This window comes from Cetorhinus maximus, chromosome 10 (assembly GCF_964194155.1).
Source record: "Cetorhinus maximus chromosome 10, sCetMax3.hap1.1, whole genome shotgun sequence".
Taxonomy (NCBI): Eukaryota; Metazoa; Chordata; class Chondrichthyes; order Lamniformes; family Cetorhinidae; genus Cetorhinus; species Cetorhinus maximus.
In genome coordinates this window covers 123,094,126-123,379,928 of record NC_135888.1, presented here as the reverse complement: position 1 = coordinate 123,379,928, position 285,803 = coordinate 123,094,126, and the positions used below count along the sequence as shown (strand labels likewise).

The 285,803-nt window shown below is 45.5% G+C and overlaps 1 long non-coding RNA gene across 1 annotated transcript; it reads left to right on the top strand.

Moving 5' to 3' along the window:
- Positions 1–55,388: 55,388 nt before the first annotated feature.
- On the top strand, positions 55,389–259,242 carry LOC144685298 (uncharacterized). The gene is made up of 3 exons (XR_013577700.1): positions 55,389–55,469; positions 91,836–91,916; positions 259,203–259,242. It is a non-coding gene; the product is annotated as an uncharacterized LOC144685298 (long non-coding RNA).
- The last annotated feature ends 26,561 nt before the right edge of the window (positions 259,243–285,803 follow it).

The following is a 285,803-nucleotide window of genomic DNA, read 5'->3' as shown; positions in this document are numbered from 1 at the left end:
TGAAGTGTAGTTCAAATTGATGGCTGAACTGGTCAAAGTTGACAGGTCATTGATCAGAGTATCTAACTGGTTTCAAGTTAATGTCACTTGACTATTACTAATTGGATCATAATATTATTATGGAAGGATGATGAGATTAAAAGCATTGTATTATGTTTGATAGATATTGGTGATACTGTCAAGGCCTACGCTAAAGGACAACATTGAACACTAATAATTTCAGCAACCCACATTCACAGAAGTAACTCAACCGGTAATTCTCTTCACTGTTACTGACAGTTAAACAATTTTAACATGGATTAAAGCAGGCCAAATGTTTCTTACTTATCGGGAGCACCTTCATTGCTGCCGAGAGACAATTGGCAGCCTTACATCATGAGATCCTTATGAGAACATCTGCTCTTAGACCTCAGAAATGTGACTGAATTCTACAGGAAATGAAAGTTTGAAATGGCCTATATTTATCAGAAATGCATCTCCTCCTGATTGTTTAGCATCCATTGGCTTCAAGGATGTTTATTTCCACATAGCTAGTGAGACCAGGCATGAAAATAGTTCACATTAACACTTCCTTTGTCGCAACTGCTGCCAGATCTGACTTTCTTCAGTATTTTCTGTTTTTATTTCAGTTTACCAGCATCTGCAATATCTTGCTCTTGAATGGAAAGTGCCCATATTGTCAGAAGCCTGGTATATAAAAAAACACAAAAGCTTGCATTTATATAGCAACTTTCATAATATCAGGACACCCTTTTCAGTCAATGAAATACTTTTAAAAAAATGTAGTCACTGTTGTAATGTAGGAAACTTGGCAGTCAATTTGCATACAAGCAAGGTCCTACAAACAGCAATGTGACTATGATTGGGTCAGGGACAGGGGCCAGGGCTAAGACTAAGATCCAGAATCTGGGATTGGGATCGTCATCAGATTGCAGGGGATTAGATCAGGTAGGGACCAAGCATTGATGCATTGGAAGCATGGTAGAATCTCGAATAGGGTAGGGGTCAGGAGATCATGGAGGTCAGGAAGATAATAGGGGTTCAGGGCTGGGAGCAGAAGCAATTGGGGATTGTAATGTGGGTGGGTGGTGAAAGGGGGAGGAGCAATGGTGATCAGACTGCCTAATGTGGAATTGGAAGAGGTACACATTATCTTCATGGTTGGACCTAGCTGGCCATTTCTTCGGCCTGGATTACCTGAGTGTAGCCGATGCTGGCACCAGCTGTCTCAGGGCAAACTAGTTTTGAGGACTGATCTTCAAACAGATGTTACTTCCTTTATCTGCATATACAAATGTTGTAAACTTTTTGTCCTTACCCAATAAGTCAAGCAACACACATCCTGCTGGAAATGTACACACCCTTCATGTCTGGCATATTGGTGCCCTGGTAACCTGATTAGTGTCCAGAAAATAGGCATTGGACAGATAAATTTCTAGGATAACGTTACTTAAAAACAATTTTAGGACCTTTCCAGTTGAGCCCAGAGCCATGTTCAACTTGCTCAGGATAGTCACTCTACATTTCAGGACTACCCCGCTTGGAATTTCCGCTTTGGACACAATTGCCGATTCTGGTGTAAATTGCACCCAAAACTGTGCCCGCTTTGAAAAGTGTCCTTTCGCTCTAGAGTTTCTGCTCAAGCTCATTTACATATCACCAATGCAATATCTGTCATGAACCGGCATGCTTTAACATGTAATTTTTTATTTGATAAAGTGTTTTTTTTTAAAATCTTTACTATATTTAAGAACTTGGATAAAGTTTGACGAATACGGCTGAAAATAGGTTCATCACAGTGCCAATCCACCGTCTCTGAACAACCTGATTTTAAATTACAAAAAGGCACTTTTAAAAGGTTGAGAAAACTAATTTCTAGTTATATTGGTGTACATTAGTCAACTTAGTAAATTAAAACAAAAATGACATTTAAAAGCTTTTAAAGCATAAAGGTTTTAGTGTCCTTGCAAGCCAAAGAACTGGCTTAATTTTTAAAGCCTCCCTGAAGACCTGTAAATGAGCACAATTAGTAGAAACTCCCAATGGTGATTAATTCACTCTCAGATGTGCCCAGTTTTGTTTGCCGGGCCCACTTCCAGTTTAATGTTTTTAAAACTGACATAAAAGGCCGCAGAAACATGAGCTGCATTGAATGCAAACTTTGCTTAAAATTCTGTGATCTTTTGTGCCAGTTACATGATTTTTGGCCAAATAGTGCCAATGAAACGGCACAGCAGAGCGGGAACTACAGGTACGTGTTCTTACCTATTGGGCCTAATTTGCTGAATAACTAATGGCGCGTCTAATGCCGCTAGAAGTTATTTATGCGTAAATAGTACAGCAACTTAAGGCGAGGGCAGATGCACGGTTAAATGCGAATATCCTAAGGTTGTTGTCAAAGCTGCACAATTCCACCATTAGCTTCACAAAAAAGACATTTCACTCTCTGCTTCACTAGTGACATACATTGAATGCCGTGAAGCTGCTGTACTTTTCCAATAGATACAACCTAAACCCACCGCAATTATTTAAGTTTAATATTAGTAGCATAATTACCCTTTTAATGGTGTGATCATTATTAATAGCTGCCAATCAACTTCACTGACACTATAAAAATTAACTTTTATAAATGTGAAGTCTCATTCAGTCAGGTTTTGAATTTTTAAGTGGAGATTTTGAAAATGTCAAATTAAAAAAATACTTTTCCCTATTCCTTGTTTTCCTCTGTCTTAACCCAATCCTTCTTCCCCTTCCTTCATTTCTCTTTCAGTATCAGATTTGATATTGAATTAAACCACTCAAATTCACTCTCCATCTCACTTGTTCGTGTATTTAGAATGCAATCCTTAAAACTCATTGGGCAGAGTTTTGCCGTTGGTGAGCAGGGGGCGGGGCCCGCTCGCCAACGTGTAAAATGACGTGGGATGGCATCGGGCAGAACCCCCAACGTCATCGCGGTCCATTTAAATTTTCAGGAAGGTGGGGGCGCAGCAAAATCAGCTGTGGGCCCGCCGACCTGTCAATGGCCAATTGAGGCCATTGACAGGGTCATTTAAACAATTAAAGGACCTGCCCATCCAACCTTAAGGTTGACGGGTCAGCCAGGAGCCCCGGCGGAAAATAGAGAAAACTTGAAACCTCATCCAGCGGCGAGATGACGTTTCATGCAGGGTTTTAAACATTTCAATAAAGTTATTATGTAAATTATGAACATGTCCCATCTCATGTGACAACATGAGGGGGACATGTAGGGAATTTTTAAAATTCTATTTTTAATATTTTTAAAAGTGTAACCGATCTCCCTGAGGCAGCACTTAGCCTCAGGGAGATGTGCGCTCTTTCATGCACATGTGTGAGAGAGAGTACTCTTGCTTTTGGGGAATCCCCCCACCCCACCCCTCCCTGCCCACACAGGAACCGCATAGCACTTCCCGCCGGACGTCACGCTGGGCGGGCCTTAATTGGCCCTCCCACGTAAAATGGCGGCGGGGCCCGCTTCTCCGGCGGGGATCGGCTCCCCGTCCGTCGGAGATTGGGTCGGGCCCGCCCGCCCGACAGGCAGAAAATTCTGCCCAATGGTTAAGGTGATACCCTGTTTATTGCCCTGTTCACTCAGGTTCTAGATGCCCAGATTTTCCTCACTGCGACACTATCAGCTTGTATCTTCAGCAACTTTGTAGGTTTCGGGGTGCAGGGTATGTCTAACTAAGGACAGCCACTGTTAGATGCCCTGCTACAGCAAAATCTTGCCCAATATCACTTTGTTGTTTCTCTCCTAAACTTACTGATCTCATACATCCAGCAGGGAGTCTTGCTTGAAGGGATGAGATTAAGAGGTAGGCCTACAACACTGGAACACTGAGTCCCTGAATCATTCATTCCTTTGACTGTGGGTTGGCAAATTTTCTCATTTGCCTGTCTGTCTCACTTATGCCCTTTTCCAGGTAAATCTTGAGTTGAACAATCCATGAGATTGTATTGACCTCATACAGAATGTGAAATCTCAAGCAAATTCAGACGATATGAAATTCGCCCAAAGGGTTGCTTTGTTCAATCCTACTTGGACTGAACATCACAAGAAAGAAGGGAACCATGTAACACTGAAGCCAGCTAGTCAGCGGGGTGAATTATTTGTACTTGAGCGCACACAGGTATAGCTGTACCAGACTCATGTGCAATGAGTGTGCAATGGTGTAATTTATCTCAAACATTGTAGGGTGTTCTGAAGCAAACTGACCCATTGAGGGATGAAATCATTTTAATGAGAAACAGAAAATTGCCTGTTTTTCTTCATGATGGACAACTTGTTCACAAACTTGCTGAAATTAATGCCTTTGAAACCTGTGATTTCATTGGCGAGTTAAGTACAGAGAGAAAAAAACAGGCACGATCCCATTCTTTTGGTTATGAGGCATTTCACAGATTATGAATGCTATCTGTGTTTGTTATCTTTATCTCCAACTTCATCTGGTCTTTTAATTCTTGATTTATCCCAGGTCTCTTGTGTAAAATATGCTGACCAGAGGGCAAGGGTTGGCTAATTGTAGAACTGCATATAAAAGATTAACTTAATTATAGTGTTTTTTTTTAATGAACCCAGCACTTTTAAACTCCTAAATTGTTGCAGGTCAATTAAAAACACAGCGGGTTTCTGGTTTTGCTGCTTTCATTGCATTTTGGGAGTGTCTATTAGAAAATTGCACAACACTCAACTGGGAAATTATGAGTTGATTACGCACAATTTCCCAATGTTCATGGCCAGCATGCTGCCAGAGAAGAAAATCTCCCCTCCAGATTAACAATGTCGTATGTCAAGTTTCTAAGAATGAGAAGTGATCTCACTGAAATGTATTAAATTCTTAAAGAGTTTGACAAGGTAGATGCTTTTTAGGTTGTTTCCTGTAGCAGGCCAAAGAGTCTAGAACTAGGGTTAACAGTCTCAGGATAAGGGGTTGACCAATTACTACTGAGGTTAGGAGAAATCTCTTCACTCTGTGGGTCGTGAACCTTTGGTATCTTCTACCTCAGAGAGCTGTGGGGGGCTCAGACGCTGAGTGCATTCAATTGTAAGATTGGTAGACACTAAAGGAAATATGGGCAGGAAAGTGGAGCTAAGTTAGAAGATCAGCCATGATCTAATCAAATGGTGGGGCAGGCTCAAGTGTCATATTGTCTACTCCTGTTCCTAATTCTTATGTTCTTATTTTCAATTAATAGTCACTGTTTCAGCAAAAAAAAAACAATTCTCTAAGCTGGTCAGCACATTGCAAATCTTTCTATACCCCCACTTAGCAATTACAACAAGTAACTGACAACAAATGATAGCCATATATAGAAAAGTCTTACCACTAGCATATCCTTCACATCTTATATATCATACTTTAAAGTGGTAAACTGTTGAAAAAGGAGAAAGAAAGAATATGAATTCCTTTATTGGTTGAGAGATAAAACAGCGAGAGTTCAGAGGATAAACAGAGAGAGTTCGGGAGATAAAACAACGAGAGTTCAGCGGCTAAAACAGCGAGTTCAGGAGATAAAACAGTGAGAGTTCAGGAGATAAAACAGTGAGTGCTTGGGAGATAAAACAGTAAGAGTTCAGGAGATACACAGCAAGAGTTCAGGGGATTAAACAGCGAGAGTTCAGGGGATAAAACAGCAAGAGTTCAGGAGATAAAACAGAGAGCGTTCAGGAGATAAAACAGAGAGAGTTCAGGGGATAAAACAGAGAGAGTTCAGGAGATAAAACAGAGAGTTCAGGAGATAAAACAGCGAGAGTTCAAGAGATAAAACAGAGAGAGTTCAGGGGATAAAACAGAGAGAGTTCAGGAGATAAAACAATGAAAGTTCAGGAGATAAAACAGCAAGAGTTCAGGGGATTAAAGAGTGAGACTTTGGGAGATAAAACAGTGAGAGTTCAGGGGATTAAAGAACGAGACTTTGGGAGATAAAACAGTGAGAGTTCAGGGGTTTAAAGAGCGAGACTTTGGGAGATAAAACAATGCGAGTTCAGGGGATAAAGCAGCAAGAGTTCAGGAGATAAAACAGCGCGAGTTCAAGGGATTAAAGAACAAGACTTTGGGAGATAAAACAACAAGAGTTCAGGGGATAAAACAGCAAGAGCTCAGGGGTTAAACAGTGAGAGTTCAGGAGATAAAATAGCGAGAGTTCAGGAGATAAAACAGCGAGAGTTCAGGAGATAAAACAATGAAAGTTCAGGAGATAAAACAGCAAGAGTTCAGGGGATTAAAGAGTGAGACTTTGGGAGATAAAACAGTGAGAGTTCAGGGGATTAAAGAACGAGACTTTGGGAGATAAAACAGTGAGAGTTCAGGGGTTTAAAGAGCGAGACTTTGGGAGATAAAATAGTGAGAGTTCAGGGGATTAATCAGCAAGACTTTGGGAGATAAAACAGCAAGAGTTCAGGGGTTAAACAGTGAGAGTTCAGGAGATAAAATAGTGAGAGTTCAGGGGATAAACAGCGAGAGTTCAGGAGATAAAACAATGAGATTTCAAGGGGTTAAATAGTGAGAATTTGGGGGATAAAACAGCGAGATTTCAGGGGATAAAACAGTGAGAATTCAGGAGATAGAACAGTGAGAGTTCAGGGGGTTAAACAGTGAGAGTTCGGGGGATAAAACAGCGTGAGTTCAGGAGATAAAACAGCGAGAGTTCAGGAGATAAGACAGCGAGAGTTCAGGAGATGAAATAGAGAGAGTTCAGGGGATTAAAGAGTGAGACTTTGGGAGATAAAACAGTGAGAGTTCAGGGGATTAAACAGCGAGAGTTTTGGAGAAAAAACAGCAAGAGTTCAGGAGATAAAACAGTGAGAATTCAGGAGATAAAACAGCAAGAGTTCAGGGGATAAAACAGTGAGAGTTTAGGGGGTTAAAAAGCGAGAGTTCAGGGAAATAAACAGCGAGATTTTGGGAGATAAAACAGCCAGAGTTCAGGGGATTAAACACTGAGAGTTTGGGAGATAAAGCAGTGGGGTTTCAGGAGATAAAACAGCGAGAGTTCAGGGGATAAAACAGTGAGAATTCAGGGGATCAAAAAGCGAGAGTTCAGGGAAATAAACGACGAGATTTTGGGAGACCAAACAGCGAGAATTCAGGAGATAAAACAATAAGGGTTCAGGGGATTAAACAGCGAGAGTTTGGGAGATAAAGCAGTGAGAGTTCTGGAGATAAAACAGCGAGAGGTCAGGGGATAAAACAGAGAGAGTTCTGGAGATAAAACAAGCATTCAGGAGACAAAACAACGAGAGTTCGGGAGATAAAAGAATAAGTGTTCAGGAGATAAAACAGCTGAGTGGAGAGACAGTCAGGAGATTGAAAACAGCGTGAGTACAGAAATGTAAATTTCTAAACAAGCACAAGGAAAGTAAGAATTTAAAGGCACAGGAGAGGGATTTGATTTGTGAGTAAAGGTGAAGAATTTCTACTTTCTGCTAATCTCCAGTTTATAGTTAATAGTACAAGAGTAAGGTTAAAGTAAGTAAAAATAACTAAAGTTAAAGTAAATAAAGTAATTTAAAAGTTTAAGGCATGGCAGGACAGCTCAGCCAAGCGGAATGCCCGTCCTATGGTATGTGGGGATTCGTGGACACTTCTCGTGAGCCAGACGAGCCCATGTGCAGGAAGTGTCACCGGCTGCACAAGCTTGAGCTCCGCATTTCAGAGCTTTAGCAGTGGCTGGAGACACTCAGGTACATCCTTGAGGCAGAGAACTATGTGGATAGCATGTTTAGAGAAGTGGTCACACCACACATTAGGGGCAAGCAGGCAGGTAGGGCAGGAGTCCCCAGAGGTCCTGCTCACTAACCGGCTTTCCATTCTGGATAGCGGAGAGGGCGATGGATCCTTGGAAGAGTGCAGTAAGAGCCAAGCCTATGGCACCACAAGCGGCCCAGCTGGACAGGAGGGGAGTAAGAAGAGTGGAAGAGCAGTGCTGATAGGGAAGCAGACAGGCGTTTCTGCAGCCATCAACATGACTCCAGGATGGCTTGCTGCCTCCCTGATGCTAGGGTCAAGGATGTCACAGAACGGCTGCAGGACATTCTTGTGGGGGAGGGCGAACAGCCAGAGGTCATCGTACATATTGGTACTAATGACATAGGTAGGAAGGGGGATGTTGTTCTGCAATTGGAGTTTAGGGAGCTAGGTAGAAAACTAGCAAGCAGGACCTCTAAAGTAATAAGCTCCAGATTACTCCCAGTGCCACGTGCAAGTGAATACATAAATAGGAAGGTAAGACAGATGAATGCGTGTCTGGTGCAGGAGGGAGAGCTTTAGTTTCCTGGGACACTGGGACTGGCTCTGGGGGAGATGGCACCTGTACAAGCCGGACGGGTTGCATCTGAACAGAGCAGGGACCGAGTTCCTTGCGGGTCATTTTCCTCGTGCTGTTGGGGAGGGTTTAAACTAACTCAGCAGGGGTGTGGAAACCAGGAGAGAACATTAGAAAGTAATACTAGGGTGCACGGCATACTGGGAGAGGCAGATAGCACTAAAATAGAGAATAGTAAGTTAATAGATGGAGTTGGAGTAAGGGAGCAAGTAATGAAGCCTAAATCGGGGTTACACTGCATGTGTGTGAATGCACAGAGTATAATTAATAAAATTGGGGAGTTACAGGCACAGATTGCCTTGTGGGATTATGATGTTGTGGCGATAATGGAGGCCTGGTTTAAGGAAGGGAAGATCTGGCTGTTAAATGTTCCTAGTTACAAAGTGTTCAGAAAAGATAGGAAAGGGAAAAAAGTAGGAGGGGTGGCATTTTTGGTTAAGGAGAGTATTTCAAAGTACTAGAGAAAGAGGATGTGTCAGAGGATTCAAGGACAGAATTGATTTGGCTAGAGCTAAGGAATAAGAAGGGTGCAATTACATTGCTCGGTGTAATATACAGACCACCAGCTAGCGGGAAGGGTATACAGGAACAAATCTGCAAGGAAATTACAGTGAGGTGTAAACATCGTAGAATAGTTATAATGGGGGACTTTAATTACCCGTATATAGACTGGGATAGCGGTAGTGTAAGGGGCAGTGGGGGACAAGCATTCCTAGAACACAATCCTAGATTGTGTTCAGGAGAATTTCCTACAGCAGTATGTGTCCAGCCCAACAAGAAAGGAGGCGCTGCTAGACCTGGTTCTTGGGAATGAGGTGGGCCAAGTAGATCAAATGACAGTGGGGGAACATTTAGGGGACACTGATCATTGTATCATAAGGTTTAGGATGACAGTGGAAAATGACATTGGGCCAATTGGACTCCTTCTGCACCGTAACAATTCTGTGATTCAGTGATTCTGGGAGTCAGTGCAAGAGATCATCAATATAAAATTGTTGCTATGAGGGTTATTTTTTATTTGTATGGCTGGGGAAACAGTTATAGTTTGATGTTGAGGTTAACAATCCATTCAACAGCTTCAGCTGATGCAATGTGAATGGTTGTGATGCCACTGGGAATGGATCTCTCAAGGCAGAAGTTCAGTATGTGCACAATGGTTTGAATTTGAGTTTTTCCTCATATTTCACTTATGGAGCAAGTGGCCACATCTTGCCTGGCCAGTCCTCCAGAGTTGTTCAGATTTTCTGTTGGAGGTTCAAACCTGAGATTCCATTACTTGGCTCAGTTACCAGGTAGCGGTTGGAGATGTTTGCAGTCAACCCAGGAGTTACGCCATCAAGAGGTGGGGCAGTCGTCAGTTTGTAGGGCGTGGACCGTTCCAGTAGGGGCTACAGGATTTCAGACAAAAGCGTTTCGGGTTTTTATGAAGTCCTGTGCCAATTGCAGTGCTTTGTTAGCTGTCAGCCTGTGGACATCAAGAGATTCTGTGGTCAGCCGCAGAACTGGACATGAACCCTGGCCTTCGAATTATTCAGGTGGAAGGCTGAAACAACAGTCTTGGCAGTGTTCAGTTGACGTCTCCATTTTCTGAAGTAAACTTCCAGAGTACATAGAGTTTCACTGAGCGTTTTCTCAATGTCCTGAAATTCTTTAGCCTGGAACGCTTGGGCCTGGTCAACAGCATATGTGAAGAGCCGTGACTTTGTGGGAGGGAGGTCCCTGGTATATATGTTGAAGAGAGCTGGAGCGAGGACTGATCTCTGTGGGAGCCCATTGTTGGTTATGCTTAGACAACTGGTTTGATCTCCAAGGTTGCCGACCATGGAGTTGAGTAGGTAAAGGTTTTTAACACAGCAGACGATTTGGTGAGTTTCAGCAGCAAGAGTGAAAGGAGAGGTTAGGAAAATTTCTTTACATAGAGCATTGTTGGAGCATAGAATGCTTTGTTGCTGGGAATAGTTGATGCAGGGATGATTGCATGTTTTAAGAAGAAAGTAGATAGATATTTGAAGTGAAAGTAGATACATGACCAACAAGAGAGAGCAGGGTAGTGAAATAAATTTTGAGTTGCTCAATCAAAGAGCTGCACAGCTACAATGAGCTGAATGATATTGTCTTGTACTGTACAGGTGTGTGGTTATCTGGTTTTATTTCATGCTGGTTTTATTCTGTATTATAGCTGCTCTAGCCTCCATAATGCCAGTTGTATGTCTGAATAAAATAACCGCTTGAACCTCAACTGACTCCAGTACTTGACAGGAGCAAAAAGAGAAAGAATCAATGCATTAAAAGAATATTTTTTGATACTTCTTAAAATATGACTCAGGATACTTTTCTATGTTAAAGGCACTATTTAAATGCAAGGTGTTGTAAAAGATTTACAGAGCAGAATGCAGCTTATTATCATATATTTGTATATAATATTTAGTTAGATTTAGTCCAGTACATCATGTTGCAATGACCCAATTCTTATCACTATATCATGCTTCTGCCAGAAGTTGCCTGGTAGTATATGTTGTTTCATACACCACATGTTGCAAACAGATGAACATGATGGGAACAGATACATGGGGATAGGCAGGAAAGTGGAGTTGAGGTAAAAGGTCAGCCATGATGTTATTGAATGGCAGGGCAGGGAAAGATCAGCTCCCCCATCAAGACTCATGATGGCTGGAAGACCATGATTAGACATTTCCTATCCACCTTCTGCCCCCGCTCCTGTACCTGCTCCCTTCACAGCCATTTAATCTCCTGAGAGAGGTAAAAAATAGAGAGAAAAAACACAGGGTCATAAAGGAAAAAGAAACCTGGCCTGAGTTTTTCCCTCGTTCGGTACGTGCGATTGGTGGGCCCGATACTGATCAGGAAATGGGCCCTCATCCGCGATCAGCCCCCGACCTCGATTTCACACTGGTTGGCCAATTAATGGCCTGCCAGCATGAAACATGCGCTGAAAAGCTCAGCGCTGTTGGGGTGGGGGGTGGGAAGAGGGCGGGCGATGACGTCACTGCGGGCACGGGTGAGCGCTGCGGGAGAGCTCCCTCAGGGCAGACAGCTGCCTCAGGGAGCTGCAGACCTGCAAATAACAAAATAAAGCACAAAAAAGCTGCAAAAAATGCCCATGCAGCACAATCAAGCCCCTGAAAGCATACCTCATAAAAATGTTGCATGCATTTCTTTTTATTTTGTTTCCTAACGGAGATTTCATCCCACCCTTGGATGAGGTTTCATGAAAAATGTAAAGGCCACCTGGCCGATTGGCCCATCCGCCAACCGTAAGGTTGGATGGGCCACAAAATAATCGCTGACAATTACGCCATTAATGGGCTTAATTGCTGTTATGCTCTACTATGGGGTCACTTGGCACGCTTATCTGTCGGCAGGTGAGTCGATTACAATATACTGTAGACGCAGAGACCCATATGATGTGAAGCGCATGCTATTTATTTACACACGCAACAGAGCACTAACATGATGTGTGCTTCTCCAACCAGACCCTACTCTAGACTAAAATTAACATTGTAGCCCACACTACACAGCTAGTGGGTCTTACAGTCACGTGGTCAATCTGCTCACATTCTCTTAAAGGTTTATTACACCTCAGATTACCACATTTCTCCCCCTTTACTTGAAAGTATATTTTACAATGTATTAACTATTTACAAAAATAAACTATTTACAAATTCAGTCTCTCAGGTGGCTTTTTTAAACAAGTCGACCGTCTTAGTTTTAAGACTTTGGATGGTTTATCTGAGGCCTCCCTCTCAGGAGTTATCTGTCCACTAGGCTCCCCAGTAGGAACCTGTAAGTTTGCCTCTTCGACTCTCTCAGGCTCAACGTGTTCTACAGGTACTTCCAAAGCAAGAGGAGCTCCTTCTACGTGTGGTGTAGATTCCAACGGAATGTTTGGTGCACCTTTTCTTGTGGATCTGGTTTCCCTTTTCCTGAGGTGATCTATATGTCTCCTGATTATCCGACCATCAACCGATATGTGGTAGGACAGGAGTCATGTCACTGCACTGACTTCACCTGATAGCCATTTGGGCCCATCTCCAAAGTTCTTTGCAAAAACTGCTTCTCCTACAGTGAAGTTTCTGTGGTAATCGTGTTGATTTTTCTGGGCCTCCTGACTTCTCTTCACCCTGCCACCTAAATTCGGCCTTATGAGGCTCAAATGTTACCTGAGACGTCTCTTCATTAATAACTCTGCGGGGGCAATACCAGGGGTCAATTCCGGCCTTGTAGGTCTGGACTGCCCTCTTGGCCAACCTATTGGATGTAGGGTGGTATGACGAGGTCTTGATGTGTGTTATGCCATTGAGACTTGTAAGTCTTTGGAATTCCCGCTGGTGAATGTCGTTCCATTATCAGACATTATTATCTCTGGTAAACCGTGTATCACAAAACTCTGACACAATCTGTCTATGGTGGCGTCAGATGTGGGTGATCTCATGTCATATGCATCCATCCATTTGGAATGAGTGTCGATAAGTAAGAGGAACATTGTGCCCAAAAAAGGCCCCATGCAGTGAATGTGGAGGCAGACCCATGGCCTTCCTGGCCATTCCCAAGGATGCAGTGGAGCAGAAGGAGGCAATTTCTGCACCTGTTGGCACTGCATGCACCTCTTGACCATGTTTTCGATCTCAGTGTCCGTCCCTGGGCACCATAAGTAGCTGCACGCCAACATTTTCATTTTAGAAATGCCGGGGTGAGCGCCATGCAATTCTATCAATACTGGTTGCCTTCCTCTGGGAGGTGCAATGACTCTCACTCCCCACAGTAAAATGCCATCCTGGCAGGTGTGCTCATTTCTCCTGTTAAAATAGGGCTTCATTTTGTCCGGCTTTGGCTCATTAGACCATCCCTGCAAGACTTGTTGCCTGACATGAGACAAAACTGGATTGCAGCTTGTCCATTCTCTGATCTATTTGGCATTCACTGGTGATGAATCCAGAAATTTTAATAATAAGACAAGTTCTTGAGGGATGGGGACATTCACATTGCTGCCTTTTAGAGGTAATCGGCTCAGTGCGTCGACATTGGCGATCTGGCTTCTCGGCCGTTGGATAAAAGTATATTCGTAAGCAGCTAGAATCAATGCCCACCTTTGGATGCGTGCAGAAGCAATTTGGGGTATTAATTTATCTTCCCCAAACAAGCCTGGTAGTGGCTTGTGATCGGATACGAGGGTGAAGTGGTGACCGTGGATTTATTGGTGGAATTTCTTAACGCTAAATACCATGGATAAGCCCTCTTTCTCTATTTGTGAGTATCTTCGTTCTGCCACACTGAGTGTTCTTGAGACATAGGCAAAAGGCCATGCGGAGCAATCCACTATCTGGTGGGAGAGTACTGCCCCTATTCCGTAAGGGGATGCATCACAGGTTAAAATGAATTATTTCTTTGGGTTGAAATGCACCAACAGGGCCTATAAATGTAGTAACTGCTTTAATGTCGTAAAAGCCTATTGTTGTGGGGCTTGCCAAGTCCACCTGTGGTTTTTCTTGAGTAACCCATATAATGGAGCTAGTACTGTTGGCAAATTTGGGAGAAAACAGCCGCAGCAGTTAATCATTCCCAAGGAGGACTTGAGATCAGTGGAATATTTCGGGTCTGGCTCTTCACAAATAGCTCTCACCTTGTCTCCTACTGGGCCAAGGCCCTGCGAGTCAACCCTATGACCCAGGTAAACCACTTCTTTAGCTTGGAAGATACATTTTTCTCTTTTCAAACGTACTCCGGCTTGTGAGAAATGCTTCAATACCTCTTCCAAGTTAGCCAGGTGTTCTTCATCAGTTAGTCCTGGAGATAAACCACCACATGGAGGAGACCTCGGAGTAAATTTTCTATTGTCCATTGGAAAATGGCACAAGCTGATGAGACTCCGAAGGGTAATCTGGTATATTGCTATAACCCCCTATGTGTGTTGATAGTCACAAAACCCTGACAGGCCTTTTCTAGCTCGACCTCCTGGTAAGCGTGGCTCATGTCGAGTTTCGTATATGCGGTTCCCCCTTCCAGCCTGAAGTGCGATTCACCAATTTTTGGTATAGGATGCCTATCAAGTCTGGCCACTTTGTTAACGGTCAACTTGTAGTCCCTGCATATTCACACACTCTGGTCAGGCTTTAGTACTGGAACTATGGGCTCTGCCCATTCGGAAAATTGTACAGTTTGTAAGACTCTCAACCTTTCCAGCCTGCCCAATTCAATAACCACTTTCTCTCGTAATGCATAGGGGAATGGCCTCACCTACAAGTATCTGGGGGTTGCCCCAGGATTCACATGGATTTTAGCTTGCAGCCCCCTGAATCTTCCTGAGCTCTTTCCTGAACGCAGAGACATATTCCTCTAAAGATTCTTGCAAATCTTTCATTCTAAGCTGAAAAATCTTGGTCCACTCCAACTTTATTTCCTTAAGCCAGTTCCAGCCACTATCAGGGGTAGGTCAGCAGACTGGCTTCTATATTGTACTGGAACCTTGCCGATACCTTTTACTCGTACGTCTTCGCCAGTATATGTTTTTAATCTAGTACCTGAGTTTTTTAGCTTTAGTGAGTGGCCTCTTCCATTCAGATACTTAAATGATTGTTCCCCTATAACTGCCGTGGATGCTCCTGTATCCACCTCCATTCGGATGGGTTTTCTGTTGACTTCTACTGTCATGTAGATTGGCTCTGTTTTACTCATTTTTAGGTGGTGTAGCAAGTAAATATCTGACTTTGTTTCTTCTGGTTCCTCCATTATATAAATTTCACGAATTCTGCCTTTTTGTTTGAAATTTTGCCTCAATCTTTCTTTACAATATCGCATAATGTGCCCATTGCAATGGCAGTAGAAACACTCAGTTCTTTTAAATTGTTGTTCATTTGTAGACTGTCTGGTTCCAATTCTGCCATTGTTAATGTGGGTTTTTATCTATTAAACCATTGCTTTTTGCTGGTCTGTTAAAGGTGGCTGTTTCCCGCTTTTCCGCGGAGCCCTGCGTTTCCGCGCCATTTCTAGCTGGTGCCTCCTTCCCGATGTGAAGAACGGCGCCACTTTGTGCTCCCTTGATTTCTTCTGTGTCCCTGACTGTGCTTCCCACTGCAAGTGCCAACTCCAGCACTTTGCTAAAATCCAAATTTGTTTCTGACAACAATTTGTTTTGCATGGCGTCTTCGTTAATCCCACACACTAATCAGTCTCTTAACATGTCATTAATCGACATCCTGAACTCTCAGTGCTCTGTCAGTTGTTTTAAGGCTGCTACATAGTAAGCGACTGTCTCTCCAGGGGCGCAACACCTGGAATTGAATTTAAAACGCTGCGCTGTTACCGAGGGTTTTGGCTGAAAGTGGCTTTTCACAAGATTCACCAACTCATCAAAGCTCTTGGAATCAGGGTGCCGTTAGGCGATGAATTAGGCCGTTTGTTTCCCTGCCACATGTCGATAAGAGGATTTCCCACCTCTTCTCTTCACCCAATATGTCATTGGCCAAGAAGAAAAACGTGAAGCGTTCAATATAATGTGACCAGTCATCGGTGGCCAAATTGTGGCATGCTGGAGGAAGATAACTTCAACAACTATGGTGAGGGCTTACAATTGTACTGTACTTACAATCGGACTGCAAGGCATGGCTGATTCACTTCAGTTGAGTTTTTGCAGTTTTCCTTGGTGTCGTTGACGGGTCGTGTTTTGCCTCGTCGCCAGTTGTTATGTTCTACTATGGGGTCGCTTTGCTCGCAAACCGGTGCATGCTTATCTGGCAGGTGAGTCGATTACAATATACTGCAGATGCAGGGACCAATACGAAATGAAGCACATGCTATTTATTTACACAAACAACAGAGCCCTAACATGATGTGTGCTTCTCCAACTAGACCCTACTCTAGACTAACATTAACATGGTAGCCTGCGCTACGCAGCTATTGGGTCTTCCAGTCACGCGGTCAATCTGCTCACATTCTCTTAAAGGTGTATTATACCTCAGATTACCACAATTGCCCGCTTACTTGCTGACCGGCCCGCTTCCGACTGCCGTGTGCGCCCGCCGAGCGAAATATTGCGGTGAGTCAGGATGCTTGCCTGACATCATCTCGTGTGATTTTACACGCGTTAGGTTCGGGTGCACGCCCGCCCACGGAACGTAAAATCTGCCCCCGGAAAATTCATCTCTGACTGTCTCAGGCAGCCAAAATCAGTCCAGGAGATCATGTGGACCAAATGTTTGTTATCTGTTAATCTGCTCACCTTTTATACGAAGCAATCTCTGCTCCTGTCAAGAACCAGTTCAGCTCCATCTTGAAGGTATGCAGAGAATCAGCACTCACTGCACCAGTTGCCAGCACCTTCCAAAGGTCCACTACATTCTGGGAAATAAAGGCCCGCCTATCATGTAGTCCATTCATACTTTTGCATTGTTTATATCCCTTAGTCGTCTCCAGTCTGTCAAACTGCAATATGGCCCCAGTTTTAACTCTGTGCAGCTGGGTGGGTGTTTAATGAGTTAAAATCTCACCCAATCAACCAACAGACTGCAATAGAGCCTTTTCTTTTCTATGTAAACATCTATCAGGTCTCTTCTATTTACTGCTCAAGAGTAAAATGTTTATCTGAATAACTAACATTTTTTCAGATTAAGAATCATTCCTCAGGCTCTCCTCTAAACTTTTTTCTAAGGCCATGATATCCTCCATCATGTGAGGGGATCAAAGCTGGGCACATTATTCTAGATACCAATGCCCTATATGATGACAGATGATGGTGTCCTTTGATTTGTACTGGATGATTCTATTGATACAACCTAACACCCAGTTAGCTTTAGCTACATTGGATTGAATTTTCCTGGCCCCATGGAGACGGGGGTTGGAGGCAGGGAGATCAGAAAAATTGTGAAAAGCCATGGTGCATACCTACCACTGGGGTCTTACCCCCGGGTGGGCTGGGAACTGGGCCAGCTGCATTCAGTGTGATCATTCAGTCCAATTACGGTCCCACTTAGGGACCATTTTGTGCTGGCACTGGTATTTTCCCACCATTAGAGTGCCCCCCTCCACCACCCACCATGTGCAGAGGCCACCAGCTCAATCGAGGCAGCCTCCCACTGGCAGGCCAAGTGACCAGTGCAACTGGAGGCTCCATGCCCTAATGACGGGGATGAAAGGCCACATCCCCATCCATGAATAGGCCTGAGGAGGGGTTTGCCCTCCATCCCTATGACTGTACTTGCTTTGGACCATTTAATTTATAACTTCAATGCAGGCAGTCAAGGGTGCCTCCAGATTGAGGTGCTCTCGGGTTTGCCCACCTGCGTTAGCAGCAACCACCTCTCCCCATGGCTCTCCAAGTTTGTATGTGCTTTGGTTGAGTTTTCAGCCTCAGGATCACCCTCCCCACCATCCTTAATAGCCGTTCAATGAGGTGGTTGTCTCCCGGAACGTTGCACCAGAGGGTGTGCTGATGACATGGGTGGGCTCAGGGCCCTATGTTAGCCCGATGTCGGGGTCTTAACACTCACTGGAAAATCCAGCCTATCTCCTCTGCATTGGCCTTGGACCTTGGATGATCTGTGCGCCATAACATCTAGATCCTTTACTCATTAAGCTGCTTTCAATATTGTTTCTTGAAGATGTATTCGTGTATTCTGTATTGGTCCTACCAATATGGATGACACTACATTTATCAAGGTTAAATGCTATTTGCCATTATATGACCTGTTCCACTAGCACATTTAAAACTCTTTGCATTAGGTTGCTCTCCTCTCTGTCTTAACCCATGCGCAGACTTTAGTATCATCTGTAAACCTACAGACTATGTATCAACACTATTGTCAGATAATTAATAAAACCAGTGAACAGTAACAGGCCTAAAACCCATCCTGGGACAGGGGACACCTCTATATATATGTCTACAAGCTTCACAAACTTTAACTGCAACATTTTGACCATGGAATCAGAGTCAATTCCAAATCTGGTATATCAAATTACGACTAATACCACAAGATCCTACCTTGTGAAATCACGTAGTATGAGATATCTTATCAATGTTGTGACAGCCTATAAAACATTTGCTATGGTTAGATGGTTGCTGTTTTTGTACTTCATGCTTTGAAACTCTAGATATTGTCTGTTTAACCATGCGCTGTTAAAGCTGAACATTTTCTTATGCATCATCTGTTGTTACAGATAAACTTTTGCATTACCAATTGTTTAGTTAAGGCAGGACATCGCTCCCTTATTGTCGGCAGAATGTGCCAACCCCTGTTGGCTTCTTTATGACAGCTCTATTCATGCGCAGTTTTTTGACATTCTCCCTCAGGCATTTTTTCAGCAACTGCCAACTGAGACTGAAATCCTACAGCTGGGAGCTCCTGTACTGCTCCAAATGAAGACAAATCCCTCTTAGGCAGAAATTAATAAATTGCTACAAAGCATACTGCAACTGTTTAATTTTATCTTAACATAATTTGCTGTAACTATTCATTGTCATTCTCAAATGGAAAGTACAGTAGTGAGTGCTTGTAAGCGCTGATTAAAATAGAATGCTGAGAATTCAGGACAGTTTAAAGATTAAGGGGAGAGAAATTCATTCATGTAAGCAGTGTTACTCAGACTATGTCAATTCCCCAGGGACAGGAAGTGGTCCAGGCTGCCACCTATGCAGTCCGCATGAATTTCTTCAATGAGGAACGCCACATGGGTCACACAGGTAACGACTTGAGGCGCTGACTGTCTGTGGGATTGACATAAGACCGTGTAATGGTGCTAGAAGCGGGACTATGCAAACGAATTTCTTGCCCATGATATCATTATAGTCAGTGTAAACAGAAGAGGAAGAAGAAAAATCGGATGGGTGGGTAACATTGAGATGTGGACTGAGGGAGGACTGAGGGGGAGAAGAAGCAAGACAGTGCACTAAGGCTATGGTGACAACAAATGAACAAGTGGTAAAGCAGGATCTCTGACTTAGCTGTCCTTACTATTTTCTGAAACAAATCAATAGCTTAAAATATTTTTAAATAAACAAAGACAAGAATAATAACGTGAAAGCTAGAACAAGTCATTAAAGGATCTGAGAAAGTAATATTTATCGCTTATTATAAATGGTGGAAATGTTGAAGACTATTTACCTTTTGAGCCAGAAGTTAATTGGAGGATATACAAATGGACCAGGCCTTTAGGGTGAGTGAGCTAACAATTCTGACCCAAGATATTTTTAGCCACAATTCCTTTTCAGATGTACTTCCCAGACAAAACAAGGCTGGAACATAACTCAGCCTAAAGCCATTTGTTCAAAGTTCCTTACAATGTCTTGACAAGCACGTGGTCCATTAGTAATCGGGACCAAAGCCATTGGCCAGCAAACCTTGTGCTCAGACAAAAGAAAGAGAAGTACAAACAGCATTATTTTGGAAACTCAGTTTGTCCTAGAGCTATAAATGGAACACTACCAACGAATCATCAAAGTAATAGGATCTTTTGCATCCACTTGTAAAATCTGACGGGATCTTAACACTTAATCTGAAAGATTACCTCTCCAGAATTCCTTCGGTACTGCACTGATGTGTCAGCTCTGTGGCAGCCTTCTGCATCGTAAGATGTTGGTTTGCGCCATGGTGGCCAACTCTGTGTTGAGCATTGCCTAGTATTGCCCAAGAACCCCAGTCTGGCAGGGCAGTCTCTGCATATGCTGCAGAGGAGGACAGTGGGCTGAAAAGCTGGCAGTGCCAGAACAGTGGCCTTTTTAACCTCACTGCAGATCTTGAAGGATTCCAATGTTACCCCGTCATAGCTGACCTTACCCATCATGTCGTACCATGGCGGGTTAGCAATTTACTAGTCAGGGATTGCCTGACTTGTGGTGGGCGGTGGCTAACCAGTGGGACATGGTGGTTTCTCCCATTGTTGGAGGTAGCCTGTAGCACCTGTTCCCTATCCCAATCGAGTCAGGATTATCGCTTCGAACTGCTGCCTCCCATGTTGTGTAAAAGTCTTGACCTCCCCAGTTAAGTCCAAAGGAATGCAAAGCATTACATTTGGTACCAGCTTGGTTGCGAGAGTTGCCGGAAAGATGACATATTTAGATGTCAGCCCCACCTTTGGGCTCCACTCCAGGTTTTTTGTCAGGGTTTACTCCCTTAGCTCTCAACTCTCCCGAGGTATCCACAATGCAGTGGGGCTATTCGCCCAAAACTGGGAGCTTGGGTGATGGGCACCAGGACGTCTCCACATGCCAGTGGGCCTGCACATTGCATGTCTGGGGGCCAAACCTCCTCTGAGCTCCCCTGAAGCTTTAGCAGTTTCTGTGTTGCCATGAGGAGGCACAGCTGAGGACTTGCTGATGGAGAGGCTGTGTACTGACCGGGGAAGACTCACACATTTGCATTGCTGCCAGCCAGCAGTGTGGACTGTAAATGGGAAGCAAGCTAGCGCACAAGAGCTGTGTCAGCCTACAGCACCTTTAATCAAACATTCCAGGTCATAAAAAACAGAGGTTATTTTTCCTTCAATAATTCATTACTTTTCTGGGGAGAATTCATCAAATTTGAACTCACTTTCAATAAACAATTTCATAGAACTTTACAATTACAGAGCGAGGCCTTTCAGCTCATCATATCTTTGCCAATTCATTGCTAGAGCAATCAAAAACTAATCCTGCTGACCTATTCCCTTGTGATCTTCCTCTGCTTCAAATATTTATCCAATTTTTCCTTAAAAGATGCAGTGATTTTTTTTTCCTCAATTTCTCACTGTGACAAAGTATTTCAGAACCTGCTGCTCGAAGAAAGTTTTCCTAGCATCTATCTTCAGTGATCGTTTCAAATTAATCACCTTGTGTCAGTGATTACCAAACAGAGGAACAAATGGTTCCCTGTTGACTATCAAAACCCCACTAAATCTCTGGCCTTCTCTGCTACAATGGAAATAGTCCCAGTGGTTCAAACCTCTGCTCATAACTATAGTTCCCAATCCTATACATCATCCTGGTGAAGCTATGCTGCACCCCTGTTCATGACTTTTATTGTTTCTTCTACAATGGGGGAACCCAAAACAAAACACAGTAATCATGGTCTAATTGGCATTTTGCACATTTTTTTTACACTTATACCCTATGCCCTATTTATTAAAATTAAAAATATTGTTGCCTTTTATAAATGGTTTTATCTACCTACAGTTGCACTTTCTTGAAATGTATTTGAACACTTAGATTTCTCTGGAAATGCTCAGCCGGTCTGGCAGCATCTGTGGAAAGAAAAGCAGATGTTAACATTTCAGGTCTGTTCTGATGATAAGTCAAGACCTGAAACAGATCTTTAAGAGTTAGCTGCTCCAAGTCGGTGCAAGAGCAAAGTTGGCAGTGCACTGCTCCTGCACTTCAAGTGAATGGACTGTGACGCATATGAGCATACGAAATAGGAGCAGAAGTAGGCCATTCGGCCCCTCGAGCCTGCTATGCCATTCAATCAAGATCATGGCTGATCTGTTCCACATTCCCATCTACCCCAGATAACCTTATGATTCCCTTGCCTAATAAGAATCTAACTACCTCTGCTTTAAAAACATGCAATGACCCCACCTCCACCTCCTTCGGAGGTAGAGAGTTCCAAAGTCGCACAACGCTCTGAAAGAAAAAAATTCTTCTCATCTCTGCCCTATAAGGGCGACCCCTAATGTTAAAACAGTTTCTCCCCTAGTTCTGGACTCACCCGCAAGAGGAAACTGCCTTTCCATGTCCACCTTGTTAAATACTGTTCAGGATCTTATATACTTCAATCAAGTTACCCCTCATTCCAGTGGAAACAAGCCCAGTCTGTCTAACCTTTAACTATAAGACAACCCGCTCATTCCAGGTATCAGTCTAGTAAACCTATTCTGAACTGCCAAAGTGAACAACTTCACATTTTCCTACATTATACACTGTCTGTAGACACAGTGCAAACATAAGATAACATCAAACTTCTTTTATGAAAACAACTGAAACAAAGGGACCATCTGGTAGCTTCGCTGCTTCCTTATAATTAAATGTGGTCGCAGAAGGAAACATTTTCTCCCCCTTGGGGGGGAAGTGCGGAAGCAGGCGCGCCTCCAATTGGCACACCCAATCAGGGGCGCCGCCATTTTACGTGGGCGGGCCAATTAAGGCCCACCCAGTGTGACATCCGCTTGGAATGCTATGCGCAGGTTGGAGGGGGGATTTCCCTCAGCCAGGTGTGCACTCTTTCACGCATGTGCACGGAAGAGCGCACAGATCTCCTTGAGGCTAAGTGCTGCCTCAGGGAGATTGGCTCAGAATTAAAATTTTTAATACAAATAATAAAAAAAATTCCCTGACATGTCTCCTCATGTGACACTATCACATGAGTTAGGACCTGTCCATAACTTTTATTGAAACCTTTAATAAAAATTTAAATACCCTCATGAAACCTCATTCTGCTAATGCATGAGGTTTCATGCTTTTTCTGAAGTCCGCCAGGGCTCCTGGCCTGCCCGCCAACCCTTAAGGTTGGATGAGCAGGTTCATTAATGACTTTAATTAGTTTTCCAATGGCCTAAATAGGCCATTGACATGTCGACAGGCGTGCAGCTGACTTGGCTGTGCCCCGCCAACCCGAAAATGGAAATGATGCGGGGTGACGTCGGGAGTTCCACCCGACGTCATCCCATGTCATCTTACATGTTGGCGAGCAGGCGCCGCCCCCACTCACCGACCGGAAGATCCTGCCTATAAAATTGTAATAACACATGATTTCACACATAGAATGTCGGTAATAGTGAAATAATTTACAATGTTAATAAAGATTAATACAAAGGTAAGGTTGACTGAGTCGAAATGCTCTTTGCCTGGTCAATTCTGGTTGTAAGCAGAGTTGCACATTGCTCATTCGTTGTTCAGGCTATTTTTGACAAATTTAGTTTCTGGTAAAATTTATGTGTTTTTCAAGCATTTACTGATTTACACCTTGGGAACTGGTCATGTTTGAAGAATAATTAGAAAACAAATTTGAAGTTAATGAGGCTGCACATTGCCTCACTCTGTGAGCTGCAGCTTCATTACAATAACTCCCTTACTGCCTACTCTAATTCTAATAACCAATATGTCCCTTATTAAAAACTAGCGAGGAAAGTTTCAGAAAGCTCATTCGACAGCTAAAGTTAATGTCTTGCTGCTCAGCTTGTGCGAGTTATTCTGCTGCTTGATGTCATGACGTGCAGACTTGTGAAGATCATGGTAGGAGCTGAAATCCATGGAAACAGAAGCACCTACATAAATCCCATCACAACATCCAAGTTATATATCAAATGTGAAATGTTTAAATACGACGCGGTAGGTTTTCAGGTCACACCAGTTGTACATGTGCAGGGGGTTTGAAATTTGGGGAGCAAGCCATAGGCCAGAATTTTACCTTCGGCATGCAGGCCTGCGCCCGACATGCCCAAACGTTAGTATGATGCACGATATTTTATTCGGCGGGCACGCGCCGGAGACGACTGCATGCCCGCCGATAATTGAAAGACCTATTAAGGCTATTAACAAGATAGTTAACTTGAAATTTACACTGCCCGTCCAACCTAATGGTTGGCGGGCAGGCAAAAAGGCCACGCTGCCTTTACATTTTTAGGAAACCTCGCCCATGAGCAGGATAAGGTTTCCTAAAGTTAATATCCATTAAATAAAAACTTTATTTTGAAATTAAAAACATGTCACATACCAGGTTTCAGCAGACGAATAGTGGATGGAAGTGCATCAGATTGTTATACCATCTAGATATAGAAATGAGATACTGAGAATAGCTCATGAAATTCCTATAGGGGGACATTTAGGAATTAGAAAGACACAGGCAAAAAGACAAAAACCTTTTCTTGGCCTGGATTGCATAGAGATGTAGTCAAATTCTGTAGAACATGTCACACATTTCAGGTGATAGGGAAACCACGGCACCTTAAATTCCAATTCAAGCATTTGAGGAACATTTTACTAGGGCCATGAATAATTGTGCAGGACCCTTCCCTAAGACTAAAAGTGGAAATCAGTACATGCTGACAATAATGGAGGTTTTTGGAACCGATACCCTTGAGAAATATTGCAACAAAGAGAATTGTGGAAGAATTGACTAAATTTTGTTACAAGATATGGTTTACCAAAATAAGTACAATCAGATCAGGGCTCAAATTTCATGCCACAGCTATTTAAGGAAGTATTGAACAGTTTGGGGATAAAACAGTTTAAGTCAACCTGAATCACAAGTTGGCATCAAACTTTAAAAACCATGATGAGGGTATATAGTCAGGGCTATCCATGGTATTAGGGTAGGGCTATTCCATTCTTGTTATTTGCTATTAGGGATGCCTCTAATGCATCGGCTGAATTTACTCCTTTTGAATTAGCCTATGGTCATGAGGTAAGGCTACCACTAAAGTTAATTCATGAAAAATTAGTGGCTTAAAATTCAGAAACTAATCTCCTGGATTATGTATCAAACTTCAGAGAGAGATTGAATAGAGCATGTGAGTTAGCTAGGGAACATTTAAAGATAGCACAGCAAGTGACGAAAGTGAAGGCAGATAGGATAGTCACAGCTCTTGTTATATTGCTGGGGAAAAAGTGTTAGCATTGTTACCAATACTGGGTAACTCATTAAAGGTAAGGTTTAGTAGGCCTTACAGGATTGAAAAGAAACTGAGTGAAGTAAATTATTTAATAAATACTCCAGAAAGAAGAAAGAAGTAGAATGTGTGTCATGTAAATATCCTCAAAAAGTACTTTGACAGGGAATAGAACCAAAAGGAGGTATTAGTGGTGGTAGATAATGAGAAAGAGGTAGAAATGAAGGATTCTGAAACTGATTTTCCTTTAATCAAATTGGATAATGAGAGAGTACTTAAAAAAATCAAATGTAATATTGAGTTACCTTCTAGGCAGGTATCAAAGTGATTTGGAGAAGCTATTCCAATCAGACAAAGCTATTTGTCGAAATAAGATGGGGAGGACAAATTTAGCTACACATGATGTGTGTGTAGAAGATTCATCTTCAATAAGGCAACATCCTTATAGATTAAGTCCACCAAAGTTGCCACAAGTATAGAAAGAAATTGAATTCATGCTTCAAAATGACATCATTGAGTCTAGTTGCAGTAACTGGAGTTCGTCTACTGTAATGGTACTGAAACTGGATGGAACACAAAGACTGTGTGTGGACTATCGAAAGATGAATGCAGTGACAAAAGCAGATTCACATCCTATACCACAGCTGGAAGATTTCATTGAGCTTTCTCAAGGGACAATCAAAGTTTATCAAAAAAATTGACTTGCTGAGAGGATATTGGCAAGTATCGTTATCGGAGAGAGCAAAGGAGATATTGGCTTTTGTGATGCCAGATGAATGATATCAGTTTAAAGTCATGCCATTTGGTATGAAAAATGCACCAGCAACATTTCAAAGACTGACAAAGTCATTGCAGGACTGAGCAATTGTGCTGTTTATATTGACGACTTAATAGTTTTCAGTCAAGCATAGGAGGAGCAATTACAGCATCTGGAAGAATTATTTAATCAACTACAAGAAGCTAATTTGGTGACGAACTTGGCTAAAAGTGAATTTGCAAAAGCGCAAGTTACATACCTAGGCCATACCATTGGACATGGTAAGGTGGGTCCGAGAGAGGTGAAAATCAAAGCTATCGTGGATTTCCCCATGCCTACAAAAAAAACAATAAGTTTTGAGATTTCTGGGCATGATTGGGTTTTACTGGGAATTTGTACCAAATTTTAGCAATGTAGTTGCTCCACTGGCTGAACTATTAAAAAAGAATAACAAGTTTCAATGGACACAGGAGTGTCAGAAGGCATTTGACAGTTTAAAAACTGTAGTGACTATGACACCAGTTTTGGCAGTACCCAATTATGCCAAGCAATTAAGTTGGCCGTTGAGGCGAGTGATGTAGGCATTGGAGCGGCACCGTCGCAAGAAGATGAAACTGGACTTGAGAAACCAATAGGAGACTCTGGGTCTGGTGTTAATGTTGTGTCACCGTACACTGGGGACAGTGTGCTGTAATATCAAGCCCCACTGTTCCCTGAGCCACGACAAGTGTGCAAAAGTTTGATCAAACCATCAGATTGCCCCAATTCTACCTAACTGTTTAATTTAGGTTAACAGAATATGAACACCAAATTTGTAAACTTAATAAGTTAATAACTGTTTACTAAACAAACTGTCACCAACCAGTGGCAAAAGAAAGAAATACGAACTGCTAATTTCTAACACTATAACTTAAACTCTACCCCCTTCTTAAATCCCTGTACACGCACATACAAGACACATAAGACACACTAAAACATGGATTTTAAGAGTGGGATAAAACAGTTCAACAGCACTAATTCTGGAGTACAGGATTCAATGGGTTGATTTTGATCGATGTCTTCCAAATTCCTTTCAGTTCCTGTTGATGACACGAGGTGGTCTTCCAGCACTTTCAGTATTTAGTTCAGTGGTTGAGAACTTGCTTTTCTATGTCTCTAACAGCGCTTTTCCCCTTTTCCTTTTTACAGGGATTTCCTCAGAGAGAGAGCAGGTTGTAGAGATATGAGGAAAAGGGATTTTCAGATGTTTTCTCTTTGCAGGCCTGGAGATTTCTGCTGCCCTGCTCTTCACATAAAACCTTGGTCACCTAGTCAGGAACCAATTAAAAGGCTGCTGTTTGGCAGCTCCCTTGGTCCAGGACTCCTTTCCGGCACCATCCTGTCTTTCATGGTACACTCTGTTCCAGGAATGCAACATTGTATATATCTCTCATCCAATTCCAGTGGACATGTCCTTCAACCTACATCCATTGTAATTCTAATACACAGTCCAACAGAAAATAAAAAGATATCTTCTTTAAAACAGTTCAACAGAAATAAAAAGATATATTTCGAGTTTCATGTTTCAAACAATTCATCAGAAACAATTGTTTACATTGACCACAGTCCTGTAAAATTTCTGGACAGGTTCTGGGATCAAAGTGCAAGGCTGCTCAGATGGAATTTATTACTGCAGCCATTTAATCTACAGATTATACATGTGGCTGGATGAGAAAATCTAATTCCAGATGCATTGTCGAGAGGTTAAAGCTCAAAGGTAAATTGGACATTTAAAACCTCGACACTGAACTGAAATAACTCCTGTTGATACCAAGGATTTGTGTATATATAATTTTATGTTGATGCATGCACCTGGTAATGTAATAATGTAATGTGTGAGTATATAGATAAGTATAGTAGATAGTGTAAAATAGGTTAAAAATGAAGTCGTCTTTTTAAATTATGATGGTTAATTTTCACATAAGGACGGAGGTTTCAGGAGAGTATAATATTTTTCATAATATTTTTCTGGTTTGTGGTAAAGTAGGTTTATGGGCGTAAGTAGTTGGGTCTCTGTGTGTGTATGTGGTTGAATTACATTTGGAATCAAATAGACTGCAAGTTTGATTCATTAAAAGAAGCTAGGTGCTTGACATGCTAATGAATAAACATGGATGCTAGCTTAGCATGTAAGGTGTGAAGGGAATTTGCATTTTTAGATAGGTGAAGGGGGATTTGGATTTCAAGGGGCTCTCAGTCTGTTTACAAATAGCCAGACAAGCAAGGCTAAGGAATGTGTTTATTTTTCCCAAGGGTTACTGACAATATATAATGACAACATGAAAGTATTTATGTGATGAGGGACATACAGTTTCAAAGACTTTTGATACAATAGAATTTACATATTAAGAAGAGGAAAACATATTTAAAGGAGGTTGAGGCTATGTGTCAGAAGAAGGCTTTGTGAGATCTAACAGAAATAGATGTATGAAATAGCCTTAATGAAGCATCCAGCATTTGTGCAGAAGCCTGCTGTCTACAGAAACCGAAGTTGGAGAAAGCCATTTTGAATTTCACTGTCCAGGGTATTGTGTTAATTTGCTGGATCTGTTTAAAATCTAAAATCTATTTTTGGACCGTTGCCTTTAAGGGGGTGTAACTGGGAGTCAAGTTAATTAGGAATTTTATGAGTTATTATAGTAGTAATTTGTAGTCCTATGTATGTGCTTAAAATCTTTTCCTTTGTTAATAAATATTTTAATTTAGTTTTTTTTTAAATCTCTAAAGTTTTGGTGAACTTATTACTTCTGAATTCAGTGGATGCACCTTGAAATAATACGAATTGCAAAACTGTTGTGATAGTGTGGTCAAGTTTCCCTCGTGGATTTGATCCACTTGGCACACATCATGTACTGGTTATAACAAAGTCTAGGGAAGAACTTCATGTCCAGTTCAGTGGCTGACCACTCACCCATGACCCAACTCCAAAATACCTTTGCATCACTCTTGACCGTACATTAACCTACCTGCAATACCTCCAGAAAACCGGCACCATGGTCAAGATAAGAGAGAACTTCATGCAGGAACAGGTGGGTACCACCTGGGGTAGCAGAGTCAACATCCTATGCACTGCTTCAGTTCCTCTGGCCAACTCAACAGTGGAGTATTGCTGCTCAACCTTGCCAAAGAGCCGCCACACAAACATTGTAGATATTGACCTTGAGGAAGTCATGAAGGATTATTTCTGGGACGCTAAGACCAACAGAGCTTGAATGGCTTCCTGTGCTGGCACATATTGAACCTCCTGATGTCCACAGCTGACAGCTAACTAAGCACTCCCATTGACACAGGACCACAAAAATAAAACCATACTCTTGTCTGAAACGCCATACTCCCTACTGGAACACACTCCACGCTTTCCAAACTGACCACAGCCCCACCTCTTGATAGCTCACCTCCTGTTGACTGCAAACATCACCAACCACAACCTCGTAACTGACCCAAGTGGTGGAGTCCCAGGTTTGAAACTTCCACAGAAGGTCTGGACGACCTTCAACCACTTGAGGATGGGCTAGGGAAGAGGTGGTCACTTGCTCCGCAACATGAGGATCAGTTAAAATTCTGACCATTCAAGTCAGACCATCGTGTACACACTGAGCTCCTGCCCTGAGACATACATTCCTAATGGCATCACAACCATTCACACTATGTCAGCTGAAGCTGTTGAAAGTAGTGTTAACCTCAGTAACTGCTTCCCCAGCCATTCCAATAAGAAAAAGTCACGACTGAATGAAAGCAAAATAAAGCTGATGCTGGAAACCTGGGCCAGAAGCTTACCTATGTTGTGCAGGACGGGTGGGAGCCGATTGTTGCCCACGATTGGCTGCATACCGCCATTTTACATGGGTGGGCGATTTAAGGCCCGCCCAGCATAACACGCATTCCATAGCGCTCAGTGTTGCCTGTGCAGGTGCGGGGGAGGAGGGAGATTTGGGGCCTGCGCTCTTTCGCGCATGCGTGTGAAAGAGTGCAGCAATCTCCCCGAGGCATAGAGCTGCCTCAGGGTGATTAAATACATATTGAAAGTTTTTAATAAAGAAAGAGAAAAATTATTTAGACACGTCCCCTCATGTTACAGTGTCACATGAGCTGGGACATGTTTGTCAATTTAGCAAAATTTATTTATCGGTTTTATTAAACCTTCAGGAAACCTCATCCCGCCTGTCGATGAGGTTCCCTGAAAAATACAAAGGCTGCTTGGGCTCTTTGCCTCTGGCACGCGCCCGCCAAATGAAATATCTAAATGATGTGCGATGACATTGGGATGCACGCCTTGACATCATCGCGCGTCATTTTGCACATCAGCACATTGGGCCGGCCCCTGCACGCCGATGGTGATATTCTGGCCCTGAAATAAAAACAGAAAATGCTGGAAAAACCCAGAAGGTCTGGCAGCCTCTGTGGAGAGAGAAACAGAGTTAACATTTTGAGTCCATATGACACTTCCATATGACTCTTCTTCAGAGCTCAACAGAAAAGTCATACGGACTCGAAATGTTAGCTCTGTTTTTCTCTCCAGAGAGACTGCCAGTCCTGCTGAGTTTTTGCAGCGTTTTCTGTTTTTATTTCACCTCTGAATGTTGCCCAGGTTATGCTGCTGGCGAACTCACACTGCTTCAGTACATGAGGAGCTGTGAATGGAAGGAAAAAATGTGCAATCATCAGCAAATATCCTCTCTTCTGAACTTACGTTGGACGGAAGGTCCTTGATAGAACAGCAGAAGATATTAATGCCTAGGATACTATCTTGAGGAATTCCGCAACAATGTCTTAGGACCCAAATAATTATGGTCCAACAACCACAACCATCTTCCGTTGTGCTGGGTATGAGTCCATCCAATATAGGGGAGAATTGTCCCCATGTCGGGCAGGCCGGGCAGGAGTGGGCGTGGGTGGGCACGGACCTGATCGCGGCCCACAATCTGGTCTGCGCTGCCATTTTATGCAGGCGGGCCAATTAAGGCCCTCCCAGCGTGATGTGCGACTCCCGAGGATAGCGGGAGTGGGCGGGCGGCGGGGGGGAGCGCACTGATTGCCGGGTCCAATGGCGACCTGGCGGCCTGTTTAAATGTAGCGCTGGCAGCCTTTGCAAGGCTGCTCACAATGGCAGGTAGAGGGGTTCACCAGAGGGCTTCTGGTGAGCAGGCCAGTCCAGAGGGTAGGCCATTGGAGCAGGCCAGGCTGGAGGGTAGGGCAGTGTGCCCCTCATTTTTCAGATGAGTGCCTAGCTGCCCTCCTAGAGGAGGTGGCAGGACTGCAGGAGGTCCTCGTTCCAAGGGACAGGAGGCAGAGGCCCCCCCCAGCTAACCAAACGTGCCTGGGAGGAGGTGGCGGAGATAGTCAGCTCCCATGATGTGGTGCGACGCACGTGGGTCCAGTGCAAGAGTTTCAACGACCTCCTGCGCTCAGGAAGGGTGAGCACCATGTTGGCAGATGTAACTTAATGCAGCTGTCAGCATTTCCCCCCCAAGGCTCACCCCACTGGCCCCCCCCCCAGCAACTCTGAGTGCAGTTACATCAATGGACCTTCATGGTATGTTTCCCTCGCTGGGTGGGCCAGCAGATATTGTCCATGCCTAGTTCACCCTGAGAGGATAGTGCTGAGATGGGTTCTGCACCCGCAGCATGTGTGATACTGACAACCAGAGTATAGATTCAGGGGCAAACTTAAGGATCTGCATCTAGGCAGAGTGCTGGAACTGGGAAGCATGTCAAAGTCAGGGCGCTAACATGCTGGGAGGGGAGCTTCCAGGTGGCGGGGCACCAATCCATCTGCTGCCCTTGGCATTCTACGTGCTTGTGCCTCCTTGCTCTGCAAGGATAGACCTTGTGGTGCCAAATGTGATGGAGGCAGCATTTGGGCAAGGTGGGGGTGTCAGCCCTGGTTTCTTGTTGTGGGCATGTGGCAGCTGCAGGGTGATGAAGCACTGGAGCGCTGCAATGTCCCACTCTGGTTGGGGTGGCAGGGATGCCAGGTACAGACTGGACTAATCAATGTTTTTCTCTTCTTTTCAGAAGGAAGACTGCACACAATTCCATCAAGCGGATGCAGACTGGCGGAGGCCAGGCCCAGTTGGCCATCGTGGCTTCATTCGAGTAGGAGGCGATGTTTCTGGAGAGGCGTCACTGGTGGTGGTGAGACTGGGGTGCCACGGGGAGGTATGTTTGCCGAGCACTGAGGTCACTATGTGTGTCCCAGCAGCCATGGCACTGCTGAATACTCAGTAACTGAAGTTTGCAACATGGGTTGACCATGTGGGCGGAGACAGAGAGTGCCCATGGCACCAGCAGTCGAAGGACTGCAGGGGACCAGGCATATGCTCAGTTGGTGGCTGATGATGTGCCTCTGGAGTTGCCCGTGAGGCAGCGAACGCTGGAAGTGCAGCAGGATACGTGGAAGGATCTGGTGGAGATACATGAGGCAATGCGTGGCATGGTGCCGATGCTGAAGGAGTCCACGCAGAGCATCACCGATGCAATGAGCCTCATGGCCAAGCACCATGCTTCCTCCATGGAGAGAGTGGCGACTCTCATGGAGAGGCTCCTCCAGAAGACCAATCAAGGACTCCTGGGGTTGGGCTCGGACCTGCAAGCCCTCACAGCGGCATTGACCTCAGCTGGTCAGTGCCAGTGTGGGAAATGGTTTGGGCACCAAGGGTCCCAGCTTGGGACCCATCCATCTACGGTGAGCAGGGACGTCCGAAGCAACCTCATGTCAGTGCAGCAGCTGCCTGTCGTCTCTGCAGCTCCTCTCAGGGTGCTCCAGATGAGGGTTGCAGCTCCTCCACCCCTCTGCCAGTGACCGTGGCATCTGATGAGGCTGCGACGACTGGGGAGATGCCAGCTGTGGAACTGGCTGCTCCCTCCCAGGCGAGGCCAGCACAGGCTCCACAGGCCAGAGGACGGCAGCCAAGGTCATCGAGGCCAACAGGACAGCACAGTGAGCAGGCTGATTTGGATGCCAGTTCCAGCAAGGGGGCAGCACCTAGACACAGCACCCATAAGTGTAAGTTTAAGGCACCTTAGGCACAACAGGGATTTCTCACTGGTGCTTTTATGTTGCCCCACTGTTAGTTCATGACCCACTTGGTGTGACGTGCAACACCTTTTTATTTTTTTTTCTGAACTTCATTTTGTTATATCATTAAATTTTGATATGTAAGCAAAGCTCAAGGTGATTCCTTACTTCTGCAGGTGGACGGGAACCCATGATGTTATGAGTGAGTTGTTTGACATTGAGCTTTATTGACAAGGCCCTTAGTTAATGTTCCTATCCAGGCAGATATTGTTCTCAGGTATAGGGTATGGAGCCTGCAGCCCTGGCGTGTGCTGGAGGTCCATCTGTGGTGTGTTAGCTGAAGGCTCATTGGATTAAAGCCTCTTGGGCGTCCCTGCCTCTCTGGAGTATGCTCGGGTCAGCGTCTACCCCCTCAGCGTTCTCCTATGCGTACTCATCCTCGTACTCACTGCTAGACTCATTGTGTTCAGCCGGAGCAACTGCATCTACATCTTCTTCCTCCACTGCGTCGCCCCTTTCCAGTGCCAGATTGTGGAGAGTGCAGTTTGCAACCACTGTCAGCGACACACAATCTGTGGAGTATTAGAGTGTGCCCCCTGAATGGTCCAGGCATCGAAATCTTGAGAAGACCAATGGCTCTCTCCACCACAGTCCTTGTGGAGGCATGGCTCCTATTGTACCGCTACTCAGCCTCTGTTCTTGGATGGCAGAGAGGCGTCATGAGCCACTTTTTGAGGGGATAGCCCTTGTCACCCAGCAGCCATCCATCCAGCTGTGCTAGAGCACTGATGAGCCCCGGCACCTGGGAGTGTCTGAATATGTAAGCATCGAGGGAGCTGCCAGGGTACCTTGCACAGACTTGTAGAATCTGTATCCTGTGATCACACACTATCTGCACGTTTATGGAGTGGAAGCCCTTCCTGTTGACGAAGGCACCGGGCTCACCTGCTGGCGCCTTGATGGCCACATGTGTACAGTCTATTGCACCCTGGACACGGGGGAAGCCAGCAATCGCTGCAAAGCCTCTGGTTCGCTCTGTCTGACTGCCCTTGTCCCAGCGGTAGTGGATGAAGGTCAATGCAAGCCTGAACAGAACGTCTGTCACCTGCTTGACACAAGTGTGGACAGCTGACTGGGAGACTCCGCAAAGATCACCCACTGACCCCTGGAAAGAGCTGGAGGCATAGAAGCTGAGGGCAGCTGTGACCTACAGCGCCATTGGCATGGGGTGCCCACCCACACAGTTGGCGCAGATCTCATGGCCTATCATCTGACAGATAGAGGTGACTGCCTCCCTTGAGAGACGGAGCCTCCTTTAGCACTGCACCTCAGACATATTGAGGTAGTTGCTGCGCCACCTGTAAACCCTGGCAGCAGGATAGTGGGGTCTTCTGTGGCCCCTTCCGCCTTGGACTTCCTGTTGGCCCTGCACCCCTTGTGCCTGCGCCTCTCCTCCCAAAGGTGGCTCCCCTGGAGGCCGAATGTGGACTCCTGGCCTCCTCCCCCTTCTGGCCCTCCCTTCCTCCTCAGAGAAGGTGCCTCCAGTGGAGAGCACAACTCCTATTCTCAGGCTAAGGGAAGGCTTCCTGAAATCTGCAGGCGCCAAAAATGATCTTTACCGTAGAGTCCTGACCTGAAGGCTGTTACTCCTGTCCAAGCAGTTGTGAAGAGTTTTGAAGTATTCCTGCTCACACAGGCAAGTCAGTAACTTTCACAATTAAATATCTAACAGATGCCACTCGTGACCCCACTCAACCCTTTTATCCCGCCTGTGGATGAGGTTTATACAAATGTGCCCTACCCGCCTGCCCATTTTACTCATGCGACATCATGAAGATGACACGGCCCCGAAAAATAGCAGACAATTGCTGCCTCAAGGGCCTTAACTGGCTGCTTAATTAATGGTCATTGGAGAACAACATGCACGTGCCCACCTAAATATTGCGATGGTATGCAGTGAGGTCGGGATGCTCACCCGATGTCACAGCGTGTCATTTTACGCATCAGCGTGCGGGGCCTGCTCCTGCATGCCAACGAGAAAATTCTGGCCATAGTGTTTTCCCCGTGATTTCCATTAAACTTCAATTTTGCTAGGGCTCCTTGACACCACAGTTGGTCAATTGCCACCTTGATGCAGGGTTGTTACTCTCATCTCACCTTTGGAATTCAGCTCTTCTGTCCATGTTTGGACCAAAGCTGTAATGAGGTCTGAAGCTGAGTGATTCTAGTGGAACTCTAAGGGAGCATTGATGAGCAATTACTGCTTTGATAGCACTGTTGATAGTACCTTCCATCATTTTGCTGTTGACTGAGAGTGGGCTGAGGGGTAGTGATTGGCCAGATTGGATTTGTGCTGATTTCTGTGGACAGGACTAGATAATTTTCTACTTTTTTGAATCAATGCCAGTTTTGTGTCTGTACTGGAACAGCCCTGCTAGCGATATGGCTATTTCTGGAGCACATCTTGAGCACTACAGCCAGGATGTTGTCGGGGCCTGTTTCTTGATATCGTGCAAAGTGAATTGAATTTACTGAGTGCTGGCTTCTGTGATAGTTGGGACTGCAGGAAGAGACCATAATGGATCATCCAATTGGCATTTCTGGCTGAAAATGGTTGCAAACACTTCAGCCTTGTCTTTTGCACTCACAAGCTGCGTTATGCTATTACTGAGGATGGGGATATTCATAGAGCCTCTTCCTTCTATTAGTTGTTTAATTGTCCACCACCAGTCATGACTAGAGGTGAGAGGACTGCAGAGCTTTGTCCCGATCTATTAGTTGGGGGAATCACTTAGCTATGTTTATACTGTTTAGGATGCATGTGGTCCTACCTGGACCACATGCATCCTAGATTCACTGGATTAGAAGCTCATTTTTGGGTATACCTGTTGCTACTCCTGGCATGATCTTCTCCACTCCCCATTGAACTAGGGGTGACCACCTGGCTTGATAGTAAAAGTTGAACAAAGAATATGCCAGGCCACGAGTTTACAGACTATCGTGGAATACAATTTAGGGTCTCAGAAATGCCCAGTTTTGAGCTGCTAGACCTATGCTGAACCTATCCCATTTAGCACAGTGCTGGTGCCAGACAGCACGATGGAGGGTGTCTTCTGTGTGAAAACAGGACTTCACCTCCTCAAGGACTGTGCGCTGGTCATAAAAATCAAGACCTTCATGGACAGGTTGATTGGCAAGGCTGACATCAAATAGCCTGTTGTTCTCTACTGCAGGCCCAGTTTAGCAGGTATGTCTTTTAGTACACTGCCAGTTTGGTCAGTAGTGATGCTACTGAGTCACTCTTGGTAATGGACCGCTTAGAGTGCATTCTGTGTCCTTATTGTCCTCAGTGCTTCTTTCAAGTGGTGTTGGAAATAGAGGAGTGCTGATTCATTAGCTGAGGGAAGATGGTAGGTTACAATCAGTGGGAAATTTCCTTGCCCATATTTGACCTGATGCCGTGAGACTTCATGGGGTCTGGAGTCAATGTTGAGGACTCCCAAGGCACCTCCCTCCTGACTGTATACCACTGTGCCGTACGCCACCTCTGGTCAGTCTGGCCTGCCAGTGGGACAGGGAATTCCCAGGGATGTTGAGGGAGGAGACTGCGATATTGGTTGTAATGTTTTAGTGACTATAACTATGTCAGGTTGCTGTTTGACTAGCTGTTGGACAGCTCTCCCAATTTTGGGACAGGTCTCCAGATGTTAGTGAGAAGAAATTTGCAGGGTCAACTAGGCAGGGTGTGCTGTTGTCCTATCCGAATCCTATGCCTAAGCCAATATGGCTGATCCATCCAATTTTATTCTCATTTTAGTTTATTGTTATAACACAGCAGTTTGTAAAGCTGATTTATTTAAAATCCCAAAGGGAAACTTTAAACAACTGTCATAACCTATGTTTTCATTTGGTATGTTTTGAGTTGCAGCTCTAAATTCAGGAATAAGACCACCAACTCTCCAGAGGTTTTTATATAAAACTAAATGAGACTTTTATTAATTTACAACAAATTAAACATATACACATGGCTACAAATTACTACTATCATAACTTTAACAAATTCCAAATTAATCTCCACTAAGGCAACAATAACCAATAGACTTAACCAGACACCAGGCAAAACATTTTCACCTTACAAATTCAAAATAAGGTTCCTTTCAATTTGGTTCCTTTGCAGACAGTTGTAGGCTTACAGCTGCTTAGATGTTACATGCCTCTGACCTGCACAGACAAAATCATCCCAGATTATACTCAGCCTTTCTCTTTGAATGCAAATTCTCATTGTATCACCAGGCCCTTTGAACTCCACCTCTTCTAACAATAAAACCCCTTTCAAAGAATCAGTTTTATTAGTAATATAAACATATTGCTTGGTGTCTCCTAGCTAGGTGCAAGATTTCACTCCCATTCTTGAATGCTCTATTCAACAAAATGCAAATGTACCTCTACCTCTGTTTACATCTCAAAACTACTATACATCAAAGCACCCAGACTAGCTGGCTTTAATCCAATTAACACACACACAGACTAAACCTCTATTTAAACAAAATAATTTTCAATAACATTATATACATTAATATCTTTATGACATGAATAAAGATGTTTAGTACAACTGAGTGGATTTCTGGCAACTTCAGAGGGCATTTAAGAATTAAATACACTGTTGGTCCGCTCACCACCTGCCATAGATCCAGTCTAGCAGCAATGTTCTTTAGGACTTGGCCAGCTGGGTCAGTAGTATTGCTGCCGAGCTATTCTTGGTGATTTACTTTGAAGTCTCCCACCCAGAATGCATTCTGTGCCCTTGCCACAGTCAGTGCTTCCTCCAAGTGGTATTCAACAAATGATCCATCAGCTAAGGTGGGGGGGTGGGGGTAGTGGGGGCGGGGATGGTGGGCTGCTCTAGGTAACCAGTAGGAGGTTTCCTTGCCCATGTTTGTCCTGATGCCATGAGACTTCATGACCAGGCATGACCACTACATGACCAAATATCAGGATGTCTAAACATGTTCTAGAATTTTTGCGGATCCAGTTGCTCTGCACCCCTGGAGTAACATCGGGGCAAGCCAGCCTTCGCTTGGCTGGCTCAACTTGAAGCCATTTTATGGCTGTTAGAGTGTTAAGTGGCCCTGGGTCCACCTGGCAGGAAGTTCCACCTGTGAGAGCTATCTGTCTGTGTCTCTGTAATGGCAATCATATCGTACTCATTCATTTCTATTTATGCCATCAATTGTTTATGCTAACAATTCATATCTTGTTATGAATGCTGTGTGTATTTACATGAAGAGCTTTTAATTCTGTCTCTTAACTATGGGCAAAATCATCCCAGATTTGCAGAAAGTGCGGTAGCGGGACAGGTAAAGCAACGCATTAGTGGCTTCTTACACCGTATTGTACCAAGCCTGCAGCATTAATAATGCATTCCCGGGAAACTTGCCAGTTTCTTGGCGGGCGGGCTCTCATTCGCCCACTACGCCATTATCTTGGTGCTTCATCACACCTGGCGCCATATTTAAAGTGCAGCCCAGAACTGCTGCATGGAAGACATGGCCCCGAAAGGCAAGAAGACTGCAGCTCCTATGTTCAATGATGCATCCCTTGAGCGCCTTTTGAATGCAGTGGAGGCCCAGCGTGATGTCATCTATCCCTGCTCTAGCTGCAGGATGGGCAGCAACATCACCAATCCAGCTTGGGACGCGGTGGCAGTGGTGGGCAGGGCCAACGCCCTGCGAAAGAGGACAGCCACTCAGTGACACAAGAGGATGAATGATCTCCTCTGTTCTGCCAGGGTAAGTCACTCTTCTCATCACTCTCAACTCACACATTCACAAACCCATTGGACATCCACTGGGCCTTCACTCACTGACAATTCAAAGGACATCACCATTCAGTCTCCATCACATGCACCTTCATTGTCCTCATCCCATCCATGGGACCACTCACCACCGACCCATGCCGGGCATATTTATCACCTGGCCTGGCAGGCTCTATTCATGCAGGACAAGCTGGCACGCAACAAGAGGGAGAGGTCGCAGATTGACGGCGGAATGCCTGAGGTCAAGGTCCTCACAAATTTTGAAAACAGAGCCATCCAGCTGGCCGTCGATGATCTGGACCATTCCTGTGCTGATGGTGAGGTGGGCGGTGCTCAACCAAGTGAGGATCCAACAGTGCAACATCCATCAGACAACCATGCTGTAAGTGATATGTCCTGTTTCACAGGGTTCACCCACACCCTCCACCAGCGCAGAGACACACACCTCGGTGGGACCTAGCTTTAGTGTAGCCTCGGGATCACAATCTGGTGAGCACATCGCACTGTCTGACCCACACCAGGCTGCGGCAGGGACTTCCCAGGTGTCCGACACTCGGAGGACTGCTGGAGGCCAGAAATTTGCTGAGTCAGAGTCAGATGACGAGCCTCTGGACTTGGTCATGTCACAGTTGCTGGAGCTACAAAGGCCAAGCTCGGGAACATCAGGAAGGGATGTTCACTGCACTCCTCAGATTACAAGGCATGATGGAGGAGTCCGTCTGCCTTCAGGCTGAGGAGATAGCACTGGCATGCCAAGGCACTGAGTCAACACTGCTAGGATGGCGGCCACCATGGAGACCTTGGTCCCAGGATGTCGGTCCTGCATTGCTGCACGGGTTGAATTCCATCGGTCACGCCATAGTTGGCCTCAACAGTGCATATGTGAAAGGGATGTGGGGCAACTCAATCTCACTCCAGCTACCCCTTCTCCTCAAGGAGCCAGCCAGCTGCCCTCGGACACCGATAGGGAGTGGGGTCAGCAGGTGGCTTGCTGGCTTCCCCTGTATCCAGAGTGCAATAAACTGTATACATGTGGCCATCAAGGCGCCAGGAGGTGAGACCGGTGCCTTCGTCAACAGGAAGGGCTTCCACTCCATGAACGTGCAGATAGTGTGTGACCACAGGATACTGATTCTACAAGCCTGTGCAAGGTACCCAGGCAGCTCCCACGACGCCTACATCCTAAGACACTCCCAGGTGCCGGGGCTCTTCAGTGCTCCAGCCTGGCTTGATGCATGACTGCTGGGTGACAAGGGCTATCCCCTCAGAAGGTGGCTCATGACGCCTCTCCGCCATCCAGGAACAGAAGCTGAGCAGCGGTACAATAGGAGCCAGGGCACCACAAGGACTGTGGTGGAGAGACCCATCGGTCTTCTCAAGATGCGCTTCCAATGCCTGGACCGTTCAGGAGGCGCACTCCTGTACCCCCAGATCGTATGTCGCTGATAGTGGTTGCATACTGTGCTCCCCACAATCTTGTGCTGGAAAGGGGGGACGCAGTGGACGATGAAGACGTCGACGCAGTGGCTGCGGCTGCACACGATGAGTCCAGCAGTGAGTCCGAGGATGAGCACGCACAGGGAAATGCTGAGGGGGTAGACACTGACCCGGGACTACGCCAAGGAGGCAGGGACACCTGGGATGCTTTAATCTAATGAACTTTCAGCTAGCACAACACAGATGGATCACCAGGACAAACCTAGGCTGGCGTCTCGATCCTCGACACCTTAAGTGCAAAATCTACCAGGTCATCAGCAGTAACTAAGGGCCTTGTACATAAAGATGAATGGCCAAATAAACACTCATGACACTTTTCTTAAACATACACATGCAGAAGAAACAAGCCACCCTCAGTCATGGCCACACATCTGGCATTTAATGTGTGAATCAGAAGTTCTCACAAATATTAAACAATCGTGTAAACAATCCAAAATAAATCTTAAGGGCCTAATCTCGGGACAACAGAAAAGCACCAGTGAGAAACCCGTGGTGTGCCTAATGTGCCTTATGCTTTCGTTTCCGGGTGTTTGTCTTGGTGCTGCCCCATCGCTCAGAGTGGTATCTGGGACAGCCTGCTGACTCTGCTGTCCTGTTGGCCTTGGCGGTCATCCTCTGGCCCGTGGAGCGTGTGCTGGGCCCACCTTGGAGTGAGCTGCCAGTTCCACATCTGGCATCACCCCAGCCTCACCGGATGATACAGTCACTGGGAGAGGAGGGGAGGAGCTGGTGCCCTCATCCAGAGCACCCTGAGAGGAGCCTGCAGAGACGATAGGCAGCCGCTGTGCTGATGTGAGGTCGCTTCGGACCTCCCTGCTCACCTGAGCTGGGAAGCTTGATGCCCACACCATCTCCCACACTGGCAGTGACCAGCTGAGGTCATTGCCGATGTGAGGGCTTGCTGGTCAGAGCGCACCACCAGGAAACCCTGGCGGGTCTCCTGGAGGAGGCTCTCCACGAGAGTCGCCACTCTCTCCATGGAGGACACATGGTGCCCGGACATGTGGTTCATTGTTTCGGTGAGCATCCGTGTAGAATCCTCCACCACGAAGACCAAGCCAAGCATAGCCTCATGTATCTCACCCAGATGCTCCTGCACACCCAGCCGCTATTCCTCCCCCTGTTGTGTGTGTCGTGGATGACTCCAGAGGCATATCATCAGGCATCGACTGAGCATGTGCCTGTTTACCTGCAGTCCTACGACTGCTGGCGCCATGGGCACTCTCTGTCTCTGCCAGCTCCTCCAGGGAGTGTGAAGTTCCCTCACCGCTGTGCCCCGGGGCACTAGCCGATGTTCGAATTCCCACCGAGGTCCTCATATCTGCGCTGGTGCCTGCCTCGCAGAAATGGTGTGACACTGGTGAGACTTCAGGGTCCTCATGTGTGAGAGGGGGCGTCTGCTGCTCCTCCTCCCGGCCCTGCTCTGATGATGCTGAAAGGAAGAACAAGGACAGTGGATCAGTTAGCGTGCACACACTGACAAACTTCATCTCTGTCTCCCCAGCTCATTATGCGCTCAACCTTCCAGAACCAATGGCCCTGCAATGTTGCAACAATAACTAATTTAACAATCTTCAGTGCTATGGCTGTTGGGAGGACAATGCGGGCCTCACTGTTGGCCTTAACTAGCTGGCCGTGCCACCCCAGCCTCACCTACACCAGTTGACTTGGGTGTATGGTGCTTCTCCAGCTCAAGGGCCTCCTGCTCGAAACGGCTTAATATGGAGAGCTGTGCCTGGCCGCCTCCAGTCCTCACATGCTCGGACGTGTTATGAGCGTTCTTCTCCTGAAAAAGAGAGAAGACCATTCATTAGGGCAAATTGCACATGGACTCTGCTCGCGCACACCGCACCCTAACAAGAGTGGAGCATATGAGGCCTCCAGTGCCTCCTCTCCCCGCTGCTGCTGATCACTCAGACCAAGATGCTAGGCCTGCTCCCCACCCCCCCAACATGCTGGGGGGTGCGTACATGCTGCGTACATCACTTTAGGAACCACACGGTATTTACTCCCATAGCAAGGATGTGCAACTATGTGCAGCCTAGAGGGTAGCAGATGGTTCTTTGCCACAACACCTTGAGGCTCCCCTTCCACCATCTCATCCCCCTGAATAGGACATGTGCTGGAGTTCTGAGTACGCGCCTAGCTGCATCTCCTGCAGGTTTCCCCCAAACTAGTCATGTGCAACTAAGAACAACACATGGTGTGGGGGAGAACTCATCTCCTTATGATCCATTCAGGTTGACCTCAGCATGGGCGCTATCTGCTTGGCCACCCAGCAAAGGAAAAATGCCCTAAATGATTCAATGCAGTCACAACAGTAAGACTTATGGTGGGTGGGCTCAGAGGGTAAGGCTACCTGCTAGGTTACATGCCCAATGCCATCATGGTAGCCACCCTGCCAGAGCTCAGCAAATCATTGAAGCGCTTGTAGCAGTGGATCCAGGTGTGCCGCACCACGTCGCGGGAGCTCACCACCTCCTCCCAGGCACATTTGGTTATATGAGGCGGCCTCCTCCTCCCATTCTGGAGGACCAACACCTCCCGCCGTACTGCCACCTCCTCAAGGAGGGTAGCAAGGCATTCATCAGAAAAACAATGGGCACTTTGGGCCCCCGCTGCCCTACCCTGCAGCCTGGCCTGCTCCTCTGGCCTTCTCTCCAGCCTGGCCTGCTCCTCTGGCCTTCTCTCCAGCCTGGCCTGCTCCTCTGGCCTACCCTGCAGCCTGGCCTGATCCTCTGGCCTTCTCTCCAGCCTGGCCTGCTCCTCTGGCCTTCTCTCCAGCCTGGCCTGCTCCTCTGGCCTTCTCTCCAGCCTGGCCTGCTCCTCTGGCCTACCCTGCAGCCTGGCCTGCTCCTCTGGCTTTCTCTCCAGCCTGGCCTGCTCCTCTGGCCTTCTCTACAGCCTGGCCTGCTCCTCTGGCCTTCCCTCCAGCCTGGCCTGCACACCTGAACCCCTCTGCTGCGGCCTGGAACTGGCCATTGTCAGCAGCCTATAGAATGCTGTCAGGTCTTCTTTTAAACAGGCTGCCGGGTCGCCATTGGGCCCGGGGGTCTGTGCACACCCGTCGCCGCCTGCACACTCCCACTATCCACTGGAGTCGGCAAATACACTGGGCGGGCTTTAATTGGCTCACCCGCCTAAAATGGCGGAGCAGACCTGATCGCGGGCGCCGATTGGGTCCATGCCCACCCATGTCTGCTCCTGCTCCCCCCTCTCCAAACAGAAAATCCTGGCCTATGTGTTTTTACTTTTGCCTTAATGGAGGCACAACTGGGAGTTAGATTAATCAGGGGAGCTTGAAGTTATTATAGTAGTAATTTGTAAAACTATGTATGTGCTTAAAATCATTTTAAAAAATTTAATAAATATTAATTTAGTTTTTTAAGAAACCTATAAGACTTGGCGGACTTATTACTACTGAATTCAAGGCACGCGTCTCGAAATATACAAATTGCGAAATAGTTATGGCAGCTGCTTCATGTTTCCCCTGGGATTTGAGCAGCTTAGCATTTACTATGTGCTGTGCCATAACACCAACCAGTTCCCTAGACATGCGCAGTCTTTGGCGACACTGGTTATCGGACATCTGCAGGAATGGAAGGCGCTGTCTATAGACCCTGGGTCTAGCTAGGCACCGACCAACAAGACTCACTGTGGCTCTTCAGCAGCGTTTGCGGGAGTCCCAGCCACCCATTCTTCCTGAGGGTGCTGCTCCTTCTTCTGCTCAGCCAGGCACCTCAGTCGCTCTCTTCTCTGTCCTCTCCACTCTCTGTACACCACAAGGCATGCAGCTAATTCACTAGGATCCATGCTCCAGATGTACTCCTCCTGCAGGTTGCGAGAGGAAAATGTGTGGGTTTTTTTGGTATACTAAAACCCTCTCTAGGTTAAGGCTGTAGGCCCCTTCATGCATCTCAGAGAGTGCTGGCCACCACTTGGATGGACAGAGTTTAGTGTGCTGCATGGCTGCCCGAAACCCCAACCACCTGACTGATTGGCGGCAGCTTCGTCCAATGGACTGCATGCTGTTCTCTCAGCTCAGGTGCAGGCATTCTCCTAACCCACACTGCGAGGCTTGAACCATGGGGGAGACTGGTCCAAACTGGGATGATGACATTGCAAGGGGCTGTGAGCACCTCCACCAGTGACTGTTCCATGGCCAGTTTTGGAAAGGAGATTGTATAACGTGCCCAGTCATCCAACCGTTCTGAAGTCCACTAAAATGCTCATTAGTTTGCAGTCTGTGCCCAAGGATGAAAAGCCCTGGAGCACTTGGTGGCTGTCAAGAAAACAAGAAATTGTAATATTTTTCTTTTGGTAATATCTCTGTCATATTTCTTATGTACTGCGAGACAAGCTGTTGGGAGTTGTAAGTATGGTAATTGGAGTAAGATACAGGGTGATTGCGAGGGTCTAAAAGTAACAGTAAGAAGTGGTTTTGATATGTTAATGAACCAAGTGGAACTTCAGTCAGAATTTTACATAAAGCAATAACAGAAGTAATTTTGAATTGAATTGTTTTCGTTCAAAGGTGGGTATTTGCAGGTTATAAAAGATGTAAGTAATTAAGGTAAAGATAAGGTAAGTTTATATTTTTTTAAAGCCTAAGTGCTGGAGTAAAGAAATGAGTTTAATCAATTCTGGGAAGAAAGTATTTCTGAAGAGGCTGGTTGAGACAGTTGTGAGATCACAGGGAAGGAACGTATTTAAGGAAATATGTTTACTCTAGTATAAAATTATCACAAGTAGTTGGGGGCATCATTTCCTGATTTCAGAATCTCTCCTCATACTATACAAATTGCAAAACTGTTTTGGCAGCTGTTTCAAGCTTCCCTTTAGGATTTGGGCAGTTCAGCATATATCATCAGCCATGCCATAACAGTGGCACTTTCCTGCCTCTGTGCTGCTTGAGATTAAGCTAGAGGCCCGACTCCATGCATGTCAGTGTGGCTGCATCCGAACTGCCTCAGCTGCAGAGGAATGGTCACTTTATACGAGGTTTCCCTAATGCATGGCCACTTTCCTCCCCCTGACCCTACACGTGCTTGTGCACTACCTTCAGCCGTAAGGCAGCCCTTGTCCCCCACTCCAATGCACCTCAACCGCAGGGCAGCCCATGCCCCGACCCCCAGGTTGGTCAACCACAGGTCAGCTCCCCCTCCCCCTCCCCCCTTCCCACCACCCCCTTCCCCCCTCCAATGCTCCTCAACCTTGAAGTCCAATAGGCGACCCGGGCGAGCACTGTGAAACATCAATGTGCACTCACTTCTGAGTTCCCCCTCAAAGTTCAGCCCGCCAAGTGCACACCTTACATATGCTGTTGTGAAACATGTCGGGGTGGGCGGACGATCCAGTCGGGGGGTGTGGGGGTAATGATTCCGGTGGGCTGGCCTTTTAATGATATGCAGATGTATTATAATGAGGTTCCCTATGTCCAATGGCAGGAAATGTGACCCACCATTGACGGGCTGAGTGGATGATCGCAATCTAGTTTCGTGGTTTCACAATGTCATGAAACCGATTTCTGGCCTTCTCACCATATTGTCCTCTCACACCGCCGAGCTCCCGCGACACCAGCAAGCATGGAAAATTCTGCCCTATATTTCCCAACTCTGACAATATTTGCTGGTGTATTCTTATGTTCGTATACATTGTCCCTTCTTGCCACACTCTGGTGATTGTTACCCCATACTGCTACCCGACACGGTTGCCTTGTCTTTTCTTGGTAATTTTGTAAATCGCCCTTCACATGAACCCTCCCCCCCACTGCAACCCCAACCCACCCCTTCACTGCCAACTATATAATTTACAGCTCTCCCCAGAGCCCCAGTTATTCGGTTTACCGGGAAATTGGCTCCAGCACGGTTTAAGTGAAGCCCTTCCCAATGGAACAGCTCTCTCTTCCCCCAGTACTGGTGGCATTGCCCTATGAGTTTAAAGCCCTTTCTCCAACACCAATCTTTGAGCTACACATTCAACTCTCTTATCTCATTCACCCTATGCCAATTTGCTTGTGGCTTAGGTAGTAATCCAGAGATTCTTTGTGGTTTTCCTTTTTAATTTACTGCACAGATGGCAGCCAGTTGCTTATTGTATCTGTACTGAGTCTTTGTTGGAGCAATCTAAGACTAAGCTCACTGCCCTGCTTCCTTCCCATAGTTCTGTATCTCCATTTGCTTCAAATATTTACCTACTTTTCCCTCAACAGGAGCAGTGGTCTCTACCTGATCTGTTCCCTGTGGTAAAGCGTTTTTAAATTGATTACTGATTCTCAACCGCAGAAACTAGAATTTCCTTTTACACTCCATTAACCTGCTGCAAAAAAAAAAACCTCTATTAAATCTTCTTATAGCCTTCTCTGCTGCAGTGGAAATAATCTGAGTATCTCAATCTCTCCTCAAACTATATTTTCTCATCCTTATTTGATCCTGGTGAATCAACATGGCACTCTGTCCATAGCTTTAATGTCCTTCCCTGAAATGCGTGCCAAAAATGTTCATTACTCTAACTGTGGTCTAACATTGCCTTGTACAAATATATTATTATCTCTTTTACTCTTGGCCCCATTTAAAAAACTAAATTGCTGCCCACCTTTACTACGGCTTTATCTGCATGTACTTACACTTTGAGGGAAGTTTATGTTTATCCACATCCTTCATTACATGTATTCTCCCAGTACTCATTTTTATTTCCAAAATGTATTGCCTTATACTTCTCTGCATTAAATCAAAGCTGCCACAAATCTATCTATCTATTGTGCTAACCTCTTCATCCACTCCTGAAGGCGTTTACAGCCTGAGTCAGTAATCGTCAAGCTTTTACCTTTGCGTCATCGGCAAAGTTTAACATCCTGTTCCTTACACCCAAGCACAACTTCACTACTAATAAATAGAAATAGGAATAGTTATTATGATTACAGTGTAAACTGCAGACTACGCACTTTACCTATTGTCAGTGAAAGATGGGATTGCTGTAACATGACCGAGTAATTGTATTTGTCAGATATTAAAGATGCAATTGCAATTTTTGTGCAAGATTACAAAACAATTTAACTTATGATCCAGCATTGAAAAGAACCACATTGAAATAACTAATAGCCATTTTTTTAATTGTATAACTTTAACCAAACTACTTTTCCCTGAACTTTTAATTGAAATACAATCAACTCAGAGTGTTTTGCAATTCCTTCTTGAATAAACAAGGGACCAATAGAAATGTTTTTACATAAGATATCCTGAAAAAACAGTTTGTTAAAATATCTCTAGTTGCGTAGGCAAAAACAGTTGTGATCAATATAATACATGAGTCATAACTTTCCACTGTCAAATCAATATAAAATGCGTAGACTCGCTAACTAGAGGTGCATTTGCTATTTAAAGATTTTTTATTGTGCTAATTGGATGGACTTTAAGTTATCATTTCTGGTACAAATGGTGCTGTTGCCAGTTGTTACTAGCTGTGCTGCATTTTTTGGGGTGTAAAATGGATGTCAAGCATACCAATCTGAGCAGGCATTGAGCCCACTGCTAACCTCGTTAGGCCCATTGTTTATCCACCTCAGATGGCTGCCTGAAACAGGTAGTAAGCTGAGTGGATATTTTAATTAGGGGCCTAGTGCCCGTTGAATGAGACCCCTCTGCAAAATTTGATATCCGCCATGTTCAAGATTCTTCAGCAGCCCTTGCGGCTGCCAATTGAAGATGGATGTTAAAGAAAAACTTTCTGCAAAGTCAGAAGCAGCTGGGGTGCCCCTCCCGTGCCCCTACCAACTCCAAAGTTCTTGCAATTGCTGCCTCCTCTACTGCCCCCAATGTTGCCTACTCCAATCCCTCTCCTCACCACTCACCTGAGAGCCTCTGTTGGCGAGGGAGGTGGCCCAAAATTGATTCTTCCCAATGGGCAAGTAGCCTGTGGGGGCGTGACTGGCGCCAGCAGCCTGCCCTGAATATCTAGCTGATGCCTGAGCACCATTTCTGGCCAATCCTCAGTCCTCTTGAGTCAAGCCTGCAGTCTCTGCTGCACCGAGGCTAGCCTCAAACATGGGTCCAGACAAAAACCTAGCCAAAAAAATGTGTTAAGCGCTTCCACTATCCCTGGGAGAGTAAAACCTCCAATGAATATCTGAATTTGCTAACACCAGATTTTTGGAAGTAAATTAAACATAACACTCAGAACTAACAATATACAGATAACAATATTCAAAAATACAGAAGATTTATTATTATTGAGCAATTGACTTCAATGAAAAGATAAATTGAATGGAATGTATAAAGCGGTCAATCTACTGTTACCATGTACCCCCACCAAAATTGACTTTGACCACCCCACCTCCTCCTATCAACTAGTAGAAATTAATTTTTCTGAGACATCTTTACAAAATCCTTATAATTTTGCAATTCACAAACACATATCCTTGTAAACTAAAATATAAACAAAAAATGCTCATCAGATCTGATAGCATCTGTGAAGAGAAAAACAGCAATAATGTTTCAGGTTGATGACCTTTCATCCGAGGGTTCTGATGAAAGCTCATCAGCCCGACACATTGGCCCAGGTCTTCGCCACGATGGAGAGGCTCTCCATTGTGGCGAAAATCCCGGAAATGGCAAAAATTTCTAAGTCCCGCCCTCGAGCCTGGCATTTCCCATCTTCGTGGGGTGGGAGTAGAGCTTGGCCCGGGCTTGCGCATGCTCAATTTGCGGAAGCAGCTGGCCATTTAAGTCACCAGCTGCCTCTGCTGAAGTGGGATTTTGGTAGGCCAGGAGTGTGAAACCCAGGGTGTGCAGAATAGAACAGGTAAGATGAGGTCTGAACTTGGTGGGTTCGTTTGGATAGCCAGGGTACCCCTTTGGATTGGATCCAAGGACTCCTTTGGGAGAGGTAAGGCACCCTTTCGGATTGTTAAAAGTGGACATGATTATGTACTTATCGGAACTGTCCAGCTGTCAAAGAACTGTTGAAGAACTGTTCAGCCGTCAAAGCTGTCATGGAAGTGTCTAAGGATACTAGGTGAGTTGGCATGGAGGGGTTAAGGGCAAAGGGTGGGTGGAGGTATGGGTTGGCATGAGTTGGCACTAAGTTGGCATAGGTGCTATGAGGGGGCATGGGCATGGGTAGAGGGAGTTGAGTTGGCATAGATTGGTATGGATAGGCATATGGAATGAGGGAATTGAGGGGTGAGTCATGGAAGGCTGTTTTTTTGTTTATTCTTTTTTAAAAATGTATTTAAGCACAGTGCCAGCCCGCCTCTGCACCCGGCAGCCTCCTCACTCATTCTGGGATCGCCTGCCCTGACTCCTATTTCACACGCCCCCTACCCCATCCAACTGAAAATTTACCCTGCAGGCAGACATCTTTAAAGGTCAGGTTCGCTGGGCCAGGAAATGGCCCGACTCTGCGCACCCGATCCAGGGACGAAAATCTAGGCCACTAACTCTATTTCTCTCTCCACAGAGGCCGCCAGTCTGCTAATTATTTGCAGCATTTTATGTTTTTTATTTCAGATTGCCAGCATCTGCAGTATTTTACTTTTTTATCCTCTTAAACTACTTTGCTTTATTGAAATGAGTTTCTCTTGACCATTCCTATTGCCTCATGTCCTTGATAACAATTCAGTGCATCATTTCTGCACCCTGTCCATTGCCTTGACACCGTAATTGGACACAATTTTTATGATCCTCATAGAAACTGATTACTTTTAAAAATAAATTTGAATTCCCAATGACTAACCTAAGTGAATTGCACAACAAAATTTCAAGTTTTAAGGCTTTTACTCTAACACACTAACTAAAAGAAACTCTGACTAAACACTATTTCAGTGGAAAATTTATACTCCAACTTATAGGAAAGCTCCCCCATTTTACATTTAAAATAACCAAAATCTCCCTCCATGGTTGTACTTTGCTCTGTCCTTTAATTGGACACTCTATTCTCCCAGAACCAGGCCAAAGTGATTCTTAGCTTCCGATAACTTGCTTCCTTGCAGTTCCTTTCTCAGCCGGATAACTGCTACTCCCCAAACTGACTTTTATGGTGAGGGATACATTGGAGATTCTTCCCTCTAGCTAAAGGTAGTTGAATCTTCCAGTCTTGTTTAAATCCTCACAAACCTTGTCTCTACAATCGAGTGCAGGTTCCCATGAGCATTCGTACATGCCAAACCATTAAGACTAGCTGTCTTTATCGCTCTGCTCCCAGTCTCTCTTGGATCAGGGACAGCATAAAAGCTAAAGAGAAAGCATACAATGCGGTGAAGAGCAGTGGGAAACCTGGGGATTGGGAAGCCTACAAAGACCAACAGAGGAAAACTAAAAAAGAAAGAAGGAGGGAGAAGATTAAATATGAGGGTAAACTAGCCAGTAATATAAAAGAAGATTGCAAGAGTTTTTTTAGATATATAAAGGGTAAGAGAGAGGCAAAAGTGGACATTGGGCTGCTGGAAAATGATGCTGGAGAAGTAGTAGTGGGGAACAAAGAAACGGCGGAGGAACTGAATAGGTACTTTGCGTCAGTCTTCACGGTGGAAGACACAAGTAACATCCCCAAAGTTCAAGAGAGTCGGGGGGCAGAGGTGAGTATGGTGGCCATTACCAAGGAGAAGGTGCTAGGAAAACTGAAAGGTCTGAAGGTGGATAAATCACCTGGACCAGATGGATTACACCCCAGAGTTCTGAAAGAGATAGCTGAAGAGATAGTGGAGGCGTTAGTAGTGATCTTTCAGGAATCACTCGAGTCAGGGAGGGTCCCAGAGGACTGGAAAATCGCTAATGTAACCCCCCTGTTTAAGAAGGGAGTGAGGCAAAAGGTGGGAAATTACAGGCCAATTAGCCTGACCTCGGTCGTTGGTAAGATTTTAGAGTCCATTATTAAGGATGAGATTTCAGAATACTTGGAAGTGTATGGTAAAATAGGGCAAAGACAGCATGGTTTCATTGGGGGACGTCTTGCCTGACAAATCTGTTAGAATTCTTTGAGGAGGTAATGAGTAGGTTAGACAAAGGAGAGCCAATGGATGTTATCTACTTGGACTTCCAGAAGGCCTTTGACAAGGTGCCACACAGGAAGCTGCTCAGTAAGATAAGAGCCCATGGTGTTACAGGCAAGGTACTAGCATGGATAGAAGATTGCCTGTCTGGCAGGAGGCAGAGAGTGGGGATAAGGGGGTCCTTCTCAGGATGGCGGCCGGTGACTAGTGGAGTTCCGCAGGTGTCAGTGTTGGGACCACAACTTTTCACTTTATACATTAATGATCTAGATGAAGGAACTGAGGGCATCCTGGCAAAGTTTGCAGATGATACAAAGATAGGTGGAGGGACAGGTAGTATTGAGGAGGCGGGGAGGCTGCAGAAGGATTTGGACAGGTTGGGAGAATGGGCAAAGAAGTAGCATATGGAATACAACGTGGGGAAGTGTGAGGTCATGCACTTTGGTAGGAAGAATAGAGGCATAGACTATTTTCTAAATGGGGAGAGAATTCAGAAATCTGGAGTGCAAAGGGACTTGGGAGTCCTAGTCCAGGATTCTCTTAAGGTTAACTTGCAGGTTGAGTCGGTAGTTAGGAAGGCAAATGCAATGTTGGCATTTATTTTGAGAGGACTAGAATATAAAAGCAGGGATGTGCTGCTGAGGCTTTATAAGGCTCTAGTCAGACCATATTTAGAATATTGTGAGCAATTTTGGGCCCCGTATCTCAGGAAGGATGTGCTGGCCCTGGAGAGGGTCCAGAGGATGTTCACGAGAACGATCCCAGGAATGAAAGACTTAACATATGAGGAACATTTGAGGACCCTGGGTCTATACTCGATGGAATTTAGAAGGATGAGGTGGGGTCTGATCGAAAGTTACAGAATACTGAAAGGCCTGGATAGAGTGGATGTGGGGAAGATGTTTCCATTAGTAGGAGAGACTAGGACCCGAGGGCACAGCCTCAGAGTAAAGGGAAGACCTTTTAAAACAGAGATGAGGAGAAACTTCTTTAGCCAGAGAGTGGTGAATCTATGAAATTCATTGCCACAGAAGGCTGTTGACTAGGTGCAGGTCAATGGGACTAGAGGAATAATATTTTGGCACAGACTAGAAGGGCCAAATGGCCTGTTTTCTGTGCTGTAGTGTTCTATGGTTCTAACCAACCTTGGGGGAATCTGTCTGAAATAAGAGGATCTTCGTTCAAGGCTGGGTAGGGTGGGAGATGGGGGTATTCTGGAGTCGGGCCTACCATCCCTGGAGACAGTTCAGAGGCAGCCATAGGGGCTGCCAAGTGCTGAGGCAAGCTGTTTAGTGGTCGGCCTTGGTGTCCTCAGACTTCCTCCAAGTTGTTTTATTTAATATTAGGCTCTCTAGCCCTCACTTCTCACACTCTCTCACATCGCCCCCCACCCCCCCCAACACACTTCCCATACCTCATCCATGACAACTCATGCCAACCCAAGTCCCTTTACCCATGCCCAATGGTCCCTCATACCCTCCATGCCAAACTATGCTCCCCAGTTATCCCCATGGTTCCTTGTGCCCCTATGCTTAATTGGTGCCAACTCATACCAACCCATGACCCTCAACCACAACCATTTGCCCTTACACCCTCCATGCCAACTTACCCATTATCCACCATGGGCAGACCTCGGGAGCCATGCTGAGACAAAATAAAGTTCTAACTATCTATTGCAGACTTCACTTGATAAAAAACTCTAATTGATAAAAGCCCATTCAATGCATTTAAATTCCCTCAAGTACTTAATTCTCCATAAAATAAGCATTTGTATTCATAGCGTGGAATTTTATGAGCCCGCTGGTGGTGGTCATGATAGGTAGTGTGCGCGGAAAATATGGCGGGACCCACTTCATGACGGCGTGAAGGCAGGCCACGATCTTCCGCTCAGCCCACCAACGGGGAGCCACATTTCCCACAATAAGTCCATGGGGAGCTAATTGTAATACATTAGCCACACAAAGACAGGAGCAGAAACCTCATGAAGAAGGGGCAGCAGGGCTCCTGCACACGCTGCCCAGGAACAACAATGAGCCATGGTTGGTTGGCACCTAGCAATATCCAGGGTCTATAGATGCCGCTTGCCATTCCTGCAGATGACTGGGAATCAGTGTCGCCAATGACTGCGCATGTCTAGGGACCTGGTGGCTCACATCTGCCACTTATTGCAGGACTTGACGCTAAGGGGACATGGCGGGCATTCACTGCCAGTGGCTGTGAAAGTGACGCGACGCTCAATTTCTATGCCAGTGGCTCCTTTCAGGGTTCCACAGGTGACTTCTGTGGGATTTCACAATCCGCCACCCACAAATGCATCCATGAGGCCACGTATGCCATCTTCTCAATGGTGGCCGCCATCCTGCCACTGTTGACCTCGGTGGGTGCAATGCCAGCACTATCACCTCAGCCTGAAGGCAGATGGACTCCTCCATTGTGCCTTGCAATCTGAGGAGTGCAGAGGACATCCCTTTCTGTTGTTTCCTACCTTGCCTTTGCAGCCCCAGCAACTGTGACATGACCAAGTCCAGTGGCACATCATCTGACTCAGACTCAGCAACGTCCTGGCCTCCAGCAGTCCTCTGAGTGCCGGGGACCTGGGAAGTCTCTGCCTGCTGTGGATCAGAAAGTGCGATGTGCTCACCACATTGTGATCCTGAGGCTACTCTAAAGCTAAGTCCCATCAAGGTGTGTGTCTCTGCGCTGGTGGAGGGTGTGGGTGTGCGCTGTGACGGGACTTCAAGGAGGGTACCTTCATATTCCTCTTCAGAGGTTTCATCGGAGCTTGCTTGGAGGCTCTGGGTCGTGGACTCTGTTGGCTGCTTCCCAGATATGCCTGCGAAAGCAAGAGAAGATAATTAGTGCATGGCAATAGCCTGTGAAAGAGGACACATCACTCACAGCATGATTGTCTGGTGGATATTGCACTGCTGGAACCTCACTTGGTGGAGCAGCACCGACCTCACCGTCAGCACAGCATTGGTCTCTGTTTTTGAATCCTGTCATGTCTGTTTTTGAATTCCGGCATCCCTTCAACTGTTTGCGACCTTTCCCTGCTGTTGTGAGCCAATTTGTCCTGCATGGATAGAGATGGGGAGAGTGTATCAGGACGCCTGCTGGGTCAGATGATAAGTATGCCTGGCCTGGGTGGGTGGTGAGTGGTCCCATGGATGGGATGAGGACAATGAGGGTGAGTGTGAAAGAGTGAATGGTGATGTCCCTTGCACTGGCAGTGAGTGAGGGCCCTGTGAGTGTGTGATGGGTTTGTGAGTGTGTGAGTTGGGAGTGATGAAAAGAGTGACTTACCCTGGTGGAACGGAAGAGATTATTCATCCCTTTGCGGCACTGGGTGGCTGTCCTCCTCTGCAGGCGTTCACGTTGACCATCACTGCCACTGCCTCCCAAGCCGGGTTGGTGACATTGCTGCCCATCCTGCAGCCAGAGCTGGGGTAGAGCACATCCCATTGGGCCTCCATGGCATCCAGCAGTCGCTCGAGGGACCCGTTGTTGAAGCAGGGGTGGGATGGTGGGGGCTACAGTCTGTTTGCCTCTGCTGGCCATGTCTCCCAGGCAGCGGTGGTGAGCTGGTGGCGATGAGCGCTGTGCTGGTGGCTGCCTTTTAAAGATGGCGGTCGGCGTGATGCAACAACGGGGTAATGGCGAGTGGGCGAATGAGAGCCCACCTGCCATGGAAACTGCGTGTTTCATGGGAGTAAATATATAATGAGGCGGGCTCGGGAAGATACGGCATGAAAACCCGCCATTTTCATCGGCGGGTAGGACTCCATTTTACCCGCCCGCCAAAGCACTTAGTGCAATTCTGGGAAAATTCAGCCTTTACCATATGAAAGACAGCTAATCTCCTAATTTCCTCTTGCAGCTGTCAATCAAACTGTGAACATACATTCCTCCACTATGGTAATGATAGGCTATGGAAGCAGTCAAGCAGTCATAATACCTTAATGATAATCCTCAGGCTTATGTCAACAAACATCTATTGAAATTTCAAGCACCTTTTTTTTTCAATTCAGAACCACAGAAGGTTGTTTGTTTTCTCAAAATTTAAGAGACAGGGGATTCAAATAACTTGACAGTACCACAGACTTCATCCACCTTTGATGAGAAGTTACATCTACTCTTAAAAATCATAAATCACACACTGCAGGAAATGGACCTTGCTCCAGTGAAAATGAGGCCTGTCCGAATTTTGCAATGAGTTCAAATTTCCCTGCCGGGTTCGAGTTTCACTCATGTGAATCACATCCCTTCCCCTTTACCCGACCAGTGAAAATAGGATCTGTTGGAAATGGAGGGCGGGAATTCCAGATCTGGGGACTCGGACAAGGCGCAGAGTGTCCATGACTCCTTGAAAATCCATCAGCCTTACTACTGTCAGCACAGATGCCTTGGTCCTTGCTTACAGGTATGAACACCTTGCATCTTCTTCCCACTAAAACAATCTGGGACCCCTTTTAACCCTTAATATCCAACTTTTGGTTGCTATCAGCAGAATTCAGAACGGATCACATGATCCCCTTCATTCCTCCATTTTACCCTAAATTAAAGACACAGTCCCAAAACATAACAACCTATAAAGCTTCTTATTTCTAACACAATATTTTGACTACAGCATACTCAGTGATTAATGTAGGTTTAATATTACTTTTTTGTTTTTTATTTGGTGTTCCTAATTTATTAAGCCAAGGATCTAAAGTCCTTTTTTAACAGATTTATTAATTTGCCCTTCCATTTTTAAAGATTTGTGAATCTAAAGCACTGAGTTTCTCTGTATTTTAAACTCCTATTAAAGTTGTACTATTTAGTGTGATATATATATGTGTATGGTCTCATTCTTCCGCTCAACATTTATCATCTCATATTTCTCTGCGTTAACTTTCATTGAATATCCATTTGCGCAATCTACGAATCATTCTATGTCTTCCTGTAGTTGCGTACAGCCCACTTAATCTCAGTCCCTGTTTATCTGACATCTACAAATTTTGATCCCCTCTCATCACACATATAATGAGAAGAGCAGTAGTCCCAACGGTGATCCTGGTTGACACCACTGTTTGCATATTGCCAATCTGAAAAGCAGCTATTAACTGTTTTCTGTCCTTTAATCAGTTTCCTGTCCATTGTGCTCTGTCCTTTAATCAGTTTCCTGTCCACTGTTCTCTGTTCTTTAATCAATGTCCCAGCCATGCTGCTGTACTACCTTTAATACATGTTTACTTTCATTTTGTAAACAAGCCTCTTATCTTGATCTTATCAAATGCCAAATGAAAATGGATATACTATATTTCATTTATCAGTTCTCTATTATTTCCAGAAAGAATTCTATTTAATTAGTCAATCATAATTTGCCATTTATAAATCCATACAAGCTTTCCTTAATTAAATCATATATTTATAAGAGTATTAATTTTATCCCAAATAATGCCGATAAGCTTACTAACAGCTATAGCTATGCATTAATTGCCAGCAGTAACTGCATGCAAAAACATTGATCCATGCAAAAACATCGATGAAATTTAAGTACAATAAGCACCATTTACAGTTAGACATTAGTTTCTGTAAGGGTTCATAAAATACATGCAAGAATATTAATAGCTAACAATAATAACATGCAGGGCATTGTCAGTAGTCACTGAGTTTACAAAATTGTGTTTATGTCAATTGGCTGTGTAATAACAGAAAGTTGGAGTTATGCTACTTTGTAATGATACAAATATTATAATAAGAGCTTATTTTATCAGAGTGCAGCTCTCCAAGGATATAGAGGTATCCCATGGCAGAAAATAGAGTCATAGAGTCACAGAGGTCTACAGCACAGAAAAAGGCCCTTCGGCCCATTGGGTCTGCACCGGTCAAACAAGTACCTAACTATTCTAATCCTACTTTTCCAGCCATGGCATTCAAAGTGCACATCCAAATACTTGATCTGGAACTGTTCAGTAATTGGCATGTATTTTATGATGCCTTACAGAAACTAATGTCTAACTGTAAATGGTCCATGCAGGGCTTATGGTACTTAAATTTCATTGATGCTTTTATTAGTGCACAATGCAGGTGTTAAGTATATCTTATTGAGATCAAATATGCAGGCAACATTCAGCAGATTTAGACATTGTTTTAGTCACTGGAATACAGAGGTAGGCTCCATACGAATTGATGGGCGGAATTTTCCATGCCCGTTGGCATTGGGCATCAAGGCAGGCAAGAGCGCACAATATGGCTGGAAGGCCAAAAATCGGTGTTACGCCGTTGTGAAGCCAGTTTGTGATCATCCACTCTGCCTGTCAATGGCAGGCCGCCTTTTCCATGGCTGGATGTCGGGAACTTTATTTTAATACATCTGCATATCATTATAAGTCCTGCTCATTGGAATCATCCCCTTATGTCAAATTTACAACCAATTCAGTGGGAAAACACACCGATGCAGAACACACCTTCACAAGTGTGAAGTGCAGAAGTTGGGAATTGCCATCAGGGCCTTGCTCACATTGCAGACATCCGAGGAGCAGAAGATACTGGAGCCCAATAGCACGTGGATTCTGGAGGAACGTGTATTGCATGATGGGTAGATTCTCATGGACATGGCTCCTCTGTGAAACAGCTCACGGAAGGCGGAAAGTCACCATTGAGGGTCTGCTTCGGGACATCAGCGTCTTGGCCATGGTCTGCTATGGATGATCATCAAGGGGGTAGAGGCGAAGGTACAGCTCTGAGTGGGATAGGAAGGTGTACCGGGGTGGATGGAAGAGGAAGGTCTAGGTTTGACTGGGAGCGGAAGGTGTACTGGGGGGGGATGGTGAGGTTGGGAGGGGGAGATCGATGGTGTCGGGGGACGGTGATGTTGGGAGGGGGAGGCAGTACGGGAGGAGGAGGGTGTAATGGAGGAGAATGCGGCAACTGAGCAGGTAGGTGTAAGGGGGGAGGAAGATGTAAGGGAAGGAGTTTGGAGCTGGGAATGGAGGAGGGAAGGAGTCCAGGGAAGGAAGGAGTCCAAGGGTGAAGGAGTAAAGGTGGAGGAAGGAGTAAGGGTGGAGGAAGGAGTAAGGGTGGAGGAAGGAGTAAGGGTGGAGGAAGGAGTAAGGGTGGAGGAAGGAGTAAAGGTGGATGAAGGAGCAGGGGTGGAGGTAGGAGCAGGGGTGGAGGAAGGAGTAAGGGTGGAGGAAGGAGTAAGGGTGGAGGAAGGAGTAAGGTGGGGGAGATATCCAGGGGAACATGCAAGGGAAGGGTCTGTGGAGCCGATGACTTCCTCCTGGGGAGCAAAATGAGGGTGGGCATGGTAGTGGGGAATGGTGAGAATGAGAGAGGGCAGAGTGAGCCATTGGATGGGAGTGTGAGGCTGTGACAGTAGCGGTAGAAGGGACGGCGAGGATGATTGGTGGGGACTTGGAGGCCGATGTGGACCCTGGGGGTGGGAAGGAGGAGGTGGGATTTGCAGGAAGGTAGGGAGTGCGCACGTTCACCTGGATATCCCGGAAAGAAAAGGGCTCTGGCTGGTAAGTGAGGGTGGGGAGGTAGAAGGTGATGCTGGGGGGGCCAACAGTGATGGGGGAAAGGACATGGGTGACTGGATGAGGGGAAAGGACAGGGGAGCTAAAGACAAACTTCACCAATACCATATTGCCAATGAAAGTGAAAGGAGCCTCGTATTGGATGGGAACAAGTGCTGCATGGGAGTGTGGTCATTGGGTGGGCAGAGATGCAGTTCAGCTCAGATGTACAACTGAAAGGGAGCCCCAGCAGGCAGCATTGAGAGTGCTTGGAACATTGAGATGAGTGTGATGGAAGAAGCATCCGTGTGCGTGGGAGAGTGCTTGCATGAGGCTCCGAAAGGCCCTGCTACACACACACTTCTCCTTCCAAAATCACTCATGGGCTGGCTGCGTGCAGCTGAACTGCTAGTGGTGGGGAATGCAGGGGGAGGACTCGTAAAGCCTGTCAATGAAGCTGAAAGACACCATTACACATTGTTCAGTGAAAGTGAATATATTTTCAGAATGCAACCACTTGTGATCAGAAATTCTTAACTTTTCTAGGCCCACCACTTCTTCTAGGTGCTGCCCTGACATCCACAGCAGGGGTGGAGACAGCCTGTGCAATGGTTGGCCCTGTTGCCTCTGATGACTTTGGCATGGGTCCTTTGGAGAGCCAAGGCCTTGAGGGCCCCGGTTTGCTTTGCATGTCTTCCTGTGGGCCGGCTGCTCCCTCTGCAGCGACAGAGGATGAGGTTGAGGGGATCACAGGAAAAGGGGACTCAGAGGGAGAGGACACCCTCTGAAATTCCTGAGTAGATGACACTCCTCCACCTTGGGTGCCCGAGGGCCCCAGCCTGACTCCTTGCGGGGGATGGGGGAGCATCTGAAGGGACATCGAGGTGCCCCGTTTCCCTTTAGCATTGCCACTGCAGGAACTCCACCCATGCCTATCATGATGGATTGCAAGTCTGAGCGCATCTCCATGTTCTGCTGGGCCAGGGTCTCCACGGTGTCCGCCATCCTTTCTAAGGAGACCTCCATATGCACACATGTAGTGCATGGCAGCAGAGTCAAAAGCAGGAGAGAGAGAGCACTCACATTTGCGTTGAGAGAGGGATGTTGCAGAATCCCCACGTGGGTGTTTGCTGCTGACATCACCCTTGCCAACGTCACGGTCCACGTCCTCACCAGTCAGCGTGATGCCATGCTCCTCAAAGTGAATGAGAGGCCTAATGTGGGCCACTCCACCCCTGGTCTGGGATGTCTCCCTACTATTATCGGCCAGCTTCCCTTGCATAAAAACAGATGGAGAGAGTGTGAGCAGGACACATGACACTGTGTGGAATGCTTGCATGGTGAGTGCAGCCATGGCTGGGATGGGGACGCGAGCTCAAGATGATATGAGCCTGATGGAGATGTGGGAGTGTGTGTGGGAGTTAGTGGTGTTTTCCTCTGAGGTGTGCGATGTGTGATGGGTTTGTGAGTGTGTGAGTTGAGAGTGCTGAGAAGAGCGACTTACCCTAGTAGAATGAATGAGACCATTCTTTCTGCGCTGGGTGGCTGTCCTCTTTTGCAGGGTGTTGGCATGGGTCCTCCCTTGCTGGATTGGTGACCTTGCTTGCTGGCCTTCGCCCACAGCGGGGTTGGGGACCTAGCAGCAGTCCAAAAGGCCTTCCAGGGATGCATCACTGAATCGGGAGGGACTGCGGCCTTCTTGCCTTTCGGGGCCATGACTTCTCTGCAGCAGTCCTAAGCTGGAAACATTCAGAGGTGTGTGCACGGCTGCACTTGAAATATGGTACCCGGCATGTGAAAGCAGTGAGGTGACGGCGTGGTGGATGAATCGGAGGCCGCCCGCCAGCGAAACAGCGTGTTTCCCGGGAATGGGTGGGACTGTGACGATATGGCGCAAAAACTGCCTTTGTGGCCAATGGGTAAAACGTTCATTTTCCCGCCCACTACCACACTTAGGGCAAATCTGGGATGATTCCACCCCATGACTGCAGTTCTGTGCAGACAGTTCATCTTTTGCACGTTTAGGACTATTGCGTGCCTCTGGATATCAAGCATAAATCCAGAGCTTGAAGGAAACCTGAACTCTGCATTACAGTAATAAGAATGGAAATGCAATTGACTTCTCATTATCATTCCTAGTGATAATGAGAGCTTAAAGAGCTCTGATAATCTGTGTTTATCATACTTAGCCCCAGGAGATCATCATGTATGTAGAGAGGTGCTGAGGATAACTTACCGAACAGGACCTGATGGGCAGATTTCAGATATATATCATCACTCCAAAGGGACAGTTGACTGCTGACTACTTAAGGGTTAGGATAGTGTAAAGTACAAAATGATGCCAGTGTTTAGAATCTCCTGTGAATTTGAAAATTAGGTGGCTAATTAGCTTTCACTGGAAAATGGGTCAATTTGGAGAAAACAAGGATGAAGAAGAATTGATGTTCTTGCCAGGCAATCGTTGCAACAACAAAGACCCATTTAGCATTAATGACAGGATTTCTCCTTGAGTGTCGGAACTACACCCACCCCTCCCCACCCCCATCCCCCCCAACACACACACACACACACACACACACATACACACACACACACACACACACACCCCCCCAGCCCCCTGAACAGAGAAGCAATCTTGAATGCTCACTGGCAGGAGAATGTGGAGTAAATTCACATGCTTTGTGCCACGTGTACACACATTCACAGGTGCACGTACACAATATGGAAATATATATGCACACATGCATAAACACACTACATACAAATAGGCACATGCATATGAGCTGATAGCCTTCTGTAGATTTTTCACAGTGAGGATATGTGTGGCTTAAGAAGCGATACAATGATTAAGTTTGGCACAAGATTTATTCTGATGACAGCCGTGCCAAAAGATGGATTTCTACAAGAAAACGCCAGTGAAATACACAGATGCGAGTGAATTAAATGGGAGAGAGATTGCATTGAAATCCTGGGAAGTGTGTGAAATGATTAAACAAGTCAGACAGCTTTCATCTCTTATGGATGAGTTATCTTAAACTAGTCCTTAGTATATTGCCTGGTGTTAAATTACAACTGCTTGTGAAGAGCTCCTGGCCATCAAGGACAGGCTTTTACTTGCTCATTTTCCACTGCACTATCCCCAAAGTTAAAGGAAATGTGCATCGTGGTGTGAAAACTAAGCTGTAACATTGTGGTATGGACACTTCCTCGGAAACTTTAAAGGAAGGGCTAAACCCTTTATTTTAAATGGGTTAACTCTGAGGCTAAAAGAGCAATTTCTGCCAATGCTAGTTGAGGCAGATCTTACTCCTTATTGTGCTTGGGAAATGCTTATGTAGTAACTGTGGGTATAGCTTTTCCTGCTGTCTGTCAGGGGTCACATGGTGTTCTGGGTGGCTCCGACCAATGAACCCTAAGCTCGGCAATCCAGGGGGTGGGGCTTCCTGATGAAAGCCCTGATTGAGCATGTAGCACCTGAAAATCTCTCTGTAATAAAGTTTATCTGTTTCTTGTTGAAACCTGTCTGCTCCATCAAGCGATATTCAATATTTCCCCATAAATAGAAATTGAAAAAAAAACTAAAGGGGGAGGAAATGTAGTAACTGTGGGTATAGCCTCTCCTGCTGTCTATCAGGAGTCACATGATGTTTTGAGAGGCTCCAACCAATGAGCCCAAAGCACCCTAAGTGGGTGGGGTTTCCTGACAAGAGTCTTAATTAAGCATGTAGCACCTGAAAAGTTCTCTGTAATAAAGTTTATCTGTTTCTTGTTGAAACCTGTCCGCTCCGTCAAGTCATTACATTTGACGACGAGGGTAAAATAGTTTCAATGCTGCAACTCCACTGGTTACCATGAGTACATCAAATCTTAAGAAAAAGAAAAGACTACTCAACAATCATGCCACTGTTCAGCAGACTCGATCTTTATGATGCAACTATGGAAGACTGGAGCCAGTATGTAGAGCACCTCGGATTTTATTTCATAGCGAACGAAGTTACCGCAGAGGAAAAGTAGAAAGCCGTCCTTCTGAGTGTATGTGGCAGTAAGACAAACAATCTCATTCGCAGTCTGACGGCCTCAAGCATGCACAAATTTTAGTCTTATAATGAATTAGTGGACCTCGTGAAAACGCACTTCCAGCCGAAGCCATCCGTAATAATGCAGCATTTTAAGTTTAGTTCCAGAGTTAGGGCCCCGGGAGAGTCCATTATAACTTATTTAGTGAACATGTAGCAGCTTTACAGAACACTGCAACTTCGGGGACACATTAAATTATTTTGCTGTGGGACTGGTTGGTTTGCGGAGTTCAGGATGACATCATACAGCGCCGTTTACGTGCTGAGGTCGATATCGACTTTAGGTGCGCCCTAGAAATCCACCTCGCCATGGAAAGCATTGCGAGAGACTCGCAGGCTTTACAACACAGACAACATGGCACTGTTCTTCATGTGGGGTGGGAACCTACACTGGGCATGGCGTGAAAACCAGACCCACAGCATCGGAGCGAGATGCGATGTCTGTTGGTAGTAGAAACATGAAAAGGCCAAGCAGAAACACTTCAGCAGTGACTCCAAGAGTGAGTTGTTAAAGATGTGGAGATGACCACAGACCAAACAGCCTCTGCTGCTGAGAGGCTCTGACCAATGAGTGCTAAGCGCGGGCAATCCGGGGGTGGGGCTTCCTGATGAGAGTCCTGATTGAGCGTGCAGCACCTGAAAAGCTCTCTGTAATAAAGTTTATCTGTTTTTTGTTGAAACCTGCCTACTCCGTCAAGTCATTATAGCTTATTTTCCAGATGCAGCAAAAAGGAAATGGGGTTAGAGACTCAGTGGCCTAGAAATGTGATTGTTCCTGAGAATGGGTGTGTAGGAGGCAGGGCATGACCTGCAAGTACCCTTCATGCAGTCATGGGAATCAAGGGAATTTAAAAAAAAAATCATTCATGGGATGTGGGCTTCGCTGGCTGGGCCAGCATTTATTGCCCATCCCTAGTTGCCCTTGAGAAGGTGGTGGTGAGCTGCCTTATTGAACTGTTGCAGTCCATGTGGTGTGGGTACACCTACAGCGCTGTTACAAAAGGAGTTCCAGGATTTTGACCCAGCAACAGTGGAGGAATGGCAATATAATTGCAGAGAACTTCCAGGTGGTGGTGTTCCCATCTATCTGCTGTCCTTGCCCTTCTAGATGGTAGCGGTCGTGGGTTTGGAAGGCGTTGTCTAAGGAGTCCTGGTGAATTCCTGTATTCCATCTTGTAGATAGTACACGTTGATGCTACTGTGCGTCAGTAGTAGGGAGTGAATGTTTGTGGATGTAGTGCCAATTAAGCGGGCTGCTTTGTCCTGGATGGTGTCAAGCTTTTTGAGTGTTGTGGGCGCTGTACTCATCCAGGCAAGTGGGGAGTACACCATCACAATGGCTTGTGCCTTATAAATGTTGGACAGGCTTTGGGGAGTCAGAAGGTGAGTTACTCATCGCATGATTCCTAGCCTTTGACCTGCTCTTGTAGCCACAGTATTTATATGGCTAGTCCAGTTCAGTTTCTGGTCAATGGTAACCCCCAGGATGTTGATAGTGGGGGATTCAGTGATGGTAATGCCATTGAAGATCAAGTGGCGATGGTTGGATTCTCTCTTATTGGTGATGGTCATTGCCTGGCACTTGTGTGGCATGAATGTTACTTGCCACTTGTCAACCCAAGCCTGGATATTGTCCAGGTCTTGCTGCATTTGGACATGGTCTGCTTTAGTACCTGAGCAGTTATGAATGGTGCTGAACATTGTGCAATCATCAGCGAACATCCCCACTTCTGACCTTATGATGGAATGAAGGTCATTGATGAAGCAGCTGAAGATGGTTGGGGCTAGGACACTACCCTAAGGAACTCCTGCAGTGATGTCCTGGAGCTGAGATGACTGAAAACCACAACCATCTTCCTTTGTGCTAGGTATGACTCCAACCAGTGGAGAGTTTTCCCCCTGATTCCCATTGACTCGAGTTTTACCAGGGCTCCTTGATGCCACACTCTGTCAAATGCTGCCTTGATGTCAAGGGCAGTCACTATCACCTCACCTCGGGAGTTCAGCTCTTTTGTCCATGTTTGAACCAAGGCTGTAATGAGGTCAGGAACTGAGTGGTCCTGGTGGAACCCAAACTGGGCATCAGTGAGCAGGTTATTGTTAAGCAAGTGCCATTTGATAGCACTGTTGATAACCCACTGATGATCGAGAGTAGACTGAAGGGGCGGTAATTGGTTGGGTTGGATTTGTCCTGCTTTTTGTGTACAGACATACCTGGGCAATTTTCCACATAGGTGGGTAGATGCTAGTGTTATACATGTACTGGAACAGCTTGGCAAGGGGCGCAGCAACTTCTGTCTTCAGTACTATTGCCAGAATGTTGTCAGGGCTCATAGACTTTGCAGTATGCAATGCCTTCAGCCGTTTCTTGATATCAAGTAGAGTGAATCAAATTGGCTGAAGACTGGCATCTGTGATGCTGGGGACCTCCGGAGGAGGCCGAGATGGATCATCCACTCGGCACTTCTGGCCTTACCTTTTGCACTGATGTGCTGGGCTCCTCCATCATTGAGGATGGGGATATTTGTGGAGCCTCCACTTCCAGTGAGTTGTTTAATTGTCCACCACCATTCATGACTGGATGTGGCAGGACTGCAGAGCTTAGATCTAATCCGTTGGTTGTGGGATTGCTTAGCCCTACCTATCACTTGCTGCTTATGCTGTTTGGCACACAAGTCATCCTGTGTTATAGCTTCACCAGGTTGACACCTCATTTTTGGGTTTGCCTGGTGTTGCTCCTCGCATTCCCCCTGAACTCTTCATTGAACCAAGGTTGACCCCCTGGCTTGATGGTAATGGTAGAGTGGGGTATAAGTTTGCAGATTGCTGTGGCCCACAGCACCTCATGGATGGCCAGTCTTGAGTTGCTAGATCTGTTCTAAATCCCATTTAGCACAGTGGTGGTGCCACATGATGGAGGGTATCCTCATTGTGAAGGCAATCCACAATGACTGTGTGGTGGTCATTCCTACCATTACTGTCACAGGCAGGCTGTTGAGGATGAGTGCTTTTCCCTCTTGTTTGTTCCCAGTCTAGCAGTTATATCATTTAGGACTCAGCCTGTGGGAGATACCTCGACTACAGCTCCTCACATCCCGCTTCCTGTAAGTACTCAATCCCATTCTCTCAGTTCCTTTGCCTCCGTCGCATCTGTTCTGATGATGCCACTTTCAAAAACAGTTCCTCTGACATGTCTTCCTTCTTCCTTAACCGAGGTTTTCCACCCATGGTGGTTGACAGGGCCCTCAACCGTGTCCGGCCCATCTCCCAATCATCCGCCCTCACACCTTCCTCTCCCTCCCAGAAACATGATAGGGTCCCCCTTGTCCTCACTTATCACCCCACCAGCTTTCACATTCAAAAGATCATCCTCCGCCATTTCCGCCAACTCCAGCATGATGCCACCACCAAACACATCTTCCCTTCACCCCGCCCGGCGGCATTCCGCAGGGATCGTTCCCTCCAGGACACCCTGGTCCACTCCTCCATCACCCCCTACACATCAACCCCCTCCCATGGCACCTTCCCATGCAACCGCAGAAGATGCAACACCTGCCCCTTTACTTCCCCTCTCCTCACCGTCCAAGGGCCCAAACATTCCTTTCAAGTGAAGCAGCATTTCACTTGCACTTCCCTCAATTTAGTCTACTGCATTCATTGCTCCCAATGCGGTTTCCTCTACATTGGAGAGACCAAACACAGACTGGGTGACAGCTTTGCAGAACACCTTCGGTCTGTCCGCAAGCATCACCCAGACCTCCCTGTCGCTTGCCATTTCAACACTCCACCCTGCTCTCATGCCCACAAGTCCGTCCTTGGCCTGTTGCATTGTTCCAGTGAAGCTCAACGCAAACTGGAGGAACAGCACCTCATCTTCCGACTAGGCACTTTACAGCCTTCTGGACTGAATATTGAGTTCAACAATTTTAGATCATAAACTCTCTCCTCCATCCCCACCCCCTTTCCGATCCCCCCCTTTTTTTTCCAATAATTTATATAGATTTTTCTTTTCCCACCTGTTTCCATTATTTTTACATGTATTTCCATCCATTGTTTTATCTCTACCTTTTAGCCTATTTCGATCCCTTCCCTTCACCCCACCCCACCCCCGCTAGGGCTATCTGTACCTTGCTTGTCCTGCTTTCTACCCTTAATTAGCACATTCCTTAAATAATATCACCACCTTCAACACCTCTTTGCTCTTTGTCCTGTTGTCTATGACATCTTTTGGCAATCTCCACCTATCACTGGCCCTCTATCCAGCTCAACCTGTCCCACCCCCACTTAAACCAGCTTATATTTCATCTCTTTTCTATTTTTACTTAGTTCTGTTGAAGAGTCATACAGACTCGAAACGTTAAATTTATTCTTCTCCGCCGATGCTGCCAGACCTGCTGAGTTTTTCCAGGTAATTCTGTTTTTGTTTTGAAACTCGCAGATATGATTTCACTAATTGTCAATAGAGCACCCAGATTCTCCGATGCAGCTCTGGAGACCCTTGCCCAGCCATCAGGACAATATGACGTTTCAATGTGAAGTGGGAAATGGTGCAATGTGAAGTGGGAAAATGTAAAGTTGTTCACTTTGGCAGGAAGAATAAAAAAGCATATTTTTATTTAAACAGAAAACAACTGCAGAATTCCAAGGTGCAGAGGGATCCAGGTGTTCTCATGCATGAGTCACAAAAAGTTAATATACAAGTACAGCATGTAATCAAGAAGGTTAATGGAATGCTATCCTTTATTACAAGAGGAATTGAATATAAACGTAAGGATGTTATGCCTCAGTTATCCAGGGCATTGGTGAGACCACATCTCGAACACTGTGTGCAGTTTTGGTCTCCTTATTTAGGGAAGGCTGTAAATGCTTTGGAGGTGGTTCAGAGGATTGATACCTGGAATGAGTGGGTTGTCTTATGAGGAAAGGTTGGACAGACTGGGCTTGTTTCCACTGGAGGTTAGAAGAGTATGGGATGACCGGATTGAAGTATATAAGATCCTGAACGGTCTTGACAAGGTGGACGTGGAAAGGATGTTTCCTCTTGTGGGTGAATCCAGAACTCGGGGACACTGTTTTAAAAGTAGGTGTCACTCTTATAGGACAGAAATGAGGAGAAATTTTTTCTTTTAAAGATTTGTGCGACTTTGGAACTCTGCCTCAGAGGTAAATAGATTCAAGTTAGGCAAAGGAATCAAAGGCTATCGGTGTTGATGGGAATATAGAACTCAAAACGCAAAAAGATCAGCCTTAATTATTGAATGGTGGGCAGGCTCAGTGGCCTACTTCTGCTCCTATTTTGTATGTACATTAGGAAGGAGACCTGTCAGATCCCCAATGCTGTCCCTGAATGTCCAGTGCTTCCCCAAAGTAGCATAACCTGAGCTGTGCCTAGCAAAGGTGTAGGCACAGCATAAGCTTTCAAACCTGCCCATACCGATTATTTCACAGCATTGTTTGAAATCCACATGTTAATGCAAATAGCAACACTGACAGTGCACATAATGGGAAATTGCCGTTTAAAACAGGATGACCCTGACAAAAGTAGTGAACAAACATATTGTCTGAATTTTCTCTCTTTTGGACACAGTGGAGGCCTGCCATGATGTCCTTTAGCACTGGTCTGGCTGCAGGATGGGCAGCAATATCACTAATCTGGCTTGGGAGGTGGTGGCAGTGGTGGTCAGCGCCATTGCTCTGCAAAAGAGGGCATCCACCCCGTGCCGCAAAAGGATGAATGATCTTCTTCGTTCCACCAGGGTAAGTCACTCTTCTCATCACTCTCAACTCACACACACACAAGCCCATCACACATCCACAGGGCCCTCACTCACTGCCAGTTCAAGGGATTTCACCATCCACTCTCTCACATACACCTTTATTGTCCTCATCCCATCCATGGGACCATTCACCGCCCACACACAGCAGGCATGCTTATCATCGGGCCTGGCAGGCATCCTGCTTGCACTCTCTCCATCTCTATTCATGCGTCGTTGGCGTCGGTCCCTTGGAGTCGATGATGATGTCCGTCAGGCTTGATGAGACTTCAGATGACTGAGGAGCCAAATTCTGGATCCACATGTTCTTTGGCAGTGGGGGCATGATGTTGTGTAGGGGAGTGGAAATCGCAGCCTGGGTTGGCTTCCTTCTCCTTCCTCTGCCTCCACCATTCTGCCTCGCTAGCGAGCCACTGAGCCTCGAAGTGGCTCGCGCCTTGATGGACCATGTGGTGCCATGCTGAGCGGTTGGCAGCATTCTCCTCCCAGACAGGTGTTAATGCTTCCGTGCTTTAGCCCGACCTTGAGCATATCCTTTGGTTGCCCTCTGAGCGTTGGCCAACGGAGAGCTGTGAGAAAACCTGCCAAGGGAGGTGGTTTGTGGATGTCCGGAGGCAATTGCCTGTCTGTCGGAGTTGGTTCCGCAGGAGCAGGGCTTCAATGCTGGTAGACGTAGCTTCATGGAGGACGTTCACGTTAGTCCAGTGGTCCTCCCTTTCGATCCCTAGGATTCGACGCAAACACCACTGATGGAAGATCTCAAGGATCTTGATGTGGCGTTGGTAGACAATCCATGTTTCGCTCCAGTGGAGGGGAGTGGTCAACCCAACGGCCTTATAAACCAGAACCGTTGTTGCCTTGCAAAGTTCCCTGTTGTCAAAGACATGTTGGCACAGCTTGAAGAAGGCAGTGCTGGCACAGTTGACTCAGTGTTGGATCACTGATGGTAGTACCTTGGGAGAGATGGCTGCCAAGATAAGGGAAGTGCTGCACATACTCCAGAGCCACCCATCTAAGTGGATGATGCGGAGGAACTGGCCTGGGGAAGGTTGGTGAAGGACATTCACCTTGGCAATGTTTAAGAACAGGCCAAGCCTCTTATATGAGGTGTTGAAGAGGTCAAGCAACCTTTGCATGTCTTGTACAGAATGAGAGATGACCTACCACCCGCATTCAGCATTCAGTATCGTCTGGACGGAAAGTTCTTCAACTTTGGTCGTTTCCGGGCAAAAAGAAAACTCACCACCATGGACATCCACGACCTTCAGTTTGCAGATGACTGCTGCGTGCTGGCTGTATACTTGCAGGACAAGCTGGCACACAACAAAAGATAGAGGTTGCAGAATGGTGGAAGAATGCCTGAAATCAAGACCCTCACGGACTTTGAAAACAGAGCCATCCAGCTGGCCGGCGAGGATCTGAACCAGTCCGGTGCTGACAGTGAGGTGGGCAGTGCTCTACCAGGTGAGGATCCATCAGACAACCATGCTGTGACTGGTGTTTACTGTTTCACAGGCTACTGCCATGCACTAATTATTTCCCCTTGCTTTCGCAGGCACATCTGGGAAACTGCCAAGAGAGTCCACAACACAGGGCTTCCAATCAAGTCCCAAGGCAACTCAGAAAAGGAATCTGCTGAAAGCTCCTTGAAGTCCTGTCACAGCGTCACCCACACCCTCCACCAGCACAGAGACATACCTCTGGGTGGGACCTAGATTTAGGGTAGCCTCGGGATCACAATCTGATGAGCACATTACGCTTTCTGATCCACAGTAGGCGGCAGCAGGGACTTCTCAGGTGTCCAGCACTCAGAGGACTGCTGGAGGCCAGAAGTTTGCTGAGTCCGAGTCAGATGACGAGCCTCTGGACTCGGCCATGTCACAGTTGCTGGAGCTGCAAAGGCAAGCTAGGGAACATCAGGCAGGGATGTCCGCTGCACTCCTCAGACTGCAAGGCGCGATGGAGGAGTCCGTCTGCATTCAGGGTGAGGTGATAGCGCTGGCATGCCAATGCACTGAGGTCAACACTGGTAGGATAGCGGCCGCCATGAAGACCTTGGCCCAGGATTTAACTCCTGCACTGCTGCGCAAGCTGAACTCCATCACCAACGTCATAGTTGGCCTCCAACAGTGTGTACATGAGAGGGGTGCGGGGCAGCCCGATCTCACTCCAGCTACCCTTCTCCTCAAGGATTCAGCCAGGGGCCCTTGAGCACACATAAGGAAGAGGATTAGCAGGTGCACATTCCAGGGCCATTCACCCAGGTGACTCTGGAAGCGTCCAATCCATCCGAATCCCCTCTTCCTGTGACCTCATCAGCTCCAGCTCCTCAGGACGAGGAGGGTGCCACTGCCACATAGCAGGACTCCAAAGCAGGCCAGGGTCTTCTAGGTCTCAGCCCTCCACAGGATGCCCACCAAGGTCATCACAGACAGGGCATAGCAGTCAGCGGGCTGCCTCCCCGTCCGCTGTGGGTGTCCGGGGAGCAACAAGACGTAGCGACAGGGTTAGGAAGATGCAGTTGCACAGCCTGGGCACAGGTGTTAATCACTTGTACATAATGTTCACTTTTGTAAATTAACTTCCAAGAATGCTTCCCAGCCTATGGCTCCTTGTTCTGATGAATTGTCTTCGTGTCACTCAGATGTGAAACCTTTCTGCACAAGATGAAGGCAGGTGTCTCAGTCCAGGGTCTTTTCCCTGTGCTTTGTGCAGCCTTCAGACCAAAGTGATGGTCTGGCCCCACGCTCCCTGGACATATTAGTGATGCCTGTACCTCAAAGGTGCTTGTCATTGCTGCTAGAATGTAATGGGCAGATGCCACAGAGTTCTCTCATTTTCTCTGTGTTCTCTCAGCACCTTTAATGTGGGGCTGGCCCCCATCTCTTTAGCGTCTGTAACCACTGATGCTGTGCTCCTAAAGGGGTCAGGTGCTGAAGGTGGACAAAGGATCAGATGCTTTTAAAGTTTCATGGCTGTGTCTCTATGATATGACCCTGATCACAGAGCGCAAGTGAGCTTCCCTCAGCCAGACAGGAGTCAAACATTCTCAGGGGCTGTGTGAAAATCTATGGAGTGTCCTCATTGCATGTCGTCATCAAAATCCTGCAATCGAGTGACTATTAGGGCCTCCACTGCGTCTCCATGGCAAGAGCATTATCACAGAGGGTATGTGCGCTGTCATAAGCCAGACTGGAGTCAAACGTTTATAGATGCAATGTGAGGATCTATGGTGTCTCTCAAAGCACGTCGTCATCATCCTCCACAAATCTAGCAGCTATGAGGGCCTCCCAAGTGCACCTGCCTCGTCTGGCCAGTGCGAGGGCCTCATCGCCGTCATCGTCACCTTCAAGGTCCTCCTCACCCTCATCACCGTCAACGTCCTCCTCATCGGAGGAGACCTCCAGCTCCTAGATCTCCTCCTCAGCCAGCTCTTCTTCCCATTGCAGCAGATTGTAAAGGGTGCAGCAGGCAATGACGATGAATGACACCCTCTGTGGACTATATTGGAGGGCGTCACCAGTCCAGTCCAGGCACCGGAAGCTCATTTTCAGCACCCTGATGATTTGTTCCACCAACTTGCGAGCTGCAGCATGAGCCTCATTATACTGTTGCTGTGCTGCAGGCTGCAGCCACCGCACGGGTGTCATCAGCCACACCCTCTGTGGGTAGCCCTTGTCCCCAAGGAGCCAACCCTGCAGCTTCTGTGGACCTTGCAAGATATCAGGGATCTGTGACTGACTGAGAATGTAAGAGACGTGGACACTTCCTGGAAACCGTGCGCAGACATTCAGGTTGTGTTTGTGGCGGTCGCACACCAGCTGCACATTCAGCGAATGGAAGCCCTTGCGGTTGACATATTGACTGCTTGTTGCTACAGAGATCTGAGCACCACCTGAGTGCAGTCGATCACACCCTGCCCCTATGGAAACCTGAGATCTAGGCAAATCCAATCGTTTTTGCATCCTGGCTCTCCTGGTCTCGGGCAAAATGCACAAAGTTGTGTGCCCTCGCAAAGATGGCATCCATGACCTCTTGGATGCATTTGTAGGTGGAGGCTTGTGAGATCCCACAGAGGGAGCCCTGAAAGGAGCTGTGCAGCCCTGAAAGGAGCCACTGGCATAAAAATTGAGCATCGCAGTCACTTTCACGGCCACTGGCAGTGGATGCCCTCCATGACCCCATAGCGCCAAATCCTGCAGCAGCTGACAGATGTGACTGACCAGTTCCATAGGCATGCGTAGTCTTCGGTGACACTGGTTGTCGGTCATCTGCAGGAACGAAAGGCAGTGTTTATAGACCTTGAGTCCAGCTAGGCGCTGACCAACGATGGCTCGCTGTGGCTCTTCAGCACTGGTGCTCTCTTCTCCATTGACACTGCTGCCTGTAAGCCACAAGGCATGCAGCTAGGTCACCTGGCTCCTGATGTACTCCTCCAGCAGGATGAAAGACATGGGTTAGTTTGGATTTTCTAAGCACCTCTCTTCATTAAGTCTAAAGGCCCTTTAATATATCCCAGAGAATGCTGGCCACCACTTGGATGGCCAGAGTTTAGTGTGCTGCATGGCTGTCCGAAACCCCAACTACCTCCGCCCCACCTCACCTGACCAATTGTTAGCCTCCTTGCCGATTGGACTGAGCGCTGTGCTCTCAGCTTGGGTGCAGGCTGCACTTTTAGCTTGAACCATGGGGGAGACTGATCCAAACCAGGATGATGAAATTGCAGGGGGCTATGAGCACCTCCACTAGTGACTGCTACATGTCCAGCTTTAGCAAGGAGATTGTACAACATGTACAGTCGTCAACTGTTCTGCAGTCCACTAACATGCTTGTTAGTTTGCAGTCTGTGCTCAAGGGCTGAAAAACTCTGGAGCACTTGCATGCCACTGCGTTGCTTGAGTGGGCACTTAGCTAGAGGCCTGACTCCACGCATGACAATGTGGCTGCATCTGAACTGTCTCAGCTGCAGCTGCAGCTGCTCTCAACCTTATATCAGGTTTCCCTAATGCATGGCTGCTTCCTTCCCCTGCAACTCCGCATCAATACCTCCAACCGCAGGGCAGCCCTTGTCCCCACCTCAAGTTGCCTCAACTGCAGGGCAGTCCTTGCCCCCACCCCAAGTCGACTCCACTGCAGGGCAGCCCTTGCCCCCACTCCCAAGTTGCCTAAACCGCAGGGCAACCCTTGCTCACATTCCCAAGTCACTTCAACTGCAGCGCAGTGCTTGCCCCATGCCTCCAACGCACCTCAACCTTGAAGTCCAACAGGCAACCCAGGCAAGCACTGCGCAATGTTACTGTGTATTCACCTCCGTGTTTCCTTCAAAGAGCAGCCCACCAAGTGTATGCCTTATACAGGCTGTTATGAAACATGTCAGCGTGCAATCATGCCGATGTGGGTGGACGATCCAGCAGTGGAGGGGGGGGGACATGATTCGGTAGCACCACTACTGATCGAGCTGGCCAATTCCTAAAGGACATAGCTGCTAGACTGGGTCTGTGGCAGGTGGTGGGAGAACCAACAAGAGTGGAAAACATACTTGACCTCATCCTCCCCAGCCTGCCTGCCGCAGATGCATCTGTCCATGACAGTATCGGTAGGAGTGACCACCACACAGTCGTTGTGGAGATGAAGTCCCACCTTCACGTTGAGAATACCCTCCATCGTGTTGTGTGGTATGACCACCGTGCTACATTGAATAGATTTCAAATAGATCTAGCGCCTCAAGGCTGGGCATCCATGAGGTGCCGTGGACCATCAGCAGCAGCAGAATTGTACTCAAACACAATCTGTAACCTCATGGCCCAGCATATCCCCCACTCTACCATTACCATCAAGTCAGGGGATCAACCCTGGTTTAGTGAAGAGTGCAGGAGGGCATGCCAGGAGCAGCACCAGGCATACCTAAAAATGAGGTGTCAACCTGGTGAAGCTACAACACAGGACTACTTGTGTGCCAAACAGCATAAGCAGCAAGTGATAGACGGACCTAAGTGATCCCACAACCAATGGATCAGATCTAAGCCCTGCAGTCCTACCACATCTAGTTGTGAATGATGGTGGACAATTAAACAACTCACTGGAGGAGGAGGCTCCACAAACATCCCCATCCTCAATGATGGAGGAGCTCCAATGTAAAAGATAAGGCTGAAGCATTTGCTACAATCTTCAACCAGAAGTGCCGAGTGGATGATCCATCTCGGCCTCTCCAGCATCACAGATGCGAGTCTCCAGCCAATTCGATTCACTCCACGTGATATCAAGAAACAGCTGCAGGCACTAGATACTGCAAAGACTATGGGGCCTGCCAATATTCCGGCAATAGTGCTGAAGACTTATGCTCCAGAACTTGCTGCACCCCTATCCAAGCTGTTCCAGTACAGCTACAACACTGGCACCTACCCAACTATGCGGAAAATTGCCCAGGTGTGTCCTGTACACAAAAAAACAGGACAAATCCAAACTGACCAATTACCGCTCTGTTTGGGTTCCGCCAGGGCCACTCTGCTCCTGACCTCATTACAGCCTTGGTTCAGATTCAAACATGGACAAAAGGGCTGAACTCCAGAGGTGAAGTGAGAGTGAAACACTTGACATCAAGGCAGCATTTGACCGACTGTGGCATCAAAAAGCCCTAGCAAAACTGGAGTCAATGGGAGTCAAGGGGAAAAATTTCCACTGGCGGGAGTCATACCTAGAACAAGGCAAGACGGTTGTGGTTTTTGGAGGTCAATCATCTCAGTTCCAGGACATCACTGCAGGAGTTCCACAGGGTAGTGTCCTCGGCCCAGCCATCTTCAGCTGCTTCATCAATGAGCTTCTTTCCATCATAAGATCAGAAGTGGGGATGCTTGCTGATGATTGCACAATGTCCAGCACCATTTGCGACTCCTCAGATACTGAAGCAGTCCATGTCCAAATGCAGCAAGACCTGGACAATATTCAGGCTTGAGCTGGTAAGAAGCAAGTAACATTCATGCCACACAAGTGCCAGGAAATGACCATCACCAATAAGAGAGAATCTAACCATCACCCCTTGACATTCAATGGCATTACCATCACTGAATCCCCTACTATCAACATCCTGGGGGTTACCATTGACCAGAAACTGAATTGGACTAGCCATATAAATACTGTGGCTACAAGTGCAGGTAAAAGGCTAGGAATCCTGCAGTATCTCCTGACTCCGCAAAGCCTGTCCACCATCTACAAGTCTGGAGTGTGATGGAATACTCTCCATTAGCCTGGATGAGTGCAGCTCCAACAACACTCCAGAAGCTTGACACAATCCAGGACAAAGCAGCCCGCTTGAATGGCACCCCATTCACAAACAATCACTCCCTCCACCACCGACACACAGTAGCAGCAGTGTGTACCATCTACAAGGTGCACTGCAGGAACTCCCCAAGGCTCCTTAGACAGCACCTTCCAAACCCACGACCGCTACCATCTAGAAGGACAAGGGCAGCAGGCATATGGGAACACCACCACCTGGAATTTCCCCCCCAGCTACTCACCACCGTGACTTGGAAATATATCGCTGTTCCTTCACTGTGGCTGGGTCAAAATCCTGGAACTCCCTTCCTAACAGCACTGTGGGTGTACTTACACCACATGGACTGCAGTGGTTCAAGAAGGCAACTCACCACGACCTCCTGAAGGGCAATTAGGGATGGGCAATAAATGCTAGCCCAGCCAGTGATGCCCACATCCCATGAATGAATAAAAAACATACTGCTCTCAACAGTCCATGCACAACTCTGCAAGGGCTAATGTGTTAGTAAGAGTTCTAAAATAAATTTTCTCGCTACTCTTCTTGCTGTTTAGCTGGATAGCTTCCAGCTTCCACAGATTCTTTGCTTCTTAGTTGGACAGTTCCCTGAAGCTAAACTCTAGCTAAAAGTCAGGCTGGGAATGGAAATTGATTTTTTTAAAAACTTGATTTCAACTGCTGCACACAACACACACTTACTAGAAATTTAGTGGCTGAATTGGAAAAGCAATAGCTCAGTAATTTTAACTGGTGTGTGTGTGTCTATGTGTGTGTCTGTGTTTGTGTGTATGGAGTGTGTGTATGTGTTTGCCCAAGTCTTCAACCTGCCTTAATATTTCATCCTTGCAGGAGTAGTGTTTAGAATTTTTAATCCAGTAGTAAATGTTAGACCACTGAACTATGACAAGTTTCATAGCCAATATATGGCCACTTACTATGGTATTATATGTCAGCCTTGACTGAGTGGTCTTTCCTCTGATGCAGAAAGTAGTAGATCCATGCCCCACTCCAGCACATAATCTAGAATGATATTTCAGTGCATTACTGTAGGATTATTGCATTGTTGGGTGAGATGTTGAACCAAAGCTCTGGCAACCCTCTTCAAGTGTATGTATAACATCCTATAGCACTTCTGGAAGCTGAGCAGATTTCTTCTAGTGTGCTAGCCAACATTTATCCCTCAGCCAACACCATCAATAATGATTCACTGGCGACTCATCTCATTGTAGTTGTTGTGCCCAATATGGACGCTGTGTATATCGACAAAATAAATGTGACTGGACTTTGAAAGCAATTCTTTGACTGTGGATTTACTTCCATAGATAATAGTTGGACATATGTCTCCGCTGCCCAAGATGCGTTACACTAGTTGACCGTTGTTCAGCTTTAATTGCTAAGTGACAATGAATTTTGCTGCAATTCCTGTCTGAAAGTCACTGAAATCTCCATGATTGTACCACAGAGAAATTATTACTAGTTTGAGGGGAACAAAAGAATGACCAAATTCACTTGAGTTGAAAGGACAAGGTGAGGAATCACCTATCAAAACTGAAGAAACATTTTACGTTAACATTGTTATGCAAATATCTCAGCTAGGTCCTAACCGAATACAATGGGCAGGATTTTCCCCCCGTCGGGGGTGAAGTTGAATGGCGGGCACGTACAGGCGCGCTTCGGATTGGCGCCCCCGATCAGGGGCACGGCGCCATTTTACGTGACGTCCGCATGGAAGCGCTATGCGCTCCCTGTGTTGGTGGGGGGGGGAATCCCAAAGTCGAGAGCGGGCTCTTTCGCGCATGCGCACGAAAGAGCGCACTCATCTCCCTGAGGCTAAGTGCTGCCTCAGGGAGATCGGCTGTTCTGTGACAAATATTAAAAATAGAAAAAAAAAAATTCCTGACATGTCCCCTCATGTGACACTGTCACATGAGTTGGGACATGTCCATGATTTTTACAAAAGCTATAATAAAATTTTTAATAACCTACATGAAACCTCATCCCGCCCGTGGATGAGGTTTCATGCTTTTTCTAATTCCCACCAGGGCTCCTGGCCTGCCCGACAACCTTAAGGTTGGATGGGCAGGTCCATTAATTAGCTGAATGGCTCTGTCAATGGCCTCAATTGGCCATTGACAGGTTGGCGGGCGCGCAGCCGATTTTGCTGCGCCCCCGCCTATCGGAAAATTTAAATGGGGCGCGGTGACGTCGGGAGTTCTGCCTCATGTCACCGCACGTCATTTTATGCGTCGGCGAGTAGGCCCCACCCCCTGCTTGCTGACAGGAAAATCCTGCCCATAAGAAAGAGAACTTCTAGTAACAAGATTATACATCTGTTGATTAGAAACTTGCCCATTTTATTCATTCATTGGGTATGGGCTTTGATGACAAAACCAGCAATTATTACCCACCCTTAATTGCCCTTGAGAAGGTGATGGCAAGTCACTTCCTTGAACTGCTGCAGTACATGGAGTGAAGGTGCTGCCTTGGAGCTGTTAGGTATAGTTTAGACCCAGTGGCAATGATCTTATTATGCTTAGAGCTCAGAGCAAATCTTCCCATGCATGCCTGTAGTGCCCTAGATAAGATCAGCTAACTCAAAATAGACTAAGGATTATTATTGGAACCATCCTAGTCTAGCATTACATCAAACAGATTTCCATCACTGCTCAGGAATATGGGCAGGATTTTCACTGAGTCGGGATGACTCGGGAACCCTTTAAAAATGGTGGGGGCGTCCTGATTTCAGGATTGCCGACCCCATTCCCAGGCTGTCCGATTTTTGGGAGTGTCTTTAAATGGTGCGGGCTGGTTCCTGTCAAAAGCCCGCATCTGACACTCCTGACCTGGCTGACTCCATTGCAGAGATAGGCCTGTCCTACTCCTCTACTATTTTCATGGAGTTGGACAAGGTTTTTAAGGAGTCATGGCTCACAGTCTCTCAGAGGAGCTATGAATCCTCATCTGCACAAGGGGACCTCTTAAAAGGTAAGTTCAGAAGGCCCTCCCCTTGAGCCCTATCTGCTCTTCCACCCACCCCTTTTGACCACTCATGGCCCCTATGCCAAGCTCTGCCCTTCCGCCCACCTCCTATGGCCCCTCGTACCCACCGTGCCAAGCTTTGGCACTTCCATCCACATTGACCCACTGTACACTTCCTAGGATCAGTGAACCCTACAATGTAGAGTATAAATCAGATGAAATCCTGGAAGCCCCACTGCTATACAAATATCAGGAATGCTGCCAACCATGAGAAATAGGATAGAAGCAGTCAAATAGGGGGGGAGGCGATGGCATAGTGGTATTGTCGCTGGACTAATAATCCAGGGGCCCAGGGTAATGCTTTGGGGACCTGGGTTGAATCCCGCCATGGCAGATGGTGGAATTTGAATTCAATAAAAACAAAAATCTGGAATTATAAGTCTAATGATGACCATGAAACCATTGTTGTAAAAACCTATCACTAATATTGTTTAGGGAAGGAAATCTGCTGCCCTTACCTGGTCTGGCTTACATGTGACTCCAGTCCCACAGCAATGTAGTTGACTCTTAAATGCCCTCTGAATAAGGGCAACTAGGGATAGGCAATAAATGCTGGCCTAGCCAGTGACTCTCACATCTCATAAATGAATAGAAAAAAATTGAAGGCCAGCTTCTACAATGGCGGGTGTTTCTTTTTCTCTGTGTTCATGTATATAACAGTAAGAAATGTATATGATAGGATTGCTGCAATTTTGTTCTGTCAGTGTTGTAACTGGTGCGGAGGACGCTGATTCTGTCAAAATACTCTTCTCAATGTGATTGAATTCTCTTTCTGCTCCTTATCTTTACAGCAATCCAATATAGGAAAATTAGCTTTGACAGGAAAAGCATGATGTCAGCGTATAATGATATGTACTTACTCGATGAGTCAGTCCCAGCTTTCTTATTTAACCTGTTTGACTCATCTGTGAAAGGGATGAAACAAAAAAATATTTGAAACTGAGGTGAACACTCTCCTGTATTTGGTCAGCTGGAATATTCCAATATTCCAAACTAACAGATTAGTTGGACTGTGAATCACATTATTACAAGCTTGATCTAGATTATGCTGGAATAATTTACGCAGTGGGTTTACAAATTAGAATAATACCACCATCATACTCTCAAAGTTTGTATGACAAACAGCTCTCCTTCAATGTGTTTGAATTTTTGTTCAATTAGGTTTAATTTTAGATGTTCTATTTATTGATGGTTAAAGGTGACTTTCAAGCTGAAATCACAACGTGACAATTTAAAATGTAACATTGATGAAATAGGTCTTTACTAAAGGTGCTTTAGTTTTGCAACACTCAATTGTGTAAATCCCCTGGAAATAAATTAAGCTCGAGCTGTTCTAAACTCTATCATGTTACATTGTGTTTACATGATAAATGAACAGCGATTAAACAGTAGAAGATCAGTTCAATAGGCCATCCCTTGAGTTAATGTAAGCAGAATTCTGGAAATGATGTGTGAGGAACTTGGCTTCTGGATTCCACTCATGCACGGCTCATGAAATAATCAGTCTTTCAGATTGGCACTTTTAATAAGGCAGACATGAAGAAAGAACTTGTATTTGTATAGTTCCTTTCATGACCTCAAAATATCCCAAAAAGCTACACTTTGAAGTGTAGTATCTCTTGTAATGAAGGAACAATGGCAGCCAATTCGCATACAGCAAATAAAAACAGAAAATGCTGGAAAAACTCAGCAGGTCTGGCAGCATCAGTGGAGAGAGAAAGAGAGTTTAAGTTTTGAGTCCAATGTGACTCATCTTTGATACTGAAGAGGAGTAGGAAGGTGATGGGTTTTATGTCATTGAAAAAGGGGGAAGGGGCAGCTGGAGCAAAAGAGAAGGTCAAGGGTAGGTTAGAGGGTACAGGAGATTAAATGACAACAATGTCATAGAACTCAAGGCAAAGGGGGTGGTAATGATAGTATAAAAATTACAAAGCATTTGTTCAGAGCAGCTGTTAATAGCAGAAGAAGATCAGCGCTTGTGAAAGCAAAAACATGAGAACAAGATGCAGGCTGGCCCTTGTGGGAAAAATTTCAAATTGGAAGACAGAGTTCATGGTATGTTTGGCTGCATACAGCCACGCCCCACCTAGCATCAACCTAAGTATGCGATTCGACAATGACATACAAATATATCGCTGCTCCTTCTTTGACGCTGGGTCAAAATCCTGGAACTCCCTTCCTAACAGCTCTGTGGGTGTACCTACACCACATGGACTGCAGCAGTTCAAGAAGGCAGCTCACCACCACCTTCTCAAGGGCAATTAGGGATGGGCAATAAATGCTGGCCCAGCCAGCGAAGCCCACATCCCATGAATAGATTTTTAAAAATGTCCAGTCAACTATGTAAAGTCCTCCTTATTAACACCCTAGAAAAGCAATGGAGCTGGGGAAAAGGGTAGAGAAGTCCACATCCCATAAAAGATAAATAAGGATCTGGTATATCCATTATGTAAGGTTCACCAGCATACAAAATCATTGCTTTATAATGATATAAAAGCATGTATTGACACCCACAAAATTACCCGTTCAGTTTAACACCAAACACATGAGTAGATTGCGCTTCTTTGGAGTAATTTTCAACTTTGTGTAACAGTACAAAACAAATAATGAACGAATCAACAGCCCATTCTACAAATCTCCCAATTTTTATTTTCATTGACTTCAATGGAAATAAAAATGGGGAGAGATGTAAAACAAGCAGCCGATTTGCTAATCACTAGCTTTACACTAATTGCACAAAGTCAAATTTGGCTTGTTTTGAGTTTTATTTACTTTTCTAAATAGAAAGAAAGAAATGTTCTTTCTTAGATAAATGCCTCATTATCACGAAGTGCAGAATCACCATGGGGTATCAGACAAGACCCATGTTTCTCCAGCACCAAAACCATTTCAATATGCACAACAACTGATATTGGTGCAGGGACTGAAGAAAGAAATCTGAATGCTCTTGATAAAGAACTTGGTAAATAAGCCAATTTTTACAAAAATGTGTTCAATTGCACCAAGTACAGCTGGAAATGTGTACTGAGCTACACAGTTATGGTGTTTCCACTGTATGTCAGAGAGAAGCACTTTATATGGGTATAATATTCAATCCCAAGCAACTCCAGATATGCTGCATATTTCTGTTAACATCACACTGAAATCTGAAAGAATAACTTCCAATGATATAACCTAGATGAAACCTTTAACTTTGATTTGACCTTTTATTTCCAATCTATGGAAATTCAACAGTAGATCTTAAGAATATATTTAGGACCAAAAGCAGCCACCTGTAAAATTCAATTGTATATTAAAAAGGTTCGCTAATAAAACACAGTAAAAATTCCCTAGGGCTGAAAAAGCAGCATTGACATGAGTTGATACACAGAGATTACAAAAGAATGCATTGCTCAGAAAGCAAGGACAACCAGTAATGGTCAGTTTGTGTAACGCAATGAAAATTAAAGGGATATCTTTTTGAATAGAATATTACAATTTAGTGAGACTCCAGGCTTAGAATTTGTACCATGGCCATTTTTGCTTCCTCAGGGAGGTATAGTTTGGGTCTGAAGCAGAAGTGAGATTAGAGCCGGGCATCAGGGGCCTGATTAGGAGTGGCAGGGTTGGGTGTGGGAGAATTAGGGGCGCTGATTTTATGTGGGGTCAGGAGGAATACTCATTCTCCACGTTCAGGTAAATTACCTTCTTTGTTGCAGACATTAGCTTGAGCTGACTAAGCGTAAACCAATGAGAGTAGGGGGCAGTAGGCCCCTCATTCGCAGATTCAAAGGACCTAGTGTTCCCTTCAGTTGTGGATAAAATACACCACTCGTTTTTTCTTACTCAATTGCAGGCGGCACACCTTCAGTTGGAAATGTGCACACGCTTCCAGCCCATCATTTTGGGGTCTTAGTAGCAGAGTGGATCAACTTCTAGGCTAGTGCATAAATTGATTCCTATAAGCAAGATATTCATAAAATGTAAAACAAGCTACCTTTGCTTCATCATATGCTCACAATATTCCCATGTCAGGAACTGGAACTTTTAAAATAAATTTATTCACTCATGGGGTGTGGGTGTCGCTGGCTGGGGCAGTATTTATCGCCCATCCTTAAAATTTCTCTTGAGAAGGTGGTGGTGAGTTGCCTTCCTTAACCGCTGCAGTCAGAGTAGATACATCCACAGTGCTGTTAGGAAGGGAGTTCCAGGATTTTGACCCAGCGACAGTGAAAAAACGGCGATATTGTTCCAAGCCAGGATGGTGTGTGGATTGGAGAGGAACTTGCAGATGGTGGTGTTCCCATGCATCTCCTGCTTTTGTCCTTCTAGATGGTAGTGGTCATGGGTTTGGAAGGTGCTGTCGAAGGAGCCTTGGTGAGTTGCTGCAGTGCATCTTGTATATAGTACACACTGCTGCCACTGTGCATCGGTGGTGAAGGGAGTAAATGTTTAATGTGGTGGATGGGGTGCCAATGAAGTAGGCCTCTTTGTCCTGGATAGTGTTGAGCTTCTCGAGTGTAGTTGGAGCTGCACTCGTCCAGGCAAGTGAAGAGTATTTCATCACATTCCTGACTTGTGCCTTGTAGATGGTGGACAGGCTTTAGGGAGTCAGAAAGTGAGTTACTTGCCGCAGAATTCCCAGCCCCTGACCTGCTCATGTAGCCCATCTCACCTTTTGAGTTCAGCCCTTTTGTCCAAAAGCTATAATGAGGTCAGGAGCTGAGAGGCCCTGGTGGAACTCAAACTGAGCATCAGTAAGCAGGTTATTGCTGTGTAAATGCTGTTTAATAGAACTGTCGTCAACCCCTTAAGAACATAAGAAATCGGGACAGGAATACACAATTTGGCCCCTCGAGCCTGCCTCGCCATTCAACAAGATCATGGCTGATCTTCTTGTGCTTCGATTTCCACATTCCCATCTAACCCCGATAACCTTAGATTGAAGTTAGGCAAGGGAATCAATCTACCTCTGCCTTAGAAAAAGTCAGTGACCCTGCTTACGCTACCTTCTGAGGCAGAGAGTTCCAAGGTCGCAGAACCCTCAGAGAAAAAAATTCTCCTCATCTCTGTCCTAAAAGGGTGGCCCCTAATTTTAAAACAGCGCCCCCTAGTTCTGGACTCACCCACAAGAGGAAACATCCTTTCGACGCCCAACTTGTCAAGGCCGTTCAGGATCTTGTATTCTTCAATCAAATCACCCCTCGCCCCTTCCAACTATAAGGTGGCACAACACAATGTTGTAACATTGCACTTTGCCATGCATTGGTGTGATAGAGTTTGGAGCCCATCCAGAATCAAGTTCCTGACAAGTTAAGCTGAGCAGAGACCAGGCACTCTCATTACTGGGGTAAAACACTGAGGTGGGCAGGGGGAGTGGGTACTGGAGAGGGAAGCCGACAAACGAGCCGTTTCTAATGAGTTTTGCAGAGCTAGATTGTGTATAATGAGTGCATGGCTAGATATGGGAGGAGAAAATTACTTTCCCAGTTCCTCTCCCTCAGGGAATTGTACATGTACCGAGATAAAGGAGTGGTGAAAATTGAACTTTTCTACCTAGAATAGCAAAATGGGATGCAGGTGAGTGACAAAGGTTCTCAGAAAGAATGCCCCAATACATAAAATGCGGGGTTTTTTTTTGCACGAGTGACTGGAATTAATCCATCAGGGACAGATTCACAAGCAGCTGTAATGCTCAAAGTCATGGTTAGAATGAACCTACATGTCTCACGCAAGAATTACTTCAACCATTTAATAGGAATGCATTAATTTTATGTTAGAAATGCGTTTAAGGTTAACTTTTCCATTTGGTTACTGAAGATGCAGCTGCTATAGCAGAAGATTGTAAGCATCTCCTTCTCATGAAAGTTTATACAGGAAGGCATGCCCTCACCCAAAACCATGGGCTTGCATTCGATTGGGCTGATTTTCATCGGCTGCTTTCCCGAACTGAACTCAAAAAGTGGTTGAAATATCGGGAACTAATCATTTTCTTGCCCTCTGCTCCTGAATAGCATTCCATTCAAACTGTCTCCATGGCTTTTTTTAATGTCCGCACCTGGCTTGACCTGAGAGAGTGCAGAAATGTAAATTACATGCAGTTAAATGGCAGAAGGCTTTACCTCCATACTCCCTCTAACAGCACTCGTTTCAGGTCAAAGTGCCTCAGTTAAAACCAGATTGGTGCTGCTTATTTCTGAGCTGTCAATGAGGTGGCCTTGAGCCTGGGGAACAGGCTGTCATGATAGGTCTGTGCTTTTTAACTTCAGGACCTGTTGACAAATTCTGTTAGCATTTTACACTTGGTGAGGAAGGCAGCGTCAGTGTCTCCCATTCCCATTTACCTTTTGGCTTATTGGGATCAAGGCAGGCAAGAGAAACAAGTGAAGATCCTTTTAACAGCTGCTGGAGTTATTTGCAGGGAGCTTTCATGATTCCGGAAGAACTATTTCCCAGCCACTGGCCCTGAACTTCCGGTGGAGTGGTAGTCAGGGTTGGATTGCCACTCCGCTCCCAGTTCCTTACCTTAAAATCCAGCCGCTCCTTTCTTGCTCAAGTTTCCAACTCCGGTCGGGTGCGTGTCACGCTGGGTGGGTCTTAATTGGCCCGCTCACGTAAAATGGCAGCACGCAGCCGATCATGGGCGGCAATCAGCTGCGCCCCCACCCACGCCTGCTCCCATCCAACCACCACCCCCCCACCCCCCCACCAACTACCCCCTCCCAACGGGGAGAAAATTGTCCCCTAAAAGTCTGATGATGGCCATGAAACCATTGCCAAATGTTGTAAAAATCCATCTGGCTCGCTAAAGTCCTTTAGGAAAGGAAATCTAGACGGGAACTGTCTCATTTTCTTAAACCTCGTTCATGGGATTTGGGCATCGCAGGCTAGGCCAGCATTTATTGCCCATCCCTAAATGCCCTTGTTCAGAGGGCATTTTTTAAGAGTCAACCACATTGCTGTGGTCTGGAGTCACATGTAGGCCAGACCAGGTAAGGACAGCAGATTTCCATTTCTAAAGGACTTTAGTGAGCCAGTTGGACTTTTACAACATTCGGCAATGGTTTCATGACCATCATCAGACTTTTAGAGGACAATTTTCTCCCTGAAGAGGGGGGAGGGGTTGGACGGGAGCAAGTGCGGGCGGCGATCGGCTGTGTGCCACCATTTTATGTGGGCGGGCCAATTAAGACCCGCCCAGCGTGACGCACACCTGCAAGCGCTGAGCAGTCCCTGTACGGGTGGGGGGAGTAGGGCCTGCACTCTTTTGCGCATATGCGCGAAACAGCGCAAAAATCTCCCTGAGGCACAGAGCTGCCTCAGGGAGGTTAGTTTAATTTTTTAAAATTTTAATGAAGACAAAAAGAAATTTTTAAGACATGTCCCCTCATGTGACAGTGTCACATGAGCTGGGACATGCCAATGAATTTTATTAAACTTTAAAAACTTCATGAAACCTCATCTCACCGTGGATGAGGTTTCACGACAAATGCGAAGGCCGCCTGGGCTCTTCGCCTGCCCATCAACCTTAGGGTTGGATGGGCAGCTCAGTTAAGTATTTTAATTGATATTTAAGTGGCCTTAATAGACCTTTGACAGTTCACAGAATCACAGAATCACAGTGCAGAAGAGGCCCTTCGGCCCATTGAGTCTGCACCGACATGTGAGAAACACCTGACCTACCTGCTTAATCCCATTTACCAGCACTTGGCCCAAAGCCTTAAATGTTATGACGTGCCAAGTGTTCATCCAGGCACTTTTTAAAGGATGTGAGGCAACCCGCCTCCACCATCCTCCCAGGCAGTGCATTCCAGACCGTCAACACCCTCTGGATAAAAAAGTTTTTCCTCACATCCCCCCTAAACCTCCTGTCCCTCACCTTGAACTTATGTCCCCTCGTAACTGACCCTTCAACTAAGGGGAACGGCTGCTCCCTATCCACCCTGTCCATGCCCCTCATAATCTTGTACACCTCAATCAGGTTGCCCCTCAGTCTTCTCTGCTCCAACGAAAACAACCCAAGTCTATCCAACCTCTCTTCATAACTTAAATGTTTCATCCCAGGCAACATCCTGGTGAATGTCCTCTGCACCCCCTCCAGTGCAATCACATTCTTCCTATAATATGGCGACCAGAACTGCACACAGTACTCCAGCTGTGGCCTCACCAAGCTTCTATACAACTCCAACATGACATCCCTACTTTTGTAATCTATGCCTTGATTGATAAAGGCAAGTGTCCCATGTGCCTTTTTCACCACCCCACTAACATGCCCCTCTGCTTTCAGAGATCTATGGACATACCCTTTGTTCCTCAGAACTTCCTAGTGTCATGCCGTTTATTGAATACTTCCTTGTCAAATTACACCTTCCAAAGTGTATCACCTCACACTTTTCAGGGTTAAATTCCATCTGCCACTTATCTGCCCATTTGACCATCCCGTCTATATCTTCCTGTGGCCCAAGACACTCAACCTCACTGTTAACCACCCGGCCAATCTTTGTGTCATCCGCAAACTTACTAATCCTACCTCCCACATAGTTATCTATGTCGTTTATATAAATGACAAATAATAGGGGACCAAGAACAGATCCCTGTGGTACGCCACTGGATACTGGCTTCCAATCACTAAAGCAGCCTTCTGTCATCACCCTCTGTCTCCTACAACTAAGCCAGTTTTGAATCCACCTTATCAAATTACCCTGTATCCCATGTGCATTTGCCTTCTTTATAAGTCTCCCATGTGGGACCTTGTCAAAGGCTTTGTTGAAATCCATATAAACTACATCAACTGCACTACCCTCATCTGCACACCTGGTCACCTCCTCAAAAAATTCAATCAAATTTGTTCAGCATGACCTCCCTCTGACAAAGCCATGCTGACTATCCCTGATCAAACCTTGCCCCTCCAAGTGGAGATATATAGTCTCCTTCAGAAATTTCTCCAATAGTTTCCCTACCACTGATGTGAGACTCACTGGCCTGCAGTTCCCTGGCTTATCTCTACAACCCTTCTTAAATAGCGGGACCACATTAGCTGTTCTCCAGTCCTCTGGCACCTCCCCCGTGGCCAGAGAGGAATTAAAAATTCGGGTGAGAGCCCCTGCGATCTCCTCCCTTGCCTCCCTCAGCAGTCTGAGACACAAATCATCTGGACCTGGATATTTGTCCACTTTTAAGCCTGCCAACAGCTGCAATACCTTGTCACTCCCTATATCAATTTGCTTAAGAACCTCGCAGTCTCTCTCCCTGAGTTCGATACCTTCATCCTCATTCTCTTGGTGAAGACGGACGTGAAGTATTCTTTCAACACTCTAGTGATGTCCTCTGGCTCCACCCATAGATTTCCCCCTTGGTCCCTAATGGGGCCTACTTTTTCCCTGGTTATCCTCTTCCCATTGATATACTTATAGAATATTTTGGGATTTTCCCTACTTTTACCAGCCAGAGCTTTCTCATATCCCCTCTTTGCTCTCCTAATTGCTTTCTTAAGCTCCACCCTGCACCGTCTGTACTCCACTAATGCCTCTGCTGATTTGCTTCCCTTGTACCTGCTAAAATCCTCTTTTTTCCTTCTCATCGTAACCTGAATATCTCTGGTCATCCATGGTTCTCTGGGCTTGTTACTCCTTCCTGTCACCCTAGAGGGAACATGTTGAGCCTGTACCTGCCCAATTTCCTTTTTGAACATCCCCCACTGTTCCTCTGTAGATTTCCCCAAAAGTAGCTGTTCCCAGACTATCTTGGCCAGATCCTGCCTTATTTTACTAAAATTCACTCCCCCCAATCCAAAAAGTTTTTTTGCAACTTGTCAATTTCTTTGTCCATAACAAACTTAAACTGTACCATATTGTGGTCGCTATCTCTAAAATGCTCCCCCACCACTACCTCAGCCACCTGTCCAGCTTCATTCCCCAGAATTAGGTCCAGCAATGCACCGTCCCTTGTTGGACCCTCAACATATTGACCTAAAAAGTTCTCCAGTACACTTTTCAAGAAATCCACTTCATCCAAACCCTTAACACTATGTCTATCCCAGTTAATGTTGGGAAAGTTGAAATCACCTCATATAATCACCCTATTGTTATCGTTTTTACACACTTCCACAAATTGTGCACATATTTGCTCCTCAATCTCCTGCTGACTATCTGGGGGTCTATAATAAACACCTAATATTCTGTGTCCCCTCCCCTTGCGTTCAGCAGGCACACAGCCAACTCCAGTACTGAATGACACATCCCCGACGTCATTTTACATGTCAGTGAGCAGGGCCCACCCCCTGCACGTCAACTCAAAGGTTCTGCCCTTAATTTCAGATTTTTATTGAGTTCAAATTTCACTGTCTGCCATGGTGGGATTTGAACCTGGGTCCCCAGAGCATTACCCTGGGTGCCTGGAATACTAGCCCAGTGACAATACCACTATGCCACCACCTCCCCTAGTGCAGTGGGTGTCCGAGGCCTTGGGTCAACAGCAGCAGATTAGAAGGTAGGGAAGACACGTCCCCTTTTTTACGGCACTAGCTGCCATAAAGCATGTTTAAAAGTCCAGCCACTTTGAGAAGCCAGGGAGAAGGTAAATTTCTAAGGTAAGTGGGTAGGGTTGGGAGGTGGGCGGGGGGCAACAGTTGGTCGGAGGGGTCGGGTGGTCAGTGTTGGGGTGGGTCTCAGGTGGTCAGTGGGGACGTGGGGGTCTGATAATCAGTGGGGAAGGTCGGGTGGTCAGTGGGAGAGGGTTCAGGTGGTCAGTGGTGGGTTGGGGGTGGGGTGGGCAGTAGGGTGTTGGGGGTTGGGTGGTCAGTGAAGAAGGGTCAGTGGGGTGGGTTGGGTGGTCAGCAGGTGTGTCCCATGGGGGGGTTGGGGGGACTCCCATGGTGGGCCGAGTGTGTCATCCAGGGTTGTTAGGGGGGATTCCAGTGGGCAGAGAGCTGGGGTGTGGGGCATTAGTGAGGGACTGGGAGGTAGTCAGGGGGGTCCGGTTAGGGATGTAGTAAGGGGGTACTGGGGGGTGAAGGGAGTCCCTTGGGGTGGTGTGGGGGCTGTGGTTAATAGTATACTTACTCAGGAGTTAGAAGTGGTTTTAATTCTTCTAACCTTTCCTGGGTAACTATTACTGTAAGACCATCCAAAGTTTGTGATTTAAATCGTAATGATTTCAGGGCAATTGCCCAATGGAGGTTGGAACTTCCTGGGCAATTGCCATGCAATCCTTACCTGGGAACTTCCTGTTGTGGGGTGGGGGGCGGGGGGGGGGGTGCTTTTCCCCAGTGCCTCTTTGGAGTATTGCCCAGTTATGGCACCCTTGAGCTCAGAAGTTATGGGCCTATATTATGACGCCTGCCACTCTGAGTTTTGTTGAGCGTACATACTACAGCTTTGTTATTTACATTTTCAACTTCTGCCATGATTGGAATTGGCAACTGTTAAGCTTGTGTTCTGGAGAATTCCTATCACAGATGTTAATGTAATGCTTAGGCCGCCAGAATTCTATAGATTGGCCTGTTTATTAGTCTCTGTAAAGCTATTGCACAGGGAATGGCTGGTTGGGCACAGACTGACACCTTCCTCTTGAAAGAAGATTGCTACAGCTGTAAATCCAGAGGGAAGGGAAGGTGATGAAATAAGGTATGGAGGAATCCAGAATATAGCACACATAGGAAAAAGATAGAAAGGGCTAGAGTCATAGGGAATGTAACATGATGGGAAAAGGAAGGTAAAGATCTCTGAAGGAACACTAAGCAGTGCATCAGGAATAATATTTCATGTCAGACTGCAAGATTAATCGAATGCTAAGTTCCTTAAAATATTTAAGAATATTAGTCTATTTTTCTTAGCTCCTCCCCCCACCAATTTTTTGATGGATCTTTCATAGCATTTAAATGAATATAATCAGCACACATGCAGACAGCAGCTTACAAATCTACATTATAGCACGTATTAAAATCAGGCAGTGAGGCCAATTTTATATCCTGCTATGTAGTTATGGCAGGCACATCACCTAAAATTACTGGCATTCTTCCCTCTCTCTCTTGTAGGACAAGCTGGCCCATAACAGGAGGGAGCAGAGCAAAAGCAGAAGGACACAGGCAAACCTGTATCAACTGAGCTCTCTAGAGCCAATGGTGCTCCACAACATGGAGTTGGCTTTGATGGAGGCCATTGCAGCCAGCGTCACTGAAAACATTGAGGATGATGGTATGCTCCTGCCTTATACCTCTTCTCAAATTGAACCTCAACCTCACTCTGCTTTCTGGCAGGAAGCACGAGCTGCAGATGGTCTGATCGTGGACATTTTGTTTTCCACCTCAAAGACCCCACCCCCACCGTCCTCCCCTCACTCTCCTCCTGCATTTCTGCTTTCAGATACACATGATACTTGGTGCATTAGGCCTGCCAGACAGCCTGTTGTCACTGTTAAAGAGCAGGGAGGAATCCAGCTCCAACTTATCAAAGCAGAGCTTGAAACCTATCCTCTCCACCATGGAAGTGGTGGTCAATTCTATTACGGCACTTGCAGACTTAGGCATGAGGCGCTGTCTGCTGGCCAATGTCTCAGCTCCCACTGAAGCACAGATGGAAGCCACCCAATATTTCTGTGCTATGCTGGAAGTTCAGGCTGAGGTCATGAGATCCTTGCTTGTTGCCATGCAGGCTCAAACCGCTGCCATTATGAACGTAGGTATCAGTGTTCAAAGGGGTTTGCAGGCTCTTACAGCAGTCCAGCAATTTGTCCTCCAACAGATTATTAGGATCACTGAGGCACCATCATGGAGCATAAGCTGCTTTCCTCTCTCAGGATCGCAACTTTCACGCACTCACCACAACTGATCCACCAGTTGCCTTTCAGCCAGTCAGCCTGGACTGCTGCCACAGCAATGCAGTCCAAAGTTGGGCCCTCAAGGCCCAGAGTTATTTGAGTGCATCCTCCAAGGCTTATCTGTCATCTCTCTCTGTGAAAGTCAGCAGCCTACCACCAGCCTTGCTATGTACCCAGGGCTGGCAATGAGTAGTAGTTTTAGGACAGGCAAAGGCAATTATATCACAGTAATATAAGAGAATGCAAAAGGGTGAACAGTTGAATTTTGTATGCATTATTGGAAGTGTTATTGGATAAATGTTTTTTTTTTGTTGGCTTTTATTTCAGGGCTTTGTCCAAGAGGATGCTGTGGTGGTCCGTAACAGGTAAATTGAAAACTGGGGAACTGTGGAGCAGTGATGATGTTAGGTAAGCAAGGGTCTGAGTATCCACTCATGGACAATATTGGAGTGATAATATCCCGGTGGCCACCCCTCTTGCTCTTTGTCCTCTTACTCCGCCTCCTCTCACTGCACACTGCTTCCCCTCTCTGCTGCCTGTGATCTATTTTGTAATCATGCTGCAGCCAAGAAGAACTGCAACTCTAGCCCCCATTACTGAAGCAGACTTTCTCCTGACAGGTCAGCCAACTCCTCCAACCTCCTTGTCAAGAACACCACTCCCTTGAAAATCCAAAATGTTTACAAAATGCCTGCAACGCCACAATGGACACTGTACTTCCACTCACTCTGCACCAGCAAAGGTAAATCAAAAGCACTTTACTTGGAAGTTAGATGGTTGGCCCTTTAAGTAACTCTACTGAGGGAGTACCTTGTGCAGTTGAACACATGTTTAGCTGGGAGTGTCTAAGAGAGAGGGCATTGACTAGGCCCAGTCCAAAATGGCAGAGTGTGCATCAAATCAGTGTCAGAGCCTGTTTGACATCACTATCTTCCCATTCCACATGCTTCCAGTACACATATGACTTGCCGACGCTAGGCCCTATTATCAGGGCGTGTCACGTGGGCCATGCTGGAAGTGGCTGGAAACATTCCAACAGCCGTTAGTTCACTTCTGGACTTCCATAGTGACAGCACTAGTGGCACCACGGAGCCCAATTTTGCAGCTCATATATGTTACGGGTTAGAATATAAGATACCTGTTCAGACTGATCATGTCCGCCCAGATTGTGCATTGCAATAGAAAGGACAGTGTACAGTGACACTTCAAATGAAGCCCTAATGCAAAATGTGCACTTTGAAAACAAAACTTCAATTCCTGCAGCATCACAACAAGCGCAGAGTAATTAATTTTCAATTAATTAGAAATGCAGTTTGTTTTACAAGTGTTGGGATGAGGTTGCAGGGTAGCGAGCAATGTCTGGTAATATTTATGCTATTTCAAATACTTCAGAAATCTTCAATTTTGAAAACAATGTTCAATTGTGAAAACAATCAATCTTCAACTGTGAAAACAAACTCAGAAAGAAAATAAAGAAATTGTACCTGCGGCCTTGAGTTGCAAGCAAAGCAGCCTGAGCTGTCAAAATAATGGTGTGAAAGCTGAGAGAGATAGTGTTTCACCTTTAAGGAACCTTTATTAACTCTGCAGATAACTGCAAATAGAATTATTTCAGACTGGAGGATACAGACTGTGTCGTATTTTGATAAGATACTTAAAATGAGAGCAAATCAGACCACAGAGAGAACTTGCCATCAAAAAACTCAGAGAATCTGGCTGTGAAAGTCCTGCTCATGTTGACCAGTTGATATAAGGTTAGTGGTGGATTATCTAGATTAGAATAGCTTGTCAATATGCATCAATTTAAAACCCAATAATTCAACAACACCACCAACGACTGTGTTTATATAATGCCTTTAATGCAATAAAATGTCCCAAGGTGTTTCACAGACACATATTAAAATAAAATATGACACCGAGCCACATAATTAGACATTAGGACAGATGACCAAAACCTTGAGCAAACTGGTTTTAAGGAGTGTCGTAAAGGAGGAAAGTGAGGTAGAGAGAGGAGAGAGAAATTTAGGGTGGGAATTCCAGAGCTTATGGCCTAGGCAACTGAAGGCATGGCCATCATCGGTGAAGTTGTTCAAATCAGAGATGCTCAAGAAGCCAGGGTTAGATGAATGCAAATATCTTGGAGGATTGTATGGCTGGAGGAGATGACAGAGATAGGGAGGAGCTAGACCATGGAGGGTTTAGAAGACAAGGATAAGAATTTTAAAATTGAGGCTTTGTTTAACCAGAAGTCAGTGTAGTTGAGTGAGGACAAGGGTGATGAGGGAGCAGGACTTGGTGCAAGTTAGGACATAGGCAGCAGAGTTTTGAGTGACCTCAAGTTTATGGAGGGGTAGAATGTGGGAGGCTGGCCACAAGTGCAGTAGAAGAGTCAACAGTTAGTCAATGATGTGGGCATGAAAGTGTTAATAAGCCTGGAAACAGCAACCTATACATTGTTGTTAAACAACAGATAGTATGGTTTAGTTGTCAGTAAATGAAGAGAATAACATTTGTAATTTAACCACTGACTTTTGCAATATAGAGATAGAACAAGATCATGATGAAACTGTCAGATTGGAACTTGCCCAGCATTTGCTAATACAGATGTTGATATTTTGATATTGATATTTTTTGTAGATTTGTTTCAAAATGTGGATCAAAGGAACATTTATGTATTGGTTTTCTTTGTAGAAAACATAGTATTAAATATTGAACAATGCATTTGTATAACACAAAATGGTTGCTTGGTCGACTGAGAGCTGATGGGAAGAGGGTTAGGCTGTGGACAGACAATGACCAGAAGAGACAGAACATGCCCAGACAAAGAGAGAACATGCCCAGATAATGACCAGAAGAGGGATAACATGCCCAGACATGTAGGCAGAAATGAGTCGAACTGCAGCTACACACACAGGACACTGGATAAAGGACCAGTCCAATATGGCTTGAATGCGGGCGATGCGCACTCAAGCGATATTTCAGTTGGCGCGCGTGCACGCAGGAGTTGAGAGCACGCCCACCGATTATTAGCAGGCCTATTAAGGCCATTAAAGTCCCAACTAAATGTGATTTTTTGCTGCCCCCCCCCCCAGTCTTATGGTTGGTGAGCAGATGAAAAGGCCAAGTGGCCTTTGCACTTTTTGGGAAACCTCATCCATGGGCGGGATGAGGTTTCCAACAGCAATTTTAAATTTTAGCATTTCATTAATAACATGTCCCTACTCATGTGACACAGTCATGTGTGGAGACATGTCTTTTAACATTTTACAATTCTTTATTTTTCATTTTCAAAACTCATCATCTCCCTGACGCAGCCCAGTGCCCCAGGGAGCTTTGTCTGCGCGCACCTGCACACATGCGCGAACTTGCATGCTCGCCCTCCCCCTCACACCATACAAGCAGTGCTGAGAGCTGCAACATGTGCTTCACGCTGGGCAGGCCCTAATTGGCCCGCCAGTGTGAAATCGCAGTCGTGGCCCGATCGTGAGCAGCGGTTGGCTTCCCGACCGCCCCCACTGAGCCCGCCCAGCGAGGGCAAAATTCTGCCCAAGATGTGCAGGAGACTCATGGCTGCAGTCAGATGAGAGGATAGCCTGGTCAGCTATCAACGTGAGTTACAGAACAGGACGGTTCAACCACCTGACCTTATCAGTCTCTCAAGAAACCAAGCAATCAGATTGTGAGAATATATTAGCAGGCACTTGTGTCAATATTTTTACATTGATGTTGACCCATATGCTAAGGGCTTTAGGTTAATAAAAATGTTGCTTGTACATTGAGTCATTGATACCCAGGGTAGACCTCCAAACCACAAGAGTCAAGTAGCTGATCCAAGGAAGGGGATAGCCTACAATACTTAGAACAGAATAGTCAAGTTGCTGAAGGATCAGAATCATCTCAATACTGATTGTTTCAACAGTTTTGGAAAGCTATTTCTTTTGTATACGCCCTTTGTGTACGCTCACTGGTAAATAAGAAGACAGGACTTAGAGGACTGAGCAAAGTTAAAACCAGGTCTTTCAGGAGTAAAATTAGGAAAAACGTCTCCACACATTTCGAAATCTCTTCCACCAATGACGATTTATGCTACATTCATTGTTCATTTTAAATCTGAGATTGAATAAAACCTATTAAGGAATATGGGGAAAAAGTGGCTATACGGAGTTAGTTCACCGAGCTACCATGTTCTTATTGAATGGTGGGGCATGTTTGATGGGCTAAATGGCCTATTCCTGTGTCCTATGTGACATGGATTGGGATTCAGTACAAGAAAAAACAATGCTAAGTTGGAAATTCTCAATCTGCATCTACCTTCACAATCATTAAATGGAATTTAATTTTGTTTTCTGATTATTTTACAACATTTATAGTTTTTTCTCTTTTTAAAAAGTGGTGTTTTCTCCCCTTGCCCTTTATGTGGTCTCAATAGACCATCCTTCTTCGAGGTAATTGACAGCTGGCTTCCTACTGAGCCTTGACCATACTGCTCTGACTCCAGCTGCTACAAGCACCCTAGATAATTCTTCACTCAATTTAGTTCTTACTTGTGGGAAATGCCTGATCTGCTCTGGGCACGCAGCAATTGTAGAGGCTGAAAATACAGCATTTGTGAGACAACATGCACGAACCTATGTTCTATCATTCTATAGCACAGGAAAATACGTTCACATTCTGAAACAGATTCCATTGAAGAGATTAAAGTTCAAATTTTGGTTGACACCCAGTCCTGGCATGTAGATATGGAGGAGCCTTTCAATGCTAACGTACCTTATGCATCTAGGCAGGGCAAATGACTAAAAGGAAGGCTCTTAGAGGGTATTTTTGACTGAGTGATAGTGTAAATCAGGCAATATTGGTTAAGCTACATGTTATACATCTCTCCTGATTTTTGTTTCCATTAAAAATGCCAGAAATCAAAATCAAGAGCGGTAATGATCTGCCGAATGCATATTACCAATTTTATACGAGCACTCAAAGTCAAAATTTCAACCCTCTCAAATTGTGGCATGTGGTGAAACACAGAACTAAAAACAGAAGGTGCCAAGGTGAAAAAATCTCTGCCATATACATGTCTTCAAATTCATTAATGTTAAAACACATTGGGCGGAATCGTCCCAGATTTGCACTAAGTGCGATAGTGGGCGGGAGGAAGGAGGTTTTAACCGTTGGCTGCAATGGCGGGTTTTTGCAGTGTATCATCCCAATCCTGCTTCATTAACATGCATTCCCAGGAAACATGCCATTTCGCTGGAGGGCAGCCTCCGATTCACCTACCACGCCGTAGCCTCACTGCTTCCTCACGCCGGGCGCCATGTTTAAAGTGCAGCCACACGCACAGGTCTCAGGGCTCCCAGCCCAGGACTGCTACACAGAAGACATGGCCCAGAAAGGCAAGAAGACTGCAGCCCCCCGATTCAGTGACGCATCCCTAGGATGCCTTCTAGACACCGCTGGAGCCCGCTCTGACCGCAGGAGGCCCATCAGTGTCATCACTCTGGCTTGGGAGGCGGTGGCAATGGTGGTCAGTGCCAATGCTGCACAGAAGAGGTTTTCCATCCAGTGCAGAAGGAGGATGAATGATCTCATCCGTGTCACCAGGGTAAGGCAATTTTCTCATCACTCCAAACTCATAGACCCACAAGCCCATTAAACATTCACTGGCATCTCACTCACTGCCATCTCAAGGGACATCAACAGTCACTCTCTCTCTCTCTCTCACACCCTCACATCTCCATCTGGCCTCATCTCCTTGGGATCTGCCTCCCCAGCCCTCACCATCTTGAAGCTACTTGCACAGATCATCATGTGTCCCCACACACACCCTGGGATACCCTCTTCCCTAGTACAGCCCTCATTCTGAAGCTTCTTCCCTTGTATGAGGCCACTTCTCCCCATTCCCCGAGCAAGCCCTCCCCCTGCAGCCGTTGATAAGGGACTCCTGCCTTACGGCTGGTCTCGTAAGTAGAGACCTGCTCGTGAGCACCCCTAAAAGTGATGCGGTGCACCTTGTGAAGCCTGGCACTGACGACCGTGAGTGCTGCCTGAAGCAAGGTAGGTAAACAAGCCTCAAGGTCCCGAGTGAAGTGCAGCTCACCAGGTGCACATCGCTTATGTTCCATTGTGAAACACGTCAGTATGTCCCTGAATGCTCCAGCTTGGGGGGATGACTTCGGCGAGCTGGCCTTATAATAATATGCAGTTGTATTACAATGAAGTTCCTGACATGTGGCGGTGGGAAATGCGGCTTGCAATTGAAGGGCAGAGCAGACCATTGCAAACTGGTTTCACGTCGTCATGAAACTGGTTTCTGGCCTTTCCACCGTGTTGTCCACTCACACCTGCCATGTCGCCCAACATCAGCAGGCATGGAAAATTCCACCCATTGTATTTTTCTTTTTGGCTGTTTTTTTTAACTATTCAGAACACTGCTCATGACATGTTTACAACGTAGAGTGGAGTTATATGATTTATAACTGGGATATCTATTTGTTGTAATCAACAAAGGTTTGAACGATTTAAGTATAGTGTTTTCTACAGCTAAGATGCTGCCGTTCCAGCATTTGTTATCCTGTCATAGTGGTTTAGGTATCAGGATGGTGCAGCCTGTCCTGGCACTAATTAGAAGACACCTTGTAGTATGCCATATAGAGGTATAGCTTCTGAAGGTGAGCATGGGCATTCATCTCTCTGTTGGAGATGGACTAGGATCACAAAGGTACAATTGGACTAAATCCAGTCACATTTGGATCTACCATAAATTACTTTGAAAGATTTTGGAACACTCCTACCATTTTTTGGTTACTTATAACCCCTAAATTTGCTGCTTCTCTCTAAACATAATCTCAAGGGTATTTGAGTGAAATAAGTCAATTGAGTTCCCTTAATACCCGAACAATATTTTACTCTACAGTGGCTTACGTTTCGAGTGTCATTTTAAGTCCATTAAATGTGGCAGCACACCACTGTGACCTGAGCAGAACTCTTGGTTTTGATTTAATAGAGTGAGCACTTTCTATAAGTCCTTCTCTCCTGGTCAAAACCATCCACTCAGAATGGATAGAGTGGATAGCATGGTTCAGGACGTGGTCACCCTGCAGCTTAAGGAAGTGCGAGCAAAGAGGGAATGGGTGACTGCCAGACAGAATAAGGGGACCTGTCAGGTAACGAGGGAATCCCCAAGTGCATCTCACTCACAAACCACTTTTCGGCCTTGAAAAATATAAAGAGTGATGGTTCATCTGTGGAGGCCAACTAGGCCCAAGGCCATCACTGTGGGTGATCCAACTGCTCAGGGGAGGAGGAAGAAGTGTGGAAGGGCAATAGTGGTAGGGGATTCATTAGTGAGGGGAGTAGACGGGCACATCTGCAGCCATAGACGTGACTCCAGGATGGCATGTTACCTCCCAGGTGCCAGGATCAAGGATGTCACGAAGTGGCTGCAGGACATTCTGAAGTGGGAGAGGGAACAGCCAGAGGTCGTGGTCCATGTTGGAACCAATGACATAGGAAGAAAGAGAAATGAGGTCCGGCAAGCAGACTTTTTAGGGAGTTAGGCAGGAAATTGAAAAGCAGGACTACAAAGGTGGTAATCTCTGGATTACTCCTGGTACTATGCATTAGTGAGTATAGGAACAGAAGGATACAGCAGATGAATGCGTGGCTGGAGAGATGGTGCAGGAGGGAGGGCTTTAGATTCCTGGGGCATTGGGACTGTTTCTGGGGAAGGTGGGACCTGTACAAGTTGGACGGGTTACATCTGAAGAGGAACGGGACCAATATCCTCGCGGGGAGGTTTGCTAATGCTGTTGGAGTGGATTTCAGCTAAATTGGGTGGGGGGTGGGATCCTGGAAAGTAGTTCAGAGGGGAGAGAAGCTGAAATGGAATTAGAAGTTAAAACGCTAGTAAGTGAGCCTGGAAAACTGAGGAAGGATAGGCTAGATAAGAAAGAAGTGAGTTTAGCAAGGCTAAATAGAATATATTTTAATGCAAGGAACCTGAGGAATAAGACAGATGAGCTGAAGGCACAGATAGGCACATGGGAGTATGATACCAAAGCTATGACCGAGAGTTGACTAAAAGAAAGGCAGGATTGGCAGCTCAACATTCCTGGTTATAGGGTATTCAGATGAGATACAGAGGGGGATTAAAGAAGAGGGGGTAGCGGGTCAAAATATTGATCAAGGAATCAATTATAACAGTGAAGAGGGATGATATCTTGGAAGGATCATCAAATGAGGCCATATGGATAGAAATAAAAAACACAAAAGGGGCAAATATGCTGTTGGGTGGGTACTGTAGGCCCCCAAACAGTCAGGGAGAGATACAAGATAAAATATGTAATCAAATTTCAGAGAAGTGGAAGAATAATAAGGCGGTAGTAGCAGGGGATTTTATCTACCCAAATATTAACTGGGATAGTTTTAGTGTGCAAGGTAGGGAGGGAGAAAAACTCTTAAGTTGCATCCAGGAGAACATTTTAGCCAGTACGTAGAAAGCCCAACAAGGTGGGGGGCAGTTCTGGATCTAATATTCGGAAATGAGCCTGGGCAGGTGGAAGGCGTATCAGTTGGGGAGCATTTTGGAGATAGTCACCAGAACTCAGTTAGATTTAGGATAATTATGGAAAAGGATAAAGTTGGGCTGGGAATAAAAGTTCTAAACTGGGTAAAGGCTAATTTTACTAAGATGAGATTCAATTTGGCCCAAGTGAACTGGGAGCAGCTACTTGTAGATAAAACTGTGTCAAAGCAGTGGGAGACATTCAAGGAGGAAATAGCGAGAGGACAGGGAAAATATGTTCCCTTAAAGGCAAAGGTGAGGACCAAGTCCGGAGAACCCTGGATGTCAAGGGACATAAAGATTAAGTTTAAGAAAAAAAGAGGCAGATATCGAGGGCTCAATATGACAAACTCCCTAGAAGGATATAAAAAATGCATGGGGGAACTTAAAAAGGAAATTAGGAAAGCTAAGAGAGTGTATGAGAAAGCATTGGTGGGTAAAATAAATGAAAACCCAAAGGAGTTTGTTAAATATATAAAGAGCAAGAGAATAACTAGGGAAAGAGTAGGGCCAATTGGGACCATAGAGAGAATGTGTGTGTGGACCTGGAAGATATGGGTACAGTCCTCAATAAATACAATGCATTGGTCTTCACAATGGAAAAGGATGACACAGTTATAGACATCAGGGTGGAGGACTGTGAAATATTACAGGAAATTAACATAGAGAGAGAGAGGAGGTACTAGCAGTTTTAGCGGTTTTAAATCTGCAAGCCCGGATGAGATGTATCCCAGGCTGTTTGAGGAAGGCAAGGGAAGAGATATCATGGGCCCTGGCAGTAATGTTCAAATCCTCTCTGGCCACAGGTGAGGTGCCAGAGGACTGGAGGACTGATAATGTTATCCTGTTATTAAAAAAGGGAGGAAGGGATCAACCAGGAAATTACAGGCCAGTCAGTCTAACCTCGGTGGTGGGGAAGTTACTAGAAAGAATTGTTAAGGGAAGGTCCTGTTTGACAAATTTGATCGAAGTTTTTGAGGAGGGAACCAGGAGTGTTGATGAAGGTAATGCATTTGATGTGTTCTACATGGTCTTTAGCAAGGTTTTTAATAAGGTCCCTCATGGCAAACTAGTCAGGAAAGTAAGATCCCATGGGATCCAAGGCAAAGTGGCACGTTGGATCCAAAATTGGCAGGAAGCAGAGGGTGATGATAGGAGGATGTTTCTATGACTGTAAATCTGTTTCCACTGGGGTTCCGCAGGACTTGGTGCTCAGGCCCTTGCTGTTTGTGATGTATATAAATGATTTGGACTTAATTGTAGGGGATGTGATCAAGAAGTTTGCAAATTACACGAAAATTGGTAGGGCGGTAAATAGTGAGGAGGATAGCCGTAAACTGCAGGATGATTTCAATGGACTGGTCAGGTGAGCAGAGCAGTGGCAAATGGAATTCAACCTGGAAAAGTGTGAGGTAATGCACTTGGGGAGGGCTAAGAAGGCAAGGGATTACACTATGAATGGTAGGACCCTGGAAAGTACTGAAGATCAGAGGGACCTTGGAGTGCATATCCACAGATCCCTGAAGGTAGCAGGACAGGTAGATAAGCTGATTAAGAAGGCATATGGGATACTTGCCTTCATTAGTGGAGGCATAGAATACAAGAGCAGGGAGGTTATGCTGGAACTGTATAAAATGCTGGTTAGGCCACAACTGGAGTACTGCATGCAGTTCTGGTCAGCACATTATAGGAAGGATGTTATTGCACTGGAGAGAGTACAGAGGAGATTTACCAGGATGCTGCCTGGGCTGGAGGGTCTGAGCTATGAGGAAAGATTGGTTAGGCTGAGGTTGTTTTCCTTGGAGCAGTGGACCTGATAGAGGTGTATAAGATTATGAGGGGCATAGATAGGATGGATAGGAGGGCGCTTTTTCCATTAGTAGAGAGGTCAATAACCAGGGGGCATAGATTAAAGGTAAGAGATAGAAGGCTAAGAGGGGAGTTGCTGGAAAATGGGATTATTGTAGTCAGATCTTTGTAGACCAGCGCCGACACAATGGGCCAAATGGCCTCTTTCTGTGCTGTAAATGTCTATGAGTCTATGAGTAAAAACATACCTACCAGAAAATATTTATCCATCTAAAAATAATTTCATGCATATAGAAATTAAAACAGCAGTTGCTAAAGTGGTCATTTGGTGTTTCACCTCCATGTGAGCAAACAGACCTTGCCTTGTTCCTATATTACTTTATCCCTTTACCTTATATTCAATGTTTCTGCAGCTAACACTAACCCGGGATTGTAGTGTGGCTCATTTATGCTTGCTAGAAGCTACATATGTTCATACACAGGGGCCTGTCCTCTGCAGACAAAAGGAACATATCCAGGCATTGTGCTCTTTGTGAATTAAACAAAAGTGTAGGAAACAATTGTTCCCCGGTGCATTCTCCATGAGAATGCCTCAGCCAATCAGAGTCGACTGGCCAACCTGTTAGCACCTTTTCTCATTCAGTATAATTTGTTGCTCCCTTTGAAATTTGGCATTCTTGCCTCTGTCCTGATGAGTGCAAGATAAAAAATTTCAACAACATGTCTCGTTTTTCAGTAGCACTAACCTGTACGTTAATTCCATAGTTGTACAAGTCTCTGTATTAAGGAATTGTTCTTCCTCTCCCTCTCCTGAATCTCTCGCATTTAAGTTTGTATCTTTGGCCCCTAGTTTTAGACCTTCATAATGACTGGAAACATTCTGCTCCTATCCATCCTGTCTCATCTATAATTTTAACCATTTTTATCATATTGCCTTGTAATCTGTGTGTCTCGAATAAAAGAAAATCCAATATTTCTTGGATCCATGTTTACTCATACCAAGCAGCATCCATGTTATAACCCTTCTAATGCCTCAATATTCTATCTGTGTGAAGCAGAATACTGTATACTGAACTTATTGTTCATCAGGACAGAGGCAAGAATGCCAAATTTCAAAGGGAGCAACAAATTATACTGAATGAGAAAAGGTGCTAACAGTTCAATATTCTATCTGTGTGAAGCAGAATACTGTATACTGAACTTTGATTGAAGTTTTACTAAGGCTTAATGTAGGTTTCTTATTAACTCTTATTTATCATTTTATATTTTATAAATTTGAAATTAGATTGACATAAAGGAAGTGGCATCTGTCTGATGGTTATACAAATCCCAGGAGAACTGGGCGAGGGCACATACTGAACCCAATGCTGTGCACGAGTTTAAAGAAAAACTTGTATTCACATAGTGCCTTTCATGACCTCAGGATGTCCCAAAGCCCTTTGTGGTACTTTTGAAATGAAGTCACTGTTGTAATGCAGGAAACACAGCAATCAGGAAACACAGCAATCAGGAAACATGGCAACCAGGAAACACGGCAACCAATTTGTTCACAGCAAGATCCCACAAACAATAATGTGATTATGACCAGGTAATCTGTTTTTTTGATATTATTTGAGGGATAAATATTGCCAGGACGCCCGGGATAACTCTGCTGCTTTTCTTTGAAATAGTGCCATGGAAAGTTTTACACTCACCAGAGCAGGCAGACAGGCCCTTATTTTAACATCCCACCTGAAAGATAAGACTTCTGACAGTGCAGCACTCATTCCATTCTGCATTGGACTGTCAACCTATTTGTGCTCAGTTCCCTAGAGTGGGATTATAATCCACTTCTGATAAGCAAGAGTGCTACCAACTGAGCAACGGCTGACACACTGCTTAAAACACAAATTGCCCTTAATTTGGCATTATATGCTACAAAATTGACAGCCTCTCTCTCAAGGAGGTCAACAGGATGTCTGGAGGAAGTAGCAGAATTTCACAGAGCATGTAACAATATAACAGTACTGAAGTTGACATTGGGATCAGTAATTGGCACAATCGAGGCACTGTTTCTAAATTGGTGAAGCCATTCAGGCAGGGCAAAATAGAGTAAAGTTTTCCTGCATCCTTCCTGACCAAGATGTTGTTTCCAGGTGGAAAAACTTCAGGCATTCCTCACCATAAGGAACATAAAAAATCATCTTAAAATATAACAAAAACACCACTTAATAATAGAACGTTGTACTCCCCTCTGAAGCACTGGGATTGCAACCTTAGGCACTATGCAAGTTCTCATTTCAATGCTGATACTGACATCAGGATCTGTGACTGCATAGTCACAGGAGCAGTTAGCAAATATGGAAAGGGTGATAAAAGATTGACTGAGGAATGCTCGCAGCAGAGAATAACCTTTACATTCTTTTTTCAAATTCTGCATAAAGTAAGGCTCTCCAAATTATTCAGTTCGTGCTGCCGAAATGCCACTAAAGACATTAAAAGCTAGAAATGCAGAAGATTCATACCCAGTCTATGGATCTCTGCCTTTATTCTTCAAACATGCTGTAATATGCTGGGTTTAAAAGGAACTATCATGCAATTGGCACAGTGGGATGATTTAGCACATTTGTTACATTCGAGTCTGTTTTATTTATCAGTACATCTGGTATGAAAAGAGATGACCTAGATGGTGGAGTCTATAAATTTGCTGCCACCAGCTCCTGTACCATAATTCTTCTTTGATCTGTTTATTTAATTCCTTGTTTCTGGTCCCCTTCCGTTCAATGAGTTCCTCCCCGCATGAACTGGGCGGGTTTGGTTTGTAGACCTCTCAAAGATGGCGCGTTGCTCATTAGGTTACCTATCTCTTCCAGCCATAAATGAAATCATTGCAACGCTTAAAAAAAAGTTGAAAGTAGAATCAAAAACAACGCTGATGTTTTAACAATACATTGGCCTGATTATCAGATTATTTGCCTCCCAATCTACAATTAACTCCTGTCAGTTCACACAATACAGGTGCAAATAATGACGCAAGATGATGGAATCTTTCCAGGCAGGAATCTGTAGTGTGAAAAATGTTTAATAGGGTGTCTGGTATGAATGAGTTTTGAGTTATTTCAGTAAATGGAAAAGGCAGCATTTCAATGAATGTTACTGACTTTTGGGGCAGCTTGGTGCCATATTGTTATGACAGAGCTCTGTGCTGTAGAATGATTGTGCAAGTGTTTGTGTCCACTAATTCACATACTATGAGCACTAAACTCACTACAGTTAGAGGGTGAAAGGCAAGCTTTTCCCACCAGGGGGCAGGAAGACAAGAGAGGAAGTGAGTCAATGCTGGGTCATCTTGTGTTTGCTAGATACGACAGTGTTGACGTGGGAGAAAAAAATTACAACAAGCAAGGCAGAAAGCTAAAGTAATGCCATAACTTTGTGTCTGTACAGGGCTGCCAAAATGGAAAACAGCATTGAAATTTATACAGATTCTTTGTAATTTTCACCAGGCTTCTTGTGCATTATCATTTTTTTCACAAACCTGAAGAACAGAGAATGACAGAAGGGTAACCAAGACAGAAAGTAATAGAAGGGTAATCAGAGCAGAAGCGAAAGCGTGATTTATTAGGATACAGTTTATGGATGGGTTATCAGGAAGACCAAGTAGAAGAGTAATTAGAACAAAGTCTAATGGAGAATTGACAGGGTAATTTGTCTGTCGTAATTTGTTCATTTATGGAAGAAGGGGAAGTAGCTCACGATAGTAATAGGCACTTGCAGATAAAAAAAGATAAAATTGCCTTGACCAGTACGCATATTAAATAATATAGCATAGATAGTAGAAGGTAGGAAAAATACTCGATTGCTTCTTTGGATAGGGTTTTATATTCACAAAAATAAGTAAACCAAAATTATGAGCACATTGGGGGTATCAAAACGAGACAGATTATATGATAGTCAATACTGTATGATGGAATTGTTTTAAGTTACACATTTTGTTTATGTTTACGAGGTTCTTGTTTACAATCACTTCACCCAAGAAGACTGTAAGAAGCCACGTAGGTTTTAAAAAAAAATTCATTTAGGGATGCGGCCATCATTGGCTAGGCCAGCATTTATTGCCCATCCCTAATTGCCCTTGAGAAGGTGGTGAGCTGCCTTCTTGAACCACTGCAGTCCCTGCGGTATAGGTACACCCACAGTGCTGTTAAGATGTGTCGTTGACCCAGCGACAGTGAAGGAACGGCGATATATTTCCAAGTCAGGATGGCGAGTGGGTTGGAGGGGAACTTTCAGGTGGTTGTGTTCCCATGTGTCTGCAGCCCTTGTCCTTCCAGATGGCAGCAGTTGTGGGTTTGGAAGGTGCTGCCTATAAAAGGAGGCTTGGTGAGTTTCTGCAGTGCATCTTGTAGATAGTAGCTGCTGTACCTGCTGCTGCTATTGTTCGCCGGTGGTGGAAGGAGTGAATATTTGTGGAAGGGGTGCCAATCAGGTGGGCTGCTTTGTCCTGTGTAATGGTAAGCTTCTTGAATGTTGTGGGAGCTGCACTCATCCAGGCAAGTGGGGAGTATTCCATCACACTCTTGAAGTGTGCTTTGTAGATGGTGGACAAGCTTTGGGAAGTCAGGAAATGAGTTACTTGTTGCAGAATTCCTAGTCTCTGACCTGCTCTTGTGGCTGCAGTATTTATATGGCTACTCCAGTTCAGATTTTCATCAATGGTAACTGCCAGGATGTTGACAGTGGGGGATTCAGCAATGGTAATACCATTGAATGTCAAGGGGCGATGGTTAGAATCTCTCTTGTTGAAGATGGTCATTGCCTGCCACTTGTGTGGTGCGAATGTTAGTTGACAATTGTCAGCCCTAGCCTGGATGTTGTCCAGGTCTTGTTGCATTTGGACATCCACTGCTTCAGTATCTGAGGAGTCACGAATGGAGCTGAACATTGTGCAATCATCAGCGAACATCCCCATTTCTGACCTTATGATGGAAGGAAGGTCATTGATGAAGCAGCTGAAGATGGTTGACCCTAGGACACAACCCTGAGGAATTCCTGCAGTGATGTCCTAGAACTGAGATGATTGACCTCCAACAACCAAAATCCTCTTTCTTTGGGCTAGGTATGGCACCAACCAGTGGATAGTTTTCCCCCTGATTTCCATTTACTCCAGTTTTGCTAGGGCTCTTTGATGCCAAACTAGGTCACATGCTGCCTTGATGTTAAGGGCAGTCACTCTCACCTCACCTTTGGAGTTCAACTCTTTTGTCTATGTTTGAACCAAGGCTGAATTAAGTTCAGAAGCTGAGTGACCCTGGTGGACCCCAAACTGAGCATCACTGAGCAAGTTATTGCTAAGCAAATGCCGCTTGATAGCAGTGTTGATGACCCCTTCCATTACTTTACTGATGATCGAGAGTAGACTGATGGGGCAGTAACCAGCCCAGTTGGATTTGTCCTGTTTTTTGTGTACAGGACATAGCTAGGTAATTTTCCACATAGCCGGGTAGATGCCAGTGTTGTAGCTATACTGGAATAGCTTGGCTATAGGCGAGTCATGGATGCCTAATCTTGAGCTGCTAGATCTGTTCGAAATCTATCCCATTTAGCATTGTGGGAGTGCCACACAATACAATGGAAGGTACCCTTAATGTGCGGTTGTTACTCCTACCAATACTGTCATGGACATATGCATCTGTGGCAAGCAGGTTGGTGAGGATGAGGTCAAGCATGTTTTTTCCTCTTGTTAGTTCCCTCACCACCTGCTGCAGACCCAATCTAGCAGCTATGTTCTTTAGGACTTGGCCAGCTTGGCGCTATGGAGCCACCTTTGGTGATGGATATTGAAGTCCCCCACCCAGAGTACATTCTGTCCCCTTGCCACCCTCAGTAGTTCCTCCAAGTGATATCCAACATGGAGGAGTATGGATTCATCAGCTGAGGTGGCGGGGGGCGGGGGGGGGATTGCTATGTGGTTATCAGCAGGAGGCTTCATTGCCCATGTTTGACCTGATGTCATGAGACTTCATGGGGGCCAGAGTTGATGTTGAGGACTCCCAAGGCAACTCCTTCCCGACTGTATACCAATGTGCCACCACCTCTGCTGGGTCTGTCCTGCTGATGGGACAGGACATACCAGGGGATGGTAGTAGTGGTGTCTGGGACATTACTTGTAAGGTGTCATGAAACTATTAATGTATGTAATATTATTGGAAAATATTTTTCTTTTAAAATAGATGTTTAGCCTGTGGGTTTGTGTTAATTGGATTAAAGCCAGCTAGCCTGGGTGCTTTGATGTGTACTAGTTTTCAGATGTAAGAGAGTTAGAGTGAATTTGCATTTTGGTGAATAGAGGATTCAAGAAGGGGAGTGATTCTGCCACATAGCTAGCAGACACCAAGCAATATGTTTATATTACTGAGAAAATTGGTACTATGGAAGGGGTTTTATTGTTCGAAGAGGTGGATTCAAAGAGGCTGATGATACAATGAGAATTTACATTCAATGAGCTGTGCTGGGTATAAGGATAACAGTTTTGTGTGTGCAGGGCAGAGGCAATGTAAGATCAAAGCAGCTGTAAATCTACAACTGTCTCCACAGGAACCAAAGTGAAAGGAACCTAATTTTGAATTTTTAAGATAAAAATGCTTTGCCTGGTGTCTGCTGAAAGTCTATGGGTTGCTGTTGCCTTAATGGAGACTAGTTTGGAAATTTGTTAAAAGTTATGATAGTAGTAATTTGTAGCCATGTGTAAATATTTAACCTTTGTAAATAAATGTCTCGTGTATTTTGATATAAAACCGCTCGAGATCTGGTGGTCTGGTTCCTGAATTTAGATCTGTATCTCAAACATACAAAAATAAAAATTTAGGTTACGACAATTGTTTAAAGTTTCCCTCTGGGATTTTTAAATAGCTCAGCTTTACCAACTGCTGGGTCATAACATAAGGTGTGATTCCATGAGCATGACTATGTCAGGCTGTTGCTTAACTAGTCTGTGAGACAGCTCTCCCAGTTTTGGCACAAGCTCCCAGGTGCTAGTAAGGAGGACTTTGCAGGGCTGGGTTTGTCATTGTCATTTCTGGTGCCTAGGTCAATGCTGGGTGGTCCATCCAGTTTCATTCCTTTTTATTGACTTGATGCAGCTGAGTGGCTTGCTAGGCCATTTCAGAGTCAACCACATTACTACAGAGATAAAAACAAAAAACTACTGCGGATGCTGGAAATCCAAAACAAAAACAGAATTACCTGGAAAAACTCAGCAGGTCTGGCAGCATCAGTGGAGAAGAAAAGAGTCGACATTTCGGGTCCACGCGACCCTTCAGCAGTTTGCATTAGTGAAGGATTTTTATTGAATTCAAATTCCACCATCTGCTGTGGTGTGATTCGAATCCTGGCCCCCAGGGCATTAGGCTGGGTCTCTGGATTACCAGTTCAATGGCAATACCGTAACATCCGCACCTCTTCCCTAGTCCGCAAGATCAAAATGTGTGAACAGTGCTGGATCTAAGTACAGCTGAGCCAGTCTGTTACATTGTTCCTGGTCCTCCTGTCCCAAAAGTAAACTAAAAAAAGAGTTAAAGTAACCTTTCTGGCCCTGACAGTTTTGATCTGGGGTAAGGTACGAGGGCTTAATATTGGGGTTAATATTGCCCTCGGGTCAGATATGAACATTTAAAGCAGCGTCCCTCTGCCTTTTGGTGGGTGTCCCCTAATTTTGCCTGCCAAGAAAGCCAGGTTAATGTCAAAACACATTGTGGGACCTGCAGATTTAAGCCACCCTAAGCATTTTAATTACCTGCCTGCCTGGCTGTCTGCACCGGGCTAGGAATTAAAATTCCCCCGCCCCTACAAATCTTATGTAGTTGTAAACCTTGCTTTTACAAATCTGTTATGACAGTGCCCTTACACGTGCAACCTCTGCTACTAACCTTTAATTATAACAAAGTTTTATCTCCGATTATGGCAGATTCTGCGTTCTAACTAATGGAGGAGCTTTCACATTAACAAGAATTCCTGATAAGAAGAGCTATTTTTCTAGTCACCATAAGTTTGTAATAATGAGGACTATTTTTAGTGCACTTTTGTCTGACATAGGTTCAGATACATGAATAAGCTGTAGTAATGGGTTTGTTCTTGGTCCACATGAATAGGCAGCATTTTGTGATGGGGAATACTATACTGTTAGCAGATTTGGCACAGAATTTTCAGTCAACCACTAATACCTGTTTGCCTGTCTTTTCCAATCAGAATCAGGAGTTGATGTTCATGCATCTTTTAACAACGATCATAATCAGTTTTGTTTGCTGGCATGAGTGTAGGTTTGATCTGTGTAGCTCAGTTAATGATCCTGTTCCTGTGGGAATCGCGAGAATCCTTTGATGTTTCCTTCATTCAGGTCACTCTTTGCAGGATTGCAGGATTAAAAACTGTTGTGATTTGCTTAACTTGCATGTTTAATTGGAAGGTGGAAAGAATATTGCCCTTACAGTCACATTTTTTTTAAAAAAAATTAATTTTAAAGTAAGTTTTTTTCATTAACATCCATCCCATCAAGCACCATTAGACTGAAAATCTAGGTAGATATTAAAGGAAGCACCAATCAAATATTGTGGTAGAGTTCCAGCTTTTGTCTCATCTTCATGTGCTACCTGAAGTATGGCAATGTAGTGAAGTAAAGGCTGAAAGAGTTATTTACGATGCTGCAAATAAAGCCTCTGGGGACTAATGATTTCTGACTTTAAATAAGATGGAAAGCTCTCACTGATACCTGTTTTTTTTTCCAGTATCGGAGAATATTACACCCAGGAGGGGGCCATTTGATCTGATGTGCCTGTGCCAACTCTTTGAAAGAACTATCTCATTAATCCCACTTCCTCACTTTCTCTCCAAAGCCCTGAAAATATATCATTTTTCAAGTATATAATAATTTTGAACATTACCATTGAATCTTCTTGACCATTTTTTTAGGCCATGCATTCCAGATCATAACAACTTGCTGCAAAAAGAAATCTCTCCACTTGCCCCTTTGGTCTTTTTGCCAATTTATCTTAAATCTGTGTCCTCAGGTTAACCACCCACCCATCACTGGAAACAGGTTTCAGCCTAAGTGACAATTGATTCTATGTTTGCATGTTGAATCACTGATCCATTGTGTTAGCAAGTTTGAAATTAATAGGACAATCGGCTCAACTGCACGGGGAAACGTTTATCACAGGAAATGCATCAAATCCTGGTGAGGGGAAGGTTACCCTTGGAAGCGCATCCTCTTCCTGTTTGACAAGGGATGATTTTTCCAATGTGGTTATGATATGGTTTCTTAGTGGAACTCCAGTATCTGAGGCTAGAAATTTGCGTATAAGCTGTTCTAATTCCTTTCTGCCTATAGCCATCATTGAGCTTTTCTACTGGCAGTCTCTGGGGGTATTGAATAAACCTGTCCAACAGTGAGCAGATGTATTCAAATAGGTATATGTTAATGATGGGGAAGCCTCATGTATCTTCTGTCATTAGCGAAATTGAGCATTGAGGGAACGTCAATACAGTCCTGAATTCCAGTGGCATCGTGTTGTGTGGATGGAGAGCTAACATTTAAATTGCCTAATCCCCACCCCATTTCACCCCTGAAGGGAGTGCAAATGATTGCAGAGCTATTCCTTGGTGACCTGAGACCTAACCTTTCTTGAAATTTAGACAGGAGGCTTTTTCCAGCTGCTGGTGCCCACTCCTCCCTCGACGCTGGTTCCCCAGGGCAATCCAGCCAGGATCCCAGCCAAAACTTCACAAGAAAGGCTGAATCTAAGATATTGAGCTTGACCGGCGGCACAGCCAAGGCTTGTTAGCATTGGACTGAGAGGAAAGGCCTGCCTGAAGTAACTATTGAGTGCAGTGCCCTTCCCTGTTTCCAGTTCCAAATGCATAGCCTGAAGATGCTGCTCAAGTGCCTCTATTGACTCCCACTGTTAACATGTCCACGTTGGAAGAGTGAAATATTGAGTGCATCTGTCAGTAGCCAAATTCAAATACCTCTGGACCTGAATCCAATACTTAACCACTGAGTTATCATCATTTGGAGAACCCAACCTTGTCTTTCCATTATCATATTATAGGAACATTGTGATTAAGATTTCACATCTCTAAAATATTGTACAAAAGACACAACAATATTCCACCATAAAGCATGATAAGAGTAATGAGGAGCCATCATTCTTCAAAGTTATGAATAAAATATTTTGAACAGTACCTTGTATTTCTAATGTTGGCACATCTTAAATAGTTATGGCATTATAGTTCTCCTTGTTTGCGCCTTATCCTTTTATAACTCAGGGTGAGAAACTGATTGGGAGAAGACACTTTGTGCAAAATCTCTACTTCAGTGAAATTTTAAGCTCACTGATGAGTGGACAGTGCTCCCCATTCATAAAGCCTGTAGCATGTTATCCAGATGAAATATCTGGTCTCAAGCTGCCATTAATACAAGAAGAACTTCAAAGAAAGCAACAAATGTGCATTTTACACTATGGAAATTGAGGTCAACAGATTTCACCTTTATGGAGAATAACTGTAAGAGTACAAGTTTGATATCATTTAACCAAATTTAAAAATGTGACCAAATTTTATACCAGCATTATGAAGGCCAAAACGCTTTTGGAAGTGAACTCACCTGTTAAAAGCTGCAGCCTGCATTTTTACAGATAAACAAAATCACTGGACTGTGATGGATAAGAGTACTTTCAGGTCATGGAATACCTGGCTAAGAAATCCTAGGTTCATCAAACAGGTCTGAAACCAATAAAGAACTATATTTCGAAGCTGCATTTTACTTTGATGCAAAGTTAGAAGCTTAGGCCTGAATTTTCACAAAGTTGGAAGGGCTCCACGCATTAGCCAAAATGGCACCAGAGCCCCATTTCTGGAAGGCCCATCCCAAACCCAGCACCCACCATTTTCACCGGGAGGGGGGTGGGGGGGGGGGGAAGGGAGAAGGATGTAACTTGCACATGTGTGGTTTACAGAGACAGCACCACATTTAAAAGTGCAGCTGCCTTGACTTAGAAACAATTTTCGTCACTCAGGTTTCTGAGACACAACTCATGGGCTTTAAACATTTGGGGAAATTATCTAAACCTGTCAGAGTTCCTTGGAGAGGTCAGGTACCTTTCTGGATGGTTTTCATCAAGTGCCACAGAACTTCCACTAATGATATCACAGGTGTGTGACTGACACCCAAGGGAGTTGGAGGGTGGGGCCTGTGGCCTTGGAAGGGCAGATAGATTTTGCCCCTCGTGGTTCAGGTACCCAGGTCGGAGGAAGGAGAGTGCCAGAGAAGGGAAGAGCGTGAATCATGGCAAAGACGCTGCAAAATGGGATGGCACCTTCACATATTTGCACCATACAGGCATGTGAGCGGAGCAATGTGAGGCCAGAGGGAACTAGGGGACAAGGCCTGGATTTGGAGGCAACACAGTGCTCACCAGACAGGAGGAGGACAAACAAGTTTTGCCCCGAGGTAATGGTCTACCAACTGCAGAGGTCATATCTGGGTATGACTGAGAATCAATGCAGAAGGCAGCTTAAGTTAAGCTGGCAATTAGTCACCGACATGTGTGCCATGGTCCAAGATCTGGCACAAGGTCTGCCAATCTGCATGCCCTTGGCTTTCAAGGTCACAGTAGTTCTGAATTTTTTTGCAGCCGTTTCTTTCCAAGGCTCAGCAGGAGACTTCTGCGGCATCTCACAGTCATTGCACACAGCTGCATCAAGCTGCAAACAGCTGCATCAGGCCCTGTTTGCTCAGGTGGGAGAGCACATTTAACTTCCCAATGGAATTTCAGATGCAGAGATGTCAACCTGACACCTTCATGAATGGCAAATCCTTCCACTCCCTGAAGGTGCAGGTGCCACACCAAGAATTTCCTGTTATGCCTGTGTATCCTGGAAGCTGCCACAGCTTAGTTATCCTGAGAAATTCACAATTGCCTCAGTTTTTACAAACACTGACACAGGTCTATGGCTGGCTTCTGGGGGTCAAGGGGTACCCCTTAAAGACGTGGCTGACTACTCTTGTTAGGCAGCAGCAAGCAGAGCCCGAGTGGCACTATAACAACAGCCATGTGGTGACCCAAGTACAATACAGCAAGCTATTGGCATTCTCAAAATACGCTTTAGGTGCCTTGGCCATTCCGGTGGAGCTCTACAATATTCCCCTACAAGGGTGCCCAGAATAGTCATCGTGTGCTGCATGTTACACCATATGGCACAGCAAAAAGGCTTACAAAGGGATCAGAAGTCAGGCCGATAGCTACAACACCTGAGGAGGAAGATAATGAGGAAGATGAGCAGCAGCAGGAGGAATCTGTCAACTCTTTCGAGTTATCAACAGTCACAGATTGCAACTCTTTCGAGTACAATCACAGTTCTTGGTTTTCCGGGAGTGGGACATGAACCCACAACCCTCTGATTCAAAGGCGAGGGTGCTATGAACTGAGCCACAGCTGACACCGAGGCCCCTGTCAGTTAGTACTTACCTGATTGTTAATTGATGTCGCTTCTAAGCTACAGCAGCACCTCCATCCACTTTCTGCCTCAGAGCAGGAACTGCTTACCAGCCCATCTTTTAATCTCACACCAAGTCACGTAATCCACACTGGGCTTATTTCTGCATATTCCAACCATCCGAGGGAAGTTTCCTCTGAGTTGGGTTTGCCAGGTCATGAATTTTCCCAACTCTGAGCACCCGACTCAGGAGTGAAAATTCAGCCCTTAGCATCAATATATAAATAATCACACTGCATGGCAATCACCTTGTTAAAGACAATTGCTAGTTAAACAGGTGATGGGCGTCGATTATCCATCTAAATAATAAAAGGATACAACTGGAACACTTTGTGGGGAAATTATTTGGAAGTCAGTAGTATAGAGGAGTTGTCTTGAAAATAAACCAGCTTGAACCAAAAGACCAGCCTGGACTAATTCTTCCACTACAACCTCTTATTGTGAGTAACACTTAGTGTTATGTTTTAATATTTCAATAAATCTGATAAGATTTGAAACTAGATGGAGATAAAGGGCTGGATTTTCAATCTGGGTCAGGAACCCAATGCCTGTGTTATTTCTGAACCCTGATCTTGTGCTGCAACACTGTGATGCAAGGCAATTTTTGATGCAAAGGCCTTAATTGGCCTGAAGGTGGAGTATGGTGGGTGATTTTAAGGCAAATGGCTGTCGTGACAGGGCTTGCCGATGCCTGGAGGAATGGAGGATCAAGGTGCTCAGAAGGCCAGCGCTGGCTTGCTCAGACATCACTGGGCATTATCATGCTTTTCTGATGCCACTCTTGAGCTTTTGAGGGATGTTCTCTCTGAGAGGAGAGATTTGATCTTCCCGCCATCCAGAAAAATAAATTCTCCTAGCCAGACCAAGAGAGCATGGACGGAGGTGGCCATGGAGGTAAGCAGCCAGAGGGTCATTCGGAGGATGGGGGTGCAGTGCGGAAAGCATTTTCTGCTAAGCTCCTGAAAGGTGAGTGGCAAGTGACGCCTGGGTGACAAGCCTCTAACTCTGGACACCAGCATACATGATCTGAGCAGACTGATTGCCCGGAGTTCTCTGTAACATTGTCAGATCAAGTGGCCACTTGCATCAATGAGACATCAGAAAACTTCACATGGAACACTATTGAGTGGGGAATCACTGAGGAATGCAACATGAATGACATGTTGCAATGTGTGAGGGAGGGAAACCTTCACATAAATCTTTTTCTGTAGGAGAAGACTGCATAGTTAATGAGAGATGTCTTGGACTGGTGGTGATGTGTTGCTGCTCAACGCACTGGCCCTGATTGAGGAGGCAGGAGGTCAGCCAGACCAGGCTCATCTGAAAGCTTGTTCTACAGGTGAAGAACATGGAGGTCACTCTTGCCCAATGCATGCTGTGGCTACACAATAACTGTTATCTATGGGGCTGAGGCACCTGCTGAGTAGCCCGAGCTCTCATCACCATCTTCTTGCTTCTTCGACATAGCCAGTTGTGGATGTGGAGCAAGATATAGAAGCTCAATATTTGTTGGCCTCTGAGGTGGGGAGAGATGGTGCTGCAGCAGCACTGTCATATCATTCCTCCACCACTTCCACCAGCATAGTCACATTCACCTCGGTTGGTCCTGGCTGAGTCTAACTTAGAACTGGGAAACAAAAACAAAATGCTGGAAAAACTCAGCAGGTCTGACAGCATCTGTGGAGAGAGAAACAGTTGATGTTTCGAATCTGTATGACCCTTCTTCAGAGTGACAGAGAAGTAGACATGTGATGACATTTATACTGGGTAAGGGGGGTGGGTGGAGCCGGTGAAGCTGGATAGAAGGCCAGTGATGGGTGGGGGCAAAGGAGAGATTGACCAAGATGTCATGAGCAAAAGGACAAAGGGAGTGTTAATGGTAGTGGTGAGGGCTAGAAAAGGTGCTGATGGTGGCACTAAGGTCAGAAAGCAGAATGTGAAAATAACAGAACAAGGGTAAGCACTCTGAAAAGAACAACATGAACAAGTGGCAGTAGGCCCTTGTGGGGGTGGGGTGGGGTGGGGGGAGAAAAGGGATCAAAAATGCGATAAAAAGGGTATAAAACAATAAATAGAATGAAAATAAAAATGAATAAAAACAACAAAGTGGATAAAAATAAAAATGAATTTTGATAAAAGGGGTGTAGATAGAGGAGAGAGTTCATGGTCTGAAGCTGTTGAACTCAATGTTGAGTTTGGAATGCTGTCAAGTGCCTTATTGAAAGATGAGGTGCTTCTTCCTCCAGTTTGCATTGGGCTTCACTGGAACATTGCAGCAGGCCAAGGACGGACATATGGGTATGGGAGCAGGGTGGTGTTGAAATGGCAAGCGACAGGAAGGTCTGGGTTATGCTTGCAGCCATTTCAACACCCCTTACCACTACCAGTAATACTCTCTCTTTGTCCTTTTGTTCATGACATATTTGTCAATCTCTCCTTTGCCCCCACCTATCGCTGGCCTTTTATCCAACTTCACCTGCTCCACCCCTCAGTACCCATCACAGCAACAGAGAAGTAGAAATGTGAAGAGTCATGGACTCAACATCAACTCTGTTTCTCTCTCCACAGATGCTGTCAGACCTGCTGAGTTTTTCCAGCATTTTCTGTTTGTTTCAGATTTCCAGCATCTGCAGTTTTTCACTTTTATCTTAGAACTGGGAAAACTGGGTGAGCAGCAAATTACAGGTGTGCAGGAGAATGAGGTAGAGTGGGCACTGCCCCTTGGGGAAGATACTGGGCCTCAGGTGTTACACGCAAGAAGGGAATTGGAATTTCAGAGGGAAATGAGCTCCCGAATGTCAGAGATCCCTGAGGCATTATGGAGCATGGGCAGACAGTGGAGGAGGTAATGGTTTGGTGGTATTGTCGCAGAGACCAGGGTAATGCTCTGGAGCCTTGGGTCCGAATCCTGCCATGGAAGATGGTGGAATTTTAATTAAATAAAATTCTGGAATTAAAACATTGTTGATCGTTGTAAAAACCCATCAGGTTCACTAATGTCATTTAGGGAAGGAAACCTGCTGTCCTTACCTGGTCTGGCTCCAGACCCACAGCAATAACTGCCCTCTGAAATGGCCTAGTAAGCCACTCAGTTGTATCAAACCACTACAAAGCCTCAGAAGGAATGAAACCAGATGAATCATCCGGCATTGACCTAGGCGCCAACAACAGCAAACTCAGCTCTGTCGACCCTGCAAAGTTCTCCTTACTAACATCTGGAGGACAGCTGTCTCATACCAGTCAAGCTACAGCCTGACATAGTCCTCATGGAATCATATCTTACAGCTAATGTCCAAGATACCACCAGATGGCGGCAGTGATATACAGTCGGGAGGGAGTTGCCCTGGGCGTCCTCAACATCGACTCTGGATCCCATGAAGTTTCATGGCATCAGGCCAAATATGGGCCAGGAAACCTCCTGCTGATTACCATGTACTGCCCTCCCTCAGCTGATGACAGTATTCTTCCATGTTGAACACCACTTGGAGGAAGCACTGAGGGTGGTAAAGGTGCAGAATGTACTCTGGGTTGGGGACTTCAAAGTCCATTGCCAAGAGTGGCTTAGTAGCACTACTACTGACTGAGCTGTCTGAGTCCTAAAGGACATAGCTGCTAGACTGGGTCTGAGGCAGGCGGTGAGGGAACCAAAAAGGGAAAAATATACTTGGCCTCATCCTCATCAACCTGCCTATCACAGATGCATCTATCCATGACAGTATTGGTAGGAGTGTCCATGGCACAGTCATTGTGGAGAGGAGGTCCTGCCTTCACATTGAGGATACCTCCATGTATGGCAATACATGTGCTAAATAGGATAGATTACAAACAGATCTAGCAACTTAAGACTGGGCATCCATGAGGCGCTGTGGGTCATCAGTGGCATTTGAATTGTACTTGAGCACAATCTGCAACCTGATGGCCCGGTATATCCCCCACTCTACCATTATCATCAAGCCAGGGGATCAAACCTGGCTCAATGAAGAGTGCAGGAGGGCATGCCAGGAGCAGTACCAGGTACACCTAAAAATGAGATGTCAACCTGGTGCGGCTATAACACAGGATAACTTGCATGCTAAATAGCATTAGCAGCAAGTGATGCTCAGAGCTAAGCGATCCCACAACCAACAGATAAGATCTAAGCTCTGCAGTCCTGCCACATCCAGTTGTGAATGGTGGTGGTCAATTAAACAACTCACTGGAGGAGGAGGCTCCACAAATATCCCCATCCTCAATGATGGGGGAGCCCAGCAAAAGATAAGGCTGAAGCATTTGCTACAATCTTCAGCCAGAAATGCCAAGTGGATGATCCATCTCGGCCTCCTCTGGAGGTCCTCAGCATCACAGATGCCAGTTTTCAGGCAATTTGATTCGCTCCACATGTCAAAAAACGGCTGAAGGCACTGGAAACTGCAAAGGCTATGGGCCCTGACAATATTCCAGAAATAATATGGAAGACTTGTGCTCCAGAACTTGCTGCGCCCCTAGCCAAACTGTTCCAGTACAGCTACAACACTGGCATCTATGTGGCTATGTGGAAAATCACCCTTGTATGTCCTGTACACAGCAGGACAAATCCAACCCAGTCAATTACCACATCAGTCTACTCTTGATCAACAGTAAAGTAATGGAAGGGGTCATCAACAGTGCTATCAGTGGCATTTGCTTAGCAATAACCTACTCACTGACTCCCAGTTTGGGTTCTGCCAGGGCCACTCAGCTCCTGACCTCATTACAACCTTGGTTCAAACATGGACAAAAGAGTTGAACTCCTGAGGTGAGGTGAGAGTGACTGCCCTTGATATTAAGGCTGCATTTGACAATATGTGGTATCAAGGAGCCCTAGCAAGACTGGAGTCAATGGGAATTGGGGGTGGGGGGGAGAAGCTCTCTGCTGGTTGGTGTCTTACCAAGCACAAAGGGACATGGTTGTGGTTGTTGGAGGTTGGTTATCTCAGCTCCAGGACATCACTGTAGGAGTTCCTCTGGGTCGACCCAACCATCTCCAGCTGCTTCACCAATGACCTTCCTTCCATCATAAGGTCAGAAGCGGGGATGTTCGCTGATGATTGGTGCTGAACATTGCACATTCTCGACTCCTAAGTGGTCCATGTCCAAATGCAGTAAGACCTGGAAAAGCCAGTGAAGCCCCACATCCCCTGAATGAATTTTTTTTAAAAAGTCCATGTTGCACATGTGCACCATAAGGTCTCAGGGATTTGAGCACATGAGCTCCTCCAAGAGAGCAGCCACTCTCTTGGAGAGCCACATGCAGCACCACACCAAACAATGTGCTGACACAGGAGTGCGACTCTCTAGCAATGACTACACAGTGCTGCTGATAGCACAAGGATGCTTGAAGTGGTTTCCAGCTGCATTCCAGCTAGTGGCTTTATTCAACATGCAAGGGCACCCACTGGGGTAGTTGAAGGGGTTAATATGGGCACCAATCCTTAGGGGGCATCGGCATCATCCCTTGGCCCCTCTGACTCGGGGACCCTCCATGCTGCAATGCTTTGTGACGGAGGCTGCTTCTGCAGTGGCGCAGGCACAGCAGCCTGTGGGGTGGCCCCACCATGGGCACCTCTGCAATGAGGACAGAAGCCACAGGACTAGCAGAATGTAGGATGGAGCAGTCTGTGTCCACCTCGTCCTCAGCCACAGGGAAACACTGTAGGAGTAGACATGAACGCAGGGCGCCATGTCACTGGATGCACTTAATGGGTCACTTGATTTTTTTTTTTCGTTTGTATAATTGTTTCACAGAGCGTACTGTCGAAGAGTCATACGGACTCAAAACGTTAACTGTGTTCCTCTCCGCAGGTGCTGCCAGACCTGCTGAGTTTTTCCAGGTATTTTTGTTTTTGTTTTGGATTTCCAGCATCCGCAGTTTTTTGCTTTTATCTTAGTGCTTTTATCTTATGTGAGTGACAGTCATCTGGCTTAACATTATAGAATTAGTTCGGCCTTTGCAGATATTCTAGTCTAATTGATTGCCGTTAGCTCTGCGACTGCCTCGGTGGTCTTCCTCTAATGACTGGACACAAGCTCCTCTGGGGCACCCCCTTCAGCCTCCTATTCCCCCTCTTCTTCATTCTCCCCATCCTCACCTTCATCCAGGTCCAGGCCTCTTTGTATTGTCATGTTGTGTAGCATGCAGCAGCTGACCACAATGAATCACGGTGGCTAGCTCATACCAGCAGGCACCACCTGACTGGTCAAGGCATCTTCCAGGATGCCAATGGTCTGTTCAATGCAGCTTAATTTTAGTAGATGGTACTGGTTGTGGCGTCTCTCTCCATCAGTGTCTGGGTACCAGACAGATGACAGGAGCCTCCTCTTCGGGGGATAACCCTTACCCCACCCCCACCCCTAGCAGCCATGTGGAATCCAGATGTTGACCTGAAGAAATGTGGCACCCGGGACTCTCGGAGGATAAATACGCCATGATAGCTACTTGGGAACTGAATGTGCACTTGCAACATGCGCTTCCTGTGATCACCAACCAGTTGACATTGCCGTTTCTGTTCAGGAATCTGGCTGGCTGATCTATTGATGTCTTGATGCTTATGTGGATGAAATTGATGACCCCCTGGACCTGAGGGAATCTAGTGCTGGTGGCCAACTCCAATGGCCTCTGTCCCTGCCCTGGCTCCTCTCCATCAAAGTGGATGTGTTCCCCCGCCCTCTGGGATAGACCTGCCAGATGGCATGATGAGAAACCTAGGTGCTACTCAGGTCCACTGGTGATCCCTGGATCACCCAGATGTGTAAAAATTCAGGGTGCCGGTCTTGATGGCTGCAGGTAGGATCTTGTCATGGGCAGCCAGTTTCAGGCCTCGAGCAGTACAGAGTAACCAAGACAGGGGAAGAGGCATCAAAGGGTCTTGTTGTTATTTGTGGACCAGAGCACAAATGTCATAGACAAATTGCTTGTGTAGGTGCAGTCTCCCGTGGCACTAACGGTCCATCATTTGCAGAGAGCTGGCTCTTAGGTGGTACACCTGACGACGTGGTTAGCACTTTCTTCCCCTTGCAGCCCCTCACTCTGCTTCTCTGGCCTTCTCCTGACCAGGCGGATGCCTCTGCTGAAGCATCTCCTCGCTACTCTTCCCAATGTCAGAGTTGCCTGCTCCCATCTCAAGTCCCTTGCTGCCACTTGTTGCTTCATTGGGGCTTCCTCTGCCAAACTCTGCCCAAGTGATGCCAGCACCCTCACGTCCCTCAAGATTCCGACCACTCACTGTTCACAAATGCAAGACTCTCAGCTCAGATATTTAACCAGTGATGCTCAAATTTCCCACTTCTCACTACTGTTGAACAATGCATTCAACAGCACCCATGACCCTCCGCTGTATTTATGACAACTGGACATTTACACATCCCAGACTCTTCATTTTCCCCATGCCTCTCGATTAAAAACCTCAAACCACTGCTCAGAACTGTTAATGAGTTCTACCACAAGCTCAGTGAGCTGTAAATTGGAAGCATGCAGGTTGCCCGCTCCTACTTTTTCTCTCTGAAAATTGCATTGAATTCCAGAGGCATTGGCAACCAGTGATGCCTGCCAAGGTGGCAATTTTCAATGCACGTCTGCACCTGACCTCATCCTCATGAGCGACTGAAAATCCGGACCAAAATGTCTGTTCTGGGGGATTATAAAATCTAACCACAGAAATTCAGCTAAATCAACTGGTGTGAAGTTTATTTGAAAGCTGAGAAGACGACACACTGACGAGGATTGATACTCTTTTCGAGTTATCAACAGTCACAGATTGCAACTCTTTTGAGTACAATCACAGTTCTTGGTTTCCGGGAGTGGGACATGAACCCACAACCCTCTGATTCAAAGGCGAGGGTGCTATGAACTGAGCCACAGCTGACACCTCCGACAAGGATTGATAATGCCAGAGCTGGTCGTCTTTTGAAATGTACAACAGCTTATATCACAAGCAAATTACTGCAAAGAAAAAAAGTTAAAGAAACTTGGCTAGCTTCAAGGCAGGATTTAACCCTGTGGTCTAAACTAAGAATTCAACATATCATTTGAATATTGTAGCCGAAAGTGGATTTTGATAGAATAATGCAAAAGTGCCAAAAAAAAACTCCATTGCCAGCCTTAAAGAAAAAGAATAAAGATCATTGTAAAAAGTGATTCTGTGCTGTAGCCATGCAACTTGGTCAGTTGAAGACTATCAACAGGGGGTGGCACTCACTAGGTGATCGTATGTATAACTTCTTGCAACATTTGTCTGTATTGCTAACAAATGTTTTGTATTGCTAACCGGTATTTCTACCTAACCTAATAAAGCCATTAGTGTTTTAATTTGGCCTTTGGAGTGTTGTCTCGTTATTTCTCATAATTCCAATATCTGAACTGTACCTGTCAAGGGTAGAGGGTTATGTTTTACACCAAAATAAACTAGCAAAGCATCCCCTCATTGCGTTAAGCTAATCATATGCAATTATACTGTCTGCTATTTTAATGCAAACACTAACCTCTTTATTAAAGGCTGTTTCATGCTTTTATTAAAATGGAAAATAAGCAAATTTCACATGAACACATTTGGCATTTATCTGCTGATGTTCTGAAAAACCTTCGGATGTTTTTCTATATTAAAGGGTCTATATAAATGTAATAACATTTAAACAGCACAGTACCCAGGCTTGGGCTGGCAAGTGGAAATTAAATTTGTGCCACACAAGTTCCAGGCAATGGCCATCTCCAAGAAGAGAGAATCTAACCATCGCCCCCTGACATTCAATGGCATTACCATCGCTGAATCCCCTGCTGTCAACATCCTAGCGGTTACCATTGACCAGAAACTAAACTGGACTAGCCATATAAATACTGTGGCTACAAGAACAGGTCAGAGGCTAGGAATCCTGTGACAAGTAACTCACCTCCGGACTTCTCCAAAGCTTGTCCACTGTCTACAAGGCACAAGTCAGGAATTTGATGGAATACTCTCCACTTGCCTGGATGAGTACAGCTCCAACAACACTCAAGAAGCTTAACATCATCCAAGACAAAGCAGCCCACTTGATTGGTACCACACAAACATTCACTTCCTCCACCACTGAAAGCACAGTGGCAGCAGTGTGTACCATCTACAAGATACCCTGCAGAAACTCATCAAGGTTCTTTAGACAGCACCTTCCAAATCCACTGCCATCTAGAAGGACAAGGGCAGCAGATGCAAGGGGATGCCACCACCTGGATGTTCCCCTCAAAACCACTTGCCATCCTGACTTGGAAATACATTACCGTCCCTTCACTGTCGCTGGGTCAACATCCTGGAGCTCCCTCCCTAACAGCACTGGGGGTGTACCTTCATCACATGGACTGCAGCAGTTGAAGAAGTCAGCTCACCACCACCTCCTCAAGGGCAACTGGGGATGACTAATAAATGCTGGTCTAGCCAGTGATGCCCACATCCCATGAATGAATTTTTAAAAATTATTTCAGGGCACATGTCTCCTTGTTTCCTGGCTTAGCATAAAATCTGCACACATCACCCATGCACACATCGCACATGCATTAATCATTTGCAATGACAGTGTAAGCTTTGCAGCAACGTAAAACTTCAAAGTGCAACATTTGTAATAGCAGGATCAATAAATGATTCTGTAAATAAAAAGACTTGCATTTATATAACATCTTTAATGGCCTTAGTGTCCCAAAGTGCTTTACAACCAATACAGTTTTGTTTGAAGTGTAGTTACTTTTTACAAAATTTATGAATAAAAATATATTTTTTGAAAGGTACATTAATATTCAATTTGAAATGTTTTGTACAAGAGAGTGCAATAAAATTCAACTTTTCTCCACACAGCGCCCTCTGAAGTGCCTCAATGCAATTGCAATGCTCTTGATATTTACAATATACGTTCCAGGTCAGGCATACATCCCGAGGGCAAAACATTTCAAATTGAATATTTCAGAAAGTACAATAGAGTTCAATTTTTCTCCATACAGCATGTGGTACTCTTGAGGTGCCTCAATACAATTTCAATATTTTTTATATTCACGATATACATTCCATGTCAGGCATAAGCCAAGGGCTTCTAGGCAGTTTCTAGTCCCTTGGTGTACTATGCCTGAAAAGCCTTAGACAGTGACCTTTCCCCATTGCGCCTTTAGGCAGCTGCCCAAAACTTCAGTGCGCACCTCAACATGTAGTCAGGGACCTTGGAAGGTGTAAGTCTGCAAAACCTGGTCAGAGGCTGACTATTTGCCCTGGAAGACCAACAAGTTTTGGGCAGACCAAAGAGCGTCTTTCATCGAGTTGATAGTCCTCCAACCACAGTTGATGTTTGTCTTAGTGTGCGTCCCTGGGAACGGCCCATAGAGCACAGAGTCCTGTCCCATGGCGCTGGGTCTTCCCCACTACAGACACCTCAGGGGGAATGTATGGAGGGTTTGAGACTCTGGGCATATAGGAAGGATCTGACAGGGACGGCCTTTCTCATCGCTAGCCAAGCTGTGTCTTGGTGCTTGTTTGAAAGTTCTGGCGATGAGGCATTCTGTCAAATAACTTTGACAGTCTGCTCAGGGAACCACCCACAGGATCCACCATCTCCTTTTCCTTCAGGGCCTCTAAAGGCCTCTAATGCAGATCACTGCCTGTTGGATTTGAGGACAAAGGTGTATTTCTGCATAAACTTTTCCGTGAGGGTTAAGTGGTACAGCACGGTCCAACTGCTTGGAGAGCTCCATGACAATGTGATTAGGCCCATCCTTCCCAACACCAGGGACAGGTAGAATCTCCGCACACATTGACACTTGGGGCGGAATTCTCGGCTCGCTGTGGAGGGTGTGGGACTGTGAAACATGGCGAGCTGTTCAAAAGGCCATTGATTTTCAGCGGGTCCGTAAAATCCCACTGACGTAAAATTCTACCCTTGGTGTTTGGGTACCGAGGGTCTATGCACAGTTTAATGCAGCTGCACACAAAGGTGGTCATCCGGATGAAGGTGATGTTTGGTATGCTTTTTCCCCCTTTATCTAGGGGCCTGTACAACAAATCCCTGCCAACACAGTCCATTTTCAACCTTCAGATAAAGTGGAAGTTGGCTCAGATGGTTACCATGGTGCAGGAGTGAGGAATGGGCCGGTCTGTGCCATGTACAGCAGCACCGAGAGCATCTCGCACCTGATGTTTTTTTGGGTACAAAAATATACTTTATTCATAAAAAATCTAAAAGATCATTACAAAACATTTCAAAATGGTCATTACAGAAAGTGCAATGATATTCAAAGTTTCTACATAGATCATGTTGCACTTTGAGGTGCTCCGATACAATTGTGATACACGTAACATTTACTGTACACATTCAATGTTAGTCATACAGCCCAAGGGGTTCTATGCAATTGTCAGCTCCTCAGTGTACTGAAGCTGAGAGGTCTTAGACAGCGACCTTTCCTCATTGAACCTCTGATGTGGCTGCCCCGAGCTTTAGTGCAAGCCTCAGCACATAGTCCTGGACCTTGGAAAGCCAGCCTGCAACACTCAGTTGGGGGCAAATCTCTGCACTGGAAGACCAACAAGTTATGGGCAGACCAAAGAGTGTCTTTCACCGAGTTGATGATCCTCCAGCTGCAGTTGATGTTTGTCTCGGTGTGCGTCCCTGGGAACAGCCCGTAGAGCACAGAGCCCTGTGTAACAGCACTGCTCACGGTGAACCTCGGCAAAAACCACTGCATCCCTCTCCAAACCTTCTTTGCAAAGGCACATTCCACAAGGAGGTGGACAATGGGCTCTTCCCTACCACGGCCACTTTGGGGGCAAAGAGCGGAGAGGATGAGACTGGGAATGTAGGAAGGATCTGAAGGGGAAGGCCTTTCTCACCATCAGCCAAGCTACATCTTGTAGCTTGATTGACAGTTCTGGTGATGAGACATTTTGCAAAATGTCTTTGACAGTCTGCTCATGGAACCATCCAACAGGATCCACCACCTCCTTTTCCCACAGGGCTTCTAGGACGTTACATGCAGAGTACGGCCTGATGGACTTGTGGTCAAAGGTGTTTTGCTGCATAAACTTTCCCATGCGGGATAGATGGTACAGTGCAGTCCAACCACTTGGAGCCTTCCACGGCATCGGGGCCAGACCGATCCTTCACACCAGGGATAGGTAGAACTTCAGCACGTATTGACACTTGGCATTTGTCTACCAAGGGTCTACGCACAGCTTGATGCTGCTGCACACAAAGATGGCCATGAGGGGGATGTTGGGTATGTTTTTCCCCTCTTATCTAGAAGTTTGTACAGATCATGTCCTTGTGAAAATGGTCCATTTTCAACCTCCAGATAAAGCTGAAGATGGCTTGGGTGATCGCTTGGGGGCAGGAGTGAGAAATGGGCCAGACCTGCACCATGTACAGCAACATGGAGAGTGCCTCACACATGGTCAACCAGGCTCTTACCCACAATGGAGAGGGAGGATCAGTTCCACATGCCCAGTATTTGCTTGACCATAGCTACTCACTCCTCCCAGTTTCTAGCACATGCCCCAGTTCCTCCGAAGCATATCTCAGCACTTTCAGGCAATCTGACCTGACAAATAATTGATGTATCTGACCTGACAAATAATTGTGTTCTGTTGAAGGGTCATGAGGACTCGAAACGTCAACTCTTTTCTTCTCCGCCGATGCTGCCAGACCTGCTGAGTTTTTCCAGGTAATTCTGTTTTTGTTTTGGATTTCCAGCATCCGCAGTAGTTTTTTGTTTTTATTAAATAATTGATGTTACTGTTGTAATGTAGGAAACATGGCAACCAATTTGTGTACAGCAAAATCACACAGACAGCAGTGGCAGAATGGCCTTTTTTCTTGAATGATGTTGGTTAAGGGATGAATATTGGCCAGGACAATGTATAGCATGAAACATCTTTTTCAGCACTGGAATAATTAAATATAGTTTCTACCATTCACTTTGAAGGAGGAAGTGTTTGTTGATTTTCTTTTGTTATTCAGTGATTTGCATAATTTTGATTTGCAGGAGCTGCACCTAATTTCCTATTCCACTCAGACCCCAAACATCTCCAGTCAACGCTCATAAGAACAATTTTAATAATTTCCTCAGGGCTGGTTGAAATCTCCATCTCTGTGAGAAATTGCCAGTGCAAATAGAAATATGTTTTAAAATTAGCAGCTCAGGAGGGAACAAAACGGAATATTTCCCTGGAACTGGCTGTGTGCCGACACTGAGGATATTAGTATTATTGCAATATTTGAAAAGCTAAAGAGTCAGGGGGCTAAAAATTTAAATTGGGCCACTAAACTTGGTATGAGATATTCCTAAATATGTAATTTTTTGAGGAAGGATGAAATCCTCATTGTACTTTCAAGGGGGAGCAATTTTTTGACCCCAGGGCTAAGAATCAGCCTAAAAACTCTGATGGAGGTCAACTTAGACTAGAATTCAAAATCCATTGTCCAGTTAAATATCAAGGAAAACATTTTTGACTGTCCTGTCGTTTTTGCTATTTGATAGAAAGGAAAATACAGCTGGGTATATTATGGGAGATTGGTGGGGTGACAGTGTGGAGGAGATGGTGGGGGAGTTGGCAGTGCGAAGGTGGTGCTGGGGGTGCTGGCAGTGTGGGGCTGACAATGGGGGGGTGACAGTGTGGGTGTGGCGCTGGGGTGGGGGATGACATTGTGGAGGTGGTGCTGGGGGGGGTGACAGTGTGGAGGTGGTGCTGTGGGGGGGGGGATGACAGTGTGGGTGTGGTGCTGGGGGCGGTGTGCGGTGACAGTGTGGGTGTCGTGCTGGGGGGGGATGACAGTGTGGGTGTGGTGCTGGGGGGGGGATGACAGTGTGGGTGTGGTGCTGGGGGGGGGTGACAGTGTGGGTGTGGTGCTGGGTGGGGGGGGTGACAGTGTGGGTGTGGTGCTGGGTGGGGGGGGTGACAGTGTGGGTGTGGTGCTGGGTGGGGGGGGTGACAGTGTGGGTGTGGTGCTGGGTGGGGGGGGTGACAGTGTGGGTGTGGTGCTGGGTGGGGGGGGTGACAGTGTGGGTGTGGTGCTGGGTGGGGGGGGTGACAGTGTGGAGGTGGTACTGGGGGGGGTGACAGTGTGGGGGTGGCGCTGGGGGGGGAGTGACAGTATGGAGGTGGTACTGGGGGGGGTGACAGTGTGGAGGTAGTGCTGGGGGGGGAGTGACAGTGTGGAGGTGGTACTGGGGGGGGTGACAGTGTGGAGGTAGTGCTGGGGGGGGAGTGACAGTGTGGAGGTGGTACTGGGGGGGGAGTGACAGTGTGGAGGTGGTACTGGGGGGGGAGTGACAGTGTGGAGGTGGTACTGGGGGGGGAGTGACAGTGTGGAGGTGGTACTGGGGGGGGTGACAGTGTGGGGGTGGCGCTGGGGGGGTGACAGTGTGGAGGTAGTGCTGGGGGTGGGGTGACAGTGTGGGTGTGGTGCTGGGGAGGGTGGTAACGGTGTGCAGGTGGTACTGGGGGGGGTGACAGTGTGGGGGTGGCGATGGGGGGGGTGACAGTGTGGGGGTGGCGCTGGGGGGGGGGATGACAGTGTGGGTGTGGTGCTGAGGGGGGTGACAGTGTGGGTGTGGTGCTGGGGGGGCTGTGACAGTGCGGAGGTGGCACTGGGGGGGGTAACAGTGTGGGGGTGGCGCTGGGGGGGTGACAGTGTGGAGGTGGCGCTGGGGGGAGGTGACAGTGTGGGTGTGGTGCTGGGGGGGGTGGTAACGGTGTGGAGGTGGTACTGGGGGGAGGTGACAGTGTGGGTGTGGTGCTGGGGGGGGTGGTAACGGTGTGGAGGTGGTACTGGGGGGGGGTGACAGTGTGGGGGTGGCGATGGGGGGGGTGACAGTGTGGGGGTGGCGCTGGGGGGGTGACAGTGTGGAGGTGGTGCTGGGGGGGGTGACAGTGTGAGGGTGGCACTGGGGGGGTGACAGTGTGGAGGTAGTGCTGGGGGGGTGATGACAGTGTGGGTGTCATGCTGGGGGGGGGCGGTGACAGTGTGGGTGTCGTGCTGGGGGGGGTGCGGTGACAGTGTGGGTGTCGTGCTGGGGGGCGCGGTGACAGTGTGGGTGTCGTGTTGGGGGGCGCGGTGACAGTGTGGGTGTCGTGTTGGGGGGCGCGGTGACAGTGTGTGTGTCGTGCTGGGGGGGGATGACAGAGTGGGTGTCGTGCTGGGGGGGGATGACAGTGTGGGTGTCGTGCTGGTGGGGGGCCGGTGACAGTGTGGGTGTGGTGCTGGGGGGGGGATGACAGTGTGGGTGTGGTGCTGGGGGGGGATGACAGTGTGGGTGTGGTGCTGGGGGGGGTGTGCGGTGACAGTGTGGGTGTGGTGCTGGGGGGGTGTGCGGTGACAGTGTGGGTGTCGTGCTGGGGGGGGGCGGTGACAGTGTGGGTGTCGTGCTGGGGGGGTGCGATGACAGTGTGGGTGTCGTGCTGGGGGGGGATGACAGTGTGGGTGTGGTGCTGGGGGGGCGGTGACAGTGTGGGTGTCGTGCTGGGGGGGTGCGATGACAGTGTGGGTGTCGTGCTGGGGGGGGATGACAGTGTGGGTGTGGTGCTGGGGGGCGGATGACAGTATGGGTGTGGTGCTGGGGGGGGTGACAGTGTGGGTGTGGTGCTGGGGGGGGTGGTAACGGTGTGGAGGTGGTACTGGGGGGGGTGACAGTGTGGGGGTGGCGATGGGGGGGGTGACAGTGTGGGGGTGGCGCTGGGGGGGTGACAGTGTGGAGGTGGTGCTGGGGGGGGTGACAGTGTGGGGGTGGCACTGGGGAGGTGACAGTGTGGAGGTAGTGCTGGGGGGGGGTGACAGTGTGGGGGTGGCACTGGGGGGGTGACAGTGTGGAGGTAGTGCTGGGGGGGGTGACAGTGTGGAGGTGGTGCTGGGGGGGGGTGATAGTGTGGGTGTGGTGCTGGGGGGGGCGGTAACGGTGTGGAGGTGGTACTGGGGGGGTGACAGTGTGGGGGTGGTGCTGGGGGGGTGACAGTGTGGGGGTGGCGCTGGGGGGGTGACAGTGTGGATGTGGTGCTGGGGGGGGTGGCCAATCCATTGCCATTTTGCCCTCTGCTAAAGTTGAATTTCACCCCTATTATCTTGAACTGTTTGTGTGCACTTGGTTTAATTTAATATAATAAGCAACCACAGACTGGCTTTTGAGGGCTGTGACTAGAATCTGAGTTAATGCTTTGTAACACCAAAAGCACAAAGATTATGACCATCACATGTAAGTTTGGGAATTCCAACTTATTAACCCAGTGATGATGATGGTTTGTCTTTAGGCATGACGTGTGACTTAGAATAGAACTTAGTGGTGTTGCTTTGATCTTGTTGCTCTTGACTTCCTTAGACAAAGGTGGAACAGGACTGGGAAGTTTTGTTCAGTTGAGCCTTGTAGATGTTGGCAATGTTTTGAGGGATCAAGAGAGCCATTCCTCACAGAGTATCCAGCATCTTCTGTGCTCTTGTAATTCCAGTGTTGGTATTTCTGGTCCATTTAAGCTTTCAGTCAATGGTCACCGTCAAGGTGTTTTAAGGAGCAGGGAGGGGGCAAGGGGGAGGTGGACAGGAGGGGATGGATGGGGTGGTTGTGGTACAGTTGATGATCAGGGGGAGGTGATTGGGCCTTTTCTTGTTGGCAATGATCATCGCCTGGCATTTCTGTGGTTTGAATGGAAAGGTGGAAATGTTGATATTCTGAATGATGAAAACTGATGCTCTAAAGGATCTTTTATTAAACCTAACTTTAACTGTGACTTAAACTGCACACAACAGTTATGAAAAACTGATTGGCTGGCTTTATTTATTCAAGATTCCCTAATTTGATTAATACTTGTATGGCAATTCATTATAGATGTACATAATTCATTAACAGGGAAACCTGACTCCATGTAATATAGTGGAATTCCTCTACAAGTCACCATTGCCACAGACAATTCCATCATAGGACCCTTCAAACTACTGTTCCTCTTTCAACAAAAATAATTGGAAAATGTTCCACTCCATAATTACCATTGCGCTAGTAAAGTGTAGAACTGAATAGCTTTAGAACATGCAATTTCCTGAGAATAAAATTGAACTCACAGCCCTGTTAGTTGGAAAACAAAGACAGTTCCATATTACATTCAAAGAGAAATTTCACCCATTGTTGAACTATAAAAGGGCAGTCCGCTCCCTAGCTCACTCTTTTTCAGTCAGTACATCTGTCACCTCAGGGCGAAGCCGTGTAAAATGACAGAGTAATTGTTTCTGGATTATGGATGTGCTGTATTGTTCTTTGAAACATAACAAATCATGTCGCTGATCCTGTAACTGTGCCGTGCTATCACTAAGAATTGGTATTTTTGAATTTGAAACAAAAACTGTGGTAATTAGCACTTATTTGCATAGTGTAATTGAAGCATATATTTCTGTAAAATCCTGCATTTAGATTAATATTGCCAGGTAAATTTGTAACCGTCTTTGGACAGAAGCATTATGCTCTTCCTGTAACAACTCTCTCGATGATGTATTAATCAGTTTACATAAAAGCCTTGCATGGTTCAAAGTCGCATTTAGCTGCAAGCGATCTTGCAAACAAATACTTAAAATTAAAACCATCATTAATCTGCCATTAACATTGAAATTGAGCATGGAAAATAAACAAAGCTGGTCACTGAATTTATCAGGTAGGATAATACATTAAAAAAATGTAAAGATAAAAGACGTTTCTCATACAAATATTTTTCTTATTGGATTTATTGGTGGGGGGGGGGCGGTGGATTGCAAAATTTGGCTCAGTAGTGCTTGTATTTTCAGCGCTGGGATTGCAAAATGGGCTCCCTGACGAGCATAGTTTGATGAGGGCATAAGCACAATTGTTAAGAGTGTATGCTGGAAGTATGCACAGTAGGCAGATTCTGACTTCAGTGAGTGTGTAATGCTGATTTCACGCCAGCACTGCTATTTTTGACCTGAATTCTCCAAGTAAAGCCCTCTCAATCTTGTACAGCTGAACATGTATTCAGCAAGGACACCCCTAACCCCCATCACCATCCCAGCCCCGGTACTACAGTGTCAGGTTATCACTGCTTTCAGCTTAGGTGATGATGAATTTCGACTGGCCCTGTCTGAGTTTGTAGGAGTGCTGTAAGTTTTCTTCTGCTGTTTAAAAATGTGCGAAATTGACACAGAATGGCAATGCACATGGAGAAGGCCTTGGTTTTGACTTCACAGTTGCAGCCCATTTACTCTCAGTCATGAGTTGTATAGTTACCATCATCCTTGGCCTGCAGCATGGCAATGAGATTGAGCAGAGGTAACACAGGGGAAAAGAAAAGCTGCTCACAGAAAGAGGCAGCGTGACTGGCTCTCAGTAGCTGAAATTATCCATCTATGGTTAGCAGGGAACATTTCTCTGACCCTGATCTCAGTGAGGAACAATGTGCATTTCTAAGATGGAGGAGCTCACTGAAATCTGCCACCTCTTGTAGGCAGACCTGCTGCTTCAGAGCAGAGCATGGATGGTATTGCCAGTGGCTGTGAAGGTGACCATGGCCGTAAACTTCTTTCTGTTTGAGATCCTTCCAGGCTGGATCAGGCAACATTTCTAACACTTCATAAAGCAGAATACCACTGTGGTAAATGCTGGAATTCTGAAATAAAAACAGAAAATGCTGGAAATACTCAGGCACCTTCGGGGTCCAGAGAGCGAGTGCATGCTGGTGCATCTAATGGAGAATAAGGAATGCCATTAGTTAAACTCATCACACTGTCACTGTGCATGCCAGGCACCCTGGTGAGACAACGGAGATCTGCATCTTGGTGCCATCGTCTTTCAATGATCAATAGGGACTTCAGGTTTGAGGCTCCTATCAATGAAGAGACTACACTAGAATGGTTGCACAAGCTGAAAGTCTCACGTCTGTGCACCGCACTCTTACCTTCGTCTGGCACCCCTGCCTCCCCACGCCCAGTTGCACCTGGAGTGTGCCAGCTCTCCAGCTCAAGGGTGTCCTGCTTGAACCTGGTCATCAGTAGCAGGTTGGGCAGCTTCTGCCTATATGTGACTCTTTGATTGGCTACAGCGCGTCTTCTCCTGAAAGGACAGAGGAGCATTGATTAGTCCACTCTTTAACTGCAGTGCCATTGCAGCCTGGCCAAGCCCAGCTGAGGAACACTTCGGTCAGCCGTGGCCCTCAAGCCGCAACACACTCAGTCCAAGCAGCCAGTGCTCATCCCCTTGGCCAGCTCCGGTGCCACTGACAGTTGGCACTCAGATTCTAGCACCCCTGAGATCCACAGGGGGGAACGGCCACACCTTAACACTTCTGCACGGAGATATATGCCAACATGGTACTCACCCTTCCTGAGCACAGCAGATCATTGAACCTCTTCCGGCACTGCACCCATGTGCGCCATGCCACATCATGGCTGCTAACCATGCCCTCTTTGTGAGGTGTGGTGGCCTCCTCCTCCCATCTCTGGGGACAAGGGTATCCCTTCTGACAGTCAGCTCCTCCAGGAAGGACAGCGACACACTCATCTGAAAAGCAGGGGGCCGAGTGCCCACTCGGCCTCTCTTCCTGTCAGCCGTGCTCAGCGCACTCGACTCCATAACTTGAATATTGACAACGCAGAGGAGACGTTCTTCCATGGCAGCCTTCAAGGAGCTGCCTGTGCCATTTTTAAACTGGCCGCCAGGTCGCCATTGGACCCAGCGGCCAACAGGCACCCAACCCCGCCTGCACCTTCCCGACCATTGGGGAGCCGTGTTTCATGCTGGGTGGGCCTTATTTGGCCCGCCAGTGTGAAATCACGGTTGTGGGCTGATTGCAGGTGGTGGCCTGTTTCCCAGCTGATCCCAGGCCCGCTGATCGCGCGCTCCTGCCAAACTGAAAATCCTGCCCCATGTGTTGTAGGTACACCCACAGTGCTATTGGGAAGGGAGTTCCAGGATTTTGAGCCCTTGACAGTGAAGGAACGGCAATATCTTTCCAAGTCAGGATGGTGTATGGCTTGGAGAGGAATTTGCAAGTGGTGGTTTCCCATGCATCAGCAGCCCTTGTCCTTCTAGGTGGTAGAGGTCACAAGTTTGGAAGGTGCTGTTGAAGGAGCCTTGGTGATTGGCTGCCGTGCATCTTGTAGATAATACACACTGCTGCCTCTGTTTGTCACTGGTGGAGGGAGTGAATGTTGAAGGTGGTGGATGGGGTGACAATCAAGCAGTCAAGTGGGCTGCTTTGTCCTGGGTTGTGTTGAGCATCTTGTGTGTTATTGGGGCTGCAATCACCCAGGCAAGTGGAAAGTATTCCATCACACTCCTGACCTGTCCCTTGTAGATGGTGGACAGGCTTTGGGGAGTCAGGAGGTGGGTTACTTGCCACAGAATTCCCAGACTCTGATCTGCTCTTGTAGCCACAGTATTTATATGGCTGGTCCAGTTCAGTTTCTGGTCAATGGTAAACCCCAGGATGTTGATAGTGGGGGATTCAGTGATAGTAATGTCATTGAATGTCAAAGGGCGATGGTTGGATTCTCTCTCATTGGAACTGGTCATTGCCTGGCACTTGTGTGGCACGAATGTTTCTTACCCCGTATCAGTCCAAGACTTGAATGTTGTCCAGGTCTTGCTTCATATGAGCACGGACTGTTCAGTATCTGAGGTGTCGCAAATGGTGCTGAACATTGCGCAATCATCAGTGAACATCCCCACGTCTGACATTGTGATAGAAAGAAAGCCATTGAAAAAGCAGCTGAAGATAGTCGGGCCTAGGACACTACCCTGAGGAACTCCTGCAGTGCTACCCTGGGACTGAGATGATTGACCTCCAATAACCATAACCATCTTCCTCTGCGCTAGGTATGACTCCAACCAGTGGAGAGCATTCCCCCAATTCCCATTGGCTCCAGTTTTGCCCGTGCTCCTTGATGCCAACTTGGTCAAATGCTGCCTTGATGTCAAGAGCAGTCACTGTCACCTCACCTCTTGGGTTTAGCTCTTTTGTCTATGTTTGGTTCAAGGTTGTAATGAGGTCAGGAGCTGAGGGCCCTTGCAGAACCCAAACTAAACATCAGTGAACAGGTTATTGCTAAGTAAGTGACACTTGATAGCTCTGTTTTCGACACCTTCCATCACTTTGCTGATGATCGAGAGTAGACTGATGTGGTCGTAATTGGCCAGGTTGGATTTGCGTTCAGGACGTACCTGGGCAATTTTCCATATTGCTGCATAGACGCCAGTGTTGTAGCTGTGCTGGAACAGCTTGGCTAGGGGCATGGCTATTTCTGGAACACAAGTCTTAAGTACTATTGCTGGACTGTTATCAGGGCCCATAGCCTTTGCACTATCCAGACCCTTCAGCCATTTCCTGATATCACGTGGAGTGAATTGAATTGGCTGAAGACTGGCATCTGTGATGTTGGGGACCGAAATGGATCATCCACTCGGCACTTTAGGCTGAAGAATGTTGCAAATGCTTCAGCCTTGTCTTTTGCACTGATGCGCTGGGCTCCTCTGTCATTGAGGATGGGGATATTTGTGGAGCCTCCACCTCCAGTTGGTTGTTTAATTGCCCACCACCATTCACAACTGGATACGGCAAGATTGCAGAGCTTAGATCGGATTTGTTGGTTGCGGGATTGCTTAGCTCTGTCTTTCACATGCTGCTTCCACTGTTTGGCACATGAGAATTCTGATGCTAATTATAGTGATGATTCAGTTTACCTGAAAAGTTGGGCTGAGGCATGAAATGTCTTGATCAAAATGCAGTATAGAATGTGGGTTGGATAATAGCATTAGAACACCGTGGGCAGATTTGGTTTCCCCTTGATGGAAAAAAAGGGCCCTTGAAGATATTCAGAGCTCAGATCAATTCACCAAAACAATGCCTTAGATGTGAAGCAGTAGCTATGAAAAGAGACTTGAGACATTAGAAATATTTCTATAGGAACAGAGTTGGCTAAAAGGAAATTTAATAAAGCAGGGTTTTGTTAGAGTTAATAAGGTAGACTATTTACTCAAGTTGGGAAGTCAGTAGATAAATAGTCATCAATTTAAAATTTTCACTTAAGGGAGCGTGGCAGAAATTTCTCTATGCAGAAAGTAAATGGAGCGCAGGACGCTTTTGCTGAAATGGGGGTCGTGGCATCTTTTGAGGAAAACTTGGATAAATAATTGAAGCTGAGGAAGATCCAAAGCTCCGGCAGAGCAGTGGGATTAGATTACTCTAGTAAAGAGCTGGCACAGGCAAAATAAGTTGAGTGATCATTTTCTGTGCAGTTAACTTCCATGATTTTTCACTTGTCCTCTATGGTGTGACGCTTGTTGTATTCGGTTTCTTTTTCTTACTTGAATATTCTCTCCTCTCCTGAAGACATTGGTTCCATTTTTGATACCTGTCCAAACAGCCATTCTTGATGATTCTTGATGGCTCTTTATGAGCCATTCTTGTTCAGTGAGACTGAACAATAAGCTTAGCAGCTATTTGGCTGTTGGGGAATCACAGCTGACTGCGATTCTATCCTCAGCCCATATCCACGCCTGTGTACTTTTCAGCAGAAACCATCGGACAGCGGTCAGAATTAGGAACCATATCTGAAGTTTATTTTTTCCTTCCCCCACTACAGAGTGTGTCCCTACAACCAATTCTAGTGAGCTTGGCCACACACATTGAGATTAGCTAGATCAGGGAGTCAGACTTCATGGTCCATAGGAACTCAGTGCCATATTCAGCAGTGCACCCACCAGCTGAGCCAACAGGACAGCTGCCACATATTAGCTTAAGCATAATCACTAATAGATGCTTCAGAATTTGAAGGTTATTGGAACAGGTCCAAGACCCTCTGGCATTGGGCAAAAGACTTTACATTGTGTGCTTTGAGCGAGGGAAAGATTGCTGAGGTAAGTGAGCTTTACTGAACTTGTCGAGATGTTTAATTTCAGCCACAGCTTCCAATCATTTCAGAAATCTATCAGAAGGAAGAGCTTAATGTATCAGAATCCTTAATGTATTTCTGCATTACTGGACCCGATGGAGGAGCTGAATACCAATCAGGTCAGTCATTAGAATGTATTGCTTTATTCCAGGGTATATTTCAATTCGTAATGGTCTTAATGCAGCTACTAATTTTGTATAATGATGAAGCTCAAGTAACATTTTATTTGTCACTGCTAGGGATTTGCAGCAGCTTAAGGACAGCATTGTACAGTAATGAAGGAAGGTTTCCTCTAGCCTCTATGTATTAAAATTGTAAATGTGGTGAGAATATTATTTAAGAACACCTGACATGTTTTTGGTAGAATAGCAAACATCGGAAATCTTTCCAATGTGAAATCTAGAACCACGGGGCACAGATTCAAAATAAAGGGTCTCCCACTTAAGAAAGTAATTAGGGGGAATTTCTTCTCTAAGAGGGTCGTTCATCTATGGAATTCTCTTCCACAGTGAGCAGTGGAGACTGTCATTGAATATATTCAAGGCTGAATTAAACAGGTTTCTGATTGACAAGGGAGTCAAGGGTTTTGAGGGGCAGGCAGGAAAATGGAGTTAAGGCCACAATCAGATCAGCCACGATCTTTTTGAATGACAAAGCAGGCTCGAGGAGTCGAAAGGCCAACTCCTGCTCCTATTTCTGAACTTCTTATGTCTTCAATAATACATAACGATTCAAGGAAAGGTTCCTAACCTCCCTCCCCAGGTACTTTGAATATGGAAAAGGCCTCTACAACCCAATTTATGATCTGAAATGTCATTTTAATGGACTTTTAATAGAAGAAAACAAGAATGCAGATACAGCAAGCAGTTAAGAAGGCAAACGGCATGTTGGCCTTCATTGCGAAAGGACTTGAGAACAGGAACAAGGATGTCCTAATGTACAGGGCCTTGGTGAGATCACACATAGAGTATTGTGTGCAGTTTTGGTCTCCTTACCGAAGAAAGAATATATTTGCCATAGAGGGATTGCAGCCAAGGTTCACCAGACTGATTCCTGGGATGGCAGGATTGTTGTATGAGGAGAGATTGGGTTGACTAGGCCTGTATTCACTGGAGTTTAGAAGAATGAGAGGGGATCTCGTCGAAATGTATAAAATTCTGACAGGGCTGGGCAGACTGGATGCAGGGATGATGTTTCCTTTGGCTGGGGTGTCTAGAACAAGGGGTCACAGTCTCAGGGTAAGTGGTAGGCTATTTGGGACTGAGATGAGGAGAAACTTTTACACACAGAGGCTGGTGAAACTTTGGAATTCTCTACCACAGAAGGCTCTGGAGGCCAAGTCACTGAATGTATTTAAGAGGGAAATAGATTTCTAGACTCTAAAGGCATCAAGGGGTATCGGGGGAGAGTGGGAGTATAGCATTGAGATAGAGGATCAGCCATGATCATATTAAATGGCAGAGCAGGCGCGAAGGGCCAAATTACCTATTCCTGCTCCTATTTCCCATGTTTCAATGTTTCTAATTTGGAGCAGGAGTAGGCCTTTTGACCCTTTGAGTCCACTCTGCCATTCACTTTCCTTCCTATACCTATAACCCTACAATCTTTTTAACCTAGCCTTGAGTACATTCAATGACCCAGTCTCCACTGCTTGCTGAGGAAGAGAATTTCAAACGCTAACGACTCTCTGAGTGAAGAAATTCCCCTTCATCACATTGCTGTTTGTGGGACCTTGCTGCGGACAAATTAGCTCCCATGTTTTTTCTTTAAAACAGTGACTATACTTCAAAAGTAATCCATTGGCTCTAAAGTGCTTTAAAACATCCTGAGGCCATGAAAGGTGCTATATAAATGCAAGTCATTTTTTTTTTAACTTTTATTTGTAAATAAGCTTTATCAGACCAGGGGAAAATGCCAATAAATTTTGAAACCAGCTGCTCTCTGACTGATGGTATAACATCCGCCTTATGCCTAAGAGCCCCTGGTTTGACTAATTAACAGTATGAAAGCCATTTTCTATAGAGTTCTGGCTGTTTGTTTTCCAACACGTTGTCATATGTTCATGAAGTTTGGGATTTATTGCAAACAAACTAATGCATTCACTGTACTGATGTTATCCCAGTTTTCACCCTGAATAACACAATATTAACCCAGTAGGTCCTGATTTTTTCTAAACAGGTGAAGCATACCAATTGATTCTTGTACTTCAGTTTTCAGAAATCTATGCTAGATTCATGCTTATGTGATTGAAGTGCACATGGGGTTGAATTCTGATAGATAAATATTGTTGTTTAAAGTTGGGCTAAATTTGAAATCGTTCAATTCAACATCAGTGCCAGACATAAGGGCCAGGATTTGACGGCCCCTCCCGGCCGGTGGGATATTACGGTCCCGCCGAACTGATTGGAGATTTAAGTGGCTCGTCCCATCCGCCGGGGGGAGACAAGCCGCGGAGGGGCCGTAAAACCCTGGCCAAGGAGTTTGTAGATTCACAGAATCGCAGAATGGTTACAGCACAGAGGAGGTCATTTGGCCCCTTGGGCAGAACTTTATGCACCCCCCTCGGCCGGCATGATTTTCCGGTCCCGCCGAAGTCACTGGACTTTTGAACGGCTAGCCGCATTTTACGGTACACCCCCCCGCGGCGGGGTCATAAAATTCTGCCCCTTGTGTCTGCGATGGCTCTCTGTCAGGACTAATCGCTAGTCCCACTTCCCTGTAGCACTGCAAATCTTTTCTCTTCAAGTGCTTATCCAATTCCGTTTTGAAAGCCATGATTGAATCTCCTTCCACCGCACTTTCACACAGCACAAAGAAGTTCAGGTGGCCCACTCCATCTCATAAGAGATAGGAGCTGGAGTGGGCCATCTCGTCCTTCGAGCCTGCTCTGCCATTCAACAAGATAATGGCTGATCTTCTGCCTTAACTCCACCTTCCTGCACCATCCCCAAATCTCTTAATTGCCTTCATACCCAAACAATTTACCTACCACTGTCTTGAATATCATCGTGCTTGTGCATGTCGAGGCTGATCAGGGAACCAGTTGAGCTCTAAGTCCACAGAATGCAAGCTGAGTCCCTAAATTGCAAGGCCAAACATTAACTTTAGATGTATTTTAGAAGGAAGGAAGAACTTACAGTGTCTGTCACAACCGCAGGGCACTCAAAGTACCTCAATGCTAATGAACTACTCTTTGAAGTTTAGTCATTGTTTATAATGTTGGAAACAACAACCAATTTTAACATTGCAAGGTCCTTCCCACTAACAGTAATGAGATAATGACCAGATAATCTATTTTTTGCGATGTTGATTGAGGAATAAATATTGGCCTAGATAAATTAGCAGATGCTCCCGTGACATTGCTAATGATAGGTTGGGCATTATGACTAGTGGGCTTTACAACTGTAATGGATAATGTATTATTTTGTTGCTAAGGTGAAGCTTTAAGCTTTCTGTCCCCTTAAGCCCACAGAGTCTGCTGAGTCAGGAAACACCACCTGAAATTGTTTCCTCTCTTTCACACTTTGAAATGTGACATTTGGGCTGAATTTTAGGGAGTGTACTGGCAGATGGGGAATAGTGTAAAATCAGGCGGAATGGCTGGTCTCACAGAGTGCGAGGGGTGGGGAGGAATGTCTCCTGTTTGGGCACTGTTTACCCAATGGAAGCCCCCCCCTCAGTGGTGATCCCAACCACCGCTTGTTCCCCACTACCAACTCGATTGTGGCTCCCAACCTCCTCACCGGGGCCTGCCTAACTGGCCCCGACAAAACCATTCCACTTAACTTGGTGTCTAACCTCCCAGAGAATCCTCCTGGGAGACTGCCTGCAGTCCCAGCTGCGGCCATCGCTCCCAGAGGCGCTGCTGGGATCCGAGAGCTGCTGATTGGCTGGCAGTTCCACAATTAACAGGATGACAACCGCTTTCCAGCCATGCGGAGGTGGGCTTGTCACTGACTTTTCAGCTAGTGGGTGGGGCCACAGCCTCCATGTAAAATTCAGGCCTCGAAGTGTGACAGATTCTCTCAAAATGTTCAGATAGATATGGAATACACTAAAGAATTTATTTATTTCCCTGGCCATAATCCTTATGAATCAGCTGGAATTATTTTAATCGAATTTACAAATGCACAAACTGCTTAAATTGTGCTCTGTGTCACTCAGGCATTTTCCTAAATGAGTAAGGAATTGATACTACTGCATCTGAGAGCCCCATACATCACTGTATGGCTCTTTTCAAAGCCTATGTTTTAGAATGATTGAATCATAGAATGATCTGTTATGTAATTTTGTTAAGTTTCTGGGACCATTGTGATAGTTGAGATTTTCTCTAAGTTGAAATGTCTTTCCACTAAATCGTTTGACTGGAGTCCATTAAAATAATATTTTATGAAATGGTAATATGGAAATTGTGATAGCTCTTTCTCCAGTCACCAACAGGTTGATTGTCACAAGCCTCTTTAAGGGCAATAGACCTTTGCCAGCCCTGCATCTGCAATCCATATCAGGTTATTATATTTTTGTTACTAGTTTTTGATACAGTACTGAATGAAACTGGATAAATTAAAAGCAATTTCTTGACAGAGAAAAATGCAGGTTGATAAAACAGTTACAGGCAATGTAATATCTTCTGGTGTCGGCCATTCAGATCAATTTTACTGAATACCATCTTATCAATACACATAATGAGGCTCTGCTTTGTATATGGTTTAAAACAACAACTCTTTATCTTTGTATAATGTCTTCAACGTAATAAAAATGCCCAAGGAGTCCCTGCTTTCACAGGGGCATTATAAAGCAAAATATGGCATCAAACCACCTTAGGAAGTATTGGGATAAAATCAAAATATTGCAGATGCAAAATATTGAAGAAATATGAAATAAAAATAAAATGCTGCAAAAACTCAGCAGGCCTGGCAGCATCAACAGAGTTAACGTTTCGAGTCTGTATGACTCTTCTTCAGCTCTGTTATGCAAATTGAAATAGGCATCATCATCCCCTCTTGATGACATAAATATGTAGTTGGAAGCTCATGTCAGAGTCAAATATGACTCCGAGGTTATTAACAGACCTGTTTAATTTTAGACTGTTACCAAAGAGAAGTAGGGAGTTGGGAGCAGGGACTGAAAATAATGGCTTCAGTCTTCCCAATATTTAATTGGAGGAAATTTCTGCTTATCCGGTACTGGATGTCGGATAAGCAGCTTGATAATTTAGCAACACTAGAGGAGCCATGAGAGGTGGTGATGAGGTAGAGTTGGGTATCATCAGCGATTACGTGAAAACTAATGCTGTGTTTTCAGATGATGTCGCCAAGGGGCAGCATGCATTTAGGAGGGGGCCAAGGACAGATCCTTGGGGGACATCAGTGGTAATGGTGCAAGAGCGGGAAGAGAAACCACTGCAGGCGACACACAGGCTCCGATTAGATAGATAAGAATGGAACCAGACAACAGCAATCCCGCCCAGCTGGACAACAGTGGAGAGGTTTTGGAGAAGGATGGTGTGTCAAAGGCTGCAGACAGGTCGAGAAGGATGAGGAGGGAAAGTTTATATTTGTCAAAGTCACATAGGGTGGAATTTTATGCCCTGCCCCATGGCAAGAGCAGTGGCAGTGGGGCATTTAATCAGACAAAGGCAGGGGGCGGGGGGGTGGGGGAGATCAGGTGGGGACCTGGCCACCTTCCTGCCACTGCCCCTATTAGGTCCATGGCAGGAAAGTCCACTTAAGGACCTCATTCTGCCACTGCTAATATTCACCAAGTGGTGGGCGGGGTCTCAGCATGCAAGAAGCCCAAAAAGTAGACCATGATATGTTTGCTTGTGGCTTGGTGGGGGGTGTTCCTTGAAGGAAGTGGGGGAGCTGTGAGAGCCAACCCCCCCCCTCCCATCCTTGCTACTGAAACCCTCCCCCACTTCCCTCATTCCATGACCGCTGCCCCGCCCCCGATATCACTCAACTATGCCTGGGTCCATGGTGGTCCTAGGCCTTAGGTGGGTGCATTACTGGCTGTAGCCACTGCCTCCACAGTGGTGCTGCTGAGTAATGCACAGCTGCTGGCCTCTGATTAGCCAGCATTTCTCAGCAGGCGGGACTTCCATCTCCGGGGTCCTTGATCTGGGGAAGGCCCACTGATGCCCAAATAAGTGCCTGACTGGCAGGCCTTCCCAAAAAAAGAGGTGATGTGGGGCTCTTGGCAGCTCTCTAGCTGGCGGGCGAGATCCCTGTTGCTTCCATTAAATTCTGCTCATAGGATGTCATTTGTGGCTTTGATAAGAGCTGTTTCAGTATTGTAGCAGGGACAGTAACCTAATTGAAAGAATTTGGACCTGGAGTTCTGGGAAAGATGGGTAAATGTCCAAGGACTTTGGAGAGGAAAAGGAAGTAAGAGATGGGGTGGTAGTTTGCAATGATGGTGGAGTTAAGAGTTGTTTTTTTTTTGAAGAGCGGCAGATTTCAAGGAGAGAAGGACAAGACGTGAAGAGAGAGAACAATTTACAATATCAGGAGGGGAAGTTGAGTGGTCAGCAGTTTAGTGGGAATAGGATTGAGGGATCAGGGGGTGGGCCTTATGGACAAATGAGATCAGAGAGGGCATGAGGGGAGATAGGAGAGAAACTAGAGAAAACGTGCATGTTCAGGGTTCAGGTAGGAGAGATATTTAAAGGAGGTTTGGCCTGGTGGACTAGCGGAAGGGAGTGATGGGGGAGAGGCAGCTGATCAGATGGTCTCAATCTTAGTGACAAAGAAAACCATGAGTCCTTCACATCCATTGTTAGAGGTATGGATTGAGAGAACAGAGGGCAGGAGTTTAAAAAGTCAGTTTGGGTCAGAGGAAAGAAGCTGAGTCTTATCTTTGCATTCCAGGATGATCCTGGGATGGTGAGCCATTTTAGGAGACAACACCTAGACCTGGCAGTGTTCAATGTGGCTCAGCCCGATCCGGCTTTGGATAGTGAAAATAGATTTCTGCCATATCCTTTCAATTCTGCATCATCTGGACTCAAGAGAGCAAAGGTGAGGGCTGTACCAGATGAAACAGTCAGAGTGAGAGAGAGTAATTGTTTAAATGGGAGCTAGGGCATCAAAAGTCATGGTAAGTGTTCTGAATTTGTCTCCTTCTCTCTTGGACTTTAGGCATGGGACTTGGTTCTCAGACAGACTGTAGACATACTCTGTTAACTACTTAAAACTAGTTTATTAGTTCTACTTCTAAATAGGCCACAGAGTAACACGTTGCTCTAAAGCATGATTTCAACCTCTCTCTCTCTCTCTCTCTCTCGCTGACAGCACCACATCACTTCCAGGGGGGCTCACGGGAAGGTCTCTACCTACCAGACCAGCCGCAAGGTGGGGCTGGCTTTTCAATGGCTGCAGGGTGAGGTCTTGCTTGGGAAGGGGGAGAAGTGGCCTCAGGCAAGGGAAGAGACTGCAGGACGAGAGCTGTACTGGGGAAGGAGGGTATCCCAGGGTGTGTGGGGCACATGTTGATCTGCGTAAGTGGCCTCAAGATGGAGAGGGCTGAGGAGGCAGTCTCCAGAGGAGATGAGGCCAGGTGGACATATGAGGGTGTGTGTGAGAATGGGTGGTGATGTCCCTTGAGCTGGCAGTGAGTGAGATGCCAGTGAATGTGTGATGGGCTTGAGTGTGTGAGTTTAGGATGATGAGATGATTGTATTATCCTGGTGGCACAGATGAGATCATTCATCCGCCATCTGCATTGAATGGCCAACCTCTTCTGTGCAGCATTAGCACTGATCACCACTGCCATTGCCTACCAAGCCAGAGTGGTAATGTTGCCGCCCCTCCTGCGGCCAGGGTGGGGTTAGAGGACATCACGGCGGGCCTCCATGGTGTCCAAAAGGTGCTTGAGGGATGCGTCACTAAATCAGAGGGCTGCAGTCTTCTTGCCTTTTGGGGCCTTGTCTTCTTTGCAGCAGTCATGGGCTGGAAGCACAGAGAGGTGTGCACGCAGCAGCAGTTTAAATATGGTGTCTGACGTGATGAGGCGGCGAGCTGATGATGTGGCGGATTAATGAGATCCCACCTGCCATCGAAATAGTGTGTTTCCCAGGAATGTATAAATGTGAGGCAGGATTGGGACGATATGGTGTGAAAAGCAGCCATTGCAGTTGGCAGATAAATGTCCTTTTACCCACCGCTAATGCACAGATTGGAATTGTCCCAGATTTGCACTATGTCTTTATTTACATTACATTTCTGTATCTCCCTTTTTTACAACTACTGATTCAACTCAATGCCAACTCTTACTTACTCTTTTCCTCCCCAAGTCACAGTCCACAGAGATTCAATCTGCATCAGTATTCTTGGTCCTTAGGAAAGACATCTTGGAGACATGAGGGCTTTCTTCTACACCTGATAGGACATCATCATCTGCAGAATAGGACAACACTTTATCAGCTTTGCTGTCAGCATAGCTGGGAAGCTGAATGTAGGTTTCAGGATGACTGATCTGTAAGGACAACAAAGACTGTTCAACAAAAGACTGGTTCAAAAAACAAGTCTGAAGAGAATTGACCTTTGGATCCTCTGGGCCTAGGAGAGAAGAACTCAGGATGCACTGAGGAACTTCATGCTCCCTCGAAGGACTCTGGGAAGAAGCTTCAGAAGAGGAATGATCTTCAACTCCAGGGAAGACTATCATCCTCTGCTAAGTCAAAGACTGAAAAGGCATTGAAGATCTGAGATTTCAATGAGCTTAGATAACAAAGGGAAAAACAACCAAGAAGAAGGGATGATTTTGCAATGATTTTCTGGAAGGACCATCTTCTTTCTGTAGGCGGTAAGAGAGTCACCCAAGGAGAGTCACAATGGGAAGAATTTCTTGGGGTACGAGACAGATTTCCTGTAGCCAATAAACTCTAGGGCAAGACTGTTGTAGAGGATTCTGCAACTTAAGAAGTGCTGAAGATTCTGCCACAGCTTCTGTGCTGACCTCCATCTCTGAAGGGAAGAAGACATTCAGCTGGGACTGAAGTATGGGTGTCAGTTGACTTGCACCTTGGGAAGGTCCCAGCTCCCGAGCAGTGTGATTCTCTATGGATTATAACATGGACTCAGGCAAGGCATTCTCTGTGGAAGACTCTTCATGAACAACAGGAGATCATGTAGGCAATACATTGGTAAGTTCAGTGGAACAAGATTTGAATGCTGCTCAGCCACTAAAAGCACAGCTGATTCTTCTAATAAGTCAACAGAGAATTCATAAGGTGCATTCAACAATGGGAAAGATGAACATCCTGTATGACCTCGACCTTCAAGGTGTCATGCAGTACTGCAAGGGATCCTTCCTCATCACTCTCTAGGGAGCGCTAATTCAGGTCCAGCAGGTGTTCATGGAGATGGCCACCATCTGCTGCAGTGCCTTATGTATCCGTCAACTCTGGCCTTACTTCATGAAGAATTGAGAAATTCATAACTTCATTCTCTGCCCTGGGATCTAGTGGATGGGGTCTCAGTGAAAGAAAAGAACTTAATGCTGAGTGTATAAACTTCCTCAGCATCTGAAGGTTGAATTCCCATTGCTCCTAAATAAAAGGTTACAGATTGTTAGTAGAAAGAGAGGGAGTCATTCAAATGATGAAAATCGTCTGATTTTTCTAGGATTGAACGAAGTATGCCCACATTGCCACTCAATAGGGATGTACATAGATTCTTGCTATGTCTCCCCTAGTAGCTAAGAGGAGCAATAATCCGGCCTTTGATTGGAAGGCCTATGCCACCTGCACCTTGTAACTTGATGTCTAATGAATAAATGGATAATCAAGGTCATTTGCTAATATGTTAACAGCTGCTCCAGTATCAATTTTAAAAGAAGTATCCAAGACTTGAACTTGGACTATAACTGACCAATAGTCTGGATTAAGACCAGCTACTTCCCCCTCGGAATTCGGTAGGGTTGTTGTTTTCTGCACTTTCCATTTCTTGGAAGGAATATGTTTCATAAATGCTTGCTGGTCTGCGACTTCGATTAAAATTACATTTGTGGAAGCACTTGAAATGTCCACTTTTGCCATACCGGAAGCATTCCACACCCTCTGTGCGCAGTCTTGGCGTCTATACTGGGTTTTTGTGCCACAACGCAAGCATCTCAAAATGGCTGCCAGCGTGGAGTTTCCTGCCCTTCTGGTTGGTTTGGAGGGGTTCGTAGGGATGGGCTGCTGCCTGTGGCCTGCCGAATCTACAGAGTCATGTGAAGCCTTGGTGCTGCCATGAATCAAAGGATTAAATGCTCGAAGCTGGGAAGGGAGTTCAAGGAATTTAATTCTGCAACAATGAAGGAACGGTGATATAGTTCCAAGTCAGCATGGTGTGTGGCTTGGAGGGGAACTTGCAGCTGGTGGTGTTCAGATCAAACAAGCTGTTTTGTCTTGGATGGTGTTGAGCTTCTTGAGTGTTGTAGGAGCCTCACTCATCCAGACATCAATTTGCAAGGTCAAGAGGTGTTTTCCTGACTTTTCTGCCATTTGTGGATGACAGCAGCACTATAGATGCAACTTGGGAACCTGTCTATTCCATGAGGGGGAGAATCCAAGCCAAAATTGGCCTAGTCCAACTAAGAATGTGTGAACATTCCCTCCCATAGAAAGAAATTTTTAAACAACCAAAGTAATGTACTGAGTGGAAAACATCTTCAGAGGACACGGTTGCATTCCAGGCTTCAAAGTGAAGCCAAAGCAAATTCCAGATCTATCATTCCTCTTTTCTTCCTGGTATATCAACTGACGCCGTTCCTCCTGAGGCAGCGAACGTGAAACATCATGGGCTGGGAATCTCTGCTCGTGGCTATGCTGCTCTGTCCCTCTCGACAGCAAATAGAAGCTTACAACCCAACAGGACATCATCGAAATTCCGCTATTAGACTCGGATCCAGCTAAACCATTTCCTAACCCGGTTAGTAAGCCATCAGTCACATTCCCACAGGAGTTATGGTGGGAATTCAGGGGAATTTTAGGGAAGATTGCAAGGGGAGATTTGAGTCTACCAGTGCTAGTGTCATGACGGTTACGTGTCTACTTGCGAGGATTGCGGGCGAGCATGTTTAGTGATGCAAATTTGAAGTTAGTGATAAGGTAAACAACAGGGAAGGCTTACACAAAATTCACTTCCTGATCAATTTCATGAAATAAGGGGATCCATTTTCTTAGTTAAAAGCGATGCTGGAAATCTGAAACAAAAACAGAAACTGCTGGAAAAACTCAGCAGGTCTAACAGTATCTGTGGAGAGAGAAACACAGTTAACGTTTACGGACATATGGTCAAAACGTTAACTCTGTTTCTCTCTCCACAAATGCTGCTAGACCTGCTGAGCTTTTCCAGCATTTTCTGTTTTTGATTTATTTTCTTAGTTGTTCGGTAGGATTTTCTTTCTGATTAAGACTAAGAAAGGAAAAGAAACACTTTTTGTATTTATTTATCACTTTCTCAGGCCATTCCAAAGCACTTTAGAACTACGGGCCAGGATTTTAAAAATGGCTGGGTTTCCCTTCCCACCATCTGAGGAGTCGGCAGCAAACACATTGCTGCCGATATTGGCTGCCCTATAGCCATTTAATGCTCCCAGAAGCATTAATTGACCGGAGATGGGATTTACGCCCCTCACACAGGAGGCAGTTGCGCCTCAGAGAGCTACTGGCCAATCAGGTTGGCCGGCAGCTCTCTAGTCCCAGCAGTGCCAGAAGCTGCAGTGGACAGGACTGGAACTGCAAGCAGTCCCCAGAGTCTAAGGGCAGAATCATCCGCTCTCGCTTGCGGTGGGCACCATAGTGGGCGGTAGCGGAAAATATCGGGAGATTGCAAAAATTGGTTTGACATCGTCGTAAAACCAGTTTGCAATCGTCCGCTTCATCCATCAGTGGCAGGCTGCATTTCCCACCCCTGCACTCGGGAACCTAATTTTAATACTTTAGCATTATAAGCCCCGTTTACCAGCACCGTCCCTCAACGCTGGATCATCCGCGTATGTCAGCATGATCACACGCCGACGTGTTTCACAACTGTACATAAGTGACGTTCACCTGGCGAGCTGCACTTTGCTCAGCACCTCCAGGTTTGTTTGCCTACCTTGCTTCAGGCAGCACTCACAGCCATCGGTGCCAGGCTTCGCAGACAGCACCACATCACTTTTAGGGGGGGGGCTCACGGGCAGGTCTCTACCTACCAGACCATCCATAAGGCGGTGGTGGCTTTTCAAAGGTTGCAGGGCTATGGTTTACTTGGGAAAGGGGGAGAAGTGGCCTCAGGCAAGGGAAGAACCCGAAGGGCAAGGTCTGTACTGGGAAAGTGGGGTATCGCAGGGTGTGTGTGTGGGGGCACATGTTGATTTGTGCAAGTGGCCTCAAAATGGTAGGCAGTCTCCAGAGGAGATTAAGTCAGATGGAGATGTGAGGGTGTGTGTGAAAGAGTGAGTAGTGATGTCCCTTGGCAGTGAGTGATATGCCAGTGAAGGCCTTGTGAGTGTGTGAGTTGAGAGTGCTGAGATGGCTGTCTTACCCTGCACACGGATGAGATCATTCAGCCTCTTTCTGTCCTGGATGGCCAACCTCTCTACAGCGTTGGCACTGGCCACCACAACCACCACTACCTCCCAAGCTGGACTGGTGAGATTGCTGTACCTCCTGCAGCCAGAGGGGGTGGAGGACATCAGGGCGGGCCTCCAAAAGGCATTTCAGTGACGGTTCACTGAACTCTTCTTGGCTGTCAGGGACATGTCTTTACTGGAGCAGTCCTGGGCTATAAGCATCAAGAACTGTGTACGCAGCTGCAGTATAGATATGGCACCCGGAGTGAGGGAACGGTGAGGGAATGGTGCGGCAGGCAATTCAGATGTTGCATGCCAGTGCGATGGCATGTTTCCTGTGGTTGTATAATTAATGAGGTGGAAAGTGGATGATACAGCGTGCAAACCCATCATTGCGGCCATTGTTTTTCATGCCCGCTTGCACTTATTACAATACTAGGATGACTCCACCCCAATCCCAGGAGTCCAGGAGCAGGTAATTATGGGGGTCTCTGTGCGTGGAGGGGATGTTAGGCTGTGGGGGCATTGAGCAGAGGAGGGTAGGGGTATCAGTGGAGAGGCCAGGGTGGGGAGGGAGCACGTGCATGGGCAACACCATTTGGTGGGTGAGCGGAGGGGGTGCGCTGATTTTTAATGGAAGCGCCACCCAAGGCCTGAGCAGGGTCACTTTTCCGGCTCCCCTCCCCCTCCCCATGAACTTTCCCGCCAGCATGGAAATTGAGGCTGGGCAGGAAACAGCTCTTAAGTGGTCATTAATAGGCCACTTAAGGGCCTCAACTAGGGCAAGGCGGGGCTGGTGGGGGCTGGCCTAGGCCTCGCCTGTCCCGCTGTAAAATTGTGGAGAGGCCAAGTCTGGCGAGAGCCTACGGAGAAGGCCATCCGAAGAATTTTACAGTCACGCCCTGCCTACAAATCCCATCAGCAGGATAAAGGTAAAATTTTGTCCATGGATTAAAACAGGCTTGTCCAACCTGCAACCTAGCAGGCTTTTCTATCCGGCCTGTGGACCCCATGTTTAAAATGCCGGCAAATAAATTAGATAGTGTGAGTTTCTGCTCCTCCAATCACAGGCCGTTTCTTTCCCATGTTTGCTGTTGACAGGCTCATTGAGCCTATCAGCAGCAAAGATGGGAGAGAACCTGTTGTAGGGTGGCCGAGTTGTATTTTTGGTGATAGATTTGATCTGTAGACACTTCTTGGGTGGAAACTTTAGGGGGCAGAATCTTTCCCTCGTCGAGTGGGTACAGCGGGTGGGCCCGGGAGTGGCTGCGAAACCGACCACTGCCCATGATTAGGCCCCGACTGCGATTTCACGCTGACGGGACAAATAAAGCCTGCCCAGCGTGAAACGCGGTTTGGCACTGGCCGGGAAGGGCCGAACGGAGGAAGGGGCCTGTCGGCCGCAGGATCCAATGGCGACCGGGCAGCCGGTTTAAAAGCGGCTCAGGCAGCCACTGAAAGGCTGCAAGGGAAGGACGTCTGTCCGCAGTTGCAACAATGGAGTCGAGTGTGTCTGCAAACGCCAGGCGGGAGGGCAGGTCGGGTGGGCACTCAGCCCCCCCCCCGGCTTTTCTGATGAGTGCCTCGCTGTCCTTCTAGAGGAGGTGGCTGCCAGGAGGGGCACTCTTGTCCCCAGAGATGGGAGGAGGAGGCCACGGCACCTCAGAGGACGTGGGAGGAGGTGGCAGCCATGGTGAGCAGCCATGACATGGTGCGGTGCAAATGGATGCTGTGCTGGAAGTGCTTCAATGACCTGCTGCACACAGGAAGGGTGAGCACCATATTAGCCTGGGTCAGTGTGCAGATGTGTTAAGGTGTGGCCATCCCCCTGTGGACCTCAGGGGTGTTACAGTCCAAGTGCCAACTGTTAATCATGTCAGAGCTGGCCAAGGTGGTGAGCCCTGGCTGTTTGGACTGAGTGCCCTGCAGCTCGAGGGCCACAACTCGAATGTGCCCTGCGAGGTGTTCCTCAGCTGGGGTTGGCCAGGCTGCAATGGTGCTGCAGGTAGAGAGTGGACTAATCAATGCTCCTCTGTCCTTTCAGGAGAAGATGAGCCATAACCAAGCCGAGAGGGTACGTACAGGCAGAGGCCCGCACAACCTGTTGCTACTAACCAGGTTTGAGCAGGATGCCCTTGAGCTGGAGAGCCAGCATGCTCCCTGTACAACCGGGCATGGAGAGGCGGCGGTGCCAGATGAAGGTAAGAGCGCAGAGGTGAGACTTTCAGATTGTGAAAACATTCTAGTGTCATCTCCTCATTGATTGAAGCCTCAAACCTGGAGTCCCCATTGATCATTGAAAGATGATGGCACCATGATGCAGATCTCCACTGTCTCATCCGTGTGCCCGGCCTGCGTGGTGACAGTGTGATGACTTTAATGACATGTCCTTTTCCCTTTTAGGTTCACCAGCAGGCCCTGAAGGGCCACTCCTTACGCCAGAAGACCACCGGGCATCACTTTCACTTGCGTCACACCCACTCTCGGAATCAGGCACCAGCGCAGATACCAGCACCTCGGTGGGTGTTTGAGTGGCAGCTAGTAACTTGGTGCACATTGGTGAGGGCACTTCACGGTCATTTGAGGTACAGGCGGAGGCAGAGAGTGCCCAAGATGCCGGCAGTCGGAGGACTGCTGGAGACCAGGATGATGCTCAGTCGAAGGCTGATGGTGAGACTCTGGAGCCATCCATCAGGCAGCAGATGCTGGATGCCCAGCGAGATGTGCGGGAGGATCTGGCGGAGATCCATGAGGGTCTGCATGCCATGGCCTCCGTGATGGAGGAATCCATGCAGAGCGTGAGCACTGCTTTGAACATCATGGGCGAGCGCACTGTCTCCTCTATTGAGAGATCAGCGACTCTTATGGAGAAGCAACTCCAGGGGCAGAATGAGGGGTTCCAGGGTTGCGCTCGGACCTGCAAGTCCTCACGCAGGTAATGACTTCAGATGGTCAGTGTGGGAAATGGATGAGGCACCCAGTATCCCAGCTAGGAGCCCGTCCATCAATGATGTGCAGGAAGGTGCAGAGCGACCTCACATTGGTGCACTAGTTGCCTGTCGTCTCTGCGGGCAGCACTCAGGGCACTCCAGATGATGGCAGCAGCCTCTCCATCCCTCTGCCAAGGAGTCCCTGGTGTCCCTGGAGGTTACCGAGGTCTGGCACTAAGCTCTCAGCGTTCTCCTCACCATGTTCATCTTTGGACTCACTATTGGACACATCATCTGTTGCCTGTGCAGCTGCATCAAGATCCTCTTCCTCCAGTGGGTCCCCGCTTGCCAGTGCCAGATTGTGGAGTGCGCAGCATGCAAGCACTATCAGTGACACCCACTCTGGGGGTATTGCCGTGCTCCCCCTGAACAGTCCAGGTATTGGAAGTGCATCTTGAGAAAACCTATGGTCCTCTCTACCACCGCCCTTGTGGAGGCATGACACGTATTGTAACATTGCTCTACCTCCGTCCTTGGATGGCGGAGAGGTGTCATGAGCCACCTCTTCAGCAGATAACCCTGAGTGGGGAGCAAAAGAGCGCGACTACCGAGCGGTGGGGAGAGGGGGAGCGACTACCGAGCGGCGGGGAGAGGGAGAGACCACCGAGCGGCAGGGAGAGAGGGAGCGACCGCCGAGCGGCGGGGAGAGAGGGAGCGACCGCCGAGCGGCGGGGAGAGAGGGAGCGACCGCCGAGCGGCGGGGAGAGAGGGAGCGACCGCCGAGCGGCGGGGAGAGAGGGAGCGACCGCCGAGCGGCGGGGAGAGAGGGAGCGACTGCCGAGCGGCGGGGAGGGACTGCTGGTGTTGTGGTAGTGGGGGGGGGGGCGGAGGAGAAGAGTGGTTGCTGGTGGGATAGAGAGAGGAGATAGTGTCTGCTGGTGGGGGTGGGTGTGGCGGAGTAAATGGTTGCACTGTGGGGTGAGGGAGAGTGTGTGTGTGTGTGTGTGTGTGAGGAACTGAATGTGTCTGACTCACTCCCAGTCTCAATGTTCGCACTCACACCCCCGCCCCCACACCAACACAGTCGCATCACCTCATGTTGGGTGCGGTGAGGGTGAGTGACTAAACACCCTGAGACTGGGAGTGAACTGGGCAAACACAATTTGACCCTCTCACGCTCGAATGGTCATCTTTATTAAGTACTTATTTTTTAAAATTATCAATTTGTTTCTCAGACATTGCTTTATTTTTGTACAGCAAGCTGTTTCTTTTCCTCAAACATTAACATTTTATTGAAATTCATGTTTAATGTTGTGCCAAACCTTGTCTTTCCGAAATTTTCTCATCGGCCCCTTGAGTGAGACAAAATTGAAATGTGGCCCCTTGCACAAAAAGGTTGGACAAGCCTGGGTTAAAATGTAGTCATTGTTTTTATGTGGGCAAACATGACAATGAATTACAATGTGCAGCAAACTTGAAATGTAGTAATTGGCCAGATAATCTTTTTTCTTGCTGATGGTGGTTGGGAGAAGAGTATTTGTCAGGCCATCAGGAGAACTCCTCGCTCTTTCTCAAATATTGAAATGCCAACTTTCACTTTTATCTAAGGAGGCAGATGGGGATTCGGCTTAATGTCTCATCCAAGACAGCACCTCAAACTATGCAACGTTTTCTCAATACTGCAGAGATGTGTTAGTTGATTATGTGCTTAGTCTGCAGTGGAAATTGAACCCATAACTTTCTAACTCAGCTACTGGAACATTCTAGGATGATTTGTAAGAGGTGAGGGTGACCAAGGAACGAATTGCTTGCTTCACTTTTGATCTATTTCACACTGCTGAGGCTGTATTGAAACCTCTTCTTGGGGACACTTGCTGACAGGAGATGTTTCCTTTTTATATTTAGAAGAGCTCAGGCTGGCTTAAATCCAGGAAAAATATCTGTAGTTTCCAGCACTGTACGTTGTGTGATCTTGGACTGTTTCACTGCTGCTAAAGATGGATTCTCAATCAGCACTTGGCATTGTTACTTTTCATGACTGTCAAGCAGCAAAGTATCTGCGAGTTCTATTTAATAATTGCATAGGATCCTTTGTGTATTGTGTGCTAACACATAAGTAATATGTATCTGCAACCCAATGCCAGTAGATTGCTGCTTCTCCAGTACAGTGGCCGATCTGGATATGGATCTTTCAGTTCAGATCATTCAGCAATTCATTCAATTTGGCAATTTTCCTTCAGTGCCCCAACGAATTCTGACCTAGGACCTGATGGGTGTGGTAACATAATGGTTATGTTACTGGATGAGTAATCCAGAGATGTGTGTTCAAAATCCAATAGTTGGGGAATCCAATTGCAGTTAATTAAAATAAAAACCTGGAATTAAAAAGTTAATATCACTAATGGTGACCATGAAACTCCCAAATTGTCATTAAAAACCCAACTGGTGCATGAATGTCCTTTAGGGGAAAAAGATCAACTGTCCTTACTCAGTTATGTGACTCCAGACCCATCGCAATGTGGTTGACTCTTAACTGTCCACCGAAATGGCCTAGCAAGCCAATCAATTGTATCAAAACTACAATGATTCATTAGTTATAAATAAATGATTTTTTTTTAAAAGACCTGTCAAACTGCAAAAGCCATACCTCATACCTGCCCTACATTTGTTTGGCATGGGTGTAATACTGGATTTATACTGCTCAATATCAATCATTCAACATTCATGAGATGTTTATGTGTCATGGAATCAGAGGTGCAGAATACCTTTATTAAATCTTCCCTTAACCCTCACTGCTCCAATGCAACACATCATCATGTCAGTGGATTTTCATGCAAATGAGATACAGTTGTCCTTCACCATCAACATCAAAAAGAATTGCCAAATAATGTGCTGTCATGCCCAGTAAAGGTACCATATTCCTAACTTTCAAAGTTTGGTCTTTATTCAATGCGTATCTTTTGAAATTGACTTTAAAATATGGACAGTGTGCTGCAAAGGTGGCTGTCCAAGGTCAGATGGCCTTTTGTGATTCCTGTACAGCCAAAGCATTAACTCAGGCCTCTGGAATGTTCTTAAAATGTAAATGGCCATGGGTGGAATGCCCTCCCTTGAAAAGACATTCAAAATGGGAAACCACTTGTGAATTTACACCTTCTATTGGCGGGTATTCATCAAAATTCAAAATCAATAGGCCCCCAGGCTCAGTGTCTGCAAGCTTTATGCTTAACAAAGAGAGGATGGAGAAACCAGTTTATCACAAGCAGGTGTGAACAGCCACCATTTATCACCCATTGCATAGCAATGGCTTCTAACTTTGAATCCTTTGTGTGGACAATAGAAGTATTTATTATATGGTCATATGATTGAAACTGACTTCAGAGACCAAATCTTATTACTCCAAGAACCCGCCAGAAACAGGGCAGTCTGGATACAAGAGGGACCACTCCTCTAACAAGAAGACTAAATCCTGCCTAACAACCAGTCAACTGAGGCAGTGAGAGAGGGACTGATTTGCTTTCACTTCCAAGGATTCATCTCTACAGTGATCCCTAATACCATACATGTTAAAGACTTGAGCACCAATCCTCAAATCTGTGAGTGATTTTGAGTTTGTGGAAATGATGGGCCTGAAATTCTGCAAAGTGAGAATCAGAGTTGGAATGCCACTCCTCTCCTAGTCGCCTGCCTCGAAATCCAGGAGATTCTTTCTTGCCCGACCTTTCGGTTCAGCAGGAGCTGTGGAGGGCAGCACACTCCTGAGGCCTTCAGTCAAGGGCTGCACACTTGGAGGAAAGGAGGCCATGCCCCGTTCGGCACTAGCTGACATAAAGCAAACAAGTTTAAAGGTCCAGCCACTTTCAAGACAGGGAGAAGGTAGGTTTGTAAGGTAAGTAGGTACGATTGGGAGGGGTGAGGGGGTGTTGTATGGGGGTGGGGGGGGAATCATGTGGTCAGTGGGTGGGGCAGGCAGGCGGGGGGGTGTCTAGTGGGGAGGGGCTGGGGAGTGTCCCATGGGGGGGTTGGTGAGTCCCATGGGCGACCAGTACTATAGTCACCCAGGAGTCAGAAGTGGTTTTAATTCTTCTAACTTTTTCTGGATAACTATTACTGTAAGACAGTCAGAACCATCCAAAGTTTGCAATTTAATCATGCTCTCGAATGGTCCCCATTGCAGGGCAGTTGCCCAATGGAAGGCTGAACTACCCACGCAATTGCAGGGCAATCCTTACCTGGGGAATTCCATGGGCGTTGGTGGGGGGGCGCAGGGGGGGGTTGTTCCCCAGCGCATCTTTGGGGTGCACCCCAGCTACAACTCCCAAAAGCTCAGAAGTTACTGGCGAATATATCCAACCCCAACATTCACCTGGTGTGTTTAAGATGATTGTAATAAAATCCTCATCATTATTTATCAGCATGCACACTTTTTATTAATAAATTATGAATCTCAGCATTGGGGTAAGGGGCAAAATAACAGACACTGCTACGTTTAAAAACAGTAAGAGGGAAGATGCAATAAAGCAAGAAATAGAGAAGTGGCCACTTGTATCCTGAAAGCCTTTAGCTCATAAGAAGAAATAAGGAGTTCCAATTTTGAAGTCCTGCGAAGAAATGAGTTAGAATAAGAGATGGTGCTATAAGCTTTTAACCCCATATAGGGAGTACACAGGAAGAGAGGCGTGAATAGGATGGCATATAACATGAGAAAAGCAAGACTCCATCATAACGAGAAATGTGTTTGTGGTTGGAAGTAAAGGAGGGATTGCTTGTTTGTTAATTTCTTCTTGTATCCTCATGTAATACTCAACTGTCCTTTTAACATTTTTCCTGGCAGTATGTGTGTTAGTGTATAATATATGCGGGACTTATTATAACGATGCCTTGGAGCGTTTGTATAATATACTTACATGTCATTATGCACCAAAATCTGGAACCCTGTATGAGTGCACATCAAATACATTTAATGCTGATTCTGAAGTTCCTTAAGAGAATTCAGTTAACTTGCAAAAAAAATCATTTTCAAGGCAATGCTAATGACTGAGTTAAAATAACTCACAAAGGAACTTTATATGAATATTTGAATATACCCCATGGATCAGGGACATCAGTTATGCGGATAGACTAGGGAAGATGGGATTGTTTTCCTTAGTGCAGAGAATCATAGAATGGTTACAGCACAGAAGGAGGCCATTTGGCCAGTCATGCCCATGCTGGCCCTCTGGAGGAGCAATTCACCTAGTGCCACTCCTCTGCTTTTTTCCATAACCCTGCAATTTTTTTTCTTTTTGGATAATTATCCAATTCCCTTTTGAAAGTCCTTAACCAGGCTTTTTTCAATAAACTCAGAAGGATTGTTTATTATAAACAAAACTTCTTTTTAACACATCACAATTATGTGTTAACCAGTACATGCAATCAGGAAGTATAGCTATCTCTTCCTGAAGAATTCCCCCAGCACACACACAGACAAACAGAGGATAAACACATAGAGTCTGGGGCTTTAGAGGGTGGGTTATAAAGTAAAGGATAAAGTTTGTTGGGCCTCGACGCTGTTATCCTGGAGTTCCCTTGAGTGACGACGGGCTGCTGGTCCAGTGGACTCCTGGAAGTTCTCACTGACTGGTCTCGGCTTTGCAGGTCCAAATGCAGACTAGTTGCACTTAGGTGAGGCTTCTCTGTCTACAGGTTGATAATCAACACACAATTTTAGGCAAGGTAGAGAGAGGGAGAGAGAGAGATAGGATAGCTTTCCTTCCTCAGCTTGTTCCCCAACCAGGCTGCCTTCAAAACCAACAGGTTCAAAGCTTAATTTTTTTTCTCTCTGCCACGCGATTTCCAGCAAGTTACTAGCCTTTGCTTTTCTTCAGTTTTTTGTCCCCCAATCAATTAAAGTGATTGCAGTTCAAACAAACATCCAGATCTTCCTCAAATACCATAAAGGTCAGGCGATTTCTTGGAAGAGGCCTGCTTGTTCCAAGGTGAACTTATGACCTTTTTAGAAACAATTCCAGATCAGCATCCACATGTACAGATAAAGCCAAGTCCTTCCATTTTGTAAAAAAAAAATTCAATCCTGAGAGCTGTTATTCCAAACTGGGTACAAACATGCCATTCCCTCACAGGCAAGCAAAGGACTGACTTGTATATTTTTAAACTTTTATTTGGACTCTTAACTTCTCACTTCTGATCTGTGTGCATGTGTGTTTACGTTTTTATTATTTTTTCTCGGGTTTTAGTAACAAATAAACTCAGGGCAGAATTTTCCATGCCCTTTGGCGTGGGTCATCATAGTGGGCATAATATGGCGGGAACGCCAAAAATCAGTTTCACGGCATCATGATACCAGTTTACAATCGCCTGCTGCGCCTGTCAGTGCTGGGCTGCAATTCCCACCACTGCATATCAGGAACTTCATTTTAATACATCTGCATATCATTATAAGAATCGTCCCCCCCCATGTTGGATCATCCGGGCACATCGGCTTCACAACTGAACATAAGCGATGTACGCTTGGCGAGCTGCACTTCAGTCAGGACTTTGAAACTTGTTTGCCCACCTTGCTTCGGGCAGCATTCACGGTCATCAACGCCAGGCTTCACAGGCAGCGCCATATCATTTTTAGGGTGCTCACGGGCAGGTCTCCAACAATAAGGCAGGGGTGACTGCAAGGCTAAGGCTTGCTATGGGAAGCGGGATAAGTGGCCTCAGGCAAGGGAAGAGGCTGCAGGGCGAAGGCTGTGCTGGGGAAGGTGCATATCCCAGGGTGTGTGTGGGGGCACATGTTGATCTGTGCAAGTGACCTCAGGATGGTGAGGGCTGAGGACGCAGTCTCTAGAGGAGATGAGACCAGATGGAGATGTGAGGGTATGTGTGAGAGTGTGAATGGTGATGTCCCTTGAGTTGGCAGTGAGTGAGATGCCAGTGAATGTGTGATGACCTTGTGAGTGTGTGAGTTTAGAGTGATGAGATGGTTGCCTTACCCTGACGGCACGGATGAGATCATTCATCCTCTTTCTGCACTGGATGGCGAACCTCTTCCGTGCAGCCTGGGTTGGCTTCCTCTCCTTCCTCTGCCGCCACCGTTCTGTCTCGCTGTCAAGTCACTGAGCCTCAAAGTGGCTTGCGCCTTGATGGACAAAATGGTGCCATGCCGAGCAATTGGCAGCATTCTCCTCCCAATCAGTGGTGTTAATGCCTCTGTGCTTAGGGCAACCTGGAGCATATCTAATACCAATTCTACTGGCTGCCCTTTGAGCGTTGGACAACAGAGAGCTGTTAGAAGAGAACCTGCCAAGGGAGAAGGTTTTTGGGTGTCCAGACACAATGGCCTGTCTATCGGAGTTGGTTCTGTGGGAGCAGGGCTTCAATTCTGGTAGGTGCAGCTTCATGGAGGATGCTCGCGTTAGTTTGGTGGTCCTCCCATTTGATTCCCAGGATTTGATGTAGGCACTGCTGATGTGGCGTCAGTAGACAGCCCATGTTTCGCTGCAGTAAAGGAGGGTTATTAACACAACGGCCTTATAAAGCATATCCTTTGTTGACTTCCAAAGTTCCCCATTGGCACAGCTTGAAGAAGGCAGTGCTGACACAGATGACTCAGTGCTGGGTCATCGATGGTAGTTCCTAGAGAGAGGTGGCTGCCAAGATAAGGGAAGTGCTGCACATATTCCAGAGCCACCCCATCTAGGTGGATGGTGCGGGGGATGCTCAACTGGCCCGGGGAAGGTTGGTGAAGGACCTTCGTCTTGGCGATGTTTAAGGACAGGCCAAGCCTCTTATATAAGGTGTTGAAGAGGTCAAGCGTCCTTTGCATGCCCTGTACAGAGTGAGCCATCATGCAGCAGTCACCCGCAAGCTGAAGGTCATGGATGTCCATGGTGGTGAGTTTTGTTTTCAGCTAGAAGCGACCAAGGTTGTAGAGCTTCCCACCCAGACGATACTGAATGCTGACACCAGGTGATAGGTGATCTTAGATGAGATGGACAATGACAGTCAGGTAAATGGTGAACAAGGTGGAGACGATCACACAACCTTGTTTGACCCCGGTCTGGATGTGAAAGGTTTCAGATCCTTCACTCAGGACCGTGGTGGTTGTGCTGTGATGCAGGAGCCTCAGGATGCTGACAAACTTCAAGGGGCAACCAAAGCGTTGGAGGATAATCCATAGAGCTTCGCAATTTAAACAATCAAACGCCTTGGTCAGGTCGATGAAGGCGTGGAACAATTCTTGGTTTTGCTCCTGATGTTTTTGCTGGACCTGTCTAGCCACAAAGACCATGCCCGCAGTACCCCAGAATGGTCAGAAGTCAAAGACACCAAAGAAACAACATACCACCCTGGCTTAATGCCTGCAGCCACAGAAACGCCTGCCTCTGCCCCTAACTATTGAAGTGCGGCAAAAGTTATTGGGATGTTTAATAAAGGAGTTCAAAATTATGAAGCACAATGAGAGGGTAAATAAGGAAGAACTGTTTCCAAAAGCTGAAGGGTCACGAACAAGAGGACACATTAAAGATGTCAGTTAAAGGATCAAGAGGGGAGATGAGGGGAATTTATTAGTTGCGGTGAGTTACGATGTCCTGGAATGCACGGTTTGAAAGGGTAGTGGAAGCAGATTCAATATTAACTTTCAAAAAGTAATTGGATAAATTGCTGGAAGGGATAATATGCAGTGCCAAAGGGCGTGAGGCTAATTGGTTAGTTCTTTCATGAAGCCAGCATAGGCAGGATGGACTGAATGACCTACTTCTAGACAACATATTAACCAATGCACTACCAGAGGAAAGTAAACAAATTTGAGTTTTTTAATAAATCTTTTTGAATGTTGTTTTACCCCATGCAGGTCCCCTTTAAGAGTCATTTTTATTCATAGAGCTGCCAATGCTGGTGCCTGGTGGAATGGACGAATTGCTGGTGCAGTGTTTTTCTGTACTCATTCGGAGTTTAATAATTCCTATCAACTACCTGGGTCCATATCTGTGCGTGTGAATTATTTTCACTGTCAGCCGCAAAAGGCATCGCTGTGAAATGCAGTACAGCAGCATTGCGGAGTACCAATTACTTTTCGTTGCAGATGGCAACTTTCAACGCCAACCAAGCCGGGAACAAGTCCAGCCCATTAGACATTCAAATGGCCTGGAAAATAGCTGGCTTCATAGATTCTTACCAAGATGTCATACTTACTCGAGCAATTTTTTTTTTTTAAAAACACCATCACTGTACTTGAATGGATATGCAGTGCTGGGCTTAGCTATTCAAGGCACTAGCTCAGGGATCAGTCTATTGATGTTCAGGGCAGTAAATGGTATAAATTATAATGCAGTTCTTTTCTCACTCATTTTCTGAAAGAGTTCCATCGATTAATGGTACTCAAGGTCTGCAATAACCAGTTTTAACCTGATGCTTGCAACTGCAACTAAGTCATTGTGCTGTAAAAAAATATTGACTAAGAATCACATTGACTAATTAAATAAGGATTCTCAGAATCATGTTGCTTCTTTAATTAGTGCAGTCACTGCAATACAATTCAGTCAAGTGCACATCCTAGCTCCTCTCAAAATCGAATTACAATGTCAGGTACCTATATATTTGCGTCCTAAGCTGAAGCCACGATTTTACTGTGGTATATATCTTTAGCCTGGATCTGAGGTCATGTTTTAACACTGTCATTAGCATTGCTTTGAAAATGATTCTGTTGCAAGTTAGTAACTGAATTTCCTCAAGTAATTTCGGAATCAGCATTAAGTGTATAGGAAGCACTCTCCTACAGAATCATAGAAAATTTACAGCACAGAAAGAGGCCACTTGGCCCATCGTGTCTGCACAGGCTGAAAAATGAGCCAACCAGCCTAATCCCACTTTCCCGCATTTGGTCCATAGCCTTGCAGGTTGAGGTGCATACCCAGACACCTTTTAAACGAGTTGAGGGTTTCTGCCTCTACTACCCTTTCAGGCAGCAAGTTCCAGACTCCTACAACTCTCTGGGTGAAAGATGTTTTCCTCATCTCCCCTCTATTCTTCTTATCAATCACCTTAAATTTATGCCCCCTACCTCTCTGCTACAGTAAATAGGCCCTTCCCATCCACTCTATCCAGGCTCCTCACAATTTTGTACATCTCAATCAAATCTCCCCTCAGCCTGCTTGTTGCAAGGAGAACAGCCCCAGCCTACCTAGTCTCTCCTTATAGCTGCAAATTTCCATTCCTGCAACATCCTTGCGATTCCTTTTGTACCCTGTCTATGCAGAGTTCCAGGTTTTGGGGTGTAACAACACGAAGGAACATTACATACAAACACTCCAAGGTACCATTATAATAACCCCTGCATATATTATGCACATACTCGCGGGAACAACGTTGTAAGGACTGGTGAATATTTTACGAGAATACAATAAAAAGCTTATCAACCAATAGGCATTCCCTCCTTGGTGGTAGGTACCTTCCACAATCCCACCACTTGCGTCCCAGGAGAATTTAACTCCAGGACCTGCTGTGCTAGTTGGCCTTCCACCAGTACCTGGTAGGAAGCACTAGCTGCCTTGCAGGCAACAGGAGGCTTTGCCAATCAGAGTGCCAGGCAGTTAGGTTGTGGGGTGTTGGGTCTCAAGAGGACATCGCAATCTGGGTGGGGATGAAAACATGGGATAGAAAAAAAGGCCCAAGGTTTCCTCTTGGAACCTAGAGGAATGCTCCTGCTCTTCCTGACTGTATAGGAAACTGAAACGGAAAATTAAAATAGCTTCCTCCTCTGGGCCCTTCCTGGCTGCTGATCTGTTTGCCAACAAGTTGGTCTGGCAGGGAAACAATGATGGCATATACATTAGTCCTGGTGTCAAAATTGTAATCAGGGCCCAATGATGTGAGCAGAGCTCTATGCAAATTTAAAGAAGGATTCCACTAAGTTCCTGCATGTGTCTTGTAGAAAAGCAGCAGGTTAAAATTGCCAATAAGGCAGCAGGATTGGTAGAGAGCATTTGCCGTTCCAATTTTAACTGCTCATCTAATTTCTGCTGGGTGAGGCAGAATTCAAAATCAGGCCTTTTGTGTCAGGTCAGTTTTACTAGGCTTGTAATATTGACACAAAGTGCCTCTCTTCACTAGTCTAAATACTTCGAATTTTACAGTTGGTGCTGCAATCTTTCTTAAATCTTAAGATTAATGTCAGTGTGAGTTGCATTATTTCATAGTATTCAAAGCAAATGTAAATTGACTGACAGAGTGAATTATCTGGATAACTTACAAATTTGTCTTGGAGTCAGTGTGAATTTTATAGCTAGATTTTTGCGTTTATTTCCAGGGCTGGATTCCTACAATATCGATTCCAGGCTAGATTTCTCAAGTGGATTTGTCGGACTGATTTAGTAAATTAAGTGGTCCCAGGAGATCCGGGGCGGGGTGGGGGGAACAAGCAGATTGTCAGGTTAGATTGACAGAATGGATGCCACAAAAGTAGATTTCCAGAGTAGGTTCCCAGAGAAAATACTTGAGATGAATTACCAAAATAGATACCCAAATTAGATTGCACCAATCAGGCCATCTATTATCTTAAACACCAACTACCTCCACCACTGATGTACGGTGACTGCAGTGTTTAATAGCTACAGGATGCACTACAGCAACTCCAAGGCTGCTTTTAAATAAAGTACCAACCTCCAATGCCTAGAAAGTCAAGGGCAACAGTTGCATTCAGGAAATCATCTCCTCCATGTTCCCCTCCCATGTCACACAGCATCCTCATGACTTGGACATGTATAGGAATATGGGATCATAGGATTTAGGAGCAGGAGTAGGCCATTTGGCCCTTCGAGCCTGCTCCGCCATTCAATGAGATCTTGGCTGACCTGGTTGTGGTCTCGATTCCACTTTCCTGTTTGTCCCCCATAACCCTTGACTTCCTTACCTATCAAAAATCTACCTAGTTCAGCCTTGAATAAATTAAATGACCCAGCCTCCACAGCTTTCAGAGGAAGAGAATTCCACATACTAATTACCCTCTGAGAGAAAAGAAGATTTCCTCATCCCCATCTTTAAAAGAGAGTCCTCTTATTTTAAAACTGTGTCCTCTAGTTCTATTCTCCTCGGTAAGAGGAAACGTCCATCCTATCAAGTCCCCTCAGGATCTTACATGTTTCAAGAAGATCACCTCTCATTCTTCTACACTCCAGTGGGTATAGGGCCAACCTGTTCAACCTTTCTTCTTAAGATAAGATGTGTCTGTGTTCCTTCACTTTGCCACCCTGAGAATCAATATAAAAATAAAAATTGGAGCTGAATTCTCAGGTGAACTTCACTTAAAATATAAGTGAAAGTCTTCAGGTAAAGTGAAATAGTCATAGCATTCAACATTTTTACTTGCTCTATTTCCACCTCGCTTTGTCTGCTATTGAAAGAATGCTCATGAAGATGGAGTTACAGTTGGAGGATTGTTAGTTTTGTTGAAAGATTTATGACGCACCCACTAACTAGGTGTAGAATTTGTCATGTGTTTCTGCACACATTTGTTTTCAATTCTTTAGAAGTATTTTTGAACACATTTCACCAGAAAATACTGACCCTTTAAGTACAGATGAGCATTTATTGCCCATCCCTAGCTGCCCTTGAGAAGGTGGTGGTGAGCCGCCTTCTTGAACCACTGTGGTCCATGTGGTGTAGGTATACCCGCGGTGCTGTTCGGGAGTTCCAGGAATTTGGCCCAGCGACAGGGAAGGAACAGCAATATATTTCCAAGTCAGGATGGTGAGTGACTTGGAGGGGAACTTCCAGGTGGTGGTGTTCCCATGTCTTTCTAGATGATAGTGATCGTGGGTTTGGAAGGTGCTGTCTGAGGAGTCTTGGTGAGTTCCTGCAGTGCATCTTGTAGACGGTATACACTGCTGCCACTGTGTGCCACTGGTAGAGGGAGTGAACGTTTGTGGATGGTGTGCCAATCAAGTGGGTTGCTTTGTCCTGGATGGTGTCAAGCTTCTTGAGTGTTGTTGGAGCTGCACTCATCCAGGCAAGTGGGGAGTATTCCATCACACTCCTGACTTATGCCTTGTAGATGGTGGACAGGCTTTGGGGAGTCAGGAGATGAGTTATTCATCACAGGATTCCTAGCCTCTGTTCTGCTCTTGTAAAATGATCTGACATGTTGTATATTGATCATTTATCACTGGTGCCATTCTCTCTTGCTCATTGGCATGCAAAGGAAGATCTTTAGCCCTTTGTAATAGAGATAAGTGAGAGAAGGTCTTGTGGATTAAGAAGATGAAAGCACACGGTGAAAGCAAGCCCCTGATTGAATGTAATGAAGAGTTCGCTGATACAGTGCCACGATAGTCAAACTCGGGGATGAAGAATGGAATCCTAAATCATCGAGCTGTATGAGAAGAAACTGTTGTCAGTGTGCAACAAAAACAGAAACTGCTGGAAAAACTCAGCAGGTCTGACAGCATCTGTGGAGAGGAAGACAGAGTTAACGTTTCGGGTCTTTATGACTCTTCTTCAGAACCAAAGAGAAGTAACAATATAGTGAAATATATACTGTTTAAGGGGGGTGGGAGAGGTGAAGCTGGATAGAAGGCCAGTGATAGGTGAAGGCAAAGGAGAGATTGCAAAAGATGTCATAAACAAAAGGTCGAAGGGGTGTTAATGGTGGTGATACTGGCTAAAGAAGGTACTCACGGTGACATTAAGAGTAGAAAGCAGGATGAGCAAGTGACAGATGGTCTTAGTGGGGGTGGGGGTCAGGTCGGCCCACGGTGGGGGTGAGAATTGGGCCTGGCAGGGGGCAGGAGGAGTGATGAGAGTCAGGCCTGGTGGGTGGGGAGGGTGAGGGGTGAGATTCAGGCCTGACAGGGTTGAGGGTGGTGGAAGAGTCCTCATGGAGGAGGGTGGAATCCTGGGGGTTGCGGTGTTCCTGTCAGGTGTGTAGTCCCTTGGGTTGGGGGGGGTTGGGTGGGTGGGGGGGGGGGGGGGGGGGGGGGTTGGGAGTCCCTTGGAGGGTATAGTCGAAGGTGGAGGGGTGGTGTGAAGTGAGACCCCTGGGGTGTTGGGAGAGTGGTGGGTGACCCCAGTGGAGGTGGTGGGGAAGACTTCTGGGGGGTATCGGGATGGGGAGAGTCACATCGGGGGTCGGTAAGGTTCTATGCAACAGTTACCCAGAAGTTAGAAGAGGTTTTAATTTTTCTAACTCCTTCTGAGTAAAAATAGTTCAGGGCAACTGCCATGCAAACCTTACCTAGGAGCGTCCGAAGGGGATTCCCCAGCGCATCTTTGGGGTGCCCTCCCCACCAAATTTGACGGCCTGGAGTTCAGAAGTTACGGCCCAGGTTTCCTCTTGTGAAATGAAAATAAGCTACATTTCATCCTTTGAGATCATTCTGAAAACTCTGCATATTTTGCAGTGTTGCACTACATATCACATCAATATATGCTCAACAGTTTCCTTGTGTGAGTGAGGCTAAATAGGCATCTGTTTTATTCATGCCTTGTTGCTTAAGTCCATATGCAACAATTCATCACTTCATTTTAAAGCTTTTGATTTCTGTTATTGTAAAATATGCTTTTTATGTTTTTGGTTTATCAGGTTCGCTTTGTCCGGCGAACGCTAGCTGTGCCCTTGATATTAACACATTAGTTGGTGCTTGAAACAATATAGGCAGAGAGACCAATTAATTAAACTAACACTGGTAATTTATTGGAACTAAGAACGGAGTACTAACAGCATGGACAGAATTTTGCCCTTGTTGGGCGGGTGAGGCGGGCGGACGTGGTGGGCGGGCCCAGGAGCAGTTGCAAAGCCAGTTGACGGCCAGTCAGAGAGAAATGCACACTGCAACACTTAGCGCTGCCAGGGTGGGCGTGGGAGGAGCACGAGCGCTGATGTTTGTGCATGCGCGCAAGTATGTGCAGTAAAAGCTCCTCGAGGCGCAGAGCTGCCTCAGGGAGCTGAAGATTTTTATCAAAATAGATAAAGAATTTTAAGATAATGAAAACATGTCCCCTCATGTGACTCTGCCACATGAGCAGGGACATGTAAAATATGAAGGCAGAAAGTTTTAATTTTATTTCAATCACTGGTCGAAACCTCATCCAGCCTGTGGATGAGGTTTCGCCAAAAAAGCAAAGGCCACTTGGCCAACCGAATGGTTGGACGGGCAGTGAAAAACTTACAAACAATTAGTTGATTAAGGGCCTTAATGGGCCATTTAATTGTTGGCGGGCGCACTGCTGACTCCTGCGCGTGCCTACCAACTGAAATATCGCACGAGTGCATGACGATGTCAGGTAGCGCGCCCTCCCAACGAGCGGAGAATTCTACCTCATGTGTGCTTCCTCAATTACCTCCAGCTCTAGACTTACAGTGACCCAAGAAGCCCATGCTGTGTAGTGATTGGTCAATACAGTCACATGGTCAATTAACTACATTCTCTTAAAGGTACACAGCACTCCACTTTACCACATCCCTCTCCCTTTACTTGAAAGTACAATTGACAAGCATCACAACATCCCAATTATTTACATGAATAAATATTTACAAGTCAAGTCCTTCAGGAGGCTTCCTCGGAGATGTTGAACATTGTAGCAGCCTCGGCAGGTTTTTCCCAGATCCCCTTCTCAGGGGTCAACTGTCCACCGGGTTCTTCGGTGGAAGTGGGAAAGTTTGTGTCTTCAACCCTCTTGGGTCCAACAGGCCCCACCGGTACTTCCAAATCGTGTGACATTTCTTTCTTGTGCAGACTCAAACACAAATGATGACGTCATCCCTTCTTGTGGGATTATCTCTCTTCTCTGGAGATGATCCACATGTTGTCTAACTATTTGGCCGTTTACCAACACGTTGTAGGAGAGAGGTCCTGTCACGGAACTCACTTTGCCTAATAGCCAATTGGTTCCATCTCCAAAGTTCTTCACAAGAACTGTGTCTCCCACCGTGAAACGTCTTTCATGATTATGGCCATCATGTCCAGCCTTTTGGGCCTCTTGGCTTATCTCCACCCTCTCCCTTAAATTCGGTGTGATAAGAGTTAGATGGGTGCAGAGATGTCTTTTCATTAGTAATTAGCGGGGGCAATACTGTTGGTCGTGTGTGGCATCATCCGGTATGCGAACAGGAACCGTGACAATTTGGTACTGATGGAATCCCCATCCAGCTTTGTCATCCCAGATTTAAAAGTTTGGGCTTCCCTCTCAGCCAAACCATTAGAGGCGGGGTGGTAAGGCAAGGTTTTGATATGGGTTATCCTGTTAAGGGTTGTAAACCTGTGGAACTCCCTGCTGGTAAATGCAGTCCCGTTGTCTGACACGAGCACCTCTGGTAACCTGTGCACTGCAGAACTCTTGTCACAAAGGGCCTATGGTGGCAGCAGATGTAGGTGAACGGACTTCATAGACATCCATCCACTTGGAGTGGGTGTCTTTTAGTGAAAGGAACATCGTGCCCAGGAAGGGCCCCACGTAGTCGATATGGAGGTGCACCCATGGCCGTCCCGGCCATTCCCAGGGGTGCAATGGAGCTAGGGGGGTGGTATCTTTTGTACCTGCTGGTGCTGAAGACAACTTTTGACTAGGGTTTCGATGTCCACGTCCATCCCTGGCCACGAGAAGTAGCGCGCGCGAGCATCTTCATCCTACTAATGCCAGGGTGAGCTCTATGTAATTCGGCCAGTAATGGCCTTCGCCCTCTCAGGGGCACGATAACCCTTACTTCCCAGGGCAATATGCCATCCTGGCTGGTGAGCTCATATCTGCGATTGAAGTAGGGCTTCATGTCATCAGACTGTGGCTCACCTGACCATCCATTCAAGACCTGCTCCCGGACATGAGATAAAAGTGGATCTCGGCTTGTCCACTCATGGATTTGTTTGGCCTGGACGGGAGGAATCCAAAAGATTTAGTACAAAGACAAGTTCCTGGGGAATTGGAACCTTCACATTGTTACTTTCAGGGGGAGGTGGCTCAGTGCATCAGCATGTGTGACCTGGCTTCCTGATCGGTGAATAAAAGTGTATTTGTAAGTAGCCAATATCAGTGCCCACCTCTGGATGCGAGCAGATGCCATGGTGGGTATCGCCTTATCCTCTCCAAATAATCCCGGCAGAGTCTTGTGGTTGGATATAATGTGAAAATGGCGACCGTGGAGGTATTGATGCAATTTCTGAACAGCAAACACAACAGACAAACCCTCCTTCTCAACTTGAGAATATCATCGCTCTGCAGCACTGAGTGTGCGAGATGTATAACCAATGGGTCAATCGGAGTCATCCAGCATCCAATGTGAAAGTACAGCCCCTACTCCATAAGGGGATGCATTGTAAGTTAAAATCAATTTTTTCTTTGGGTCAAAGTAGGCCAGTAGGGCCAATGATCTTAACAATTGTTTTGCCTTCAGGAACGCATCCTGGTGTGGAGCTTGCCAAATCCATTTATGGTTTTTCTTAAGCAATGTGTATAACGGTTGATAGATTTGGGAGAAATCACCCAAAATAATTTAGCATGCCTAAGAAGGCCTTTAGTTCTGTAATGTTTCTCGGTGCAGGTGCCTCACGAATAGCCTTGACATTTTCTTCCACGGGATTCAGGCCCTGTGCGTCAAACTTGTAGCCCAAGTAAACTACCTCTTTGGTTTGGAAAAGACATTTTCTCGCTTCAAGCGCACCCCTGCTTGTGTGCAGTGTTTCAACACCTCCTCCAAATTAGCTAAGTGTTCTTCGTCAATTCGCCCAGTGACTAAAACATCATCCAGATAAACAACGACGGGGCAGTCCCTGAAGCAGGTTTTCCATGGTATGCTGGAAAATAGCACACACTGATGAGACCCCAAAGGGTAGTCGAGTATATTGATACGATACTCAATGTGTATTGATGGTCACAAATTCCCTAGCCCCTTTTTCCAACTCTACCTGCTGGTAGGCGTGGCTCATGTTGAGTTTTGAATATGTGATGCCCCTGCCAATTTCGAATGTAATTCCTCAATCTTTGGTATCGGGTGTCTATCAAGTTTGGCCACTCTGTTTACGGTTAACTTATAGTCACCGCATAAGTGAACACTTTGGTCTGGCTTCAGTTCGGGCACTATGGGTGATGCCCACTCGGAAAATTGCACTTGTTGTAAGATACCCAACTTTTCCAGCCTGTTTATCTCAGTGTCGACCCTGTTCCAAAGAGCATAAGGGATTGGTCTTGCTCTGATAAATCTGGGGTCTGCGTTAGGGCCTATGTCAATTTTGGCTTGTAGCCCACAAATTCTTCCTAGCTCGTCACTAAAAATGGAAGCGTACCTTTGTAACAATTCCTGTAGGTTTCTTGTTCTGCTTTGAGAAATCTTGGCCCATTGCAATTTAATCTTTTCAGGCCTGTTGTGACCAATTAAACTGCGGGCCACCCAGCTACTACTATATGGGGTAAATTTGCAGACTGATCCCCATACTGCACCAGGACTTGACATATGCCTTTCACTCTTATTTCTTCGCTTGTATATGTTTTTGATTTAGTGTCCAATTGTTCCAAACTTAAAGGATGGATTCCTTTATTCAGGTGTCTGAACGTATGTTTTTCTATGACAGACATTGATGCCCCAGTATCGATCTCCATCTTGATGGGCTGTTCATTGACTCTAATGACGACCTGGATTGGTTCATTTCTACCCACTTTCAGATTGTATAATGAATAGATGTCAGATTCTGCTTCCTCTGGTTCTTCAACGAGACAGATTTCATGATTTCTACCTTTGTTTGTAAAATGCTGTCTCAGCCGATCTTGACAGTGCCACATTATGTGACCATTACAGTGGCAGAAAAAGCATTCGATATTTCTGGACTGTCGATCACCTGCAGGCTGCCTCGATACATTTCTCTCATTAATGTCATGGGTTTTCACTGTAGTACTGTTGCTCTTCAATGGTCTGTAGATAATGAGCGTTCCCCGCCTTTCTGCAGAGTCTGACGTTTTCACGTCTTATTACCGGCCCTTCCCGCCCTACAAGATGGAAGGCACTATTTTGTGTATTCTGTATTGCCTCTGAGTCTCTAACAGAGCTCCTCCATGGCTGTTGCCAATTCTAATGCCTTACTGAAGTCTAGATTACTGTCAGATAGCAATTGCTTTTGAATAGCATCGTCCCCAATTCCGCATATCAATCGATCTCTCAACATGTCATAATTGAAGTTCCGAACTCTCAATATTCCATTACTCCCTTTAAAGCAGCTACATAGCCAGCGATTGTCTCTCCTGGAAGCCCATTCCTCGGATTGAATTTAAAACACTGCTTAGTGACTGAGGGCTTTGCCTTCAGGTAGTTTTTAAAAAATGTTTACTAACTCGTCCAAAGTCTTCGTATCAGGGGTATGAGGTGACCTGAGGCTGCAGATCAGCCCATATTTTTTGCTCACACATGTGGACAAAAGAATAACCCTCTTCTTGTCCTCCCCCGCGATGTCATTAGCGGTAAAGAAGAATGCTAGGTATTTGACGTAATAAGACTAGTCATCGGAAATGGGGTTGAATGACTCAAGATGCCCATACTCAATAACTAAGGAGACTGCACTATCAAACAGCTTTCAAGGTAGTGGCGAAGTAACTTAGCTGGCTTACCGCAGCTTTCTTGATTGCCGTCAATTGATCTGGTTTATCCTTTATGTTTTTGATAATCAGGTTCACTTTGTCCAGCAAATGCTAGCTGCATCGTTGATAATAACACATTAGCTGGTGCTTGAAACAATACAGGCAGAGAGATGATTAACTGAACAAACACTGGTGGTTTATTAGAACTAAGAACAGAGCACTAACACCACGTGTGCTTCTTCAATCACACCCAGCTCTGGACTTACAGTTACTCAAGAAGCCGGCACTGTGTAGCGATTGGTCAATACAGTCACATGGTCAACTAACTACATTTTCTTAAAGGCAAGTTGCTCTCCACTTTACTACAGTGTTGTTGTTTAAAGTGGGTGAATATGATGAATCCTATTTCTCCTTTATCATAATTTAAAAACATATTATCCAGAAAGATGTGTTGTTGCCATACACACTGCAGAGTGTTAGCCAACTACACCGAGAAACCTAGGAAGCACTTGCAAATTATTTGGGGATGATGGTCGATAAAAGGACATAGAAAAAAAATCACCATGAATTATTTACATCCTACTGTCACTTTACTGTATAATACACTCACTATAAGGATTTAGACAGCAGTTGTGATGCATGTGGATCACAAGTAATTGGAAGCATGTCACATTTCAATAACAATGGCAAATAAGGCAGCAAACATCCGATCAACATCCTGGGGTTACCATTGACCAGAAACTGAACTGGACTAGCCATACAAGTACTGTGGCTACAAGAGCAGGTCAAAGGCTAGGAATCCTGTGGCAAGTAACTCACCAACTCATCTCCTGACTCCCCAAAGCCTGTCCACCACCTACAAGGCACAAGACAGGAGTGTGATGGAATACTCTCCACTTGCCTGGATGAGTGCAGCTCCAACAACACTCAAGGAGCTTGACACCATCCAGGACAAAGCAGCTCGCTTGATTAGCATCCCATCCTCAAACATTCATTCCCTCTACCAGCGACTCACAGTGGCAGCAGTGTATACCATCTTTAAGATGCACTGCAGGAACTCACTGAGACTCCTCAGACAGCACCTTCCAAACCCATGACCACTACCATCTAAAAGGACAAGGGCAGCAGATAGATGGGAACACCACCACCTGGAAGTTCCCCTTCAAGCCACACACCATCCTGACCTGGAAATATACTGCAGTTCCTTCACTGTTGCTGGGTCAAAATCATGGAACTCCCTCCCTAACAGCACTGGTATAGGTGTACCTATACCACATGGACTCCAGCGGTTCAAGAAGGCAGCTCACCACCACCTTCTCAAGGGCAATTAGGGATGGACAATAAATGCTGGCCTAGCCAGCGACATCCATATCCCATGAATTAACATAAGAAAAAGCTAAAGTCATGAGGTGAATCTTCAGGTGTCATTGATTTTTATTCACAGGGTGTAGGTGCTGTTGGCCTGGCCAGAATTAATTGCCCATCCCTAAATGCTCTTGAAAAGGTTGTGGTATGCAGCCTTCTTGATCTGCAGCAGTCCATGTAGGAAAGGTTTTCCCACAGGGCTATTAGGAAGTGAGTATCAGGATTTTGACCCCGCGCACTCCTGACTTGTGCCTTATGGTGGAAAGTCTTTGGGGTATCAGACAATGAGTTGCTCACACTCAAAAACAAGGCAGTCAATTTGCACACGGTTAGATCCCATGATCAACCATGGTTCATTTGTTCTGAATCAGAAGATTGTGGGTTCAAATTCCACACCAGGACTTGAGCACAAAAATCAAGGCTGACACTCCAGTGCAGTAGTGAGGGAGTGCTGCACTGTCAGCGGTGCTGTCTTTTGGGTGATGTTAAACCGAGGCCCCGTCTACTCTTTCAGATGGATGTGAAATATTACAGGCATTATTTTGAAGAAGAACAGGGGATTTAGCTGTTGCCAATGTTTATCCCTTAATCAAAATTACAAAAACAGATTGTCTGGTGATTATCACATTGCTGTTTGTGAGATCTTGCTGTGTGCAAATTTGCAGCCACATTTCCCACATTACAACAGTGACTACACTTCAAAAGTACTTCAGGGGGCTGTAAAGTGCTCTGGAACATCATGTGGTGGTGAAAGGCGCTATACAAATGCAAGTCTTTCTTTCCTTTCCAAGTCAGGATGGTGTATGACTCGGAGGGGAACTTGGAGTTGCTGGTGTTCCCATGTACCTGCTGCTGAGCCCTTCTAAATGATAGAGGTTGTAGGTTTGTGAGGTGCTGTTGTAGCCTAGGTGAATTGGATTGCACCTTATAGATGGTACATTCACCAAGTAATGTTTAAGATGGTGAATGAGGTGCCAATCAAGGTGTTGCTTTGCCCTGGATGTTGTCGAGCTTTTTGAGCACTTTTGGAACGGCAATAATTCAGGCAAGAGGAGTGTATTCAGTCACACTCTTAATTTGTGCTTTGGAGATGGTGGGAAGGCTTTGGGGAGTCAAGAGCTGGGTCATGTGCTGCAGAATGCCCAGCCTATTACCTACTCTTACAGTAGTATTTATGTGGCTGGTCCAGTTAAATTTCTGGTCAATGGTGATTCCAGAATGCTGATGGGGGCAATTTGACCATGCTACTGCCATTAAACATCAAGGGGAGTTGGTTACACTCTCTCTTGTTGAAAATGGGAATTGCCTGCGACTTCCGTGGTGCAAATCTTACTTGCTACTTATCAGCCCCAGCCTGAATATTGTCCAGGTCATGCTACACGCAGGCACGGACTGCTCCATTATCTGAAGGGTTGCAAATGGAACTAAATACTGTGTGATTAGCAGTGACCATCCCCACTTCTATAGTTTTGATAGAGGGGAGGTCACTGATGATGTAGCTAAGATCGCTGGTTCTATGACACTGCCCTGGAGATCTCCCACAATGCTGAGATGATTGACCTTCAACAACACAGCCGTCTTCTTTTTTGCTGGGTATGAATCCAACCGCTAGAGAGTTTTTCCCTCTGAATTCTATTAACTTCAATTTCACTAGGGCTCCTTGACTAAGTCAAATGTTGCCTTGGTGTCAAATGCAGCCATTCTCCTCTCACCTCTGGAATTCATCTCTTGTTCATGTTGGGACCAAGGCAGAACTGAGGTCTGGAGCTGAGTGATTGATGATGAGATTGCCTGAGAACAATCTAGTGTCTATTAATTGCTAAATAAGAATAAATGTTTAGTCTGCGAGTACATTACAATATTCAACTGTTTGTGCAATCACAGACCCACTGGCACAGTTTCAGGAAGTGATGCAAGCTGACAAGGATAGAAGGATAACCTGGCTAGAATTCCATGTAAAAGTTACCTAGAAGTAAGAGAGTATTGGACAGTAAACAGAGGCAGCTCTTAAACCAGATCCAGCACCAGCCCAAACTTGAAACAGCCAACACACTGCCAATTGAGAGTCTGCATTGTCAAAGGAAACACTAGTATACAGAAAGCCAGCATTGGCACTATTCGCCAGTGCAAGACCAATATGCAAAATACCAGCTCCTGGGCAAATGGTAATGCCTGAAATATTGCTACAGTTATCTAGCTGCTGGAAGAATTAACATTGCTTTGACTTAACCTCCTCAAGTAGAGAATGTCTTAATCTGCATTCTATTTGAAGAATAGATTTGAAGAATCAGTTGTGTGAATTTATTGTGTTGTCCCTCCTGCTGTGCATCTAAGTGGTAGCACACTTGTGCCGCAAGGTAACCTTTCATAGAGGGTGAAAGAAGACACAGGGGAACAGATACATTCAGATTACAGTAAACGCACCATTGTATGATTATTGTCATGAAAGTATCGTAATTTTCATCATATTGTTCTGGTTTATTGTAAAATAAGTTTATGGAGGTTCTGTTGACCTGTCTGTGTGTGTAATTTAATTACATTTTGTAGCCAAGAAGACTGCACGTTGAAGTTATCAAAAGAAGTAAGATGTAGAAGTGTTTTTAATATGCTAACGGGTAAACATGATTGGGGCCTTAGCATGTAAGGTATAAAGGGAATTTGCATTTTTAGATAGATGAAGGGGGATTTGAATTTCAGAGATTAATGAAAATAGTAGCAACATGAAAAGATTTATATTATAAGAAAGGTAAAGTTCCAAAGACATATGGAAACAATGGAATTTACATATTAAAAAGGCCTAAACACGTATAAAAGAGAATGAGGCTATGTGACAGGAGAAGGCATTGTAAGATCTAACAGAAGTGTGTGAAGTCGCCTCCATGAAGCCTCCAGTATTTGTGCACTAAACCTGTTGTCTACAGAAGCTGAAGCTGGAGAAAGCCATTTTGAATTCCATTGTTCAGGGTATTATGTTAATTTTCTGGATCTGTTTAAAATTTGAAAATCTATTCTTGGACTGTTGCCTTAAAGGGGGTGTAATTGGGAGCCAGGTTAGTTATGGATTTAGGAGTTATTATAGTAGTAATTTGAAGTTCTATGTATGTGCTTAAAATCTCTTCTCTTGTTAATAAATATTTTAATTTTGTTTTTTTTTAAATCTCTAAAGTCTTGGCGGACTTATTACTCCTGAATTCAGGGCATGCATCTTGAAATAAATACAAGTTGTAAAACCATTGGGATAACGGGATCAAATTTCCCTCGTGGATTTGATCTGCCTGGCACACATCATCTGCCACTTCATAGCATTATACTGTGGAGAGAAATATTGCTCTGTGGATTCCTCGCGTTGTCTCACTTTCTTGCTGTGCCTTTCCTCTTGAGTCTTACTGTTTTGGTGCATCTCTCATGACACATGCCTTGTATGATAGCCTGGAATTTCATAGAAACATCAGAAATTTACGGAACAGGAGGAGGTCATTCATCCCATTATGTATGTGCCAGTCAAAAAGAGCTATCCAGCCTAACCCAACTTTCCAGCTCTTGGTCCATAGCTCTGCAAGTCACAGTGCTTCAAGCACATATCCATCTACATACGTCAAGAAATAGGAACTTAACTGATTTCCAAGCAGAGGTTGGGAGCTACAAGTCCCAGCATACCACAGGGGTTTTCACACATGCACAGATCGGGAGTGGGCGGCACATGCACAGTCCAGCATTTTGGAGTTCTTTGGGCTGGGGACAAGTGCCCAATGGACATGTGTGGGAAACAATGGTGCAAAAATCCTACTCATAAGAACCAGGAGCCAGTTGCCATATGGGCGAAAAGACAGGGAGAGGTCCCAAAAACAAAGGGAGAGAGAGAAGGAGAGAGAGAGAGAGAGAACCACTGGGAGGAGAAGACCACCGGTAGGAATCACCCGGGAGAGGAGTAAAGAAAGAAGCTCCAAGCAGTAAGAGGGATGCAGCTGGCAAGTTAGTGAGGACTCGGGAGAAGCCTTGGAGATCTGAGAAGGCAGTAGAAGGTTGATGACTCCATGTTGTGGGTTGTGGGGGTAAAGGTAACCCTTTGGAGCAGTAGTGTTCTGCTTTGAGTGGCTGAAGAGCTGAAGTTCTGCTTGTGAGTTGAAACTGGAGTGCAGACCCGGGAATCCGGGGAACAGAATCTTGGGAGATGGGTTTGAAAGCCTGCAAGGTGAGCCATCATTGAGGCAGTCCGCATCAGAGTGACTTTTGGAGAGAATTTCAAGGCTAGATCTTTGAAGATGAAGTTTGGAATCCCTTGTGAGAGAGACAGTGTTTCAACAAGTTTGGTGACTCGCAGGGTTTACTGACACCTGGGTGAGTTGCCGAGAAATCAGTGGCATTTGTCTTGGTCACATCTGCCAGATATTGTGCAGTGTGATGTGTTCAACCACAGTGTGCCTGTTAATTCACATGTACCTCACTTTAATTCTGAATGTTAAAGTATAAGATAGATATTGTAATATGTTTTACTTTTCTGACTTTGTATAGCAAAGTTTTGTTTGTTCAAAAACCATGGAACCTTGCAGCTTTATTCTCTCAATAAGTCCCTTTGATCTCAAACTTTGTCTACTTTCAACTAAAAACTACTGGTCCCTAACTGGATCGTACCAAAAACTTGGGAGCCTGGACCAGGATCATAACACTTATTAGATGCATTGAGAGTTTCTGCCTCTACCATCCTTTAAGACACTGAGTTCCAAACTCCCAACTCCCTCTGGGTGCAAGAATTTTTTCTCCACTCTCCTCTAATCCTTTTACCAGTTACTTTGACCTGGATTTTCACTGAGTCGGGTTGACTCAGGAGCCCTTTAAAAATGATGGGCGGGTCCTGATTCCAGGATTCCCCGGCCCATTCCCGGGCTGTGCAATTTTTGGGAGTGCCTTTAGAGAGTGTGGCCTGGTTCCTGTCAAAATCCTGCATCCATCATTCCCAAACTGGCCGGTTCCATTGTGGAGATCAGCATCTCCTGCTCCTCCACAATTTTCATGGTGTCAGGCCAGAATTTTTAAGAGTTGTGGTACCTGGCCCCTTAGAGGATTCATGAACCCTAGTCTGCCTTTTAAAAGGTAAGTTCAAAAGGTCTCCTTCACTCCCCCTATGCCAGAATCTGCCCTTCCACCCACCCCCTAAGTTCCCTCATGACCCATAGGCCAAGCTATGCCCTTCCACTCACCTCCCCATGTTCCCTCTTGCCCCTATGCCCCTATGGCACTTCCATTCCCATTGAACCACTGTACACTTTCTTGAACCAATGAACCCTATAGTGTAAAGTGTTATGTGTAAAAATACCCTTGGAAAAAAAGTTAATCATTGAGAAGTTTCCCCTATTGAAAAACAGTCTGAAGTACAAGCTAATAAAAGTGTCAATCATCGAGGCACTTTGAAGTTTCAAAAACCATAAACCATTGAAACGAATTAACTTGTGTAAACAAACATTGTGAAATTGACTGCAAAGATAAGAGAGCCTAAACTTTCAAACAAACAACATTTCCTCTGGAGAGCAGGTGTTCTTGTATTTTAATAGCTGTCTGGACTCTCAGGTGCAGCACTTATTAGTACTAAGGCCATGGTTAAAACATGGATCCTTGGTGACAGAGTTGCCCTCTTTGGGCCTGGCTGATGATGACTGTCAGAAACTTTTGCAGTGTGACAGAAGAGAGATACAATACTAGTCATAGCACAACAAGGACCACAATTGAACAGGCCATTGGCCTTCTGAAGATGTGCCTCCATTGCCTCCACTGCTTTCGGGGTGGTCTGCAACGTGACCCACTGAAAGTTTCAGGGAACATTGTTATGTGCTGTGTGCTTCATGATCTTACCATGCAAAGGGCTGAGAGCATTAACCCAGAAGAAGAAAAAGAGATGTAAGCCTCATCCAACGAGGAGGATGGGAATATTACGATTGATCATGAGAAGAACGCTCAAGTGTGTCAGGCTGTACCCACCCCACCACCACCCCACCCCCATCCTCTCGGTGCATGGTGGTATTTCACTTGCTTCCCACTAATTGAGGTGCACCTGGAGGGCTGCAGTACACTCATGGCACCAGTGATGGTCTGCAAGTTTGTGCTAAATCCAAGCATCCATTGAGTGGTCTCCTGGCTCTGCCTCTCCATGACTGTCACCAACATTTCCATGGAAGAAGCAATGTGAGCCACCTGAGACATGGCAGTGGTCAATTGACTCTTTCATTGTCCATGCATGTCTACTCAAAGCCCCAGGCAGCTCTGTCAGATTATCCCCTGTTTGCCTCTGCAACTCAGCAGGTTGAGTGTGCCCCTCATCAGAGATCCTTCATCAGCCTGTGGCACAGCATAGGCCAGGCCTCCAACAGTCTCCCAACTGCCAGTGGCTTTGTCTCTCAGAGCCCTTGACATCTGTATTTGTGTACCCATGAGGTACTCACCAGATTGTGACGCAGAGTTAATTCACAAACATGCCCCCATTGAGGTGAGTGTATCTGCACTGCCACTGGGTGCAGGGGAAAGATGTGAGGCTGCACCCTCAGTGATGATGGGACTATTGTCTTCAAAGGATGTCTCTGGAACTTCAGTAGTGGGCTATTCATGAGTGTCTGCTATAGTGGAACTGTAAGGGAAGCACAAATACTATTAGCTGAATGAAGACTGCTCAGTCTACTCCTATCTATGGGTACAGTGATCTGCCTTTGTAGACTATGTTGATGGATAAGTGCAAATCCTTCTCACTCTTGTTACAACAGGTGAGAAGGGATGAACTAGCTCTTGTGTATTTAACCTCCTTAGTTGGCTGCAACAAAGCATTTAAGTTTCCTTTTTACAAGGATATGCCTTTTCCAAATCAAAATGTATTTAACCATTTAAGCTGTGAGAAACAAGGTTTTCTTGAGTCAAAGAAAGAGCAAATTTATTAACCACTAAAGCCAAGAAAAAAATAATGAAAACACACCGTCCAGCATTTAGCCCTCAGACAGTCATTGGGCGCACACACAAGCAAATGCGCGCGCACACACACACACACACAAACACATACACACACACACACACGTGCAGGTATCATGGGTAAGGGGAGTTAGAGCCCAATAAACAAAAGGTAAAAGAATATATGGTTAAGTGTCCTTTGATTGTCCTTGAGGCATAGATTTTAAATGTTGTGATTGATTTGGGTTAGCTGGTTTCTTGGATGCGGTCAATGGTAGAAGATGCTGCAATTATTACGAGATCTCGGTTCACTGGTAGGTTTCTGATAATGTTGACTTTTCGAACTGAGTGACATACTTTTTTCCAAAGAGAGAGAGAGGGAGAGAGTGCAGCTTTCAGCCTGTTACCTCTGCTGAAACCAACTCTCTTGACACTGTGTCACTTGCAAAATTCTGTCCAGTGGCTGTAGCCTCACCTTGAAACACTTCTCCCACTGAATATTTCCAAGAGGTTTTGGGTGGGTCTCTCTGTGGCAGCTATTGTTTCAATATCCAGCAGTTTGCACTTTAATGTCTCTTCCATAGACAGTTATGAGTTTTGATTGGTGTGTGGCTTATAGGAATTGTCTCTCTCTTCACGCTTCCTGAGGGCTCACCTTGGAATGCCACTTTGCTTTTTAAAGCAGTTTGCTCTGTCTCAGTTCAAATTGCAGAGTTTGAATTGGGACATCGGGACCTTCCAGAAGCTGGTCACTGGCAATACCAGATGTCAGGTGACTTGTGGTAGCCACCTTTAGTCAGTGTCTTTTCTTGTCTTTAAAAAGTCCTTTTTAAACTGTTCGATATATGTTGGTCAGCCAGTGAAATTGCAGATTGATCTCACTTATGCACAAGTTGCATCATTGTGACACTCTCCATGCCTAGTGTTCCAAACTCAGCAACCGAAATGGAGCGACTGCCCTGCTCCACTGCCAGCTCAAATTTCACCATCTCGGCGGTGGTCAGCATTCGGATGTCTGACACTCCAGGCCTTCACCCTCTTCTTGTGTTCCCTTTTGTCCTGAAAGCATAAGGGGAGAGCTAATAAGGCTCTCTACAGAGAACAAAGTGATGAACGGTAATGCCGGACTTCCCCCTGTTCCCATTAAATGTCACAATTTCTATTTGTCCCTCCAAAACTTATGCTCTTGGTGAGTGACATGGAGAGGAAGAAGCAGGTTCTTGTGACACAAATGTATGCATCTAATGGAACAGTGTATGCTTCAATGCCCATTCGAGCCCATAACCATTTAGAGACCCTTCTGTACCTACTCTCCTTTTACTCCAGCTGTCAGTCAAACTCACCCTTATGGTGCAGAGTAGGTCATTCATCCTTTCCCTGCACTGAATCCAGACCCTTGGGTGCACCCCACCTCTGCTCTGACCTCCGTCAAGGCCTCGTTGGTTATCCAAGATGACCTCTTGTGGCCATAGGCAGAAAGCAAGCTACCTCTCTGTTCACAGACAGCCTGGAGGAGGTCACACAGTGAGCCCTCATTAAGTCGTGGGGCGATCCTTTGGCTTGACAAGTGACATCAGAGACAGCTTCAGGTGCCTCGCTCATGCCACAGAAGGAAATCCAAAACTCTTGGGTGCATTGTTCTCACTTCTGCTGCATACTCTTGCGGCTGGCAAAGAATGACACAGGTTTTAGAGAAAAGCTGAAAGAAACACTCTCATTCAGATTCAGGGCTGGCTGCCTTTAGGCATGTTGTCCTGCAGGGCTATCAGGTGATGTGGGTCTTCCCATCATCAGACCCACCCCCACCGCACGATCCGAGGTGAATCGCGCATCACCCTCACTGGGGCCAGCCACGACATGAGGGGGTTCAGCTGGCTGCCAAGAACACATGCCAGATTCATGTTGGCTTTGGGTTTCGCTGGCGGGACCCGCAGCTGGAATATTAAACCTAGCCCGATGAAACTGGAATAATTGTTTGTTATCGACACATCAATGTGACCTTGAGCCCTGAGGGTTCCCACAATGTTTTAAGTTTTGCAAGGGCTTAAGGACTGGAGGCTATTTCCTGACTGAAGTCACTTCTGACACTTCAGGAAGTGACCTCTGATCAGATTGGAATGTTGGTGCACCACGAGGAGTCAATTCTGGTTGCAGATGGGGCAAGGTAATGGCATTGGTTGTGGTGGTTCATGACTGCAATTCAATTGTGGAGTTAAGAGTTACCACAAGTGGCAGCAATGGGAAGGGAGCCCACTGGAATTCAAACTTGAAGGACATTGGTGCTTTTGCGGACAAAATCCACAATGATACCTTGAGGTTAAGGCTTGGAGGACTGGATCAGTAAATATAAATATAAGATCATAGGAAATAGGAGCAGCTGTAAGCCATACCGAGCCTCCTAGCCATTCAATAAGATCTTGGCTGATCTATTCTAATTCCAATTTCCCTCCCTATCCCTTGATTCCCTAAGTGTCCAAAAATCTATCAAACTTAAATATACTTAATGACTGAACATCCACAGCCCTCTGGGTTTAGAGAATTCCAAAGTGAAGAAATTTCCCTTTATGTCAATTCAAAATGACTGACCCTTATCAATATCAATAAAATCGTGATAGAAAAGCATGAGATTCTGTGACAAGAGGAAGAAATTAAGTGTTGTTTAAAAAGATAACTCCACACATATATCACATTATTGTATTCTTGATCGTATAGCAGGATTTTCAGCTTCACAATATATGAACAACCTCAGAAAAGGGTTAATAAAAATCAACTATGATGACAATAAAATACACCATTCTTCAGACGTTATAGTGGCATTTTATCTTTAATCAAAACTTCCATCATGGCAGTCCCCAAATGTTATCCCGGAAGGATTGAAATGTAATTGCTCGGTTATTTAATACTGTTCTTTATACCTCATTGTGATTTGTTATTAAGGAACAGTTTAATCTGGATTAGCATCTTGCAAAACTCTTCCCAGATTTGTAAATATGAGTGTAAGTAATGATGTCATTGCTTTCCTCTAAATCTTTTCAATTTATGCTAAATCAATAAAATTATTTTTTTGAATACTTGGCCGAAGTTCAAGCTGCAGCAATAATCAGTCATCCGATGTGGTTTAACGTCTATGCCAATGGTCAATGCATCAGAGTTTTCAGGTTAAGGCGTTCCAAGCATAAATCCCAAATGTCAATGCTTCATAAATTATTTCAACACGCAAAATATAATCAGCAGACAGTAAGGAGCATTTCCTCATCACTTCTGAGACACTTGGGAGAAAAGTGTGGAAATACATAAAAAAATAAAAGAGGGCAGTAACCGTTTGGGAAATGGGGGCTGGGCTCGAGTGCAAACATTGAAGGGCAAACAACCTGAGAGAAAGTACAGGCAATTCATGGCAAACAGGCATTTTTCTATTTGTTCATGAGATGTGGGCATCTCTGACAAAACAAGGTCAGCATTTACTGCCATCCCTCAATGCCTTTACAAAGATGATAGTGAGCCACCCTCTTGAAATACTGCAGTGCATGTGGAGAAGGCACAGCCAAAATGTTGTTAGATAGGGAGTTCCAGGATTTTAACCAAACGACAATAAAGGGACGATGATATATTTCCAAGGCAGGGTAGTGCATGACTTGGCAGAGGACTTGCGGGTGGTGGTGTTCCTACGCACCTGTTGCCATCGTTCTTTGATGTGGTAGAGCTGGCAGGTTTGTAAGGCTCTGTCAAAGCTTTGGTTGCTGCAGTGCAACTCGTGGATGGTACATACTTTCCAGTGGCTGCAATCTCGTCTTGAAACACTTCACCCATTGTGTATTTCCAAAGGGTTTTGCATAACCATTATTTCAATATCCAGCACTTTGCATTTTAATGTCTCTTTCATAGACAGTTACAAACTTCGATTGGTGCCTGGATTATAGGAATTGTCTCTCTCTTCATACTTCCTGCGTGCTCAACTTGGAATGTCACCTTGCTTTTTAAAGCAGTTTGCCCTGTCTCAGTTCAAAGTGCAGAGTGTGAATTGTAAGTCCACATCAGAACCTTCCAGAAGCTGGTCACTGGAATTCCAGATGTCAGGTGACGTGTGGCAGCCATCTTTAGCCAGTGCCTTTTCTTGTCTTTAAAAAGTCCTTTTTAAACTGCACAATATAGGTTGTGCTGGTGGCAGAGAGAGTGAATCTTTAAGTGGTGGATAGGGTGCCAATCAAGCTGGCTGCTTTGTCTTGGATGTTGTCAAGCTGCTTGAACTTGGTTGAAGCTGCATTCATCCAGGCAAGTGGAGAGTATTCCATCACACTCCTGACTTGTGCCTTGTAGATGGTGGACAGCCTTTGGGTGGTCAGGGGCTGAGTTACTCAGCATGGAATAGCAGCAATGGCCTGTTCTTGTTGCTACAATGTTTATATACCTGGTCCAGTTAAGTTTCTGGTCAATGGTGAACCCAGGATGTTGATAGTGGGGGATTCAATGATGGCAATGCCATTGAGTATGATGGGGAGATGGATCAATTCTCTTACTGGAGATGGTCATTGCCTGGCATTTGTGTAGTGTGAATGTCACTTGCCATTTGCCTGTACAAGCCTGAATGTTGCCCAGGTCTTGCTAAATGTGGGTGCAGACTGCTTCAGTATCTGAGAAGCCACGAGTGGTACTAAATACTGTGGAATCATCAGCAAACATCCCTACTTCTGACCTTACGATGGAGTGTGAGTCATTAATGAAGCAGCTGAAGATGGTTGGGCCTAGGGCATTACTCTGAGGAACTCTTGTGACAATGTTCTGAAACTGAGATGATTGGTCTCCAACAATCACAACCTTTTTGGTAGATATGACTCCAACAAATGGAGAGCTTTCTCCTAATTCCCTTTGACTTCAATTTTGTTAGGGCTCATTTATGCCACATTCTGTCAAATGCTGCCCTCTTGTAAAATGCAGTAACTGTCACCTCACCTTTGGAGTTCAGCTCTTTTGTCCATGTTTGGACCAAGGCTGTAATGAGGTCTGGAGCTGAGTTGCCCTGGCGGAACCTAAACTGAGCATCAGTGAGCAGGTCACTGATGTGTAAGAGCTGCTTGATAGCATTGTTGACTACACCTTCCATCACATTGATGATAATTGAGACTAAATTGATTGGGTGGTAATTAGCTGGATTAGATTTATCCTGCTTTTTGAGAACAGGGCATAGCTCAGCAATTTTCCATATTGCCAGTGTTCTAGCTGTACTGGAACAGCTTGTCAAGGTGTGCGGTTATTTCCGGAGCACAAGTCTTCAGTACTACAGCTGGAATGCTGTCGGGCCCTGTAATTGAACGATTTGGCTGTGTGATGGTAGACACCTCAGAAGGAGGCTGAGATGAATCATGCACTCGTCACTTCAGCTTTGTGTTTTGCACTCCTATGCTGGGCTCCCCCACCATTGTGGATGGGAATCTTTGTGGAGCCTCCTCCCCCCATTAGTTGTTTAATTGTCCACCACCATTCATGACTTGGGTATGGCAGGACTGCAGAACTTTGATCAGATTCTTTGGGTATGAAGAACTTAGCCCTGTCCATTTCATGTTGCTTCCACTATTGTGCATGCATGCAGTCCCTGTGTTGTAGCTTCACTAGGGTCGCACATCATTTCTAGTTGCTGCTCCAGGCATGCACTCTTCATTCAACCAGGGCAGGTCTCTTGACTTGATGGTAATGTTCAAGTGAAGGATATGCTGGGCCATGAGGTTACAGATTGCAGATAGAATACAATCCAAGCGATGATGGCCCACAATGCCCCATTCACGCCGAGTTTTGAGCGCTAGACCTGTTCTGAATCTATCCGTGGTAGTGCTACACAGCATCGTGGAGCTTGTCCACAGTGTGAAGGTGGGACTTTGTCTCCACAAAGACTGTGTGGTGGTCACTCCTACAGTACTGTCGTGGAGAGATACATCTGGAGCCACATATAGACCAGTTTGGATAAGGTTAGCAGGTTCCCCTTCTCAAAGGGCATTAGCGAACCAGATGGGTTCTTACAACAAAACAGTAATTTTATGGTCACATGGTTGATACTGGCTTTTTATTACAACTTTATTTTAATTAATTGAATTTAATTCCCTCACCTGCCATGGTGGGATTTTGAACCCCTGTCTCGTGATCATTAGTTCAGGCGTCTGGAATACTAGTCCCAGTAACATAACTAATAAACTACCACTCCCATGGCTGTGGGAAAGTATAGGCAGTCAATGGTAAACAGGATGTTGATTTGTAAGATGAGCAAATAACCTTCCATTTAAACTTCACTCAGAAAAACAGAAAATGCCGGAAAATACTCAGCTGGTCAAGAAGCATCCGTGGAGAGAGAAAAAGGGCTAACTTTTCAGATCGATAACCTTTCAACAGAACTGGAAAAAGGTTACAACTATGACAGGTTTTCAGCAAATACGGAGGCAGGTAGAGGAGGAATGTGATAGGGTGGAAGCCAGGAGTGCTTAAATGACAAAGGGGATGATAGTGCAACGCAAGGGGGTGTGTGGAACTTTTTAAAAATTCTTTCACGGGATGTGGGCGTCGCTATCCAGGCCAGCATTTATTGCCCACTCCTAATTGCCCTTGAGAAAATGGTGGTGAGCTGCCTTCTTGAACCGCTGCAGTCCATGTGGTGCAGGTGCACCCACAGTTCCAGGATTTTGACCCATCAACAGTGAAAGAACGGCAGTATAGTTCCAAGCCAGAATGGTGTGTGACTTGGAGGGGAACTTGCAGGTGATGTTGTTCTTTTTACAGACTGTAAAAGCTTCATTAGGTGTGTAAGAAGGAAACGATTAACAAAGACAAATGTGGGTCCATTACAAAGAGAGGCAGGAGAATTTATAATGAGGAATAGGGAAATGGCAGAGAAGCTAAATAGTTGCTTTGTGTCTGTCTTCACAGAGGAAGGCAGGAAGTTCATCAGGGTAGTGTCCTAGGCCCAATCATCTTCAGCTTCTTCATCAATGACCTTCCTTCCATCATAAGGTCAGAAGAGGGGATGTTCGCTGATGATTGCACAATGTTCAGCACCATTCCGACTCCTCAGGTACTGAAGCAGCCCATGTCAAAATGCATCAAGACCTGGACAATATCCAGGCTTGGGCTGACAAGTAACAATCGTACCACACAAGTGCCAGGCAATGACCACCGCTGAATTCCCCCACTTTCAACATCCTGGGGAGTTACCATTGACCAGAAACTGAACTGGACTAGCCATATAAATATTGTGGCCACAAGAGCAGGTCAGAGGCTAGGAATCCTGCGATGAGTAACTCACCTCCTGACTCCTCAAAGTCTGTCCACCATCTACAAGGCACAAATCAGGAGTGTGATGGAATACTCCCCACTTGCCTGGATGAGTGAAGCTCCAACAACACTCAAAAAGCTTGACACCATCCAGGACAAAGCAGCCCGTTTGATTGGCACCACATCCACAAATATTCTCTCCCTCCACCGCCGACTGGCAGCAGTATGCACCTACAAGATGCACTGTGGAAATTCACCAAGGCTCCTTAGACAGCACCTTCCTAACCCATGACCACTACCATCTAGAAGGACAAAGGCAGCAGACACATGGGAACGCCACCACCTGGAATTATCCTTCTAAGCCACTCACCATCCTGACTTGGAAATATATTGCCGTTCCTTCACTGTCACTGGGTCAAAATCTTGGAACTCTCTCCCTAACAGCGCTGTGGATGTACCTACACCACATGGATTGCAACAGTTCAAGGAAGCAGCTCAGCACCGCCTTCTCAATGGCAATTAGGGATGGGCAATAAATGCTGACCCAGCCAGTGAAGCCCACATCCTGTAAATTAATTTTAATAAGATACAAAAACCTCCCAAAAATGCTAGAGAACCAAGGGACTAGCGAGAATGAACAACTGAAAGAAATTAGTATTGGTAAAAACATAACACTGGAGAAATTAATGGGGCTGAAAGTTGGTTAATCCCTGGGACCCGATAATCTACATCCCAGAGCATTGAAAGAGATGGCTACAGAGATAATTAATGCATTGATGGTCATCTTCCAAAATTCTATAGATCTAGATCAGTGTCTGGAGATTGGAAATTTGCAAATGTAACCCCACTATTTAAGAAAGGATGGAGAGAGAAAACTAGGAACTACAGACCTTCTAACCAGACATCAGTGGCAGGGAAAGTATTAGAATCTATTACGAAGGATAATGATCTGATTGGGCAGGGTCAGCATGGATTTATGAAAGGGAAATCAAGTTTGACAAACATGTTAGAGTTTTTTGAGGATGTTACTAGCTGAATAGGTAAGGGGGAACCAGTGGATGTGGTGTATTTGGATTTTCAGAAGGCTTTTGATAAGGTCCCACACATGAGGTTAGTAAACACAATTATAGCACATGGGATTAGGGGTAATATATTAGCAAGGATTGAAAATTAGTTAATGGACAGAGAACAGAGAGTAGGAATAAATAAATCATTCTCAGGTTGGCTGGCTGTGATCAGTGGGGTAGTACAAGGATCAATACTTGGGCCTCAGTGTTCACAATCTATATCAATGATTTGGATGTTGGGGCCAAATGTAATATTTCCAAGTTTTGCAGGTGACACAAACTAGGTGGGAATGTATATTGTGAGAATGATGCAAAGAGGATTCAAGGGCAAGAGCATGACATGGAATATAATGTGGATATGTGTGAGGTTATCCACTTTGGTAGGAGGAACGGAGATGAAGAGTATTTCTTAAATGGTGAGAAATTAGGAAGTGTTGATGCCCTAAAGGACCTGGGTGTCCTTGTTCAAAAGTCACTGAAAGCTAACATGCAGGTGCAGCAAGTAATTAGGAAAGCAAATGGTATGTTGGCCTTTATCGCAAGAGAATTGGAGTATGGGAGTAAAGGTGTCTTGCTGCAATTTTATAGAACCTTGGTTAGACCACACCTGGAGTATTGTGTACAGTTTGGGTTCCCTTACCTAAGGAAGGCTATGTTTGCCATAGAGGGAGTGCAGCAGAGGTTCACCAGACTAATTCCTGGGATGGTGGGACTGTCTTATGAGGAGAGATTCAGGAGACTGGGCCTGTATTCTCTAGAGTTCAGAAGAATGAGAGGTGATCTTATTGAACCTTACAAAATTTTTAAGGGGCTAGAAAGGATAAATGCAGAAAGGATGTTTCCCTGGCTGGGGGCAGGGGCGTTTAGAACCAGGGAATACAGTCTCAGAGTAAGAGATCGGCCATTGAGGACTGAGATCAAGAAGAATTTCTTTACTCAGAGGGTAGTGAATGTTTGAAGTTCTCTACCCCAGAGGACTGTGGAAGCTCAGTCATTGAGTATATTCAAGACAGATTAATAGATTTCTGGATACTAATGATATCAATGCTTATGGGGATAGTGCAGGAAAGTGGTGTTGAGGGAGACGATCAGCCATGATCTAATTGAATGGCTGAGCAGGCTTGAAGGACCAAAAGGCCTACTCCTGCTGCTATGTTCCTCTATGTTCCTATCAATAAAGGGTTAGGTTAGCAAAAGAGGTGGACAATATAATGGACCGTAATTAAGGAGTCTTGGTGATGTGGGGTATAAAGCTTAGTTCAGGGTTCAACAGGGTACTAAGAATATCTGGTTATCTGGATAATCTGGTTCTGCCTGACTGAGAGATTGGGGAGAGATCAATGGAATCAGTGGCTGGGGGACTATTATTTCCTTTATGACATGAATCTCAACACATATCTGCAGAAATCATCTTTTTTGAATAAAATGTTTGTACCAAGTGATGCAATACCAATGGAAGCTATACAGGTGGATGGCTCTGTCTGTGAGAAACCTTCAACAAATGCTCGAGTCAGGAATCTGCTATCCTTACCTGGATATTTGACTCCAGACCCACAGCATTATGGTTGACTCTTAAATGCCCTCTGAACAAGGGATGGGCAATAAATGCTGGCCTAGCCAGCGACGTCCACATCCCATGAACAAAGTTTTTAAAAATACTTACAAACTCAGTGTACCACAACAAAACTAAAATAATCTGTCTGTACCCCTTCAATAACTTAATTAAGAAAAACACCAGCATAAATTCCAACTAAATGCCTGACAAACCAATCTCCGTGAGCCTTTACAAATTTCATTCCCTAGTAAAGCACTCTAGTAAATCAACAAAAATCATAGGTCTGGATGATCTGGTTAAAATGATCAGTCAGGCATATTTCTACAATCTGTTGGGATTGATGATTCAGAACTGTTTCCATTAGCTGAAATAAAAGCAAAAAATTCTGGAAATGGTTTTTGCTACTTCCATTGGCTCTATGGAATTGACCATTTTACAAATAAGCTCATACTGAGATGGTCAAATGGTGCAGAATATTATGATTTATGAACCTTTGAGAGCACGGAAGTGTTCAGGCAAAAAAAAACACTAACTGGTCAAGTCTGAATAGTTTGCAATGCAGACAACTATTTAAAAGACAGCTTTACTCCACTGGCAAAATTTAATAGCATTAGGGTGGACAGATGTCCCTTCCAATGCACCATAAGATCGAGTGCGATGACATTGAGAGAGGAGCCCGATGTCATTACGCTTCACTTCTGCTTCTGCCCACTGGACCTGCACACTGACCACTAAATTCTGCTGCATATTTTTATGCTGGGGAGGAAGAGCTTGAAAGATTTCAAGTAAGAATAAAGAAACATCTTACAGTTATTCAGCAAGTTTCACGTCCTCAGGATTTCCTAATGTACTTTATAGCCTTATGGAATACTTTTGAAATCTTGTTACTGTTGTTGTGTAACATTGGCTAACACAATAACCAATTCTCTCCACAGCAAGGACCTCACAAATAGCAAAATGATAGCTACCAAATACTCTGATGTTTGGGGCTGGATTTAATACTCCCCTGCCCCGCTAGGTTTGAAGGTGAAGGGACTTTTTAAATTCAGTGGGTGGCTTGCCTGCCACCTACCCAACCACTCCTGCCCCCACCACAGTTATACCAGCGGCAGGGGAGGCATCCAGTGGCCACCCACCACCAGGCCAAATGAGGCCCTTAAGTGTTCAATTGATACCTATGTAAGGGCCTAAATACACTGCCGCTGACATTTAACAAGTGGCAGGAGAGGCTCACGCCAAGTAGCTGGTACGGTACGTTTCCCTGCACATGATGATGGCGGTGGGCAGGGGTTCCGCTCCTTAATGGGCCCCACCACAGGACCCTCCCAATGTTTTACCTCCCCGCCTCCTCTGCCCCAAGGTTGCCGTTTCCCCATGTCCTCTCAAACCCCAGCTTCCCCCAGCCTCCTCAACCCCTCACCAGGACTTGCCAGTTTGGAGTCCGGAGAGAGTCCCAACCATACTGCAGTAATCCAGAGTGCTGTAGAGCTGCCAGCTTTTGATTGGCTGGCTGCTCTCTGAGCCCCTTGTGTTAGTTGAGGAATAAATGCTGGTTCAGGAATTAGGGAGAACTGACTCCCCTGCTCTTCAAATAATTAAATAGAATTTTTAACATTAAAACAAGCCATTTGGCCCATCTGGTCTCTGCTGGTGTTTCTACTTCACATGAGCCTCCTCCCATCTTACTTCATCTTTAACACAATACGGGGTAAAAGCTAACTCTGGCCGAGGTGCAAAATGGGCCACTGTGGACTGTCTTCCTGTTATACACCCTGCCTGGTTTTCTCTTCCATTGACTTCAAAAGTTAAATTTTATCCTGGTTTCCTTTACAACCTGAACAGATTGACATTACATCAATTTAATGTCTCACCCAAAAGTCAGCACATTCAAAAATTCAGAGAGAAAAAGAAAAGAAATAAAGACTTGCATTTTTAAAGCACTTTACATGACCACTGGACATCTCAAAGTGTTTTCCAATGAATGAATTACTTTTGAAGTGGATTCACTGCTGTAATGTAAGAAATGCAGCTGCCAATTTGCACACAGCCAGCTCCCACAAACAGCAATGTAATAATGACCAGATAGTTTGTCTTTATGATGTTGATTGAGAGATAAATAGTGGCCAGGACACCAGGGATAACCTACTCTTCTTTGAAATAGTGCCTGCAATCTCCAGCCAGCCATCTCCTCAAGATCTCCAGCTAGCAGCGTAGCTTCTGCCAGGGACAAGGCCAAGAGATCAGCAAGGCAGGCAGAGTGAAGTCCGGCAGGAAGAGGAATTAGCATGGCAGAAGGAGGATCCCCGGGTGCCCTCACTGTTCAGTGATGGCCCCCTGCATGTTCTCCCCCTGGCTACTTGGCCAAGGTAGGAGGTCCTCTTACCTTGGGACAGAAGGAAGAGACTTGCCCGTCTAATCAAGCAAATCTGGATGGAGATTACAGAGAAGGTTAGCGGCCATGGAGTCATGTGGAGAACTGGTCAAACATGGGCCAATGACTTTTTCCGTTCCGCCAGGATGAATACCCCATACCTAGGGTCCTTAAGGGGTCAGCACATGAATATGTGTGAGGGCCTGGCTGCTAGGGAGGCACAACCCACCATGTTGGTGGCCTTGGGCTGAGGCTGCAGCACCTCTTATGGAAGGAATTGAAGGAGCCCGGTCAAGTCTGGCAGAGTCACCTTTTGCCAGGTTGCTCCAGAGTGGCCCAATGCCACATGCACTCAAGTGGCCCCAAAGTTAGCAGCTAGGGTGCCACACACTTAGGCGTTATGTCTGTTCTTATGGAAAAATTGACATCCCTGTTCCTTACTCCCGCAGGAGAAGAGGATCTGTAATGCCAAAGGAAAAGCAGCAGGGTCCCAATTGTAGAGATACCAATGCAGTGGAAGAGGAGGTTTTTGAGCTGTCTCCATCACGGACAGTGAGGTGGGAGTGTGGGTGCAAGAACCATAGAACCATAGAAAAGTTACAGCACAGAAGGAGGCCATTCAGCCCATCTTGTTCATGCCAGCCCGAGGACACCCAGGTGCCCTTTCTAATTCCACCTTCCTGCACCCGGCCCATAGCCCTGCAGCTTACAGCACTTAAGGTGCAGATCCAAGTGCTTTTTAAAAGAGTTTAGAGTTTCTGCCTCTACCACCAACTTGGGCAGCAAATTCCAGACACCCACTACCCTCTGCGTAAAAAAGTTCTTCCTCATGTCCCCCCTACACCTTCTGCCACTTATCTTGAATCTATGTCCCCTGGTTCTAGAATTCTCCACCAAGGGAAACAATTTTATCCTGTCCACTCTATCTATTCCCCTCATAATTTTGTACACCTCAATCAAGTCACTCTCAGTCTTCTTTGATCTAAGGAAAATAACCACAACCTATCCAATCTCTCCTTGTAGCTACACTTTCCTAACCCTGGCAACATTCTTGTAAAAAGAGGGTGAGTAGCTTCATCAGTGGGCTCAAGGGAGCCTCAGGCAAGCACAAGGGAAGGTGTGTTCTCCACTATACACCCATCAACCTGAATACCAGCCGATATTAGTGGTTCATGATTGGAAGGGCAAAACCCTTTGATCTTTCTGTTTTCACACACAGATCACGCCATTTCCTCACACGTACCTTCACCAACATTCGCATTTAGATTTGGGCTCACAGCCTGGTGATAGCACCACACATGCATGCGCCTGACCAGCTGTCAGAGGCTGAGACAGGCAATTCCACTGGCATTTGGAGGAGTGTGGGAGGCCAGGCTTATCCTGAGCCCCAGATTTATGACCCGCCCCTGGAGTCGTCCATAAGGCGGCAGATGCTGAAAGCTCAGTGTGAGGAATATGAAGATCTGGTGGGGATTCCAGCAGGTATCCACACACTGGCTTGGGCAGTGGAGCAGTCGATCCAAGTCAGGAGTGCTACAATTTCCCTCTGCTCTGTGTGGCCTCCCTCATCATGAGACTTGTGACTCTGACAGACAGCCAGATCCAACAGGCCAGTCAGTAGAGATCAGGGTTACGTGCAGACCTGCATGCCAGTGCCTTGTCCATGAGCTCATTTGAGCAGTGGCAAGGTGAGAGGTGGATGAGACACCTGGAATCATCACAGCTCCTCATCTATCTCAGCTCAGCAGGGAGGCCTTGCAAGTGAGAAGGAGCTGCCTTTTGTTTCTGGGGGCTCCTCTCGGGGTGCTCCAAGTGTAGACAGCGGCTCCTCAACCCTTCTGCCAGTGACACCAGCACCTCAAATTGCTGCAACGACAGCAGAGGTGCCTGCACCCACGCATGAGTGCCTCAGCACGCTCTTGTCCTCCAGGCCTCAAGCAGTCAGAGGACATCAACCAAGGCCATCCAGGTCACAGGGCAGTAAGGTTAGCTGCCCACCTCCACTGCAGCTTTGGCAAAGGGGGAGTACAGCTCGTAAAAGAATTAAGAAAAAACATTAGATGCACATGGGCATCACAGGCGAATAGATTGTTAAGGTGTTACTGCTGGGCATGTGTCAATGTTAACAATAAAGGTGTTATTTGTTTTCTACACAATTCCACCTAATGTTTATAGCCCTCTAGATGTGCCGGATTACCATTACCCCAAGGGCTGTTTGGGAGGGATCATGGTGTATGTGGTTATCTTTTTGGCCATGCAGGAGCACCAGGTGACACTCGGCTTGGAACTGTGGTAAACACCAACAATGGACCTTTATTTGATTGGAAGGATGATGTGGGAAGAGTCATCTGAATCGTGTATGTAAGAGCGCCTCCTGAGCTTCCTTCACACCTATGACATTGTGCCTTTCATGTGGCCCCTTCACATCCGACAGGATGCTGCAGCTGATCATCAGTTTCCTCATAGTCCTCCACATATGAGGATGCCTCGCACTCCACCATATTCTCAGTGACCAGGGTCTCTCCGCTCTGTATTGCCAGGTTGCGTAGAGCATAACAGGCCACCATGGTCCAGGAGAGCCTTGCTGGAGAATATTGAAGTGTTCACTGGAATGATCCAGGTACCTGAATCTCATCTTTAGGGGATCTATGGTCTGCAGGATGGTGGCTCGAGTTGTGTGGCTGGTGTTATATCTCTCCTCTGCTTCCATCGTAGGGTTCCTCACTGGAGTCAGTGGACACCTCTGTGAGACCTCCAAGAAATACACCTCCCCCATTTTTAAATTTTTCTTTACGTATCACTTTGTTTATTCAATATTCTGTGTTTAATATGTAATTAGTTGCAAATTAACCTTATGTTAGCTTTTTCCCTTAAAAATCAATTCACAACCAAATACCTCCATAGAGATGATGGATCAATCATCTTGCCCAGGAGTAGGAGAAACTGCGCTCCGAAGTAGCTATCATATACTACTTTGACCGATACAGTGGACTGGATTTTACAGGGGGGGGTGGATTGCTCACCCTCCTGGAAGGAAGGTCAGTCCCGAACAGGCCGACCTTTAAAAAGACTGCCCCGCAGTGATAACACACTGGGCGCGGTCCCTCGTGGAGAGGAAGTCCCACCCTCAAGAGCTGCCAGCCAATCTGATTGGCTGGCAGCTCGAGCAGTCCCAGTAGCACCACTGCTGTGTGGGCACTGCCAGGGCTGCAAGGAGTCCTTGGGAAAAAGATCATGGTGACCAGAGACAGGTAAATCCCAGGCTTTCAGGGCACAGAGGGATTGGAGAGCTGAGGGAAGGAGGGGAGAGGGTTGGGGGACGAGGTTTTGGAGGGTAGGCAGGGAGGAACAAAGGGGCTGTGTGACATCTTAGATGGCAGGGGTGGGGGAGCAGGGTTGCCCCCAATGTGCGCAGGGCACCCATGATTGAAGACTCTTCCTGTCTTTTCAGAGTAGCTGTTTCAATAATGATTTCACACATTGGCCCGCCTGACGCTGCCCTGCATTTTATGCCAGTGGAGGCAGATTGAGGCCCTTAACTGACAATTAATTGGGCAGGTAAGGGCCTCAATAGGCCTAAGGGCAGGTGGCCTATTGGGTGACTTACCCACCCCCATATTCTGGGGCACAAGTCGCAGTGGGCCGGGCACCAGACATATTTTACATACCCTCTCCCACCAAAAAGATGCCCAGTGGGGAGCCATAAAGTGACTCCCATTGCTAGCTTTCCTAATTTCCTTCTTAAGTTCCCCCCTGCATCTTTTATAATCCTCTAGAGACTCTGCCATGTCAAACTCTCGGTATCTGCCATAAGCTTCTCTTTTTTTCTTAATCCTAACCTTTATATCCCTTGACATCCAGGGTTCTCTGGACTTGGTCCCCCCTCCCTCCCCCCTTTGTCTTTACAGGAACATATTTGCCCTGTACACTCGCTATTACCTCCTTGAATGCCTCCCACTGCTCTGACACAGTTTTATCTACAAGTAGCTGCTCCCAGTCCACTTGGGCCAAATTGTATCTCATCTTAGTAAAATTAGCCTTTCCCTAGTTTAGAGCTTTTATTCCTGGCCCAACCTTATCCTTTTCCATAACTATCCTAAATCTAACTGAGTTATGGTCACTATCTCCAAAATACTCCACGACTGATACACCTTCCACCTGCCCAGGCTCATTTCCGAATATTAGGTTGCATTAAAATTCATTTCATTTAGCCTTGCTAAACTCACTTCTTTCTTATCCAGCCTACGCTGCCTCTGCCCTCCAGGCTCACTTACTAGCGTTTTAACTTCTAATTACATTTCAGCTTCTCTCCCCTCTGAACTACATTTCAGGATCACATCTCCCTGCCAATTTAGTTTAAATCCACCCCAAAAGCATTAGCAAACCTCCCCGTGAGGATGTTGGTCCCGTTTCTGTTCAGATGTAACCAGTCCAACCTGTACAGATCCCAACAGCCCCAGAAACGGTCCCAATGCCCCAGGTATCTAAAGCCCCTCTTCCTGCACCATCTCTCCAGCCGCACATTCATCTGCTCTATCCTTCTGTTCCTATACTCACTACTCCGTGAATCGGGAATAATGCGGAGATTACTACCTCTGAAGTCCTGCTTTTCCATTTCCTACCTAACTCCCTAAAGTCTGCTGGAAGGACCTCATTTCTCTTTCTTCCCATGTCATTGGTCCCAGCATGGACTACGACCTCTGGCTTCTGACCCTCCCCCTTCGGAATGCCCTGCAGCTGTTCCGTGACATCCTTGACCCTGGCACCCGGGAGGCAACATGCCATCCTGGAGTCATGTTGACGGCCGCAGAAATGCCTATCCACTCTGCTCACTAAGGAATCCCCTACCACTATTGCCCTTCCACACTTCTTCCTCCTCCCCTGAGCAGCTGGGCCACCCACACTGCCATGGCCTTAGCTCTGGTTGACCTCCACAGAGGAACCATCACTCACACTGTTTTCCAAGGCTGAAAAACGGTTTGCGAGTGAGATGCACACAAGGGATCCCCTTCTTTTGTCTGGCAGTCACCCATTACCTCCATGCTTGCACTCCATTAAGCTTCAGGGTGACCACGTCCCGAAACGTGCTATCCACAAACCTCTCAGCCTCGTGAATGCACCATAGTGCCCCCAGTTGCCGCTCAAGCTCCAAAAGCCAGAGCTTGAGTTGCTCCAGTCGGAGGCATCTCCTGCACACATGGTCAACCAGACTGCCAGGAGCGTCTAAGATTTCCTACATAGTGCAGGATGTGCAAATCATGGGACTGAGCTCCCCAGACATATCTTAACTAAATAAAATATGGACCCTTGCTTTTATTTTACCCTTACTCCTACTTGAGTCTCACTGTTTTAACTTCTCCCTCCCAAAGTCTCGCTGTTTTAACCTCTCCCGAAATTAAACTGAAGTCCCCGCCGCTCTCGGTGTCCTTTTTAAATTGAAGTCCCCGCCGCTCTCCACATCCTTTATAAACTAATGTCCTCACCGCCCTCTGCGTCCTTTTTAAACTGAAGTCCCCACCACTCTCCGCTTCCTTTATAAACTAGTGTCCCCGCCGCTCTCCACTTCCTTTTTAAACTGAAGTCCCCACTGCCCTCTGTGCCCTTTTCATACTAAAGTCCCTGCCGCTCTCCGCTTCCTTTTAATGTGCTTGTACTTACATGAGCTATTGTACTTTTGTGTATTAAAGCAACATGCACTCCCTTTTGCCACTTTAACCTATCCAGTGTCTCCTGTTCTTTCTTTTGTTTCAAACAAATATGACACAACATCACCATCCACCCTCCCATCTCCAGGTAGGTATGACATCTCTTTTGTCACCAAGAATCCAACCCTGAAATTGTGTGGAAGGATTGAAAAGCTTGGACATCTGGGAGTGCCCAAGTTTGTAGGCGTGTGGTGGATTCCAATTTTTAAAGAATTGAGTAGTGCAATGGTGAAGAAATAATAAATGGAAATTAAAACTCAGCCTAAGCTGACAAAACTTGGAGTACTGAGTTTGAGTAAATCAGTGAAAAACCTTCTATCCTTTTAGGAGAAGAAAAGGGAAATATAAGAATTGAGTTACTCGACTTCTTGCTACATATTTTCCAATTCTGTTCAGTAAATGCCACGTCTGAAAGCTTTGCAAAGGTAAGCGGAGAAGCCAACATGGGGGCAGCAGTGAGTATAACATCTGTATTTTTATTGGGAAGAACGAACAATGAGTTTTCGTCCTTTATAAATGAGCAAGGGAGGGAAGGAAAAGAGTGAGAGAGGAAGGGAGTGAAACAAAGTGTAGTCAAGCATTACAGTGTAAGAAATGTAGCAGCTAATTGGTGCACAGCAAATCCTCGTAAACAACAGTGAGGTTATCGACCTGAAATGATAGGCTGGATTTTCATGGAGTTGGGGAGATTCCATAGACCTTTAAAAATGACAGACAGGACCCAATTCCAGGATTCCCGACCTCATTCCCAGCGCCACCAGTTTTCATCAGCTCGGGATAAGGATGCCAGCTGGTCAGGTCTGCACCCTGCATTCCCGACCTGGCCGGCTCCATTGCAGGGGTAGGCATCTCCCAGCCCCCCGCAATTTTCATGGAGTTGGTCCAGCTTTTCAAGGGGCAGCATGCCTGACTCCAGTTAACACCCACCCCTGTAAAAATCCCACCTTTCTCCCAAGGCGGATGCGTCAAGGGGGAACTTTCCTGACTCCCGCAACACACCTCCAGAATGAAAATCCAGCACATTAGTTGTTTCTCTCTCCAAAGATGCTGCCAGACCTGCTGATTATTTCCCACATTTTCTGCTTTTATTTCCGATTTCCAACATCTTTTGGATTTGCCCAGCTGTGATTGCTGATTAAGGGATAACTTTTACCCAGGATGCCAGGTGAACAACCCTACCCTTCTTCAAGTAGTGCCCTGGAATCCTCCATGTCTACCTGAATGGGTAAATATGGCCCCATCCGAAAGGCTGCACCACTGACAGTGCAGCACCCCCTCAGTACCAGCCTAGATTGTCTTAAGTCTCTGGACTGGGACTTGAATGCACAACCTTAAAAATAGTGAACAACAGGCTTTTATTGCCTTGAAGAGAAGGAATCTTCAAATTGTCAAAACCCAAGCCATCTGCTTCCTGCCACTATTGTCTCACTCCCCTATTGCTTTTATTTTTGCTGACCTCCATTGGTTCTCTATCCCCCAATGCTTTGACTTCCTAATTGTGTTCCTCATTTATAAACCCCTATTTCCTTCCTGAACTCTGCTTCTATTCCCGCAGGCCTACATCCCAGCTTTCACCCTTCACTGTTTTGATTCCTGTCTATTGTGCACTTCTCTCGCTCTGCTTTCCACCAATGTTGGCACAGGATGGCAGCCCTGTGTCCTTGAATGTCCGTCCTAATCCATATATACATCTATTCCCATCTACTTAAAAACCTCCTAAATCTAACTTCTGCTTGACGTCTGTTCTGTTTCACACATCCACCTGTGTGAAGGGCCTTAAAGGTGCTTTGTTATATTAGAGGTGCCATATAAATGTGATTTGTTGTGTGACAGGTCTGTACTGCTATTGGGAGGAGGGATCAGAAACAGGCCCATTTTAGGAGGACCAAGTGAAAAGCTAGTTTTCTTTTCAAAAAGACTAAAAAGAAGAGCCATGTGTGTTTGAAAAGCTTTTCTGTCTAATCGTGTATCAGATAAAGCAAATCATTGTCCAAAGACTGAATCCAGTGCGGTGATTAAATGTCTTGAAGTGAGAGCTGTTGGACTGCTGTCTGCATCTTAACGTCTACTGAGTTCCCATCCTTTCAATGTGAAAACAACAGGCAGATTATACCTAATTTAACAAATGATTTCCCTCAAGATTAAGGTCAGGTTAAACGCTGACAGCCTTGTTCGAGAATAGATCACCTCCATCTCTTCGCAGTCATTTCTTTTTGTTTTGGTAATGTAGTGGGGCCTCTGGGGCAGCTGATGGGGTTGGTGGGGAGGGAGCCGAGCAGGGTATCTGGCCAGCCCCTTTGGGCCCTTCCCTGCGGGGAGCAGTGTCTTTCGCCAGCTGAGTGTGGTGGAGCCAGATGCCATGAGGTGAAGGAGAGAACAGCAAGGACAAGTCCAGGACTTGTGAGTTGCAGTGTGGTGGGAGGCAAGGCCATGAAAAGCACGGTTTGAAGCCTCTGACGGTGGCTAGAGCCAGGAAGGGGAATTGGATTCCTAGTCAGAGTGCCTGGCAGCACCCCTGAGTCTGAGAAGCCTCATGGAGATAGAGAGAAAGAGTGAGAGAGAGAGAGCAGGTGAGAGTGAGAGAGAGAGAGAGCAGGTTAGCAGCAAGGTACTGGAGCATCGGCTGCGAATATTCACTATATATGATTTGTTCCTTGAAGTTGAGCCCTCCTTTGAGAGGTTATACAGCTTTGATGCAAGTGGATTAAAGGAACCCTGTTTTTTAACCTTTGTGCAGTCTGTGGTAATGTCACTGGACTAGCAATCCAAAGGCCAAGGCTAATGCTCTGGGGATGTGGTTTCAAATCCCACCATGGCAGCTGGTGGAATTTAAATTCAGTTAATAAATCTGGGATATAAAGCTACTCTCAGTGATGGTGACCATGAAAACTATCATTGATTGTTGTAAATCTAGTTCACTAATGTCTGTTAAGGAAGGAAATCTGTCATCCTTACCTGGTTTTGGTCTACATGTGGCTCCAGATCCATAGCAATGTGGTTGACTCTTAACTGTTCTCTGAAATACCCTAGCAAGCCACTCAGTTCAAGAGCAATTATGGATGGACAAATACTGGTCTTGCCAGTGATACCCACATCCTATGAAAGAATGTTTAAAATCTCACATTACAGTAAGATAGCCCAATTGTTATGAATAAAAACAAAGAACTGCGGATGCTGGAAATCCAAAACAAAAACGGAAACAGAAATACCTGGAAAAACTCAACAGGTCTGGCAGCATCAGCGGAGAAGAGCACAGTTGACGTTTCGAGTCCTCATGACCCTTCAACAGAACTAAGTAAAATTAGGAAAGGGGTGAAATATAAGCTGGTTTAAGGGTGGGGGGGGAAGGGGGTGTTGTTGGGACAAGCAGCCAGTGATAGGAGGAGATAAACAAAAGATGTCACAGGCAAAAGAACAAAGAGGTGTTGAAGGTGGTGATATTATCTAAAGGAATGTGCTAATTAAGAGTAGAGATCAGGACAAGCAAGGTACAGATGTAACACCTGCCCCTTCACTTCCTCTCTCCTCACCGTCCAAGGGCCCAAACACTCCTTTCAAGTGAAGCAGCATTTCACTTGCACCTCCCTCAACTTAGCCTACTACATTCGTTGCTCCCAATGCGGTTTTCTCTACATTGGAGAGACCAAACGCAGACTGGGTGACCGCTTTGCAGAACACCTTCGGTCTGTCCGCAAGCATTACCCAAACCTCCCTGTCGCTTGCCATTTCAACACTCCACCCTGCTCTCTTGCCCACATGTCTGTCCTTGGCTTGCTGCATTGTTCCAGTGAAGCTCAACGCAAACTGGAGAAACAGCACCTCATCTTCCAACTGGGCACTTTACAGCCTTCCGGACTGAATATTGAGTTCAACAATTTTAGATCTTGAACTCTCTCCTCCATTCCCACTCCCTTTCCATTTCTTCCCCCTCCTTTTTGTTTTTTCCAATAATTTATATAGATTTTTCTTTTCCCACCTATTTCCATTATTTTTAAATGTATTTCCACCCATTGTTTATCTATACCCTTTATGCCCTTTTAGTATTATTTCACCCCATCCCCACTAGAGCTATCTGTACCTTGCTTGTCCTGCTCTCCACTCTTAATTAGCACATTCCTTTAGATAATATCACCACCTTCAACACCTCTTTGTTCTTTTGTCTGTGACATCTTTTGTTTATCTCCTCCTATCTCTGGCTGCTTGTCCCAACCCCCCCTTCCCCTCCCCCAGCCCCCCTTAAACCAGCTTATATTTCACCCCTTTCCTATTTTTACTTAGTTCTGTTGAAGGGTCATGAGGACTCGAAACGTCAACTGTGCTCTTCTCCGCCGATGCTGCCAGACCTGCTGAGTTTTTCCAGGTATTTCTGTTTCTGTTTTTGTTTTGATCCCAATTGTTATGTAGCAGAACATCATCAAGAGACAGGTTTGACTTTTTGAAAGCAAACGGAAACAAAGGGACCTCAAAATAAGAAATTTTCTTGATCCTACTTGAGCACAATAATGTATTCCCATACACCAGCTAGTACCTAAATTGCTTTGGTCTGAAGGAGCAGTAGTACGTGGGAGCTTTCTGAAACATTGTAACAATGCAATGAAAATATGAATCAAATTTCAGTCCCTTGCCTATTCTGAGCTGGCCGATCTCAGCGAGGATGAAAGTTCCCATTATTAAATGCATTGCAGTGAGTTCTACTAGATGTGCACATGTTTGGACATTACAGGACAGCATGTGGTGTTACCTAGTATTGCATAGTTTTACAATCCTGAGTGTTGAAGCCTACATAAAAATAATGGGCGCATAAATGAGACCAATAGGGGCTGGATTTTACCAGCCCTCTGGTGACTGGTTGGGAGGCGAGAGACATTGTCAAATGGTGGTGGAAGGCATTGGGATGAGAACCCGATGTCTTCCTTCCACCACCTGATGTTATGAGGGTGGAGACCTTAATGGCGTGGCCAGATGTGGGCAGTACATTAAGCTTTTTAACTGGGCCCCCCGCCAATATCTTACCAGCATCAGGAGGGACTGCCACCACCTGGGGAGACTGCCATGTAAAGGCTGGTGGCCTCCCAATGGATTCCTTGGGGAGCCCTTCTTTATGGCCACTTCATAGCCCACGGAGAAGCCCGCTGGTGACAATGGCAGCCTGTGGTTATGGCGCTGCCATTGGGGGTTCACCCCTATGTTCACCGGAGCCACCTGCCTGGCCCCGGCACATTAAATTAACAAGCCTATCTGGCCTTTGTATGGGCCTCATCATGGAGATGCCCTCTTGTTCTTCCTGCGGCCTCAGCAGCAGCTTGCTTGATCTATCGATGGTGCTGCTGAGGCTGCTGACTGCCAGGCCTCGAATTGGGCTAGCAGTTCTGGGGGGCAGGCCACCGCCCTCAATTGGGCAACGGTCTCTTAATTGGCTGCTGGCGGTAAAATGTTGCCCAATGTTCTGCGCCATCTGTCCGCATGGGGTCGGGACCCGCTTCCTGTTCTGGTGGCCGCAAAACTCAGCTTTAAGAAAATTCTGGCCTTCAAATCAAAATCTAAGGCCTGAATCATAGCTGAAGAGGAGGCCAAAGCCTTCAGGGGAGGTGGGGAGAGGAAGAAATTGGTGGGAAAAATGATTTTTTTTAAGAAAACAGGCAAAATAATCCTGCTGTGTCACATTACTGCTTTAAGTGTTGACTCATTGCACTAACCAACTTTCCTGTGAAGCCTCCTGGGATGCCTTACTATGTTAAAGGCACTGTATAAATAGAAATTGTTGTTGATATATTGCCTTTAGCCATTCTTCCTACCAAAGTGTGTCAATTCACACATTGCATCTGCCGTGTGTCTGCCTATTTCACCAGTCTGTATCTTCTTGAAATCTGTTATTATCCCCCTACCTGTTTACAACATTTCTAATTCTTGTGTCATCTGCAAACTTTGAAATTCTGTACTTTACGATCCAAGCCTGATCACTCATAAATATTGATAAGAGCACTGGTCCTAATACTGGACTGATATTGCATTGTAGGCAGGTACATATGCATTCCAAGGCTGTACCTCACTGGTACCTTTTCAAAAGTCCATTCACAATGGTGATAGCAACAACATCTTGCAGCAGATCAAGAAGGCCTGGCGGAGGGAACAATTGTGAATTCCCAACATCATTTTGGCCGTGACTATTGCCTTCACATCAGCACTAGTTATCCCATAAAACACATCAGCAGACTTTTTGAGAGAGCATTTAATTGTCCTCTTGACAGGTTTAATTCAAATATTTTGGAAACCATAGCCGTTTGAAACATTAGATTATTGACAATCCTGAAATTTAGATTTGATCTAAACCATGAACAGGGATGTCATCTCATCTGCTACCAACACTTGAGATGTTGCTGTTGGTCATGATCTTGATGTTCAGTTCATTCACCGAGAAAATCCAAGGGGGCAGTATCTCAGCAACTGTCCTGGGAGTAGTGGTATGGAATTATGTCTCCGACCTTGCAAAAGTTATTTATTATTGCAAAACCAAGGACTGGTTTAGTGGTTTGAAGGTATATCTGTTTCCCTTTCTCCAAAGATCCTAAAAACAACTAGTTGGCCTTGTGGAGCGGAAAGTTGTGGTGAGGGTGGGAGTACTGGATACCCCCATAATGGCCCACAATCAAGGTGTATTTACAAAAAAGGCTGTTTCAAATCCTCTCTCAGAAATGTTGTTGCTATTGACCTTCAGGGGTCCAAGTCCAACTGATCTGGATCCCAATTGGGTTTCCTCATCTTCTGCCATTGTTTGGCATCTGCATGGTGAGTCTAGGTCTACTTGCACTAATTGTGCACCACATCACAATTGAAAGCCTTGGAGTGGAAACTCCTTGACTCCTCCAACCCAGTCAATGTTCTAATGGGTGCTGCACTCCAAGGCACCATCCCTGAATTATCACTCATCTCTTGTACTTGACACATTCAGGTCCAGACTGAGTTCATGACCCCCTGCTGGAGGAATAGCGGGACTCTGCTATGCAATTTTGGGAGCATTGATTTCAATCTGTACTCATTCCAAGAGCCAGATACGTAGTTCAAAGCAGGATGAAGAGAAAATGATTTGCTGTAGTGAGGAAAATATTTCCCACTTCTGACACAATTGTTACAATTAATACTATTTCATTGTTATGCAGTCTGTAAATATTTAAACCTTAATATTTAAATCACATCATACTGAGAGTATACTATCCTTGTGTCCCTGTCCCAGTCTTTTGATGAATTGGGCATTGGAAGAATTATGGCAAAGAGCATAACTGTGGTTATGTGGCTGCTGGGCATCAGTTGGTCCTTTAAGATGTGTTGACAGCAGTATTAATTTCCACTTGGTTTCTGATTAGCTAGCTATTCTCATGCACATGCACAATGCCTCTTCAATATTCCCTCTTATCTGGGGCCTTGTAAAAATTTACCATTTACTGTCAGTTACTGGTGATGGGATATGTTCAATTCTAACATGTCTGATGATTTTTTTATTGCACCTATTTGTTTTGTGTCACAAGATGACTTAATGAACACATAATATACTGGTTCTTAAAACCAGTCATTCCATTATCCTAAAATTATTTTATCTTATCTTGAATAAACGCTGTTAACAACAAATGTTTTGACTAATAAAATAGAGCAGTAATAGGTCATCAAATACTCAGCATTACTTAATAGCTATCTTAACCAGTGATAAACAGCAATAATCTGTTAACTCAAATAATCCAATTGTAGGCACAAAATTCAATGAGAATAAGCTGCTGTGCAGCACTAACACCGTACCCGAGTGTGAGAATTTATTATTAAATTGAGGCACTTCTGTCAGGAGTAAGGAGCTTCATACAAACAAGAGAACCAGGCTTGATTCTTCTGTTTCTGCTCAATCTTTTCTTTCTTTTTCTCGATTTCTTTGTTCTTTCTACCTTTATTCTCCTTTATTTCTTTTCTACCTTCCCTTTAAGGATAGATTTCCAGTACCTTGGCACTTTTGTCTTTACCATTTTTTTTTTTATTTTTGTATCCTTTTCTTGACATTATTCTCATTCTTCTACCTATTCCATTCAATTCTCCTTGAATACTACATTGTCATTTCATTCATTTCTCTTTTAAATCTTTGTTTATTTTGTCTCTTTCAGGCTAGAAATTATTATTACTAGCTGCAGCAAATAAATCTTAATGTGTCTATTTAATGGCCCTTTGTCCAATATTTTAGTTGAAACATTACTTAAAATAAATAGATTCAAATCTTTGCTGAAATAGCAGAGCAATAAATGTCACGCAAATATGTTAAATGTTTATTTGTTGTTATTATCCAAAATACTTTCTATCCTATGTAGTCCCTTGCAAAAATCCCACGGGGCTGAATTTTTAACTTACAGGCCTTCTTGCAGCAATGGGCCAGCAGTGTGTCGGGAGCAGTTTTTTCCCTGTGGTCCGGTATTAGCATCCTACCTTCAGATTTCCCGACCAATCACAGAGTCTGGGGGTAATGACCACCTGCCACCTGTCAATGGAATGATTTCTATTTCAAGGTGCACAACAGGACTCAGGATGACTGCATTCTATGTAGGTTCCAGAGGCTTCAGAAAACTTAAGAATGGAAGTGAGATGAGGGGAGGCTTTTCCCCTCTCCCCATTCTCTGATTCTTCCCCGGAGGTCTTGCTGCAGGCCCTCAGAGAACTGTCGATCCCCCGGGGTTGGAGGAAGATGCCAACCTCTCAAACCAAGCAGACATGGGTGGAAGTGGCCAAGGAAGCAAGCAGGAGTGTGGCCCCTCCAACCTGGATTCAGTGCCACAAGGGTTGCAGTTACCTCATAGGGCGGGAAAGGTGAGTGGTGCCCAACTTTCAGGTGCCAACCCCCACATTTTTTGACTTCCCCAGCATTTTCCTGCTGATCGTTCTTCAAACCGACACACCATGTCCTCTCATTCCTCTCTCTCGTGGCAACTCCTCAGATCCCCATCTGAACACCCAACATTGACAGCCCCTTCATCTGATTGACATCTCTCAGTCACCCTCCACAAATGTTCTCATTCCCTCCTCACCACACAATCCAATTCTCACACTCGTAACTCGCTGCTTTCTCTCTTTTCAGAAGAGAGTGCCAAACTCTAGAGACAGAGAACCAGGGTGGCCCTCCTGTGATATTCACCTGGTCACTGCAGAGAAGGGGGCCCTGGAGATTGGTAGGGTGGAGAAATGTTATATTATATATATATAAATATACACATATATATATATGTATGTATAGGAGATGAAGAGATGGTGCTGTCCCAGATACCTGGTGACAGAATTAGATTTCAAGTTGCCAAACAGCACTTAACAGTCACTCATGTTGATTTGATATCATCATTGAAATGCAAACATCTGCACAGTAAACTTTTTACCCTTCTCTCCAGGTCAGTTCTAATTGCGTCTTTCATCTCCTACAGGTTCTTCAAGCATAACACAAAAGCTGAAGAGGTAGGAGACCAAGGAGTCCTCAGAGGAGGTCACACACTTTGAGGAAGTACTGTCACATGACTCATGCATACCCTTCACCAGCTCAGACACAGGTGGGGCCTCCAAGAGAGATAGTTAGGTTGTCATATGACGAAGCGCAGATCACAAGTGAGAAGGAGCAGGCGTTGGAGACGGGACAGTACTGCAGCATGTCTATCAGAGTGCACAGGACATTCTGAGCTCTGCTCAGCTGGACGCAAGCGCTGAACCTCAGAGGTCAGCAACGAAGAGGACTATCTTACAACAGCAGCAGGAAATTTGTGAGGTTCTGTCAGCATTTCCCAAGGCAGAAGGTGTCCCTGGAGAAAGCATAGAGGAGTTTGTCTCAAACCTGAGTGCAATGATGCCTCAGGCATTTGCACTGATGGCCACCCTCATGGAGCATCAGATGCTGATCAGGCCCTCAACAATGCACACCCAGTTTGCCACTTTAAACACAATGGTGGAAAACCTCTCCTTAGCCATTTAACACTTCACTGATATGCGGCAAAGTGTTCTCCAGGTTTTGGCTAGCAAAGAAGTACGGATGGGCCATGAAAGGGAAGATAGTGAAGGAGGCATGGAAATAGGAACTTCGCTCAAGATGCACCCCATCTTCATCCCTTGCCACACCCCATGCTCTCCAGATGGGTTACCAAGAGGTCAGTAGTATAGTGAAGTGAAAAAAAACATAAAGTAGAAAAAAACTGTTGTCAATTAGTGTGTGTATACCAGAGAGTGCAGGCAAAATGTCTAATCTCTCTAATAAGAAACCCTGGAAGCCGGCTGGGAACTGAGTTTAGGGAACTCATGTGTTTGCTCTGAAGTTGAAGTAATAGTGAGTTTATGTTGTGGTTTCTGGGTGATTCAGGGAGAGGTATCAGCTGAAGAAAAGCATATAATGAATGCTTAGAAGTCCGTTGGAAGGAAACTGTTTGAAACTGAGCTAACCCAGGCAAGAAACCTTGGTGTTGAGGCAGTGGTCAATCTTCACTGGGGTTTTATGCCTGTAAGGTTTGCTGGGATAAAAGGAATAGCGTGAGTTTGAACCATATTCTGGTATCTCTATTGAAATCTTTCCAACCTTTTTGTCTAATATAACATAGGGAAGAATTTTCCCGTTGGTGAGCAGGGGGGGCGGGGCCCACTCGTCGACGTGTAAAATGATGCGCGGTGATGTCGGGCAGGTGTCCCGATGTCACCGCGCGTCATTTAGATTTTCAGTTTGGCGGGTGCGCAGCTGACTTGGCTGCATGCCTGCTGAACTGGCAAAGGCCTACTAAGGCCATTTAAAACCTAATTGATTCAATGCAATGAGCTGCCCTTCCAACCTTAAGGTTGGCGGGCAGGCGAAGATCCCAGGCGGCCTTTGCGTTTTTCATGAAATCTCATCCACGGGCGGGACGAGGTTTCATGAAGTGTTTTAAAATCTAATAAAAATTTATACATTTATTCTTTGACATGTCCCAGCTCATGTGATAGTGTCACATAGGGGACATGTTTTAAGAGTGTTAATAACCTTTATTTAAAACATTAGCACTGGAACAAATCTCCCTGAGGCACCTCTGTGCCTCAGGGAGATCTCTGCGCTGTTTCACGCACATGCGAGCGTCATGCTGGGCGGGCCTTAACTGGCCCGCCCACCTAAAATGGTGGCGTGTCCCCGATCAGGGGTGCCGATCAGGTTCGCGCCCGCCCGCCCGCCCCCACACAACTCCCCCGACAGGGGGAAATTTCTGGCCTTAGTTCATTTTTTCCTTGTTTAATAAATGTTTTATTCTTTGTGTTGACAGTATACTGGCCGATTCTTGTGAATGTGTTCAGTAACTGACCTCAACGGTTTCTAAAACAAAACGAAGTTGCGGGTCTACCAAGCTAGGTTTCACTCTGGGACCTGACTTGTCCAGTGTTAACATCAGCTGGGATCATAACAAAGTCGGGACTTCTGTGGAATTAAAACTCCTTGAATTTTGGTGGGACCTTTGAATCCTTAAATAAACGAGCACATGGAGGTACTGGGCATAGGAACAGGATTTACTGTGAAGTATATTATATGGGTTGGAATTTTAAAGTGGCTTTGACTATTGCTAAGACTTTTCGGGGTGTAGAAGATGTAACAGTAGATTATTTGAAATCCTTGGCTAAGGCTAAACTGAGAGAGTTAGCAGATAAATTGAAGGTAGAAATAAAAGTAGGATTTCGTAAGGATGATATGATCAAAGTAATTACACAACATTTAGAATTAAAAGAGGAGACAGCTGAAATTGGTGTGTCCTAGCCAGAGATAGCAAAAATTCAGCTGCAAATGAAGCAGCTTGAGATAGAAAAAGAAAAAGATGAAAAAAACTTGAATTGGAGGAAAACGAAAAAGAGAAATGAAAAAATAAACTTGAATTAGAAAGGAAGAGGAAGAGAAAAAGAAATGGAAATAATTAAACCCAAATTGGAAAAGGAAAAAGAAATGGAAATGAAAAAGGTTTGAACTTGAACTCCAGAGAGAGAAGTTAGCGAGGGAGGAATGAGGTAAGGAAAGAGATAGGGAGCTCCAGAGAGAAAGAAATAAGCCAGATAGTGCGAATTGTCTAAAGAAAAGTTTAGAGTAAAGAAAGAAAAAGAAGCTAGTAGTTCACAGGATGATCCTGATTCCACTGAGGAACTTGATTTAACCAAAAATTTTCATTTAGTGCCTAAATTTTCAGAGGATGGAGTTGGAAGATATTTCACCTCATTTGAAAAGATAGCTGTGAAGTTGAAGCGGCCATAATATGCTTGGGTATTAATGTTACAAAGTGTCCTGCCAGGTACAGCTATGAATGTGTACACTAATTTGTCCAAGGAACAGTCTGCAGTCTATGAAGCAGTCAAAAGGGCAATACTCAATGCTTGTCCCCGAAGCTTATCATTTAAAGTTTAGGAGCATAAGAAAGAAACTTAAATTAGACCTTTGTTGAATTTGCAAGAGAAAAAAAAAGTGATATGGGATCAGTGGCTTCAATCACTGAAGTTAGAAAAAACTTTTAAGAACTTGAAGGTAATTATGATTATGGAACAATTCTGAAATAGCATTCCAGTAACCATTCAAACTTATTTAGATAAGCGTCAAGTGTGAAAGATCAGAGAAGCAGTGGTTTTGGCTGATACCTATGACAGGCAGTTACATGTGGGGAAATGGTCATATGGAAATCAACAAGGAAACTGGAGGAATAGAAAATCTGGGTATGGAAAAGGTACTAGTTCTAGGAAACAAACAGAAGGTTGTCAAAATAATAAAGGACTTAGGTTAGCACCTAAAAGTGATATAAAGAAAATAATATGCTTCCATTGTAATAAGTCTGGACATATGGAAGCTAATTGCTGGAAATTAAATGGGAGACCTATTGCAGTATTAGGAATGCTTAAGGAATCCTCAGAAAAGGCTGTACCAGGAAAGGAAATGTATACTAAAACTGTAACAGTGATACAGGTGAAACATGTTCCCTCATAACCTACTAGGGAGGAGGATTTGGCTTAGGATAGGCAAGAAAGTTTTCTTCTATTACTGCACCAACAAAACAAGTAAATTATGGGAAGGTTTAAAGATTTTGCTTATAGAAGAGAGATGTTACCTTATTCTTCTTATCAAGGAGGCAAACCAATAAAAATATTGCAAGACACAGGAGCAAGTCAGTCACTGATGCTGGCTGATGATAAAATTCGGCTTCAGAGGAGCTCATGAAGGAAAAATATTCATTGGACGTATACACAGAGGTTATAAACTCATCCCATAATATAGAGTTGGATTAAAGAGTGATTTAGTAAGTGGAGAGGTTGCAGTTGGAGTAGTACATAAAATCCCGATAGAAGGAACTGATTTTATTTTGGGTAATGACCTGGCCATCAATTTCACTGAGCAATGAATCCCTGCTGTGCTCTCGCCTTGTTGATCCAGATGAGTTCCACTCAACTCAGGAACATGTATGCTGACTGTTGATGCTGGGTTAAAGACAGAATTAGTGGGCTTTTAGTGCATTTAAATTGGAGAGCCAACATCTCCACAGGGATTTCCCACGGCCTTCAAATGCGACCTGGTAAATGATGAAAGTGAGCGGGATCATGTTGGGTTTTTGACACGCTGGGATTTTTTTGGATTTACTAATGTTCTGCATCTGAATCCAAACCTACCCTCTCTTATCAGTTAAAATTCTGCCCCGTGTCTCTGATTTCCCCCAGTTCTTGTCCAGAAGCATCTGGTTTCCATTTGGCTATGTAGGGATTTATGGACAAAAACAAAACACACAATGAGCTGGATCTTTGCTCTCAAGGTGGGTGTTTTGAACTGGGAAATTTCCCAGCTCAGGAAAGAAATGCTCCAGATGGTACGATTTCACTCTGGGGGGATGTGGGATTGCAGAATGGAGTCGGGCCTCCCACTCAGAAGTACAGATCATAGGCAGTGACAAGGGCCACTATTTAAAAGGCTGGTTTTAGTTCTAGTTTTTTTTAGTTAAATAGTAGACCCTCTATCCCTCACCATTCACAGCCCTTCATCCCACTCACTCCCCATGCCTATAAATGCTAATTCATGACAACCCATGGTTCCTTTGCCCTGGCGCCCTCAATGCCAACTCACCCGGTATTCACCATAAGCAGACCTCAGGAGCCATGCAGAGGTAAAATAAAATAAAGTTCTAAATATCTATTACAGAGTTCAGTATATAAGAAAAAGTCTGAATCATGAAAGCCTATTCAATACATTTAAGTTTCTTCACATTCTACACCTTTTATAAAAACAGACAGTTGTATTCATAATCCCACATCAAAGACAGCTAATCCTTTAATAACCTCTTTGAGCTTTCAGTCAAACTGTGACCTTACAACCACCACCACCCACACTGTGATAATGATACATTGTGGGAAGCAGCTAACCATCAATAATGCTATAATGATAGCACTTAGGGTTATGTCAACAAACAGCTATTGAAACCGCTAGAACAAATTTATTTTCAATTCCCACAGCCACAAGCAGGCAGTTTCTTTTTCAATTTCATAAGGGCTAGTCATTTAAACATTTGACAGTAGAAATTTCTACAGACCTTATCTACCCTTCAAGAGCATTTATGACATCTCTAAAGATTTATAACTTGTACACTGCAGGATAAGGCCCTTGCTCCAGTGAAAATGGGATCTATTTGAACTCAGCACTGAGTTTCCCGAATCATGTCACCCCTCAGTTCCCATTGCCATAAGACTGTAAGACCATAAGACATAGGAGCAGAAGTAGGCCATTCAGCCCATCACGTCTGCTCTGCAATTCAGTTAGATCATGGTTGATCTGATAATCCTCAACTCCACTTTCCTGCCTTTTCCCCATAACCCTTGATTCCCTTACTGATTAAAAATCTGTCTACCTCAGCATTGAATATGCTTAACGACCCAGCCTCTACAGCCCTCTGCGGTAAAGAATTCCACAGATTGACTACCATCTGAGAGCAGAAATTCCTCCTCATCTCTGTTTTAAATGGGTGCCCCCTTACTCTGAGATTATGCCCTCTGGTCCTACACTTTCCCACAAGGGGAAACAACCTCTCAGCATCTACCCTGTCAAACCCCCTAAGAATCTTATATGTTTCAATAAGGTCACCTCTCATCCTTCTAAACTCCAACCTACTCAACCTCTCCTCAAGAAAATCCTTCCATACCCAGGATCAACCTAGTGAACCTTCTCTGGACTGCCGCCAATGCCAGTATATCTTTCCTTAGATAAGGGGACCAAAATTGTTCACAGTATTGTAGGTGTGGTCTAACTAGTGCCTTGTATAGTTTTAGCAAGACTTCCCTAGCTTTATACTCCATTCCTTTTGAAATAAAGGCCAACATCCCCTCGGCAAAGATAGGATCTGTTTGAAATGGGTCACAATTTCCAGATGCATTTCTCGCCCACCATTTGAAAATGTCCTTGGAGTCTCCAAGGGCTCGATTTTAGTGCCCTCAGCGGGCGTATTTTCCATGGGGGGGCATGTAACATGGGGTGAGCGCCCATCCCACCACCTTCCGACCCACCCCCCCGTGCTCACTTCCATAATACAGGTGATGGGCGCATGCCAAAATTGGTAGCCCACTCATCATGTTTAAATGAACAAGTAAGGGTCAATTAGGCTTGTTATCAAGCCTATTGACCCTGATAATACACTGCGCATGCCATAATGTGTTTAGCGTGGACAGCAAGATGGGAGAGGGAAGCCCACACACTATTATTCAGTCCCATGACTCCACGAAAATCCAGCCCAATGTGTTGATGCTGCAGCGTGCTGTGTCAGAAGACATTTTTATGGAACTTTAATACAAATGGCATCATCTAGAGCTGTATATTCTACACAGTGTAGTTTAAGTGTTTCTACGTGTATGTACTGAGTTGAGGAGACCGGGTGATATATCAGCATAATAGTATTGTATGGAAGCTGGAATTGCTCCCAGCACAATTTGATTCCACAGACGTATTATTTTCTTACAGTGATACAGATTCTAAGTGACAAGTGTTTAGACAGCCTCATCATAATCCCCAATGGGTACAATTTCCCACTTCAAAAATGGCAATAATTTCATTCAATTTTCACTAAAGGGCTTAAAGGATAACTGATAAAACAGATTTGGCGACCTCAAATAATAAGGCACTCTTTTCTGGGATGATAGTACTTTGTTAGGAGCATAAGGAACTTTGGTCTGCATCCAACCTGATCTTGGACTGCTTAGCCCAGACATCTAATGGTAAATTTTGTGATGCTTCACAAAATCCCGGGGTCGAGTCTAGCTTGATGGAGGACTCAGATAAAAATGCATGAGTGAAAATTTAGGAATAAGCCCAAATCGACTGCACTGACCTCAGTGCCTGACTCTCTGAGATACACTCCCACTGACCCGAGGTTCTGCACAGGAGCCTTGCCTCCCAAGAGTTGTCATTGGAAAGCAAATGCTCCATTCCCTGGCATCTCTCATCTTGATGAACACAAAACGACCAGCACCTACCCTCCACCACCTTCCCCTCAACCTCTTTCTCTTAAAGAAAAGAAGTGAAGACAGAAGAAAGGAAATAAAATTCTCAACTCAGAGCACCTTTTGAAGCCTCATTGGAATTCAGCACATGTTAAAGTGCAAAAAGTAATGAAAGACATTTTTCCAATCAAAGGGAAATATTTACTGGCAGAGCGATTGATTTGTAGATTACACTACAACAGTAGCTGGACTACAGAAAAATATATGGATGATATTGTGAGGGGTATAGACAGAGTAAATACGAGTAGGCTCTTTCCACTTAGATTAGGAGAAATAAACACGAGAGGACATGGCTTTAGGGTGAAAGGGGAAAGGTTTAGGGGGAACATTAGGAGGAACTTCTTCACTCAGAGTGGTGAGAGTGTGGAACAAGCTACCATCTGACGTGGTAAATGCGGGCTCACTCTTAAATTTTAAGAATAAATTAGATAGATACATGGATGGGAGAGGTCTGGAGGGTTATGGACTAGGTGCAGGTCAATGGGACTAGTGGAATAATATTTCGGCACAGACTAGAAGGGCCGAATGGCCTGTTTTCTGTACTGTAGTGTTCTATGGTTCTATAGGCGACAGCAACCCAGGTCAAGAGGAGATACTGGAAAGGAACAAAGTTCAAAAACAAAGATGCTGACAAAATACAGCAGAGTGTTTCCCATGTTCAGTTTGCTACCACGGTAGGTGAATTTGAGAGGATAAGACCAAGTATTTTGCCAACTGGTTATGAAGCAGAATGGCTGGTTTGGGAAAGTGAAAATCACTCTCTGGCACTAATGTCCTTCATCTCAAAAAATGCAACAAGAAAAAAACCCACAAAGAGATGAAGACCCTGAGTAAGATTACAATATTAACACTAGGGTCCGCTCGCCGAGGCGTAAAATGTTACAGGACGACGTCGGGCATGCATCCCGACGTCACCGTGCGTCATTTAGATTTTCAGTTCGGTGGGTGTGCAGCCGACTCAGCTGTGCGCCCGCCGAACTGTCCAAGGCCTGTTAAGGACATTAATTAACCAATTAAGCCTAATGAGAAAGCTGCCCGTCCAACCCTAAGGTTGTCGGGCAGGTGAAGAGCCCAGGCGGTCTTTGCATTTTTCATGGAACCTCATCCACTGGCGGGATGAGGATTCATGAAGGGTTTATTAATAACATTTTTTCATTAAAGTTCATTGACATGTCCCAGCTCATGTGACACTGTCTTAAGTTATTTTTCTTTATTAAAATTTTTAAAACTTAAAACTTCTGCGCTCTTTTGCAGCATTCATGAAAGAGCGCACTCCCGACTCAGGGAGCCCCACCCTGCCCACACAGGGAACGCACAGCGCTTCCAGGTACGCATCACGCTGGACAGGCTTTCATTGGCCCACCCACGTAAAATGGCAGCACGGACCCGATCAGGGTGCCGTTCGGGTCCACACCCGCCTGCGCCCGCCCCCCCCACACCCCCCCTGCAATGGGGGGAAAATTCTCTCCTAGGTCATCTTTTGATCAAGAAAATATGGTGGCAGAGAAACTGAGTCAGATGAATATATTTGTGTAAGTAATCAGGTAGACAGAGAGTGAAAAAAACAAAAAGCTAAAAACTACAGCGGATGCTGGAAATCCAAAACAAAAACAGAATTACCTGGAAAAACTCAGCAAGTCTGGCAGCATCGGTGGAGAAGAAATCAGTTAACGTTTCGAGTCCACATGACCCTTCGGCAGAACTGAGTATAGTTAGGAGAGAGGTGAAATATAAGCTGGTCTGAGGTGGGGGGGGCGGGGGGAGAGAGAAGTTGAGGGTGGGGTGATTGTGGGGATAAGCAAGCAGTGATAGGAGCAGATAATCAAAAGATGTCACAGGCAAAAGGATCAAAGAGGTGTTGAAGGTGGTGATATTATCTAAGAAAAGTGCTAATTAAGAATGGAAGGCAGGATACTCAAGGTACAGCTCTAGTGGGGGTGGGGTGGAAAGACTAACAAAGTTTTAGTTTTAGATTTAAAAATAATGGAAATAGGTGGGAAAAGAAGAATCTATATAAATTATATAATAAACCTCCCTGTCGCTTGCCATTTTAACACTCCACCCTGTTCTCTTGCCCACATGTCTGTCCTTGGCTTGCTGCATTGTTCCAGTGAAGCCCAACGCAAACTGGAGGAACAGCACCTCATCTTCTGACTAGGCACTTTACAGCCTTCTGGGCTGAATATTGAATTCAACAACTTTAGATCTTAAACGCCCCCTCCCCCCATCCCCACCCCGTTTCTCCCCCTTCCCTTTTTTTTCAATAATTTATATAAATTCTTCTTTTCCCACCTATTTCCATTATTTTTAAATCTAAAACTAAAACTTTGTTAGTCTTTCCACCCCACCCCCACTAGAGCTGTACCTTGAGTATCCTGCCTTCCATTCTTAATTAGTACTTTTCTTAGATAATATCACCACCTTCAACACCTCTTTGATCCTTTTGTCTGTGACATCTTCTGATTATCTGCTCCTATCACTGCTTGCTTATCCCTACAACCACCCACCCTCAACTTCTCTCTCCCCCCGCCCCCCCACCTCAGACCAGCTTATATTTCACCTCTCTCCTAACTATACTCAGACAGAGAGTGAAACTCATCTTGGGCTGAAGCACAAAACAGGCAACCAGTTTTACAGTCCACATAATTTTCCTCACAACTGAAGTCAACTGTGCAGGAAATCCACCAGTGGATTGTAGAATGTGCTGCTGATGTGTTAGCTCCCATCTTGGGCAACCACCCAAGGTGAATTTCACTTCCAAATATGTTTACATAGCACACACATATATAAAAAAAAGCACTATAAAATATATCCAGCTTTCATGTCATCTGCTACCTTACTCATTTTTCATTTTCAAATCTGCAGCCCGAATGTTCATTTCAATGAAATCACGCCTTGTTTTGCTGCCCATTGGAGTCCTTTAACAATCTGATGAGTATGAGTATGAAATATGCCAACACTGACTTTGATAAGAGAAAAGTTGTGGCATCCTCTAGCAACTACATACGGAGTCTGCGATGACAAACATGGTAACCAAACCAACCATGTCAGTGATGCCCAACTGTGCTCTCTGTACCATCTGTGAAAATTGTCCTTATTGTGTCATCTTATGTTGCCTTTCCATTGGCTTTGTGCATCATTTCCCTGCTGGAATTGGCTAGATTCAATTTTCTTGGGCAAGTTTGATACCAGCTTCATTCGAGTAGGTAAATGCTATTCTGCCTCACTGTCCCCAAGCAGCTAAATCCTTTTCTCTGTAGTAGCCTAAACTGTAAACTGGCATGAGCTTTCTCAGTTTCTATTTTCACTTTTCCCTTTCAAGCAGGCAAATGCTGCTTTCTCCTAATGCCTTCATTTTTAAAAGTTAATAGTGTTATACATTGCTGTTCTCACTAAATCGAGTAAATGCTGTGAAGTTCTACCATTCCAGGATAAGAAATAGGTACTATTCTGTTTCAATGTCCATATTTGAGCAGCTAAACATTATTCCACCCATATTTTCAAAGACAGAAAACGCCCAAATGTTGTTCTACATTACTGCTCCTGATCACGCAAAGGCATTTACCCATTACTGCTGAAGGAGAAAGCTAATCTTGCAGCACTCAAGCAGGGAGGCATAATCTTTTACTTTTGATTAAATCCAGTTTAACTTTGTCTTTTTTTTTCTGAAGGGGAGGGACGGATTATCTTTGTCACAGTTGCATAAGATCTCATTTGTGACTTTGATAAGAGTCGTTTCTGGACTGCGGTGGAGGGAGGGTGTATCTGATTGAAGCAATTCAGAAATGGAGTTCAGGAAAAGATGGGCACAGATTTTGGAGGTGACAGCATGTTCAAGGGATTTGAAGAAGAAAGGGAGTTTGGAGATGGGATGGTAGTTTGCAAGGACGGAGGAGGGGTCGAAGGTTTTTTTTTGGGGTGATGACAGATTGGAGGGAGAAGGGCTTAGTAACTGAGCGGAGAGAGCCATGAACATTATCAGTTAACAAGTGAGCCAGGAACAGAAGTTGGGCGGTCAGCATACATAGATACCAATGATGTCAAGGGATACGGGGATTGTGTGGGAAGATAGCATTGAGGTAGAAGATCAGCCATGATCTTGTTGAATTGTGGAACAGGCTTGAGAGGCTGAATAGCCTACTCCTGCTCCTATGTTCCTAGTCCGCCAGGACAACCAGCTTAAACAAGTGTTATTGTTACTTTGCCTGAATTACTCGGACATCCAAACATAATCTGTATATTCAGGTGGGTGCGAACTGAGCCATTGAATTCAATCACTTTGTACAATGAACTCCGGCTTAGGGTGGCGGGGGGATGCTCAGCCAATCATTTAATCTAATCACTTTAAACAATGGACCTGGAATGAGGGCGCCCCAGCTTGCTGTGACCATATTTACTAGCTGGTTAGTTTGCGACTGGAGGTCATGTGATAGCAGGCTAGCCATTTGTGTTAAAAAAGAAACTGCTTTTTCCAGACAGCTGAGTGGGTCACAGTGAGAAGAGCACTTGTGGTCCCTCTTTCTCCAGCCATGCTGCAAGCGTGTTTCCTGTCTGTATTTGAACAGCTGAACACCACAGGCAGCGTCCTTAATGTAAACCAAACAGCTGCTGACTTCAGGGGAAAAGACAGAGATCACCTGTCAAGACTTTAGATCGTTTCTGCGCAGAATCCAGAGAAATCACCAAACACAGTGTGAAACCATCCAAAAACATCAACCTACAGGATCCGTATATGACTGGCTTTCTTTTGGACACTTTTAAACAATTTAACCTACCCTCCCTCCTTATAATCCACTTCTGTGTGTGTCAGATTCTCTAGCGTGCATGTGTGCATTTTAATTTTTTTTTCTATTGTTTATTAAGGGAATTAACACTATTTCCTTCTCTTTTAAACCTTACAAGAAAACTTGTCTGTGCATGTCTATTACAGCCACAGCAGTTAAACATTTAAATACTCAGTAAATTGACAAGCGGGTTATTTTTAAAACACCTGTTGTGGTCAACCAAGAGGCAAAAAGAGAAGGGAGCCATTCTACCACTGCTTATATTCGTGGGATGTGGGCATCGCTGCCTAGGCTAGCATTTGTTGCCTATCCCTTAATTTCCCTTGAGAAGGTGATGGTGAGCTTCCTCCATGAGTCACTATAGTCCATGTGATGTTGATACGCCCACAGTGCTGTCAGAAGGGAGTTCCAGAATCTTGACCTAGCGACAGTGAAGGAACGGCGATATGGTTCCAAGTCAGGATGGTGTGTGACTTGGAGGGGAACCTGCAGGTGGTGCTGTTCCCATGCATCTGCGGCCCTTGTCCTTCTCGGTGATAGAGCTCGTGGGTTTGGAAGGCCTTATTGCTTGGCTGTAACAGAGCAAAGAATATAGTAGTACCTCTGTGCCTGTGCCGGCATAGGAAGGGGAAGCATTTGAAGTGAGAGCTAATAAATTTTCTTCGTATTGCGTCTGGATAAAGCACAATACAAATCGGATGAGATGATTGCCTGTAAGAGAAGCTATCTAATTTTTCATTACATTTAAATGGAAAATTCAGCAGGTTGCATTACAGTCTCTGCCACTTGATTTTCCTCATTACTCTGTGCCAAGCCAACCTTTTATGTCAAGTGGAATATCAAGCCAAATTTAGCCCATAATGATCGATGGTGCAGCAAGTGGGAATGGAGTGAGGAGACGGAAGTACACTGGAGGGAGCTTTGCAGGACAAATGTTTAAAGAGAATGGGAGTGATTCAAACTGAAAAGTCAGCAAAGAAATTAGGAGGGCCAATTTAACGCAGAGACGTGTGAAATGCTGCATTTTGGCAGGGAGAATGAGGAGAGACACTGAGCTGAATTTTCCCAAATCCCAGGTTGTCCCACCATCTGGATCAAAGGCTGGCCCAGCGCCTGTGTGGACAGGCACCAGGAACCCAGGTGGGATATTATGTAGGGCATGGACAGGGTGGATAGGGAGCAGCTGTTCCCCTTAGTTGAAGGGTCAGTCACAAGGGGGCATAAGTTCAAGGTGAGGGGCAGGAAGTTTAGGGGGGGATGTGAGGAAAAACTTTTTTACCCAAAGGGTGGTGACGGTCTGGAATGCACTACCTGGGAGGGTGGTGGAGGCGGGTTGCTTCACATCCTTTAAAAAGTATCTGGATGAGCACTTGGCACGTCATAACATTCAAGGCTATGGGCCAAGTGCTGGTAAATGGGATTAGGTAGGTAGGTCAGGTGTTTCTCACGTGTCGGTGCAGACTCGATGGGCCGAAGGGCCTCTTCTACACTGTGATTCTGTGATATTACCAGCGGCAACCAATTCATAGGCTGCCATTCAACTGAGGACAGCTTCCTTCCGCTCAGAGCTGCCAGGCCAATCAGAGGGCTGGCGGCGCGACAGATTCAGAAGCGCCACCGAAAGAGGAGGCCACTGCTGAGGCTGCTGGAAGAAGAGAGTGGTTTCATCTTGAGGTGGCCTTGAAGGCCGGGTAAGCTTTTTATTTTAATGTGTCGGGGGCAAGCAAGCAGGCAGACCCCAGTGATCGGAGGGATGAACCCTCCAGGGGCATTGTCAGAGGCATGGGGGTAGCTGCTAACGAAGCCTACCATGGGCCATGTAGCGGCCATAAAGGAAGGTTCCACCTATTGGGAACCAGCTAGAAGGTCACTATAGTTTACATGGTGATCTCGCCACCTGACGAGAGCCCGTCTCAATGCCAATAAAATTCTGATAGGTTGGGAAGTGGTTATTAGTTGATCAATTAATTGGTTTGATTGCCCAACTCCAGTCTGAGGCTGCAGGATGAAGGGGAAGGTTGCCTGTTGGATCCTGGTCACCAGTTTGTTGGGAATCCTGGATTCAGGTTGCACGCTTGTTTTGGGATGGCCGAGTTGGTATGATAGACAGAGTAGGTCAGTGGGCACTTCTTCGGTGAAACACATTCTGTTTATTTACAAAGGTATTCAATAGCTATATTTGTGTGCTTACAACTCAAACTCTGTCTCCACACTACAGACTCTAACTATAGACTACTGACTACTGAGGTAGCCCGCGCTACACTTTTATTAGATACTAAGATCATGTGATCTTCCATTATAACATTCCTCTTAAAGGTATATGACACATCAGATTACCAAAATGCCTCAATGCTGAAGGCAAGTTGGCCCTGGTGATCATTGGGGTGGTTGAGGGTCCAACTCCCAGCTTTTAACAGCTGGTAAAATCCAGCCCAATGTGCTCCACTTCATATCATAGTTTTGATTCCAACTTATTCATCTACAATTTGAGCCAATTATGCCCATTGTCCTCTATTCATGAATATCATAGAATCATGCAACACAGATGGAGGCCATTCTACCAATTGCAAATATGCTGGTTCTTTGAAAGAGCTGTCTATTTAGTCCCACTCTGCTGCTCTTATTCCATAACTCCGCAAGCATCACAGTGTAGCTAGGCTCAATGAGATAATCGAAAAGGTTAGAAGCCCTGTTCTTTCTCTTATTAACAGATGACTCACTCTATCAACAAAACAATCTTCTGACTGAAGAGTAATGCATATGAGTCTCCAATAATGTTTTGGCATTCAAACTTGCAAACAGGGTACTTTTTCAAACACTGCAGTATCTAAAATCATTTGTGATATTACCACCACAAATCTATCTGAAAAAGTAACATAGATCTAATTTTTTTTTAAAGAATGGCATTGGTTGATATATGAAACAATATCCTGTAAAATTAAAGTATCGAGGTGATATGAGTGGCTGCACATTATTGAATATAATATATCTCTCAGCGAAATTTCTGATGGATGGGATGGGTATAGATCAGGTGTGGATCACTTACTGGGAGGTTACAATTTGGGGCAGAGCCTGGATCTCCATTTCCTCCCTTATTTAAGGTTATTAACATTAGCAGGAGGTATGAGGTGAGTTTTATCTGCCTGCCCTTCTTGCAACTTGGGACCATTTATGGGGAAGTTGCTAGTTACCTCACAATTCTGCCCTTGTGCTTTTGTTAGGTTCAACAGAACTCTGGTAATAGCTGACAACTGGTGCCGGCTTTTCATTGAGGGCTTCGTATAGGCCGCCAGCTTATATCCAGATCTAGGATAACAAATCCTGGAGGGACCATGCCTACCTGCTCTCTCAGGAGCAGGAGAAATGTCAAGTCATCTTCGGCCCTTCCTGGGCCTCAGCTCTGCAATTTGTGTGGCATATGACCATCCCAATTTTCTTAGTGATTTGTTGGTACCTCTGATGTGCCATTATTGATATGGTTCACCTGCATGTAGTGTTTAAACAATTCTGTCTCCACAATTTAGGACAGGGCCCACGGCAATGGATGATGGCAGACGGTACTATTCTGTACTACTGCTGGTAGAGTGGGACACCAGGAATTCCGGGGTTCTTGTATATAATATGCATCACTTTTTCTTTAGACTGTGAACTTTAGGGGGGAAAAAACATTGTATCCAGGTATAACTTATAGTACATTGCATAGAATGTACAGCACAGAAATCAGTCCAACTTATTTGAGCTCCATGTGAGCTGCCTCCCATCCCACTTCACCTAACCCTGTCAGCATTTACTCTATCAAAACTCCTCATAATTTTGAACACTTCTATTAAATCTCCCCTCTCTGATCTAAGGAGAACAACCCCAGTCTCTCCACTTAACTGAAGTCCCTTAGCCCCGGTACCATTCTAGTAAATCTCTCTGTACCTTCTCCAAGGCCTTGACATCCCTTCTAAACGTGATGTCAGAGTTTACAGTTCTTTAGCTGAGGCCTAATCAGGGATTTATAAAAGTTTAGTGTAACTTCCTTGCTTTTTTGTTAATGCCGCTGTTTATAAGGAACTTGTTTTCCTTTTTTATCAGGCTAGTGACTTGTTCTGCCACCTGCAAAGATCTGTGCATATAAATCCCGAGGTCTCCCCATTCTTGCGCCCTCTTTGAACTTATACCGCAAATATCAGCAGTATTTGTCACCAGGATTAGACATGGCAACAGACTCAGCGGACACACTGTAATTAGGATGCTAGTTAAGCCCAGTCTGGAAAAAGCCAAGGTAAAGCCTGCAATGGCCTCAAAGGACACTTGTGACACCGTGACCTTGATATCTGTTGAAAGGGAAGACCAGAGCTGGTAGCTGGTCTGTTGCATTTTCACCCCATTACTGACACCTGCAAATTTCATTTTTTTTTAAATCTAAATGAATAGCAAGAATCTGTATCTGTATATATTTGACTAGAATGTATTCAACCAAAGAGCTACAGGATAGGAGAGAAGCTTAAAACAGTTGTACATTAAAGTGTAAGGCAATAGAGTTGCCCGGTGTGTCCCAAGATTTCCTCTTGCGATTGTAGTTGCACTGACTTAGCTCATGTTCTGCATTTCAAGCAGTGTAATGTTCCTCAATCTCTTGAAAATGATTTTCATGTTAGTATCAACATACAATATGCAACCCTACTTTGAATACGCCTTTTGGGCAAAAAAATTAGGTACCAAGGCAAAAAAATAATGTACCAAAAGATTTATTGTAGCTAAATTCAGATTTGTTAGTCTAATAAAGTGCATGAAAGAGACATGCCCTACAAGTAATAAGGAAGGGACCTGATTGAATTGAACAAACTGATTGGAGAAGGATTTTAAATTAACTACGCAAACAATATCTGGATTAATGCAGCAACACAAACAACTTAATGAGGGAAATACATAACAAGGAATAAGTGGCTTTTTATTCTATACATGCACTCTGACATGCAATGCTTGTCTTATAAAAATCTATGAATATGAATGCCAGATTCAGCTGATTTATGAGTTCAGTATGAAAAACAGCTAGAGTGGAACATTGATTTATTTAATCGGAGAATGACTTGGGTGCTATTTTTACACTATGATTATAGTTACTGTCCTAGACAATGTGGGATATGATGGTTGAGAAATATCATTCTTTTAGTTTTGACAATGATTGGATCAACTGAATTTTCGATTCTGCGACTGGAAGCCAGATAATTCGGAGGAGCATCTTGCTCCTATTTAGAATATATTAAAAGTAAGCATCACTTAAAGTTAACCAAATTCCTCTGGATAAATAAAAAGCTGTCATTTGATTGCATATTTGTTAAACTGGGGTTGAAGCAGTTCAGAACCCTCAGACATTTCCATACACAAGGTGGAAGCCATATATTTAGTTCAAGAAGTTCACTTGTATTGTTCTGTATGGAACTAACTGCAGTTCTCCTTCTATTTGCAGACACAGAGTATTTTTGGTTACATCCATCTGGCATATTCTGTTGAATCGTTCACCACCGTGACATAAAGGCAGCCAAGAAAAAGTGCTTCTGACAGCAATGGTAAAGACACCCAGACAGAATTCAGTTCTGACCATTGAAGCTCATCAGCATTGCTCCCCGCTTTGCTCAGCTGGTAAAATGAAGAGTTTTACCTGAGGCATGCTGGCCTGAGAATTCCAGGTTCCCAGATGGTACTGAGTTATCAGACCTCAGCTCGGATGACAGGACAGGTGCTTCAAGGTGGATTCACGCCTTCAGGAAGGAGCTGGACTGATTCTTGACTGGGGCAGAGATGGCATCATGTGGATGGTAAGTGTCTTTATAGATAACAGCTGGATGATCTCCTGGACAGGTTTCGATCACCTGAGAGGTGGGAGGGAAGATTTACAGAGCAGTTTTCCCTCATCAGCACTGGGATTTGTCGCTGTATTTTTACATTGGAGATTACATGGCTGTGAGGTGATAGTGTGAGTAAGGGAGGAAATATTTAGTCATGGTGCTCCAGACATCATGGTGTGGACAGGCTTGATGGACCAGCTGGTCTTTTACTGTTGGTCAATTTTTTTTGTTGTAGGTATCATTGGCTTCATTGCCCCGCATTGTTTTTATTCTTTCATTAGATGTGAGCATCACTGGCAAGGCCAGCATTTGTTGCCCATTCCTAATTTTACCCCTCGAACATAGTGCCAGGCCATTGCAGAGGGCAGTTAATAGTCAACCACATTACTGTGGATCTGGAGTCCCATGTAGACCATACCAGATTTCCTTCCCTAAAGGGGCACAAGTGAACCAGATGGGTTTTTTTTAACAACAATCGAATATAGTTGTCATGATCCTCATCACTGAGACTAGCTTTATATTCTAGATTTTTATTAATTGGATTCAAATTCCACCAGCTGCTATGGTGGGATGTGAACCCATGTCCCCAGAGCATAAGCCTGGGCTTCTGGATTACTAGTTCAGCGACGTTACCAGTTTGCCACCGTCTCCCCACTGATCACCAGCAACCCATGCTGAAAAATGTGTGTCTGCAGACATTGAGTGAGAATCAGATTGGGGCTTTCCTGTGATGCCTCTAGCAGTCAGATAGCCTGCCAGCATTTGCCATCCTGGTGCACAAGAAGATGAACATCTGGGCCAGGTACGACCAGGAGTAATTGGCATTCAGGAAACTGTAACCCAGCAAGAATCAATTTCTTCACAAAACTCCTACCGAATATTAGAGTGTGAAAAACTTTGGAACTTGTAGGTAAGCATCTGACTTTTTATTATAGCACCGACAATGACAATTTTTCAATGATTAAATAGCAAATTAGTCTATTTTTTTGAGTACGATGAAGACATTCACTCACTCAGCACACCTTGATTTCTGAGACCACAAAAGCTTTTCCAGGTTTTGAAACTGCTTCTTGCATTTATGATGTGTCCCGCATGGTGTTTCAACTTGTTGAGGAGTCCAAAACTGGGGGTCGTACTTATGAGATTGTTGCTTGTAAATCCAATATGAAATTCAGGAAAAACTGCTTGACCCACAGAATGCTGAGAATGTAGAATTTGCTACCACAAGGAGTAACTGAGGCAAACGGTATAGATGCATTTAAGGCAAAGCTAGATAAGCACTTGTGGGAATAAGAAATAGAAGCGTGTGCTGATAATGTGAGATGTAGTAGGATACAAGAAGGCTCACGTGGAGCATAAACACTGGCATGGACGAGGTTTGCTGAATGGCCAGTTTCTGTGCTGTAAATAAAGTGGAGGAAAAGAAAGAGGCAAAAAAAGTTAACTTAAAAACATAAGTTACCTCATTAGGCACCAATAATAGGCTACTTGACCAGGGTAAAATATTTTATTCGCCCTCACTGATAACAAACAGAAGAAAATAACATCCACAGCAAACATGGAGTTCAAACCTAAGTTTTCCCACATTTGTTTTATCCGCGCTTGAAAAACAGTTCAGAAAATCGTCAAGTGCCTTCAAATACAGAATAGAAAATTCTATCAAATTTGTCAACAAGGATTTTCTAAATCTCTCAAATGATTACAGAAAACCAAGTTGTTAACTTTAGAATATTTTTAGGGAGTGAATTGCATGCAGTAATGGTGTGTTCCATGACGATGGAGTTTAGAAGGATGAGGGGGGATCTGATTGAAACTTACAAAATGCTGAAAGGCCTGGATAGAGTAGATGTGGGGGAGATGTTTCCATTAGTAGGAGAGACTAGGACCCGAGGGCACAACCTCAGAGTAAAGGGATGACCTTTTGCAACAGAGATGAGAAGAAACTTCTTTAGCCAGAGAGTGGTGAATCTATGGAATTCATTGCCACAGAAGCCTGTGGAGGCCAGGTCATTGAGTGTATTTAAGACCGAGATAGATAGGTTCTTGATTGGTAAGAGGATCAAAGGTTCCGGGGAGAAGGCGGGAGAATGGGGTTGAGAAACTTATCAGCCATGATTGAATGGCGGAGCAGACTCGATGGGCCGAATGGCCTAATTTCTGCTCCTATGTCTTATGTCTAAGAAGATTCACAAAGGTATGGTATTGGACCTATCACCTGTGTGGGGTCCAGCTCTCCGAATACTGTGTCCACATCAAAAGATAAGAAGCAAATTGAGGCTGCTGTGAATGGAAACCTGCAACCTTCATGAGCACTGTGAGTTGAATAACATGGGGCTACCAGTTACCTATAGTAAAATACACTAGAAACAACATAGGTCCCCCACTCTGCTCACTGTGAACTCTGAAAGGCGGCAACTACTAAACTGGTGGACTAGCCGGGCCAAAATTAATCAATTTATTTACAAGTAAGATTAATGCATAGGAGCAGAAAGATTCAGCATGTTACTGACGGTTCAAGCTTTGTAATCAATGAAGTTAGTTAGGAGATAAAACATTTTCTTCAGACTGATAATCTGTAAATTTTTGGGGGAATCAATCTTTGAAAGATGGCCGAGAACACAGGGGTAATTGAATCAACACAACTCCTATCTAAAGTTATATTGAAAAGTGAATATGTTAGAAGTGTGGTTTAATTGTTGGAGTTCAAATAACATATAAACTGTTTACAACAAGTGTCATCACCTGAACCCCATGACTAGGTCACAGCATCCTAACTCACTTTTGAGTATCCATGGTTACAGTTGTGTAACTTATTCCCATGCTTCCATTAGTCCATAATTGTATAATTTCCCACTTCTATGATTTTGATCTATCATTTCTATCTCAATGAATGTAACTATTGAACTGATTTTGATCTGCTTCAAGACCTAGGTGTTTGCCTGTTATTATCCTCATTTTTTCCTTAACAGTTTGAAGACAGGCAGGAAAGTGTGTAATGTGTTGTGAAGGCAGCTGGAAACCCCTTAGATAAAAAAGAGGATGCACAGTAATGTGTAACCCAACTAGCTTACATGAGATAAAAACAAAAAAATGCTGGAAAAACTCAGCAGGCTTGGCAACATCTGTGGAGCGAGAAATAGAGTTAACGTTGCGAGTCTGTATGACTTCTTCAGACTGAAGAGAAGTAGAAATGTAATGGACTTTATACTGTTTAAGAGGGGATGGAGCAGGTGGAGCAGGATAGGAGGTCAGAGATAGGTGGGAGTTAAGGAGAGATTGACAAAGATGTCTTGGACACAAGACAAAGGGAGTGTTAACGGTAGTAGTGAAGACTAAAGAAGGTGCTTATCTTGCATCTGTTTTCACCGTTGAAGATGAGGCCAAGGTGCTAGTAGTGCCAAATAAGCAGGCTTCCATAACCAATTCAATAAGATTTAGTGTGAAAATGGTCTTGGTTAGGGTAAAAGGCTTTGAAGGCCAATTGGCCTGCTGAATAAGATTCAGCCTAGTGCTGAAGGAAAGAACACATACTGTGCAAACCACTGGCTTATGTATTGAAAAGCCCTTTGAGGTCCAGAATTGTTCCAATAGACTGGAGGCTGCCTCAGATGTTTTTACTATTTAAGAAAGGGAGAGAATCAGATCCTTTGAATTATTTGCCAATTTGTTTGATGTCAGTTGTAGGGATGACGCTGGATGGCATTATTAGGGACATGATATATAATAACTTAGAAAGATTTGCAGTTATTTGATAATCCCAGAATGGAATGATTGAATTCTTCAAAGAAACAGTTGGGTGTTTCATACTTTGATTACCAGAAAGCCTTCAGTAAACTGCAGCATTGATGGTTATTGAGTTGAATCTTATTGAATGAGATTTTATGATGGATAGTGAATTGGTTGAGGGCCCTGTCAACGACCGTGGGTGGAAAACCTCAGTTAAGGAAGAAGGAGGACATGTCAGAGGAACTGTTTTTGAAGGTAGCATCATCAGAACAGATGCGACGGAGGCGAAGGAACTGAGAGAATGGGATGGAGTCCTTACAGGAAGCGGGGTGTGAGGAGCTGTAGTCGAGGTAGCTGTGGGAGTCAGTAGGCTTGTAATGGATATTGGTGGACAGTCTATCACCAGAAATTGAGACAGAGAGGTCAAGGAAGGGAAGGGCCCTCAACCGTGTCCGGCCCATCTCCCGCGCATCCGCCCTCACGCTTTCTCCTCCCTCCCAGAAACATAATAGGGTCCCCCTTGTCTTCACTTATCACCCCACCAGCCTCCACATTCAAAGGATCATCCTCCGCCATTTCCGTCAACTCTAGCATGATGCCACCACCAAACACATCTTCCCTTCACCCCCTCTGGTGGCATTCCGTAGGGATCGTTCCCTCCAGGACACCCTTGTCCACTCCTCCATCACCCCTTACTCCTCAACCCCCACCTATGGCACCTCCTCATGCCCACGCAGAAGATGCAACACCTGCCCCTTCACTTCCTCTCTCCTCACCGTCCAAGGGCCCAAACACTTCTTTCAAGTGAAGCAGCATTTCACTTGCATTTCCCCTAACTTAGTCTACTGCATTCGTTGCTCCCAATGCGGTCTCCTCTACATTGGAGAGACCAAACGTAAACTCGGCGACCGCTTTGCAGAACACCTGCGGTCTGTCCGCAAGAAAGACCCAAACCTCCCTGTCGCTTGCCATTTTAACACTCCACCCTGCTCTCTTGCCCACATGTCTGTCCTTGGCTTGCTGCATTTTTCCAGTGAAGCCCAACGCAAACTGGAGGAACAGCACCTCATCTTCCGACTAGGCACTTTACAGCCTTCCGGACTGAATATTGAATTCAACAACTTTAGATCTTGAACTCCCTCCTCCATCCCCACCCCCTTTCTGTTTCTTCCCCCTCCCTTTTGTTTTTTCCAATAACTTATATAGATTTTTCTTTTCCCACCTATTTCCATTATTTTTAAATCTATACCTGTAATGCCCTGTCAGTCTTTCCACCCCACCCCCACTAGAGCTGTAACTTGAGTGTCCTGCCATCCATTCTTAATTAGCACATTCTCTTAGATAATAACACCACCTAAACACATCTTTGTTCCTTTGTCTGTGACATCTTTTGATTATCTGCTCCTATCACTGCTTGCTTGTCCCTACTACCACCCACCACCCCCCCAACTTCTCTCCCCCCACCCCACCCCCCACCTTAAACCAGCTTATATTTCACCCCTCTCCTAACTTTACTCAGTTCTGCTGAAGGGTCATAAGGACTCGAAACGTCAACTCTTTTCTTCTCCGCCGATGCTGCCAGACCTGCTGAGTTTTTCCAGGCAATTCTGTTTTTGTTCTCCTTACCCCTGTATTCTCTGCTTCTATTAATAAAGCCTAGGATGCTTTAAAGTAAGTGACAGTTTCATGAAAAAATTGAGATATTAATTGGATTAATGAAGTAAAAAATTAAACCACGTTATGCAGCATTTGAACTATTGCCAAAAAGCTAGTCAAGACCAAGAAAGCCCGGAAACTTGGAAAAGACTCTTGAATGCCTTGGTGTTGGAGAGCAGCCAAACACCTGGAAGCAGCTAGACAGTAAACAACTGATCCTCAAAGATTTACAGTTACAAAAGATTGATAAGACTTCAAAAAAAATGTTTTTGTAGAATACAATGAATAATGTCAACGTGTACAGGGAGCTACAGAGGCAATTTCTTAAAAAGCCAGCACACAGACACGCGCACACAGAAACCTAGGTCAGCCATCTTTATGACACAGAGGGTTAAGTTCTGAAAAGAATTCCCCTAAAAACGATCGAGACAAAGACACTCCATCTTATTTTAAGAAATGATACTGTATTGTAAGTACAATCTTCTTCAAATCAATATTTGTTTGGTTATCCAAATTGCTTATTAAGATGGATTTAAAATTGTACGTAATCTAAAGTAGAATTGTCGTGCTATGACTAGCTTTAATTACAATTTATTCTATGATATAGACTTCATTACTATAATGTAATCTATAATTGATTCTTATAATAGATATTCATTAACAAGTATGAAAGAATTGTAGACTCATACTTATGCCTTCATGGTTAGGACACAACTGGAATTTTGTGTACAGTTCTGGTTGCCACATTATAGGAAGGATATAATTGCTCTGAGAGAGTACAGAGGAGATTTACCAGAATGTTGCCAGGGCTTGAAAATTCCAGCTATGAGGAAACATTGGGTAGGCTATGGTTGTTTTCCTTAGAACAGAGGAGGCTGAGGGGTGACTTAATTGAGGTGTACAAGATTATGGGGGACCTAGATAGTGCAAATCGGAAAGACCTGTTTCCCCTAGCAGAGAGGTCAATTACCAGGGGGCACAGATTTAAGGTGATTGGTAGACGGATTAGAGGGTACATGAGGAAAAACCTCTTTACTCAGAAGGTGTTGGATGTCTGGAACTTGCTGCCTGGTTTGGTGGTGGAGGCAGAAACCCTCAACTCATTCAAAATGTACCTGGATCTGTACCTGAAGTGCTGTAACCTGCAAGGCTATGGGCCAGATGCTGGAAGGTAGGATTAGAATAGGCGGCTAGTTTTGTTATTTTTTGTTTTTCGGTCAACATAGATGTTCTTGATGGGCTGAATGGCTTATCTCTGTGCCATAACTTTTCTATCATTCTATAACAATATCCTAGAATTCTTAAGTTAGGGTTCTAAGTGCTGATATTGGTAAACTTAATAAGAGTTGTTTCTGCTATAATGTAACTGAGATAATTTTGCTGGTATGAAAACTCCTAGGAGGAAGGACATTTCATTTCAGGATCCAGTCTATAGCTGGTAAAGACGACTAAGTTCCTTTAATAATCTGAAATTTCTCTTAGTTGAGGTTTTAAGCTAACAATAAGTTTGACTGGGTAGGTTTACCTTGCCTGGGGTAAAGATAGAGGAACCATTAACAATACTGCATGCCTTATTAACCACCCTCTCAACCTGTCCTGCCACCTTCAATGACTTATGCGCATATACACCCAGACCCCTCTGCTCCTGCACCCCTTTAGAATCCTACCCTTTATGTTATATTGTCTCTCAATGTTCTTCCTACCAATGTGAATCACCTCACATTTCTCTGCATTGAACTTCATCTGCCATCTGTCCGCCCATTCAGCCAACTTGTCTATGTCCTTTTTGATATTCTTTATCCCTAGAACAAGGGGTCACAACCTCAGGATATGGGGTAGGCCATTTAGCGCTGAGATGAGGAGAAATTTCTTCACTCAGAAGGCAGTGAACCTGTGGAATTCTCTACCACAGAAGGCTGTGGAGGCCAAGTCACTGAATATATTTAGGAAGGAAATAGATAGGTTTCTAGACTCTAAAGGTGTCAAGGAGTATGGAGAGAGAACGGGAGTATGGCATTGAGATAGAGGATCAGCCATGATCATATTGAATGGTGGAGCAGGCTCGAAGGGCCGAATGACCTACTCTTGTTCCTATGTTTCTATGTTTCTACACTATCCTCCTCACAGTTCACAATGCTTCCAAGTTTCATATCATCCGCAAACTTTGAAATCGTCCCTTTTACAGCAAGGTCTAGGTCATTATATATGTCTGCAAAAGCAAGGGCCCCAACACTGACCCCTGGGAATTCCACTACCTCCAGCCCACAAAACCTCCATTAACCACTGCTCTCTGCTTCCTGTCACTCAGCCAATTCTGAATCCATGTTGCTACTGTCCCTTTTATTCCATGAGCTATAACTCTATTGTGCGGCATTGTACCAAATGCCTTTTGGAAGTCCATGTACACCACATCAACTACATTACCCTTAACAAACCTCTCTGTTACCTCTTCAAAAAACTCCAGTAAGTTAGTTAAACACGATTTTCCCTTAAGAAATCCATGCTGGCTTTCTTTAATTAACCCACATTTGTCCATGTGACTATTAATTTTGCCCCGAATTATTGTTTCTAGAAGTTTCTCCAGCAGCGCAGTTAAACTAACTGACCAGCAGCTGCTGGACTTATCCTTTACACCATTGTTTGAATAAGGGTGTAACATTTACCCATTCCCCAGTCCCCTGGCACCAACCCGAGTCTAAGCAAGACTGAAAAAGTGTGGCCAGTGCCTCTGCAATTTCCACTCTCACTTCCCTCAGTATCCTTGGATGTATTTCATCTGATCCTGGTGCCTTGTCCACTTTAAGTACAGACAGCCTATCTAATACCTCCTCCTTATCAATTTTAAACCCTTTTAATATCTGAATTCTCTCTCTTTCACTATGGCCTGGGTAGCATCCTCTTCTTTGGTAAAGACAAGGGTGTGTTGGAGAACCGGGTCTGGGTGCTGATATCCTTCATTTTGAATACATGCAGTGTGATGATTTTGGATCTGAGCAGGACCAATTATGTGCAAATTATGCAGCGGCACCCACCAAAAGATGCAAAGCAGGAATTACTAGAGCAGTTTAATGTAAACCTGGGAATACAGCCACCCCAATTTTAATTTGGGGTGACTGTCATGTAGGCAGAGACTGAGGTAGTTGGCAAACAGCCCTGATCTTGGCAGCATGATGTCTGACAGATTTTACAATCTTACACCTGCACCCAGTGGAAATTGCAGTCACTGGCCTACAAGCAAGAATACAATGTCAGCCAATAGATGCCGCAACCGGGGACTGAAGGAATGCTCCCAGCACTCAGAAAATTCCAGAGCTTCAGGCCTAAGCAGCTAAAGGCATAGCTGCTCTTTTAAAAAAATTCATTCACAGGATGTGGGCTTCGCTGGCTGGGCCAGCATTTATTGCCCATCCTTACTTGTCCTTGAGAAGGTGACGGTCAGCTGCCTTCTTGAACCGCTGCAATCCATGTGGTGTAGGTACACCCACAGTGCTGTTAGGAAGGGAGTTCCAGGATTTTGACCCAGCGACAGTGAAGGAACGGTGATAAGTCAGGATGGTGAGTGACTTGGAGGGGAACTTCCAGCTGGTGGTGTTCCCATCTCTCTGCTGCCCTTGCCCTTCACGATGGTCGCGGTCGTGGGTTTGGAAGGTGCTGTCTATGGAGTCTTGGTGAATTCCTGCAGTGCATCTTGTAGATGGTACACACTGCTGCTACTGTGCATCGGTGGTGGAGGGAGTGAATGTCTGTGGATGTGGTGCCAATGAAGCAGGCTGCTTTGTCCTAGACGGTGTCCAGCTTCTTGAGTGTTATGGGAGCTGCACTCATCCAGGCAAGTGGGGAGTGTTCCATCACATGCCTGACTTGTGCCTTGTAGATGGTGGACAGGCTTTGGGGAGTCAGGAGGTGAGTTACTCGTCGCAGGATTCCTAGCTTCAGACCCGCTCTTGTTGGCACAGTATTTGTATCAGTTCAGTTACTGGTCAATGGTAACCTCCAGGATGTTTATAGTGGAGGATTCAGTGATGGCAATGCCATTGAATGCCAAGGGGCGATGGTTAGATTCTCTCTTGTTGGAGGTGGTCATTGCCTGACACTTGTGTGGTGGGAATGTTATTTGCCACTTGCCGCCCAAACCTGGATATTGCCCAGGTCTTGCTGCATTTGGACATGGACTGCTTCAGGATCTGAGGAGTCGTGAATGGTGCTGAACATTATACAATCATTAGCGAATATCCCCACTTCTGACCTTATGATGGAAGGAAGGTCATTGATGAAGCAGCTGAAGATGGTTGGGCCGAGGAAACTACCCTGAGGAACTCCTGCAGTGATGTCCTGGAGCTGAGATGAATGACCTTCAACAACCACAACCATCTTCCTTTGTGCTAGGTATGACTTCAACCAGTGGAGAGTTTTTCCTCTGATTCCCATTGACTCCACTTTTGCTTGGGCTCCTTGATGCCACACTCAGTCAAATGCTGCCTTGATGTCAAGGGCAGTCACTCTCACCTCACCTCGGGAGTCCAGTTCTTTTGTCCATGTTTGAACCAAGGCTGTAATGAGTTCAGAGGCTGAGTGGCCCTGGCAGACCCCAAACTGGGCGTCAGTGAGCAGGTTATTGCTAAGCAATTGCTGCTTGATAGCACTGTTGATGACTCCTTCCATTACTTTAGTAATATTGGAGCAACTAAAATTGGGATTGCTGAAGAGAGCAGAATGGGAAGAATGTACATATCTTGGAGGGTTGTGAGACTGGAGTGGATTACAGAGATAGGGAGGGGCAAGCCATGGAGGGATTTGAAAGCATGAATGAGAAATTTAAAACCAAGATGCTGCTTGATTTATAGCCAATGTTGGTCAGCAAGGACAGGGATGAAGGGCAAATAGGTTTTGGTATGAGTAAGGGCACAAACATATAAATATTGAAAGGTAATAAGAGAAGGGTTGGGGCTACCGGAAGGAACAGTGGAAGTGGGATTAGCTAAATTGTCCTTGCAGAATGCTATCATAGACTCCATGGGCCAAATGGTCTCCTTCTGTGCTGTTACCATTCTAAAATTATACAGAGAACAAAGAACAAAGAACAAAGAAAAGTACAGCACAGGAACAGGCCCTTTGGCCCTCCAAGCCTGCGCCGATCATATTGCCCGTCAACTAAAACATTTTGCACTTCCGGGGTCCGTATCCCTCTATTCCCATCCTATTCATGTATTTGTCAAGCTGCCTCTTAAACACCACTATCGTACCTGCTTCCACCACCTCCTCTGGCAGTGAATTCCAGACGCTCACTACCCTCTGCGTAAAAAAACTTGCCCCGCACGTCTCCTCTATAGTTTTCTCCTCTCACCTTAAATCTATGTCCCCTAGTAATTGACTCTTCCACCCTGGGAAAAAGCTTCTGACTATCTACTCTGTCCATGCCACTCATACTTTTGTAAACTTTGTAAAAGAGATTAGAAGCTGTACCAACGCTGCACAAATGAATAGTTTTTTTGACGGAATATGAAAGCAAAGAGTTAGTTTAGATGACAGGAGGTACTTAATTTCACAGAGTTATTGACATCTCGACAAGATATGTATGAATTCCGTGCACACCTTCAAAAAGGATCTGGACAAGCTCCTGAGAGAAGAGGACATTTCAGGTTTAATCTATGGGGCTGAGCAATACTCATGAGTTACTCCAGTCTCTTAGAGTTGTTTGATTGTCTTCAGGGGTTGCAAATGAATTTACCAGAATTTTTTTTTAATTGGTCTGTTTTTACCTCTCCTCTGAGATTGCAAGGCTGGGGCTGAGCTGATGGTCTACTTGTGCTGTATTATACCCGGATGCATCAGACCTAAATGGGCTAGATAGTCCAATTCCAATGTTGAGAGAACTTCATCTGAGTTCCAACTATAATATTATATTTTTGACATGAATTTTCAGGTTGTCATATAAAGTTAAAATGGAGTCCTATTGCTGTACTCCAAAAGGAACTTTGCTGCTGGGAACCTGAGTTTAAGCGAGACACAATACTGACTGGAAGTAGTCGTTATTTTGGTCAGTGAGACCAAACTTGCCGACCCAAGTTTTGCTACAAGCAAGTTTGTTGAAAGAATAAAATGTGCAAGTGTTTCACTGCGTCTTTAGTGGCAGCCAGTCATCTCTGTTTCAACTGTTAAATGAGGTGTCATGCTAGTTGAACATTCAAATTATCAGCTTGTTGAAAAAGCACCATGGGTTCTTCAAAAGAATTGACTCAGTGTGAAAGGCCTCCTTTGATCCTCCTTGATTGATATTTCAGTGGCTCTAAGGGATATACTGTTGGTAAATTTTGAGTTTCAAATGCAATACAGGGCTGTGGAGGAAAACCAACCAAGACTTGTTCATTAAACACCAGTTAATTCACAGAATGATATAACACATAAGGAGGACATTCAGCCCATCGTTCGTGTGCCTCACCCACTCGTCTAGAGACCTTGCATCATTTTTGTGTGCAGTTGAACATGGTCGTCATTGTGTTACTACACAACATGACCAATTTGTGCTCATTGAGCCCATGTACAAGTATCATTTCAGGAAGCCTTGCAGTTTATTGGGCTCCAAAAAAACACATAGAGTGGAATCGTCCCAGATTTGCACTAAGTACTGTAGTGGGTGGGTAAAACGACGTTTTACCTGCCGGCCGCAATGGTGGCTTTTCACACCATGTCGCCCCAAACCCGCCACATTAATTATACATTCCTGGGGAAAAGGACCGTTTCGGTGGTGGGTGGGCCATCATTCGCCAGCCATGTCATCACTTCGCCAGGCGCCATATTTATAGTCCAGCCGTGCGCACACCTCTCAGTGCTTCCAACCCACGGCTGCTGCAAAGAAGACATGACCCGGAAAGGCAAAAAGACTGCAGCCCCCAGGTTCAATGATGCATCCCTTGAGTGCCTTTTGGACACAGTGGATGCTCGCCGTGAAGTCCTCTACCCCCGCTCTGGCCACAGGATGGGCAGCAACATCACTAACCTGGCTTGGGAGATGATGGCAGTGGTGGTCAGTGCCAGCGCCCTTCAAAAGAAGACAGCCACCCAGTGTCACAAAAGGATGAATGATCTCCTCCATTCCGCCAGGGTAAGTCACTCTTCTCATCAATCTCAACTCACATACACTCACAAACCCATCACACATCCACAGGGATCTCAATCATTGCCAGTTCAAGGGACATCACCATTCACTCTCTCATACATACCTTCATTGCCCTCACCCCATCCATGGGACCATTCACCAACCACAAATTCCAGGTACATGTATCATCTGGCCTGGTAGAGGGAGAGGTCGCAGACTGTTGGAGGAATGCCTGAAATCAAGGCCGTCACGGACTTTGAAAACAGAGCCATCCAGCTGGCCGGCCATGATCTGGACCATTCCTGTGTTGACGGTGAGGTTGGCGGTGCTGTATCAAGTGAGGGTCCAGCAGTGCAACATCCATCAGACAACCATACTGTGAGTGATGTGTCCTGTTTCACAGGCCACTGCCATGCACTAATTATCTCTCCTTGCTTCCGCAGGCACGTCTGGGAAACAGCCGACTGAGTCCACAACCCAGGGCCTCCAATCAAGCCCCGAAGAAACTTCTGAAGAGGAATCTGGAGCCACCCTCCTTGAAGTCCTGTCACAGTGCTCACCCACACCCTCCACCAGTGCAGAGACACTCACCTCAGAGGGACCTAGTTTTATAGCATCATCAGGATCACAATCTGGTGAGCACATCACACTGTCTGATCCACAACAGGCGGTACTCAGTGGACTGCTGGAGGCCAGAATGTTGCTGAATCCAAGTCTAATGACAAGCCTCTGGACTCAGTCATGTCTCAGTTGCTGGAGCTGTAAAGGCAAGTTCGTGAAAATCAGGAAGGGATGTCCGCTGTAATCCTCAGATTGCAAGGCATGATGGAGGATTCTGTCTACCTTCAAGCTGAGGTGATAGCGCTGGCATGCCAATGCACTGAGGTCAACAATGGTAGGATGGCAGCCGCCAAGGAGACCTTTGTCCTGGATGTTGCTCCCGCACTGCTGCGCTGGCTGAACTCCATTGCTGACACCATAGTTGGCCTGCAACAGTGTGTATGCGAGAGGGGTGCTGGGCAGCTTGATCTCACTTCAGCTACCCCTTTTCCTCAAGGAGCCAGCCAGGGGCTCTTGGGTACCTATAGGGGGGAAGATCAGCAGGTGTACCCCCCCTCACCCCCCACCCCCCCCACCCCCCAAGGCCATCCATCCAGGTGACTCCAGGAGTGTCTGGCCTATCCAAACCCCCTCATCCTGTGACCTCAGCTCCACAGGCCGAGCAGGGTGCCACTGCTGCACAGCAGGACTCCAAAAGCAGACCAGGGTCCTCCAGGTCTCGGCCCTCTAGAGGACCCCCGCCAAGGTTATCACAGGCAGGGCGTAGCAGTCAACAGGCTGCCTCTATCTCCGCTGAGGATGGCCAGGGAGCATCAAGACATAGTGGCAGTGTTAGGAAAGTTAAGAAGCTGTCGTTGCACAGCCTGAGCATGGGTGTTAATCACTTTTACATACTGTTCACTGTTGTCAGTAAACTCCCAAGAATGTTTCCCTGCCTATGGTTCCTTGTTCTGATGAGCAGTGTTCTTGTCACTCAGATGTGAAACCTTTCTGCACAAGATAAAAGGCAGGTATCTCAGTCCAGGGCCTCTTCCCTATGCTGTGTGCAGCCTTCAGACCAAAGTGATGGTCCGGCATCACACACTCCCTGGACATATTACTGATGCCTGTATCTCGATGGTGCTTGTTATTGCTACCAGAAAGTTGTGGGCACTCATCACAGAGTACCATCATTCTCTCTTTGTGCTCTCAGCAACTTTAAGGTGGGGCTGGCCTCCATCTCTTCAGCATCTGTGACCAGTGACACTGTGATCCCGAAGGGATCAGGTGCTGAAGTTGGACAAAGGATCAGATACTATTAAAGTTTCACAGCTGCGTCTCCATGATGTAACCCTGATCACAGCGCAAGTGAGCTGCCCTCAGCCAGACAGGAGTCAGAAATACTCAGAGGTAATGTGAAGATCTATGGAGTGTCCTCACTGCATGCCGTCATCATACTCCTGCAATCGAGTGACTATTAGGGCCTCCACTGTGTCTCCATGACAGGAGCGTTGTCACAGAGGGTATGTGAGCTGCCATAAGCCAGACTGGAATCAAATGTTCACAGATGCAAAGTGAGGATCTACGGTGTCTCGCACTGCATGTCGTCATCATCCTCCACAAATCTAGCAGCCATGAGGGCTTCCCGAACGCGCCTGCCTTGTCTGACTAGTGCAAGGGCCTTATTGCCTTCATCGTCGCCTTCGAGGACCTCCTCACCCTCATCCCCCATTGATGTCCTCCTCATTAGAGGAGAGCTCCAGATCCTTCATCTCCTCCTCAGCCAGCTCCTCTCCCCGCTTCAGCGCCAGGCTGTAAAGGGCTTAGCAGACGATGACGATGCGCAATACCCTCTGCAAACTATATTACAGGGCTCCATTAGACCGGTTCAGGCACCAGAACCTCATTTTCAGCATTCTGATGGTTTGCTCCAACAAGTTGCAAGTTGCAGCATGAGCCTTATCACACCTTCATTCTGCTGCCGTCTGAGGCTGCTGCACAGCGTCATCAGCCATGTCCTCTGTGGGTGGCCCTTGTTCCCAATGAGCTAACCCTGCAGCTTCTGTGGACCCTGCAAGATGTCAGGGATCTGTGACCAACTGAGAGTGTAGGAATCGTGCATACTCCCTGGAAACTGTGCGCAGACCTGCAGGATACAATTGTGGTGATTGCACACCAGCTGCACATTCAGCGAATGGAATCCCTTGCGGTTGACATAGTTGATTGCGTGTTGCGGCGGAGATCTGAGCACCATCTGAGTACAGTTGATGGCGCCCTGCACCTGTGGGAAACCCGAGACCTGGGCAAATCCAATCACTGTTGCACCTTGGCTATCCTGATCCCGAGCGAAATGCGCAAAGTTTTGTGCATTTGCGACAATGGCACCTATGACCTCAAGGATGCATTTGTGAGTGGAGGCTTGTGAAATCCCACAGAGGTCACCTGTGGAGCCTTAAGAGGAGCCAATGGTGTAGAAATTGAGCTCCACAGGCAGTGGATGCCCTCTATGTCCCTGTGGCGCCAAATCCTGCAGTAAGTGGCAGATATGACCAACCAGTTCCCTAGACATGCACAGTCTTCAGCGACACTGGTTCTCGGTCATCTGCAGGAATGAAAGGCAGCATCTATAGACCCTTCTCAGTTGTCTTCGTTCTCTGTAAGCCATGAGTCATACAGCTAGGTCATCAGGCTCCATGATGCTGATGTACTCCTCCTGAAGGATGAAATAGGGAGATGCGTGGGTTAGCATGGGTATTCTAAGAACCTCCCTTGGTTGAGTCTGAAGGGTCCTTAGCACGTCCCAGAGACTGCTGGCCACCACTTGGATGGCGAGACATTAGTGTGCTGCATGGCTGCCCGAAACCCCACCCACCTCCGCCCCACTCCACCCAACCAACTGGTGGCAGCTTTGCCCATTGGATTGCATGCTGTGCTTTCAGCTCAGTGCAGGCATTCTCCCAACCTGCAGTGCAAGGCTGCACTGTTAGCCTGAACCATGGGGGATACTGGTCCAAACCGGGATGACGGCATTGGCAAGGGGCTGTGAGCGTCTCCACCAGTGACTGCACCCTGGCCAGCTTTAGAAAGGAGATTGTACAACGTGCCCAGTCATCCAACTGTTGTGCCATCCTCTAAAATGCTAATCAGTTTGCAGTCTGTGCCCAAGGGGTGAATAACTCTGGAGCACTTGGTGGCACTTTGATGCCTCTGCGTTGCTAGAGTGGGCAGAGATGCCAGAGGCCCAACTCCAGTCGTATCAATGTGGCTGCGCATGAACTGTTTCAGCTGCAGAGGAATGGTCACTTTAGACAAGGCTTCCCCAGTGCGTGGCCATTTCCCTCATCTACCCACCCCGCCCCCTCCATCCCACCCCACAAGTGCTTGTAAGCTACTTTCAACCGCAGGGCAGCTCTTGCACCCGACGCAAGTTGCCTCAACTGCAGGGCAGCGCTTACACACCCCCCCTCAAGTTGCCTCTCCCCACTACCCCTCTCCCCTTCCGGAACACGCCTCAACCTTGAAGGCCAATAAGCGACCCAAGCCTACATATGCAATGTTACCATGTACTCATCTCGGAATTGCCCTCAAAGTGCAGCCTGCCAAGTGCACGCTTTTTATATGCTGTTGTGAAACACGTCGGTGTGATTGCAGACAATCCAGCAGGGGGCAGATGATTCCTGCAGGCTGGGCTTACAATGATATGCTGATGTATTACAGTGAGGTTCCAGAGGCCCGATGGCGGGAAACCTGACCCACCGTCGGCAGGCGGTGTGGACGATCACAAACTGGTTTCACAACGTCATGAAACCGATCTTTGGCCTTCTTGCCATAGTGCCCGCTCACGCCACCGATGCCAGCGGGCACGGACGGTTCTGCCCGTACTCTGGAGAAGATATTTGAAGTTCTCATGGCCTGCACCAAATCTTTATTATTTTAGTAGTATACTTTTATTGGTAGTTTAATTCTGCATGGATTAAAAACTGCTGGTAAAATGCCAAGCTATAATCATTTCACTAATTTATACTTAGCCCTTTTAAGGCCTCTTTTATTGCAATTATTTGCCATAGCCTATAGATTAAGCGAAATTAATAACTTTCTTTTTAATTCTCATCTTTCTCCTTACATCTTGAGAAGGTACTGATCCTCCTTAGTAAGGTTTCATAGAGACTGTGTGATTCTTAGAATTGTTATTCTTAAAATATGAATTCAGGTCGCATGATGGACTATTCAACTCTGGGTGGCTTCACAACTACATCTGACTGTTTTCACCCAACACCTACATAATATCCTTCTTCCCGTAGGAATCAAAATTGGGAGTCAGACAAGCCTTAGATGACATAAATTGTAATGCCTCGCATGGCATTGACTGGGAATCGAAAACTGGGGCATTCTTGTCTTTAGGAAACACTTACATCCTGATTTTACTAACTCAGTTATTGATGTTTTGATAATTTGCAAATTATTTCAAATTAACTGTCTAAATGCAAGATACAAAGAAGTTTTGAAAATATAGCTGGCAAAATATTATCCAGTGTGTAACACAGCATTGAAGAGCATTGAAATGTTGTTTACATTCGTTGTCTTAACACAGTGTGCTCGCAGCTATCAGTAAACAGACAGAATGTCTAATGACAGTATTGACTATTATATCTGCACCCGAGGGATGCTGCAGTGGTAATTACTGGCTAATTAAATAATGATGCTCGATGCATATTTCTTGGCTCTAAAGGAATGTGTCACAGCACAAGAAAGTGACATTATTTCTTGGTAAGCACCGAGTACTTTACTGATAACATCTGTAATAAAATATTAATGGCAACACTTTGAGATGCCTTTTAAATGTGACAAACAACGCTTGAATTTGTGCAGTAAAGGACCAACAGGTAAAATGAACAGGAAGCATTTTATTCTATTAACTAGGACGTTAGATATGTAGGGAAGAGATGCTTAAGCAATTAAAATATTACAGTAAGGTTTCTCCCTGTTTGCTATGCCAAGTTATACAATAAATGTATCTGTGCAGATCTCACCTCAAAAACAACTTGTTTTTGTATAGCATCTTTAATATATTAAAATGTCCCAAAGCACTTGATAGGAGCCCTATCATACAAAATTTGACACTGAGGAGGTATGAGGGCAGATAACCAATAGCTTGGTCAAAGCAAAGTTGTTAAGGAGTGTCTTAATGGAGGAAAGTGACGTAGAGGGATGGAGAGGTTTACGGAGGGAATCACAGAGCTTAGTATCATGTCAGCTGAAGGCACAGCCACCAATTGTGGATTGCTTAAAGTCAAAGATAGTCAAGACATTGAAACTGAAGAGCTCAGACAGCTCGGAAAGTTGTAGGAGGCTGCAGAGATAGGGAAGGGCATGTCCATGGAGGGATTTGAGATCAAAATTTTAACACAAAGGTGTTACTTAACCTGGAGCCAATGTTGGTAAGAGAGCACAGGAGTGATGGGTGAATAGGACTTGATGCAAGTTAGCACAGTTTTGGATGATCTCAGATTTGTAGAGGTAGAAGATGGGAGGCTGGTAGGAGAATGTTGAATAGTCAAGTCTATTTCCAGTGAATATTTTTTGAAAAAACTTTTATGCTTTACACAAACACACTTACAATGCTGTTACGCATGACAATTTAACTTGGCCACCAAGCAAAATTCAGCACCTGTCACATATAAACAGTACCACATTATTAGTTAGAGTTACTGACCAAATGGTGTTATGCCACATGTGTAACAAATGACATAAACATATTTTATATTCCATTAAATATATTAATTGAATGTTTCCTCTTTAACTGTGCACAGTGCATTTAAGGCTTCAAGAGAAGATGGGTCTTAAAAAGAACTGAATAAGTATCATTTAAACAAGACTCTTGGGAGCTGAACTTTCTGTGTGTCCTAACAAGGTTATTTACATGAAGTTTTTGTGAAATAACTATTTTTTTCTCTACCTAGCATTTATTCTATTAAACAACAAAGAGCAAGCTTTTGTTAATTTTTTAAAAATACTTATCAAGATCATGGAGTGTGTCAATTATCCCCAATCTTATTAAACCAGTGGCTAAAAGTCACTGACAAACAACATGGCTATTCTGTTTCTTCCATGTGAATAAATCTTGGATACTAATCAATAGATTTTGTTTATACTGAACCAGAATCTATATAAATCTTTCCAATATCATGTATACATTGCACATTAGGAAATTTATGGAGTTACTCTAAAGTTGTTGATAAGTCTTCAAAGAAAATAGGCTGATTTTTCATGTTTGTTTCTCTATCTGCCAGCAAATTGAAGCTTGTTGTATTCATGTGAATGCCGGCAGTGAGGGCCAGTTTATTGTACCTGTCTTTTATTTAACACATAAGCCACCTAACATGAAAAAATCAACAGCCAAGATCCAATGATCTTCCAGGAAAGGTAGAAGCACTGGAGCATACAGAAAAGAATTGCAGTCCGTTTAGCTGGTTTCAGAAATCAAAAATTATGACAATATAGCTTAGTGCTCACCTCATTTCAAGTAAATGCTATCCTCATATTGAGATTGAGTAATGTTTTTCCATTTCATCGGAGTTGGATATACTGATATTTTTAGCTTGCAAGGTGACTGTGAATAATACTTTTATAAGTACTTTACTAGATTTCCGTGGTTTCATTACACGTGTGGTGTTGACATATTCTGTATTTAGTATTTGTTTTATAGTAATCTTTGACATCCATTTGGAATGAAACATTTTTGACCATATTGGTCATTAATATTTTTCTTGTATTTTTGAAAGAAGACCAAACATTTGTTTTTCTCTATGTATTAATAGGAAAACATTAGGGGAGGCGGCGGTGGTGTAGTGGTATTGTCACTGGGCTAGTACTCCAGATATCCAGAGTAATGTTCTGAGGACCACGGCACATGGTGAAATTTGAATTTAATAAAAAACCTGGGATTATAAGTCTAATGATGACCATGAAGCCATTGCCAATTGTCGTAAAAACCCGTCCGGTTCACGAATGGCCTTTAGGGAAGGAAATCTGCCATCCTTACCTGGTGTGACCTACATGTGACTCCAGACCCACAGCAATGTGGTTGACTCTTAAATGTACTCTGAAATGGCTTAGCAAGCCACATAGTTCTCGAGGGCAATAAGGGATGGGCAATAAATGTTGGCCCAGCCAGTGACACCCACATCCCATGAATTAATAATAAAAAAATTATGTTGCCAATAATTTGGAGGATTTGATGTTTTGCAATGTGGCCCTGCTAAGTCCAAGCAGTTGACGCCCAACACCCTGCAACAGAATATCTCTTTTGTTCTCTCATTTCAACAGGATCTCCCTTTATATGCCTCATGAGGGTATCTCTTCTCTCTGTCCTCTTGCCTGATGCTGAACAGAGTCTCTCTCAATTTCTCTGTGGTTGAAACTGTTGTGAAGATGGTTCGGAGAAGTCTGGTTGAAAATTAAGTGTTTATCAATAATTCATAACTATATACATCTCCAGGGTACAGCGCTGTATGCTTGCTGTCTCCTTGCTGGCTTCTGCTTGTCCACTACTGTACTCACTCTGCTGTCATGTGACTCTCTACATCACTATTTGGCAACGCTGTCTCCCCAGTCGCACGTTAACCCTTGCTCTGCTGAACACTCTTATACTGTAGAAATCTTCTCCTTGAACCACAGCAATCCTTCAGGTTGCATTATACAGATTTTTGGTGGGCTCCAAGGGCAGAATCTTTCCCTTGGCGGGCGAGCCTGGCAGGGACGGTTGCGATGCCGCCCGCGATCGGGTCCAGAAGGCGATTTTCACACTGGTGGGCCGATTAAGGCCCACCCAGCGTGAAAGGCGGCCGGGGAAGCTCCGGGAAGGGGCAGGCATGGGCAGGGGGGTTGGGGGGGGGGGTGGGGGGGGCGCATATTACCTGCCGGGTCCAATGGTGACCCGGTGGCCGATTCAAAAGCGGCCCAGGCAGCCCCAGGGAGGCTGCCTGTGTCGGACTTGCAGCAGCAACGTGGCAGCAATCCGCGAAGGAGAATCCATGTGGGTGGTGAGGTCGGTGGGGCAGTCGGCCCCGCGTTTCTCCGACGAATGCTCTGCAGCCCTCCTGGAGGAGGTATCTGCCAGAATGGACACCTTTGTCCCTAGAGATGGGAGGAGGAGGTCACTGCAGCTCACCAAGAGGGCATGAGAGGAGATGGCATCCTGGGTGAGCAGCCACGACGTGGTGAGGCGCACATGGGTGCAGTGCCGGAAGCGCTTCAATGATCTGCTGCGATCAGGAAGGGTGAGTACCGAGTTGGCATGGGTCAGTGTGAAGAGCAGTTAACGGCTGGCCATCCCCACCTTGGAGCTCAGGGTGCTAAAGGCTGAGTGGCACCTGTCAATGATGCCGGAGCTGGGCAAGGGGGTGAGCCCTGGCTGCTTGGACTGAGTGCCTCGCGGGTCGAGGGCCACGAATCGGATGTGGCATGCCAGGTGCTCCTCAGGTGGGGTTGGCCAGGCTGCAATGGCGCTGCAGGTAGAGAGTGGACTAATCAATGCTCCTCTGTCCTTTCAGGAGAAGACAGCCCCAAACAATATTGAGAGGTTGAGGGCTGGTGGGGGACCCCCACATCTCCTCATCCTCACCTGCTATGAGCAGGAGGCCCTGGAGCTCGAGAGGCGACATGCACCTCGATCAACCGGCCACAGTGAGGTTGGGGGTGGTAGGGGGGTGGGTGACGATAGTAAGAGTGCAGTGCACTGAGGTGAGAGTTTCGGATAATGCACCCATTCTAGTGTAGTAACTATATTGATGTGAGCCTTGAACCTGCAGTCCCCATTGATAATCGAAAGACAAGGGCACCCTGATGTAGATCTCCGTTGTCTCACCAGAGTGCCTGGTGTGCGCAATGACAGTGTGATGACTCTCACTAATGACATGTTCTTCTTCTCTCATTTAGGATCACCAGCAGGCGTTTGCACTGATGACCCAGAAGGGCCACCCCTGACCCTGGAGGACCACCATGCTCCACACCCACCTGCATCACACCCACTCTGTCAAGCAGGCACCAGTGCAGATACCAGCACCTCAGTGGGCATTAGATTGCCACATAGTATCTCAGTGCACAGCAATGAGGGCACTTCACACTCGCTTGAGGAGCAGGCGGAGGTAGAGAGTGCCCAGGGTGCCGGCAGTTGGAGGACTGCTTGAGACCAGAACAATGCTCAGTCGATGGTTGATGATGGGCTTCTGGAGTCGTCCATTAGGCAGCAGATTCTGGAAGTCCAGCGGGGTGTGCGGGAGGGTCTGGCGGAGATACATGAGGGAATGCGTGTCATGGTGTCCGTTGTCAAGGAGTCCCTGCAGAGCATGACCACTGCGTTGACCCTCATGGCCAAGCACAATGCCTCCTCCATGGAGGGAGTGGCGGCTCTCATGGAGAGGCTACTCCAGGAACACAATCAGGGTGTCTTGAAGATATTAATGTATTTGAACTTGAAGTGGGGTGGGGGGAGGGGGGTTTGTGTATGTGTGTGTATTTGCATTCAGAGGGAAGGCTAGGTATATACAGAAGAGTTTTGTGTGTGGAAGTCAGAGGCATGCCGCCTTTAAGCCTGCAACTGTGTGAAGGAACCAAATTGCAAGGGACGTCCTTTTGAATTCGTAAGATAAAATGTACCTTGCCTGGTGTCTGTTTAAGCCTATGGGTTATTGTTGCCTTGGTAAAGATTACCTGGGAGTGATTAATTTGGGGATTTGTTTAATAGTTATTATGGCAGTAATTTGTAGACAAGTGTATGTGTTTAAAATTGTTAAGTTAATAAATATTTTATTTAATTTATATAAGAAAATCTCTCAAGGCCTGGTGGTATTTATTCCTGAATTCAGAGCTCAAACATACCAATTGAAAACTTAGGTTATGACAGTTGTTAAAAGTTCCCCTCTGGGATTTTAAATAACTCAGCCTTTTACCAACTGCTGTCATAACAAAGGGTTCCTGGGGTTGCACTCGGACCTGCAAGCCCACACACAGGCAATGACCTCAGCTGGTCAGTGTCCGTGTGGGAGATGGATTGGGCACCCAGTATCCCAGCTAGGTGCCCGTCCATCAATGGTGAGCATAGAGGTCCAGGGAAACCTCAGATCGACGCATGAGCTGCCTGTCGTCTCTGCAGGCTCCTCTCAGGGTGCTCCGGAAGACGGCAGCAGCTCCTCCACCCCTCTGCCAGTGACTGTCGCATCTGATGAGGCTGCAATGACTGGGGAGATGCCAGCCGTGGCACTGGGCACTCCCTCCCAGGCGGGACCAGACGGGGAAAAGGACAACCGCCAAGGCCATCAAGGCCAACAAGACAGCAGAGTCAGCAGGCTGTCTCCAATGCCAATGCCAGCGAGGGGGAGCACCTAGACTTAGCACCTGCAAACGTAAATTTAAAGCATCTTAAGCACAAGACGGGCTTATCATGGGTGATATTTTGTTCCCACATTTTGCTTTGAGTTTATAATGGTGTGATAAACAACACTGGTTAATGTTTAGTTCAGCTATGTGTCACATGCAACGTTAGATTAGATTTTATTTTGTGCTATTGGCCTGAGTATGCTTCAGTTGTTCTGTAGGTGCAGGGTAGGCCATTATGTAATGATGGACGTGTGCCTTCTGAAACTTTATTGGACGGGCACAGAGTGTATGTTGGTGGCCAAGGAAATGTTCCTCTCTGGGATCGAGTATGGAGGTTGCAGCCCTGGCATGTGGTGGTGATTCTTATTTGATAGCCCAGCTGAAGGAGTGTTGGATCAAAGCATCCTGGGTCTCCCTGCCTCCCTGGAGGTTACCCAGGTCTGCGTCCACGCCCTCACTGTTCTCCTCACTGTGCTCATCCTCGGACTCATTACTGGGCTCATCATCTGTTGCCTGTGCTGCTGCATCAAGATCCTCTTCCTCTACTGGGTTTCCCCTTGCCAGTGCCAGATTGTGGAGAGCGCAGCATGTCACCACCATTAGTGACACTTGCTCTGGGGGGTATTGCAGTGCGCCACCTGAACAGTCCAGGCATCAGAAGCACATCTTGAGAAGACCAATGGTCCTCTCTATCACTGCCCTTGTGGAGGCATGGCTCCTATTGTACCACTGCTCGGCCTCTGTTCTTGGGTGTCAGAGTGGCGTCATAAGCCACTTTTTCAGGGGATAGCCCTTGTCAGCAAGCAACCATCCATCTAGTCGGGCTCGGCACCTGGGAGTGTCTCAGGATGTACACGTCATGGGAGCTGCCTGGGTACTTTGCACAGACTTGCTGAATCTGCATCTTGTGGTCACACACTATTTGCACGTTCATGGAGTGGAAGCCCTTCCTGTTGACGAAGGCACCCGGCTGACCCGCTGATGCCTTGATGGCCACATGTGTGTAGTCGATGGCACCCTGGACGCGGGGGATCCCAGCAATCACTGCGAAGTCTCTGGCTTGCTCAGCCTGGCTGGCCTCGTCCGTGCGGAAATGAATTAATGTCAATGCACACCTGAACAGAGCTTCTATCACCCGCTTGACACGACTGTGGACAGCTGATTGGGACACTCCACACAGATCCCCCACTGACCCCTGGAAAGAGCCGGAGGCATAGAATTTGAGGGTCACTGTGACCTTCATAGCCATTGGCATGGGGTGTCCACCCACACAGTCGGAGCTGATCTCAGGCCCAATCACCTGACAGATGGAGGTCATGGTCTCCCTTGAGAGGCAGAGCCTCCTTCGGCATTGCACCTCGGACCTTGAGGTAGCTGCATTGCCGCCTGTAAACCCTGGCAGCAGGATAGTGCGGTCTTCTGTGGCCCCTTCTGCCTTGGACTGCCAGCTGTCCCTGCGCCCCTTGTGCCTGCACCTCTCCTCCCACAGGTTGCTCTCCTGGAAGCTGCATTGGTACACCTGGTCTCCTCTCCCTTCTACCCCTCTCTTCCTCCTCAGAGGAAGTGTATCCAGCAGAAACAACAATCCCCATTACCAGGGTTATGGAAGGCTGTCTGATACCTGGAAGGGCCCATACAGTCTGAATCCTCCGAGGGCCTGGAAGACAATAATGAGTCCTGAAATGAAGCCTAGAAATGCTCAGAATGCAGCTCTGATGCGAGATGAAGCTATCCAGTTCACAAAATCAATCAGCAGCACACAACCTCCAAAACTCCTCACTACTCACATTGACAATGCTGCTGACCCTTCTTATCCCGCCCGTGGATGAGCTTTTGCAAATTGTGGTCTGCCCGCCTGCCCGTTTTGCCCGTGTGATGGCCGAAAAATCACACGGGTTACGTAAAATCGGTAACAATTGGTGTGTGAAGGGCCTTAACTGGCCTCTTAACTAATGGTGGGTGCACATCCATCTCCAGCGCGCACCCACCAAGCGAAATATCATGAGACATCAACGCTGACATCAACACATGTTATTTTACACTCGAGCAAGTCAGTTGTGCGCCCACCTGCCAAGCGAAAAATTCTGCCCCAGGTGTTCAGAGATGGGCAATATTTTGAAGCCAGATTTAAGATCCACTCGGCAAAAAAAATGAAATGCATCTGTACATTTTGTTTTGTTTACATTGTTCCCCTTACTTTGGACCTCTAAACGTGAGGGAATAGTTGGGAGCAGGTAATGGACAAAGGTGTATGCAGAGACCGAGGTGCCTGAAAAATAGCAGAGATTGGTTTAATCATGTACATAACGATAAACTATTAATACTGACAACAAAAGCTGGTGTACAACCTTGAAAGAAATGTTTTTGATGGATTATTATTAGAAGTCTGAATGAAGTCAGTTTTCCATGGATGGTTAAAGGATTTTGATATGGATGTACCCAATCAGATATAACATTTATACTTTCACTGATATAAAACTGTTGTCAACACCTTGAGTTTATGATTTGGGAATCAAGTTAAATATTGAGTGAACCTTTGAGATTCGGATCAGCAGTCGCATTTAGACATGGTCTGATTCCTTGTAATCCTACAATCCTAAAGTTCTTTTCATTTCTACATAGTCAGTAGGTAACAGTGATCAATCAGCTCTTTTATTCCCTCATAGTTCCAATACTCATAGACTCATAGACGTTTACAGCACAGAAAGAGGCCATTCAGCCCGTCGTGTCCGCACCGGTCAACAAGGATCTGACTACAATAATCCCATTTTCCAGCGCTTGGCCCATAGCCCTGGAGGTTATGGCAACGCAAGTGAATATCTAAATACTTCTTAAATTTTACGAGAGTTTCTGACTCAACCACCCTTTCAGGCAGTGAGTTCCAGACTCCCACCACCCTCTGGGTGAAAAGATTTCTCTTCAACTCCCCTCTTAGACTGCTACCTCTTACCTTAAATCTATGCCCCCTGGTTATTGACCTCTCTACTAATGGAAAAAGTGCCTTCTTATCCACCCTATCTATGCCCCTCATAATCTTATACACCTTTATCAGGTTCCCTCTCAACCTTCACTGCTCCAAGGAAAACAACCCCAGCCTATCTCATCTTTCCTCATAGCTCAGACCCCCAGCCCAGGCAGCATCCTGGTAAATCTCCTCTGCACCCACTCCAGTGCAATCACATCCTTCCTATAACATGGTGACCAGAACTGCACACAATACTCTGGCCTAACCAGCGTTTTATACAGTTCCAGCATAACCTCCCTGCTCTTGTATTCTATGCTTGGGCTAATGAAGGCAAGTATCCATATGCCCTGTTAACCGCCTTATCTACTTGCCCTGCTACCTTCATGGATCTGTGGACATGCACACCAAGTCCCCTCTGATCTTCAGTACTTTCCAGGGTCCTACCATTCATAGTGTAATCCTTTGCCTTGTTAGCCCTCCCCAAGTGTATTACCTCACACTTTTCCGGGTTGAATTCCATTTGCCACTGCTCTGCCCACTTGACCAGTCCATTGATATCCTCCTGCAGTTTAGGGCTATCCTCCTCACTATTTACCACCCTCCCAATTTTCGTGTCATCCATAAACTTCTTGATCATACCCCGTACAGTTAAGTCCAAATCATTTATGTACACCATGAACAGCAAGGGCCCCAGCACCGAGCCCTGCGGAACCCCACTGGAAACAGACTTCCAGTCACAGAAGCATCCGTCTACCATCACCCTCTGCTTCCTGCCTCTCAGCTAATTTTGGATCCAATGTGCCAATTTGCCTTGGATCCCATGGGCTCTTACTTTCTTGACCAGTCTGCCATGAGGGACCTTATCAAAAGCCTTGCTAAAGTCCATGTAGACCACATCAAATGCCTTACCCTCATCAACACTCCTGGTTACCTCCTCAAAAAATTCAATCAAATTTGTCAAACAGGACCTACCCTTAACAAATCCACGCTGACTATCCCTGATTAATCCTTGTCTCTCCAAGTGCAGATATATTCTGTCCCTCAGAATTCTTTCTAGTAACTTCCCCACTGCTGAGGTTAGACTGACTGGCCTGTAAATTCCTGGCCTATGTCTTCCTCCCTTTTTTAATAATGGGACAATGTCAACAGTCCTTCAGTCCTCTGGCACCTCACCTGATGTCTTTACCTGCGTCGTCCTTTACGGTTGTGACGCAAAGTATTCATTGAGGACTGTACCCATGTCTTCCGGGTCCACAGACAGATTACCTCTATGGTCCCTAATTGGCCCTACTCTTTTTCTAGTTATTCTCTTGTGAAAGGGGAAAGGTTTAGGGGGAACATTAGGGGGAACTTCTTTACTCAGAGAGTGGTGAGAGTGTGGAACGAGCTACCATCTGACGTGGTAAATGCGGGCTCACTCTTAAGTTTTAAGAATAAATTAGATAGATACATGGATGGGAGAGGTCTGGAGGGTTATGAAATAGGTGCAGGTCAATGGGACTAGCAGAATAATATTTCGGCACAGACTAGAAGGGCCGAATGGCCTGTTTTCCGTGCTGTAGTGTTCTATGGTTCTATGGTTCTTGCTCTTTATATATTTAACAAACCCCTTTGGGTTTTCCATTATTCTATCCACCAATGCTTTCACATGCACTCTCTTAGGTTTCTTAATTTCCTTTTTAAGTTCCCTGCACTTTTTATACTCTTCTCGAGACTCTGCCACATTGAGCCATAAGCTTCCCTTTTCTTCTTAATCCTAACCTTTATGTCCCTTGAGTTCTCCGGACTTGGTCCCCTCCTTTGTCTTTACAGGAACTTATTTGCCCTTTACTCTATTTCCTCCTTGAATGCCTCCCACTGCTCTGATACAGTCTGATACTTTCCTTTCCGGTCTCAGTCTATGCAGCACAGGGCTCTAAAACAAAATCTGAGTGAAGTAATACTGTGAATAATGTAGGATACATTGACTCTCTGACAACCTGATAGCACTTTAGCCAATAACTCCTCACTTATTAATCTCTGTGAACATATTTACCTGCAGCCTACCTAGTCTTCCCATGTCTTGTCTGCAAACAAGTATTTCTCCTTCAAGGCTCCATGATTTAACACCCTGATTTGGACTTTATACCAGGAAAGAAAACCTTGGGAGGAGACCACCCAGAGGAGGAGATCACTGGTGAGAGAAATCACTGGGGAGAAGAGCAAAGAAAGAGGCTCCAAGAAGCAAAAGTGCTGTTATTGGAAGGATGGAGGTAGTGAGGGCTTGGGGGAAACTCCATAGAGCTAAAGAGAGAAGCAGAAGGTTGGTGACTTCATAGTCCAGGCAGTTGGGGCAAAGGTAACCTTTTGGAACAGTAATTTTCTGGTCTATCTCTTCCTCCCTTTTTAAATAATGGGACTGCATTAACAGTCCTCCAGTCCTTTCACCTGTAGCCAGAAAGGATTTGAAAATTACTGCCAGGGCCACTGATATCTCTTCCCTTGCCTCCCTCAACAGCCTGGGATTTTTAGGGCCTGCAGATTTATCCACTTTTAAGGCCTCTAAAAACTAATACCTCTCTCTCTATGTTAATTTCCTCTAATATTTCACAGTCCTCCACCCTGATGTCTAAACCCACGTCGTCCTTTTCCATTGTGAAGACCAACGCAAGGCATTCATTGAGGGTTGTACCCACGTCTTCCTGGTCCACACACAGATTACCCCAATGGTCCTTAATTTGCTGAAGAGCTGAAGTTGTGTCCGTGAGTTGGTGCTGGAGTGCGGTCTTGGGAAGCCAGTGAAACGTAGTCTCAAAAGAAGAGTTTGAACCATCAGAAAGTGAGCAATCATTGAGGTAGTCTGAGTTGGAATGACCTTTGAGGGACTTCAGAGGCTAGATCTTCGAAAATGAAGACTTGAAATTCCTTTTAACGGAATTGTGTAACTCGCAGTGGACGCAGTTGGTGATAGAGGCAGAAACTTTAAAATCTTTTAAAAAGTGCCTGGATCTGCACCTAAAGTGCTGCAAACTGCAGGGCTATGGGCCGGGTGCAGGAAGGTGGGATTAGGAAGGGCACCTGGGTGTCCTCGGGCTGGTATGGACAAGATGGCCAAATGGCCTCCTTCTGTGCTGTAACTTTTCTATGGTTCTACGGTTCTATGACATCTGGGTGGTTTGCTGAGAAATCCATGGGATCTGTCTTGGTCACATTTGCCATTTATTGTGCAATGTAGCGTGTTTGACCACAGTTTACCTGTTAATTCACATGTACCTCATGTTAATTCTGAACATTAAGAGTGTAAGATAGACATTGTAAATTGTCTTACTTTTCTGAATTTATATAATAAAATTTATTTTGCTTGTTTAAAAACTGGAATCTTGCGGCTTTATTCTCTCAGTAAGTACGTGAGATATCAAACTTTGCCTATTTTAAACAAAAAGTTACTGGTCCCTAACCGGATCATAACAAAAGGAAGTTGTGGTAAGTATAGGTTTCCTATGTAACTTCAAAAAGGATCTGGATAAGTTTCTAAGAGAGAAGGACACTTCAAACTACAGCAGGTAGACCATCTAAAATGGGAACAGATCCAAGGTAACATCTCCCCACCCAAAGAGCTGAATTTTACAGGGTGCCGTGATCCCTGCGCCCTTACCCAGCTAAAAAGTTGTGGGAGGAGGTGCCCACCCAACTTCCCAATGGCTGCCCTACAGCAATTTAACAGGAGCAGCATTAATTGCCCTAAAGCGAGGCTTCCACCCCTTTTTTGGGAGGATCTTGGAGCATCTTGGCAGCCCCAGCAGCGCCAGCCAGGAGTAGTGGCCACTGCTGGGACTACAAGCAATTCCCACTGCTAAGGAGCCAGGTAAACCTGGGGCTCAGGAGGCACGCAAAATGAAATGCATCTGTACATTTTGTTTTGGTTACATTGTTCCCCTTGCACTGGACTTCCAAATGTAAGAAAATAGTTGGGAGCAGGTAATGGACAAAGATGTATGCAAAGACCCAGCCTGGCTCAAAAATAGCAGAGATTGGTTTAATCATTTACATAGTGATAAAGTATTAATACTGTGACAACAAAAGCTGATGTAGAACCCTTGCCCAACACCAGCCCACGCAGCTAAATCTGCCAGGCTTCCCACATGGCATGGGCCTCCCCGCACTACGGGTAAATATGCCAACAGTGAGATGAGTCCATTAAGTGGCCATTAATTGGCCACATAAAGTCCTCAAAAAGCCCAAGGGTGATCGGCTGCCCAGTTGGGGCAAAGGTTGCGGGGGGTGTAAAGGTGGCAAGAAAGCCATCCGCTGGATTTTATGTGCCACGTTCAAACCCGCCAGTAGGGGGAACACGAAATCCAACCCAATTTCTCACTTGCACCACTCCAGAGCTCTGACAAACCAAATGAAACCTGATATCTACAATTAGCAGAGTCACAGACACAATAATTCAACTGTTCGGTTTTGTTGTAATTTCAGAAATTTCTATAATTTTGGTAACTGCCTATATTCCTGCATATTGAATAGTATATATCTTAAAACAAAGTTACTGGCCCTTTCAGCCAGGTGAATTGAATGACAATAAAAATCAGGAGAGATGTAAAATAGGCTATTGATTCACTATTTTCTGTTTCATACTATTGCACAAAGGTGAAACCTACTGTATATAGGAGAGAGATTTGGGGTTTAATTCTACATAAGGAGATACCTGGACATTGTAGAATGTAAGATCCACCATGTATAATATATTGTTTAGGTTAACATTGAAGTGTTGGATGCAGTTCTGGCTGCTGCATTATGGGTGATTGTTGAATCCATTCAACCCTGAAGTCATTCACACAAGCTTCAAGCAGGAGACAGATCTGGGGTATTGAAATGAGGAGTGGGAGTTAAAATGGCTCCTGCTGCACTCTTGGCCAACCCCATCCTCATCCTCACCCTCAACCTCTGTCCACACCCAATCGACCCAAGATTAAAACTGAGGCTGTTGCTCTATAACACCTTCAGTTACAAGCTGAGTTTTATGATGCTCCATTACATTTGAAGATGATGTCACATTCTTGGCGCAGAAGTTTATGTCAATATTGGCTGAATGCCCAACCGCAAGGCTGTGTCTTTTCACTCTATCCCTAGTGATATATACTGGTCTATACGTGTAGCAGTGCAGTTTCTCTGCTCTCTACTCAAGCTACAAGGCTCAGTACTGCTGTCAGAATTGTCCCTTTTGCCAACACTTCACCCTGAACATATTGATATCCTGTCTTTTTCCATTTACAGTCACTCCATTATGTGCTTGTACTAAATCCCAACCGTACCGATACTGAGTATGCATTTCACTTTGGTTATTCGCTGGAATTCTAATTGTGTGACAGGTTTGATTGCACTGAATCTCAACTGTTTAAATGCTCCCTGCAGAATGCCACACAAAAGGTACATTTGGGATTACAATGAGCTGAGCAAAGGTGACCTTGGCTATCAAGTGAAATCCATGTAGAGCTGTACAGAAGCCTTAAGTTGTGAATGGACAGAGGGTACACCACAAGTCCCTTCTAGATATAGCCTTTACATTTTGAATGAGTTATGAGACAAACACAAGAAGCACAAAAGTTGCATAAATTTGTGATGAAAAGGAGATTCTTCCACATCTGTTTATTCCAGTGGTTCTCAAATAAGCTTTTTTTTCTCTAAATTTGTTTTTATTTTAATTACTGGCAGATGTCTATCAAAAAAGCTCAAAATTCAGCTCGTCAGGTGCAAGCCTGTTAAACGCTGTTGTGAAACACATCGGCGTGCAATCACGCTGATGTGCCCGGATGATCCAACGTGGGGGGATGATTCCAGTGAGCAGGGCTTTTAATTACATGCAGATGTATTAAAATTACATTCCCATGGTTTGGCGACGGGAAACACAGCCCACCATAGACAGGTGGAATGGACGATCACAAATTGGTTTCACGACATCATGAAGCTTATTTTTGGCTTTCTTGCCATATTGTCCACTCATGCTCGCCATGACGCCCGACGCCAACGGGGATGGTAACTTCTAGCCCTAAGTTCTGGTATTACCTAAGAAAATCCCTCTTGCAATTCTCCTGTGGCTCTATATCTTTTTTACAATACAGAGACGAGACTGTTCACAATACTCCAAGTGTGGTCTCCCAGTTTGTATACTAATTTACTACCCCTTCTCCTTTGCTCCAGTTGCCTAGAAATGAACCCAAGATCTTTGTTTGCTATTCTTAATGGACTTAATCTGAGTTACTACTTCTGATGATTTCTGTATCTGCGGTCCCAAATCTCTTGACTCCGCTACCCTATTGAGACACTCATTTTCCAATGAGTATATAACCCCTATATTCTTCCTATCAAAATAGTAACAGTATGGCAAACTGTGATAACAATCGAAGAGGAGACAAACAATGGTAAATATAGATTCAACAGGACCCAGATGACAGTAGAGATGAAATTTGTTTGAAAATCAACAGACTAGAAATTACATTTGATAGGTGAATTTTGATGACAATTAATATTTGGCATCTTCATAGCAAACTTCTAAACCAATATTTTTACCCTATTAAAAAATCAATAGTTTTCCCCCCTATATTAGAGCTACCATGAAAGATCACAGATTTATCTCCATTAGGAAGCCTAGAACAGATTTGCCTCGTCCAACACGGCCAATGTGACATGTGTGGGCATCTCCAGCATGCGCCAGAAGTCTGTGAAGGAATGTTACCCTGACGTCATGCAGCCCAACTGGCTGAGGCAATGCCAAGATACTCAGTTTAGGCCACACTGGATAAATGCATGTATCACTAAACAACAACAGATGCAAGATGGGCCCTCTATACAAACTTATCCATTCGTTGCCCACAAAAGACATGAGAAAAAGTTTCAGTTACTGCAATCAGGAGTAAGTGGATTTTTAGCAACTTAAGAGTGATAATTGCTACCAAACAACCTCTATGGCTCTGAAAATTTAATTTTACAAGTGTGTAGTCTCATTCCTGCAGAAGTACATCAGTGTTGATGATTTCAAATTAAAACTTTTTCTCATCTCTCTCTCTCCTTCTTAATCCTATGTTTTTTTATAATCTTTCTTTCACATTCTCTACATGATTTTTTATAAGTCAGCAACGGCTGGCTTTATACTTCCTGGTTTAGACTCTGTGCATCTCAATGAGGATTCTTCAGCCTGATTGGTTGAAGAGCCTCATGGTTTCTTGCCCTGCTCATAGATGCCAAAGATCCCCTGTAAATGCATCTTCTGCTGGATCAGACACTGGAATAGAACAATCCTCTACTCAAATATCTGCAAAGTTCTCATCAAGATTTATACTCGAAATAGCAATGTGTTTTTGCTTTCTACAAATACTTCTGATCTGCTGTGTACTTCCAGTTTTCTCTGTTTAATCTTCTGGTTTCTGAATAAAATCCAAAAACAAACTCTGAAATGAATTGTATTCTCCAATGTGTTTAAGCTCTTAAGCTAACCATTAACTCTGTTTGATATGAGATCAGTACTTTCTAAAGTATGCTTGCCCAACAGAATTGAACATGTATCTGCTGTACTTGAAATGTACAGTGTTTACATTATAAAGCACCTGAGCCTTATACACTACCTTACTACTTAAAATAATAATTTTTTAAAAATTCATTCAAGAGATGTGGGGTTCACTGGCCAGGCCAGCATTTATTGTTCATCTCTAAGTGCCCTTGAGAGGTTGATGGTGAGCTGCCTTCTTGAACTGTTGCAGGTACTGTGGTGTAGGTATGCCCACAGTACTGTTAGAGAGGGAGTTCCAGCATTTTGACCCAGCGACAGTGAAGGAATGGTGATATATTTCCAAGTCAGGATGGTGAGTGGCTTGGAGAGGAATTTCCAGGTGGCCGTGTTCCCATGCATCTGCTGCCCTTGTCCCTCTAGATAGTAGTGGTTGTGTGTTTGGAAGGTGCTGTCGGAGGAGTCTTGGTGTGTTCCTACAGTGCTTCTTGTACACACTGCTGCCACTGTGCGTTGATGGCGGAGGGAGTGAATGTTTGTGGATTGGATGCCAATCAAGCGGGCTGTTTTGCCCTGGATGTTGTTGAGCTTCTTGAGTGCTGTTGGAGCTGCACTCATTCAGACAAGTGGAGAGTATTCCATCACACTCCTGACTTATGCCTTGTAGATGGTGGAAATGTAGGAGGTGAGCTAATCATCTCAGGATCCCTAACCTCTGACCTGCTCTTATAGCCACAGTATTTATATGGCTAGTCTAGTTCAGTTTCTGGTCAATGGTAACACCCAGGATGTTGATAGTGGAGTTTCAACCATGATAATGCCATTGAATGTCAAGGGCGATGGCTAGATTTTCTCTTGATGGAGATGGTCATTGCCTGGCAGTTGTGTGGCACGAGTGTTACTTGCCACTTGTCAGCTCAAGCCTGGGTATTGTCCATATCTTGTTGCATTTGGACATTTACTGCTTCAGGGTCTGAGAAGTCGCCCATGGTGCTGAACATTGTGCAATCATCAATGAACATTTCCGCTTCGAGCCCTAAGATGGAAGGAAGGTCATTGATGAAGTAGCTGAAGATGGTTGGGCCTAGGACAGTACCCTGAGGAACTCTTGCAGTGATGTCCTGGAACTGAGATGATTGACCCCCAACAACCACAATCATCTTCCTTTGTGCTAAGAATGACTCCAACCAGTGGAGAATTTTCTCCCTGATTCCCATTGACTCGAGTTTTGCTAGGGCTCCTTGATGCCACACTCAGTCAAATGCGGCCTTGATGTCAAGGGCAGTCACTATCACCTCACCTTGGGAGTTCAGCTCTTTTGTCCATATTTGAACCAAGGCTGCAATGAGATCAGGAGCTGAGTGATCCTGGCGAATCCCAAACTGAATGTCAGTAAGCAGGTTATTTCTGTGCAAGTGCTGATTGACGGCACTGTTGATGACCCCTTCCATCATTTTACTAATGATCGAGAGTAGACTGATAGGGTTGTAATTGTCTGGGTTGGATGCCTATTTCCTGCCTGTATTGTAGTTAGAGATAGGCATTGTCTCTTGCCTTTTAATTTTTTTTAGACGTGAAAGCGTTGCTTAAAGAACAATGACAAGACCCACAGGATTTGAACAATGGAACTCCTACAAAATTAAGACTCAAAGACCTAACTCCGAACTGAAAAGTCAGGGGTGAGCCTCCCTCCACCAGCTCAGGAAGCCATGACTGGGTTTCACAGTCCTCAAGCAGCTAACCATCTAAGGTTGTGATTTCTGCCCCCACGTAGATGATTGTCCCATTTCCAAGTGCTTCCAGCAATCAGGTGGCCGGTAGCTCTCCAGGCCCAGCAGCGCCACTGGGAGCAGTGGCCATTGCTGGGACTGCAGTCAGTTCCCAGTGAGGAACAATAATAGAGGCCGGATAAACAGGTAAGTGGGGCGGTTTTGCCAGAACCAGTCATGCAGGTGCTGGCGAGGGTGGGGAAAGGTGGTAATCCAGAGGCTGGGGGACACGCAGACAAGCAGCTGTGATTCGTGCCCTCTCCATGGGGCTCTCCATGAGACACACGGTGCCCGAACCGGGTGAACTCTCCCTAATATAGAGCCCGCAACCAGCTTGCCATGGTTTACCTGGCAGCTTCGCCACATCGCATGGCTAACCCAAGAAGTAATAAAGTACCAGCAGTGGTGGGAAGAGACCCTTAAATGACCATTAATTAGCCATTTAAGGGCCTCAAATGGCCCAAGCTGGGCTGCCTGACACCTGCACCGCTGCTGGTAAAATAACAGTGGAGTTGGGTAGGAAAAAGGCAAGGTGATCCCATCATGCCACCCAATTTCACATGCCCTTCCCCTGCCTGCTAGCCCCCCCCCCCACCCCCCGGGGAGAGGGCGGGGTGGGTGGTCGGTGGTGGGATGCGTAAAATCCCAGGCAAAGAAGTTGTTCACAAACCATTGAGTGGCGAATCTTGGGTGTTCCACGTTCATGGTTGAGTAATGCAAATATTTAATGAACCCCTTCTTCCATGATATGCTCATTTTATCAATCAACAGTACCGGGTGCTTATTATAATTACCGCAGCCACTCTGCCTTCAGATGGTTGGTTGGCAGAATATGGAAACTGGATCTGTAATTTTTAGACAGAGCAGGGAGAGTAAAAGAAATATTTTTGGAACAATTGGATGGCACGGGAAAGCATGCAAGCTGCTGATACAGCTTTCAGCAGGTAAACTATTTTGCTGCAAGCAAACCACCCAGACGCAATCGAAGATCATATTTTCAGTAGGGCTTGAAGGTCTGGCTTAGGAGGGAGAAAACACACGCTGCATAATTTGGAACTCGGAGAAAAGGTAAATATAATCCATTGCAGCAAGTCCTGGACAATATCTAGGCTTGGGCTGACAAATGCCAAGTAACTTTGCGCCACACAAGTGCCAGGCAATGTCTATCTCCAATAAGAGAGAATCCAACCATCATTCAATGGCATTACCATCACTGAATCCTCCACTATCAACATCCTGGGGGTTACCGTTGACCAGAAACAGAACTGGACTAGCCATATAAATACTGTGGCTACAAGAGCAGGTCAGAGGCTAGGAATCATGTGACGAGTAACTCACCTCCTGACTCCCCAAAGCCTGTCCACCATCTACAAGGCACAAGCCAGGAGTGTGATGGAATACTCTCCACTTGCCTGGATGAGTGCAGCTCCAACAACACTCGAGAGGCTTGACACCACCCAGGACAAAGCAGCCATTTGATTGGCACCACATCCAAAAACATTCACTCCCTCCAACACTGACACACAGTAGCAGCAGTGTGTACCAACTACAAAATACACTGTAGGAATTCACCAAGGCTTCTTCAACAGCACCTTCCGAGCCCACAACCACTACCACCTAGAAGGACAAGGGCAGCAGATTGATGGGAACTCCACCACCTGGAATTTCCCCTCCAAGTCACTCACCATCCTGACTTGGAATTATATCGCCATTCAATCACTGTCGCTGGGTCAAAATCCTGGAACTCCCTTCCTAACAGCACTGTGGGTGTATCTACACCACATGGACTGCAACGGTTCAAGAAGGCAGCTCACCACCACCTTCTCAAGGGCAACTAGGGATGGGCAATAAATGCTGGCCCAGCCAGCGAAGCCCACAGCCCATGGCTGGATATTTTTTTTTAAAGTGTGAAGTCGCACATTGAACAAGTGAGCTGGAGCTAGTGTAGAATACGGCCTTGAATTTGCAGTTGTAGAGGTGGCATAATTGTCAGTGCTCGCCATCCTTACACTGTGAACCTGACAGCAACATCTGGCATCCGCACGTGCATAGTTAAGGGAAGAAATCCAGGACTGCTTTTAGTGATTTCCACCCCCCTCCTCCATATGGTGCGGTGTTAATTCCTCGCAAATGGAAGGGTTAGAACCCTTCACATGAATTTATAGCAACAGCCACTTTTATTTATGTAGCACCTTCAACATAGTAAAATCCCCGCAGGCATTTCAGAGGACCAATCCAAATATTATATGCCACTGATCCACAGAAGGAAATATTAGGTCAGACGACCAAAAGCTTGGTCAAAGAGGCAGGACTTAAGGAATGTCCTAAAGGAAGAAAGTGAGGCAGAGAGGTTTTGGGGAGGGGATTTCTAGAACTTATGGTCTAGGCTGAAATTTCATTTTTTTCTGCTATTAGTCACACTGTAAAGTAACTTGAAAAAGTTAAGTCCTGTTGAATGTGGTGTAACTGGTGCTTTAACAGAATGCTAAGTCATAATTATAGTTGAAAAACCTCTTTGACCCTGAAAAACTAATTTGATATTTGTGGATTGCCAAATTTCACCATTTTGAATAAAAATCCATAAACTTTTAAAACTAATAATAAAAAAATAAGTTTGTTTACATAAGTTTAGCTTTGACCTTCATTCCATGTGCATGTCCCAATCTTTATTTCAGTCTCTGTAAAATGATTAAAAAGTGAAGGATGAACAGTGCTTTTGAGTTTGTGGTTTGCTGTCTGTGAGAACTCTTCAATGTGATTGGCCCTCCAGCCTGCTTGATGACATCACTGTTGCCAGATAGTTAGATCTTTGTGGGGAACTTTCTTTGACTTCAGTGGCAAATATCATAACTTCACTGACCACAGGATCTGAGCCTATCTAATTTGTTCTTCACCTCAAATTTATTTACTTTATTTTCACTCCATTTTATCCATGGGCAGGACTTTTTGGGTCGTGGGGTTTCCCACTCCGCCACCTGCTCAGTCAGTATTTAATGCTTCCCAGCCAATCGCAGCAGCCCCGCAGCCATTTAATGTTTCAAGGAGCTATAATTGGCTGAAGACAGAGCTTCTGCCTCTCACTTGAGTGGAAGTCACACCTCAGAGAGCTTGATTGGCTGGCAGCTTTGTAGTTCCAGCAGTGCCAGTGGCAGCAGTGGCTGGGTTTTAAATCCCAGACCAGCTATGTGCATGGGGTCTCACAGCGGGGAAAGGAAATGAGACCGGGGTTGGGATAGGTTGAGGGGGGGTGGGTTTTTGACAGACAGGCCAGAGAGGGAAGGAGCTCCCAGTGGAGGAAGACCGGGAAGGTGGAGGACTTTATGTGGACAGGAAGTAAACTGCCTCCCTTGAGTGAGGCAAACCTCCCTTCTTACCCAAGGCCCAAGTAGGGTGACTTGCCAATAATTGGCCACTTAAGGGCCTCAACTGGGGTGAGGATGGGCTGTTTCCACCTAATGAAGAGTATTCAAGAACTGTCAGCTTCCTACTCTTCTGGTGCCTTCACAGTTTATGTAAAGGTTTGCATTTATATAGTGCCTTTCATGACCTCAGGATGTCCTAAAGTGCTTTACAGCCAATTAACTATTTTGAAATGAATTAATTGTAAAAATAGAGGAAACACAGCAGCCAATTTGCACAAAGCGAAGTCCCACAAGTAGCACTGGGATAAGGGCAAGGGCATCTGTTTTTGGTATTGGTTGAGGAATAAATATTGGCTAAGACATTTACAGTTATCTTCAGCCAGAAGTGCCAAATAGATGATCTATTTTGCCTACCCCTGAGCTATCTGCCACCACAGATGTCAATCATCAGTGAATTCAAATCGCTGCACATCAGACCGAGAAGCAAGTATGTGCATTGGATACAGCAGATGCTATGGTCAAAATCCTGGAACACCCTCCCTAACTGCACTGCGGATAAAAAAAGGGCACTGGGGAGAAGTCCCTTGCTCTTCTTTGAAATAGTGCCATGGGATCTTTTGCAAAGAGCAGATAGGGCCTCATCCAAAAGGTGGCACCTCTAACAATGCAGCACTCTCTCAGTACCACACTGGAATGTCAGCTTAGATTTTGTGCTTTGGACTGGAAGTGAAACCTTCTGACTCAGAGGAAAGGCTAATGTAATAAACTTGATGTACCGAGACAAGTTTCTTACTTGAAACTGATAACTTTATTTTCAGAGCTTGTGTAGAAGCTACATGCTTGAACCAGGTCCATGACTAGAAATCTCTGCCCCTAAGGTTACCCACACTTCGGTCTGTACAATCACAGACCCCTAAAGGCAATAGGAAAAGTTTTACCCACAGTCACTAAATTCCTCCCCCTTTAGTTTTTTTTTACATTTCTTATTTACAAGAATACTTAATCCACAACATATACATATATACATATACATAGGTCATACGCTTATAGATTAAGTCTCTGAGGTGGTTTCCTAATTCGGTTAGAGCGACATAGCTCTACGACTTGAGATTCTCCCACTGGATCGACATGATCAGGAACTGCAGCATAGAGATATCCTTACAAAATGGCAGCTCAGAATTAGGTAACTCAACAGAGACATCAGATATGTCTATTCTAGGTCAATCTGGCACCTCAAGGATTAAAGGTTCAACATCAATTACAGGTGGAATAATTGGCTGTTTGAATCTCTCTCTATTCTTAAATGATCCACATGTTTTCGAACAATCCAGTCTTCTACTTCCACTTGGTATGACAAAGGTTCAGTTTCAGAGGCAATTATACCAGGAACCCAACTATGTCCATTTCCAAAATTTCGCACGGAAACTGTCTCTCCCACAGTAAATTCTCGAGCTTTGCATTCTGACGACTAATATCACTTTCTAACTACTCTGGTTCTTCTCCACCTTCCCCTCTAAGTTTGGAAACATCAGACTTAACCTTGTATGAAGGCATTTCATCAGTAATTTAGACGGTGTTGAACCCATAGTTGCATGAGGAGTCGTATGATAATTGAGAAAAAAACGTGAAATTGAAGTTTCTAACGTTTCTTCGGATAACTTCTTCATTCCTGATTTGAAATTTTGCAGTGCTCTTTCTGCTAATCCATTGGATGAGGGATGAGGGATGATATGGTGCTGTTTTAATATGTTTAATTCAATTTAAACTCATGAATCGCTAGAATTCCCTACTAGTGAAGGCAAGGCCGCTATCCAAAACAAAACTTCCGGTAAGCCATGTGTACTAAAGCATTGGAGCAGTCTTTCAATAATTGCACATGATGTCAGTGATCTAACTTCATACACATCCATCCACTTAGAATGTGCATCGATTATCAATAGAAATATGGTACCTAAAAATGGACCTATATAGTCTATATGTAGTCTAACCCAGGGTCGACCAGGCCATTCCATGGATGCAGTGGAGCTGAAACGAGCAACTTCTGTTGTTGCTGACACTGGAGACAGTGTTTAACCATTTTTTTCTATATCACTGTCTATACCTGGCCACCAGATATAGCTTTGTGCAAGCATTTTCATCTTCGAAAAGCCTGATGCGCACTGTGAAGCTCTGAAGAAGAGTTATACAGACTCAAAACATTAACCCTGTTTCTCTCTCCACAGATGCTGCCGAACCTGCTCAGTTTTTCCAGCATTTTCAATTTTTATTTCAGATTCCCAGCATCTGCAGTATTTTGCTTTTCTCTTACTCTGGAGTTGAACTTAAATCTCTGCATATTTACCGATGGCTTTGGCTAAAATGTGTCTTTATGAGGTCTACCAGCTCATTAAAAGATTTAGAATTGGGCGCATTCAGGGCCGTCAGATGAGGTCATATGCCTTGCTCCTGCAGATACTTAAAAGAACTCCTCTGCTGTTATTTCATTCACAATGAATAAAAACCTAGGCATTCTATGTATGCTATGCCAACTGACCTAGAAACCTTTGACAGTTCTTTGACAGCTTCACAGTTCTTTTACCGGTTTGACAGTTCCTTGACAACTTTGACAGTTCTTTTACATCCTCGCTGTTGTCTGACAGTTCCTTGACAGTTTGACAGCTCCAATGAATTTATCCACTTTTTAGGCACAATCATGTTCACTGTTAATAATCCCAAAGGGTGCCTTACCTCTCCCAAATGTGGCCCAGGGCCATATATGAAGTGGTACCTTACCTTTCCAAAAGGGTATCCAGGCTATCCAGACAAATCCACCAAGTTCAGACCTCCTCTTGCCTGGTTTAATCTTCACACTCTGGATTTCACACTCCTGGTCTACCAGAATCTCACTCCAGCCAAAGCAGATGGTGATTTAAATGGCCAGCTGCGCCCATAAACCATGCATGCATGAACCCCATCCCAACTCCATTCCCTTCCCCTCGGAAATGAGAAATGCTGTGTTCAAGGGTGGGACTTGGAATTTCCATCCACTTCAGGGATTTCCGCCACAATGGGGGCCTCTGCGTCATAGCGAAATCTGGGCCATGACCTGCCTCTCTGATTTTATACTAAGTAACAACCAGGGTCAGGCTGTGGGATTAAGTTCCCCATCATCTGAGCTCTCGCATTAGTATTTCATCCTAGAGCAGCTGGCAGGTTTTTAGTTGCCTATTTTACAAGATGTGGTCGAGGTATTCCCAGTGCTGCTCTGTTCCCTGTGGGAACATTTTGCTTTTCCAGAAATAAGCCAGTTAACATCCACATTCAGCAGGGACTTATCAAAAATAATGATTCCAACTCCACGATTTCTAATGATCTAACAGTGTCCAGATATTTTATTTTCTGAAGGAACCGGAAGGGAATAGTCTCTGGAAAGTTCAATATCAACCTATCTCTTCATATTCGGATATCACTGCAGTGATCAGCCCTAAGGGATCTCAACACCACTTATGACTGCATTCCTTCCACATACTAATTATTTTTTTTGAAAAACATTTACTCAATGCTACCTCATTCCTTCTGCATTGACGCAAATGGTAATATATATCCAGGAGCACCAACACAAACTTCACCCTTCAAATGGGTAACAAATCTACTTCATTAAAAAACTGATCAATTTTAGCTTGCCACATGCTTTAGGTTCACCTGCACAGGAGCAAGAGGTAATGTAGAGCACCACATGCTCTAGATGCAAACCACTGATGAGTTTTTAACGATCTCTATTGCTGCCCTTTCAAGGTACTTGAAGAAACACAGCATTGAGTTTAGTAGGCGCCACAAGTGTGGGCGTTGATAAGGAATGATATAAAGTTTATTAGCTTGGGAAGATTGTGCCCTTATCTGCTGTTCATTTAATTGAAATCATCTGTACTCTTGAATGTAAACATAACTGTATGTTAATCATAAGCCTTGAGACCTGGGAGGTGATCTGCAGTCCATGGAGTTAGCAATGCGGCAGCTTAATAAGAAGATGATGTGAGACTGCAGTAGAAAGCTAAAGGAATAATTCTTGAAACGTCTCTCTTCCAGGTGACATTGGCAAATCTTTGCAACTGAGTACAAAATTTGAACATTGTACTCAAGCACTGAATGAAACACTTTTCTTCTATTCATTCATGGGGTATGGGCTTCACTGGCTAGGCCAGCATTTATTGCCCATCCCTAGTTGCTCTTGAGAAGATGGCGGTGAGCTGCCTTCTTGAACTGCTGCAATCCATGAGGTTTAGGTACACCCACTGTTAGGAAGGGAGTTCCAGGATTTTGATCCGGGGCAATGAAAGAATGGCAATATATTTCCAAGTTAGGGCGGTGAGTGACTTGGAGGGGAACTTCCAGGTGGTGGTATTCCCATGTATCTACTGCCCTTGTTCTTCTAGATAGTCATGGGTTTGGAAGGTGCTGTCGAAGGAGCTTTGGTGAGCTCCTGTGTGCATCTTGCAGATGGTACACACTGCTGCTACTGTATGTCGCTGGTGGAGGGAGTGAATGCTTGTAGACATGGTGCCAATCAGGTGGGCTGCTTTGTCCTGGATGGTGTCAAGCTTCTTGAGTGTTGTGGGAGCTGAACTTATCCAGGTAAGTGGGGAATATTCCATCACTCTCCTGACTTGTGCCTTGTAGATGGTGGGCAGGCTTTGGTGAGTCAGGAGGTTAGTTACTCATTGCTGGATTCCTAGCCTCTGACCTGCTCTTGTAGCCACAGTATTTATATGGCTATTCCGGATTAGTTTCTCGTCAATGGTAACCCTCATCAGTGATGGTAATGTCATTGAACGTCAAGGGGCGAAGGTTAAATTCTCTCTTTTTGGAGATAGTCATTGCCTGCCACTTGGGTTGTGTGAATGTTCCTTGCCACTTGTCAGCCCAGGCTTTGCTGCATTAGGATATGGCCTGTTTCAGAGGAGTCGCGGGTGCTGCTGAACATTGTGCAATCATTGGCAAACATCAACACTTCTGACCTTATGATGGAAGGAAGGTCATTGAAGTAGCTGAAGATGGTTTGGCTAAGGACACTACCCTGAGGAACTCCTGCAATGATGTCCTGGAAATGAGAGGACTGACCTCCAACAACCACAGTCATCTTTCTTTGTGCCAGGTATGACTCCAACCAGTGGAGAGTTTTCCACCTGATTCCCAGTGACTCCTGTTTTGCTAGGGCTCCTTGATGCCACATTCGGTCAAATGTGACCTTGATGTCAAGGGCAGTCACTCTCACCTCACCTTGGGAGTTCAGCTCTTTCGTTCATGTTTGAACCAAGGCTGTAATGAGGTCAGGAGCTGAGTGGCCCTGGTGAAACCCAAACTGGGCATCAGTGAGCAGGTTATTGGTAAGCAAGTGCCACTTGCTAGCACTGTTGATAACCTCTTTCATTACTTTACTGATTATTGAGAATAGACTGATGGGGCAGTAATTAGCCAGGTTGGACTTGTCCTGCTTTTTGTTTCCAGGGCATACCTGGGTAATTTTCCATATAGTTCTGTATTGTAGCTGTACTGGGATAGCTTGGCTAGGGGCGCTGCACGTTCTGGAGCACAAGTCTTCAGTACTATTGCCGGAATATTGTCAGGGCCCATAGCCTTTGCACTATCCCATGCCATCAGCCGTTTCTTGATATCAAGTGGAGTGAATTGAATAGGCTTAAGACTGGCATCTGTGATGCTGGGGACCTCTGGAGGAGGCTGAGATGGATCATCCAATCGGCACTTCTGGCTGAAGATTGTAGCAAATGCTTCAGCCTTATCTTTTGCATTGATGTGCTGGGCTCCCCCATCATTCAGGATGGGGATATTTGTTGAGCCTCATCCTCCAGTGAGTTCTTTAATTGTCCATCACCATTCACGAATGGATGTGGCTGGACTGCAGAGCTTAGAACTGATTCGTTGGTTTGGGATCGCTTAGCTCTGTCTATCACTTGCTGCTTATGCTGTTTGGCACGCAAGTAGACCTGTGGTATATCTTCATCAGGTTGACACTTCAATTTTAGTTATGCCTAGTGCTGCTCCTGCATGCATTCCTGCACTCTTCATTGAGCCAGGGTTGATCCCCTGGCTTGGTAGTAATGGTAGAGTGGGGGATATGCTGGGTCATGAGGTTACAGATTGTATTTGAGTACACTTCTGCTGCCTCCACAATGACTGTGCGGTGGTCACTCCTACCGATACTGTCATGGACATACCCAGGGATGGTGGTGGTGGTGTCTGGGACATTATCTGTCAGGTATGATTCCGTGAGGATGACTATGTCAGGCTGTTGCTTGACTAGTCTGTGAGACAGCTCTCTCAATTTTGGCACTAACCCCCAGATGTTAGTAAGGAGGACTTTGCAGGGTCAACAGGGCTGCGATTGCCATTGTCATTTCCGGTGCTCAGGTCGTCTGTCCAGTTTCATTTCCTTTTTGGAGCTTTGTAGCGGTTTGTTACAACTGAGTGGCTTGCTAGGCCATTTCAGAGTCAACCACATTGCTGTGGGTTTGGAGTCACATGTAGGCCAGACCAGGTAAGGACAGCAGATTTCCTTCCCTAAAGGGCATTAGTGAACCAGATGGGGTTTTACAATTGACAATGGTTTCATGGTCATCATTGGACTTTTAATTCCAGATATTTATTGAATTCAAATTCCACCATCTGCAGTGGTGGGATTCAAACCCAGGGTTCCAGAGCATTACCTGGGTCTCTGGATTACTAGTCCAGCAACAATACCACTACGCCATCACCAATTTGTGGTGGTTGCATACCAGCTGAAGATTCAGTAAGTGGAAGCCCTTGCATTAGTTGACTGCTTGTTGCCACGGAGATCTAAGCACCATGTGAGTGCAGCCAATGGCACCCTGCACCTGTGGAAAACCAGAGATCTGCGCAAATCCCAGCGCTCTTGCTTCCTGGCTTTCCTGATCCCAGGCGAAATGCACAAAGTTCTGTGCCTTCACGAAGATGGCATCCATAACCTCCTGGATACATTTGTGCATGGAGGCTTGTGAAATCCCGCACAGGTCACCCATGGAGCCATGGAAGAAGCCACTGCTGTAAAAATTGAGTGCCATGATCACTTTCGTGGCCACTGGCAGCGGATGCCCTCCTTGGCCCCATGGCGCCAAATCCAGCAGCAGTTGGCATATGTGACCAATCAGTTCCCTAGACATCCGCAGTTTTCGGTGACAGTGGTTCTTAGTCATCTGCAGGAATGACAGGTTCTGTCTATAGACCCTGGGTCTAGCGAAGTGCCTACGAGTGACGGCTCTCTGTGGATACTCAGCTGCGTGTACAGCAGGTCCTGCCACCTTTTCATCTTGAGGGGGTTCTTCTCCCTTTACTGAGCCAGGCGCCTCCACCACACTCTTCTTCTTCTCTGCTCTCTGTAAGCCATGCAGCATCCAACTAAATCACCAGGCTCCTGTAGGGTCAAAGAGAGAGACACGTGGGGTTAGCATATGTGTCCTGAGAACATCTCTTTGTTAAGTCTGAAGGCCTCTTCGCACATGCATGAGAGTGCTAACCACCACTTGGAAGGCCAATGTGTAGTACGCTCGTTGGCTGTCTGAAACCCCACCCACCCCTACCCACTCCACTTGACTGATTAGCAGCAGCATTGACCACTGGACTACATACTGTGTTCTCAGCTCAGATGCAGACATTCTCCTAACCTGCACTGCAAGGCTGCGCTGTTAGCTTGAACCATGATGGATACTGGTCCAAACCTTAATAAAGACATTGCAAGGGGCTCTGAGCACCTCCATCAGTGACTGTGCCATGGCCATCTTTCCCAAGGGATTCCTGCAACTTGCCCTGTCAGCCAATTGTTCTGCTGCCCCCTAAAACGCACATTAATCTGCAGTCTGTGCCCGAGGGAGAGAAAAGTTCTGGAGAACTTGGTGGCACTTTCATGTTTTTGCGTTGCTTGAGTGGACAGAAAAGCTTCAGAGGTCCGACTCCAAGCAGGTCAATGGAGCTGCAGCTGGACGGCCTCAGCTGCAGAAAAATGCTCACTTTTGACAAGCTATTCCAAGCCCCTTCCCTCACCACCCCACCTCCCCACACCCCCACACCACCCTACTGCCCCCGACATGTGCTGGTGTCCTTCCTTCAGTCTGTACTCCCTAGTTACACCCCCCACAGCCACCACCCCTCCCAACATGTGCTGGTGTCGTTCCTTCAGTCTGTACTCCCTAGCCACACCCCCCGCCCCCACCACCCCCCCCAACTTGTGCTTGTGTACTTTCTTCAGTCTGCGCTGCCTTGTCCCCAGCCCCCCAGCCTGACCCATACTGGAGCCCTTGCCCTGGCACCGCACCGAAAGCCAGCCGGGGAAAAAGCGACTTGCCTGTAAGCCCCACCCCCCAATGTGTGGTTCCTCACGCTTGATGGTCTATGGGTGATGTTCACGAGTGCTGCGCAATGTTGTGTGCACTCGCCTCCGGGTTCCTCTCGAAGTTCAACTCAGCAGGTGCACACCTTTCAAAGGCAACTGTGAAGCACGCCGTTCTGAAGTCACGCCAACGTGGGCGGTAAAATCGACGTGGGGTGATGATTCCAGCAAGCAGGGTTTATAATGCGATGCTAAAGTGTGGCAGTAGGAAATGCGGTCTGCCATTGATGGGCGGAGCGGACAATCGCAAACTGGTTTCACGATGGCATAAAGCCGATTTTTGGCCCTCTCACCATATTGTCCCCCCACCCACCATGATGCCCAACAGGACCAGACAATTCTGCCCCTAGACTCGTGGGACTAGGTATAGCCCCAACAGTGGCCACTGCCTCCAGTAACACTGCTGGGACTATAGAGCTGCCAGCTAATCTGATTGGCCAGCACCTCTCTGAGGTGGGACTTGCTTCCGAGCAAGGGGCAGAAGTCCCATTTCAAGCCAATGGTTGCAACCTTGGTGAGGATGCGGTCCCTGCCAACTTTCTCGATGGCAGGGTGGGTGGGAATAAACTCCGCCGTCTAAAACATCCTGGCCCAGCACTTTCTGCTTTTATTTCAGATTTTCAGCATTTGCAGTACTTTGAGGGATAAAGATTGGCCAGTATACAGGTAATAACTCCCATGTTCTTCTTTGAAATGGTATCATGGGATCTTTTGTGTCCACCAGGGAGGGCAGATAATGTCTCACTTTAATGTCTCATCCAAATGACGCACTTCCTACAGTGCTGCACTCCTTCACTACTGCATTAGAACGTCAGGATAGATTTTGGTATCAAGGGCAGAATATAATGCTCATCGGGCAGATGTGTGCCCGACCTGACCGTGTGTAAAATGACACGCGATGACGTTGGGTGAGCATCCTGACGTCATTGGGCACTTGCGTGCTACTTCAGTCGGCAAGGGGAGTGCGGGAGTCAGCAGCGCACCCGCCAACAATTAAAAGGCCTATTAAGGCCATTGAAGTTATAATTGAAAGAAATTCTTCACTACCGGCCCAACCTTACGGTTGACGGGCAGGCGAAAAGGCCAAGCGGCCTTTCCATTTTTCAGGAAACCTCATCCACAGGCAGGATGAGGTTTCCAACAGCAAATAAAAGTGAAATAAAAATATTAACATTTCATTAATAACATGTCCCTGCTCATGTGACTCTGTCACATGAGGCGACATGTTTCATAACATTTTAAAAATCTTTATTTTTAATGTTCAAAACTCTTCATCTCCCTGATGCAGATCTGTGCCTCAGGGAGTTTTACCAGCACATACCCGTGCACATACACGAACTTGCACTCTTGCCCTCCCAACCCGCCACACAGGCAGCGCTGAGCGCTGCAGCGTGCGTTTCATGCTGAGTGGGCCTTAATTGACCTGCAAACATCCGGTCCGGCCCCCATCATGGGTGACGGTCAGCTTCCTGACTGCTCCCACCCGCCCGCCGCCGCCAAGCCTGCCTGACAAGGGAAAAATCCTGGCCCAAGTTCCTGGAGCAGAACTTGAACCCATAACTGAAGGCACTGAGAAAAGCCCTGATATTTATGTTTGTTTTTTTTATTGCAGAAACTATTTTTTTAATTGGTGCACTGATATCATCAAGGCTGCTTAGAAAATCTTAGTTATTATCTGGAGCTCATGAATTATAATGACATAATTGTTTTACAACTAAAATTCAATTGAGGAATGAAAGTTGTTCCATAAAAAAAATCATTCATTTTAATTTTGAAACTGAACTGTGGAGTCCATGATGGAATTGCTATTTGCAAATGATGTTTTCAGTTGATGTTTTGCCTTTCTTAATCCTATTTGGCTTTGCAACTAATTACAGTATTACCTTCCTTCCCACGTGGCTAGCCACCCAGAAGTCTTTCTGAATGTCTTGTGCACAAGATCCATGCTCCAGCTCCATGCACAGGTTCCATATGCAGAATCCTTGCACAGGATCTGTATGCAGATCCATGCTCAGGATCCAAAGGCAGGTGCGTACACGGGATCCATAGGCAGGATCCATGTATGAGACCCATGCAGAGGCCATACAGAGGATCCACTCACAGGATCCACACACAGAGTCCATATATATGTTCCATGCCCAAGATCCATGCACCATATCCATGTACTTGATCCATACAGAATCATACAATTTTAATGCCACAAGAGGAGGCCATTTGGCCCATCGTGTCTGCACTGGCTCTCCAAATAAGCATTATAACCTAGTGCCATTTCCCTGTCTTTTCCTCACACCCCTGCACATTGTTTCCATTCAAATAGTCATCTAATGCCCTCTTGAATGCCTCGATTGAACCTGCCTCCACCACACTTCCAGGCAGTGCATTCCAGACCCGAACCACTTGTTGTGTGAAAATGTTTTTTCTCAGGTCATATTTGCTTCTTTTGCAAATCATTTTAAATCTGTGCCCTCTCGTTCTTGATCTTTTTAGGAGCAGGAATAGCTTCTCCATAACTACTCTGTCCAGCCCCGTCATGATTTTGAACATCTCTATCAAATCTCCTCTCGGCCTTCTTCCCTCCAAGGAGAACAGTCCCAACCCCCTCTCCAATCTATCCTTATAACTGAAGTTTCTCATCCCTGGAACCATTCTTGTAAGCATCTTCTGCACTCCCACCAATGTGTCGCATCCTTCCTATAATGTGGCACCCAGAAATGTACACAATACTCCAGCTGTGGTCTAACGAGTATCTTATATAAATTCCTTGCTCCTTGCTCTTGTACTCTAAGCCCCTATTAATTAAGTCCAGGATACTATATGTTTTATTAACTGCCCTTTCCACCTGTCTTGCCACCTTCAACGATCTATGCACATATACACCCAGGTCTTTCTGCTCCTGCACCCCCTTCAAAATTTCGCACCTTATTTTATATTGTCTGTCCATGTTCCTCCTACCAAAATGCATCACCTCACACTTCTCTCCATTGAACTTCATCTGCCAACTCTCTGCCCATTCCACCAACTTGTCTATGTCCTTTTGAAGTTCTACACTGTCCTCCTCACAGTTTACAACACTCCCAAGCTTCGTATCATCCATAAATTTTGCTTCAGTCGGGGTGCAATGAGCCGCTGTAGCGATGCTCTAACTAGGTTCTTCAAATCAATAGGTTAAAGGCTAGCCCCACTTCACAGCCTATTAGTAGATCCTGAGCAGGGTCCTTCTTTTGCTGGGCTGGATCTCTTCCCTCTGCGTCTCCTTGTCTCCCAGACTGACTGAGACTGCTCTCAAAGATGTACATTAATATATGTTCCTTATTGCAACCTAGTTTCTGTCAGGTGACCAGAGTATCTATTTCCCATTGTCCACGCAAATGGTCCCTGATGACTTAAGCATTGACACATAATAGGGTCTGAGTTTCATCCACTTGCATCTCCTTATGATAGAATGGGTTTATCCTTACCAACATTTTGTGGTATTCCATTCTGCACCAAGGTCTGCAGGGGCATTAATATAAAAACAAAAAGCTAAAAGCTACTGCGGATGCTGGAAATCCAAAACAAAAACAGAACTACCTGGAAAAACTCAGCAGGTCTGGCAGCATCGGTGGAGAAGAAATCAGTTAACGTTTCGAGTCTTCATGACCGTTCTGCCGAAGGGTCATGAAGACTCGAAACGTTAACTGATTTCTTCTCCACCGATGCTGCCAGACCTGCTGAGTTTTTCCAGGTAGTTCTGTTTTTGTTCTGCAGGGCCATTGTTCTCTAGTTTCTGCAAGTATTTGGAAAATAGCAGCCATTAAATCCACAAGAAAGGTCTGTTGCATTTTAATTCCTGGGATGTCCCAAAAGGTCACTTGCATTTTAATAATTTATCTGGGCAAGCAGGCTAACTTACAGCCTTGTGCAGTTTCATAATTTGAATTGCAAATTGAAGATATTCTGAAGTTAGTAGTGACTATTTTATTGAAATATTAATACATCAGTAAATCTTCCAGAATAGATTATTTTTAGCTTCAATGGTTGAACCACAGTACATTCCAAGATTCAATAAAATGCACTGAATGAAGTGTCAAAAATGAACATTTTCAGACGCTTGGGGGATAGGGAGCATTATCTCTAGGATTTAACATTGTTAAGCCTTGTCTTTGGTCAGCATTCCTTACTTGCGCTGAAATTTCCATCTCTGGGTAACCCTAGAATATAAAATTGATTGTTTTTAGTGATACCTCTCCTGAAAATTTTTGTGACAGGTTTTCAAGCACAGCCTGTTTTATATTTCTTATGGGAGGAAATGGGAAATGTTGCTTCTTGCCTTGGGAAGTCAAGAAATTAAGGAGAATAGTAAAAAGTACCCTGGCTTCTGAGACTCTTGCTCTTGCCAAAGCAGTTGGCAGGGCATTCTTTCTACCAAAGATATCAGGGGAAATTCTGCATCAGGGAGATGCAGAAGAAATGGGACCAATAGAATGTTATATAGACAATCGTTCCCTTTGGGATAATGTGCACTCCACTAAGCATGCAAATAAGAAGAGATTAAGAATTGATATCATGAGTCTGAAACAAATGGTAGAGAATGCGGGCACAGACTCCCTTTTCCTCCCCCGACATAGGTGGAAACTGGTTCTTATATATACTTAAGAATAATGCCCTAACCTTTCCCCAGTTAGTAACAGGTGCTCTTATTCACAACTATAGCATGTACTTTGTCATGACAGGTTTGCAACATTAGCACTTGCTGATTTGTTGAAATTGATTTTAGCACAAACCACATGGCAATGGGGCATATAAGGGGCTGAACTTGGGCTGGCATAATTACCATCTCAATGCTGTGCTTTTTCCACCTGGTGCCATTGTAACTGCCAGTTTCATGTGTTGCTCACTTTGCACCCCGCCCCCCCCACCCCAACCACCCTCCCCCCAACCCCACTCAATCCCTCTCCCAACTCTGTCAGTATTGAGTTGGAGTGTTGAGAGTAGCAATAGCAATTCTAGGTGCGAAATTTATATCAAGGCCACTTGCTTCTGACATACCCTGTGTGACATACTCTCTTGAGAAGGTCACTTATATGGGCATCCCCTGCATACACCAGAAGCAATCAATACTACAAATAAGGAATGGGTAGAAGCACCATAAAATGTATAAGTGAGTCATATAGTCAGGTAGGTCGTATGTCAGTTTCACAGTTTATACTAAATTAATCATATTCATCCAAAACAGTGTTAGACAGTTGGCAGCTTGGGATAAAGAGGGCAAAATTCAGCCACGGTTTCTGCTGGCCTCTTGAGCATCACCAATTTTAAACACTTCATCATTGACATCCACTCCTTCAGTTGCCATGACCCAAAGCTTTGGAATTCCCTTCTTGAACTTTTCTGCCTCTCTTTCTTCCTTTAAGACAATGGTTAAAACCTATATCTTTGCTCAAACTATCTCCTTTGTAGCTTGGTATCAAATTTTGTTAACAATGCACCTCTGAAGTACCTTGGGTTTTTTTTTTCAATTTCAAAGGTACTACATAAATGCAAGTTATTGTTGTTTTGCCTACTAGTCCACGCGCCCAAATCTTCTGCATCCCCATCTCCAGGTGCTTCTACTTTCCCTACCCCGTTCCTTATGAATGTGAAATATTGCCTTCGAATATTGTTAGAGTCGATATGATTTATGTTAAAGGAAAATATATAACCAAACTTGGAGATATTTCACTTTGAGCTATTACTGATATCTCCTGAGTGGGGCTATGGTAAGAAAAACAGCAACAAGAGAATTCCAATCACAGATAAGTATCACTCTCTCGCACAACTCATATTGGTGACTTTATCAGGCTTTTTCTACTATAAAGGACTCAGAGAGGCAATCTGTGGTCCAAAAAGTGGTGCAAGCAAACCTGAAAGTTATCGAGAAAGAAATTCTTCGGATGATATTTGAATTAGACAGAAGAAATGAAGCACTAGGATGTTGATGCATGTTTCTCTCTGAAGAGTGCACAAGTTGAGAGGTAAAACTGTGCACTTTGCTGTACCCTTCCTCTTAAGTTTGTTAAAATAATGATTGAAGGTTCTTAGTCTAATAAAATAATTCGTTAAAAATGTCAGTACAGGGTAGTTGACTGAGTCGATGGGAACTGTGAATTCACATCAAATCTTTGGAAATAACAGTCGTGACCTCCCTAAGAACTGCTAATGTCCATTATTTACATTTCAGTGTCAATCTGTTTTTAAAAGAAGCACTTTGCCTGCAACAGAATCACCTCAAATTACAGATTGGCTATTACTGTAAAACATTGAGATTCTGATGGTCCTTGAGATTGACGGGAATGCACTTTTAAAATTTTCTATTCCAATCTAATAATAATGTTTTGAGAACAAGTGGGAGTTATTATTGAAAAAGATAAATGCTTTTATACTTAAGGAGTGTAAGTGGCTAGATGTCTGGGCTCACTCACTTGCCTATGCTACAAACTTGACTTCCTTATCCCGAACACAATTGTAGATCTACCAAAATGTGAACCTATGATGTTGCCTTTGAGTAAGAGCACCAGGATCAGTGACACAAATACTGGGATCTCAACAGTTCATCTGCTCCCTTTGGGCTTCCATGTAAAAGCAGAGCCCTAACTTACTTCTGGAAGCTCAAACCTGGACTGAATATAAAAGACTGGTACATAGGCAAGGTTCTCCTGACTCAGTGTGACAAAGCCTCCTTAAGTTGTTGCATGAGAAACCTGGAGTTTTACCCAAAATGCAGAAAATGTAATGGACTGAGTCCAATATAAGGGAGGTGCCACTAGATGCAAGAGAAATATTGCTAAAGTGGCAAGGCTTCAGGAATCAGACCAGGTGACTATGATTTGATCACGCCATAGTGTATTCCCTGCGGGTTATCATGTTTACTGTTCCTTCGTTTTCCTGCTGGAGGTTCAATACTAGCCACTGCCTTGATGTGAGGAATTTCTCGAAAGAAGGAAATAAATAGTTCAGCAACAATGCAGCTTAGATAGGGGGCCACCTCTGGAATTGTAGCAATGAAAATAAAGTGTACTGTTATTCCCTATAGTCATATATAGGGAACAGGGTTAAAATTTATCAAAGTTAAAAAAATGTCCACAAGAAACATTGGAAACTTTATTATGAAGCTTTTCAATAAGTTCTAACATGTGTGAACGGATGGCAGAATGCTACTAAACCCATCAAATATTTCTAATAATGTGAATTTGATTTTGGAGACTTGTGAAGGAATGACCAAGACTTCCCTGCATGTTTCATTGCATTGAGTAACTGCCACTTTATATTGAGTCCTGAAGGCTTCACTGTTACTCCAATAATCTTCCAACTAGGACTTTACTCAGTACTTTAGATCATCTAGAGGAGGTGTTCTACTATTTAGTACCTCATATATTACTATGTATATGTGTATATATATAAATAGATGCAATGATTAGATTACATAAGTAATTACTTCAGGAAGTCTTTATGTCACCTGACATCACAGGGACCTATACTTAACAATTCTTCACTCTAGTTATCACAAAACTCAGGGCTATCATTAATTAGGACATTTTGTAATTGAAGAAAGTGATGAATCATTTTCTTATATTAGAACTGTTATTAGTATCTCTCAAGCATAGTGAGCAACATTCCATCTTGGCACAATGCTCCTAAACAACATACACTGGGAAAATGCCTCATGTCTTCATATGAATATTTACTTAGATCAGACATCTGATGAAATGCATCGAAAGACAAACAAGATGACAAACCAGAAAAACGGCTTGTAGATCATAATATAAGGACATGACTAATTTTTGGAAGGTCATCTAAGTAATCTTCAGTAGTGAGGGGCTTGGAATATCTATGATGCATAATTACTGATGGCTTTGGCTGAAAATGTGTCTTCATGAGGTCTACCAGCTCATTAAAAGATTTAGAATTGGGCGTGTTCGTGGCCATCAGATAATGGATGAGGTTATATGTCTTGCCCCGGCAGACACTTGAAAGAATTGCTTTTTGCTTCTCCTCCACTGTTATTTTATTCACTATGAAATAAAAACCTAGGCGCTCTATGTACTCTTACACGGATGAGTCATAAGGGTCGATTCTGCCGAAGAGTGGCATGGCTGGTGAGTATACTTTTCTTTCTTTCCTTAAGAATTATGTACTCACATTCACACGACCGAGGTGCAGCGTTGGATTTATTTATCCTTGTCGCCAATTGTAATAAACGTAGAATACTGGACAGGTTTCTTACTTGAAACCAGTAACTTTATTTACAGAGCTCTGGTAGAAGCTACATGCTTGAACTAGGTCCACGACTGGAAAGCTCCATCCCTAAGGTTACCAGTGCTTAGAGCCGATTCGTCAGTATGATCACATGACCCCTAAAGGCAGTAGGAAAGGTTATACCTACAATCACTACAATGTGATTTCCTGATAGACCTTTAAAGTGGGTACACAGTGCTGTAACACAAATTACGTGGGAGCGTCATTCATATTTGTTATCTGGTGTAAATTAACTTGTGAACAACATCTTTGATGCAAACACCTAACTTGTGCCAAACACCTATTCCACCCATATGATCTTAGTAGTCAACGATGTTCTGTCCTTTCAGGAAGAAATTTCTTAAAGCGAATTGTATGAATTTGGATTGCTGCAACTAACATTATCAAAATGGATACAGCATCCAGCACTCCCCTACTCCTGTGTTGTTACTGAAGGTCAAAGAGTCGTGTGATGGAGGGTCACTTTCACAGGAGATGGTCTTCCTATATCCACTATGCTTACCAAGTTCACTTGCAAGTTCCACTCCAAGCCACACACCATCCTCACTTGGAACTATAACACTGTTCCTTCACTATCACTGGGTCAAAATCCTGGAATCCCCTCCAGAATAGTTGGTGTACCTAAACCACATGGATTACAACGATTCAAGAAGGTAGCTCACCTCCACATTCTGGCCTTGTCAGCAAGGCTCACATCCCTTAAACAAAAAACAAAGTTAATTGAGGCAAAATAAAAACAGAAAATGCTGGAAAAACTCAGCAGGTCTGGCAGTATCTGGGGAGAGAGAAACAGGGTTAATGTTTCTAGTCCTTTTGACTCTTCTTCAGAGCTAAGGAACAGTTATCTGGGGCTACTGGTGCTACTGAAAGAGATTTGCTTCAACAGGATAAGGTTCACATGAAGGTTGTGACTGTCTTGCACACTTCCTGTAGGGATTGCATCACAAAATCACAATTCTCCTTAAACCCTATGTCAGTTAGTCATCCCAGGCTACCAAGGGGCTATCAACAAAATCACTTAGCAGTATACAGATGCTTTGCTGAACAAGGTAAGCAACTTAGTCACTTTTCTAGGAAAAGGCAACAAATACCAAAGGGACCTGGTGTCACTGTCAATAAGTCACTGAAAGCTAACATGCAAGTGCAAGCAATTAGGAAGGCTAATGGTGTGTTAGCCTTTATTGCAAGAGGATTTGAGTACAGGGGTAGCAAAGTCTTGCTTCAATTGTGTAAAACCTTGGTTAGATGGCACCGGGAGTACCGTGTACAGTTTTGGTCCTCTTGCCTTAGGAAGGATATTATTTCCATAGAGGGAGTACAATGAAGGTTCACCAGACTTGGATGGTGGGACTGTCCTATGAAGAGAGAGTGCAGAAACTGGTCCTTCATTCTCTTGAATTTCAAAGAATGAGAGGTGATCTCATTGAAGCCTACAAACTGCTTAAAGGAATAGACAGGGTAGATGCAGGTGAGATGTTTCCCCTGGTTGGGGAGTCTAGAACCAGGGGACACAATTTCGCAATAAGGGGGAAGCCACTTAGGACTGAGATGAGGAGAAACTCTTTTCCTCTGAGGATTGTGAATCTTTGGAATTCTCAGCCCGAGAGCTGTGGAAGCTCAAGCATTGAGTTATGTTTAAAGCAGAGATTGACAGATGTCTGGATGCCAATGACATAAAGGGATATGGGGATAGTGTAGGAAAAAGGCATAGAAGTGGATGATCAGCCATGATCGTATTGAATAGCAGAGCAGGCTCGACGAGCTGAATGATCTACTGCTGTCCCTATGACCCTAGGTCTAACTTATATTATCTCCATGAATCAGCACACTCCCTATGACTGGAGAATTTCCTGTCAGGAAATGAAGACTTGAAGCACAAAACCAGATGTTGGACTATCTGTGTAGCTCAGTTTGGTACAAAGCCCATTGAGCATTGATCCAAGACTAGACCGTGGCTGAAGAAAATACATGCCCAAACCCTATACTATTAATACGCTCAGGGTTTAGAGTACAACATAATAGGTGAGAAGTAATGCTCCATCAGTCTATGTCATACATACTTGTACTCAAAAACATTTAACTATGTCCAATGTCAAAATCCAGTAAATGTCTTTGTCAAAGTGAATAAGCCCTTCACTGTAAGATAATTGAGCTATCCTTCCACTTGGGGAGGTGGTGGTGCAGTGATGTTGTCACTGGACTGGTATTCTAGAGACCAGAGTAATACTCTAGGGACCCAGGTTCAAGTCCAGCCAAGGTAGAAATCTGGAATTAACAAAGTCTGATAATGATTATGAAAACATTGCTGATTGCTGTAAAAACCCATCTGGTACACTGATGCACTTTAGGGAAGGAAATCTGCCATCCTTACCTGGTCTGGCATACATATGACTCCAGACCCACAGCAATGTGGTTGACTCTTAAATCCCTCTGAACAAGGGTAGTCAGTGATGCACACATCCCATATAATGAATAAAAAAATCTTTACTAATGTAAATGTCAACATCCAAAAACTGTGGTTTATCATGCTCCAAACATTATATTCTGCTTTCTCTCATTACTTCAGGAGTGATACCATCCATGGTTGATAAATTCAGGCACCCACTTGAAGTATGGATTCCATCACAGCAGACATCTCACCCTTGCTCTTTGTTAATCATGGCAAGTTTAGTATATAATCAGTGTCCAAATGTCTCCTGTATTCTGATCATCTTGGTTACAATGGTCCAGATCTTCCATTCCCCTAGGGTCGTAGCCCTGCGGTACCCCGGAAGATGTAGTCCCTGAAATCAGAAGTCCCCACGCAAAGACTGTACAGAAGTTTCAACTTCCTCTGGGCAATTACCCTATATCTGAAACCCTCAGAAGGTTCCATTTAAAGTTGGATACTTCTGATGGATTCAACTCACTTAGCAAGAAAAAGTTTGAAGGATTAAAACCACTACTAAATCCTGGGTGACTATACTACTGACCCCAAGACTACAACCCCTGACCCATCCCGACTACCCTCCTGACTACGTGACCCACCATCCCCTCTGACTACCCCAACCCCTCTAACCACCTAACTACCCCGTAACCCGACCCCCTCTGACCACCTGACTAACCCTCAGCTAACTTTCGACTAACCCTTGAACCCCTGACTACCACTCCTCTCCACACCCCCGACTACCCACCACTCCCCTAACTGCCCCCACACCACTAAACCCCACCCCGACTACTCCCCAATCACCCGACTAACCCCCCCAACCCCCACCCTCCCTTAACCACCTAATATTGTCCCCACCACCCGACTAGCCTTCACTAACCGAACCTCCCGACCACCTGACCACCCCCCCCCACCACCCGACTAGGCCCCCGCCCCCAACTACACCCCCCCAGCCTCCTGACAACACCCTGACCACCCGACCACACTCCTCCAACCATCCTACCTCTTCACCCACTTGCGTATACACTTACCTTCTCTCCTAACTTGTCAAAGTGGCTTTAGGATATTTAAACTTACTGGAATACGGCAGCTAGTGCCATCAGGCTACCCTGATGCTCCTACAGTACGAGGGAAGGATTGCAGGAGCAGCTATGCTCCACATTTCCCAGCAGAACCAGGTCAGAAGCCCGGGTGAAAAATGTGGAGCTCCAGTCCAAGGCAAGAAAATAGGAGCAGAGTGGCAATCGGACTGTGATTGCCACTGCACAGAAGATTCGACCCATATGACATTGTCCGCACCGTAACTAATCAAATGTCCTTTTTCTTCCTTTTAGCATCACCGGAGCAGGGCCGGGAGGAGGCAGAGGGCCCACCTCTCACCCCTGAAGCCCCCGAGCAAATGCACTCTCCAGCGTCACACCATCTCAGCCAGGCAAGGACCAGTGCAAATACCAGCACCTCGGTGGGAATTAGATCTTCGACTAGTGTTCCAGGTCACAGCAATGAGGGCACTTCACACTTGCTTGAGGTGCGGGCAGAGACAGAGAGTGCCCAGGGCTCTGGCAGTCAGAGGACTGCTGGGGACCAGGTACTTGCTCGGTCAGTGGCTGATGAGGCACCTCTGGAGTCGTCCGTGAGGCAGCGAACGCTGGAAGTGCAGCCAGGGTATGCGTGTCGATCTGGCGGAGATATATGAGGCTATGCGTGGCATGGTGCCCATGCTGGAGGAGTCCATGTGGAGCATCACCAATGCAATGAGCCTCATGGCCGAGCGCCATGCTTCCTCCATGGAGAGAGTGGCGACTCTCGTGGAGAGGATCCTCCAGGGGAACAATCAGGTCCTCCTGGAGTTGTGCTCGGACCTGCAAGCCCTCACAGGGGCATTGGCCACAGCTGGTCACCACAGCTGGTCAGTGCCAGTGTGAGAGATGGTCTGGGCACCAAGTTTCTCAGCTCGGTGCCCATCCATCTACGGCGAGCAGGGAGACCCGAAGCGACCTCACGTCAGTGCAGCAGCTGCCTGTCGTCTCTGC